The sequence below is a fragment of the Strigops habroptila genome, chromosome 3 (genome assembly GCF_004027225.2).
Source record: "Strigops habroptila isolate Jane chromosome 3, bStrHab1.2.pri, whole genome shotgun sequence".
Taxonomy (NCBI): Eukaryota; Metazoa; Chordata; class Aves; order Psittaciformes; family Psittacidae; genus Strigops; species Strigops habroptila.
This window is the reverse complement of record NC_044279.2, coordinates 76,183,243-76,443,618: the sequence shown is the minus strand read 5'-3', so window position 1 is coordinate 76,443,618 and position 260,376 is coordinate 76,183,243. Positions and strand designations below refer to the sequence as shown.

The window sequence follows — 260,376 nt, the reverse complement described above, 5'->3', positions numbered from 1 at the left end:
GCCCACCTTGCTTCCAGGCACAGCGTACTCCTCTTGCACTCCTCCAGGGGCACTGCCAGGGGTTAAGGAGATGACAGTGATGGTCCCTTGGTGCCAAATGGCTTCAGGACCTTGATGACTTAAAGTCCCACGGCGAAGGGCACCAGCTGACACATATCCCAGCTAAATCACTGAACATGGTACCTTATTTCTGTCAAGGTGCTGTATGTGTTCGGGTATTTTCATGCTGACTCAAGCTGCAGTTCTACAAACATGGAGTAACTTTATCCAGGTGAACAGCCTTGTGGAGTTCGTGAGGGATGCTGCTATGTTCCTCACTGCAGCAGCAGGCACAAGCTGCTTTATTAGGTCTTAATTACTTCCTTGTTATCCAAAATTCTTAAATTTGCCACAAAAGGCAGATAGAAATAAAAATGTAGCATTTTTGCAGCTAGGATATTTGCAGCCTGGATATTTGCAGCCATGAATAATCCACTCACACACTCATTTACTAATAGATATACTTCTCTAATTTCTTTCCCCCTCCAGACATTTGCAATAGCTCTTTTCATTCCCATCACACTTTTAGCGAGCAGAAGCTGTTCAGTGTTTTGTTGCTCTTATCTCTTCTCTGAAAGCTTTTATTGACTGCATGTTGGTTTTGTCTCCTCACCTTTTCCATTTCCCATCTAGCCTTTTTTTGTGTGTGTGTGGTGGTGTTGTTTCAAGGCTTCAGATCTCAGAGAAGTCCCTTGTGGACCTATTTTGGATATTTCTCACGGCAGCAGCTGAGAAGAGCTGGAAGAGGTAACGACAGGAGCAATAAGGAAAAGCAGAATTGGTTCCAGAATATATTAGGATGAGAGGGGGGAGTTCAGTAAATTATTGAACTACCTGGATGAAGAATTCATATCCAAAAGCTATTTTGCCTTAGTGCCTGACTCATATTTACATTTAAGAGCTCAAAGTGTTTTGGAGACGAGCTCTGAAGCTCACAGAAAACATAGAAGAAATATGCTTCTCTGCATGTTTCTTGCTTCAAACAGAGGGAAGAGCCTCTTCCCTTTTCATACAGCATGTGGCTGCATTTGAAAAATGCTATGGGTCATGGGAGGGCCGGCTGGGGCCAGCCTCCAGGCTGAAATGATGAGCAGTGCTGGGCAAGCCCATACAGAGAAGAGTTTTCATTTCTACCCTCACACCTGCGTGCAGCAGGCAGCCACGCAGCAAACCTTAAACCAAGGCTAAAATGGGTGACCTGGCCAGTTCGCTTCGCTTTTCCTAAAACTAGGCACAGAGGCATACCTTTTGCTGACGCAGGAGGCTGGTGCCCCTTGCACAGGAATTGCACGGTGGGTCTGGGGCAGAGATTTGGTTGAGACAAAGGCACCTGAGCTCTTCCCCTCCTCGTATGGTCCCCATCTGCATGATGACGATGTGAAATAACCCTCTCCTAGGCCGTGGGAGGGGGACCCTGCCCAGCTGCCTCGGAGGTGATGGATGCACCAGGGTTTGGGCTATTTTGCTGAGCAGGTTTGCAGCCAGGACAGCGGTTGAGCAGCTCAGGCACCAACGAGGGCAGAGGAGCCCTCAGTGCACAGGCAAACCAGAGGCTACCTGTTCTGCTTCGACTGCCAGCTGTAGTTGGCTGGAGCAAGGGACTTTCCAAATCGCTGATGCATGAAACCACTAACAGCTCAGCTTTGATCCTGAACTTTGAAAGGAGTCCTGAATTTTCCAAAGCAACCACTCTCGTCAGAGGCGGCTGTGTTTGCCTGACTTCGCTTCGGTTGGGAGCCTTGTCCTGCATGTTTGGAAATGCCCAACTGCCTCTAGGAAGCTCAGTTTCGGATGAGTGAGCTTGTGGCTGCCTTTGGAAACAAACCTCAGTGTCTTCCTGAGATGTTTTGGTGGCTGTTGGTCGGCTTAGTTGGCCAGAAGAGCTTTGTGCAGAAGTGTTTCTGTAGCTTCTACGCAGGGAGGTGTAAGGTTGGCCACCCTTCCATACCCTCTGGCTCTCCAAGCCTTGCCTTTCCTTGCCATAGTACTTTGGACATCAAGGCATCTGGTTTGTTGAGGACTTTGCTCCGCTGAAAGAGACTGGTGTTGCTCCCTACTGTCACTTGGTTTTTGTAAGGCAAAGAAAAGCTCTTTGCCCAGCTCAGGCAAAGCCAGCAGAAGAAATGCAGAGTTTCTAGGTCACGCTGTTCTTAGCAGATGAGGCAAAGAGAGAAAACAGGTTAGGAGACTCTATAAACACCTAGCAGAGAGAGCGCTAATGCCCAAGCATTGCACAGGCTGGAAGATCGAGTCCTCTCTCACACACCTTGGAGACACCTTCTCCAGCCTGCCTCCTGCTGCGTTCGGGTCCCTTCTCACAGGGCTCTTGCTGTTTGCAGCCCAGCAAGCCCGTGGTTAAGCTGTTACTTTTTTCAAGGAAGTGGAGAGGGGAAGAGTCACCTCCAAGCAAGAAGCTGTAACACTGCATCCGTCCTATCTGCCCTGGCTCTCCGGAGCATTCCCAGGCTTTTTCTTTCCATGCTCCACTGGAGTCTAATCCTGCATGCAGAAAATTCCTCATGCTTTTTGCTCTTATTCCTCCAGGGTATCTGTTTTCTCTTCCATTCTGTCTGGCTGTTCAACAGCCTGAACTCAGTTACTCTAATCCCTCCATCTTCAGTGATGTTCTCAGCTCCACATAATAAATATTAACAGCTTACATGTATCTTGGGGTTCTTATGCAAGGATTCCAAATAGCTTTATGGTTTATATGCACATGGGGCTCACTTTATTCGCCAGCAAAATACAGCCACCGATGAGACAGCAGTTGTTTAGCAACCTACAGCGACAACACACAATAGTTAAGACGGGAAGTGAAGATAAATATCGTATCCATTTGAAACTCCAGGAGAGGATTGTAGTTGGCAGAATAAAAGTACTCGTGCTGAATTTTAGCCAGAATACTCCAAATAGCATTCCTATGCTTACAGAAAGAGCAATAGGATTTAAAATACCTAACCCATCCCTGGTGGTTTATTTGCAACTCACGTTAACAGTACTGACATTTTAGGATGCCAGCAATGCTCTTAACCAGAGAAAGGCAATTCACTTGAGTAATGAACTATACAGGATTACTCTAAAGCCCTTCTTCAGAATTTCCAGGAAAGGAAAAACCAGACTATTATACATAAATACCTATTAGCCATCAAATTAAAAAAATATTTATATATGGTAGGCAGCATCACCCTTCACCTATGGCTATCCCCACCCTGCAAAAACAGGAGGCCAACTGTGGCATTTTTTTCAATGGTGCCACAAACTCTTCTATCTATATCTCCTAACATTCTCCAAACCTTAATGTGGAGGGGAAAAAAAGAAAAGGAGAGGAGAGAGGACACATTCCTTTCTCTTCAGAGCATGGCAGCTGAGGGAGCAGAAACTCTGGCCGAGGATGCTGCATTTCCCTCGCATGGTCCAAGGAGCATTGGTGGCACAGAGTGGCACTCGCTCACCATGTGCCTCTTCCCTATTGGAAAGGCCAGGTCCAAAAGCAACCGAGTGTTAATTAAGAGCTGAATGAATGGGAACAAACTAGCCCATTTTAGCTTTCCATATTGTTGTGGTACTGCTGCCACTCCAAGCAGAGATTTAGCTTCAGCACGTCCCTGTAATTTTTCATCAGATTTCTTTTCAGCCATTTATGTATATATTATCTGGACAATGAAAATAACTTTAAGCAATCGATTATCTGACATACAAGGGCATGTATTGATAGGACAGAGGCTAATGGCTTTAAACTGGAAGAGGGCAGATTTAGATTAGATATAAGGAAGAAGTTCTCCCCTGTGAGGGTGCTGAGGTCCTGGCACAGGTTGCCCAGAGAAGCTGTGGCTGCCCCATCCCTGGCAGTGTTCAAGGCCAGGTTGGACACAGGGGCTTGGAGCAACCTGGTCTAGTGGAAGGTGTCCCTGCCCATGGCAGGGGGTTGGGACTGGATGAGCTTTAAGGTCCCTTCCAACCCAAACCGCTCTATGATTCTATGTTAGTTTCAGCTGATGCCTTAGCTGCTGAACAAAACCCAAGCCGTATGTGCCTTGCCCACAGACCATGTACCAGAGCTGAGCACTAACTGCTGGCCATCACCCTGCCTGGCTCTCCTTCCGCTATTTAAAGATTTTGTTATAAATGGGTGTGCTGCTCAGCTAATGGAGAGCTTAAAATAAAAACGTGCCCAGTGATCCTTCAGCAACAGAGACGACCTCAGTTTTAGGTGGCATCAAAGGGCACCCCATGGCTGCAGATTCCCATACCCTAAGGCAGCCCAGGATTTTCCAGGTCTCCCTCTGATGGCTCGTTTCTACCCCAGATTGGAGTGGACATGGCCCTGCCAAGCATTTTTTGGAAACCATGCTTTTCCAGTGCTGCAGAGGCCCCCCCTGCTTGTCCTATGACCATGAGATGTATGGGTGGCAGAAGGTGCAGACAGCTGCCAGTATCTCACCAACACCCACTAAGCCCCCTCCACCAGCACTAGGTGCTCCCCACTGGACTGCTGGAAAGGTCCCTCAGGGGAGAAGCAGGGAGGGACAGAACATTAGGGATGGGAGGGATGATTGGGTGCCTCCTGTCTCTCACCCAGGCACCTCCACCTGGTGGGGTGATAACACGAGCAAAAGCACAAGCCAGGAGGTGGCTTTTGAGGATGGCTTAGGACAGAGATACAGCTTCAGCTCCGGAGCAGTGTAAGCCCCAGCTCTGCACTGAAACCAGCCCTGACATAGCCTCCTCTTTCAGTCAGCTCTTTCTGGAGGTCCTCAGAGGCAGCAGGGACTCTACAAAGCCCGTTCCAGTCTTTGCTGGGTTTTCTCCACACCCCTGGCGTGCAGTGAGGTGCACATGGCTTCGGTCCTCCCCAAGAGGACATCTCAAGTCTTTGCATCATCTTCGTCCCTGCCAAATCCTCAGCACACTGCTTCAGCTTGGCTACCCACTCACCTCTCTGCCTGTGCATGAGCAGGGGGACTGGTACCTTCTCCGCGCCTGTCTCACCAGCCACAGCCTGAGCACTCTAACAACCCTCAGCCAGCACCTGAGGGTGGGGTACTTGTGGAGCATCCCCACTGTTCCTGCTCCAGGGACAGGGCTTCTCATTTCTAACCTTGTCTCACAGGGGGACAGCTCTTGAAAAATAAGATTAGCTGCCTTTACGGCAGACTTACTCTGCATATCCAGATCTTAATTTGCCAGCTCCTCTCCAGCAGTCTCATGGTGCAGAGCTGCACTGTTTTTCTCTCTTTCTGCCTAGGACTTTATGTTTCGAGTGGTTTTGAATTTCACCACACTGCAAAAAGGCCCCTGCTCTTGTTTCTCCTGATCGCTCTGGTTCTGTCCTCTCCCATCCACTGCTTCATTTTAAAGAGGCAGGGGAGAGGAGGTTTTTCCACTGTTGTTACAGCCTGCATCTTCCCATTGCTCCCTAAGGACAATATTAAATACTTACATTTGCTTATGAGCCTTCTTCCCCCATATACAACGTTCAGTTTGTTTCTTTGACCTGGACTCCTAAGCCATAGCTTACATTGCATGTACGGAAAACCTATTTTCCTCATCTTGTTTTCCAGTGGCTGTAGAGACACAGCTTAGCATGATCCACCCGCTCCTATCCACTTTATTTTTTTGTACTTCATAAACTGGTAATTATGCCAAAGGAGAAGTTTGTTTTGCGTGTTCTGCTTTATATAAGTGCATTTGGCAATTCTTAAACTTTTATCTGGAGCATCCACAGGCTGGAATATTTCCCATTGGAACTGTTCTCAGTATAAGTTAGCAAATACCATAGATAAATGGGATAGGGGAATAAGCAAGAAAGACTTGTTTATACAGCTATTGAAATCTGTGCCAGGTTAGGCAACACAGAATAGGATTAAACAGCTTCAACTCCATTTTAGTCCATTCCAGGCTCACACCATCCTATCAAATAGCCACACAACAACCTGGAGGAGAGGACAGGTCAAAAAATATTTCAGAGTGGTCCCGGACATCAAGGCTAGGCTGAGCTCAGGTACCTGAATTCCCTGCTCCTCACAGGGCAGAGGACACGGGTGAGGGTCTGCCAGCCCCTGCCTTGGTCAGCCTCAGGGACAAGGTGCCAAACCTCACACAGCTCTGCTGCCCTTCACCCCCTGGAACGCCACTTCCCTTGCAGATTTGGAAGGGTCTCAATGGTAGGTGCCTGTGCTGGCATGTTCAGCACACCCAGCCTTCCTGGGAACTACAAGATGGCAGAGAAACACGAGCCTCTGCAGGCAGCCCAAGAGCCCCACACAATTCACAGGAAACCCCGCAGGGTTTTCCTGTGCCAGCAGGACATGGAGGGGCAGTGGAAGAGCCACCCCCCTACCTGCAAGGGATCTCTGTTGTGCCTTCCGAGGAAGCAAGCATTTCTCACTGCTCTGATCCTGCCCACATATTTCTCAGTGAACTCACATCTTGCCTCAGGGCACTCGGTACTGTTTGATTTATCCAAAGGGATAAATCTCCCTCTACTCCTTTCTAAGCTGGCACCACAAGCACCTTGAGCCTGCACGCACAAGTGCTTTGCTACACACTGGCCTTGAAGTAGCATCCTCTGCTACTTCATCCTCATCCCTTCTCCTCCCCAAGGCGACTAGCCTGGAAGCAAAAATATAACCAGGCAGGAACCCAGGCCGGGTCCCCCACTTGCCTTTTCTGCAGTAATCCCTCTAGCCCTCTCTTGGTTTGCCTGGTGCCTTATCGCAACTCTCCGCGGAGGCACCGAGCGCCGCGACCTCCTTGTTTGCTAGGAAAAGGCTCCTTCCCTTGGGAACCAGCGAGGCAGGCGGAGGGGAAAGGCTGCAGCGAGAAGAGGCTCGCTTGCCGCCTGCCGTCAGAAGCCTGAACTGAAGAGGAAGATCCGGCAGCTAGCCCAGGCCTCGGCCGACCCGATGCGAAGCCTGCAGACCACCCGGACCCCTCCTCTCCTCGCTGCCCAGCTCAGGGTGCACATCTGCATCTTGGAGGCAGCCGTACCATTACATAGTTTTCGTTCTATCCACCCGTAACTGCTGTGCACTACCAGAAGCCTGTACAAGTAAATTCTGTTACAAACTCCACCTGCCCTCTGCAACTTTCCTGATGGCCTAAATCAAGGGAAATGTGTATTTTACCTACAAAAAACCAATAATCTGGCTGTATAGTTTAACTCCAAGCCATAATCCGGTGCCGAAGCTCAGCAAATAAGTAAACATGGGACAAAGACTTTACCCTTTAAGTCACCTGCAGGGGCTCAGGCCACTTCTACAACAGAAGCTTGCCTCATGCGAGATGCAAGTCCCTGTTCTGGGGGAACAGAGTTTCACCAGGAAGAGCTGTCACACCCACCTACGACTCTGTAAGGAAGAGAGCAAGCCACAGAGGTGCCAATGAGTGTAGCTATAAGTTATTTATTCTGCAAAATAGAGGTATCTTCTATGGAGTTGAACACTGGAATCACAGCATTATGAATCGAGTTCTGGAAACATTATGACAGCTCGCACACACGCAGGCACACACATGCACACCTACACACGCACGCACACAGCCTTTGTACAGGCCCCTACTCTTGCATTATCCAGAGGAAGCCCTCTCTACATCTTTATTTGCATTCAAGACCCCTTCCCCTATTCAAAGGGCTCCTGAGGGAACGAGGTGGGTCAGGACTGGGTGCCTGGCACAGGCAACACGTGTGTGGAGAGCGCCGCACACGCTCCCCAGCTCAGTGTTCAGCACATCCTGGATAGGAGTTAACTCTCAGCAGAACACAGCCCTCAGTGGAGCACTCCCAGTCTTGCCTCAGTCTTTGCTCACACAGCTGAGTGCAGGGTGGCTGAAGGAGGCAGATTTCCACCTTAGGACACAGCCAGTGCTCCCTGCTCGCCATGGTCCATGTTCCAAAGCCGGTAAAACTCTGCAAAATCCACATAGGGCTCCACACGCCCATCTTCATCTGGCTGGAGGGAGTGGGTGGGCCGGGAGCGGAAGAGACCCCCATCTGAACTTGAGCTGCTACTCTGCGTGTGAGTATTAGTTGACTGGAGAGTCACAGTTGGGCTTTGGCTATGGAGAGAAAGAGAGAGAGAACACAAGCATCTTTATTTTCTCCATTTAATGCTTTGGACAAGAAAAGAATGAGAACAAGTGCCAAGTTCTTCACAGATCAAGCTATCCTTAGCAAACTGCAACTTTTTAGCTGTCTCTTGCTCTATCAGAGCACTAGAAGTGTTGAGAACTGCTTGGAATTGACAAACGCCAAAAAACATCCAATTCACATTTAACTGGAAGGCCTTAAGTACAACCAGGCGTCCAAGGAACAGAGGACAGGCAGCAGGAAAAATAATTGGCGGGAAGAAGGGGGAAGAGGCATGCACTCTGCTGGCCTCCCCATACCCATACAGTGTGAGCTTTACGGGAAGAGTCTGGCAGCAAGGAAAGCTATTCTTGCGTGACCTGTGTTGCAGCCAAAGCAGCTCTAGTGCGTCAGCCTCATTGTTTCTGGAGCTACCAGAACACAATAACCAGAGGGCTTCTTCACTTTGCAGCATGTGCACACACCACCCTGTGCCAAAGGCTGAACCTAAACCAGAACTGCTAACTAGCATGATTCTGCAAAGTGGACCCAAACAGGATCCAGTTCTAACCTTTATCCTTTTTATCTACCCTGGTCTCTGCCTGTGAGCAAGCCAACTTGTGCAGTGCAGCCTCTCCAGCAGCCTTACAGTTGACCCACATAGCCCCTCTTCCTTATTAAAATGGAGGGCACCCACACTCCCTCCACGCAGAGCACCCAACACAGCACACAAGATCCATGGAGAAGGGCTGCTCGCTGCCAGAGTGCCCTCCAGGAACAGCAGCAGATGATGCTTCAGAGGCATGCTGCCAGAGCTGGCTTCAGAGCTGCTCGCTTCACTCATTCTCACTCCTCACACAACTGCTTTCCAGCTAACACGTTATGCTGGCTGTCAATACTGCAGTCAGGAGGGCCACCCTCCAGATAAGGGAATGATTGACAGGTAACTGACAGGTCTCTCTGCTTTTCAACCACTTTACATGGTGTGAGGTACTGGGAAAAACTGCAGGTAGCAAGAGAGAAGGACTTTTACTTAGTGAGGGTGGGGGTGGCTTCATCCAGCGTTGAGCTGCTGTGAGCACCATTGACCATCTGGCCTTGGGAAGGCATGACAAGAGACAGTGTGACGCTTGTCTTGCTTGTGCTTTGGGAGCTGGAATACGGCACAGAGACTGGATAGACACGGCCTCCTAAGAAGAGACAAAACAAGAGTTATAAAATGTGGTTGAGACATGAACAACTGGGGGTGCAAATGGCAAAGAAAGGCCAAAGAACCCAAGAATTTATATTAAGCTGCCTTTCTTAGATGCTGTACTGTATTCTGTCAAATTGTCACAGACCAGGTCTTAGAAGCCAATAATCCCTTTAATAAGAAAATTGCTTATACACTGAGTATTTCCTCTCCTGATGTTAGGTTAGTGCTGGATCAATCAAGAGACCCTACCTTCCACCCTCCATTTTGTTCCATTCTCTCCCCAACATACCTTGTGTTGGCGTCAGCGTGGGCTGGCTCATCTCACCCAGGGGGTACCCAAAATTCCTCACAAGCAGCGTCATGTCTTCATGCCGGGGACAGAACTTGGACCGTTCCCCACCACTGGCAAAAGTGTCACAGTGGATCCTCTTAACCCGGTCCACTACTGCTTGTGCCACAGCATCCAGCGATGTCTGCTTGGCAAACTCTGTGGCTATCATGGCTGCAATCTCCTGAGCACGGAACACAAAAAAAAGAGCAAACCCAAGAAGAAGGATGTTTAAGATATTTTGCAGGAAACCTTTTCTTGCCATCTGATCTAAGAGTTTTTATGGCAACTCATATGACTGAGACGCTTCCCAATCTCTCCTGCTGATATGCGCCCTTGTGCTTTGAATCATCACATTCCCTTTAAGGGCCACTCCTAAAGGACAGGCAGCTGCCCAGAAGAACTGGCTTGGCAAAGCAGCTCCATATTATTATAGACTGGAATGGGATGGCACACAGGTGTTCAACCTGGCCAGCACTCACAGGGCAGATGAGGAGCAAAGTGTGTACAAGAGCAGCTGACACCACTGGAGTGAGTCCATAGCCAAGGGAATGTTTCCCAGGCTCACCTGGTTGGCCTGCCCAGGCCCATGAGCTGCCTCCAGCGCCTTGTAGAGCCCTTCAGACATGAGCACCAAGAAGCCAGTCACCCCATCCAGCGAGTGCCCTCCATGGATTTCAGGCTCTGCTATGATGGGCTTTGATTTAGCAGCACTGGAAAGAGATGGTGTTATTTAGTATTTAATGGTAACATAGTAGGTAAGAATGGAGGGGTCACAAAGAAAAGTAGGGCTTGAAACCTCAAAGTTCAGTTGTTCTGACCTGAGCAGTTCAATATCAGTATAGCCATATTTGACTTTGTAATCTCCAATTCGCCGAGTGCTTTCCTGTCCACGAATAGTTCCCACTTGTTTTATTTTTCCTGCATCCAAGCCTGCAGATTGAAAACAAAAAAGGTTTAACTGACTTTGGGAAACTTGCAGGACTTCCTCTGCTTACACTGTCAGAAATGAGAAAAGAAATATCCACAGCTAGAGCGACTTGTAAGACAAAACGAGATGCCAAAGAATCATCAGGAGCCCAACAGAGAGAAAAGGAAGAGCAGTTTGCTGTGTTCCAAGGGACACCTTTTCATCAGTTGTTACCTGGAGAGAGAAAGAGAGAGATGCACACAGCCCAACATGCACACTCTGAATGCAGGGGCTGGCACTGAGACAAAGCCCACATCCTGGTCCAAAGCCACGGGTGGCAGCTGGCCTCGGTGCACAGGCGTTCGCTGAAAAGGCAGGGGAACATCTGCTCCTGTCAGCTGTGGACTGTGCAATGGAAGGAGAAGGCAGGAAGGAGAAAAACATATGTGAAGGATTCTGCTTTTAATTCTGCCTCTTATTGATCCCTGCTCCTAAACTCTGCATTACAATTTCCCTCGTACACTAGACTGCAGAGGGAGAAAAGGAGAACTATCTACAAAAGGCACTGAATTTTCTCAAGTGCTCAAACTGATGAGGGCTACTCCTAAAATAAGGACAACTACCAGACAAGTATTTATTTAAATAAATTTAAGGGGATATACTTCTGGCAGGGGCTAGGAAGGAATCCCATCTCGAAGAAGGTTCTAACAGGGACCATCTGTATGCAGCTACTATTTGAGGCAGGACTCAGAGCAGATGAGCCACTTACCTGGTCTGTTCTGGCAATTCCCCTTCCCTGGTTATACCTAGAGCTAACAGGCAGAAAATGTTATTTTGAGGTTTTATCTAGGGATGACTGTCCTCAGTACAAGGTGAAGGCAGGGGTCCAACTGAAACTCTCCCTCTGAGTCAAACCAAGCCTCACTGCACAGATGGCTCCACACCTACCCCAGCAGTAAGACACAACTCTGCCATCTGCTGCAGACCAAAGCTGACTCACCAACATGGCCTGGCTCATTTGCCAGCTCCTAGCAGGGGCATACATGCTATCGACAGACACAAACACAGGGAGGCTTTCAGCATGCCAGAGAGGTTGTGTCTAAATCACAGCAGCACTGCTGGAGCACTAAACAAGCTGCAATGTGCTGGGTGAAGAGCCACAAATGCATAAGACCTTTCTCTCCCTTCCCCCAGGAGAGATGCGACACAGGCACCATCATGACAAACGCTATCTCCACTACCTTTTATCACTATGCTTCAACCTAACCCTACAACAACCTCCTTTGGGCCCCCAAAACAGCCTGTGCTCACTGCCTTGTTCCACAGGCTCTCCCTTTTGCTGGGACTGCCAGCAGGAGAGCCGCTGCTGTGCCAGGTTAAAGTCAGTGATTCTACCAGACCCCTGTTCTGCTACAGACTGTAGCTAAATTCTGCATTTTTGGCAGTAGAAAGACAGTCAAAAGGTCTCTTTTCCTAGATTCTTGTATTCAGTCTTCTCTGTTACGGCACATAACCCTGCTGCAAGAGTATAAGTAAATGAGGAAATGAAAGAGAAATAGAACAAAACAAGACCCAGCAGCAGAAAATTACCACATGAACAGCCTCACCACATAAGAATGTATCTACCAGATGAACCTAATGAAGAAAGCAAAGTTCTTCTTTAAGAACTTTTCTGTACCTTCAAGATCTACTTAAAGATACAGAACTATCTCAAGAAGAATTTGGTATTAGCAATCACACAAGTGGTCTGAGATAGTTCTAGACCAAGAAAGAAAGCATGTCAAATGCTGTAAACGAAAAGGGAAATTGCCTAAAGCAAAATGTCAGCATTAAGAGTTCAATAGTTACTGATGTGAGAGCAGTAAATGCCAGTGCTTGGCCTGGCTCTGTCTGAAGTGTAACTGCCTTTTTAACAGCAGCTTGTATAAAGGCATATTGAAACACACCATCCTGAGGGTGCAGCATCACACAGAACTTAACCCAGCATAACTGTGGTTTGCTTCCAAAGAAGCAGTCACATACTGTCCATCCCACTTCTGCCCTCTGGCTGTGTGCTTCCATTCCTGCCTTCCTATTGACTCCAGCAATCACACAGCTGGAGGGCAAATCAATGGCAGTTTGGCAGTGGGACACAAAACTAACACTTGAAAAAAAAGAGTAGTTTTCTGCTGGTTCATTGAGCTGAACTTACTAACGCTGTAGCCTCACAATAGCTAGATATGCAGAAAGAGAAGGCACTGAACTTGTCAACTGAAAACACAGTAAGCTTCTTTTTGTGGTCATTTATTGTTTCCAGCAGCTTGAGTCATTCCTGGTGCCCCAGATAAACAGAGGGATGCGATGTTCTCAGATCAGAACAAGAAACCCAACACTCACCCAGCTGGGAGAAGCGAAACAGTTCATCCTCATTCTCTGTCGTATGGTCCACGTTGAGCTGAGTCACCTGCAGCCCATCCACCGTGGACTTGCATAGCAGTGCCCGATTGGTACCTGCAGTGGGAGCAGTGAGATGAGGCACCAGATAGCTCTGCCATTAAGAGAGAGAACATATCCACATGGAAAAGGAACAGGAGAAGGGAATAATGGCAGAAAAAAAGAGAAAGGCTCATGTACTGTCTCATCATTATCTCCAAAAAGTAGCCTTGCTAGCAGCATAGTAAGCCCGCTAAGCAGCTCTTCTATCAGGCGTGAGCCACTACCTCACAAGAAAGCCCTTAACTTCTCAGTGAACCTGCGCTGCTGCCTCTCAACCCATTTTCCCCTCCATTCTTTGGTCATTGCATCAGCCAACATCTGTAGAGATAAAAAGCCAGGCTGATTTCAAATGCTCCTGTAAGCAACAAGCATATCACTTCTTGGCCACAGAGCAAAGAAACTGTCCCCCACATTCGAATTTTCACTTCCCAGAATCACAGCCACTCTCAGAAACACCTAGACTGAGCTGCTGACAAAAACCAACTCACCCACATTGGCAATATAGAGCTTGTTGTTGAGAACAACAGCCACAATAGCCATGGCTCCTCCAGAGATCTCCTGCTCTACAACCTTCAATCTCTCCACAATCTTCTGGTACTGAGGAGGCAGCTGGTGGTGAGGGACGCCCTGGAAGCCAAAATGAGGGAAAAGCTGAAACACACAGTCCACAGTACAGAAACCACATCTGGAATCAAAATTCTGTAGGGAGGGGACTTGTCCTGGCATATCTTAGCCTCATGCCAAGCCTGTGCAAGACATAAAATTATTTCTTCAATCCTAACAAATGACATGGCTTCAATAGGTTCAGGAAACAAGGGCCCTGTTCACCTGAAGAACAGGATCCACATCTGCCCAGATGCTGTGCAAATTTGAGGCCTTGCCTCTCATCTGTGCCACATGGCTTTGTCCTGGAAGAGCCATACATAGAGGCTGAACTCCTCACCATGATATATTCAATTCCTTACTAAAATAACCAATAATGGGTCTAAGTAGTGCCAGCACGAACAGTGGGAACTCTGGAAAATGGACCAAGGTGTTTGCTTCACTTCATGCAAGCTCCCAAAAGACAGCCACAGAGAAATAATTTTCAGTTACAGCCTCCCCTGGACCAGAATAACAAATATGCGCATACCTCATCCAGCAGTCTGGATGGTGGGACCTCCAGCAATCTCTGTTCTTAAGGCTACATACCTCTGGTAGCTGGGACTGCAGGCTGGCCTTCTCTGCCAAGGCATCATCAATGGACTCCAGGAAACTTCTTTCCACCACATCAAAAGCCTAAAAAAGGCCATAAAGAGAAACAAAGTTTTTATCCAATGCCTACAGACCTTTAAGGCTGCCCATCCCCACCTCCCTAAGACTGGCTCATGAGGGTGGATGATCACTGAACATTCAAGGATCACTACATCAACATTGAAATACAATTATTTCAGCGCAACTAGTTAACAGCTTGTAAAAACAATCTGCAACAACTCAAAACAGGAGACGAAAACATTGAAATCACGTTCACAGCAATGTCAGAGACCTATCTGATTTTGTGTGTTGATTGCAAGAACTTGCCTATCACTCTGGAAAGCACACTCACAAATCCATCTCCCCACACATTAACTTTCCCCTTTTACCCATTGTCATGTCCTTGGCAGGCTAACTTGTTCCTACACGTCCAGTGCAGACTAGCTGCAGCTTTCTGGAGAGCTCTCAGCATTGTGCTGAGAGAGCCAGAGAGACAGATGGATATGAGGCGGGAGTGAAACAAAGCCCCACAGCTGCTCAGGATGAGTGCAATTGCAACCATTGGCAGATGTTTCCAACCCCCCACAGAAACCAGATGCTGCGCTCCTGGTGGCAGAAAGAGGAGGTGGGTAGTGTGAGAACCAGGAGCCATTCCCAGCCAAAGCTTCTTTACCTGCAGCAGAACTCGACGCACATCAGCATCACTATGGTCTGCATGTAGCTGGCCCAGCAGCAGTTCTGCAGAGAGCCTCTGACCCACAAAGTTGGTGACTCGGTTGCCATCGTAGCCATTGAAGACACCATAGAGGTAGCAGTTGTTCTCGCTCCTGTCAAAGAGGACAGAAGCAAAGAGGTCATAGATGTCTGTGAAACACAGTAACGAGTTCCTCCAGACACCTCCTGCATGCTCAGGCCCCACCCTGGTCTTCCAAGCCCTGTGTGACAAACTAAGTACTGCTTTTACCTGCTCCGGTGTTGGCAGGAGCTTGTATCCCAGGTGCAACCCACTTACCTGAATTTTAACCAGTTGTCTTCCAAGGGGTGACCCTCTGTCCCCTTGCCATCTGCACTGTAGGAACGGTTTGGAGCTGAGCCAACCCCAGAGAGATGGCAGGATGGTAAATCATCTGTCCAACTGGGCTGCTGTTCCTGGGAGACAGAAAGAGCAAAGAGAACATATAAACCCCAAGCAGCCTGAAGTGTGGATCCTGGTCCACTATAGGTTACAAATCCATCCCCACTCTCTTCTCAACCCTTCTCCCTTTGCTAACTGGGCAGCACACCACCCCAGCCAGTAACCTGGTATTCCTTGCTGCAGAACTGCATCACTTACCGCTTCCCTTCCCTCTGAAGCTGAGCTCTTGCTAACAAGAAACCAGAAGTGAGATTTGCACCTGAGTTTCACACTCCATACAGCACAGCACTATACACAGCTATAGACTTGGTGCACCAGACCTTCACACATCCATGGCAGGGAAGGCTCTGGTTCCCCACTGGAGTCCACTCTCCCAGGACAAGGGGACTGGGGCCCTGCTGCTGACGGACATCCCCGGGACCACCACCTCCTTGGCGCACACCGCCAGGTCACGCATACGCGGCCTGCAAACGCCAGCTGCCCCCTCCCACAGCGGAGCACCCCAACCCCGCACCACAGGCACGGCCCCACAGCCACCTGCGGCCCCACACCGCTGCAGAGCGGCGGCCCGGCCCAGGCTGGTGACCAACGACCACGCAGGGACCCCCCCCGCCAGCTGGGACCCCCTGCCCGCAGACGGCACAGGGGGCGGGAGGGCAGTAGCCCGCCTCCCCGCTGAGGTGGGACGCTCCTCACCCTCGCCCCCTTTCCCACACGGCACCGCGCGGGGCAGACGAGAGGGAAGCCCGAGTACCCCCTCGCACCCACCTGCGGGGGTGCGTGTGCATGGAGGGGGGAAAGGTGCCACTCACACTCTGCAGCAGACTCCTCCTCTGCGCCGCCATCTTGGAGCAGGAGCCACCTCCTCCTCCCACCGCCCGCCCTGTCTCCCCCAGGGCAGACAAGACCGCCGGGTAGAGCGGCCGCTCCGCACGAACCCGCCCCCCCCCGGCCCGGCTCCGCCCAGCTGCGGGAGCGGCGGGTGCGCTCCCTCAGTCCCGCCTTCCCGCGCTGGGGCGGTCCCTGGGGGGATTCTGGTGTTGGTGCTGAGGGCGGCCGGGAAGAGGGATTGGGCGGGGTTGTGGTGCTCGTGGAGTGGTACCCCGGGGAAGCTCATCCAGTTCCAACCCCCTGCCACGAGCAGGGACACCTTCCAGTAGAGCAGGTTGCTCCAAGCCCCTGTGTCCAACCTGGCCTTGAACACTGCCAGGGATGGGGCAGCCACAGCTTCTCTGGGCAACCTGTGCCAGCGCCTCACTACCCTCACAGGGAAGAACTTCTTCCTAATGTCTAATCTAAATCTCCCCTCTGTCAGTTTAAAACCGTTCCCTCTTGTCCTATCCCTACATGCCCTTTTAAAATCCCCTCTCCAGGTATCCTGTAGGCACCTTTTAGGTATTGGAAGACTGTTGCAAGGTGTCCCTGGAGCCTTCTCTTCAGGCTGAACAACTCTAACTCTCTCAGCTCATGGGGAAGCTATTTACACCTATGTATTTAGCTAATTATAATTATACAATTAGCTGTGTGTGTAGTTGTATATACATTTATATAATATATTATTATAAATCTCCATTTCTTACCTTAAGGCCTTTGGTTGTGTGAGAAAGAAGCACCTTTTGGCCACCACCACAAGTGTGCATGGAGGGGGAGGGAAGAGGGGCAGTGTTGTGAGGGTCCTGTTAAGTGGGGTTACTTTGGGCACCAGAGAGCCCTGAGGGACCCTGCTCGTTAAACGTTTTTCTTAGCACCATGTTATGTTCGCGATTGGACTATATGGCCTTTGAAGGCCCCTTCCAACCCAAACTATTCTGTGATTCTATGATGTTCTGTGCAACCTCTAGGGAAGACCAAAATTCTAGCTCTTGACCCCACTGCTGCTCTGTAGGCACCACAACAGGCACTCATTTGTCTCTGCTTGGAGTCTCTCTCCTGCTGAGGCAATCCACAGCCCTTCCCCCTCTCTTTTGCAGACCATAGCAAGGATGCAGTGGAACCATACCCTCAGGCCAGCGGTGGGAAGGTGTGTAGAACAGCTGACAGGTGGTTCTCAATACCCACCGCAGGTTGGAGCAGTCCTGAGTCAGGCTCAACAATAAAATCACTTCTTTGCTTGTGTTAACAATATAGACAAAGCCAAAGATCACTGGTTTTGCTCTTCTGTAAGATCCTTTCTAGGCTACGGTAGGCTCTTTCAGGAGGAACAGTTTCCAATTGAATGAGCTCAGCTGGAGCAGGAGGGAAGACACAGGAATCATTCCCACCACTTTCTTAACATTATAAGTCAGCGGAAGAGCCCTCCAGGTGTGTGAGTGACAGATCTTGAAGTGAGTGATGGCTGGCAAACAGGCTGCGGCAGCGGGGGGCTTGGGGAAGAGCAAGTTTCCCTGTGTAAATCAAGGCTGAAGGTGCTGCAATGTGAGAGGTGTGCAGTTGTAGCCATGTGTAGCAGTGCAGTTGTGGTGAGGGTGGGAGTTCTAAGTAGTCTGGGCTTCCAGCAGTGGCTTGATACTCTTTTAATGACATCTTTGTGGCACATATATTAGATTCAGATACACTACAGAAAGTAACCAGTTAATTAACCTCATTCTATGGAATGATGGTTTCTGCTGCAGGGGATCCTGCTGGCTGGAGGATTCCAGCTCCGTTTCCTGTAAATCCTTTTTCTATTGCTTTACATCTCTTTATATCTCTTTCTTCCAAACACACAAGTATTACAGATCCTTCCCCTTCACACAAGGTTCACAGATATTCAGCCATTCAAGCAGGCTTAGGCACACAGGCAGAATTACTTTTTTAAGGGTTATATTGACCAAAGATAGAAGAAAATGCTAACTTTAAAACCTCAGTCTACAAACAAGTTTCCATATGTTTAGCTTTCTGTGTAAGCTTGGTCTCACCGATGTCATTTGGAGGATTCCTGTGGGCAAAGCTGTGAATGGGTACAAATAAATACAGGAATGGGACTCAAGCCTGCATTAAAATAAAAACTAGGATGGACAGGTTCAGTGACGATAAAACATGTTTTCTTACCAGCATCAAGAAGAGTTCCTGGTGCTGCAGAAGTACGTGTAGAACAGCATTGTCCCTGTCATTAAAAAGTTTGTTGGCTTTAAAACACGATGACACTTTTTCAGCATTGCAGCAGAAGCTTATGCTTTTTTAATGATATTCAAGGTTGCAGTCATGCACCTTGATGAGCACAGGCAGACCCTGTCCTTGCTCAGAGCACCACTGAAATCATGTAGTGTGCTTAGAGACTGCCAGCATGTATCGCATTGCAGGAGTGGGAATTTAGGAGTCATTTAAATCCATAAGTGAGTCCTTTTGAGACTACCAGGAGCAGAATCTGCATGTGGGTGCGATAGGGCAGAATGTGATCTCAATGCAAGAGCAAAACAATGTTCCTAAAGATACAAGATAAGAAAAGCTGCCACTTTCCTTGTTTGTACAATGACTAGTCACCTCTTGCAGTTAAAAATGCGCCCTGTTCCTAATTTAAATGTCTGGCTTCAGCTCATAGTCACTAATCTTTGTCATTCTGGTTTATTTTTTTTCCTGCCCCTTCGAGCTGGAACACAGACCTGGTGCAAAATGTTTCTTTCCTTGGTAAAAATACTTGTCCCAGATTCTGTCTGGGTATTCCTGTGGTTGTGTCACTGAGCTTCTGCCCTAACCTTGAGTGAGGCAGTTAACTACTTGGCCCGCAAGAAGTGAGTAGTAAGATTTACCAAACGCAGCTGCTTGCAGTGCTAAATGGATATTTGTCCAGCATTTCACAGCCTTCTGAAGAAAAGTGCTACTGGAACTGGTGTGCTGCTTCATGAATATCTGCTCATAGCTTTATGCAGCGCTTGCAAGATGAAATACTGCACTGACAGAGTCTTTGTTGGCTGTATTGATCAAGCTTATTTTATCCTTTGTTCTATTTATGCTTCTTACGTTCTGTAAATCCTCTCAGAAATATAACATGTTGTATTCTTATGCAGCCAAAATCTCCTCAAGAATGCAGGATACCGGTCACTGATCCTCATCATCCATGCACCAATAAATGAATTATATGATTCAGTGACTACCAGATCCACAGCTCCCTCTCTCATGTTAAACTCCCACATTTCTCATTCCTCCCTCTCTCCCTCTCTCCCTCCCTACCTTTTTATAATTATTGTTTCTCACTGCTTCTCTGTCCCCAGTGCTGGGGGTTCTACACACGGAATTGCTGGTGCCAAGCTGTACTGGTGCCTTCCTGGGTTTATTAATGTTTTCTCTGTAGAAAAGGAAGAAGCATGGTCACTGCTGGGCTGTGGGATCAAAGATGAACAACATGACTGAAAAACATGCTGTGGGGAGCCCAGAGCATAGGGGGCACCCCAGAACAGCACAGTGCTCAGAAACCATACACAATGGGAAGTAAATACAGGATCACTGGTAGATGCCATCACATCATTAATTTTTGTCTCTACTGATCACATGTGAGATATATGTAGGAAGATTTTAATTTTTTTCTACCTTGTTTTGAGGATAATGGAGGTTGGCGCTGGAAAGGAAAGTCATGATTTTTGGCAAAGCTTGCAGGAGGTGATACGGAAAAAAAGAAGGGTCTCTGGCAGAGCCAGTTTGTTGAACTTGCTCTGCTCCTTACAGCAGAAAGGAATGGTGGAGGGGGTGCCATTGCAAGCCCTCACACAGCTTCACTCCCAGGTCTCCCCAGCTACCTTTACCAACTTCAGCCTGGTGCTTCCCACAAGCACAGATGCTCCTCGCTCCTCTCTGCAGGCCACTATTTCCAGGCAGGCTGGAATGGCAGAGAAATAGAGAATAAGCATTATGGAAGGACAGCTGGAAACAGCAGCTTCCTTCCCCCAACACCCTCCAGAGAGCTAGAGAGCCAATGTGGAGAGCTACTGTCAGGGGAAAAGGGAATGGTGAGGAAGTGCTGATCCCCCCAAGAACGAGACAAATATCACTGCAAAGCAGTTTGTACAGAGCTTTAGGCCAGCTGGATTTTTGAGGCAGGGAAATAGGATTGATTTAGTTGTGCCAAAACATACGATTTTCTTGAATTCCTTGATATGCTAAACGAAGTCTCATCTCCTCGAGTCCTGAGATTTTGTGAACTTTAGAACAAACAAACAAAAACCCCCAACAACTCATAATAGGATTGTGTTTCTAGATGTCACAGCTGCAGGGAGAAGCTTCAAAACATGACTCATAAGAGCTTGAAATACCAGCAAGCAAAATTAAAGAGATTTCAGATGATTAAAAGACACAAACAAACTAGTAATGTTGGAGTCTTACTCATGTTAAATCCTTTTGGCAACATCTTGCCTCACCAGTTTTTAACTCCACCTGTCACTGACACAGATACATGCCTTTCTATGGGCACAGTATCTCCACAATGCTCCCACCCCAAAAGCTGGGGCTGTAGGAAGGGTCTTTGTCCAAATAAAAGATTAATCGAGAAACAGATAGGTCTATCAACGTTTTTGCATATAATCTGATGTGAAGCTGCAGCGTGTTCGTGCTCAGTTGTGGCCCCAAGAGGGGTGACACTTTGGAGAGCTGGATAGAGCCTGTTTTCTGTCACGCACCTCTGCTTCCCGGCATCAGACTGCACAACGGTTGGGAAATGTGGCACTCCAGGTACTTGGGTGACAGTTGAAAGGGGATGAGAAGGAAGCTTTACTTAAGCATCAACAGAGGGTGGGATTTAGAACTGTGTTTTGATTGCAGAGCCCATTGAAACGAGATCCTTTTCAATGGTGGGCTATCAGTTACCAACTGCCGGCAGTGCTCCGAGAGCTTTTGTTTCCCAGCATGTGGTTATGTTCTGCAAAAGTGTGCTAGGCTGGACATCCGAGCGATGGTCACACATAGAGGAATAGAGGTAAAGACACATCCAAGGAATAAACAGGTCTGCTTGCCCAGGTGTGGAAATACAAATGTTTATTTTCATATAGGTTTGTATCCTATATTCCTATATGTCCCTCACCCACACCTCCTGCAGCCATATCCCTTTCACAGTGAGAGGCCACTTCTAATATGTTATGTCAAGCTCCTTCTCATGTCTTCCTACTGGTTAGGTAAGAGATACTTGATGGTGTGTGTGATTTGAAACTTAGGCCAAGCAAAACAACCAACCCTTAGCTCTCCCTGAAACACCTGTCTCAATAAGGGCAGTTCTTTAGGTCTCTTTCCTCCATTGAAGCTACTGATTGTCACTAAACTTCCCAGCTGGCCATGCAGGAGCACAGGAGCCATGCTGTCATAGCAAACCGAGCTAAAAAAGCCATCCCTCCCCCCCAGAGAAAATCCAGACCATGGTTTTTTCCATATAGTTTGGTTATTTTGAACGTCATAACTTTATTGAGACACCAGTAGTTACCACCTTCACTTTGTTAACCACAAATATATAGGACATTGTAAACACAGGTGCCGAGGTGGCGGGGTTCACTGTAGTTGGATTTCGGAACAGATAGGGTCAAGGGATGGAGGGGAGGAAGGGTGAAGGGACACTTGGGCTTAGACAAGACCACTCAGGGGATCCTGTATGCGGCAGGCCATCCATGAGTCATCGTATATACGTATATATGTATAGCTTTATATTATACATCTTTTTAAATATATATATAATATATATACTATACACAGGCAGTAATGTGGCAGGGGAAGGGACAGGGCAGCCCAGGTGGTGTTACAGATGCCACGCAGACAGCAGGGATTTGTCTGGAATGGACGGTTTGGACTTGCTGCATGAGGTGGCCTTGCTGGGTTCCTTGCCTTGTTCCTGCTCTGGGGATCGGAGCTGAGGCTCCTGTGGGAACCACCCCACAACACTGCCTTCCCAGGTCCTCCCAAGTGCTTGCGAGGGTGCAGGGACAAAGACGCCTCCTCCCCTGAGGGAACTGCCAGGAATAATGCGGAGGGGAAGGGTGCGTGATGAGGTGAATAGTGTGGTGGAGATGTGGGTGAGCCGGGGATCAACAAGTCAGGAGACTGAAGCCACAGGTAGAACTGGGGCAAGGTTTCATCATCCCTTTGCCCTTCACAGCCCCTGCTGTCACAAAACAGTTCCTTACTGAGGGGCTTCATAAAATGAGAAGACATCAAGGGGCCACTGCTCCCAACAGGGGATGTGTAATCCTCTGTAATCTGGACAAATGGCAGAGGGGGAAGAAAGCCGCCTTATCGTTTTGCTTATACAGCCTTCTCTCTGATCTACTAATCCCTAGAGTGGGGCCGATCTCACCCACATTTAAGATCTAAAAGGGACATGTTCCAGCCAGCTCTTCAGGTCTTGCCTATGATCACCAGAAATAGGCAACACCTTATCAGAAGAGCCTAAGATAAGATAACCAACCCTTTGGGTAGGTCTGTATCTCTCCATCAGCTGCAGAACCAGCCAAATGCCACCGGAAATTGCATTTTAAATTGCTGCATGCAAACAGGGAGAGTCCCACCCCCAGGTCTGTCACCACCATGCAAAGGCTGAAAGCATGTCAGCCCAAGGAGAGTATGTCTTCTCCCATGAGCCAGAGCAAGAAATTGCCCAAGTATCTACTGTTGTAGCGTCCCCTGCCACACCAATGCCTTTCCTACGACACAAAGCAAGGAAGAAAGGGACAGAGAAGTGGGCAATTACCCAGGATGAAGCCACCTGGCTCATGTCTCACTGAAGTGCCAGCTCTGAGGCGGAAGCTCATTCCTACTTCAAGGCCACTGGAGCCCATCAGCTGGTTACATGAGGGAAGCAAGCTAAAGAGGGTAAAGAAAAGCTTGCTCATTAGTCATCAAACCCAAATGGTGTTTAGCCATCCAGATAACTCTGATGGGAGAAAGGACATGTAAAATGATCCTGTGCTACATCTCAAAACAGAGCCCCAGGTAGACTCCCCACGTATGGTGTGTATGTCTCCTCATGCACCAGGTCCCTCACCCCCTCACCAAGGACTGGGGACAGGTGATGGGCAGTTCCACCCAAAAAGTACAGCACATATTTGTGCTGAGGGTTGGGTATTTATAGCTGCCTCCTCCTCCTGGTTCCCCCCCACCCCCCAAATGAAAACATGAAGGATGACACAGATGAGTTTGGGTGAGTACAACTAGTTTTTCTCCTCCTCCACCTTCGTCATTCGTTCTTTCCTCTCCCACAGTGGGAGAGATGGACTGGAGGGAGCCCCCCCAAGTCATAACGAACTTCTCTCAATAAAGTAACCCCCTCCCAAGCCTAAATATTAGGCTAAGCCCACAGAATAAGAAGCCCAAGGGGCTTCCCTCCAAAAAATAACCCTCCTATTTACAGTATTGCTTTCGCTCACAGCCACAGAGCAAGGGATGCATGCCCAGTCCCTCCTGGTGCATCCATGGGGCTAGCTGGTCCCCCTCTCCTGTCCTCACCAGTGGTTAACCACCAGCAAAGGGGTGCAAGCCATGGGGAGGACAAGCCATGGGGACAGCCACCAGCAGCACTGGTTAGGAGCAGCTAGAAACAGTGCCTATATACAGCAGAGAACAACTACCCCTTTTCCCTCTTGGGGCCTGCAGCTTTACAGTTTCTACCCCTTCCCTATCATTGTGGGGCAGCTGGAGAGGAATCACACTGGGAGGAAGGGAAGGACTGGTAAGATGTGAGATGTTCACATAGTCACAGGCCAGACCTGTGTCCCATCCTCCCAACTCCTAAGGCTGCTACGGGGAATAGGCTGGACACTCAGGGGGAGCACCTATGGATTTTGGATCTGCTCCTGATCTCTGCTACTGAGGCCAGTGTTGCATGGAGCAGGATGGCTGCCTGGAGGATGGAGCTCCTCACTCCTGCAAGGCATACCCTGCCGCTTGTGCTCTGAGAGATGTCGGGCTGGGGTGAATTGTCCAGCTGACTATTGCTGAATTATTTCCCTTTAGGGACCGTCTTCACACATAGACCTTACTTCTATTCTGGAATAAAGAGTGTGTTTCCACAGCTGTGTCTTTGCACCAGAAGCAAAATCATGAGTGTGTAATGATGTGCATACAGGCTCTATCTGAGAGTCACTACTGCCACCTAGGCGAGGCTTTAAAGACAGCCAGGAGCTGAGATGCTGCAGAAGATGCGCTATATGGCAAATACAGCAAGACCAGTTTTCAGAGAGCTCAGTCTTTCCCCAACCAGTTCTCTGCAGACCAAGACCTCCTCTCCATCTGAGTGGGAGGCAGAGCACAGCCGTGTGGGGCAGAACTCTTCCCTGCTTGGTTGCACCCCTTGTGCAAGAGCCAGACACATGCTGGGCATCCCAGAAGCAGTATTTCTTCCCAGGGGGAGTCCTGCTCCATTCCTGTGTGCTACAAAGATGGTGCCAGCAAGAGGCTTTGCACTGTGGTAGCAGAGGAATGGAGGGTTCAGGAGGACCTGAAGAGAGAAACTGGCTTTCTTCTATTCGTCCTGCCCAGGGTGAAATGCCAAAGCTTTCCTCTCCTTCTCGAACCAGCCCAGCTGGGGACGAGGGCTCTCAGCACCCCTTAGAAGCCCAACTCCTTCAACTTTCCTCCCACAGGCACTGTGTCTGGGGCGGGGGACTGGACATGGCTCTCCTCCTGCCTCACCAAACACTGGTTTGAGAAGAGCTGCGAGCAGGACATCACCTCCACCTCAATCCAAGGGGGCTGGGGAAGGAGTGACTTTCATGGCACTGCCCCTCTGCTCTGCTGAATCTCTCGCTGCAACCTACAGACATGCCTGTGGTTTTTGATTGTACCTGCAAATCTTCCTCCTTCCCTTCCTATTGTATCTCTTTGTGGGCCCCCCCAATACCACTTCTCCCCAAAACCTCTAAAAACAAAGCACCCCTCCCTCACTAGCATGTAGCAGAGAAAAGCCCTCCTGGCTTTGGCATGGGGGATGCCATTCCCACTACCCTCCACCCTCACACTCCTGCATGCTGACTCCACCACCATCCCTCTCCCTGAGCCACCAGGCCCTGCAGCCCAATTCGGATGCTCCCACATCTACTCCAGCCTTTAGCAACATCATCTCTTCTAGGAAGGTCCCTCTCACTCCTTCCCTTCTGCCTGCAACACCCTCTCCCTTGCCCTGCTGGTGTCGTAGCCCCTCTCCTGCCCACCAGCCAGACTCTGCCCTCCACAGTGAGGCAGGTGGGAGAGGAGGGAAGGGGGGACCTTCCTGTCACAATGTGGTGGCAGATTTTGGAAGAATTTGGTTCTGGCAGGTAGTTTTGGGGGGTAGGAGGAGAAGGAAGAGGTGATGGGGAAACTTTTTTTCTTTGTCTTTTTTTCTTCCTTTTTTAAAAACAATAACTAAAAACAGATGACCCAGAAGGCTGGAGCATAGCTGAGAGCCACCTCTTGTGCCACTACACACGTGTCTGGTTTGTGCCTCGGCTTTTTGCCGGCAGTGGGAAAGGGGGCAGAAGGGAAAGAGGAAGGGAAAGGGGCATCGGTGGCTCAGTAGTTCTGCGTCTGGTACCCCTGTGTCTCGGTGTCGAAAGCATCTGCTGGAGGGGGCTGCTGGTAAGTCCCCACCGCATCTGTAGCATCCTCCTCGTTCGTGTAGGGAGCATAAGGCATGCCGGAGTCCTGGCTTGGGTCCATGTAGTCCTGGGAGAAGAGGGCCGAATCGGCACCCAGCCGGAAACGCTGATACGCCAGGAATGCCTGGCCCACCTTTAAGGGAGGAGGTGGGGGGAAGAGACGGGAAGCAGAGAGGGGAGGGGAGAAAGAGAGGGGGAACATACCGAGAAAGAGAAACAAACAAAAGTGGGGTTAGTAGTGGTTACGGGTTAGTGAGTGAGGCCCACGGGGCAGCCTGACGGTGAAACACCCCTGAGAGCAAGGAAGTTCAAATACCCTATAGGAAGCACGAGCCATTGGGAGAGAGGAGGGCAGGCAGGGATGGCTGCAAGCCCAGCTGCCTGCCTGCAGCCTGCTGGGGTTTCCCACTGACTCTGGGGTGTGCTGAGCACCTCCTGCCCAGTGGTGGGCTTTCACCCACATGGCACAGGTCGCAGAGGCTCAGTTGGCGTGTGGTTATCCCACTCAGCCCCTCCTGCCCCTGGGAAGGCAATGTGCTTCAGCAACACAGCAGAACGCTTGCCTGCCAGGCTGGAGGTACACAGCCAGAGGCCAGGAAGGAGAGCAGGATTTGACCTGGAGTAGCGAGGTAGTGGTCATCCCCTATAACACCCTCACTGGCCAACATCCACAGGGTGCAGCATAGACCTTGGGAAGGAGCAGCAGGAGGCAAGGCGGCTGCTTCCCAGACCAGGGGACAGTTAGCAAGCATACTGCTGCCTCCTACCCCAGGCACTGCGGGCACCCTTTGGTGGACTGAGGGAGCCCAGGCATGGGTTCTGCATCACACACCCCAGCAGGCATGGCTTCTTGTCCCAGAGCATCCCTGGTAGAGGTGAGCAGTCTAGCAGGTGATGGGGGGAAAGATTTTTGGGGAATAAAGGCTCAGAGGAAATGGAGGAGATAAAGTGGTTGGGGCAGAGGGCATCTCCTGAAGTATTAGGTCTGAGCAGTCATCATAAGAAAGGCACAGCAGTGTTACGCAGCATTAGTTAGAGTACAAGTAAGGGAGAGAAGGGAGCAGAGGAGGAGGAGGAGAAGATATTGCCAGTTCCAACTCCCTGGAGGGAGATCCCCGCTCAGTGGACAACCTCACTCCAGTTCAATGGCCCATGTCATCCCACCCTGTGCCCTACAGTGACCACACACCCATGGTCAGAGCATTGGAACTGTCTCTACTCAGTAACCTCCTCCAGCTGCATCCTTCCATCCCTTCCCCTAAATTCCCCATCAGCGAGGGGTGCTAAGGCAGCAAGGACGGGGAGTTAGGGAACAGGGTATTGTACTCTTCCTGAAAAGTAATGTCTCTGAGTCTCCGGAAAGCCAGAAATGTGAGGGAGCCCTGTGAGGAGAGAGAGGGGTGTGGGAATGATAACCAGTAAGGAAGAGCAAACCAGGGTGTTTGATTGAAATAAAATCCCCAAGGATCTGGGGGAAGAGGATGCCTATTTAGCCACTTGCAAGCCCACGCATCAGGGAGAACTACTGGAAGTGGTGACATCTCCAAAACGGTCCTGAGAGACCCCTTGCAAAAGCCTTGCTCCTTGTCACACTTTCTGCTGGAGGTTGCAAGAGGCTTTCAGCAGCACTTGAGTGCAGGGCACAGCTCATGGGACATACACGCATGCTGCTGTCCTTGCCTCTGCTGGTGTCACCTTGGTGAGGCTGCTCACCGCACAACCCTTTGCAGCCCCCCTTCCTCAGACAGCTTCGTGGTCTCACAGCACCCTTCCTACCTGGCCTCTGCACAATGTTAAGGCCTGTAGGGAGAGGAGAAGATAAAGGCACAAGGACTTACGCATAGAGATCGGCCTAAAATACTTTTCTGCTTGGCACTATGCTGTGACTGTGGACAAAAATCACGTGGGTTTGGTGCTTTCAGAGACGGGAGGAAATTGTGGGGGTATTTATATGACACACCATTTTTCCAGGGAACTAGCAATAAAGAACTGCTGGGGAAAGTGCAGAACAGCATCATCACCTTCCTAAGAGGTGATCCAGTAAGGTGGTGCTGCAGTGTGCGTGCAGATGGAGAGCCCAGAGGGATGCCCACTGCAGCCTCTTGTGGCCACTGATGACATTTCACGTGATGGGAACAAAGCAGGGAGCGAAATGGGTGCGAACACCGGCCTGGAGCTCCCTTCTCTGCTTAGCGTCTATGAGGTGAAAATGCTGTTAAGTCCTCTGATGCACAGGGAAAATGATGCTTGGGGTGCTGGCTTGCCCAGGGTCATATTAGAGGTTTGTCAAGGACGTTCCTTACTGGGATATGGGTCCCTCTTTTCCATTGTGCTTATTAATGCTCCAGCACCTTCTTTCATGTAAGTTTTTGAGTCTTTGTTTCCCAAGTTTACCTCCTAGCCACCTCCTCCCCCTTCTTTTCCTTCTTAGAAGCCATGTGAACTGAGATCTCGGAGGCAATTACTCTTAGCCAGTCACCTTCCATTCCCAATGAGCTAATACAGTGCAAAGTACACTTGATCCAGCATCATGGTTGCTGTACTCACCCAGGTGAAGATGGAGAAGAACGAGAATGTGATGGCTGCTCGGGCTGCGTCCCCTCCCTCATTCATTGGGTTGTCCTCTTCTTTTGACGCTTGCCACTGGTTGGTCAGAAAGCAGAAGCCAACGAACCAGAGGAATGCCCAAAAGGCTGGGTTGGATGACCACCAGCATGCCAAAGGGGAAAGGGAGAGACATCAAGAAGGTATGTGTGAACAGAACATAAACACATCATGTGTCTCTGGAAACTTCAACTCTATGAGACCCACCAGCGTGTTGCAGACAGGGCTAAACTCTGCCTGTGAAGCCTGTCTAAGCCCAAGTGAGCTGGCAGGTGAGCTAATGGCTAAATTGTCAAGGTGACGATAGGTGTCTGCAGAACATACCTCAGGAGAGTTTATTTGCTTGTGTTTGGACTGATCACAGGACTTGCATGTGGCCTTGGGAGGGAGCCTGAAGGGCTTTCAGTACAGAAGCAATCACCTGGCCTCTCTGAAACAGCCACTGCTTCACATCCCTGTGCTGCAAGGATGAGCAAAGAGCAATTCCTTCAAGGGAGCTGCAGAAGAGTGGGAAGCAGCCAGCCTTGCAGTTGCACAGAGACTGGCTTTTGCTCAGGATGGCACAGGCTGGGGGACTCACACTGAGGAAAGGTGCTGAAGAATCATTAACATGCTGCACCCCTGGGAAAGGGGTGAAGATGGGGAGGAGAGGGACTCACTCTCTTTGCCAGGCGCAGACAGATACCTGGCAGTGAGGGAAATGGGCATTCCTAAGTGGCAGCAAAACAGGGCTCAGTCCTTCCCCTCCTCCTGTTAGCTGCACACAGGACTGCTCGGAAAGGGGCTAACCATGAACAAAATTGCAAGCCAGAAGTCCTGAAAAAGTTCAGGTACTGCACCCAATCCTGCCCTCACTCCACTCCTGGCCCCTTTGAAAAACTGGGAGGGGGACACCCTAATGTGGAGAAATTTGCCTGTACGGCTGGAGTAAGCCAGGAGAGTGACTCAGGATCACAGCATGAGAACAAAGCACCTCCTTGTGATGCTGCTGACTAGTGTTACACATGCACGTACACAAGCACCATCGCTCTGTCTGTCACTTCAACACGCTACTGGGGATGGAGAGATCTGACTGTAAGGTAGAATAAGCCTCAGGGCTGTATGTGGTCCTGCACAGCTACTCACATGGAGAAATACCACATAACCTAGGAGGACTGGTTTAGTCAGTCTGCATGAAACCTTCAACATTTTTTTATGTTAAAATATATAGGGTTCAATCACCTGGAGCTGGAAAAGAAGGAAGTACCATTTCCAGAGGCATTAACACTTGGCCTTAGCAAGCGCAAGCATGCAGGGAGGCAAGACCTGCTGATCCTAAAGGGTTCCCTGAGCTATGCCTCACAGGAGTGAGGCATCAGCCAGATTGGCTGAGAAGAGAAAGGGAAAGAAAAGGAGAAAGAAAGCCTCTTGAGAGATCCAGGAGCTCAAAGACCTCCCTGCTAGCAGGGACCTGGCCTGCAAGGTGGCAGAAGCTCCCTCCTCTCCTTGCCGGTGGAGGAAAGGGGCACTATGGCCAACTGGCCAAGAAGCTCACCTGAGACTCCGATGTCTGAGAGCACTGCCTTCTTGCGGTCCTTGACGCTGCTGATCTGCGGGAAGTAGGCATCCAGAGCCAGGTAAAGAAGGCAGCTGAGGAAGGCGAGGACACCCACCGTAATGCCATAGTTGCAGGCATTGCGATTGTGGTTGAAAATGCAGTGCTCTTGTGTCTCGTCCGCACGGTTTATGTATCCTTCATTGACAATGGAGCCAAACACCACGATGGAGAACACCTGGTGGGGAGGGAAGCAGGAGATACGTCAGGGCAAGCCCCATCTCTCTGCACCAGCACAAATCAGCAGAGCTCTGCAGGGGACAGACACCCTTCACAGGCACCTCTGTGCTCTGCTGAGCTCACATCCTGCTGTCTTGCCTGGGCTATAGCCATGAGGAATTTACTGGGGAGATGGTCTCATTTTATTTCTGAGGATTAACTTAAAATAGGACACTTTTAGATTGAGAATTTTTATTCATCTGATCTAAAGCGATGTAAAGCAGTCACAGTCTGCAGTAAGGGTGGCTTTCCACAGACACACAGGGAGGCAACATGGAGTGTAAATTGGGATATGGTTTTGGTACGGATGAAGGGCTCCAAGTAGTGGAAATCCTCTTAGTCTGCACTTAATTCTCCCACCCACTCCTTTCCCTTCTAGGAATTCATTGTTTCTACCACGCATTTGTTCACTAATTTTATCTATTCAGCTACTATGCTCTTTTCCCCATCCACCCTCCCACAATCCACAGCCCTGCTTGCTCTGCAGCTCCATTCTGCTGGGCTCCTGCTCTCCCCATCTCCCACAGTTTTCCATCAGCCCTGCCCATGACACCACCTATCCTTCTGCCTACTGACCCATACATCAACACCCTCGAACCTTCCCCATGGATTTTATGGGCCAAACATTCCCCCTCCAGGTCCACTTGGCAGAGGCACCATGGGTCCTCCCTACCCGTCACCGCTACTGCCACTGCATGTTATTTTAAATCAGGTAGAATTAAGGATGAGTCCAGGTAGAAACGCCATAATCTGCAGTTGCTGGTCTAATCTTCGCTCACAGGCTTAGCCTTCATCGCCTGCCACGAAGCTGTCCCTCTTTGACAAAGCAAGTTCACCAAAGCAGAGAGCTATTTACAGCAGCCCCAGTCCTGCATCTCAAATAAACAGCTTCCCCTCGCAGCCACGGGAGAAAGAGGGGAAGGTTAAGGCAGCATGTATGCGTTTTTCTTTGCAGGGCATCCTGAGAGCCTCAGTAAGGGCAGCCTGCCTACAGGCTGCCTGCAAGGGACCCAGGCAGACAGGAAACAGGACCTCAAGCATGGGGTGAACACATAAATGATGTGCACTAGGACGTCATCGGGGCACTCTGCTAGCCTGGGAGTTGTCTGAACAACAGGAACCTGCTACCCTTGGAACCACTACCCAATCCCCATGGAGAAGCAACACACAAGAAGATGAGGTGCCCAAGTCTCCTGCAGGGAGTGGAGGTAGGTCTGGGGGTTTGCTAGGTCAGAAGGACCCCAGTACCACTTAACCCAACCAAGCATCAGAAGAGGACATGACAGGCAACCCAGAAAGGGGAGAAGCAGCTTTGTGAGCGCAGGGAAAATTAACCTTTGATTAATGCCAACCCAGTACACCGCCTGTCAGTGGTGGGGTTGGATGTCTGGGGTCCACAGCACAGACATCTGATGTTTGACCTAAAGTAAACTAAACCAAACCAAACTAAACTAAAAACACTGCAAGCTGGTGCTTCTAAGCGTGGGGACTGAATGAGTTCTCTGAAAGTTCACAAGAGCTTTTTAAGCTTAGAAGTAAACCAACTGATTTGTCCTCCTCATTCTTCTTGAAAATTGAGATTGATTATACTTTGCAGAAATTGCCCGTGAAAATGAAATAAAACTCTCTTCTGCCTGAAGCAAAGGCCTGGTCTTCAAAATTTCAGCATGAATGGTTTGGAAAGCAGCAAAATTGCACACAATTACAGCCAGGTGGTTTCAGTGGGAAACACCTTCACAACAGGCTGGGCTGACAGGTCTACCCAGAATCATTGGCAATAACACCAGGATCCTCCAATCTGAGGAGGAGCTGACAGACTTGTGAAGTGACATCCTGATGTAAGGCTGTGACCAGCGCCAATGCTGCCATTTGAAGTATTGACCTCCATATATGGAGATTACAGAGCAGGTGCCCCAATTTCCACAGCATTAAAGTGTATCTTCTCTTTGGAAGATGAGAAATAGCCTCAAAAGTGGCATAGTCTGGTGTTCAGTTTTGGTTTAGGGCTCAAAACTGGTAAACTGTTGATTCCCTGAGTCAGCTCAACACTTGAAATTAGCTGTGACTCTCTGCTTACTCATTTGAGATGAATGAACTTCTGTAATGGCCTCTTCCCAGAGACACCTCTGTTTACTCTGCTTGTATCCTGCTACACATCTTCCCTCTGCTCTTATCTTTGGGCTTGCTGCTGGCCTGGAAAACCTCTCATCTGTGAGCGAAAGAAGCAGAATAATTCCTTTTTACATTTGCTCTTTCACAGCTTTTTATGCTGGCACATTGTAAAGGCACAGCTCAGAGTCACAAGACCAGAGGGGCATCTCCCTCTCCATTATTGTTAACAATCCTTCTCCACCTTAGGTATCCTACAGCAGAGTCCCCGGCTTTAAATCCAAGAATGTAATTTGTTTGAGTGGTACAGTGGTAGAAACATCTTGGGCTGGGTGCCTCCAGAGAGGAACCCCAAACAAAGAAATCCCTGACCAAAGAATACCCTTACAACCTAAGTTTCCTACCCCCCATGCAACAGTTCAGTCCAACAATAATATTAGGGTCTGGGGTCTACTTGTTCTCCATTGGGTCTCTTCAAAGTCTCTAGGTGGGCCGTTTCTCCTCTTATCTATAAGGTTGCAACATTTGTTGACAGGGGTAGTGGCCTTCCTTGCTTCCTTATCTTCTGGCATGAAATGGCTCTGGGGCATCCTTTTTCTTAATCACAGAATCACAGAATCATAGAATATCGGGTTGGAAGGGACCTCAAGGAACATCTGCTCCAACGTTTCTTGGCAAAAGGACAGTCTAGACAAGATGGCCCAGCACCCTGTACAGCTGAACCTAAAGTTTCCAGTGTTGGGGAATCCACCACTTCCCTGGAGAGATTATTCCAATGGATGATTGTTCTCATTGTGAAAAATTTTCCTCTTGTGTACAACTGGAATGTCATTGGCAATAACATATACCCATTACTCCTCATCTTTTCCATGTGACTCCTTGAGAAAAGGGAGTCTCCATCTTCTTTGTAGCCACCCTTTAAACACTCGAACATGGTGATAAGGTTCCCCTACTCAGCGTGTCTATGTGAAAGTTTACAGTTTGCAGCCTGCGGCTTCAGCACATCTAGCTACTAATGATAAGCAAATTACACTAAGGGACTAATTTCCTTTATTTCTTTGCACTAATTTTCAAGCAGAGGTGGCATTCCTAACTTCCATTCTTTATTCTTGGTCAGCCACGATGCCACAACTTCTCTCCTATGAAGAGAAACCTATTTCACAGTCTGGAGGTGCCTCAGGTTTGACTGACTGGCAAGCACCTGATTTAAGATGATCTGAGGAGTTTTCTGGGGAGACTCCACTAAGGGCATTCTCATTCGTAAGCAGAACAAGTTACTGCAGATGCTTATATTCTGTGTCCCAAAACAGCCACCCCAAAAGTACTCTCTGTCCTTAGGAAAGCTTTCTATGGACCAGAGCACAGTAGCTTAAGAGATGTCTCATTCTCTCTGTGTTTTCCTCACCACTTGTATCTGGTCCATGCTCCACTCTCCAACTCTGCAGAGAGGGCAAAGTCAGTGGCAGTGGAGCAGGCTTGGTCTCTCTGCCAGCTTACCACCACCACCCTCATGGCACAGCAACACGCTGTGAGGATCCACTGTGCACAGCAGCCTTGACCTGCACTGGACAACCCCGACTGGGCAAGATCAAGCAGGTTCAAATCAGAGGTTTCAGACCAACAGGCAGAGCTGGACAGCAGAAGAGGCAATTGCTGACAGGCAACGTTGCCCATTTTGTCCTCATGATGTCTGTACACAGAAACTGTTGCGACAGATGCACAAACAATTTTCTAGAAAAATTATGAGAGCCCAGATCTTGCAACCTGCAGGAGAAACTGCTGCACACTTCACCCATGGCAGCTACTTCTTGTTGGTAAGGGGGTGGGAAGCTCACTGATGTGGCAATTCATCTTAGAAAGAGCAAGTATTTTTTATTTCCTTGATTTCACAATCCATGCCCGGGCAAGGATGATGCAGGCAGCAGGTGCAGCATGAATGTCTGCCTGCATTACAAACAAAGCACCAAGTTTGCAAGGATGAAGCATTTACGTTCCCATTCCCATCACACCGGCAGTACTTGTGAAGAAATGCCAGCTACCAGCAGCACAAGTGGCACAAAGTGGCACAAGCCTCTTGCCCCTTTGCGTTACTGCTGTTTGTTCCTTCTACCTCAGTTTGGCATAGCGCATCCTCACTGCACAGAGTCTTACCTACAACCACTCATAAAATAGTCCAAAATTTGTGTCCAGCTGCAAAGAGGAGGTGAGAAGAAGATGGTGGGAGTCCTCTCCTGACTGAGCACCAAGATGCAGGGAAGTGACTTGTCCAAAGGCTGACAGGAGGCGGGCAAAGCGCTGCATCCCAATGCTCTCCAATACAGGCCATCCTTCTGCTCCACAGGGAGAGTGTGTTAGCCTCTCTCCTACACTCGGTGACAAAACCTAGCCAGCCACCCTCAGCTTTGTGCACCTGAGTGGCCTCATGTCTTCAGCAAGGCTGCTTAAGTCACAGAATCACAGAATCATTCGGGTTGGAAGGGACCTCTGGAGATCATCTTATCCAGGCCCCCCTGCCAAGAACGGGCCACCTAGAGCAGGTTACACAGGAACGTGTGCAGGTGGGTTTTGAGTTCACAGGACTTGAAGTAACTAGATTTTTAGGTCGAGAGGGTTTCTTTAAGCCTCCAAGAGCAATGTTAACTGGGCAGGTGTTCAACTTGTCTGGAGGTCTGCATTTAATAAGTAATATATTCAGCTATGCTCAAAAAAGGGACAGAAAACAGCACTTGGAGAAGATCTGACCAACTCAGCATTGCTGCTGGGACTCGGCTTTTCTTGACTTCACCAGTCCTTAAACATTACATCCATGCAGGTTGTTGCAATGATCTTCCTAAACTTGTGTTTTCATCAAAGAGCTCTGAGACACCAAGTGAAGGCCAAAGCCAGATGCTTTGCAAAGATGACAGAGACAGAACAACTTGCTGGAAGACACAGCAGAATGAACTTAATGCTAAGCACTGCGGGGAGGAGATGGGGAAAGGCTGAGCATTTTCCTCTCCCAGCTTCTCGGGGGGCTCGTGCTGGCTGTTACAGGCATTTAAGGGCTCACTACAGCAAAAGAAGCACAGAAGAGGCAAAATCGTGCATCCCACCATAAAAGGCCTTTTTTTTCCTCTCTCTAAACTGGGTGATCTGATTTTGCCCGAGGCAAAAGTGAGAGATGAGCCCTCAGAGGAGAGGCTCTCCGGTCCCTCCCCACCTCCCTACTGCAGGCTCAGCCCTGCAGAAAGCCAGGCAAAACCTCCTGAGCATCATGTGAGGCTTTGCACCATACTGCCCATCCCCAGCCGTGCATCAGATGCTCCTGAGCATCATGTGATGAAAGCACAGCACGGCCAGCCTCCGGCAGCGCACTGGGATTTTCCTGCACCTCATCCCGGGAGTTTGTCATGCTGCCTCCTGACTTCATCCCTGAGATCCCTACAATGGCTGTGGTGGGGATGAGGCTGAAGAGGGTTTCTGCCAAGCTGCCTGCCTGAGCTCACTGCGGTGCCCTCTGGTCACAGCCTCTGTCGCACTGTATGTTGCCTCTCCCTCTTCCACACCCCCTTTTTATTCTATTAGCGAGAGGAAATAGTTTTGTGACATAATATTCCTGGTGGGATTTCAAATCAAATCCACCTTGGGCAGAATGAAGCAATAACCGCTTCTGTGTCTGATCTGGTAATGACCAGGAATAAATCTGTTTAAAAAGAAAGCAAGAGCAGGAGAATAGTGCAAACGATAAACTGGCAGAGATGATCTGGCTTTCGTTTTCATTCAGCCACTCGCAAATGAAGTCTCTGGAAAGCTTTGGAGAGCCCTGCACAGACATGGATTATTATCATCATCATCATTAAATCTACTTGTATTTAGTTCATTTTGAAGAAAACATATGCAGCTTTTGATACGCATGGGACTGGCTGCTTGGAAACAGGCAGCCTCTATTTATTCCCTCCAGCCGGCACCACACAGGTGGCAAACTACTCCTGCCCACGGTCTCGACGGCATGTCTGAGCCCTGCGCTGGTGCTGGAGGGGACCAGCCTCCCTGTCCCCGTTTAGACCTGATTCCCTGGAGCATGGGACAGGAGAAGAGCGTGGGTACACCAGCACGTGGCACTAGGTCCCCAGCCAGGGCTGAGCTGGAGCAGGTGACAGAGGGGAGAAAGGTTCCACATCCCTAATTCCTGCCACGGGATCTGGGACAGGCTTTCCTGGTAGCCAGCTTTTTTTCACACATGGCTTGGCAGCTGACAGGCTGGCCATTAACCCTTCTGTTTCCCATCAGACCCATGCCTGGGGTCAGTATTCCCCACCTCAGAGCAGCCCAAGCCCCGGGTGATGATGAAGCCAGCAGCTAGGAAGCCTCCAATGACAATAACATTGCTGTGTCTGCCACTCCAGGGAGGGAGGAAGAGCTTTGCCATGGGAAGATGCCCACTTGTGTAACTGAAGGTCGTGCCCCAGAGAGCAACTTCAGGAAGGTCTGGTCCCACAGGTCTGGTCTAGTGGACCAGGGGGGTTGGAACTAGATGATCTTTAAGGTCCCTTCTAACCCTAACTGTTCTATGATTCTGTGATTCATTTGAGGTCCCACGCAGGTCTTCCTGTGATCAAACAGCACCCTCTGTTCCACCACTACTAGTGACAACTTGCCATGGCCACACCGCCATGCGGTATCCAGGTCCTCCTGTGCTTTCCAGATGGCCCCTACATTGCTAGGTCGCTGCTCAGCAAAGTGACTGCCCAAAACTCACAACTTTTTCCATGAGGAAGATGCCTTACCTATGTCTCACCACAGTGCAGTTTCTCTGCCCCTCACCTTTGTGCCTCTCATGTTTTGAAACAGCAGATTACATATGATTATCTTATTTTTTGCTCATATTTCTGACCGTCTTTGGTCCCTATGTGCTACTTCTCATATTTTTATCTGAAAATGCCATTAATGAGAGATTTGTTCCTGCTCCAAGACCTTTCCTGGACATGCTATGCTGGAAAGAACACAACCTGCTATATCCAACCCTGAATCACCGCACAGCTGTGCACATCTATTGTTCATCTTCTGACATGGCCTCTCACCCAATCCCAAGTGATAGCGATCCCCCAAAAACCTTTCTGAAGCTGACCCAGTGAAGGGGATCCCATGAAGAACTGTACCTCGGGCTTGACTGAAAGCACATGCTTTGAACTGCCACGTTTCTTTCACTGTGCATCACCATATCTCACAAACATACAGCCAGCAATCATGGTGGCTGAGGCAAAAATCACACGGAAGAGTAGAGGCACGAAGCATGAGCTATAGTCGAGGAAACCAGGACAAAAAGAAGGTGGAGGCTGCAGCTGGTTTCAGAATAACAAGGCCCGAGGGCTCTCAGGCTCAATTTAGCTGCCACTGCAAGCCCATGCTGGGTTGTCCTTTCCATACAGCGAAGGATGGTGTGAGGTGCCATAAGCCAGTCATCAGCGCAGCAAGCCAGGGACCCGCTGGCAAGGCAGGAGACAGGGCTCCCTGCCACGCCAGGGCTTGTCCCTGTCCTCGAGCTCACAGGCGCCAGCCCATCATGGTGAAACCAGGGATGTGGTTCCCATCCTTTACCTGCCTTGACGACTCAGCCAGAGCTGCCTGGGCCATCCTGTGCCTGCACAGACAGGGGACAGCGCTTCATGTCCTGGCTCGAAAGGTCTATATGTTCCCACCAGCCAGGGGACACAGTGGCAATGGCAGAAGGTGATGGAAGAGGAGATGGGGGCAGGCAGTGCCTCTCCTCACCAGATCGCCCTCTGGAGGGGCAGTGCCCTTGGCGTCAAAGGGGAACGTAGCATCTTGGTCTGTGTGGCAAGTTTTAATGGTCTGCTCTGCCTGTGCATCTGCAGTTGGAAATACTCTCACTTAAGCCACCTAGCTGGGCCTGCTTCCAAAAAGCAAGTTACTTTTGCCTTGTTAGGCTTTTACATCGAGCAGCACTTCAGTTTCTCCAGCAAGCAGGTTTCCAAGCAGGCAGGAGCACCTGGAACAAACTGTTTCGATTAGCATTTTACTTATTTATGGAGCTAGCACTACATCCAACGCCTGCGGGTTCCAAAGGAGCCTCCCAGCTCCCCCGCGCCGGCTGTGGGGAGCACTGTGGGTCAGGGCGGAATGGGATTAGGCAGGGATGTGCCCACACTTGTCTGCTTTGTTTCCAGAATCATGCTGGAGCTGTGCAGCTCCAGCTTGGTGTGGGTCACCCAGCTCTGCTGTTGGGTCACCCAAGCAGGCTGAAGGCAGGTCTGTGTGTCAAGGTGGTAAAACCTCATCCATGCACCTGTGTCTCATCTACTGTGGGGCACCAGTTGTGTGATGCAGCTCAGCTCAGAGCACACCTCTCTGTTGTAGCCAGAGGCAAGCAAAGTGACACAGCATGGAGCAGTGCCTTGAAAGACCAGGACAGGGAGTAAACCCAGCCACCCATTACAACAGGGTGAGTTGACTCACTTCGCTGCCACTGAGAAGAAGGAGGGAGTTGTTCTGCCCTTCTCCACAGAGAGGTGGGGAAGCCTTTGGGATCTTCCAGCAGAACACTGCTTTAATCAGTCCAGCTGAATTGAAGAAGTCCCCTTACCGCAAGATCCAGATGCCCTTAGAGGTATCCTCAGCAGAGATGCTCAGGAGGGACTGCTCCATAGGGCTGCCTCCCTGCACTACAAGGTGCTGCTTCATCCAGGGCATCTGGGGCAGGCAGCAGCAGAGAAATGGCTTGTGCTGGGCCTGAACATCCAAACCTAACACAGGCACTCTGCAGGACTATCACCACTCACCAGCACCCATGCCAGGCAACCTTTCTGCAAGGAGATGCATACTTACTCCACTGTGCCTGACCTCCAAAGCACCCAAGAAACCTGAGCTGCCTCACAACGCTGTTGTTGTGGACAGATGCTCCAGAATTGCTAACCTCTTTCCATAGTTTAGCATCCTCCTTGTCAAACCTATCCCATCTCCTCCTCAGCAAGGAGCAACACAAATAATCTTGGGTCACCCCAGCTGCTCCCGAATCTGCAGCTGTCCCTGGAGATCTGCTGCCATCTCAATTGGGCTGCAAACTCCCTGGGCAGGAGCCAGTTTTGCTGCCTGTTCGTAAAAAGCCATATGCACCCCTGTGCCATTATAAAGCCTGCTATAAAGCAGCATGATCTGAGCACAAGGTCACTGCCTGGGGAAGTGATCACGAGAGTTTCTGCTCTCAGTAACAGCTCATCACATGAAACAGGACAAAAGGAATCTCCAGTTTGCCCTGGGGAGAAAATGGACCACCCATACCATGGGCAGGATAAAGGCAAATGAGAGCTCAGGAGATGGCAGGCAAAGTGCTTCCAGTGTGGGCAAGAGCAGGTGAAAGGAAGGGCTCTCACAGAGACCATGGGGAGGGAGAGCCCTTCGTCACCAGAAGAGTTTGGCTCACAGAGCCTGGCAATAGAAAGGCTGAGTGCGGATGTGATCGCAGTTTATAAATACACCCATGGGAAAGCACCAGGGAAGGAAAAGCACCATTTAAACTGAAGGGCACAGGAACACAAAAGCAAATGGATAAAAACCCAGCCATGAATAGATTTACGGTGGAAGGCCCCAACCATTGGAGCTGCTGAACCCTCTTCCAGAGGGAGTGAGAAGGGCAAACCACCATGAACTAGTCTGTTTTTCAGCAAAGTTCAACCAATTTATGGAAGAAGCCATAAAGGTTCTGATGCTTGCGACAGCCTGAGATAGGCCTTCAGTGCCCATAAGGACTCCTCCTGGTCTTGAGTTAAAATAAAGACCAAAACCACAGTTAAATATCTAGGGTGAGCTTGTGGCTCCCCGGCTTTGCAGAAGGAGGGATGCTCAGGATGACACACAAGACCAAGCTGATGGAAAAGCAGAAGGAATTTGTATTTTGGGAGAGAAGAGGTGCACGCGTAGCCTTGTGCCATGACAGCTAGGCCAGCCTCCCATGCTGGACCGCTGACCTGGTGCATCTCTAGCTCCTGCAAAAGGACTTTAATTTCCACAGCTAAGTGAAATGCCAGGTAAATCAGGGTAAATCCCATCCTGTCCCCTGCCATCTGACCAATGCGCAGAGGGAAACAATGCAGAGTCCCAAGGAGAAGCCAGTGCCCGGGAAGCACTCCTTGCCTGGGGAGACGTTGGGGGGCATGGAGCTAAGCTCAGCAAGCAAGCCGACAGTGCCTGAGATACTCTGAACCAAAGTAGATGCCTAGTTAGAAAAATAAACATACTTCATGTTCTCCCTCCCTCACTTGGTGCCTCTGGGAAGCCAGAATCCCGCAGTGCTCGGATGAAGGGGGAAAAAAAAAACCCCAACAAGCCACCAGACCAAGAGGGAGAAAGAGGAAATTCTGCCACAGAGATTAGCAACGGGAGAGCCTTTGTAGGTCACATCACGTCCATCATCCCTGGGCACGCAGGCTGGCTCCACTCCACCCTTGCGTATCCCCTCGCCTGGTGCCCGGCAGCCAGCCTGCTCCTGGCGTGATGTGCTGCACTGTAAACAAGCTCAGGCAGACGGACGGATGGACAGAACACCCGCGTTAATCACGTCCTCAGCTGTCTTGGGGCTCTCCAGCTGCCCCACGGGTCATGGCACCCGGAGGGGACATCACGCACTCCCCTGGCCGGGAGCACAAGGGCTGCCTCCCCTTTCCCTCCTTATTCCCCCCTGCCTGGCACTGCTTTTATTTCATCTTCCCAAAGCCAGCCTGACGTCTCTCCTCCCTTCTCCGGTGCGCATGTGTTTCTCTCCCTGCCCTCCCATCTCCGCTCCCGGCTGAGACCTCAATCTCTCCCCCACCAGCTCTGTGCTGCAGCTCTCGCTCCCTTAATCCCAATGACCTTCTTGCACATATGCGCAAGCCCCACAGGCAGCCATGGGATCATAGTCACGGGAAGAGGGAAAGACCTTCCCCCTGGCACCCCGTGCCCTCCCCACTACACTCTTTAGACCCCCTTTTCCTTCTGCCCCCTTCCCCACAAATTACGGAGAGGAAAGCATTACAGGGAAAGGAGGTTGGCGGGGTGACGGGATAAGGATAAAACACAGAGTAACATCCAGCCCTCGTCGACCCCCCAGCTTGCCCCAGCACGGCCAGAACCCCCCAAGCCTTGACCCACTGGGGAGTCATGCCAGGACTGCAGCATCACCCCCAGCTCCCCTTGTCACCCCATGTCCTGCTGCCTCCCTGTGCCCACCATAAACTCACTGGCATGGGGATGGAGGGGTAAGAAGACCCCACCACCACCCCCAAAACAGCCGAGATGGAGAGAGGGTCACAATCCAACCCAACTCACCCCTTCCCTCCCCAGGGAAAAAACTCCAAACCAGACTACTCTCATCCCATATGGCCCTATAACTATATGGCCCTATATCCATACACATGGATATATTTATATACATAGGGCTGTACATCTGTGTGCACACATATATGTGGATATACATCCTCCATATGGATATATGTGGATATACATATATACATATGGAGGTATATAAACCCAGACATAGATCCATATATCCAAACATACATGCATATATGTAGGGAGATATAGCCATAAATGCTTATGGAGGAATATTCATATTTTTCTCTGTGTGTATGGATCTAGATGTGCGGATATGCAACGGATATATGCTTATCTATATAGGCGGATATATATGCATATGTAAAACGTAAAATAATAAATATATAATACATAATAGCATATAGTTACAATACTATGTAATATAGAATGTATAATATATAACACAGAATGTATAAGATATAATACAGAATGTATACTATATAAGGATATATAATGTATATAGCATATAACATAATTTCATGTATATAGACATACGCAGGTATGCAGAAAGGTCGGGGTTGGGGCTGGTGGCGGCTGCCCGCCCCGGAGGGAGCCCCGCGCCCCCCGCAGCCCGGCGGGACATTTCCTCCCCCCCGCTTCCTCCCGTGCCGGTGCAGCCCCCGGTGCCGGCGGGGCCTTACCCAGGAGAGGAGCCGCAGGAGGGTCTGCGGCTGCCGGATGAAGGCTTGCGGGTCGAAGGCGCCGCCGGCTTTCCCCGCTCCGAAGGCGCCCCCGTCCATGGCAGGAAGCGGGCGGGGGGCTCGGCAGGCGGTACCGGGCCGTGCCGAGACAAGCCGAGCCGAGCCGAGGCGCGCCGAGCCCTGCCGAGCCGTGCCTGGCAGCCCGGCGGCGGCGACGAGCCGCGCGCTCCCGCCCACGGGGCCGCGCCGCGCCGGGAGCGCGCACCCACCCCGTTCCCGCCGCCGGCGGTGCAGCGGCGGGTGCGCTGGGGGGTGATGGAGACCTGCCAGCCTGCAGCCCAGTCACCCCTCCGCTACGCAGCCCGGACCAAATGTTCCACCGCTTGCAGCCCCCACAGGGGTAAGGCTGGACCCGCGGGAAGCCGGCTCCCCGTGGGGAGCTGCCTTCATCTCCACCGGGCGCCTGCTTCCAGGCAGAGGGCCTGGGGAGCCCCAAAATCGCCCTGCATCAAAGCCTCGGGCACCCATCTCTAGTATCTCACACCTTACAGACATCTCTAACATCCCTCACCCTACAGACACCATGGCCCTGGGAGGACAAAGCATGAAAAAGGTCCTTTTTAAAAATGGGAGTCTAGGGGACATCTGCTGGCTCCTGGAGGCAGAGACTGCGAGATGTGCACCTTGCATCCCTGAGGCTGCAGCCCTGAGAGTCACCTGGGCTTCCCCCAGCGTCCACAGAACCACCATGGCCACCAGCACAGCCTGGGGAGAAGCCATCCAGCCTTAGGGGCTGCTGGAGCTCTTTGGCCTGTGCTTTTTGCTCACCGCCTTCTGCAGAGTCCCCAGTAATCTGTATTAGTAGGACTGAAATGAAAAGCAAGCCCTTGGGTTGTAACGTGGTTCCCTAATGTCGGCAATGGAGGCCAAAACCGTTTGGAGTCTGCTTGTCCGCTTCAGCCTGAAGGCAATTGAAGGCCCCCTGCTCACATGCTTCAGCTGAGCAGAGATGCTCTGCACCGCATTTCCAGTGGGCATACCGCGGGACAGCTCTGGCTCTCATTATGGAGATACTCAACTCAAACCCCACAGCAACTTTGCTGGAGGCAGCCAGCCGAAGGGCAAGGCAAGAACGCTGTGAGCACTCTGTAAGGGCATACAGCACCAGGACATCTTTGAAGGGCTCAGATACAAAAGTGCTCATGTTGAAAGCTAAATCCCCGTGAACAGGGGGGAGATGAATGAAAGAGAGGGTATAAATGAAGAGAGGAGAGGTTGGGTTTTGCGAGATACATGCCTGAAATGCTGTGGCATTCTGGAGGAACAGGGTTTGGACCTGGCCAAACAAGCCAGGTACGCAGCAAAACTGGCTGCTTCTGGTCCAGATTCAGACAGAGCTATGATGCTGCACACGACCATCAGCACGTAGGAGGCTGAGGAAGCAGGAATGACTGGTTGTATGGCTTATGTGCCACTCACCTCCGGGTCACACCTATGCAGAAAGTCAGGCTAGCAGCAAGGGAGCAAAGGGCAGAGCAGTGGGATGGGGAACATGCTTGACCCCCTCTACCACCATTGCATTCTGCCCGAGTCTGAATCCATTTTCTTGGCAGAGTCTACAAATGGGCTCCATAACTCAAGAGCCCAGTGCAGGAGCTAGAGGCAAACACATGGGGAAATGAAGAGCATTTAAAGCTCACCCTTCGTTTCCTGTTAGGAGTAGCACCCTAAAAAGTGAGCAGCCATCCTTTGTCCTTTGTGTGACACTTTCTGAGGGGGAGGTTGGAGGCAGGGGATGGACACCCCCCATGACATCCAGCCATGGAATCACAGAATGGTCACCTAGTCCACTCCCCATGCAAAGAAAACAGGCATCTTCAAATAGATCAGGTTGCTCAGAGCCCGATCAATCTGACCTTGACTATTTGCAGGGATGGGGCACCTCTGTTTTGGGAGGATGAGCTGCAATGCTAGCACAGCTGGACCGCCAGCCCTCCACTTCATATTGGTTCCCTTCCCACTGTTGACCAGGTTAGGGCAGGCAATTAAATGTCCTCCTAAAAGAACACCTCTTGGTCTCATATGGGCTTTTTCATGCAGGTTTGGACAGGGAGTCCCTCTAGCAAAGCCTCCAGCCTCGGGTTTAACTTAACCTGCAAGGACCAGAGCTGGGGATGGGAGGCGGAAGGTCTCTGGGAGTTGATTAAGCATGTTTAACACATGGATATGCTCTTAATTATTTCATGCTAGCTGTGTAACCAGCCTCCCTGCACCGAATGCCTTAGCTGTTACACCAGTGCAGCTGGTGGCGGGATTTAGCTCTATAGGTAGGTGTTTGCTCGAGCTGTTTAATTAATGTTTGCAGTAACTTGATACAACTGTAATGTGCAACACTTACATCACGTTACAGGTCAGCATCCCTGTGGTGGGAATTCGGATGGCTTCTGCACGGTGCCGCAGTCCCTGGCAGGGAGGAAGGAGGCAGGGCAGGAAACATCCTCAGCAGCACCAACCTCCCCACGGTGTTGTGTTTGTCAAACACATCCTTCTCTGTCAGCCCCAGGAGATCCTGAGGGCAAACTCTGGATGCCGTGTGTGTGGGAAGGTCTAGCCCATTCAGCTCTGGGTACCATCATCTTCATGGCCTTGGGTTTGCATGCCCTGCCATACCACAGGCAGAGGTAGATTAAGGCACATGTTCCTTATAATAACACAAAAATATCTACTTATTCAGCCTCTGGATGTGGTGGGGGTGGATATTACTATTCAGCAGTTTGGTTATTTTCCACAGGTAACCTCGTGGATATATCTATCACCATCTCAGCCACCCCTTGGCTTCATCAGCTTCCTCTTTGCTCATGTCCTGCATCCTCACCCCAGTGAGGGGCTGTAGGAAGCAGGACGTGGCCATCAGCTGAGTTGGCTGGGCTCTTACCAGCCATATGATGCCTGATGCTGTGCCAGTTACTGGAAGCCTGGGTTCAGCGTGTGGTAACTCAGCTGAGGCTCTCAGACTGACCTGGGGGCAACGTGACACCCCAACATTTTGAGTGAGCGGCCAGGAATCATTCATCCAAAAGGAGTGGCCTTTGGCTGCAGGAGCGCAGAGTGGATGAAGCCGCCCCTTCCCCCTCAGAGACGGCTCAGCTCTAGGTCCTTCAGGGCGGTCCTCCTTCCCCCTCCTCAGCAAGGAGCTGTGGGATTCCTGCTGAGCACCAAAGCTGCTTCAGGGGATGCCTTAGCCAGAGCCATGCATCGCATCTGGCTGAACATGAGCAGCTTGTGCCCAGGCATCCTGGCCTGTATCAGCACCATTGTGGCAGCAGGGCCAGGGCAGTGATCATCTTCCTGTACTCAGCACTGGTGAGGCTGCCCCTCAAATCCTGTGTTCAGTTCTGGGCCGCTCACTACAAGAGAGACATTGAGGTGCTGGAGTGGGTCCAGAGAAGGGCAATGGAGCTGGTGAAGGGTCTGGAGCACAAGTGTGATGAGGAACAGTTGAGGGAACTGGGGTTGTTTAGTCTGGAGAAGAGAAGGCTCAGGGGAGACCTTATCAGTCTCTACAACTACCTGAAAGGAGGATGGAGTGAGGTGGGGTTGGTCTCTTCTCCCAAGTAACAAGTGATAGGACAAGAGGAAATAGCCTGAAGCTGAGCCAGGGGAAGTTTAGACTGGATATTGGGAACAATTTTTTCACAGAGAGGGTGATCAGACATTGGAACAGGCTGCCCAGGGCAGTGGTGGGATAACCGTCCCTGGAAGTGTTCACAACCCGTGTAGATGAGGCCCTCAGTGACATGGGTTAGTGGTGGCCTTGGCAGCGCTGGGGAATGGTTGGACTTGATGATCTTAAAGGTCTTTTCCAACCTAGCTGATTCTGTGATTCTGTGATCAGTTATTCTGCAAGAATGCTCATACAGTTCCCAATCCAGGGAAGTTTGAGGGAGCTTCTTCAGCTGGGTCCTATCCGATTTCCTGGTGTCAATGGAGGGAGAGTGAATAATTTATCTGCTGTCCCCCAGCTCCTTCCCTGCTCAGGTTTCACCTCAGCTCTGCTTTGCCCCTTCCCTGAAGAGTCGCTCTGGTGCCAGCTCCTGTGTTGGTGAGTTCCTGACGTAGAACCAGCCAGCCAATATCTCTGGAGCCACGGCTGGTGCTGTTGGTGCTCATCCACGTGCTGGAACAGTGGGAAGTGGAGCAAGAAAAATGACAGCGTGGATAACAACAGCTCCAGGCAGCTTCCACAGAAAGTCTGGTTTGCAGCTCCTCTCTCGCAGCATAACCTGAACATCTCCATTGTTTTTATTGTCTATTATTAACTGAGCAGTAGCACACAAAGGTCCTGATTGAGTTGGCGCTGTGCTGTACCAAGCACTGTGGGGATACGCAACAGGGCACAGCCCCTGAACAACACATAATCAGCCCGAGAACACATCCCTGCACAATACAAGTTATTTCTTATTTTGAGATACATGCAAAAGTAATGGCTGCCAGTGTCAGCAGTGAAACCTATTTTATCTTAATTTTTAATTTGCTTTTATTTATTTATTTCTTGTTACTGCATTTCTTCACATTGCCTAACATCTCTTACAAATTGCGATGAAGATTTGTTGGGTCTCAAGGGTCATTACAGCTTCCTATGACTCCAGAGCTATTTAATAAAACCAGGTCAACACCACACTGGGATGCTCCATTGTGGCAGGCACTCCCAGCTTGGAACAAGCCCATTATTTTAATGGAAAGGACACATCAAGCCTATTTGAGGAGGAGCACTGCAGTGGTACACGCTTGCTGACATTATACACATCTGAACCATGACATGGGGATATCATGGTTTTGCATAGCGTGGTAAAGACATTGAGGTGCTGGAGTGGGTCCAGAGAAGGGTAATGAAGTTGGTGAAGGGTCTGGAGCACAAGTGTGGTGAGGAACGACTGAGGCACCTGGGGGGGTTAGTCTGGAGAAGAGAAGGCTCAGGGGGGACCTTATCGCTCTCTACAAGTACCTGAAAGGAGGATGGAGTGAGGTGGGGTCGGTCTCTGCTCCCAAATAACAAGCAATAGGACAAGAGGAAGAGGCCTCAAGCTGTGCCGGGGAGGTTTAGACTGGATATTGGGAACAATTTCTTCCCAAAAAGGTGATCAGACATTGGGACAGGCTACCTGGGGCAGTGGTGGGATAACTGTCCCTGGAAATGTTCACAAACAGTGTAGATGAGGCTCTCAGTGACACTGGTTAGCGGTGGCCTTGGCAGTGCTGGGGAATGGTTGGACTTGATGGTCTTAAAGGTCTTTTCCAGTCCAACTGATTCTATGATTTACGCGTGGAGCTGCATGTGTTCGATGACTCTGCTCCCTTCCCTTTCCCTGTTCAAGCGGCAGGGTGACCGTCTCTCACCACAAGGAACCGCACGTACCCTTCATGACCCACCCCCGGTATTTACTTGAGGTACACAACTTTGCCGCGCGACCGCTGCCCCGCAGCCTTTCTGGCCCCGCTCTCCACCCGTAGCGCTACGCGCTCACCTCCCCTCCGACGCTCTCGCGAGACCTCTGCGTGGCACGCGGGGGCGGGGCGACTATTAAAGCCGCTCGCGCGACAGCGTCCGGCCCTTCCGGCCCGGCGCGGGGAGGAGATGGTGGGTGCTGGCGGCGGCGGCGGCGGTGGCCGGGCCCGGCCGCGCCATCCCTTGGGTATCGCCGCCATCCCGCCACCGGCGGCTGCCTGGCCCTGCCTCCGCTTCCCCCGGGCCCTGCGGGAGGCGCTGCGGGGCTCATTTTGGGGCTCGGCCGCGGCAGGCGCCGGGGGCGGGCGACGCTGTGCCTTGGGGACGGCGGCCGGGCCTGCTCGGGGGCGCTGAGGGTCTGGGTGGCGGGCGGCTGTCGGGCTGCCGGGAGCACCGTGGCGGGATTTGCTGTCCCGGTGGTTTTTAAGAAAGGGGCGGCTCTTCTCTGGGGAGTTCCCGGCAGTAGCGTGTGCCTGGCCCGGCGCTCCGGTCACTGCGCGTCTGGGGCCGGGAGCGCGGTCAGAGGGCGGCTGCTTCGTCAGGGCCTGCAGTGGGGCCATGGCGGGGGGGGGTGCGAGCACCTGGAGGAGTCGGTGCGATAGTACAGTTCGCTGGCGCTCGTCTGTAGGGTCACGTTTCGTGTTTGATTATGCCCCATAATAAGGCATTTCGTCTGGGTGTCAAAATTCAGTTCTGCTGGGACCTGCTGCAAGATTTGTAATCCTAACAAAAACCCCTTTTGAGGCTGGTAAATTTCATCTGCTTCAGGCAGTTCGCATCCAGCGTTATTTAATACAACACATTTTTTAGCTGTTGGTTGCTTAGCTCCATGTTCAGCTGCGCAGCATTTAAATGTGGGTACGAGGTTGGACGACTGATTCTTTGTTGGGCTGAGAGTTCTCTGGATAAAACCCAGCCATGGCTCTCAGGGTGCAGAGGGAGGCTGCAGGGCTGGTGGAAATACAGCTTAGTATTTTTACTGCATGTCCACTCCAAAAATACTGTTTTATTGCGACTTCAAACTGAAATGCCTATTTTTATATGGTTTAATTCATTGAAACATTGCAGAATTATCTGTGCTTCCTCATTGTCTAGGCTTTTAGGAGCACTGAAATTCTGGTGGCATGCTGTGTGGCTCACTGACTAGAGTGGGACTTGGTGATCTTTTAAAAGAAGCTTGAAAGGAAGGGGATGCTGAGGAAATCCAGGAGGAACATAGTTGGGGTATAAGGATTGCATTCTTATAATGGCATTCACAAGCCAAACAGCTGATACTGAGAATTCCTAGAATGCCAAATGCTTCATATGTATGCAGTATTAATGTTTCAAGGCAAGAAGAGAATTGGCCTTGGGCCCTTGATTGGGTATAAGTGAATCTATAGCAAGCACTAACTGTTTGTTTTCTCTCTCAGTCTCACCGCAAGTTCTCAGCTCCGAGGCACGGCTCTCTGGGCTTCCTGCCCCGCAAGCGCAGTAGCAGGCACAGGGGCAAGGTGAAGAGCTTTCCCAAAGATGACCCCAGCAAGCCTGTCCATCTCACTGCCTTCTTGGGGTACAAAGCTGGCATGACCCACATTGTCCGTGAGGTCGACAGACCTGGATCCAGTACGTATTAATGTTCCTCTTTAATAGAGGTGGTTTTGTTTTCTTTATGAATGGTGAGAGGTGACCTGTCTGTTGGTAGCTCTGGATTTTAGTCCTAGCTTGACTTCACCCTGTTTAAAGTCCTTGAGTGGGTGGGGTATAAAAGACACAAACCCTTCCCCCTTTAACATGAGTGATGTCCCAGCAGCCACACTTCATGTCTAGCAGTGTCTGTCTTGTTAATGGTCCTGTTTCTGAGATGCACAGTTTAGTTTAGCTGATGGTTTAGTTTAGCTGTACTGTAAGAGTCTACTTAAGATGACCTCTTCTCGATGGGCAGACATAAGTAAATTGCATTTGGAATTCTTTTCCTGGTTGTCCAGTCCTGAGTGTGGTTCTGTTACTCACTACCACCCGTTTTGCCTGTTGGGCTTTGGTGAGCTTCAGTAGCTGATGCTGGTGTTAATTGTGCTGTATTTCTGTCTTCATCCAGAGGTGAACAAGAAAGAGGTGGTTGAGGCAGTCACTATAGTAGAGACTCCTCCCATGGTCATTGTGGGCATCGTGGGATACGTGCAGACTCCTCGTGGTCTCCGTAGCTTCAAGACCATCTTTGCTGAGCACATCAGCGATGAGTGTAAGCGTCGCTTCTACAAGAACTGGTAAGGGAGAAGAGCTTTTGCTTGTGGCCTTAATCTGGTGCCATGGTTTATTTTTTCTACTGGGTTGAAGGTTATGTTAGTACAGTGTTTTGAAGAGGCTTTTCAGCAATTAGTGTTTGGCCTTGATGAACTGGCCTAATAATGGGATAGGCTGTAGAAATGACTTTGGGAGGGTGGCAGCACAGTGTTAGCACCCTTCTCAGCGTGGGGGTGACAGTGTTCGTTCTTGCCTGAGATCTCCTTTCACAGGCTACACATGATGATACTTCGACGGGCGGACATAAGGAAATCGCCTCTGGCGCTTGTTGTTGAGTGTCGAGTCCTGACTGTAGCCCTGTTTTCTCAGGAAAGGGGAAGACAAGTGTTACTTCTGATTACTGTTCCAGGCACTGTTGTTGTGATTCAAAGTATGCGCATTTGCCCAAGTGTGGCTCCAGCGTGTCTAGAGCTTACAGCCTGTTTATGAACTTTGCAGGCTGAAAAGACGTCAGAGTAGAGCAATAATGATCTCAAGGGTGTTACAGTAATGACTTTACTGTCAGGCATAGCTTGCGCTTACAAGGGGGGGAAATGGTGGTATTCTGCAGCAGATAGCAGTCATCTTGTCAATTGCTTTAAAGATCTGTTTTTTTTTCTGTTATTGTTTGACATCTCTCTACAGTCTTTTGTCTTCTGTACTGTGAATGTTAATGTGCTTTGGAATTCATGGCAGCTCCGCTCAGCTCTGGCAACTTTGCCACTGTCTGATGAGCTCCAGGCTCCGCTTGCCAGTGGAAGAGAGTCCTTAGAAGCTGGCAATGAGCCAAAACCAGCTGAGGTGGCAGCTCCTTCCGCTCATCCCCACTACCATGGGGATCGATGAAGGGCTTTGCCAACCTTGTCTCTGCTCTGCTCCTGAAGGCACAAGTCCAAGAAGAAGGCCTTCACCAAATACTGCAAGAAATGGCAAGATGAGGAGGGCAAAAAGCAGTTGGAGAAAGATTTCAATAGCATGAAGAAATACTGCCAGGTTATTAGAGTCATGGCTCACACTCAGGTAAGTGTCTGTGGGATTCGCCTGTGCACTGGAAACAGGCAAGAGAGCAAGCATAAAACTTACGCATCTCTGTAGGGAGGTTGCTGCCCTCCCCTGCAGCCTGGTGCTAACTATTACGCACAATACAAATACTAGTACTCTTCACCCTGTACAGGGTGTGTGCTCACAGTCTGCTTGAGAAGTGTCCAAAAGAGACTGAGCCCTAGCAAGAGCTTCTTGCCTGTCTTTTGCTGATAGCATGTAGATCTGGGCTCTCTTAATTGCAGCTATAAATAAAAACAGGCTGAAAACTTAATTCTGGGGTTTGTGTGGTCAGCATCTGTGCAGGCTGCATTCTTTAAGGACTGCAGGCCCTCAGAGGCTTTTGGAGTGTCTTCTGTTGCTCAGCTAGAGGAGGTGTACTACTGAGTGGTGTACTGGTGTCTTGCCAGCCATCAGAGCTCTGCCAGGCTTTCTTGGGAGGTGCAGTTAAATCTTTGAGTTGGCCATGAGTGCAATAAGAAGTCTAGTTATGACACTGCTGATTTTACTAGAATTATATTTCCGTACCAAATAGCAAAGGTAGTATTGCAGCTGCTGTTAATAGTTGTATCAGTCCCCATGTGCTAAATACAGAAGTAACTGTAAATGTGACCCTACCCAAAGCATCCTTCAGTGTGGCAGAATGTACAAAGAATCGTAGAATGGTTTGGGTTGGAAGGGACATTTAAAGATCATGTAGTGCCACCCCCCTGCCTTGGGCAGGGACACCTTCCACTAGACGAGCTTGCTCAAAGCCCCATCCAACCTGGCCTTGAACACTGCCAGGGATGGGGCAGCCACAGCTTCTCTGGGCAACCTGTGCCAGCGCCTCACCACCTTCAGTCATGAACAGTTCTTTCTTTATGTCCAATCTAAAATCTGCCCTCTTTCAGTTTAAAACCATTCCCCTCATTATCTCCTGTTCTTCCTGGATGGAGTTTGGCTGGTGGCTGTGGGGATAGAGAGTTCTGTGTTCCTGTGGATGGCATATAACTTCCAGAAACTGTGACTTGTCATTTCAGCTACAGTACAGCCTTTCCACCTGGTGAAGGGCCTTTTACTTCAGTATGTTGAAGTTGTTTATGTTGGGAAAGGATATATTTAAACACATTAGGCCAGGACTAGGAGAATACTGAGCTATTTAAGGTCCATCTTGGAAGAACAGGAGTTAAATTTCATCCTTCCTGTTTTCTAGATGCGTTTGCTTCCCCTGAGACAGAAGAAGTCTCACCTGATGGAGATCCAGGTGAATGGTGGCACCGTTGCTGAGAAAGTGGATTGGGCCCGGGAGAAGCTGGAACAGCAGGTGCCTGTGTCAACTGTCTTTGGCCAGGATGAGATGATTGATGTCATTGGAGTCACCAAGGGCAAGGGATATAAAGGTAAACACATGGAAGTTCTCCTCTTTGTGACTGGGTACAGTTTTGAGTTTTCACAAGTGTGTAGGCTAATTGCTGAGGGGGTGAATCCATCCTGCTGTCATGGTTCAATGATGAGACCATGGAATGAGCGCTGGGCACAGCGCCTGACATCCGTGAGGAGTCATTCCATGCTGCCTTCCTTCTGAGAACACAACCAAGGGACAGCTGGGGGGGGGGTGGGCAGTTAAGGAGCAGGGTGCTTCACTAGGAAATGGAGTGAATTCCTGGGATGTTGGTCTGGGCTTCTCTTTTACGGCCTAGGACAGCAGCTTGAAAAGTGACTTAAACTCCAGTTGAACAATTCAGTGACATCTCTGCTTGACAGTAGTTTGTGACACTGCTGCTTTGGTTTCTTCCAGGTGTTACCAGCCGCTGGCACACCAAAAAGTTGCCCCGCAAGACTCACAGGGGTCTGCGCAAAGTGGCCTGCATCGGTGCATGGCACCCTGCTCGTGTGGCTTTCTCGGTGGCCCGGGCTGGTCAGAAGGGCTATCACCATCGGACTGAAATCAATAAGAAGGTTTGTGTCTCTCAACTGCTGCGAAGGAGCAAGAGCTCGCTGGGCTCACTTGCTGCATGACAGTGAACAGAGTTTTGCTTTGGATGTTTAGCTCTGTTTGTTTGAATGTAATCTCAGGGCAGTAACCAGGGTCTGTAATGTTGAATAACCATCAAATTCTCGCACAGCCACATGTTTTCAAAGTGCAACAGACATTTTTGTCCAACACTATGTAGAACAATTTGGCCTTCTTTGGCTGATGACTGGTCCTTTCTACTACCTTTTGCTAAGTAGAGCTTCTTGACATTTTTAGATCTACAAGATCGGCCAGGGTTACCAAATCAAGGATGGAAAGCTGATCAAAAACAACGCTTCAACTGATTATGACTTGTCTGACAAGAGCATTAACCCTCTGGTGAGTTGTTGCAGCTCTACGGAGCGAGTCTGCTCATGAGCTGCAATCAAAAGAGGCAAATGGGCCTGGTGTAGGCTGCAAGATGATTGAATGAAGAGCTTCTGAGCTACAACTCAGCAGCTGTGGGAGGCAGTGTTGCTTAGTCATTCTCAGTATTGACTTGTGTAACTTGCTAATTGCGTTTGATACGTGGCAATAGTAGAGAGAGATGTTACAAACCTGGAGATGGTACTTGTAAATAAGGAATAACTTAGCAGGGAGAGCAGCTTGTGCTCTTGTTTTGTTAGCTGCCTCTTGTTGCTGCTTGTAAGGCTTTTGCCTTTTTAGCCTTGATAATAGCTAAATTGCTGTATCAAGGAACTTGACCAGCAAAAGGTAATACTGGAAATGAGACTTTAGTGAATGTGGGAGTGGTTAAGAAGTGGAGTGAGAGCATCAAGCTGTATGCAGTTGTTATCACTGGTCCTGCCTTATACAAAGCACTAACTTCTTTCTTCTTGCTCAGGGAGGCTTTGTCCACTACGGTGAGGTGACCAATGACTTCATCATGCTGAAAGGCTGTGTCGTTGGGACCAAGAAGAGAGTCCTAACCCTGCGCAAGGTGAGTAGTGTGACCTGCTGTCAGATGGGCTGGAGCAGCTTAAGGTAGCTGCACTGCCTCTGGTACAGGTAGTGTTTGCTGCCATGGGAGCTCTAGTAGCCAGCTAGAAAGAAAAGCTTCATGCACCCAAACCCACCTCACGTTAATGACCTCTGCACCGGTGGGAGGTTCTTTCTGAAGTACATTCAATCCAGGGCTGTTTGCAGGTAAGGGCACGCTTCAGGGTTGAGAATTGTGGACCATAAGGACACTGGCGGGCAGACTTGGGCTGACCTGCTGGTGTGAGCTCACCAGTCTTGAGCCTTGAAGGCCAAAGGTGCCAGCTGGCTTACTGGCAAGGGATCCTTGCATAGCACAGCAGCAAAAGCGTGAGGTCAGGGTGACTTAGGAGGCATTGGCCATGGAGGTGATCAGAAGTAGCCAGCGTGCTGGCAGGCTGAAAGGGTGCTGCTGCATACTCACTCACCTGGTGTCTCTCTCATAGTCCCTGCTTGTGCAGACCAAGCGCCGGGCCCTGGAGAAGATTGACTTGAAGTTCATTGACACAACCTCCAAATTTGGCCATGGCCGCTTCCAGACAGCTGAGGAGAAGAAGGCTTTCATGGTAAGGACACTTCCTGGAGCTGGGCAGCTTTGCACTGTGTATTGCCTTGTCAGGTAATAGCAGTTGGTAGTTTGATCCTTGGGCTGCCACAGGGCCAGAATTTCTCTGAAATGAAGCGCGTAGCTTCGGTCAAGAAGGTCCATCCTCCAACTTGGGCCACATTGGGGTCTCGCTTCCTCTATGGCGGCACTTGGTGCCTGGGGGGTGTTTGTGTTCAAGTCATCCAGTGATGAGGTGTGGAACAAGACTGAGCAGTGTCTGACACACATGGGGAGTCCCTCTGCACTGCATTTGTCCTGAGAGCAGCTCTGGATGATGGGCGGTGCTCACAGCAGGCTCTGGGTCGTGGGCTCATTGTCACTTGCTGGAAAAGGCAGGTCGGGAGTCCTGGGTGTGAGGCCCTTGCTGGGTCAGAGCATGGTTCAGCTGCTTGGTGGCTGCACAGGCACTTCCCCACAAGGTGGCACCAGCATTTCTTTGCTCCGTGTAGAGTCATGGCTATGGTGCAGTGTGGCTGTGCCAAGTTCAGCTTTACCCCGAAACCTGTAGCTGTGGGGATGGGGCTTGCAATTTCCAACGGGCTGCAACATTGAGGTTTTTTTTTGGCCTTAATTTTCTTTGCAGCAAAAGGAGAAGAAACGGCAGGGTTGTGATTGGGGTGTGGTGTGCTCTTTGGTGCAGGCTGCTGTTTACATAGCTTGTTCTCTTTTTTTCAGGGACCACTCAAGAAAGATCGCATTGCAAAAGAGGAGACAGCTTAATGTGTGCAAGGGTCTTGTGGCCTGTGTGCTCTCAGACCAAAAAATAAACATTTTAAAGGAATTAACTTTGCCTCTTGGTTTATATATAACTGAGTCAAGTCTGGTGCTCTCACTGCAGCCACCCTATAAGAGACCAGCGCAACCAAAGGAGCAAGCAAAGCTCAAATTTCTGAGCACCCAAGTCACAGCAAGGTACCTCTAATGAGAAGGAAGCTGTCATTACTGGTTTTGGAGAGCAGACATTTTGGGGTGGAGAGCAAGGCTTTTCTGCTTGGTTGTGTGAAATGGCAAAGCAACAGGAGCCCTGTTTGTGTTTGCTGTTTTAGAGGCATTCCACCTGTTAATCCTCTGCTGTGGGACTAAAGAGCTCCTTTGGATCAAACAGGTTTTGAAATAAAGGAAACTCTTTCACACAATTGAAATACCACTAAATTTTAGGTGGGTGGCTGGTGCTGGCTGTTGCTGTGGAAACCCTCCTCTTGTGATGGAGGGTACGTAACCTGCACACCGTTTGCAAATGCAGCTTGCCTCACAGAAGGTGGGTATTTCAGAATTGCTTCCTCTGACACATTCCAGCCTTGCAGCAGCTGGGTATTCCCAAATCAATTTCCCATCCTGAAAGGCGCTGCCTGGTGAGAGGAAACTGGCTGGCCTGGCAGGGGAGGAGGGTGATGACTCTTCACATCCCACTCTCCAAGGAGGAGGGAGAGCTCCAAGCACTACTGGTGTTGCATTCCTGCATGGCTCAAAATACTGGGGAGACACTTTGGCTGGTGTTCCCGGCCCAGTCTGACGGTGAAGGGCAGATGAGGTGTAGTGCCTGTGTGCAGAGACCAGCTCCATGCACAGCACCAGTCCCAACACAAGCACTGTGATGTTGGGGCTGAGGTGTTATACCAAGAAAGGCAGCGGCTGCCCCCAGCGCTTGTCTGCCTCCTGCCGTGGCAGTGAGATCACTGGTGCTTTGGGCACAGCCCGACTGAAGCTCGTGTAAATTTAGATAACGGTGCTGGCGTGTCCTTCACTGACCATAATTGGAGACATGGCAACAACTCTGTGGATCTGCAAGCCAAAAGCGTAGTGCTGCTCTGGGACAGACCCCTGTTTTGATGCTATTTGCTCAAACTGAAACAGGGAAAGGTGGATGTAGAGATTATTTCCTGTGGGGATGTGTAAGAGCCTTCTTAAGAGTTAAAAGGTGGTGAGAAGGAGGAAAAACATTTACCTTGTTTCCCTAGAAACCAGACTCGATGACTGCACAAGCTGGCTGGCTCCCTCTCAGCCTCCTTTAACACATGAACCTGCTGGCTGCTTTCAGCCAAGTGTAACAAGAGAGGTCTCACCCACTGATTTTCTTTCTTTTTATTCCCCCTTGAGTCTCAAAGGTAGCAGAGAGCCTTAAGATTAGTATTCCTCTGGTGCAGGAATGTCCATCGTGAGGCTGCAGTTCTCTGAGCAGCTCCGAAGAGTGAGGTTTTCCTGCCTGTTGATAAGCCTTAGGTGGTCTTTTCCATTAGCTGTTTTCAAACATGTATGTGCTAGTTGGCTAGCGAGTACATGGCTCTAAGCCAGCCCTGCCTGCTCCTGCCACCTTAGTCAAACCAGTTGGAATCACCCAAGGGAACTGGGTTTATGAGGATAAACTGGGATGTGGTGGGGGTGAGGATCTACGGCAAGCTATGCACAGCCTTGATGAAAATCTGTGAAAGGGCCTCATTTTACCAAATTGTGCCTTGTGGTGGGAGCTCTGTAGGAGGCTGGGAGCTGGTGAATGTATTTTGAAGTGGCAATGGTAGCGGAGGGAATTTTCAGTCAAATTATCACCCAAGTAGAAGGAAGCAGTCCTGAAGGTGTGCTGTCCTTGTTTAAGATGCTCAGCTTGTATTTAGCAGGAGGAGCTGCTTCAGCTTGGGACCCAGTGCCAGACTTGGGTTTGTTTACTCTTGAAGCGATGGTTGCTGACTGATAATAACACTGGAGGAGGGAAAACCCCCACAAAAGTACGTAACCTGCCAGTAAAAACCACAAAAGTGGTTTTTACTCCTTTTCCACCCTGGAATCCTGGGGACAAGAGGACAACCAACGTCAGGAGGTGGCGCTGCTTCCTCTGTAGATGGTGTGTGGGACACTTGTCCCCCAGAGCTTGCTGGTGAGGCTGGCCTGGAGAAAAACCTTGCTTAGCTGAGGCCATCAGAGCTATGCAATACCTCTCACACCCTCCAAGGGCTCCATGAAGGCTTGCAATGCCACCGGGCACTTTGCTAGGGAGCTTCTGGGATCCAGGTTTCGGAAGTTCCCACCAAGCTACACGGGTGGGGGGCAAAGCCAGGGGAAGCCAAGACCTCATCCCCTCTCAGCGTTCCTGCTCCTGCAGATCATCCATCCTCTGTTTTGGAGACAGTCCCCAGTGCATTGGTGCAGGTCACACATCAGTCCAGCACCTCCTGAGAGCCCAGAAACTGTTTTTAGGATGGTTTGTGCTGATTTTTAAACCACCTTCCCTTAATATTGAGCATTTTCTCCCTGGCATCTTCATCTCACCCCCTGCAGCTCCCTGAGTGCCATGTGGTTTGTGCTTCTTGAGCGCATCTTCCCTGCTCCAAAATGGCCAATGCTATCCCTGTCCATTCAGAAAACATCCCGCGCCCTGCTGATGCTCGGACTGACCCGAGGGCCGCGGGAGGACATGCACAGCCCTGACCCTGCTGAAACAGCATGGGGCACCGTGGGAATGTGTGCCATCCCAGCTGGTGCCGGGAGGCTGCGGCTGGGAAGTGGGGCTGGGTTTCACCCCCAGCACCTGGTGCTCCCCAGCTGCCAGCAGCACAGGGGCTGGGACCTGGCGTTCCCGGGATGGGGAGCAGATTTCCAGCCTTCGCAGGGTGCATCTGGCTCCAGCACTGCCTCTTTCCTCGCTGGAGATGAAACGAGACGCAGCTGCGAGGCTGGAGCAGAGATGTTAGAAGCGTGTAAGGATGCCTGGGGGGGGTTAAAAAAAAGTGGGTTCAAGTCGGAGGTCTTGGCTCCTGCAATCAGCTTCACAAGTGGCCCAGCTGACACCCCTGCCTCCCATCCCAGACCCTGCCTTTGATCCCAGTGACAGGCAGGGAGCTTCAAGCATGCTTAATGGGGAAGAAGGGCTGACGAAGGTGCCCCAGGGGACCCGCAGCCGGGTTCACACGCTGTGCAGAGGCTTTTCGGCTGTTCTGCTGCTGCAGCTCTGCTGCACTTTGCCGAGCGCGGCATGCGTTTGATTTGCAGCCCCTCCCCGGCCTGCAGACTGCTTTTGTACCTTGACAGCTCTCTGGCTTCTTACCAACCCTTAGAAGTCCTCTGCAGGACCCGGGGGGCAATGGATGTGGTGGGGAGATAGGTCTCCACAGAGGTCAGGCCCTCCTTGCGTGGGGCAAGTGCTTCAGGACTGCACCGGCGCACTTGCCAAGGCAAAGCCAAAGCAGAAGTTCCCCATTGCCACCACAGCCTCCCTGCCATTGGGTGTCAGTGTTCCCAGTGCAGCGCTGCTCCCTGCCTGGGCATGGGGATTACGGGAGCCCACGTGAGTTTTGGGAAGCATGGTGCTGGGGAGTCACATGTATCTGTGGTCGGGTACAGTGGGGAACATTATATTTATCACTTACCACCTCCCAGCTTCCCCAAAACACAGCTTGGGGCTGCCCTCCCTTCCCGATAGTGACAGCCACAGTGCCAGGAGCCCAGGGACACCCAGGTCCCACTTGAGATGCAGCAAAGCCCCAAAGCACCCTGATGCCAGGCACCAAATTCAAACCCAAGGATTGAAGTGGTCAAAAGTGTATGCTCAGATCTGGCCTGGTGCCCTAAGTGACATGGGGACACCTCTCCGAGGCTGTCCAATGGGCTTAGGTGTCGTTTCACGCCCAGCGGCCTCAACACAGGGCATTTTAAATACGTATATTTTTCACTTCTTCATTGGCACCAGCAGTGGTAGAGACTGCATTAAGCCAACCAGGGCCATTCCGGCTGCACAAAGCCATGCATGCTGCCAGTGGGAGAGTCTCCCTGCACACACATCACCCTGCAGGGACAAATTCCCCCCAGCTCTGTGGCTGGAGCCATCTGCTGTGCGCTCTGCTCCTATCCACCACTGTGTTCGAGGACTGGATGGAAACCAAAGTTCATTTTTCCCCTTGGGACTCAGCCAGCAAGTGGGTCGGCAAGGAGCTGCTGATGGCGGGAGGTATTTATAATGTTTGTTTGGTTCCAGTGAGGCTGGACGCCCACTCCCGCTTCCCTCCATACAATAAGATCAAACAGCTCCGGGACATTTCCTCGCTCCTTGCAGATGAAATCCCTGCATCTGCCGCCCCGCTCTGCCCTGCCCAGAGCTGCAGTCTCTTCCTTCGCCCAAAGACCTAGAGGGTCATCACTGCTGTTTCTTCTGCCCCAAAATGGGGGATTTGCTCATTTTTGCCACCCCCACGTTCATTTTCTGGGCTCATGGGCAAGTGGTGCAGGAGGACTGGAACTCTGGCACCTTCCCCACCTTGGCTTCACCCCCTCTCCACCTTCTGAGGGACCTCAGTGGAGACCCACACCACATCTGATGGCTTCCATGCAGGGCATGCAGGCTGTGCCCATGGATGTCACTGTGGCCAGGGCTGAAAGCAGGAGCATACAAGCTCCTGGTGAGGGGAAGGTGCCCAGCAGGAGCTTCTCTGTCCCACCTCCACCTTCTTCCACAGTGCCTGGCCCTGGCGACAAGCAGGGATAAGGGAAGGATGAGGTCCCAGGAGTTGTGGTACCCAGCTACCAGCCAGCAAAGAGGGTAGTGGGTGAATACCAGCCCCTCCAAGAAGGGCTTTCCTGCGGGCCAGGAGGACACCCTGTGGATGCCAGCCCTTCAATGGGAGCTGTGGATGGCCACATCCCAAGCTGTGCTGTGCTGTCCTGCCTATCTCCTGAGCAGGTTCCTGCTCCCCTCTCCCGGCAGACGCCTTCCCCAGGTGTCCCTGGTGCCGCGGAGGGGCCTGGCCACGGGCAGGGGCTGCGGCTGCTTTTCATTTCCCACCCTCCCCAGCCCTCACGCTCACTCTTTCAGCAGGTCCCTGTGATCTCGGGGGTGATTACGGGTGTCAGGTTTGGGGCAGCCAAGAGGGAATCTGGAAGGGGGGAGGTGGCAGGAAGGAGCAGGGGATGATGAGGAGCCAGGGAAGGACACAGTGAGGTGGGTGCTAGTGGGATTTCAGCACCATCTCACCTGGCTCCCATCCTGTTCCATGTCAGGGTGCCACAGCAGCGCTTTACCCCATGCAGCTGGGTGCTGTCTCCCTGTTTCAGGGTCTGCAGCTTGCCCCTCGCAACCATACGTGGCACCTATGGCAACCAGGACGCTCCAGCTCCATTAATTGTGTCTCCCTGTGAGCAACCTGGCTGCAACCTTTTCTGCACACACGCAGCTCCTGCCCAAGCACCAGCCAGGTGTGAGGATACAAAATCTGCAGCCCCCTACACATTTCCCTTCCCTTGGCAACACGTCTTTCCCCCCTCATCACATGCTGCTTTGCTTCTTGCACCCCAGAGTGAGCTGGACCTTCATGGCATCTCCTGCTGGCGTACACTGGGGTGTCAGGCTGTGCTTGGAGGACCAAAATGCGTACATCCCTTCACCCTGAGCCTTCCTCCCAAAGGAAAACCCTAGGAAAGGGCCCCCACATGCTTCCTTTCTCCTCCTTGTCCTGGGGCACAGAGCTGGGTCTTCCTGGTGTGGGGGCATGGGATGGGCACCAGGAGCTCAGCCACCAGAGGAAATGGGGGAGACGGAGGTGAGGCAGGAACCCAGGTGTGAACCTGGGCAGGTAGCAGGGCCGTGACTCAGCCACCCAGGAGAAAGCGGCTGTGGATGGGAGGGCTGCGGCGGGGAAACCAGACAAGCCACCAGTGATTTGCTCCAGCAGCCTCGCCTGGCTGCCCTGGGGCTGCTGGGGTATGGGAGCACTGAGCTGATTTTAGCTTCCATGGGGCAAAGCACCTCTTTCTCTTGGAGACCCAAGAGACTCGTACCCCAAAGCTTTTCCACCCCTGTGGCCAGCCTAAAGTCAAGAATCCAATGGGGTCTGACCGATCGGTCCCCCCATCCAATGGGGACCTTGTAGGCAACATTCCCTCTTCCTCTCCTTTCTCTGCAAAGAGTTAAATCTCTCTCCAGTTTAGCACTTCTCCCCTCCCTCCTGCCCCCCCGGGATAATGTTTAACCAAGCCCATTGCTAATTAAATATCGATGACCTCAGGCAGGTTTTGTTATCGTCTGGAAACACCTGATGCATGTGTCACCAGCAAGAGTTTTTCTTGTCTCAAGTACACCGGCAACCCTTGAACTTGCGTTGGCTTTTCCCTTCCCACCCTGCCACCGGCCGCCCCTGCCTGCAGGCACTGAAGCTTCGCCGGCTGAGTGGTTGTGTGGGCTTGTCACGGCTGCTCCTAAAACCAGGGGACAAACACAGTGGAAAGGAAGGGTGTATGCCTCCTCTCCTTCCCAAAATCATGGCTACTGATGCCCGCCATCCACTGTCAATCAGGCTCAGCTTAAATTTAGTGGACCTTCTTCTTGTGGGCTGAACCTATGCTTTCCTACCTCATGTGAGCATGGGGACGGCTTGGCTGGCTATCCAAAATACCTCCTGAGGTTTCCTGGCAGAGCCCCACAAGGAGAAGGACCCCTTTCCCCTCTTCCCCTATCCCCCAGCGCAGACCTGGGGCAACACCACCAGATTGAGCAGTGGGGAGCTGAGGCCCTTAAAGGCTGTGATGGAGAATGGGATAGAGAAAAGGGGCACAAAAGACAGACAGTGAGAACAGGGAGGCTGGGAAGGGTTTGGAGATATTCTGGGAGGGGGTTAGGAGTCCATACTTTTACAGGGGCAGAGCCATACCCTAGATGGGTTTGGGACAAGTGGCTCCCAGAGCAGGGTGCATGGAAGTGAAGGGGACTCTTGGGGAATGACATGGCAGCTGGGGTTTCCTGCCAGCTCCGCCAGCCTTGTGAACAGCCTCTGAGACCTGCTGCTCAAGGAGGGCTCTTGGCCCTGCAAAAATCCTCGGGGCTGGTTTTCTTTGCAGTGAAGAGCAGAGGCTTTGCTGACATCATTTTCACACTCCACAGTATAAATAGCCAACCCGAAAAACAAAGGAAAACTCCCCACGAAGACCATGTAAGGCAGAGCCACAGTTGCACCATTTATTTATTCGCTCACCGTAGCTATTTCCTGCCTCTGTTGGTCAGAGACCTCCTGTGTTGGCCAAAAGTCAGCTTTTCCTCCCTCGCCAGGAATTTACGGATCAGCAGCCCTTCTGATAACTGGGGGATTACAACCCCCTGGCCCTGGCAGGGCACACTCATGCCTACGGTTGGCCTCAATCCCTCCAAGGTCCTGGGCATCTGCTGGGTATCTACAGGGTAGGGCAATGGTCATCGCCCCTTGAAGCAGCAAGGGCTAAGGATGGAGGGATCAGCAAGACTGGAAACTTGCTCTGCGAGGCTGGTGTTTGCTGAGTGCTGCAGCAGGCAGGACTTCCTTGAGCTCCTCCATCTCTAGGGTATCTCTTGTGTTCCACCAGCTCCAAGACACCCACAGCCCCATTGGGAAGCAGATGCCCTGTTACAGTGGGGCACTGCAGTGTGGTTTCCAGGCCGTAGAGCCAGGGGGATGTCACTCAGGCAGGTTTTGTTGCCCAGAGTCAGTTCGTACTGCTCCCAAGATGCAGGTCCCTGTGATGGGAGCACTTGGTTGGGGTGGGGGAGCACCTGCGAGGGGGAGGGCGGCACAGACACCGCTGCGTGCATGGACCCGGCTTGTTCCACAAGCTGGAGCAAGGCTGCAGATGCGTCTTCATTGGGCTCCAGCTGTGCTCCCGCTCTGCAGCTCCTTCCCAGCACTTGTCACTGCCTCCAGACCTGAAGTGGATGGGTCTGTGCATGTACTTCCCTGCTTGCTTCAGGCACCATCAGCGAGGCTCGCTCAGGACCCTTCTCTCCTTGCCTCAGCTATGCACAAAGGAAAGCGGGTGATGCTTCTCCCCATGGATCTACCAATGTGCTGGGAGGGTGGCAGCTCCTCGGCAGGGAACAGTGGCCAGCACCTCCTTCAGGAGATCCAGGCATGGTTTTGAGCCATGGGTGAGGGTCGTCCAGATTTCAGATCTCCATTTGGGATGCTAAGCAACCCCAGCTCTCCCTTGGGTATAAGGGGTGGAGGTATGGACACAAAGGTCCAGGGATACTGCTGCACAGGAGCATGTCTATAGGCATTGTATCCCTTGGTCCTGCCTGCAAGCCAGAGCTGCCTTCAGCTATGCTCACGGGTGAAGCTGGATCACAATTGCCCGTGGCTGCCCCTGGTAAATGGAGCTGGGTTGGCAAGGGAGAGGATGGCATGGTCCCTGCTGCTCTGCCACCAGTGGTGGGGACAGGAGCTGTCATGGGGACATGTGAAAGCTGCTTTGGCCTGGCCACCATGGCCAAGGCGTGGGGATGGAAGGACCTGCTGGTGGACAGCAGGTCACCCAAGATCTCCCCTTTCTGGCTGCTCATTCCCTTGTCTGAAATACCCCTCTGCATACCCGCAGCCCCAGGGGACAGGGAAGAGGGGATGCCAAAGGTTGGCGTGAGCCGGATGGGGCCCTGCTCAGTCTGGCTTCTGGGAGGGTCCCATCCAGCGGACTGTCTCCTTGCTCATTGTTATCAGGGTAATTCTCCAGCAGCTCGAATCCTGTTTTTGTGCTGGTGTTGCCTGGCTCTACGGGAGCGAGGGGGGAGAGAGAAACACAGGAAACGGCAGCGACGGAAGCAGAATCATCTCCTGGAGGGAGCGAAGAGCCGCTGACGCCACTGAGGGGAACAAAGACAGAGATTCAGAAGGGCTTATACATGGGCTTGCACTGGAGACCGCCCAGACAAGTCGCCTTAACCCCAGCTTACGGCACACCTCTCTTCCCTCTGGCACGTTGCATCTCCATCTCCCCCAGCCCTAGCACCCTGCACTGAACTCTGGGGTGCAGGGAGACCTTTGTGTGGGGGGGCATACAAAGGCAGCTGTAAGCCAACACTGATGTTTTTGGCATGGAGAAGCCCTGGAGAGGGTGACTGGGGGAATGCCCTCTATCCTGGCCCCAGCTGCTGTGAGAACTTTGGCACGGTGGAGCGAGGGTGGCCGTGGGAACAGGGCAGTGCATGGTGGTGGTGTGGGCACCAGCCTCGCCACTGTCTCAAAGCTGTCCCCACCGCCACCCCGAGATGCCAGGGGGGCTGTCCCCACGCCCCACACACACAACGGGCCCTCTGTCCCACAGGCACAGATGGAAACTGTGAGTGAAAAGGCCAGAGTGCCTGGCCGCCAGCCTCACCCAGGGCTGGGAGGAGCGTGCAAGCCTCTGCCTTGCAGAGTTGTGAACTGCCCTGTCCACATCCCCATCCGTGGCACATTCTGGGTCCCAAGGAAGCCCCTGCATCCTTCCTCTCCTGAACGTTCAGGTCAGCAGTGCCACAACCCAAGTGCCAAAGGCTCTTCTGCATGGCTCTGGGGCGGGAAAACCACTCTTCCAGCATGGGGCAAAGCCCTTGGGTCTCCCAGCTCCTGGCCCTGCAGGATGCAGGTGTCGTGGCCAGGCTGGTCCAGGGAGCTTGCTAAGCCCTGGCCTCATGCACAGCAGTGGAAAGCAGTGACAATGGATGTAGCCTTCTCCTTGACACACTTGTGCCAAGGAAATGCCCCCCATCCAGTTCCTAATTCCAAGAAAAGGACGTGTACCACAGCTGCTTGCAATGAAGACCCTCCTTTTTGGTGTTACAAGGGGCAGCACTCATACCTCAGACCCTTCTGTGACTGAGGAGAAAAATCCCATCCCAACCCCATCAGATGCAGACCCCCTCAGTCCATGACCCCATCCCCATGGCATGTGCAATGCCTGCTCCAGAGCCAGGGTGAGGATCTCCCGTTGGGAACACCCTGTGATGCTGTGGGGCACCGCTGATGCCTGGGAGAGCAGCAAGGACTATGGAGCCATCCTGAAGGATGGCACTCCTGTGGGGAAGCTCACAGCACTCCTACCCTGCTGCCTGCGGCAAGGGCAGCACAGCCAGGATGCTGCTGCTGCCAGGAGTGCTGCTATTCCCAAGGTCTGCCTTCGTGAGCAGTTTTTGTGGCTGGAACATTTGCACCAAAATGTCATCAGTCCCTTATCTGCAACATATCTGGGTCCTTTTGGTATCCACTCAGCCTCCAAAAATAGCCTCAGCACAGGGAAAGAATACATCCCTAAAATAGCACCACCACTCGGGCTCGCCGGCGCTGGAGCTGACACCTGGTCAAGTGCCCATCGCGGATTTGCAGGGAGATTGCAGGTCTATTCTTCAGTGCTTTCCCAGCCTAAAATAGCAGCCGCAACCTCTCTGCACTGCGAGACCAGCAGGTGCTGTGCAATCTTTGCCCAAAGCTGTGCCCAGGTTGCTGCCTGGCCCCTCCGTGCCACCCCAGGGCACCACCAGCTATTGCCCTGCAGGACCCCTGTGCCCATGGCAGGGCAGGGAGGTGTGAAGCTGTGGAGCACAGTGAGGGCCAGGTGAGCAACCCTGAGGGATGCAGCCAGTGATGCGGAGGAGTGGTCTGGCTGGCTGCCTCTCCTGAAAAGGAGAGCTGCCGAGGAGGAGGAAGCCGGGAGGAAGGAAAGCCTTGTTTGTCTGTTCCCGGAGAGGCACAGGAACTGCTATATGAGGAATTACCTGACCTCACTTACATCTCCAGATGCTGTTCACAAGTTTCACCCCCCTTCTTTGTCTGAGCCTCTCCCCAGCTCCTGAATCTTGTTCTTCACTGTGCTGCTGCCTCTCCTCTGAGCAACCCTTGCATTGGCAGCTGGTTTCCACCAGGCTGTGAGTCCTTTTCCGCCTCCTTATGCTCCAAATCCATCCACACCTGCTCTTCCTCCTGAATGGACCACATTCACTCCCTGTATGAGGACCCAGGAGCCTGGCTTTGACTGGCAGGCAGGGCATGGCCACAGGTCTCTGACGACCCGGGAAAGCAGATGGGGTGGGTTGCGGGCTTCCAGTTACGGGCTTGTGGGATGCTCTGTGGGACCCAGCTAGGAAATTGGGGACTCAGAAAGAAGGAAATTTGGGCTCTGCATCTATCACTGACACATGTTGGCATTTTGCATCACATTCAGACCCTACATATCTCAATTTGCTCCCTGTGCAGCCCCCTGCCTCACGCAGTGTTGCACAGCCAGACTTCTCAGCATCTGTGAAGGATGAGTGGATGAGACCATGAAGTAAAGGTTTCGTGCTTTTTGTAGACTATTGCTTCCTCTCTTGCCTGGCCCTTTAGAAGATCTGTGCGAAGATGTTTATGCAGAATACAAAAGGTTTTGGGATGTGTGTTGAATACTGAGGGATGAAGCCCGGCTTGAGATAGGTGAGGATCTGGAGGCAGGATCCACCACTGCTGCTCTTTGTATTGAACAGCATTTCCTGGGGCAAGTAGAGGAGGCGGGTGAGGTTGCCAAGGACAGGAGGGCTGGGAGTCATGAAGCTAAGGTGCTCCCAGGGAGTAGGATACAGACAAGGGCTGGAGCCAGAGATGGAGGCACATTTTGCCGCAGAACAGGCTTGGGCTGTCACATGTGGTCAGGAGCAGGGCTGAGAAAGGAAATGTGGAAGGGCATGCAGAAGAGGGGGAGACTGTCAAGGGCATGTGCTGAATGGAGTTAGAGCAGGGATATTTTTGGATCAGGGAAGGCTTTTTCATGGACCATGCTGGGAAGGGAATAGGTGCTCAGGGTGTCTCCAGGGATAGAAGGCAATAGAAATGGATTGCTGAGGTATGCCAGGGAGAACTGAGAAGGTAGGGAGTGGCAAACCCTGCACACCCTGTGTAAAGCTTTGTTTTCCTCCGGGGAGGCCCTATTCAACTGGACACCCTCTACCTCTTTTCGACCTCACAGCACCCCATCAACCCATGATTAAATTAAGGGCTGAGATCCTTCCACGCTGGGGCAGGAGGAGGAAGTGGGTATATGAGTCAAAATAGTAAACATAGCACTCTTGATGAGGCTAATTTCAAGATTGGGAAGGATCTTCTGCAATAACAGGTTATTTCTAGACTTAGGAAATGAACCAAGTAGCCCACTGGCCCAGAAGAGACCATGGGGAGGACTCATATCTCTGAATTCAACAACCCGTTGAGCGAGCTGAGGTCACCACTCATTGCAGAGGACAGGAACTGAGGGAAAGGAAGAGGGGACCGGATGCTTGGCCAAAATACCTTAAGAAGTAATGTTAAGGATATCCCCTCTCCTCCAGAGCCAAGATGTGACAGTACCTTCCCGGGGCTCCATGGAGAGCAGTGGTGAGGGGGTCGCTTGCAGCTGGTGTTCCCAGGAAGCATTACCCCCGCACCTCTCTTCCTACCTCCACTGTTTCTCCAAGCCTTCCTCTGCACATAGTGCTTTCTTTTTTCATTGCCCTTATTTTTCGTTTTGACATGATAACCAGTGACTGAAACCTTCCAAGCCCAGGCAAACAGGATACACATGAGTCAAGACTGAGCAGAAGCAGTGTAGTGGCAGAGGGGCGAGATTGCTGACCCAGCAGATGCCATGGGTATGATGTGATGCACTTTGGGAGGTTTGGAAGAGCAAATGGGCTGGTGTTGTTGCAGCAGGAGAAAAAAGAGACCACCCTGAACATCATGCCAGGTCTTTCTTCTCTTTAGGGGATCTTAGAAACACATTTCCCCATCCAATTCCACTGCCCACCTGAGCGGGAGTTTGACACTGCTCAAGTCAGCTGTGAACCCCAGCGGTGCTTTCCCAGGGAGGTGCAGGGAAGCCTTTAAGCATGGAGATCAGAAGTCCTGAGGGGCTGTGCCCATGCTTCTTGGTCCTGTCTTTGTCTAGCAGACAAGCCACAGCTGAAGGACTCAGGTGACATCATGCAGGGAAGGTGGTACAGCCCCTTAGGGTCCCTCCAGTTCCTCGACAGACAAATGTGGCTGTCTGAACTTCAAAATCCTCAGTACAGTCCTGTGAACTCCTGATAGTTATCCAAAGGTTGGGGGATGTGGTCATGAGTGAGGATGTGGCAGAACATGAGGAAAGATGCACAGCTTTGCTAGTTCCTGGGAAAGGAAGCCACCATCTGTTAACAGAAAGAGGACTACTGATGGAAGAGCAATTTAATTAGATAACCTATCTAATTAAGACAGGTGACAGGCTGCAAATTTCCAAGGAGAGACCTTTAGAAAGCTCTCAAGCAAGGATGCTCCATACCCTGTTGCTCCAGTCAAGGCCAAGTGCCAGAGCAAGAAGAGGAGCTGCAGGTCCCCAGCTCCCTCCTTGCTGCTTCCCAGTGCTTGACTCCACTGGCCACCATCCCATCTGCAGGGGGCCAAATGTGACATGGTCCCCAGCATGGCTGTGGCTCTGTAGGAGCTGGGCATTTCTGAGCTCCAAGGTCCTTGCTCCCTCTAAGCACTCTCTCCTCTCACAGCTCCACAGGGATTCCTAGCCCTTCCCTCTGCCAGGATGAAGCCATGGTATTTGCAGACCAAGATGTGGATCACAGCCCTCTGTGGCCAGGCGGGGCACCTCTGCAGGCTGGGGATTCCCGGGGATTGAGGGAACCAGTAGCCAGACCACATCCTCAAAACAAAGCACCCCATATCTAGGACTGGGGGATCCCACACAACAGGCCAGGCTATGTGCAAACCTGCTTTCCTTTGCAAGCCAACATCTGCTGAAGGCCCAGCTCACTTAGGATGCACTGAATCCTGGTGGGTGCATCAGTCTTCCCCTCTCCCCACCCCCTTTTTTCCCTGAAGAAATTTCTAAGAGATTTTTTTTCTAATTGGCATTGTCTGTTTGATCCCCAGATCCTAACCAGGCAAAATAACACATGCATCTTACTGGAGACAGGATAGAGGACTCTTGGAGTTAATCGTTTTCTCCATTGTCTTTCAAATGTGTGCTGAGATGTCCATAACTGGGGACCCATTGTGCTGCCTTCCTGCTTGTTTTTCCAACAGTCTCCAGTGAATAAAAGCAACTCGGGGCTTGTAATACACTTTCCATGACCTCTAATCTTGCTGTATGATCTATCTCAACTGCCAGGTCGCATACAGTATTTCTTAGCAGCAGTTCTACCTCCATCTCACCTACTTCTCCAAAACCCAGCCCAAGCTTTCTCTGACTGGCTCCAGCTTCCCTTGTCTGCACCAACATCTCCTCTGCTCTCATTCATAACTTCTTCTCCCTCCTCCCTTCTTGCCGCTCTCCCAAGAGGTCTGTCTCCCCACTTTCCTCTGAGCATTTGGTCTCTGGAGGTGTTGGCGCTGAGGTGTGCTGTGGCAGGGAGGTGACTGATGCCATTGAAGGTATGCCTGTAACTTCAAGAGCATGCTTGCTGAAGACCATCCCACCTCCTCATCCCACCACAAGCGGGTCAGGCCGATGCCACATAGCAACTCAGCTACCACCATCAGCAGCATGAGAAGCAGACAAAGCAAGGGCTGGAGGGGATTTCAGGGCGGACAAAGCCTGTGGATTTGCCTTCCCACCCTGGCTATGAGCTCACTCTGCCACATGGGCTTGATGAGATTCCCAGATGCGGAGGTACACAATGCAGCAGGGAAACCCTTGTGCAGTTATTCCACACGGCGTCTCTGGAAATGTTTGCCCTTCCTACTGCTTTCCTGCCATGCCGGAAGCCCTCAGGTGTCCCTTGCTAGGACAGCCACCTGGGCTTTGAGGATGAGTCACCCCCTCTTCCCGTGCTCTCCTCGGCCTTCCCTTTGGCAAGGACTGGCAGCAAATGGCAGGAATGAATCAGAGGCTGGGATGGCTGAAGGACCAGCAGACCATGCCCAGGCATCCTGGCATGCATGTGCCAGCTGCAGCACCACAGGGGATGGGGCATTACCCATCACTGACTGATATGGACTGATGACCACAGGGGACAGAGAAATCTCCAAGTCATCTCACTGGAAGCTGTGCTCAAAAGTCTCTTCCTAAAAGGACTGAATTCCAGCTGCGGTCTTTTCCAGCACCAAAGGGATATTCCTGGAGCCTCCTCTGGGGAGAGCAAGGTTCCCTGTCCTGCTCAAAGGGTTTGTGCCCAGGCGAAGGATAAAACACCAGCTCCGTGCTTTGGCCTTCTTGCTCCACCATTCAATCTTTTCTCCTTGTTTTTTCTCTCTTTTCCTTCTACACACCAATGGGTAGACCTGGCTTGGATGTCTGTGTCCACTTGAAAAGCCAGCAGGCTATTCCTCTTGAACTGCCAGAGCAAATGGCCAATCTCCCTGCTGTTGGCAAGGGGGCGCAGGCAGGAAGGTGTGGAGCTGGGGCACCACCACAGCCCAAATCTCCAGCCAAACCGTTCGTCAGTCACATCTGCTGAGGAGGCAACCAGCAAGCCCAGTCATGCTCTGGGATTCCCGAGTGCTGTGCAGCTGAGCCTCTCTTAAGAAAAATGGCAACAGGCTGAGCCTCACTGGGTCAGACCACTTGCAACTCTTCTGTCTTCCTCCCATTTCCCAGAAAGCCCATAACGTGCTTCTTCCTCTCTGTGCCACAAGGCCAGGATGGGCCACTGGAGGCATCACAGCCACAATAACATGAGCTAGGGAAAAGGCTTGGCAAGCAAGGTTTTCTGGACTGTGTCATACAGGGCAGGGGAAAAAAGAGATCAGGCTAATCAGTCAGAGTGGTCATCTTTGGATTTAGAAAAGGCAGCGAGAAATCAGCCTCTTCTCCTGGAGATGGTTCAGGCAGTTACAGAAAGGACATGTGGTTTGGTAGGACTGCTCCTCTGGGCCTTTCTTCCCAAAGTTCTGATCATTTCAAACCCTCCACATCTGTGGATGGAGGAGATGGACTCAGGGCCTCTGAGAATTAAGAAGGTGGCCTTGCTAGGCAGAGCCTGCAGAAGGCTGTGCTAGGATTCTCCAGCTGGACTCTGTCAGAGGTATCAATCCTTGCCTGCTCTCTTTAGCCTGTGCATGCTGACAGGTTTGGGTACTCTGAGTTGCTCATGGTACTCTGCAACCTGGCTCTGGTGCAGGTCCATGGTCAGTACCATGAGTGTGAAAACGGCCCATCACCTTTAAAGGAAGCTGCTGGTCAGCCTTGCAGTGCCCCAGCAGTGGGCTGAGACCTGGATGGGCCAGAAGAGGGAGGGCAGTGGTCGTTAGAAATATGCTGGAGGGCTCAAAGAGTTTGAGAGCCAGGAGGGACCAACCCTCCTGACGGTGTGCGCAGCCCAGGCTGGAGACAGTGTGTTGTTCAGATGTTCCCCACTCCCTCCCAGGCAGGTAGTACGGCAGTGAAATGCTACCCAAACATTCTGCCACCTTTATCAGCCTTGGCTTTACTGCCCATAATCTCACTCCCCTTTTCCGAATTGCTCCTCAGGTTACAGCTCCTGGTGGTAATCGATGGGACGGCGTGCAAGGGGAACTGAGGACACTGGTCAGATGGTGGGGAAGGAGAAGGGGACTGTGGGAGCCCACCCACAGAGAGGGTGGCAGGGTTAGGTTTGTGCCCAGGGGGACAGGCACAAGGGTGGCTGTGGCTGTTCCTTCACATGCTGGCAGCTCGGCATCCCAGTAAGCTGCCCGAGACTCGCATTATCTCTGATGAAAGGCAAACAGAAAGAGGAAAGTGAGAAGGAATTCCTCATCCGAGAGGGCTCTTATCACCTTTCCGCTTCCCTCGCCCTGGAGAGATATGACAGCTCAATGCTCTGTTGTTCCTCAGGGGGCCTCTCCTCCCCTACCCCCAGCAGCATGTGGACGCCACGGGGGCTCCCCACCACGGCACTCCCTGCTCTGCAGCTCACCAGGCACCCTTAAGCACATGCTCCCCGCACACCTGCACCTCTGCTCTCACCTGAGCACCCACCACAGTGCCTTTGCAGCCCTCATCAAACACACCAGAGGTCCCCCAGGGACTAGAGAGCCGTTTGCCTTGCATTGGGGCACCACAGTCTTGTGCCAGTCCCAGCACACACTCCACTGGATAGTCAGCATGGGCAGTGCATGGTGGCCCCAACCACGTGATGGTGATATAACTCACCACAACCTTGATCAGTGTCACGTAATTGAGGCCAAGAAATAAAACTCAGGCTCTTATCAGCCCTGCAGTGAGTTGTAGCATGCTTGCGCAGTGACCAAAGTCAATTACATCTCTGGCAGAAGCAGAAAGGGTCAAGCTCGCTGGCTGAGGACAGTAGGAGGTAGCCACAGGTTGTTAGATGCCCCTATAGCAGCGAGGTCCTTATGGGAGGCAGAATAGCTGAAATGGTCCATGACACTGCATATGAGAGAGGCAGTAGATGGTGGAGACCTATGCTCCATTCTGGCGGCAGCAGGAAGAAACTGCTGGTCAACACACCCATGAAATCTCAAGGCTCCTTTCACCCATCCATGTAAGAAGAGTACTTGGGAAAGATTCTGTGCAGCACACCAGCTGCCACCAATGGTGAAGCTATTGATCATCAGGTTACAGAGGTACGGCATAAAATCATATGAATCCAAAGAGTGAACAGATGGCCAGCCTGAGCAGGGATGAAATTATTTTGTTGCAGAACTGACAAGCAGCTCGATTCAGCGCTAGTGCAAGAACCAGATTTGATTTGGCAGAGAAGACAGGGTGCTTGCAAGGCTCTGTAGTGCCATGTTTACTCAGCTCTTGGATTTTTATTTGTCCTGAGGTTGTCTCACTCAAGTTGGGGACACGCATGCAACTCACTCAGCTGTGGTTTGATGCAGTTGCCCAAATACTGGTATCCAGTATCATTTTAGATGCATTAGCGTATCCTGCCTGGCCTCCAGCTGCTACTCCAGACGGGTCTTGGTCTCCAGTAAGTCCCGTGGCAGATCTGCCAGCCCCCTTCATATGTCTCAGATGCCCTAAGACATCTCAAATGGCTATGGCTCTAACAACTCCATTTTGGCAACAGGATCCCAGGACTCTGGACATATTGAAGAAAATACTTAATGGTGCTTAATTTTTGTCTTTTTCTGATAGCACTTTGGGGATTTTAGCTACACAGACAAACCTCTGAAGAAGTCGTCATTAAGCAATCAAAGTAAAAGGGCCTGTTCAGCTCAGGGATGGGGGACAAAATCTTTGTAGAGCCAAAGTCAAAGAAAGTGCAAATATTTCTATTCTCTTTTCTCATATTGGAGGTTGCAAGGACCCCTCTCTGAGTAACAGAGGTCTCTTACAGAAACATGTCTCTGAAGGGCTTGAAAATTTAGAAATGCCTGCCTGATGTGCTTATCTGGAATAAAATCGACCAGAAATCCTAACTGGAGTCTGAAGAAGCAATTGGCCAAAGAGAGGAACTCCAACCCTAATAACAGCCGCCACAGCTCCTTGCAGAGTCAAGCCCGACGAAGGCAGAGGGATATCTGGAGCTGAGAACAGTCCATTTTTTGAGCCATCTCATTTTGGTACCGCTAAAGGAGGATGCTTGGGAAAGTCCCCTTATTTTTTCGTTGAAGAGGAACCGGTGCCAATGCACAGAAGCCTGGCAGAGCGCAAGGGCAGGTTCAAGCAGGCTCAGGAAGTCAGGCTCCGGAGGTTTTACCAGCTCCGTGCAAGGAGCACTGCACACTCTGCTCTCCCGGGGTCTCCAGCTGGCAGCGTGCTTTGGTGGACCTCCTTCTGCAGGCAGAGTTTGGAACAGTAGCTTTGCCTTCCTCCCTCTAAGTCCCCTGGCTTGCATAGGAAGGACAGGGAGAAGATTGGGAGGTGAAAGTTTAGGAAGAATGATCCCAAAATGGAGGAGCCTCCTGGAGATCTGCAGACATATCCAGGGGCACAGTGAGGTTCCACAGGGTCTGGGGCAAAACTCATGTCTGTGATCTTTCCTAAATGTGGATGTCTCATAAAGTAATGAGCCAGGCCTCTCTCAACAGGTACCTGGGGGCAAACTGCTCTCGCTTTTCTTCCTCCCCTGCTGCCCTGCCCACCCTCCAGCTCATCCTGGGCATGTTAAATGAATTAAAATTAAATGCATCTCTAATTTATCTCCATTCCGTTCTCCCTGGAGAATGATTGTCCCAGGGTGATCCCTCTGATAATGAGAACTGCTTTCGAAAATTAAAAAATACTTGTTATAGAAACCCCAAAACCAAATGCCCTGAGATTAACAAGGAGGCTACAAACCCCAGTGAATGCAAATTTGCAGAGATTAGCAGCTGTTCAAATGCAAGATGATCACCCAATGGCATATGCTTCCAGAGCATTGACTAAAGACCTACAGAACTATGAATAGATTAGGAAAAAATGCTGGCAATTTCTTTGACTTGGTGAGTGGTTTCATGGATATTCTTGCAGGCAGGGATTGGTGGAGGCAGACGCCCACCCTGGGATGGTAGAAGCTGTGCTAGAGAGACCAGGGTGGGACTCATGACCCAGACATCTGATCGTGAAATTGGAGGAATATTTTGTTACTAAAATTCCACTGTGTTTTCCAGAGAGAAGAGATGGGGGAAAGGAAACGACTGCCAGAATGGCTCCAGCCCCACTTCTTTGCAATGCTTCAGTAAGAAGCGCAAAAATGACCCAATATTAATAGGCTGGGGAGCAAAGGTCTCACTGAACAGGCACAAAAATCCTCAGCAGTGCAAACATAGCACCTTGTCGGGACGATAAAGGTGATGGGATCCTGTGCAAAGGACATTCCTTCATTACGTCGCTCAGCACAAGGCCAGACGTACTAAATCACAGCACTTGTCTGGGGACCAAGATGTGTAAAAGGAGACTAGGTGATGTCTGCTGTAGGTGTGGTGCTAAAACCATTAAAGCCCTGCAAGCGCTGCTTTCAAGGCGGGAAAAAAAGTGCAGCCAGTTATGGGAAAAGCAGATTGCCTGGGAAAGCCTTGAGCTTTCTGGTGTCAGATGTTTTCCAACAAGAGTCCAGGTGCTGCCCACACAAACGCAAGCTTAACCCTCTGGAAATCAGCCTATTCCTCACTATGTACAGACCCCAAACCTCCTCTAAGGAGAAGGCAACCCAAACCTCCTCCAGCATCCTCGTCCCTTCCATCCCCTTGGTCCCCTCTGCCCTCTGCCCCCACTTCCCTTCCTTGTGCTCAGATGTTCCAGCAGCAGCCTCCACGCTCGCTGGTGTCTGCGTGCCTGGCTTGGGTGACCTTTCCTCGGGACAATGGCTGCTATTGAATCTGGGCAGGCATAGCCAGCGATGACATGGAGCTGCAGACGCAACGTCCCACCACTGCAAAGAGGGTCCTGCCCAGCACAGCTGGGAGCGGGGGAGGCTGGCCTGGGAAAAAAGCTTCATCCATGAGCCTGCCTTTCATTGCACTTGGTGGCTCATGCGTCACACGGGTGGCTCCATGGTTAGATACGCTTCTTAGCTGATTTAGTCCCACTGTGAGGTGCCAGAGCCTCAGCACTGGACATTAAACCCCATAACAGGACTTTCAGGATCTTATAGTGGTGGTAAATACCTGCCCATGTGCCCACGCACCATAACAGCTTTGCTAGGGAAAATACAATCTCGAATAGTTTCAGAGAGATGGTTACTTTGATCCATGAGTCCTTTGTGGCTGGGGTACCATGACAAGGTAGTCATCTTTTAGTATACACTCACCATGCAGAGTCTTGTGGGCATGGAACTAGAAGGCAGAGACCAATTTATTGACTAAACCCCACTACTGCTCCTCTCTGCAGGGCTTGGGATGCCTGCTTCCCCACATCTGCCGTGGGCTAACAATTCCTCCCTGTCTCACCAGGGAAAATAAATGAGTCAGTGCACACAGAGAAATTGCAAGATGGAAATTGATATCTGAATGCTGTGATGATGATGAATATTACTATTGTTGCTATTATTGCTAGTGCCAGGCAGGACTAAAGGATCTGTTCTGTATAACTCACACTCCCTCCCCCCAGCCCCTTCCAGCTTGTCCACATTTTCACAGAAACATCAGTCTGGGTTTGGCATTTCCACCCAGCACCACCTCTCAGCAAAAATCACAGGTCTTTATGATTCAGAGCACATTGCTGCATCCCTGCCCGAAGCTAAAACAGGACCAGAGAACACCCTGCTGCCACTGCCTCCTGATGAGCCCAGTCCCTTAGCAAGAGGACAGCATCGCTCCATACCTGGGATGCAGTAAAGGTGCAAATGAGGGGGAAGCCTGCTCCTTTAGTTTGCCAGCTTGAACATAATAGGCAGAGGGAAAGATTCTTCTAGTCCCACCATGAGCTAAGCTGCAACCCTTCAATCTAGAAGAAGAGGCAGGAAAACAAATACACAATATTAATAAACGTAAATCTTTAGACTGGTAATTTCTGGAAACATGTAGAATCAGGCAGGAACCTCAGGGCAAACCTTGAATGAGAAAAGGCACTGCATTAGAAAAATACACTGATTAGTCCACCATCATCAGGTCTTAAAAGGTGCTCACCACCCATGGCTAAGCCAGTAGTTGGAGTGGCCCTGCACTAGCTCTGTTCCTACGTAGAAAAACTCCTAAAGGAAGGGACCATCCTCTCCCAAATCCAATGATTTCTTCAGAGCCACACAGCCAGTCACCCTCCAGATAGAGAACCAGCCTGTCTGGGACCAGTAAACATCTTGCTAAGGCAATGCCTGAGAGCTCTCACGCCTTTACCAGCCACTGCCCTGTTACCAGCTGGTGCCCTGCCGGGTTGCTGTCTGTTGGGTGAGAGAATTCCCAATTGCACAACCACAACTCTCCCTCCCCCTCTTCCTACCATCCTCGGTGAGGGTGGAGAGTGTCCCCGCATGCACAAGTGTAGGGGGGTTTAAAGGTCCATATCAACGAGCTCTCAACCCACAGGACACCCTAGCTCGAGTTCCCACACATGTCCTTGGGAATGTGCCTCCCTCAGAGCAAAGAACAGATAGCCAGGATTTGCTTTGCCCACTGGGACTGTTTCCCTGGAGAGGGGGGAGGAAAGGGGGGTTAATTCAGGGTTTCATTAACCTAAGAGTTGATTGCAACAGAAACTTGTCCTATATAGGAATTGTGTCAGGAAACAGGCTGAGAAGGAGGGGGAGAATACAGTGGGTTACAGCAACCCTGCTGCTTCTTCCAGCCTCACTTCCCTCAGCAGAGGCCCAAAAGAACAGAGCAGCTCATGTGGGTTTGGCTCCCAGCTCCAGGCTCATCAAACTCCATGTGAGCAAGTTAAAAAAGGCAGAGCTGTACCATAGTGCATGGCTGCCTCACATAAGAAACACTGCTGTTCAGCCTGGAGAAGAGGCGGCTGCATGGAGACCTCATAGCAGCCTTCCAATGTCTGAAGGGGGCCTACAAGGATGCTGGAGAGGGACTCTTCATTAGGGACTGTAGTGACAGGACATGGGGTAATGGGTTCAAACTTAAACAGAGGAAGTTTAGGTTAGGTATAAAGAAGAAGTTCTTTACTGTGAGGGTGGTGAGGCACTGGAATGCGTTGCCCAAGGAAGTTGCGAATGCTCCATCCTCAGCAGTGTTCAAGGCCAGGCTGGATGGAGTCTTGGGTGGCATGGTTTAGTGCAAGGTGCCCCTGCCCATGGCAAGGGGTTGGAACTAGAGGATCTTAAGGTCCTTTCCAACCCTAACTATTCTATGATTCTATGATCCCACAGGCACAGATAGGGGGACACACATGAGTCTGTAGAGAACCTCCGGGCCATTCCCATGCAAGAAATTACATAGCAAAAATCTCCCTAAACACACTTCTATGGTCTTCTGGAGATGCGTGGAGCATCCCTTACATGGAGGCAGAGCCATAGAGACATACATCCTGCACAGCCGTAGGGATATACTTCCCCAGCATAAAGAGAGAGGAATTGGGAGTAGGTGTTTCAGTATTTGTTTCCACTGGTCTAAGCTTCAGATGCCAGCAAAGGGGTTGGTGCCTCCATCATGGCCATGCCTTCTCCAGCTTCCATGAGTGAGCAGGTGGCAGGGTGGCAAGTTGGAGCTGATCCGGCTGAAAATAATCCCACCAAAATGCACAAACCAGGGAAAAAAGAAAAGAGGGAATGCACAGCCGGAGGGAGAGGGGAGAAGGCAGGAGAGACGCTTTCTCCAGAAGCCTTTTTCCAAGCGGACTGCGCCAATTTTGAAACCACACCCTCAGTCACAGACAGAGATGTAAATACGTCTGTTCCCAAGCAGAGCCGCATCGCAGGGATCCCCCTCCTCCCCAAAAGCACCCTCTTGGCTGCCGTGCACAGCGGGGGCCAGCCAGGCTGGAAGAGGAGAGCGGGAGGGGGGGAGTTTGCTCAGGACCTTCTGGAAAGCCATGGGAGCAGATCTGGAAACGTGTGAGAGCTGCAGAGGTGGAAAGAGGAATGGAGGAAGGAAGGAAGGAGCTATTGTCATCGGAGAGGGCTTTGTGTGACTGGCATTGCTGAGATTCCCGTGGCCACGGCAGCTCCGCAGAGGGTCCCACTGGGAGTGAGTGGCAATGGAGGAGGGTGGAAGGAGAAAGAGAGGCCAGACAGGTTGGCAAGAGGGGCAACGCCATTCCTGGAGCTGTGTTTTCTCGAGATAAGTATGACCTATTCGCAGTCACTCCGGAGCAGCAGCAGGAGCTGGCCTTTACGTCTGATTTGACCTTCTATTGTGGCTCAGACACTGCAGAAGATTAAGGCAATAATCAAACAACTCCCAAACTTTGAGGCATACCCGGCATGGGGCCCTGGCAATGCACAGAAGCCCAGACTTGCGAACAACTGCCAGGTCCAAAACAGCCAGTCTGGCATATCCTCTCTTGGACCTGTACCAAGCAGATTGACTTGGTCTATAGGGGTCTAACTCACAGCATATGCATTCAGTGACTGTTCATTCCAAAATCCTGCAGGACATCTCTCAAAGAATGAGCCAACCACCTAGACTGATGGCTTGGAGGCATGTCCAAGTTGCTGTGGCATACAAGCATGCCAGAAGCATCCACCATGCTATTCTTGTCTGCTTAGTTAAGACAAGTCCAGATCTAGGCTAAAAATCATTGGGGAGAGTGGCGGGAGAATGAGAAGAAGGATGGCAGAAAGACTGAGATGTGGCAAAGGTATCAAAATCCATGTTTCAGTTATCCCTGATTTGCTGCTTCAGTGGATAAGACAAGGCATGCGTGCAATGAACCGTGTCTCCTCCTGTCCACACAAATATCTCGGCAGGTTGGCAAGGCGGGGGGATAAAAAAGGAGATGTGTTCTCCTTCATCACTTCTGAACCATAAGGACCAGGGCAGTCAGCCCAGCACCTTTCCTCAGAAAAGGGGACAGAAGAAACAAAATGCCTTCAGGGAATCCCTTCAGGGGGACTATGAAGAAAACAAAATGCTTTGCATGTTTTAATCAAATTTTCATCAGAGGTGTCAACAGGAGACTCTGTCCCCTTGTCATGCCTCAGGCTGATGAATGCACGCACTGTGTTAGACAATCCTAGCGCAGTGATGATGGTCCTCTGCCAGCACTGGCATCATTACCTGCAGTGCAGTATGTTTGAGAGGTGCAGGCAGCCCTGTCCGATCAGTGCAAGGCTGTGAGGAGCTCCCAGACCCTTCAAGAGGTCAGGAGGGTTGCCTGAGGTGGCACGTGGCCAAAGCGTGGGAAAGGGACAGTCTTTGGGTGTAGGAGGTAAAGACCTGAAGGCGCTTGACTTCAAGAACACGAGACAGCTGCTATTTAAAAGAAAACCAGGGTTGGGTCTTTTTAACAGCAAGAAAGTATCCTTGGATCCCAGCTGGGTCCAAGGGCCTGCGAGACATAAGGGTATATCTGTACCACGTTTTCCTGATTTATCGGGATTTTTCTGTCCTCTGAGGTATCTCAACCCTCCCTCTGCCCAAGATAATGGAGGGGCAGCCAAAATGGCATTTTAAACTCTTGGCTCCCTCTGCCAACAATTGGACAAAGCAGAGAGGCAGGATGGGAGAAACTGGCTTTCTGGAAACTTCTGTTAGATGGAGAGGGGTCACACCCCCTTCAATAGAGATTGGAGTCGGGGGTCATTTTACATCTGCCTTTAATGAAGAATGGTGGGAAGGGAAATTTAGCGATGAGCTAATTAAATATATATATAATTTCCACTCTGTTAGCAAGGAAAAAAAAACCAACAACCTCTTGGAGCAGCTGCTAGGTCATTGTTTGTGAATTTAAAAATAAAAGTTTCTTGGCATAGGTTTCAGAGATTGAGGCAGTATCTTGCATTGTCATTCCAGAGGGAAAGGGAGAGCGAACAGAAGAAGGATGAGGCCAGGCTTGGATAGTTCAGCTTGACTACGTGTTGCTCAGGTGTGTCTTGGCTTTTGAGCCTCTTTTCCCTCTGGCTGGTTTAGGTAACCAACATCCTGCCTGGATGGTGAGCCTCACCAGGGACAGATTTACAGGCCTCATGCCCTGAAAAGCTGGGAATGCCCTGCCATGGGGTTGGCTAATGCTTGGCAGTGCCCTGAGTGCATCAGCGGCACTTAATGTCCCCAACCAGGCTCACCTGGGAGCACCACCTTTCTGCCCATGGGCTCTATTTAAGCTCAGGTCCAGGTACCTGCTTCTGGCCTGAGCTATGTTGTAGGTGTATCTGTGCCTGCCCCTGTACCCAGCTGTCCCCGTTTCCTGACTGGTTGTCCCATATGGCCTCCAGACCTTAGCTGGTGGTATCTTTGTCTCCAGGGTGCAGCTTGGACCTACACCACAGCCTTGTCTCCAGCCCTGTCCCCTGTTGCACCTAACCGGATCATGCCTTGTATAGGGCTGTGACTGGAATATGTCCCCATTGTCACCTTGGCGGTGCTAATCACCTGTGGGACTGTGTTGGAGTTATGCTTGGCCCTGGGCTGCTCCCCTGTGTGGAGCAGCCCCGCTGCTGCTGCTTGCTGGCTGTGAAATGAGATCTCACAAGTCCCGAGCTGCGCACGAAGGAGCCTGGTCCTTGTCCAAGGACAAGCCTGGTCCTTGGGCTGTGTGGGATCTGGCTCCACAGCTCCTCCTTGGGTGAAGGCCATGGACCTTGCACCCCACTGCTTCCCCAGTGACCTGAGGGCATTTCTGCCTCCCTTTTTCTGTCTCTGTGGCTCCTCATTGCTGGCTCTCCCATGCCATCTACCATTACCTGGCCTCTTTGCAGTGGAGGCTTGGCACTCTTCCTCGTGTCTCTGAAGCAAATTCATGTCCATGTCCTGCTTCCAAGTTATGATCCCAACCTGGCTCCAAGGCCCCTGTCCCCACATTGTGAACCTGCTGTGGTTCTGTGCCACCATCCTGACCTGACGCCATGTCCCTGCCCCAGCTGTGTGTCACCCAACCAACAGCAGCCAGGGCATTTCACAAGCAGCCATCCATCGAGCCCAGACCTCCACAAGGTGTGAGAACATACCATGATGGTTGTCAAGACCCTGAGCGCATTCTTGGGCCTTATCTGTGGTCAGCCTCACCTGGGACTTGCACCCAGTCATCCTCATGGCCCAGGAGGTCCATTTAACCCATCTATATTGTGGGTGTACCTATGCCTGGCCCTGTCTCCTGCTGACCTGGCTTATGGACTGGTTTTCCTAGATGGACTCTAGACCCACTCTGTACGTCGCTTCATTTCCAGTCCCATCTCTGTCTCTGCTCAGGTACTGAGGGACTGTACTCAGATCAGTGGGCTCACTACCTGGGCTGGGGTCACTCCTGGCTCCTGGCTTGTCCTCTCTTGTGCAGCAGCCCTCTTCTTGCTGCTCCCTCACACTGGTGACAATCCAGACCATGGCAGATGGCCTCATTTCCAGCGGCCTTGATGCTGGTTTTTCCCTTCCCACCCTCCTGTATGCATTAGCCTGATGCTTTCTGGCAGCAACGGCATGTGGAACGGGAGACCTGAGCTCTTCCATTCCCCAGTCTCCAGCACTACCAATCTCTCCGAGCTGGGAACCGGCATTAAACTCACTGTCCACCAACAAATGACTCCTGGCTCTCCCTTTCACTTCTTGAGCCCCATGTGACGTTCACCCTGGCTGAGAGGGAAGGAAGGAAAGAAGGGGGGCATTCCCCTCTGGCCCGATGTGTCCAGCACTGCTCAGTTTCTCTGCCTGCTCACACCATCTCAGCCAGGGCTGTGGCAGCTTTCCTCCTCCCTGTGGGCACCTAGTGCTGCTCATTCCCTCTCCTGTCCCACCGACAGCTCTGGCACGCCTGGCATGCTGTCCTTGGCACACACGAGTGTAATTCCAAAGACCCTGCCCCCAAACTCTTGGCAAAATGAAGATTAATAGTAATAATAATAATAAAAATACTCATAATCCCCCCTCCCTGCCAGATTATGCAGCCAGGGAAAGAGAGTGCAGCGTGGGAGAGCCTGGCTGGCTCCAAAGCCCTGCTACACCTGCTCACCAACTCGGCCACCAAGATGGGGAGAGTCGGAGGAGGCTCTTGGGAGACACTGTTCAAGGCTGAAGGAGGGAGGGAGGAGTTTTCCTTGCTTTGAGGCAGTTCCCCAGCCCATCTGCCTGAATTCCGCCATCAGAAAGGACCTCTGCACCTCCAGACACTCCGCAGACATGCTGGCAAGCTCGAGTTAGCTCCTGGTGTCTATCTTTGATCAGAAAATACTACTGGTCTGTACTCCCCTTTCCACTGACACTGAGCAGTGTGGTCAATACTCACAGTCTAGGCTCTTTTTCCTCTCCAGGAGCAAGACTGAAAGGCTTCCCACATGTGCACTTAAGACAAGCCTGTTCATCAAGAGGTGTTGGCTCCCTCCTCACTGTGGTTATGGGAAGGCCTTTTTGTTTAAAGAGGAAAACAAATGAATATTCCCCTGACACCCAGCCTTATCAGGCACGAACCCAAGGGAGTCCCTTGTTTAAACATCAGGAGTACATTGCTGGATAACAACCCTCCTCTCCCTCCCCTCTTGGCTTTTTTTTTTCAGCTGGGACAGGCTTTTTTCTGCCTCTCTTTGCTCTGTCTGAGCTGCTTGCTTCTTGCCAGACCTGCTTGGGGAAAGTGGGAGGATGGTGAGGGTCCTATCAGCCAGGGCTTCTGGGCTGGAACAGCACAGGGGTAATGCTGCTCCAAGGACTTGCCGTGGCAGAGCTGGAGATGAGGATGCCACTAGCAGGTGGAAACATATGGTCAAAATGTTTGGGCCATGTCAGGGCCAGGACAAGAGGAGACTCAAGTGGGAGAAAAAGTCCCCTCCCTCTTGACCTTCGGTTTCTCTCTTCTCCTGCACATCTAACTGTGTGAGGCAAAAAACGGTGTGTTCTCCTCCTCCCTGCCCTACAAAAACAGAGACTAGAGTCAAACTTGGAATTCCCCTCTGTCTCATCACTGAGGAGACAGGGTCTCAGTGGTGATCTCACCCCATCAGAAACCTTTCTGTGCACAAGGCTAGCGAGCAATGAAAAGAGAGGCCGGGGAGGAGGAGGGGAGTCATGGCAGGAAACCAAGAACACATCAGACACTCTAAATTTAGATCTTTTTATTCAGCTCGGACAATATTCCTTGATTTCTCATTGTTCGGGAGAGGGCAGAGGGCAGGGGATCTATTGAAAGGCTTTGTCCTGAGAGATGCCACTTTGTCTGGGTATACAGGGGGTGGAGGAGTCGCAGATTGGGTTTGGTCTGGCATGGGTGAGAGGTGCATGTCCCACTGCTCCAAATGGCCTTGGGGTGGGGTGATGGGTCTCTGAGCAGCCCTGGTACCTGCGAGGCAGAGCGTAGGGCTCCCCTCACCATCCACGATCAAGGCAGTGGTAAGGACTGGCACGAGGGCCCCGCGGTGAGCACTTGTGACCAGTGAGCAGTGCCTTTGCTGTGAGGTAGGTCCCCATGGCAGTGGGGTGTCAGATACAGGGCGTGTAGGATAAATACACACCCGCTCTATACGTCTCACTGCCTTTCCGGCAGCGCAGCTCAAAGTCTATTTTTAAACTCCCTCCTTTATTACACAGCCCAGCAGATAGCAACGGCCTGCCTCCTGCCATGCCTGGGGTGCTGCTCTCCCATGTACCCCGGGGAGCAGGATGTCCTCCATACCACACGTGAGGCACCCTCCTGGGGATGGGGATGGGACACAGGGTGGGCTGTGGGCTTGAACCTGCTCATTTCCCCCACCACAGGCTCAGCGGGTGCAGACAAACTGGGGTGCCTGGCTGCATTAGTGCTGTTGCAACCCAGCTGCTGGCTGCACTAGCATATGGGTGGCACAGGGTGTTGCGTCCCGCTGTATCAGTGGGAGGCCAGTTTTGCTCAGGGCTCATGGCTTACGGGAGGTAAATAAGCAGAGGGTTGGGCACAGCGTCACCAAATCCACCTGCCGCTGGTGTCAGTGTGACCGAATGGGTGCAGGCAGGAGGACCAGCTCTTGCAGGTAGCGCACATGGGGCTTTCCACCTCGGCCGATGCCCTGACCCCCGGCGAGCAGTATTTAGAGTGGGTTTTGCTCTGCAATGTGAGCAGTGATAGCAGGTGTGTGGGGAGGAGAGCTGCTTGCTTTTGGTTTTCGACCCTCATCTTCATTTCACATCATGAGTCATGTTACGTTCTGAGCTGAGTAACTGCTGGGGCTATTTTTACTCCAGCTCAGCAAGCTTCCTTCTCGCTGCTGCCACCGCCACCGTCGCTCACTGCGGACCCAGGGGCAAAGGATGGGGAGACGGTGAGTGGCAGAGGCCGAGGGCAGGGGAAGCGGTGTTTGGGGTGGTGTCAGTGGAAAGGGGGACCGCTGCCCACCTAATCAATTTGGAAACAAAAATAGTATATGCCTCTTGAAAAACAACAGATGACCTGCGCTGTGTGGTGTGTTCACACATACACACATATGTATATATTTGTTATACTGGGAGAGGGGAAGGGGGGAGGGAGAGAAATTCCTTTCAAGTGCTATTCACCAGTCTGGAAAAATAAAGAAGGAAAGCAGAACATTTTTTCCTTTCATCAAAACAGGAAAGAGGGGGGGAATGGGGTGGGGAGCAGATCCATAGACATAATGGATGGTTGCCAGAGTAAGGAAATTGTTCCCTTTTACCCTAAACTTGGGATTTGGGGCGGGGGAGATATATGGTGGCGTGAGCAGGGAAGGCTGCATCCCCTCCTCCTCACCTGGCATAGGAACGTGCATGGACACGGGAAAGCACTGGGAAATCAGTCCCCACAGCTTTGCCTTCTCTCTGAATCTTGCTCGAGCTGCACATCCATGGAGATGTGAAATGCCTTTGCCTTCTCCTTCACCCCAAAGCGAGGGGCAGCAAGCTGCGGGCAGCACAAGCCCTCTCCCTCTTTGCTGTTGTCAGGGGCTGTGCCCTGTCCTCTGCATATATCTCGTTCCCCTTCCCCATCCTCTCCTTTCTGCCAGGTTTCTGCCAGGAATGGGTGAGATGAAGGAGGTGGTGAGGGGCTGGAGGAATCCCTCCACCAGGGAGAGACAGGCAGAGGAGGGGGCTCCTGGAGGAAGCCTGGCAAGGTGCCACTGAGTGCCTGCTTGCAGGGTGACACCTTCCCTTTCCCCTGGAGCCAGTTGCTCTGCAAGGGCTTTACTCATCCTTGGAAAGCATGTTCCCTGCCAGCGCCAGGGGCAAGAAGGTGAATTATGCAAGCCCTGGGTACCCTGAGGCTCTGCCTTTTTTCAGCACCAAATATAAACACCAGGCCCCCTGCCTGTTTCTGCTTCCTTCCTTTGCTCTCTCTTCTCCTTTCTCCTTTCTTCCTCCGTTAGACTGAACTTAGTTGTTAGGGCAGCTCCCATGGCAGCCGCCTCTGCGGCAAATGGTGCAAACTGCAGCGTAAGCTGCATACGATGACTCTGTTCTGATTGCTCGAGTCAGGATAAACCTCATACAAACAGGAGATGTGGCATAAAAACGATGCGCCCACAGAACGGGCCTCCTGGTGTAAACTAGGCATACAACTTACTCTAGGTTCTTCATTTCGGTGTCGCGGCTGCTCCCCTCCATTGACGGCTGCGGCAGCCCCGTGGAGTAGGCGTTAGGGATTGCTCATTGTTCTCCTGAACGTAGAGACCGGAGCGGGGGCAACACCTAAGTTAGATACCTTGAGTGGGCGGTCTGACTACACGCTGGCTGTCAACACCTCCTAATTTCTTTCCATTGATTGTTTTTCAAAATAGGACTCATCATGGAGAGGCTGAGACATCTCAGCTGGTTAGACTGAGTCTTGCTTTCCATTGCCAGCCCTGTTTTCTTCCTGCTGTTTCACAATTCTCTCCCCTCACTAAAATAAGTAAAAAAAAGATATCACCCCTCACATCATACCGCTGTGGATGGTGGCCAGTAGATCACTTTTTCCGCTGATATGAGATGAGGGGAAAGCAGCCTTGCAGCAAGGAACTGCCTATTGTCCTCAGACACGTGTTGCCCTCCTCCCTAGTGATAAGAAAATAACTGAGGAGATGAGTTCAGCTGTTTGCAGGTTAGAAAGCAGTAGTGATGATGAAAGTGTTTTAATAAGAAACCCTGCTGCAGGCTCTTATGAAATCTCTGTTTTTGTTGTGGTTTATCTGTGGGGCCACTGCCAGCTAGCACAGTTGTGACCGGACCTTGTCAAGTCGCGATGCTGTAACGGGATATAGTTATGGTCCAGCCGCTTCATGTAGCCATGAAATACCTTCCCACCATATGCATTGGTGGTTTCAAACTCTTGTCCTGTGACATCTGGGACACCGATAGCGCACTGGCCTCCACAGCCACCCCACAGGCCAGTATGGGGACAGTAAGAGTCATCCCCATCGGATTTAGGGGTTCATAGGATAAATGACAAGGTCATTTCACAACAGCAAGATAATCAAAGGAGCACCCAGCCAGCTCAAGGCACAGCAGTTTAAAGTGCACGTGCCCCTGTTGAACCCAACGCCAGTGAGACTGGCCCAGCCTTTAGTGAGTCTAAAGACCTCACTAGAGAAAAATCTGTCCCTGTCTTAAGAGCAGAAAGAGTAAGGAAAAGCGACTGAAGCCTGAGCGGCTTGAATATCATTTTGCTCTATTTCCAGGCAGGGTCATAGGTAGCTGATTAGTCAAATTCCAAACATCCTCTTCCTTGCTGTCTGGAGGTTCAACAGGGAGTAGCTTTTTGTTTCTGATGTCAAACTTCTAAAAACTGCCCAGCATCATCCCCATGAAAATAAATAACTCTATTTCTATCTCATTTTGCATGTAATGTAGCCGGATATTTAAAAAATATAAAACCCAGCACACTGCACATAGCATCCCCAAAACCAGGCCCTGCAGCAGCTCGTGTTGCTACTGAGCAAGAAATCTGCAGCAGTCCCTGCTAGCTTACTGCTGACTCCTTCTCCTTTCTGGTGGTGATATCTCTCCCTGCTGAAGAGTTTGATCAACCTTCCCACACACAGGCTGCTCTGTCCTGGCCAGGGAGCCACTATGGTGTGGGGAACCCCCTACACAGCTTGAACAAGGTGGCATGAAGGTGGTAGACCCATGCCAGGTTATTCAAGGGCAGAGATCCTCAAAGGGCACCTGAGCCTCCATTTACCTGTTATGAACTTTGAACATGTAATGGTGTTATGAACATTCAGGCCCTAGCTGCCCTCAACTCTCTACACAGATAGAAGGACTTCCAGAAGCTGGTTGGCCATCCCAAATCCTCAGTTTTGCCCCCACTGACTGCCAGGGAGACCAGGGCTAGTGCTATCTGGAGCAAGGTGAGATGGACTCAGGCCCGTTTATAACCATTTTTTGGAACCTCCTACACATTCAGAAGGAGTTTCAGCACCCAGGTAGACATTAGGGTAGTCGGAGGTCAGAGCCAAATTGTCATCATGTGAAATGGCTGGTACGCTGCTGGCGGGCCAGGATGGAGAATGAGGGGAATTCTAAGCGCCCTGAGGAATTTGGGGTGGGACAGGGCTAGCATGGCTGGACCATCTAAGATAAAGTCCTGTTAAGGTCTCTGGCGGTGGAAAAGAGCAAAGGTATGTGTTACATTTCCACTTCTTCCTACTTGAGCTCTAAAACTGGGACAGAGCCTGACTTCAGACTCGCTGTGAGGGACTCCCAGGACACTACTTATCTCTGCACTCATGCACCTCAGATGGCCTGGGCCTCGGAGCTGGCATGACTCTGACAAACTCCCCACCTGTAAGGAAATCTGGGCCCTCTTTGTCTCAGCCAGGATGAAGAGCGGTGATCCCTTGCAACCCAAGAGCACCTTGACATGCTGCTCCACCATAGGACCCTGCATTTTGTGCTTGAGTTACCTGTGTCCATGATAGGAGGAGCAGAGGAGCAATGATATTTTAAGAAAGCTATGGAGGACACCCAGTCCTGCTTGTGTCCCTGTGCCTCCTGACCAACATCCCCATCCATGAGACTGAAGTCAGGTTCAGGGGTGTAGCTAGCCACATTGGGAGGTGTTGTCAGATGCCTGCTACAGAAGAGCATTTGGTGGGCTGCTTGCTGCTCGGTTCTGGTTGCTGGTCCTTGTACCTGGACACTTCGGACAGTGCACACATGAGCGCTGGTGCGAGACTCTGTGTTTTAGAGAGGGTTGGCTGCGTGAGGCTCACAGGCACCTAGATAGTCTAAAGGGAGCATGTGTGATGCTGTGAGATGAGGCCACTGGTATGCCAGTGGGTGTATGTATGTGAGAAAGGAAGAGAGAGGGGGAGAGTGAAGGAGAACACATGGATGCCCAGGGATGTGTGAATGAGACAAAATTTGCACGTAGCTGTGCATGCAAGCGGCTCGACTAGAAGCATGTGCGTAGCATAGAAAAAGCAGAGAAGATGCTTGGGATTCAGAGCAAATGCCTGCTGAGTGCCTGCGGTGCATGACGGTGCAGGAATGTATCGGTGGATACGAGCCTGCACTAAGATGGTGCAGAAACCCCTCCTGGTCGTGCTGGGAGTGTGCTTTGCAAGTGTGCAACTCCACGCCGGGAGGTCACTCGTACGTACATGAGAGGGCGTGCGCACGGGTGTTTTTTCCATAGGATATGACTCTTGAACTCACCTGTTAGCAGCCTTCCCATCCCTCTCCCCCCCTCTCTCCAGCAGATATCTGCTTGCTTAATTTCCCTTCAGATGTTTATTATATCGTGGAGATAATCATGCTGCAAAATACCTCCCGGTGCCATGAGCAACACCAGATTGTCTTGTAGCAACGTTTACATTTCTCTGCCCCTTCTTTTTTTTTTCCCCTGCACACAAAGACATGTTAAGATATTAAAGCCATCCCTCTCCCTGAAGCTAGTGGTGCAGCAGGGCAGGGAAGAAGGCGAGTGGAGCTGAGAGAAATGCTCCACTCGCCTTGCAACAGTGAGAACCCGAGGCCAAAAAAATAACAAACTACCATGCCGGGAACTCCTCTCGTCTTATCTCTTCCTAAGGAGGAAGGAATTTCTGTCCTCATTCCTCACGCGGTATTAAAGCCACATTATACGGGTTATTGCCACATTAGTAATTTTTAATTAATTTATCATTTAAATTAACACACTTTTTATTTTGTCAGCAATGGGCTGCTACTCCCTCGTTAGATTTTTGCCTTGATACCCAGCCAAGAGGAGGATGGCAAGTTATGCTCCACCCATCTCCTCTCGTTATAAAAGGAGCAGCCCCGAGTGCCAGCTTAGTCTCTCTTGCAGCTCGCAGACTAAAATAAAGACCCATCAGCTCGCTCGCCTCCCTGTCAATTTTACCTTTTCTGCTTTTTTTCCTTTTTTATTGTCTTTTCTTGTTGCAACAGAGCACGGGAGGCAGCAGCTCCGCTCTGAGGCTTCTCAAGGCTCAGCGCCTGCACATACACACACACGCAACCCAGGGAGAAAACATTTGCTCTCACCTGTTTCCAAACCCAAAGCGAACCTCACGTCCAAGCGAACTGCCAGCACTTCGAAAGAGAAGGCACCCAAGCCAGAATCTTAATGTAAAGGGAAGAAATCCAATGTACACTAGCAACTTCTCGCTAAAAAGCAAGTGGGCGCAAGGAAGAAAAGGAGCATTTTAAGAGAAGGACACCTTAAGGAAGAAGATTTTAGGGTTTTTTTGGATTTCGCACCAAACTTTGGAAAAGTTTTTTTTTTCTTAAATTATTATTTTGCGCATCTTTTTCTAAGAACATTGAGCCATTGTTGCCTGCATGTAAAATCCTTTACATACGTACATTTTAAAAAGCAAGACAACCAAGAGGAAAAACAGCATGTGGACCACCTAGCAGAAGGCAGTGCTGAAGCATCCCTTGCAGCAAGGGGGACACAGACTCTGGATGCGGATCATCTCGAGGGACTGCATTTCTCTTCCACCGGGCTTATGAGATAGCACAGAGGCAGCCGAGTCACCGAGAATCACTTCTGTCTCCCCTCTCCATCACCACCACCACCTCCTCTTCCAAGGGCTCCCGCAACTCTCCCACCAGCAGCAGCCCGGCTCGGAGGGGAGATGGGAACGCGCGGCGCCTTCGATGCCTGAGGCCGGGCGGCTCTGCGGGAAGCGCTTCCCTCCCGGGGCTCGCCGTCCATGTGCCCGCAGCCGGCGGGGCCTGAAGTCGGCATGAATTTCGGCGTGGTCTTCGCGTTCATTCTCTCCCTGCCCCTGGCCCGCCTGGAGGTGAGTTTCCATCCCCGGCAGCGGGCGGTGCTGCCGAGCTGCCAGCGCCGGAGCCGGGCGGGGGGGAGACCGGCGGCGGCGCCTCCCGGCCCGCAGGTGCGGCGGGGCGAAGCCCCGGCGAGGAGCGGAGCTGCGCGGCAGGGACGAGGAGGCCGGGCGGGCGGCGGCTGTCTGCCCCGCTCTGCGGGAAGGGCTGCTGAGGGGCGCGGGCGCGCTAATGGCGGGCAGAGCCGGCCCTGAGGGGAGCGACCGTGGGGCCGGTTTCCCGCCCCGCGGCGGGGCTGCCCCCTCAGGGGGAGCGGTGTCCCTTCAGGACGTGGAAATACACCCACCCCGTGGATGTTCTCCAGGCCGGGTCCCTGGTTCATGCAGTGTGCTGCCTGGGAGCCTCGGGCCCCGCCAGCGGCTTCCCCCGGGGCTGTCACCCCCGGTGGCTCCGCTGCCATCGAGCCTCTCACTCCCTGCAGTTGTTTTGTGAGGCAGGGACCGAGTCCCAGTTGTCACCTCTGGAATATCACAGGGTGTGAAACCCAACCTGGCATTGCCAAGGGGCAACGATGGAGAAGGGGGCAAGGTAGGGGTTGGGGTGGCTATAAACACTGACACCCAGGTGGCATGGTTATGCGGTAAGGTGTGTGTCTAGCTGGGGCCATGGGAGGAGGCAGGAGATGGGTGCCTCTGCTGCCTGTGCTTGCACAGTCACGCCAGCATCTTGTCCTGCAGTCCTCCTGCATGCTCTTTCAGGAGGGAGCCGGGCACAGGGTGGGGACCAGGTGGTGGATTTGGCTGATGGATGTGCACCCCAAACCTCTTCAGTTTCCTGACATGGAAATCAAAGCCTCGCCCTGAGCCATGGTTGAGGAAAAGGAGCCCCAAGACCCCCAATCCTTTGATCTCTGCTGCCACATTTCATTGCCCGATTGTGTGCAGATTGAAGGGATCAGAAAGCCCCTATCATCCAGCTCTACCCAAAGTGGTGAAACCGTGGGTTAGATCTGCAGCCCAGCGGTTGTCAAGGGCAGGAAAATGCCTTTCCACCAAAACTTTCCTCCCTCTGCATCATTTCTTTCTCTTCCTTCTTCATTTTCGGGCAAGGCGGGTGGGTGCACCCCTTTGTGGGGTGGTGGGGAAGGGGTTGGGTGTGAAGCATCACGTCACCTCTGTATGGGCCCATTTTGCCCTTGCCCAAGCCGCAAGGGGAAGCAGTTAGAGCTGTGGGCTGCCCAGTGGTTATGTTTGTTTTGGGCAGTGGATGGTATTTCCTCTGTGGGTGGCTCAGATCTGTTTCTCCCATGCAGCATGAAACATCAGCTATGGTTGGTGCTGCGCAAGGGTGAAGATGGAAGTGTCTGATCCCAGGGGGCTGTTACTCTGTGCTATAATTACATTGAAGGACTGCACAGCTCTATGAGAGCCTACTAGAGTTTGAGTTTGGGAATTCTGTCTGTACGTTCCTTGGGAGGGATCATGATATTCAGCATTTTATGACCAGAGAACCAAGAAGGTTTCTGCTTGGGTAGATGCTTCTGCCTGCAGCCAGTCCCCACATCTACCCTGAGGGTAGCGCATTGCACCCTCTGCACCAGATGCATACAACATGACTCCTACCAGGGGGCTGAACCACAGGCATCCTCTGAACGGGGCTTGCACCTCCTCTGGTGCCCTGCTGGAGAAAGTGCATGGAGAACAGTAGCTCCCCCGATCAGCAGTGGCCTGAGCCAAGAGATGGAGCCTCCTGAGTCCCTCTCCCTCTTCGATCACACCCATTTGGAGCTGGAGGGCCCTGGAGCTCTTCCAGCCGGAGGGAGTACAAGCCTCAGCGGGAAGGTATTTGCCAGTTGGGAAGCAAGGATGCTAAACCAATTTACATTTGCCCCACGGGCTCTAATAGTTGCCTTGCAACATTTACAGAGCTGGGCTGAGCCCAGTGTGGTTGTGCTGGGGTGAAGCCCCACTGGCAGGGCTTTCTGGAATTCCCGAGGAATGGGGTGCGGCTGGGCGCTTGCTTATAACCTCGGCCCAGCTCCCCATCACGTCTTCCCGGTGCAATGCTCTGGGGCTCTTCCCGATTCTTCATAGCATGAGGCTGTGACAAGGACAAAGCAGTGGAAGCGTGGATGGATGACATGTGTGGGGTGAGCTCCTGGAAGGAGCCGGGCGAGTCCTCCCTGCCTCCCTCTCACTGTCAGCTGATGCGCAGCAGCAGGAGGGAATGACAGTGGTTTCTGTGCTGTTTCCAGTGCTGCTGGTAGACAACAGGCCCTGGAGGTGGAAGTGCCTCCAGTCCTCGCAGGGGAGGTGCTGGGGGTATGTGGAGGAGCAGGGTGGAGCAGCGGAGTCCCCCTTGAAATGGGAAAAAGGTGGGTAGGCCTGGCTGTATTTTAGGAACGTGGGCTAGATCAAACGTTAAGTTTGATTCTTTTAAGGGAGGAAAACGTAAGCTGCCGTCCCATGTGGAAGGGGCTCGTGTGAGGAGGGTTGTGCCTGCGTCAGGTAGATGTCGGAGTGCCCCTGTAGCTGGGAGTGGTGCTGGAACAATGTAAGCCCTCTGCGAGGGAAGCAAGAGCCTCTGGGCTTCAGCAGGCCAGGTACTGCCAGTCCTGCCATGGAATGCAGTGGAGCCTCCCCTGGGGGTCCTCACATCAGCTTCAGGGGGAATTAAAAATGCTGTTTGGGTTGGGTTTTTTTTGCCTGGCTGATCATTTGAGACCCTGCTGCTAAGATCCCTTGCCACGGTCAGCGTGGAGGTGCTTGGGAAAGTCCTCCTCTGCTGTGCAGAGGAGACTGGTGCTGCTGCTAGCCTTCTGTCCTTCCGGGTGCAGTCAGAGGTGGGTGTGTTATACACATCACCTCCAAAAAGAGGACCGGAGGAGTCCTCACCTTGGGAGTATCCTTGGCTGGTTTCTTTGAGCCCTGAGGGTCTGCCTTCCCTGCCAGTTGCACAATCTTTGCTCCCTCCTCCTCTGTGTCTGCCTGTGCTACCAGGAGAGACACACCTCCCGGCAAGACTATGCAACCCTTGCCTGTGAGTAGCTGGAGGGAGGACCCAAGCACAGCCCTGCACACTCCCTGCGCCGCCTCGGCAGCAGCTGATCACAAGGGTACCTTTCGGCATCCCTGGTCCTCAAAAGCATGTGTTGGCAGAAGGCTCCAGAGGCACATGGGTGGTGGGGTAAAGGAGAAGGCTGATTTGGAGACAGCGTGTGTGTGTGCCTCCTGTTTGCAGGGCATTGCTGCACATGCATGGGTTTGCTGCTGATGTCTGGGAGGAGGGAGGCAAAGCCAATGCATCGGGAAGCCCCAGCATCCAGCCACAGCACAGCGCAGTGCAGGCAGGGCCCCTGCAGCCTTGTGTGCTGTGGGTCTCACCCCCCAAGCACTGGCAGCTGGGAGAAAGGATGGGGATGTCCCTGCCAGGGGACCGGCAGAGTGGGGGGTGCCCCTGCAGTTCGGGGCAGAGCCAGGCACTGGGGGCAGAGGGAGGGAGAGAGGGAGGGAGAGAGGGAAGAACAAACTTACTTTCTTCTAGGAATTCAGGGCCTCGTGAGACTACGAGGCCAGGCCTTGGGGCACTTGACAGCCAGCCAGGAGTCCATTGAGACAAAAGTCTTCTTTGATCTGCCGTGCAGTTAAAAAAGAGAGATTGTTAACCTGTGTTAGACAAATAACTCCAGAGGAGCGGCTAAGCAGAAAAGGCACCAGCTGCTTGGGCTGGGCTGTTAGGGATCCCACCTCCTGCAATGCTCCTCCACCTTCTGACCCCATGGGATCAGGTGGGGGTGGCTGAGGGACCTCTGCGTCCCTGTGTGCCATCCCCAGCAAGTGCCCCGAGCCTGGGTGCGTGCAGTGCCTGCAATCCGGGCATAGGTCTGGGCTGGGGCGGTCAGCGGCATGGCTGTTCCCATCACAGACCCCAAAGGGAGCAAGGACAAGCCGTGCAGCTTAGGTCTGTGCAGCTGCTTTTAGGCCAGCCTTGGGCACGGTTCTGCGGCACAAGAGGAAAGGAAGGAGCCTCCCAGGCTTGCGGTTGTCCCTGGCAGAGCTGCCTCTCAAACGCCGGGGATGATGAGCTGTGTGGGCTGGTGATACACCATAGCCATGCTGGTAGTATCTGCAACAAGAAAAAATTGGCACCTAAAACTGCTGCTGTGAGCAGGGAGTGGAGCTTATTCCTACAGGCAGTCTCCAGCAATCCGGCTCCTGAGGGCCTGCATTTGCAATCCCTGATTCCTATCTGTTCCTCCTGCTCTGTTAGCAAGGTGACACCTCCCAGCTCGCCTCCAAAGTCACCGAGTCTCGTAGCACCTGCCCACAATCTCCCACAGTGAGTGCCGGAGTTTAAAATAAAGTTCAATTTCCTACACGGATTGAGTGTCAGGAAGGACCAGGGGCATCCGTGCACAGCAGCATTCGCACACAGATGCATTTGGCTGACAGGTGCAAGCATTAAAAAGCCTGAGCTCTGGCTGCAAGTCCTGGGAATTGCAAATGATCCCTTTTCCAGTAAACGTGTGTGGCACAAGGCAGGGAAGTGCTGCAGAGCCTCTCTGGCACTGGGCTGTTGGTCCCACTCTTCCTCACGCAGCAGGAGTTGTCAGAAGGCATCTTCATTTCACAGCTATTCAGTGATCCCTGAATTATACAAGTCTCTCGCTGTGCATTCATCACTGATGCCACTCCCCTCTCCCTCAGAGACTGAGGAAGTGATGCCTGGGGATGTAAAATCTGCTTTTTGCTGCAGGCGGACAGCCAGATCTGTGGTGAGATGTGACAGTGACAGGGACAGAGCAGGGCAGAGAGGCTCGCTCTGACTTGAGCTCTCTGGTGGATCTGGCTGCGGAGGTTTAAGATGCTAGTGGTGTCTGCTCTGTGGCTATCATCCCAGGAGGTGTCTGCCCCGTGACTCAGGCTGCAGTAGACTTCAAGGCACCATGTCCTAGTTTAAGCCACAGTATTAGCGGGTGGGCTAGCAGGGCGCTCCTGTTGCCCTGTTAGTAGAGGTGAAGGGCGGGTGGCCAAGGCGCAGGCACGTGTCGAGGGTGCCAGGCTCAAGCAGCCATGCAAAAGTGGCTGCAGGTTTAGGCTAAAGCCCTCAGGGTTTAAAAGCCAGTGTTTAACCACCTGCCTGGGGGTTCTCCTCGGTTCCAAGTGGAAGGGAAATGTTCTGCACTGAAGGCAGGCAGGGAGGGAATAGCAGCACGCTAGAAGGACCACACACATCTGCCCATAAAAACCCACATGAAAATCCCTGCGTTTCACAAGCACATGAGCCAAGTTCTCCTCTCAGTTACAGGGGCATGCGTAGGGCTGCAGCTCAGATGGCATCCAGCACCCGGCTGAAAGAGCAGCTTTTCCGCATGAGTAGCCCTAAATGAAGAGAGCGAGGAGCTAAGCAAACACTTTGGCCAGTACTTTCCTCCGTCTCCTTTTCTAGCCTTTCGGAAGTACGTTTTAATCAGTGCTTGCTTTCCCACACCGCTCCTTTGTAGTCTTGAGAAGTGCTGTCACTAGGGCCCATTCAAGCCCGGTGCCAGAGTCAAATTCCCAAGAGATTGATGGCGTTGCACCTGCCTGCACAAACCCTGAATTTGTCCCATCATCTGATGTCTGTAAACCTGCTTACTTCAGGGCTTTTTTGGCACTGGCACGCAATGACATCCTGACTCCCATGTGTTTCTTCATCCAAATGAGCTCCTCAGCCCACCACCTCGAAGAGCCTTTCATGTCCTCCCTGCAGCCTTGGTGGTTTCACACGGGCTCCTGCCAGAGCAGCCTCAGCTGCGAAGGTCAATCTTCTCCTCCAACCCCAACCTGTTTTTTTTCTTTTCTGAAGAGTATGCAAATGGTGTATATTATTGGGCCGCTGTGGTTTGAAAACACACGCGCACGCACACGCACATACACCCCATATCTGACAAAGCCCGTGAGGGAGTTTCATAACGGAGGGAAATATTGGGAAGGTTTTATCAGATAGCGTAAGGGAAGTCTGTTAAAACGCCTTTACTGCAGGCAGCAGGAATAAGAGGCCACCTGGAGAAGTCATACAGGACCGGAGGAGGAAGCCTTGCTGGCTGCTTGCACAGCATTTGGGGCTCTGCTGCGCAGCCCGGGCATATTTGGGCTTTTTCAGTCTCCCAAACACTTTGTGAGAGGCAGTGAGAGGGGCTTTTGCTTTTGCTGAGGTTTCAGGTTTATGCCTTCACGAGGGCATGTCTTTGGTTCTGTCATGCCTCCCCCGTTCTCCTTCAATTCCCACAGCTCTCACTCCAGACGCACTCAGTATTTGCAGGTTGCCTCTTTAATGCTTGTTTCTCACCTTCTTTCCTCTTTGTCATCTGGCAGGGGGACCCCATACCCGAAGACATTTATGAGATTTTGGGTGACAGCTCATTGCGCTCCATCAGCGACCTCCAGCGCGCCCTGCGGATAGACTCCGTAGGTAAATCTCCTCTTCACCAAACACTCTATTTTTTCTTAACTCTTTGGTGGGGAGGGAGGGGATAGTCTGTTTTCAACAGACATCACTATAAATACAGGAACCATGCAGGAGCCTGCCTATTTACACATCCAAAAAACCCAACAACCTGTGGGAGTTAGGCAACTAGAAGCTTTTTTAGATTTCCTCCTAACTGCTTGGCCTACTGAGGGACACTGGCTTCCAAAAATGGAAGGATGTGGGCAAGGTGAGTGCCAGGAACTGAGGTCACCACTTTTCACCCTGGGAGATGCACCAGCATCAGAGCTTGAATTGGCCAAGGATCAGTTTAGGAGGTGGAGAGATGGGAGATTAGAAATAGGGTGATAGAGGAGCAAAGGGCTGAGTGGGTTCTCAGGTTTAGCATCCATGAAAGGCCACGGGCTCCCAGAGGCTCTTAGGACAATAGTGTCAGAGCACGTGTCCATGGGTGACATACGGGACAGGGCCTAAGTCAGGGTAGCATCGCTTCCCCTCCTGCCCGTAGATAAGAGCTGTGGGGTCTGCAGTGCCTCGGGGTCACTTGGCCAGGGCTGAGTGCAGCGAGCGGCAGGAGCAGTGGAGCGCGGAGGGGTCGGCACGTGTGGGAATTGGAGCACACGCCGCGGCGGCTGGGCTGGCCCAGGAATTTATTTATAAACGGTCTCTTCAGAACAAATTCCTTTCTATTCTAACCCCGCTCCCGCCCGTCGGCTCCCGGCCCCCCCCAGCTCTCCTTCTCTCTCGTGTTTTGTCTGTTTGGAGCTTTGTAATCCTTGCCGAGACACTATCTACGGGGGAACAGAATTTCCTGCTTTTGTTTCCTATGCCAGTCCAACCACTGGCGCAGTCTCAAAAGCATTCCCGCTGCCTTTCAAAACGGCCCTGGAGGGGCAGGGGGGGGAAAGCGAGGGGGAGGGCACCAGCTGCATTCAGCTATTGTTTGCCTTAGAAAGAGGCGACGAGGCTCCCCACCACCACCACGGCCGCTCCCTGCCCTCACCAGTTCCCTCCTCCTCGTCCATGAGCCACACAATGGGGCAACTTCCAAAATTAGCTGTGCTGGATTGTCCCAGGCTGGTTCCCCCACCTCAACCGTCTTCAGTGCTGACCTGGGGTGTAGTAGAAGGACAACCTGGGAGAGGGAGGGAGGGACCTGGTTTTCAATAGGAGACTTGTTTCGAGTCAACAGTTGTTGCTATTTTCAACCCCTCTCCCTCCTCTCATCAACTCAACTTGTGCACAAAAGGCAGCCCCCACCCTCGTTTGATGAAATGCCAGGCAGGGTGGGGAAGGAGCAGCTGAGAAGATGCGTGCAGTCTGTCATGTCCCGGTGTCTAAGGAACAGATACATCTCTATCGCAGTTACTAACCACCCTCAGGATTAAGAAATAAAATGGGCTTCTCTTCTTGGATTGAAAAGCTCAGGGGCATGGGAGAAGGCTGCAGAGCTTTGAGTCACTGGTTTCACTTCAGGTCCCAGGTGGGAAAGGCTGGTCAGGGAAACAGAAAATAAATGATGCTGTGAAGCTGTCTCTTTGCTGCACCCTTTGGCTCTCATCTGCTCCCAGGTGGTGACCAAGGGGCATCACCATTTGCTTGCCCCGTGTGCAATTAGTGTCTTAGCAAAACAATCCCAAAGTCGCTGGACTTATTCCCTGTGCTGTCCATGTACCCTGTGTGGGTCATAGCTGCTGTCCTCCACTGACTGCACAGGGAGCCAGGATTAGGCAGCTTCAGAAGGCAGATGAGTTGAGATACTGCTCTCCTGTCCTTAGACACTACTGTAGACCCAACAACAGAGGGGTGCAGAGTGGGGCTCATCACCCTTAACTGTGGCTGCCCTGGCAGTGGGCATGCCCGTCTAAGCCAGTCATCCAGACAGCCTCTGTAGCCCCTAGAGAACTACCTGCCTTCTAGTGTGTGATCCATCAGATCTCATTTTGGGTGTCTGCCTTGGGGCAAGATGAATGGTGTTCTAGAACTGATCATACCTCTCCAGCTGCTTTAAAGGGTGTCTGTCTGTCCACCTCATGTGTAGATGTGCTCAGGCACATGATTTCTGCCTTGTGAATACAGCCTCCGTGCACCCATCCCAAATCCTTCAGCAATTGCCTCCGTGCTGAGTAGACAGCAAAGTCTCTGCTCCCCCTTATAAGAAGTTGCTCTAGGGCAGGGCTGAGGAAGAGGAATGGGACATGATAGGTATGGGAAGTCTGCTCCACCACACATCTGATAAACAGAGATCTTCCACTGGCCCCAAATTCCCTTTAAGAAAATTGCTCCCTTGATGCTGACGTCCATTCAGCTTCCTTCAGCTGCTAAAGCAGGTCAGAGAAGGAAAGAGCTGTGGCTGGGTGGGAGCTATCTCTGAGCGCAGCCATTGTCCGGAGCTCAGGAGGGGCTGCGTGTTGGAGTGCTCCATGGGGATTATGGGCATTTCTCTATTCACCGCTTCCTATGGGAAAAAGCAGTGGGGTGGGAGGGAACTGCTCAGGGCTGGCCTGAATGCTATCGGTCTTCCTCTCCCATCACTGACTGAACTACCTCCAGATCCTGCAGCTTACCTTAGAGTGGAAGGGGGGAAAAGTAATTTTAACTTCATTTTTCAGCTCTTCTGTCATAAAACTGACCCTGACCTAGAGCAGCTGTGGTGGGTTGAGAGAGAAAAAGCAAGCACCCCACCTCCCAGCCATCATCCCCTTCACCTGCCCTCTTACTCCCCAACTCTCCCAGTCCCAAGCCATGCCAGCAAGGCACCTCAGTGTTACACACCAAGCTTTCAGCTGGTCCTATCTGATCTTTGATCCTCCTCACTGTATCCTGGTCTCAGCCAGCTGATCTGAATCCCTCTGCTACTCCTCTCTGACACCAGAAAGCCCTGCCATAGGCCTTGTCACTCTTGAGCTGGAGTTTTCCTCTCCCAAACCTGACTGGGACCCCTCTTTCATGATAGGCTTGTTGCTTTGAGCCGCCTAGTCTGAGCCAAGTGCAAACCTGGAGTGTCCGTGCCCAGCACAGCTCTGACCTTGCTGGTGGATTTACACCTAGTGTGACGTCCTGGGGCCATGGCTTATCTCACTTCTCTACACGTTGTCTGATGAGCAGAGCACAAGTGCCTGCTGTCTTCTCCTGCCTCTGCCCAGTGCTATTAAGTCATGTCTTTCCTTTTGCAGAGCGAGATAGCTCGAGCCTGAACCTGAGTACAACTCAGCCTGGTCAAAACCCTATGGCCCTGTCTCGAGAGCGACGAAGCCTAGGTGAGTTGTGGGTGTTGCCTTGTGATTGTTGGGGCACTCACATGAGCAGCTGTGGATGGATGCAGATGCGTGTCTTGAGATACATGTGTGGTGTTTGATGTTACAGTGTGCTTGGATGTGTAGACAGATGAGAAGGAGGGTCTAGGCCTCATGTAGGAGCTGGGTGTTACACCCCAGGAGGGCAGGAGAGGGAGTCTGGAGCTCTGCAAGCTGCTCTGCTTTAAATCCTGCTGGTGCTGATGTGCTCTAAAGAAGTGTCATCTCCTGCCGAGCTACTGGGGCCTCCTCCAAACAAGGTGTGGCTCTGTTCAGGGAGGGAACTGGGGGAGTGGGACAATGAAAGAGAATCTGTGTGTGTGTAAGAGCCATGTGGGGTCTTTCTCTTCTAGTAGAGGTGGCTGCAGCAGGTTGGTAACAGCAGCAAAGCCCGTTTCATCCCCCTTCTTCTCCTGGCCCCCTGCAGATGCTCTGGCAGCAGCAGAGCCGGCTGTCCTTGCGGAGTGCAAGACACGGACCGTGGTCTTTGAGATCTCCCGCAACATGGTGGACAGCACCAATGCCAACTTTGTGGTGTGGCCACCCTGTGTGGAGGTGCAGCGCTGCTCCGGGTGTTGCAACAACCGCAACGTGCAGTGTCGCCCCATGCAGATTCGTGTCCGGCACGTCCAGGTAAGGGAGACACTTCCCGCTGCTCCCTCCTCTCACAGCCCACCTCCATCCCTACGCCCCAAAACCCAAACCAGTGCAGGTCTCAGGTGCAGGGCTCACATATCTGTCTGTTCCCTTGCACCCCCTCTGTGGTCTTGTCTCCTGCCATTAGCCACGCAGCGCTGCAGCCTCTGGTGCGGGGTGACATCCCTCCGTGGAGGGCTGGTGCTGTCCAGCAGCTGGGGACTGTCACCACAGCAGAGCTACAGGGCACCGTCCCCAGCTGCAGCTCCACGCTGTGGCTATTTCTGGGGCTCGAGGCTGCCTTCTGCTTCGAGAGCAGAAGAAACAGGATGCTTTCATCGCGGGAACTGGTTTTGGTGCAGAAAGAGGAGGGCTTTGCAGTTCAGTCTCCATCCCCCTGCTGCTGCTGTAGCTTCTTCCCAAGACACGCGCTGGAGCAGCTTCTCCTCTTTCTCAGCCCCACGGCTGCCTCCTGACCAAGCAGACACCTGATAGTTAACCTCTTGCTCTGATCCTTCCCTCCTCACAGCTACCAGTGATCTCCTCACAGCTTCCTCCCAGACAGCTTGTTTAAAAATAATATTCATCGCGTACTAATCCTCTGCCTGAGCCGTAAGAGACTCCCCCAGGCAGGCAGGCAGCAGAGGTTGGCTGGGAGAGGTTGTATTCACACAGCCCTTTTCATCAGGAAATTCCTTTCTCAGAAAAGCCAGGCTGAAAATGAGGGAAAAATGTGAGGGGGAGCAGGAGTTGTTTTTGTGGAAAAAACAAGTGAGAGGTCAAAAGGCAGCCTGAAAAAGTGACCTGGAAATGGTTTCTTTGAGGACAGAGGTCTCTCTATTGTTTGGCTGGAAGTGTTTGTCTAGCGAGCAGCGTGTGGTCTGAAGCGTGTGGAGTGGGCTTTCAAGGAAAGATAAACAGCCTGGCCGCTTCGGCGCTGGCTGAGGGATGCTGCTGGGGGCAGTGGGTTTAGAGGAATTCCATCCCAGGGCGAGTATTTATAGCTCGTGAAGCACTTCAGGGACCGCAGTCTCACCAGATAAGCTGAGTGGGGTCAGCCCTGGCTGCTCCTGCAGTGGGAGGGACCCCCTAGAAAGCTTGTGCCCTGTGGTGGGATGTGGAGCACTGAGTCTTCCCTCTGAGTCAGCACTGGTGGAGAGTCCGAGGGAATTTCCAGAGCACCGCCTTTCCTGTGAAACACAGAGCTGAGGCTTCGGCTTGAGACAAATTCAGACAGGCCTCAGCAGAGCTGGTGAAGATGCGTTTGCTTGCACCGGGCCTGAGTTTTTCTCCTTTTGCCCTTCCTGTAGGATCCTGTGGGAGTTAATTCTGGTTGCCCCCAGGTCTCCACCATCACATCTGTCAGAAATAGGCTGGTGTGTTCTGCACGTCCTATGTTTTTGTCTGGTGATCCACCAGTCATCCAGCTTAAGCAGTGGCGATAGTTAGGAACAGGGGAAAACAACCAGTCACATCTGAACTTGCCTGGTCTAGGTCTCCTCTAGGCTGGTCTGTGCAGAATTAGCTCCCATACACACCACCTCTGAATTTGAACCATGCTCTATAAACTGCCTTCTGACCCTCTCGGAAGAAAGCCAGTACTGAAGCGTACTGACACTGATTATTTTTACAGAGGGGGAGCTGCAGCTCTATAAATCTTTCACTTGCCTCTCTCTCCCAAATAGGTGAACAAGATCGAATTTATCCAGAGGAAGCCAAAATTCAAAAAAGTCGTTGTGCCTTTGGAGGACCATGTGCAGTGTCGGTGTGAAGCGGTGTCCCGTCCGCCCCCCAGGAACAGCCGGCCAGTGCCACGTGAACAGAGACGTAAGGATCCTGGCATGGGTAGAGTGGAGGGAGGCGTGAGAAGAGAGGCTGGGGGGAGAGGAAAGAACCCTCCACTGGTTTCAGTCTGCTAAGCTCCAGTGAGTCCCATGGGCTGGTTTATGGCAGCTGAGGGACCTTTCCCAGGATGTCTGCCTGCCAGCAAGGGGCTGAAACCGAGGCAAATGAAGGAGGGGAAGGTGAGAGGTGAGGGGAAGGGCATCGTGGGAAAAGGGAGAGGCAGAGACTGTGGAGAACAGAGGACAAGGGACAGAAGAACAGAAGGAGGCCTTGTGGCCCTCCTGTTGCAGAGCTCTTTGTTGATAGTGCGTGGAGAAAGGTATTTCAACATGAGCCCTGCCCCTCACTGTACAGACCCTCTCCCCTTGTCTTGGCAGGCTTGTCACCGTCGTTCACCACAGCCGCTGTCTCACAGAGGCAGCGAGTACGCCGGCCGCCGGCGCAGAAGAGGAAACATAAGAAGTACAAGCATGTCAACGCTAAGAAAGTGCTGAAAGAAATCCTCATAGCATAGAAGTGCTGGCAGGGGAGAGAGCACAAGGCAGGTAACAGCAAGCTGCTTTTCCAGTCGGGGGAGATGTTCTCCCAGGACACTGTTCTGCCCAGGCATCTCAGAGCCTTCCTGCAGCACTGTCTGCTTTCAGCGTGGGGCTACTGCAGGGTCTGGGCATGATAAAACCCAGCTTGAAGGAGGGAGAAGGATTAGGCTGGGATCCAAGGTGTGCATCCTATTTATGGCTTTATGGCTCTTTGCAAAGAAGAGAGGTGGAAGGATCACGCTGCAACCACACTTGCTCTTAGGCCGTGCACTCTCCTTCCTCTGCCTCCGTTACAGGCAGCCTGTAAGGCTGACTTCTCTCTACACCTAAATCCCCTCAGGGTCCATTTAATTCATCTCTTCTTTGGAGCAACTCCTGTTCTCCTTTCTCTATTGATTCTCCGTTGAAAGCAGACAATTAATGTTGCTCTGGGGATCCCTTTTGCTTTTATTTCATTAGTTGAGTTGGCAGAAAGGCTGGAAAGCAGCAACACTTTTGGTTCCTCTCTCTCCTAGCGGGAAGGCTGTGTGCATAAGAAAGGTCATACCAGGGGAAAGGAGAACTGGAATCTCTGGCAAGAGATCTGGACTTTGTCAGGCCAGGGTCTGATTCTTCTCTCCCTGACTTTTGTAAACAGGAGTAATTCCTTCGTCACTAGAAGAATGTCACTGGTACATGGGAAAGAAGAATAAGCCCTTGTTCCCTAAGAGAGAGGGAAAGGAGTAGAAAACAGGGAAAGAGTAGCCAGGGCACAGACCTAGGGAGGAGGCTGAATTTAGAGAGAGGCAGCATAGCCCAACAGGGAAAGCCCTGGCCCACGACTCAGCAGTTGCAGCCCTGCCACAGACCCTTATATGAGCTTGGGCCACTCGCTTCACATTCACTTCCACGTGTGGCATTGAAGGAGCTGGGGACGAGGGGTGCCAGGCAGTGCCTTGGGATTGGTATTCCCACACTTAGCACTATGAGGCTCTGATTATCCCAGAATCCTCCTGGCCAGCCCAAAGTTCCCATGTTGCAAATCTGTGCAAATCTCAGCTGTGGCTCAAGCTGTCCAGGGGAAAAAATAGAGTCAAAAACCCTCCTGGGCTTCTAATCTGGCACTTCAACACAAACATATCCAGAGGAGAAAGTGGGAAAGGAGGGGAATTGTAGGAGAGAGGGTTCCATGTTCTAATGTCATGTCTGGTTTTGTTTCATTTCTAGGTTTATTTAATATATTTGCTGTATTGCCCCCATGGGGTCCTTGGAGTGATAACTTTTCCTCTTTGTCCGTCTGCCTCGACGTCTGATTCAGACGGCAATTGGTGCTTCCCTTTCCAGCAGTGGACCTTCTCCCACCAAAGCCTCTCCCTTCTTTCATTTATTAGCCTAATTTTAAAGTTTTACACACACACACAAAAGGACAAACAAGATCTATCTATCTATATATATATATGAGAAGAGAACAAAGTACAAATAAACCCATGAACCCCGGCAGCCACAACATGCGACGAGGACAGGACAATGCCTTCCCCGCTCCAGAGGACAGGATGGAAAATGGGAAAAGGAAAGTGGGTCCAATTTCTTCTGAGAGGAGGAGAAAAACACATGGACAGAGGGCAGAAGGGGAATGTTCTCCTTTTCCCTTGTGTTTCTGGTAAGGCTGGGGGGCCCGGCTGAGATCAACACTTGCACTGGACCTTCATTTTGCAAACAGGCATATCTCAGATTGCGATGATGGAAAATGCACTAAGGACTATTATCACCCTACCTGGACAGATCTATATATTTTTAACGTGCGTGTGTATATTTTATTTTAAAAAAAGAGAAAAACCAAAACCACTAAGATATACAACATCTCGGGGAACAGAACAAAAAAAGAACCACAAAGCAAAACAAAAGAAGCCAAAAGCATTCCCCCCTTCCCTTTCCCCTCTGGCTCCTGGTGCTGACTGGAAGGTGTTTGGATCATGGGGAAGGAGCGGATGGCAGCAGGCCCCTGCCAGGGGGACCCATCTTTGCACATGCTGGTGGAGAATTCAACTTTCCAGGCTCGGACTCAAAAGTATTTTTTAAATTCACTCTGTATGTGTGCGTGTGTATATGTGTGTGTGTGTATATATATATACGTGTGCGTGCATGTGTGTGTATGTGTATTTATACATACATATATAAATATATATATATATGTTCTTAAGCGGATTTCATTCCCTAGCGGCAGGAAGCTCAGAGGCACGTGCAGCAGCTTGGCTGGGCTGGCAGGAAAGAGCACTGTTACTGCAACGTGCCTGCGAGGGCCAGGAGGGGACAGGCAGAGGCATCATCTGATCTCTCTCTCGTTGCCCTTTTCTCTCCCTCTGCCACCAACCCCCCCTCTCCCAACCAAGTTCCTTGCAGGAGGCGAAGTGGCACCACAACGAGACCAACAGCAGCCAAACTTAGAAGCATGACTTAATCTCAGTGAGCTGTCCTTGCCTGCTCTGTGGTCCTGAGAGCAGCATCATGTCATTCCCGCGAGGTTTTTAACCCCTTCACGGGTGTCCTGCACACCATGCCTCCACTGCTCTCTTCCTGACAATGTCCCTACATCTCCCATCGTTTTCCTCCCATCTTCCCTCTCAAATTCCTTCTCGATTTTTGCCTGTTGGATGTTCCCACCTAGCTTGGAAGTTTGTCCGAGATGTGGGCAGCTCTATGGAGGTATTGAGAAACAAATGAGGATGGTCTTTGCAGTTGGCAGCAGCCACCTGAGAGAGAAATGAGCTCTTCTAAGTGAGGAGGACTCGGAGCACAACGGGAGGGTCAGTCGTAGGGTCCCTCCTGTGCCACTGCCTGCTCCAGAGGAGGGAGGGGGACACTAGGAACAAGAGCTATTTCTGCACACCTAATACTCAGTCACTGTTAGCAGAAACGTTACGTGGGATGGGAATTTCCAGCACCACTGCAGAGTCCCCATCTCAGATTGTGCCGTGCTGGGCACTGCAGTTAGACATGAAGAAATGCCTGCCCAGAGCTCCTGTGGCAGCCCGTGCCCCTCCTGCTCCAGCCGCTTCTCCTACACACACAGGCACAGCCCCGGGGGAAGGAGGAGAAGCCACAACCTGGGAGCTGTTACAGGTCTTGGAGGGACCCAGCCCTCGCCTCCTGCAAGCCCAGAGCGCTTCTCGTACCACTGCCAAGGCGGCACGTTGCTCCCTCCCTCCATCCCCAAGCCCTCAAGTCTTAAGACACTTTGTTTTCCTGTTCCAGAATCTGTTTCTTTTGGTTTGTAAAGATGGTGAGGTTTTATTTTAATTTTAATTTTTCCCCTTTTTTTTTAATGTAAGATTAATTTATACTCAGTACTGTATTTAAAGTTGTAAAAAAAAAGGAAAAAAAAGAAAAAAAAGGAAACCACCTCTCAAACAACATTTTCTCTTTCTTTCGTGAGCTGAACGAAATGCAGAGGCCAAACCAGCTCCCCACGGGGCAGAGCGGGATTCCCAGGGCCTCCAGTTTCATTTTCGAGACACATATTCTGACAGGGCAAAGAGAAGCTGGGAAAGCCCTGGCAGCCCCCAGCCAGTGGTGCTGTGCTGCTCCTGGTTTGAAATGACACAGATGCTGGGATTTTATCTGGAATTGGTCCTCCTCACCTTCTCTGCTCTGTTCAGACACCCGGCCAGAATCTCCCTGTGCTTTCATCCCATCTCTGGATTCCTCTGCTTTGAAGGGCTTGGGACAGACGGCAGTGTTTACACTCCCCAAAGCTGTACAAACAGTCGGCCCCTTCCCTCCTTAGTCACATCGTCTAGACAATGGCAGTCCTTCCCTCACGCGGAAAGGCCGTTGTGTTTCCCTTTCCTCCGAGCACGGATGGTATTGCACATCTGGCACTTGGGCACAGGCTGTGGGGAGTGAAGGCAGCTGCTGCCCCGTGCCTCAGTTTTGGGGTCCCCCGGCCACATACACAGTACCTCCAGTACATGGCTCAGCTCTGAGGAGCACAGACCCAAGTGGGGACTTGTGCTGGAACGGTGAACCCAGGGAGCTCGGGGTCTGGGTGTGCTCCAGGCTGTCCTCACAGGACAAGCCTGGCACTCCCAGGTGTGTGCTTTGCTCCAGCATGGCTCATTTTGGGATGAGGACATGTTTTCCCTGATCTTCCAAAGGAAGCTGGAGCACAGGTGAGCTCTATCCGCCCCCAAGGATGGAACACAGGGGCAAAATCACAGTGAGGATAGTAGTCACATCCCTGCTCTGATTTCCTTAGGATAATCCAGTGAGAAGAAAGATTTATTTATCATGACACTTCTTTGGGCTTGAGTGCCTGTCAGCAGGGAATTTGGGAAGCCATGTGTGCAAAGAGGGGTACAAGCCACGGGAAGCATCAGCTTGGACCGAGGGGTGGGAGGAAGGGCTTGGCATCCCAGGGGACCGGCACACCACCCCACCACGGCGGTCCCAAGGGAAGCATGCAACCCCCTCCACACACTTTCAACAGCTTGAAATGAAGAGGTGCTGAAAGAAGCCACGGCAGCGCACACCTCCACAGCGCCTGGCGTCCGCCCACAGCATGCTTGAACGCCGCTTGCTCGCAGCACCCTGGCGCGCGTTCAACGCAGGTCAGTGTGGGGCGCAGGGAGGCGGGAGCAGTTGTTTTTACACCAACCCCGCAAAGCCAAGCTCAGGAAATGAAGCCCCAGATAAGCCCCAGGAGGGCTGCAGCATCTCCTCCGTACAGGGGTGCCAGGTTGGCTCAAGCAGCGCTACTGGTGATCTTGGAGGCGCCAGTGAGCCTTGGCAACTGTCCCTGGTTTAATTGCTCGGCTGCAGCTTTACCTGAAGGCCCAGCCTCAGGATATGTCATTCAACAGGAGGTTCATCTTTTGATGGAGGAAATGTATCCATCCTTCCAGGCAGCAGAGAGAGGCTTCAGAGACGGGTCCTATTGCGAGAACATGGCTCCCAAAAGCAGCAGGCAGATGGGAAAGTGAGCTTATGGGCTATTCACGTGCAAAAAGCAAATCCTGTGTGTTAAAGCCAGGCCTTGGGGTTTTTAGCATTGTCAGTTTGCAATGCTAAAGCTCTTCAACTGCTAAATGGAGTGAAAAATCATTTTGTAAGAGTTTCCTTGACAGGCCAGGGAAAACTCTTGGCTGCTTATTTTATTGGCACTCAGGAATATGAAGGGCTTAAGCTCACCCCATGCCTGGCTGTGGTTCGAAGGAAGAGCCTTCTTCAGCCCAGCCATGAGGCATGAAGCCCACAAAAGCATTCTCCTCCCTGTGCTCAGCTTGTGCTTCTCTGCCATAATCCGTGCCCTGTCCTTCTGCCCAACCAGCCCATGGTCCAGACACAGCTGAAGAGGGATCATGGTAGCATCACCATCCCACTGGATCCCAGTCCTGGTGGCCCCATCTCACTGTGCCTGTTGGGCCCTGGGGGTGGAGAAGCCGGCTGTGCCAAGGGAAAATCAGGGTACAAAGAGGAAGGAAAATATGAAGAATTAAAAGCTACTTAGGAAAAAACCCAACAAACGCCCCTTGCCTGAGCATGCAGCTGTTCCCCACTCGCCTTCACACAGCCTGAGACCAAATGGTGTTGTCCCCCCAAGGGCCTTGATGTGCCCGTGACCAAATGAACTTGTTGCAGGCTTGGGAATTTCCCATCTTAAAAGACGTTGTGAGGAAGCCAGGCAGCCTTAGTAGGTTTTGGCTTTCATTGCAGGGTTAAAGGAGCATCAGAGCCCCCCCCAGAATGAACAGAGAGAGGGTGGGAACTGGAGGGATCCCCAGATTCCAGGGCCTCCCTGCAGGTAGTGCAGGCAGTGGGTTAATGTGAGAGCCCCAGTCTCAGCAGTGAGTCTGTGGGGCTTTTGTCAGAGGAACCAGGAGGGCAAAGAGACCAATATATAACATTATGGTAGGGCTCACCTACCATTATTCCTCCCTAAGCCAGGCACATACCAAAGGGGACTCTGGCAGGATGGACTGCCTTGGTTTCACAGCCGGGAGGAGAGCAGACTGTAGGGAAACAACCCCCTTGTAATGACTAACTCAATAAAAGGAGCTGTTTGCAAGTGATTAAGCAGCAACCCAAACACGGCGGGGACCGGCAGCAGGGAGCTCTGTGGCTTGACAGCCAATGCTCATTTCGAAATATTTGTTGGTTTGGGTTTTTTTGCAGGCGCTGCAAAAGCAAAGGAAAGATGGTGCAGAGATGCCAGGCAAGCAGCTCCGCTGCAGCTTTGGAAAATCCCAAGTTCCAAATGCTCCGACCTTCTGCCCTGGCCACCACTGGTTGATGCAGTCAGCAAGGCAAGCTGTGCTCCCCAAACCCAGGCCCTGCTTGGGTGTCTTCTGCATGAAGAGCAACTGTTGTTCAGTATGAATCTCAGCACAGACCTAGGGAAGAGCAGAAGAGACGGTGTTAGCTATTGCTAGTCCCTGCAGCACAGAGCTGGCTGTGACCAGTGACATCAGACACAGAAGTAAATGAGGTCAGCACGGGAAAAGGGGTGATTGAGGTGCTGGAGTGGGTTCAGAGAAGGGTAATGAAGCTGGTGAAGGGCCTGGAGCACAAGTCTTGTGAGGAACACCCCCAGTTCCTTCAAGGCTGAGGGAACTGGGGGTGTTTAGTCTGGAGAAGGCTCAGGGAGGACCTTATTGCTCTCTACAACTACCTGGAAGGAGGTTATAGTGAGGTGGGGGTGGGTCTCTTCTCCCAAGTAACAAGTAATAGGACAAGAGGAAACGGCCTCAAGCTGCACCAGGGAAGGTTTAGACTGGATATTAGGAAAAATTTCTTCACTGAGAAGGTGGTCAGACATTGGAACAGGCTGCCCAGGGCAGTGCTGGAGTCACCGTCCCTGAAAGTGTTCACAAACAGTGCAGATGAGGCCCTCAGTGATATGGTTTAGTGGCGGTCTTGGCAGTCCTGGGGTAAAGGTTGGACTTGATGGTCTTAAAGGTCTTTTCCAACCTGGTTGGTTCAATGATTCTATGATTAATGGACCAGGGTGTGCTCCCAGAAAGAAGCACCTATTCAGACATGCATAGAGTCATAGAATGAGGGCTCTGGATGCCCCGTAGATGATCCTTTCCTGCAGTGATTTCAGATGTTGCCATGTGAGGGTCTTGCACATGGTCAGCCCAGTGTACACGCGTGGGGTCACACAAACCACACCATGCACCTGCATGAGGGCTTTGGCTGCACAGATGAGGCTGTTAGGAGGCACTCTGCAGCATGCATGGCTGGCAGGTGTGCAGGAGGTCCTGGGGATGGCCGCCTCCAAGGAGGGCATTTCACCGCTGCCAGCAGGCTCTGTGCATGTCAGCAGGCTGGTAGGGCACTCAGAGAGCTGACATTTGGGCATGCCACAGTGTTAATGCTATCAGAGAGGAGGGCAGGGAGGTTTGCCATGGCCCTGCACATGCTGGTGTGATGTCTGCAAAGAAAAGCCCTGGGAGGTGCCGGCAATGCCCCAAGCCTTGGGCTGGCTGCATGTGTTTGGGTAAAGCAGGACGGGGAACAGCCACCCTGCTCACGCTCTGGTGTGTCCCTGGGAGGGCATCTCTCATGCCGGGGAGCTGTGCAAAGGGCCCTGTGCCTTTAAAGGCTGCAGAGGTGTTATTTAGGTGGAAAAAGCGCTTCACCATGGCGATGGAAATTGTTTGTATTTCACTAATTGACTGAGGAGAGAGAAAGGGAGAGAGAGAGAAAAGACCTTCCTCCCTCTGACAGGTTCAGGAATTTTTTCCGCTAATCAAGAAGAAAAACAAAATGCTTGCGCTGGGGGGGAGGGGGGAATGGGAGGAAAAGGGGGTCTCCCTGGTGTCCCATAAACCCGGTGGCTGTGGACAAAACACCACAATCGCAGCATAGCCTTGCCCTGGAAAGTCTGAGGCAGTGCTGGCTGGCAGAGCAAAGGGGAGCACTCCACTTGCTCGCAGGAGACCCTGCTTTGGAGCATCCCAGCATCTCCCTCCCAGAGAGATGCACAGCTCCAGATGAGGCTCTCAGTCTGTGAAGGGCAGGACTGGCACCTGCTGCAGCGAGGTGGATGGACAGTGGTACAGGTTTGTCCCCAGGGAGGGATGAGGGTCGTTCTGCTCATCAGAGCATCCCACAGGCTTCGCCAGCTCATTGTAAAAGGACTGAAATGGGTGACCTGTGCATGCAGGTTTGGCTGGGATGGGGCTCTCCTGGCTGTGCTGAGACAGATGTGAACAGCTTGGTAATCAAATAAAGCATTTTCCCAGCGCAGCTGCCTTCAAGTGTGTTAAATGAAACAGAAAGGAGCAGCTGAACAGGATTTGCAGTTTTTCCCTGTTATACATATTTTCCCTTTTCCATGGGTTGTCCCATCGGGTATGCTGTGACCTATTGTTGTACTTATTTATTTACTCAGGTTTTGTAGATGGTTTCAAAGCTCATGGCCAGGAAGGAGCAACCAGATGCTGCTACCGAGCAGGACAGAAAACCTGCCCCAGTTTCCCACTGGGCACACAGATATGGAGCCAGGTGCAACCCCCAAACCCAGTGCTGAACCCTATTCCCTTCCCTCCTTGCTCTAACCCAGACATTGGAAAACAGCATATTTGACAGCAAATTAATCCTATGTGTTTTTTCCAAGCAGGAGGGTAGCTGGTTGGAGAGGTTTGAGTTAAGGAGCTTCTTCCCCTTTTGGAGAGAGGGGTGTGTTGGGTGAATAGATGTAGGAGAAGCCCTGGGAGCTTGGAAGCTTCCCACTGCATGAGGAGGAAGAGCAGGGGCTGATAAACCACCGGTCCCTGAGGAAGACCAGCCAGCAACAGGGGATATTTTTTCTAGCTGGAAATGTTTATGAACCTGGATTAAAAAAATCCTCTAAGGAATCTGGGTGCATGTGAACTCATCTGGGAAGTGGAGGCTCTCAGGCAGCAAATGGTGAGAGCCGGCAGGGTGCTGCTGTGCCCACCATGGTGCAGATGGGGAAGGACGCTTCTGGCAGCGTCAGGCTTGACAGGCAGCCATGTTACACTGGGTCCCTTTCTTGGGTCACAACAGTTGAGTGTGGCAGAGACAGCCATTTTCATAGAATCATAGGATCACAGAATGGTTTGGGTTGGAAGGGACCTTAAAGCTCATCCAGTTCCAGCCCCCGGCCATGGGCAGGGACACCTTCCACTAGACCAGGTTGCTCCAAGCCCCGTCCAACCTGGCCTTGAACACTGCCAGGGATGGGGCAGCCACAGATTCTCTGGGCAACCTGTGCCAGTATAAACAAGTAAACATGAATATTTATGAACCTCCAATTTGTAACTTTTAGTCAGAAAAGGCACAAGCACCAAGGTCTGGAGCAGACCTCAAACAGTTGGATTTTTGGAAGCAGGAACATGCAGGTGAAGGTGACTCTAACTGCACAACCAGGACAAGAAGCACTCAGTTGGGTCCAGGAAAGCCACTCCACTGCAAGCTTCCCGCCTGTGTTCCATGGGCTGTTGGGTCCCCTGGATATCAGGACTCACCACCTTCCCTGCCAGGCCTCCTGCTGAGATGTGGGTAAGGCAGTGCGCCCTGAACCCCAAATGCGATGAGTCCTTGTGGAATTGGAGTGGAGGGAAATAAGACCCTGGTGAGACCTGGACACCTACACTTGGCTGGAACAGGAGCTATATGTAACTTAGTGCAGGCTGAGGGAAATGGTCACAGAATCACAGAATGGTTTGGATTGGAAGAGACCTTAAAGACCACTTAGTTCCAACCCCCTGCCATGGGCAGGAACACCTTCCACTGGACCAGGTTGCTTAAGGCCCTGTCCAACCTGGCCTGCAGTGCTTGAATTTGGGAGAGCAACAAGATCTGCTGCTCCCCAGGCTCCCTGTGGTCTGTGTCACTGGATGGGAGAGGCCACAGTGCCACGTTTTGGCAGTGTCAGAGGTGCTTCAGGTATGGGCGCCTGCATCTCAGGTCTCCACCTCTAGTATGGGGTGCCAATGGTTCCCAGCCACAGGTTTGAAAAAGGACCAGAGAAGTTTGTGAGGAGCTGCAAGAAGCAGCTCTTGAGACACAGAGCGAACTTGTAAAGGAGTAGGAGGGTGAAGCTAAGCCCTAGAAAGGAAGGACTCGCTTTTGGGGATCTTTTTCTTTCACTCCTTTCCACCCCTCACCTAAAGACCCCTCCTGCATGCCAGGAAGCTTGGTCTGGGCAAGCATTTTGCCACCTGGCTTATGCACGCACCAGTGAAGGAAGCAATTCTGCAATTGAAAGAGGAAATCTCAGTCCCAGCTATTTCTAACCTCTATTGTTTGTTACTCAACTCATGCATTACACAGACCAGTAAGCAAGGCAGAGAGATTGCAACACTTTGCATGTGCTTTCAGACATTTAATTTTAGCATTGCAAGAAGGATTTGTGGTATCGAGAAAGCCCAGTTCTAAGGAAAGAGGAAACCTGTATTTCTGACACTTGATGTTGACCATAAAAGGAAGCAGATCATTTGAGTGACCTAACAGGTTTAGTCATCTAGGCTGTAATCCTCTGGGAGTCCAGCGGATCCCTGCTGGGGTTTTCCCGTTCCCAAGGAGCTAGTTTGTTTGGGAGCCCTGGGCAAGGCTGAAGTCCATGAGCTACTGGACCTTTGTGTCTCGGATTAAGCTCCTGATCTTTGGACAGCACGGGACTCACACATGTCCATTCCCAAGTGCTCTCAGGCTGGGCTAGACTTTGCCAGCACATGTCAGACCTGGACACTGTTTCTGCCGCAGACCCAGATGTGTTTATAAGGCACTTGTCAATGTGTTGTCCAAAATCTTCCCACCTTTCCCCAATACCAGGGCTCTCCTCCGTTGCAGGTGTAAAAGGTTCAAAAAGAAGTTGAATTTAAGAAGCTTAGGAATAAATGGAGCTCCAGCATAGCAGTGGGGGCTGAGTACAAAGTGCAGAAGCCCCCTTTGCCTTCTCCTGTCCTGAGCACTCTTCTGAAGCATGGCTTAGTCCCTTTCCAGTGGGGGCTAAAAGGGCCCTCCACACTGTGAAAAATATTGAGACTCGTGTACAGCAGCTCCTCCCTGCAGAGACAGGCCCTGAGACAGCAAGGACCTGCCTCCCTCCACGCTGAGCAAAGGCAGCTTATGTGGTGTCCACTGCAATCCCCCACATACCCAGTGTTGCAGGGATTCCGCCACCAGAAATACAGCAAAGAAATACACAAACCTACCAAAATCACAGTGGGTTGGTGGCAAGTCGTGTCGTCTCCCACCAACAGACAGGCACCAAGCTAACCCCAAACCTCTCCAGCTCCTCAGCCCACTGCTACCAGGCACTGGGATGAGGCTGAGGTCCCTGCTGCACACCCAGTTGCAGATGGAAGCTGCATCCAGCATGTCCCAATTTTCTCCCCTATGGCTGCAGTTAGGGCTCTCACCGGGACTCCCTTGAAAGACTCCACAAGCTGGCCAGGGCTTGGGCATACCTCAGTGCTATGGCTGCGCTGGCCACTTCCTAAAATGCAGAAGCACCCTTGGGTTTTTTGAGATCTTGCAGATATAACATGCTTTCAATTCCTCAAAACCAGGGTTCTGCATGTGACCAGAGGCACTGTCCTCTTTCCTCCTGGTCCCTTCCCCTTCCACCAACACATGTGTGCACGGCTGGTGATGGGAGCCAGGGAGTCTCCTTCTGCTTTTCAGTGGTCGGTGGGGTTATGATATGTGCCTCTTTCATTGAGAAAGTTACCAAACCCCAGCAGGTTGTGAAAGGGGGAAGTGGGAAGCTGGAGAAGGTAGAACAGTGTGTGTTTGAAAGAAAGAAAGAAAGAAATCTTTCTTCTTTCTAAGTACCTGGTTGTGCAAGACATTGATTTGACCGTGAGACAAAACCATCATGACGCAGCTCTGGCTGAGGGTCAGCGTTGGCTCTGTTTGGTTTGTGATGTCAAGGGAAAATAAAGAAAGAAAAGAGCTCTTCTTGCTGCAGCTCTTGAAATAGCTGGATTGCAGATCCTGGCTCACCTCTGCAAGGGTGGAGGGGCTGGGAGCAGGTCCAGGGGCACCCTTGAGCTCTGTGCTTTGTTTGGGAGTGAAGCAGGTCTGTGGGTGCTTTCCTGCAACACCGAGAGCTGAAGCAGTGCCAGGAGAAGGAGGGTGTTCTGTGGTCTCCTCCATAGAATCATACAATATTTAGAGTTGGAAAGGACCTTAAGATCATCTAGTTCCAACTCACTATCATGGGCAGTGATGCCTCACCCTGGACCATGTCACTGTGCTAGTTCCCGATGGCAGCTTGGGAGCAGGGGAAGTGCCAAGCATCCTTTGCTTGTCTGGACCCAGTGAGCAGCCCAGTCTAGCTGATGGATCAGGAACTATGGCAGAAGAAGGAGCAGGAGAAACGTGCTTATTGAGAGCTAAAGTCAACTATACAGACCAGGGTAACTTCTACTCCTGTTTATCCCTGTTCTGCCCGTGCAAAACAACCAGTGAGTAAGAGAGCAGGGCTTTCTCATCCAGTAAAACCACAGACTGTGAGACCTGAGCGTGAAGTCCTTGCAGTATGTCTTTGCTGGTGGCCAGGGTGACCAAGGGCAGGACATGGGGACTCAGCAAGGCCCCACAACCTTTAAACCTGCAGCTGGTGTCCTGAACCCCTGGAGCAGTGGCTGGATTCGCCGGGGAGGCAGTGATGGAGGCAAAGCATGGGCGCACTGGTGGCGAGAGTGGCCACCCGTGGGTGCCCTGTCCTCCCCGCTGGGCTGTTTTGCAGTCACCGGACAAGGCAGGAATGCCAGGAATGTGAAATCCTGGCGCGCTGTCCCGTCATCGTCTCCCCCCGGCTGCCCCCTGCTTCTCCAGCCGGTCGCAAGAACAGGATATTCACCCGAGCGATGCACACTCACACACGTCTTGTTATCAGGAAAAAACACTCAGTCAGCGTCTGGAATGGGCTCTGATTAACTGTGTGGCCACTGGGGCTTCCTTGTGGAGGCGCAGGGAAAGCGCCCGCCTGCGATGGGGTATGGGCGAGCAGGCAGCAGTGGGTTGGAGCTGCGGTGATCACTGGCATGATGAGGGCTGGAGGTAAGCATCACATGCCAGCCATTGCTCAGTGGTCCCTCACCCCCTGCCCTCCCTCTGAGCAGAGCTGCAGGGCGGCAGGGCGAGCCTCTACATACGGGAGCACCCAGCCCCATGGTGCAAGTTGGACCCCCCCATGCCGTGGTGAAGCCACAACCCTTGGGCTGAGCAGTGCCCCCAGCCCCATCTCCCTGTGCCGACCGCCCTGAGTCATGTCAACACTCAATCCCCGCTTCCAGCACGGGCTCTGCAAAGATGTCCTGTCTCAGGTAAACAGGATCTCGCCGTGCTGCGTGACCTTGTTTACCTCCCTGAAAGAATTCAGCTGTAATTTTTTTTTATGACATTTTTTTCTTCCTAAGGGCTGGTGAGTCACCCTGCAGAAATGTGCGCTGCCTTTCCACACTGACTCACCCGCTGCCCGCGCTCCTGCCTCTCCCTCCTGCCCCCTGACCATGGGCCATGCGAGAAGACCTCGCTCATCCAAGGATGCAGCCCGTGCACCCACTGGTGCTGGTGGTGGTACTGGTGCTGGTGCTGGTGCTGGTCGTGGCGTCTCTGCCACAGGAAGTGCAGCCGAGTGCTCGGGCAGCCCCTGTGCCAAAACACAGGAAGAGCGCTGAGAAATTACCCCGTGCATTGTCAACTCCAAAAACACCAAAGAAAACAAAACAAAGCAAAAAAACAACCAAAAAAAATTGGCCTCGCTAGAACAATTGCCCAGAAGAAAAGTAAAGAGAAAAAAAAAAAAAGGCCAATGGACCTGGCCCCACGCCAGGACCCTTGTTTTCCTTTCCCAGCACAATGCACGTTAAATAATACTTCCTTCTCGCAACAAGGCCCTCCTGGGCTGGTTTATGTTTTTCTCCCCCGCGGTGTGGGGGTCGGTCAGCATGGATGGCTCTCGTCACGGTAGCGTCAGCACTCGGGGGCTGCTGCTCATCCCTGGATCTCCTGTTCCCAGCACCACCAAGGAGCAAGGGCCTTGCGGTTGGGCTGTCGTCCCCCAGCTCCTTCCCTGCAGGGAGCTTCTTCCAACCTCTGCCACTCACCATCACGATCCAGGTTTAGCCGCTTTGCAGGATGATGTCTCTTCAAGGTAAGAAGGTAGGCATCCCAAGCCACCCTCCTGTAGCCATACCGAGCTATGAAGAAATCCATGCGAGCTAATCACAGTGGTCATATCATATACGTCGCCACATTGCCAGATGAAATAAAACAGAAAAACAGAACAATATACCTCATGCGTGGGATGAATGGTTTCATGACATTCCTGGCCAGGCTTCCAGGCTGGGATGAGGGCAACCCCTGTTACTTGTACCTTGGCTTTTCAGTTCCCATTTGGCTTATGCTCAACTTTCTTTTCTTTGGGATTTCTCTTCCCAGTGACGGTGTCACTGGCACCCAACTGGCTGTATTTAAATGTCTGTGTGGCGGGGCAATACAAGTAAAACTGTTTTTGTTTATTCCAACTTCTTTCCTGAGAAATTTAGCATCTGAGATGCCACGCCTCTCATTTGTTGGCAGTGTCCATCAACAGTCTTCAAGGGGCTGATCAGATCTGTATCTCTTTATCTGAGGGTTATTGGGATTTCTGATTAAATAGCAGGTGCAAGAAAGAAAGGAGTTGCCCTTTTTTAAATCAAAATGGGGGTCTTAGTACTCAAAATGGCATTACTTCAGCTGTATAATGGGTCTCCCCCGATTGCTATTTTCTAACATGAGGACACAGGCTTCTGGACAAGATGGACCCAGCTATTGGGTGCTCATAGACATGGCACATCTCTGTTACCGACAAGGCTCAGTGCTCAGTTCACAGCATGCACAAGTGGCCAGCCTCACCCTGCCACAAGAAAAGAGGGAACGACCTGCAGATGGCAGGTCTAAGTAGGCATTTGACATACATGTCCATGGATGCCCAAAGTTGAACAAACTTACTTGTTCAAATCCTCAATTGTTCAAATCCTTGTTTGTTTCAAGGATTGACTTTGTGTGCTGACATTCCTGAGGAAATCCAGAAAAGCCAGATCCAAGGTCCCACCTACCTGCATTGTCTGGGCTCAGACGTCAGGTCCTGCCTCTGGGTGATGCATTTGTATTCTGGGTAATAATAAATGCCTTGTGAAGGTGACACCTTCTTGGCACTGTTTTGGTCTGTTCTTCTCCCACCCAAAAGATAAACCCGTTCTCTGCATAGGGTCAGTCTGACCTCTGATGTGGTTGGTCACATCAGCAGCCAGGGTAACCCCTTGATTAGCAAAAGCTGGTTTCTGAGCAAACGTTAGCCATGACAAAGAGGTTTTGGAGATGGATCAGTGGGAGGTCATTAGGAAGAAAACTGGAGCCGAGCTGGGATACAGCACACAGCCCCACAGGAGGATGCATGCTTGTCCTTTTCCTATGCTTGCTGTGCTCCCTGTGCATACCCAAACCCATCTGTGTATGGGGGTAACTCTGATCACTCAATGAGGCAAGAGGTTCACCTTCTTGGCCAACAGTGGGATTCACCTTGTGGCAGATATCTCAGCGTTGGCTCTGAAGTCTCAGCAAGCTGTCTCAGCTCCTTCGATAGTCAACAGAGCAAGATGGGCATATTCAGAGAGCAACTCAGTTCCCTGGCTTAATTTCTTTAATGTTGGGATGAATCCTACTGTGGCAGTGCTCAACACTCTGCTTTGTCTAGAGAAGGAGACAAGGGCTGCTAGTGTTTGACTGCTTCATTTTCAGTCAGCTCAATTTAACATGTTTCATTTTTAGCTGGCAAACACCAAGCACAGTGAATCCCACCTCAGGAGAACAATGTGGCAGTGTATGACAAGCAGCAGCAAGTCCAGAAACACAGCTCCTGTCTTGATTTATTTAATGGCTACAGTTAGTGCTAAAATTTGTTCATGGGAACCACTGCCTCAGCAAAATCCAGCTTGCTCAACATGCAGAGCATGTGTCATCCTCCAACACCGTTGTCAAAGAATATGTCCCTTGGGAACCTTGAAGCATGTAGGAAAGAGTTGCTGGGGCTAGCAACTTGCTCCTGAGCATGGGGTTTTCCCTGGATCTGGCATAACAATTGTTTTTATCAGCTGCCAAACCTTTGGCAATTCACCAGCTCCTGATAACACAAGTCAAAACCTGGAATAGCCAAACTCAAACATTGAACCCGAATTACTGTGTATACATGTCCCCATGCCTGTCGGGAGCAACCAGGTTGAGCATTTTTGCCTCTATGCCCAGGTGACCCCCTGTGAACAGGTCTCGGTGATAGAGAGCAGTGCTGCTGGCAGATCTCCCTGCTGCTGGTGAGGACTTGATGGAAACTTTTACCCAGCAAAATGTTTGTTGCTGGGCCTCCTCTGCTAAGGGAGCAAGTGCTAGAGGTTGTTTGGCTAGCTGATTAAACAAATCCCAGGGTTTCCTGCCAGATCAGGCGAAGTCAAGCCTTCTCAGCTGCCTCATCCCTACAAGATCATTCAGCAGCACTCAGCAGCTCAGTTACTGCTGAATATTCAGCTTTGAGTGTCCTTCTAGCCCTAATAACATCCATGAGTTCAGCTTTGAAATGGCTCTTGGAAATGCTGCACAACTAGCATTTTCAATGGTCTTCAGGACTCAAGCTTGGAGGCCTATGTAGGTAAGTGGTGGGCTTGGCTGGTTGTGGGACACCTCATGTGTGAGCCTGTTGAAAGCCGTATCAGTGCCAACTCACCAGACTGAGGTATTTTTAAGGTGACTATCAGAACAACCACTTCCCATAGCAACCTGGCACAGGGTATATGTGCTATTTTGACTGGGAAATTCCACCTCAAGCTCTATTAACTCCCCCTCTTGTACCTCATTTGTAGCTGCTCTGTTAACTATAATGGCAAAGTCCAGCAAGATCCCATTGTGGTTATGGGGGCAGGTACACATCTGGTATGTGTGAAGGAAACCCTCCAAGCTCATCTGTAACACAGAAAGTGGGAAGCAGTGGTGGTGACATCAACCATGGCTGAGTGGTGAAAAGTCATGTGAACATTTTTAAAACAAGATATAAGACACTGCCCTGTTTATTTGGTATCTCCCAGCTCTCTCCACTCAGGTATAAACCTCCTCCAGATGATTCCAACCCTACATTGAATGAAAGATTGCTAGTTCAACAATCCACCAATGTATGACCCATCGCTGCTCTCACCTTCTGTGAAAAGAGGTGCTACTGGAGATACAATTTTACATTCCTCATGCCATATGTGGCCTTGCTTAGTGTTTCCATTACCATTTCTTTTGTATATCCCCCTTTAACAAACTACCCAGAACCACCGGCTGTGGTCATGCAGAGCTGCAGCAGGCTGCTCTGGGACAAAGCACATCCATAGTGACAACTTTACGGTGACACCTATCATGTCGATTGTCTATTTTTTCTCATTTTTAAATTCACATGTTTAGCCTATAGAATAGTTCTATCTATTGGCCACTTTCTTTGCATGAACTTCTAGGTGTTATGATGACTAGCAACTCTGCAGAGTCCTACATCTTTTATGGGGGTTCAGTTACCCAAACTGTACCAAGAACCATCTTTCTGTTGGGTTTTGCAAGTAGAAGGTGCTGTATCCATCAATCAAGCTGAATGAACAGATTTCCTCAGCAACAAATCTAACTACACTGCAATTTCAGTGTCTTCCTAAGAAAACTTTCTGAAATGCAGTCTGAGGCTGCATATTTTCAGATGGGAAGCGTAACTGCCTACCGAGAAAAACGGGAACATACGCTCCATTTTAAGCCCATTACAGAAAGGAATTACTTAGAGAGTCACGCGGACGCAAAGCTAATGTCATCCTCTAGATAATAACTGCTGCATCTAGTACTGCTCAGCAGTGTGCAGAAATAGAAGTAGACAGAAATCCACCCAGACAAAAGCCAAGACTTTTTTCCTGATGTCATTCAGGCGCCCAGACATGGCTCCTGAGCTGTGAACATCCCCTTGGCCTGATCGTGTCCCGGTGCTCCCTCGTTGCCCCTGTTCTCCCAGACACCTGCAGTTCTCTTTGAAGCAGGGACACGGTGATTGTTTCCCAGAGACATGTCAGGACGCAGAGGGAAAAACAGAGAGATGGATTCTACCTGTCAACTCACAATGAAATACAGTGACACCACCCCACACCCCCCAGCCCCAAAAGAAAGCTTAATTTTTTTCTAGTTAAAAAAAAGCATTTGGCTCGATCCCTAGACCAGCTGCTTCCTACATAAATAAGAGGCATGCGTGGTGTACAGAAAAGAATATTTGACATTCCTAATCAATTAGATAAGGGGAAAAACCAGTCCATTTTCCTGTTCAAAATAAAATTATCGTGGTTACTTCAGATTTCAAGGGCATTTATCTTTCAGCTTCAGACAGAGGGGCACTGACTAGGCTGCAGGTTACTGACCCGGTGCTGCCAGCTGGGACGGAGGAGCCCAGGCCCGGCTCTGGCGGGGTGCTGGAACAGGAATAGCCTTGGCAGTTGCCAGCCAAATCAGGTGTGCTTTGGTAGAGCCAGGCTTTTGCCAGGACTGTGCCAGGCCAGGAATAACGGGGAGCACGGGGAGGGATTTAAAGCACCTCAAACCAAATTGTTCTAGGGAAGCACTCCTGGGTCTTTCCCACACGCTCCCTGGCTTTGAAAACTTCTATAAACATTTATCCAAGGAAATGCCAAGGAAATCAAGGTGAGGAAGAAGGTGGCTGGGAGGGCTTAAGAGAACACAGGCACCTTCGCTACCCCAGTTCAGCTCAGGACATTTCAGTGGAAGAGGCACAACCTGGAATGTGTTGGGTATGTTCTACTCAAAAGCACAGGAGGCTCCAGGCTCCAGGGCAGGTACCAGGCATTGCCCCACAGTAGAGGCAGGAGGCACAGGCTCAGTGGCATGGTGCCCTCTTCTCAAAGACCTCATGTCTCTGGATCACCAGCAGCCTTTGAGGCCTCTTTGCTGACAGCTGGGGAAGGAATGAGGTTTTTGAGAGGACCGGCTCTGCTGTTTCCCAGTTGAGGGCAAAGCAGCAGCCCCACAGCGCTGCCCTTTGCACGGCCTTGGTGCAGCCATCGCAGGCAGGTGGACTGCAAGTTCTTTGAACCAGTTTTACCCCAAGCAGCTCCAGGCCCCCCCGTGCAGTTCCTGGAGACTTCAGGCCTGGGCGGCTGTATCGGAAGTCTTGATTGCGGCTGCTTTGCTTTTGCAATACCAATTCTGTGTTCTTCCAGGGTTTGTGAGGACAGCATGTTTCACCAGGAAAAAAAATAATACGCAAATAGGGCAATGAAGCCTCGGAACCTACAAACCAGACCCAAAGGAGCCCTCTGGAGACGGCTCTCGCCCGTGAAATTCTGGGCCTGTAGTGCCACCTAATGAACGAGCGCTGTTCGAAGTCCACACGCCTGCTGCTGTGTGCAGGGAAATCAGGCAAAGGTGGTGGCAAAGGCTACCGTAGGGCACTTCGTTCCTCTCCAATGCCTCTCATCCCTCTCCTAGTGCTTAAAAAATTACCTATTCGATCCTTGCAACCCAGCCATAAGGCAGCATATAATACTAATCCTGCTCTGCAGAGAAGACACAGAGCAGGTTTCTGCCAAGCCCAAATACACAAGTCAAGTCAACAGTAGTTGAGTAACAAATTAGAGTAACTGCTTTCTCTGTGTCATTTCCAAGGTACAGGGCAGAGAGGTGACAGGGTGCAACCTGCACCTTCATCCTGGGACTCACCAGCTTTTTCCCTGTGTAGCATCAGGGCCCTCCTGAGTGACAAGCCACAAACTGCCATTTGCTTCAGGAGGCAAAAGCTGGGCTCCATTTGATTAGTGAGGGCAGCGGTCAGGCATGAGGATGAGGAATGGCTTTAAAGGGCCTAAAGGACATTCCCTCAAGAAGAAACCAGCTGATGCTTGGGTTTTACATAGGAAATCATCAAAGAGAAGGAGAATGAATGCTCTACATAAAGTGCAAGCTTCATGCTGGTCACAACAACTGCCTTCTCAGTCTCAGAGAGCAAGACACTGAGATGCTTCCCAAGACTGCATTTGAGTTTCTTGCCTCTGCTGATCTAAGGAGGCATGGAATCATAGAATCACATAAGGTGCTGTCACAGAGCGTGGCGTCTGTGTAAATGGCAGCTATGTGGTCAGAGTCCTCTCCCAGAAAGTTGGAGGTCTGAGCTAAGTGTTCTCCTCGGCCTGGAGGGACTGTAAATGTACTCTTCCCACCAGCCTTGTCTGCTCTACCCCACATTGGCATAGTGTGGCAGGGCATGGTTTAATATGGCATGTCTGTGACATGGATGAAGAGCACCTCCAAGCTTCTGCATCCCAAGAGCATAACCCAGACATGTCCTGCTGTGAAGACTGGATACCTGCATATGGCACCAAAGTAGGAGATCTGAACTGAAAAGCCAATCACATCACTGACTGTGCAGATGCTGAACCCTCAGCTTAAGTGTGAAATAGGCTCTGGTCCCATACCTGATTTTTAAGTCTTTCAAGATTTTCAGAGTTTTGGGCATGAATAAAGTGATCATTGCAACTCTGGCCCCTTCTCAGTGGAAAGAACAGGGGACATGCACTGTCTTGCATGCAAATAGTCTTCTAAAGAAACTGGATGGATGCTCTACAGATAGGAGGTGCCATAAGAGGATCATAAATGAGAGTGAGAGTCTTTGGAAGTTTTAAGCAGTGAGCAGCTGAAGAAGTTTCTCCAGAAAATGTAGGAGCCAAGGCTTTTCAAAGACATATCATATGTCCACAGGTGGGCAGACTTTCACTAAAACAACAAAACTCCAATTAACTGAAACAACAGAACTCAATTTTATTGAAACCACAAAAATGTTTTTTTATAAAACAAACCACAAAAGCGCTTCTTTTCCCTTGCCCACCCACACTTCAAGCCTTGGCTTCAGAGCACTGAAAATCCTACTACAGCTCCCTGTAGAGGGATTTATCTCAATTGTGCACTTTGTGTACCAAACCAGCACACTTTGCTCTTGCTGTGACACAGAAGTACTCAGCAGTTAAAGTGGCCCAGAGAGAAGGAAGACTGTTCTCTAGCTAAGTGTTTATCTTGGAAAGCAGAGATCACCGTTTCAGCACCTTCAGTAGCACCCATCTAGATATTTCACATGAGTCGGGCACTGGATAATATATACATGCACACGGGGACTGGGATCAGGACACAAATCTCCTCTTACCCAGGAAAATGACCAGGAAGGTGAGACATGTCACACCCATTCCCTGGCCCAGTGAACCCTAAATTCATCTTGCACCAAGTGAGACAAATTCAGTGCGTGAATGTGTACTCCCCTTGCTCTTGAGGTAGGTAATAAACTGGTGTTTGGAGCAGTCTCCGAGAAGATAGGATGTCATAGCCCTGAAGACAAAGGAGGGATCGGACCTTGATCACCAGCACTGCTGGGTGTGTGCTATAACTGTTTAGCTATTGCCTAACAGGTAAGAAAACAAGTCCTTTTCCAGCGGCATTTTCAAAGAAAAATGGAAGCTGCTACTTTCTGCACTGATCCTGCTCTGGGAAGTAGCTAAGCTCTTCAAGAAGGACTGGGAAGAAACACCTACCTCAGCTCAGTGTGAGCCAAGGTGCAGAGGAAAACTGACCTGCTCACCAAATGGAGGTTACACTAAGGAACTAATGCTAGCTGTGCCGTGCTTAGAGGATCACAGCCTGGGATTCAGTGCTTACCATCCCACTTAGATGGTGCTCCAGGTGCCTCAGATCTGCACCCAAGGCATGTCCACAATGAAAGAGAAATGCTGGGTGCTCTGATCTAAAGAGGATGAAAGGCTGAAATAGACAACTATCAGGTATGACTTGTAAGGGGTGGAGAAACCCCAGGCTGGGTAAGAAGAAATTAAGGATCAAGCTAAATGACATTGAACCCACAGAAGGTATTCTTCTTCATGACAGACCCCAACCAGAGCTCTCAGGAGGCCCAAGCTTTGACCAGATACCGTTCCTCTACCCTCTAGGACTAGGTCCTTTGGCCAAGGCAAGGGAGTTTCCATGTTTGTTCTCCTTGTGTGTGTTGTGTAGCCCCTGAAGGCAGAGGACTACTTTGCACTGGGGCTGTGGCTCACTGACCATGTACTGTCGTGAAACCCCTGTGCCAGGAGCAGATCAAAGCCAGGTGAGGGACACACAGCAGAAGCGCAGCTTTAAACTCATCATTCCCTGCCTGCTGTTTCAAGGGCTCTGGGAAAACTGAGGAGCTGCCAACTGGCAGCAGGGGGCTGATGCATTCTTTCCGTGGGTTTTAAGAAACTAACTTTAAAAGCACTAATTGATGTGGATATACCAGCAGGGTAGATTTTCTGGTGCCCTTGGGCTTAACTGCAGTGATATCTCGTGCATCCTGCCTGTGCTTTGCCGTGCTTCCAGACAGCTGAAAATGGGGCTGAGTGAGCTGCTCGCTGGGCCTGGGCAGCACTGACCGTCCCCGTTTGCTGCCCTTTATTTCTGTGACATGTTAAGAGGTTGCCTGCCAAAACCATGATCTGTGTATAAAATGGACCTGCACTTGCAGAGCAGCACGATGAGTGCCATCTACTGAGGATTAAACATACAGCACTGCAGAGAGGCCAGTTCACCCGGCGAGCCAGTGGTACATCACAAACAGCATCGACAAAACTGCTCTTCGTGGCTGCCAGCCCTTGGAACATTACGGAGTCATGGCAGCACTATTCTCACAGGCTGCAGAGGCTTGCTCCTGCTGCAAGGTCATTTCTTGGAGCTTCATCAAGCACTGTTTCTTCAGGGATGTGCTGGGTTTTTCAGAAGCTGTGCTGATCTTTGCTGCAGTCTTCTGGAGAGATTAAAAAAAAAAAATAAAGAAAAAAGTCTTTGGCAGGACTGGGCTTTGTAGAATATAAATGACTGTTAATAAATTTTTAGTGTTAATGTAACTGCTTGCATCAAGTGGAAGCTGAATCGTTTAATCAGGCTAGTAGCAATTAAAATGGTAATTTTTTCTGTACAGATTCTGCTTGCAATTTTTACTCAAGTAAAACTCTTTGAAGTTAATTGGAATTTTGATTAAAGGCTCCTGGATCTGGGTCTCTGAATTTGTACTAAGCAAGGTTCAATATTTGCTTTGGTTTTCTGCACATTGAGTTCACTGTTATATATTAGTGTGACTGTACAATTACTTGTAACAACTCCAATAAAGATTTCTGTAATCTAGTTCTTGATATACTTTAGAAAAGGTCTTTTATCACAGAATGGCTTTTAAAGTACTGCTAAAACAGGCTGTAAGATCTGAAAAAAAGCTTGATTGCTTAAATTGTTTGTCTTCATTATTTCTAGTCCCTACAAATGTCTTAGTAACATTCACTTAACGGTCATTCAGAACTTGGGATCGAGTGGGAGGAAGGGAGACGTTCTTGCTGTTCACCCTTAGGGTTCAGGTTTTGACTGTCAATGCAAAAAACACCAACCTACTCAGATTGCATTATAACCATTAGTAGAATGAACAGTAACAGTGATGTAACAGCTTTAAAAAGTAACACTTTTGTCCAAAATGTTGAAAAAAAACCCCAAACTCAAAACCCAAACCCAAACAAAAAAAAAAAACCCCAGACAAATAAACCCTCTGAAAATAAAACCAACCCTGACCAGACTATGGTGAGACAGTAGCATTTTCTGAAAAGTAAAATGAGACACAAGCAGCCTGTTGTGGTGCTGAGGGCACTGGAGGAAGCAGTGGAGTTGTCGTCGGAGCAGTCCTGACTCAAACAGGTCACTGTGGCTGGTACAACCGCACATAAGAATAAAGCCTCTGTGAAGGAAGGAGGACTTGCATGGAAAAACCCCCCAGCAAACAAGGAATACATATTTTTGTTATCTTGTGGGATTTGCCTGGGATTTTGCTGTGTGCTGGTGTCATCTTGTGGGCAGATTTCATCACTCATCCTGCCAGGCAAAGGAGCGTTTTTTGAAATGCTGCAATGTAACTGATGCAAATATTGCTTAGACTTCACCTGGGTCAGTTGCTGGCATGAGAAAATGGAAAAGCAGGAAGAAAAAAGGGAATAGTCGTGAAGAAATTGTACTGATGGTATTGAGCACAAGAGTTCTTGTTGTATACCTCTGTTTATAAAAAGAGTATTGCAGGTTGCAATCAAAATGCGGGTTGATTCATTTTGAGAATTCCTTTAGTATTCATTAACAAAGTTTCTTTAATTTTGAAATACATATATATATTCTTAACCTCAAAAAGACACATACTAAATAACACTCTGCAAATATCCTATGCTAAGAAGTGCAACAATTAATCACTAACAAATTCGTCTGCAAGTTTGTTGTGACTCTGGGTTTTCTTTCTTTTATTTTATCCTAAGGTGGTCACTGGTGCACATTTTCTTCCATTTTCTGGTTCGGCACCACAGTAATTGGATTGAAGCGCAAGGAAAGGGATTACCAACAGGCTGTTGGAATTCAGAGAAATGTTCTGATCTTTTGTCTCTGCTTGCTTTTTTTTTTTTTCCCGCCTGAAGGTGTTGATTTTTAGAAACAAAGTAAATCTTATTTTTCTCTATTCCCTCTACAACATAGAAGCATAATATGAAAAAGGATTAAAAAGATCATAGCTTTGGTTTTATTATTATTCTTTTGCAACACAGTACAAAAAAACCCCACCTTGGAATATTCAATGCTATGCTGCTACAGAACCAAATCTATGTTATAAACTGGTAGCTCTGCTTAATGGTTAGCCCAGCAGCCACGATTCCCCGACAGTGGACTTTGAGTTCTTAAATGTCTGCAGCAAGAATAAGCACCCTGCCAACTACTGCATTCACAGGTACGGACTGGGTGTGTTGTGTGGAAATGAACACTTTCAAACTAACATTAACTCGGTCTTACTGTAGGCTTCCTTTTGTGTCATGTTTGCCATTTGTACAGTACGGTTCATCCCGTCTCATACTTCGCACCCGAACAGCATCCCGTGAGAGTGGAGGAGCAAATGAGCACACTTGTGGGAGAAAAGGTAGCTATACGTATAGAAATAAGTCCCTGCTCTGGTGAAGAATTGTCCTAGGGGACTTCAAAAATAACAACCAGTTGTTCAATGCAGTGGTTGGGAAGCACAAGCACGTTTCTGTGTGGCAGGTTGGTGCTCAGTGCAGACTGGACACCTCGATGCCGAACGCCTGCTCACGATGTTCGGCTTTTCTCCTGCCCTACCCAAGAACGCCTCTGCCACCTCACCCAGGCGGCCTTACGCCCTGCCCGTTTCAATGTGTCACATCGCTACGCGTGTGCCGCGTCCACAGAGCCCTCAGCGCTTCATCATGGGGCACTTGAAGCGGGCGGACGAGCCACACCGTGCCGCCTGCCTCTGCCGCGCCGACACTCGGTGTCACACCACCCGCCGCCGGTGGCAGGCGGTCGCCGAGGGCCGTTCCTGCGGGAAACGCTCTTAAACACGAAGAGAAGGGGACGGGACGAAGGACGGGAGCCGGCCGCGGGCTGAGGCGGGGCGGCGGGAGCGTCCCCTCAGCCGGTTCCCGCCCAAGCCGCGCCCCGCCTCCTCCTCCCCCTCCCCCCCCACAACGTCCCCCCCCCTCGCGCGCGCGCCGGGGAAAACGTTGCGCAGGTTCTAAAGCGGGGCGGGGGGAGGGGAGGGGGCGCGGCCGCGCGCGAGGGGGCGTGTGAGGGGGAGCGGCGGGTAACGGCCGACAGCGGGCAACGGCCGCCACCACCGCCCTGCGACAGCCGCGTCCCGCAGCGCCGCCGTCCCGCCCGCTGCATGGAGCTGTCGGCCATCGGGGAGCAGGTGTTTGCGGTGGAGAGCATCCGCAAGAAGCGCGTGCGGAAGGTGGGCTGCTGCCGCGCCGCGGCGGGGCGGGCCCCGACGGCAGGGAGGGGAGTGGAGGGGAGGGGGGGACGGGACGCTCACCGGGACACCCCCCCCTGCCTCGCACAAGCGCCCTGCCTTCCTTCCCCCCGCCGCCAAGCGCGGAGTAACGGGGTTACGGCGGCCCCGGCCCCGGCACCGGCTGGGGTCGGCGGGCGAGGGGCGCGCGTGTGGCGGCGCTGGGAGTCGCTGGTGAGGTGGGTGGGTGCCCGTGGTGGGGCGCTGTGGGGATTAACCCGCAAGCGCGCGGCGTGTTGTGGCCTCTGGTGGATAGTTCCTTGTGGGGCAGCATCTCCAAACGTGGGGAAGGGGCTCTGAGCACTGGACGGGGCTTTGAGCAGCCTGGTCTAGTGGAAGGTGTCCCTGCCCGTGGCAGGGGGTTGGAACTGGATGAGCTTTAAGGTCCCTTCCAACCCAAACCAGTCTGTGACTCTGTGAAGCTGATGAGCCCCCCATGAAGAACACAATTCTTTGGCCTAAGTACTGGAGCAAGTGCTTTGCTTGCTATGCAGTTGTGTAGAGGTGTCTGCAGCTGTAACAGTGGCATGTCAAGGTATGGTCATCCTGCATGCATGAAGGCCTCTGCCATGCTTTGGGAAGTGCTTAACAAGCCCCTCAGGATAATATTAAAGGTTTTAATACTTGTATGCATTGCTCATGAAGGCCTTGAACATTGTTTCCAATCACTACACTTTTTTCCATTTTAAATCTTGTACTTAGAGTGAACAAATAAATGTGTAACTGAACTTCAGCTGTGAGCTGCTGTTTGCTTGGGTCGAAAGGTTGAGAGACTGTGATGGATGGAACAGTGTTTGAGTAAAGCGTGTAGCAACTGGAAGGGAACATGTCAAAGAGATGCTTCATAGCTTCTGAAATATTGTATTTCTTCTCTCTGCTTAAAAAATAAATTCCTCTGACACTTGCTCCTGGCATACATCTCCCTCTCATGTTTCTGCTTACTGACTTCTTGTAGGGTTGCCTGTAAATGTGGGAATGGTTGTAGTCTTGTTCTCTGGTTGGCTCTTGGGGTTTTCTGTCTGCAAGGCTTTTGCAAAGGTGTGATCCTGAGCTGATGGTAGTTCAACCATGCTTAAATCCCCGTGTGCCCGTTTTCTGGGGAGAAAGGTATAGCAAGTGTAGGTGAATGAGGAAGTGGCTTTGTTTTGAAAACAAAGCGATGGGAAATGAGCTTTTCAGTCGCAGAGTTGAGTCCTGTTGATTGGTCGCACCTCTTGCTGTAGCCCATATCTGGTTGTGGAGTTCACTTGTTTTCTTCTTCCTTTTTCTGCTCTTAGGGTAAAGTAGAATACCTGGTGAAATGGAAAGGATGGCCCCCCAAGTAAGTCCTGTTTTGCTTGTCTTTCACTTTTCTTTCTTTGATATTCAATAATAGCTTATACCGTACCTTTGCAATTGAGCATCATGTTCTTGTCCCTCATTCCAATGACAATAAACAAAACCAAAGAGCCACAAACCAAAACCAAATCTATTTCCAGATGGGCAGCTGAGGGATACAAACTGTGTCTGTCTATTCTGACTGGGTTTTGCCACCACTGAAATATTCCATTGAGATGCTTTCTAGATACAAATTCATTATGAGTTCAACAAGGAACCCTGGTTCTTCTGAATTTGGAATGGCTTCTGCTTTTCTGAGTCAGCACCAAGAGGACCCCACTTTATTTTTAGAGCTATATGCAGTCTTTTAAAATTGAAAACAAGTTGATGGTCTTGTCTTGTTGTCCTACTGTTTCCCCTCTGCAATTCACAAACAGCGGTAATGTTTCAGATTTGCTGATTGTAGCCAAATGCAGGTGATCTTTGTCCTTTGAAAATTACTGCCATGCCTTCATTTTCTTGTCCAGACCCTTCTGTTATTTTGAGTGCCTCTTCTGCTTTTGCTTTGGTTGCTATGTTGCAAAAAGGAAACAAAAAAAAAAAAATCTTTCTGCAGCATTGCTATGCACTGTTTACAGATACTTATTAAAATGCAGCTGCCTCTGAAGAAGAGTGATTGCTCTGTGCCTAAACAGTCTGTAAAATGCTTTGAGATTAAAAGGATTAGGTGACTGGAGAATATTACTATGTTAGCTAGCAGTCTAGTAGAACAGCCTCCTGGCCAACCCATATGGGGCCCTGTCTTTGCTTTTCTGTTTGTAACTCTGTGTGTGTACATACACAGCGTGCGTGGGTACCACTACATTACACACACAGTTGCATTGCAAAGGGGGCTGCTTTTATGGGTTCATCCTTGTATCTGCAAAGTGGGGCCCACTAGGATGGTCCTGACTGATTGTACCTGGTGTCCAAGAAGTTGAAATGTGTTCCTGTGTGTCTAATCCTCGTGCCTAATCCTTAGGGCTTATAGGGCATGTGTGAATATAAGCAGCTTCCCATCTCTGGTGGTGGTGGGAAAGGGTAAATTAGTTCTTGATTTTAAGTTCTGCTGTCAAAGTGTTACCTTGTGCACTCGTTGAGCACCAGTTGCTATATAGTATGCGTCAGTTCTTGGACTGCTTCAGCCCTCTAAGTAGCCTTATTTAATCACTGGTAGAGGTTGGGAAATGTATTTGTAGCCTGGGAGGCACCATCCTCTTTTGATGTTTATCCCATTCTCCTTTCAACAAATGCATTGAGGTCCTTCTCTTGTAAGGTCACTTCCCAACAAGGTGGGATGAGGCATGGTGTAATGTTTCCTTGGACAGAGCAGCCCTTATTTTTACTGCTGCCTTTCCCTGTGCTGCATCTTAGAACTCTGGGGGTGCCAGAAACTCGCTTTTGGGAACTAAAAGCACAGCCTTCTGCCCAAGGAGCAAGGGAATGTTAGGGTTCCCTTCTTTTGAATGTGACATGTCCAAAGACCTTCCCTCTCCCCCCAAACTCTGAGGAGCACTAACTGTTTTTTTTCTCTTCTCTACCAATCCCCCACCCCTCCGCTTCATTTTAACTGTTCACTCAGTGGTTTAAGTTGCTTTAAACCAAGATGCTTTGAGCGCTGAAGTCACTTTCATCCTGCTAGCAGTCACTGTTCCTTGTTGCTAAACACACACATGCCTGTGCTAGCATGGAGCACCACATGCTGCATCTTTGTCTTCTGACATATTCTGTTTCCTCATCCCATGTCCTGTTTCTCTTCATTCCCCTCCCCAACCTTGTTGCATTGCTTTTTCTAATCTCCGTACCAGTTATCCCAGCATTCCCATTGAAGGCTTTATGGAAGGGAATGAGGATAGGTCAGTAGTTTGCTGCTTTCCCACGTAATTGATAGTCACTTTTTTCTTTTCTTTTTAGTAAAAAATTCTTGTCAATACCCTGCACCTCAGATTTCTGGATTGTGCTGCTGGAGTCAGGGAATGGAGGAGTTACAATCTGATTCTAGCTACAAGCTTGTTTACAACTTGTGTTGGAGTTAAGAGGGGAGGGAGAAGAGGAGGAGTAGAAGGAGGGGGAAGGAAGATCATATGATCTATGTTTTCCAGAGTGCCTGTTCTCTGCAGTTCTGCTGCAGCCCGGGCTGTGTGTACCCGTATATACAGCTCTGAGTGCGCGCGCGCACGTGGCAAACTGAACCATGGGTTGTTTTTTTTTTTTATATGCAGTGTTTTGCCACTGCAGCGAAGCCAGAAACTGAACTGCAGAGAAAAAGGCAACACCCACCAGTTTGGCTTTTTTTCTAAAGCAAATCCTTCTTTTTTTTTTTTTTTCTTTTTTTTATTTTTCCACTTCTGCCCATGAAAAGCAATCCGATGGCTTTTTTTCCCCTCCTCCTGTTATTATTTTTCTTAAATTTGTAGAATGAGTGCCAGAATCCCTGCGTCTGGGAGGAAACCTTCCTCTATTCAGCAGCATCCTGGTGTTGACAGCTCACTGCCAGGTTGCTGCAGGAGGCTTCGGCAAAGGAGGGAGGGAGGGATCAGCTGGTTATCAAGGCATGGCTGTTCTTAACTCTCTGATAGACAGTGCACCTTGCGATACCTGAATTTCATCATCTTGTTTTTTCCTTTTACAAAAGAATTGTACTTTCATTTCTAGATGCATTCTCCAGGAATGCTTCTCTATTTCATACCTTTCTTCTACCTAATGGAGACATGAAAGGGAAAAGCATTCCCAAACCACCTCCCCTGCGTACATATGTGCATGTGTCATGTGTCCTCATGCACAGCCTGCACTTCATCCAGAAACGTAAAGATCCTGAAATGCTTTCCCCCTGTTTAAAGGCACTGATACAAATGCACCCCTACATACCTGTGTGTGGCTGCTTTCTGGCCCTCCTCCCCAGGGGCTGGGAGGGTCTTTGCCTCTAGGCCCTGAACCTCACATTCCAGGAAAATTAATGTTCTGAGGCGTTCAGGGTTTCAGACTTGCTTTCTTGCCTTTGAGTTTGTATGGTAGAGACATGCCACCTTTGATTCTTTAGACACAAACATGCGATGACGTCCACCTTGTGATCCTTTCGCCTTCCACAATGGGAGGTTTTGGCTGCTTCTCCCTGGAGTTAAGTGCAGCTGTGCCTTTTGGGAACTGGTTTTGGCGTTGTCTGCTTGGCAGGTTCAGTCCTTTCCTGAGCATCTGACTCCTATCACAGCTCTCTGGCAACTGAGGAGGAAGATGGGGCAGTGAGTGACATTGTTCACAGGCTACTTCTAAAGCATCAAGCTTATTTTGAGTAGTTTTGGTAGCCATGACCACAGGGCAGATGGGTTCTCCTGCGGTGGTACAGAAACACTGATGACCTCTGCTAAATACAAATAACCTGCAGGGGGAGTCGAGCAAGAGGAATAGTTGGAAAGCCGCCATCAACTTGCCTCAGGGCCCAGGTCTAAACATGTTTAGTTGAATGGCAACGGTGGAGAAAAATTAAACTATTCTTAAATGAATACTTTCAGCTCCAGTGATTAGAGGTAATTAATAATGCAGGCGAGGAAGCGTACTTACTCCTTGAGCACTCTAAATTAAGAGAGACCTATTTTTCAGAAAGCTGTATCAGATCACATCTCATTGTTCCATGGGGTTTAAGGGAGTGCTGCAGATGAGACCTGTTTAGGCATTGACTTAAAATCAGTTTTCAAGTGTCTGTACAGGCTTTGCAAACAGCATGGAGGGGGCCCTGAGGAGGAAAGTCTTCCTTGTTCTCCTACAAATTGCTGCTTGAAGCTTGGCCCTGCCTGTTCTGGGAAAGGGAGGTGGTGTCTGCGGGAAGTTGGGGAGGGAATGGCTGAGATTCCTGAGAGCTCTCACAATGTCGTGGCAGACCCCACCGACCTTTGTGAAGACAGTATCCAGGGCTGTAATGCACTGGTAACAGGCCTGCAGACAGAATGCTTCATTAAAGTACTGTTTACTTTATATTCCTTATGTTTGTCTTCAGATACAGCACATGGGAGCCAGAGGATCATATCTTGGACCCTCGCCTGGTAGTGGCTTATGAAGAAAAGTAAGGGCGCGTGTTCCTTCTTTCCCTGCACACAAGAAAAGGAAATAGTGTCTTTATTTCACAGTGTGCATAAAGTGCCCATGCTGTCCCGACGTTAAAGATGAGATCCTGCATGACCTCTGTACCTGGTGTTGGCTTAGGTGGACAAAACAGGGTTAAAGCAGCTTTGATTGGCACTGTTCAAGAAATGAGGCCAAGAACAAGCAGCACTAAGCCAAATAGCAATCAGTTTTAGGTTTTAATCAGGCCCAGGGCTGGACCGGAGTGTTGACAGGTGATAAGTTTCTCTAAACACATCCTTGATCAGCTGAGCCAGAGAAATTTCCTTATTGCAAGGCTTTCACTCCTACCAGAAGCAATTCTGGAATGTGTTCCAAGCCCACAGTGGTCACAATTGGGGTTTAATGAAAGAAATGAGGGAGCTGTGCTGCAAAAGGTAGATGTCCTGTGGTATGTAGTACTTGGTTTGATTTGTGTTCCTCTTTCACAGGGAAGAGAGAGACCGTGCATCAGGGTACAGGAAAAGAGGCCCCAAACCAAAGCGTCTCCTACTGCAGGTAGCCTCTTGCTCTTCTGTGTATTTCTAATCTCGTTAGCTGCTCTGCTGCTCCTCTGCTTGCAGGGAGGTGGAAACTGTCCATTTGCTGTTGGATGGACAAAATGGGAGGTAACAAGCCAACACTACAACATGAAATCAGTTGGTAGGCAGCTAGATCTAACCTGTTAGCTGAAGAGCCAGCTAACTTGTCTTTAAAAACCAAAGCAACTCCTCCCCCCAAAAAACCCCAACAAACTAACAACAGCTCTTGCCCTCTGGACTAGGGTTTTAGAAACTTTGGGCCTGGCTGGTTGCAGGTTACCTGGTTTTTGTGCTCTTTTAATTTCATGTTGGGCTTGGACTTCCCATGATGTTAAAGGTAGCCACTGGTTGGAAGCAGAGTTCCAGCATGCCTTGACTGTTGTCAAGCAAAGCGTCCAATCCTAGGAAGTCCCTATGAGGAAGAGCTTAGATGGCAGTTGAAGAGGTGAGAGAAACAGTGTGCTAGAAGCAGCACAACTTAACCCTAGCTCATCTATATGTTCAGGGACTGAACAAAAAATAGTTTCCCGGCTCCCAGGTGGGAGCCCTGACTGTATTATCAGATTTCTGCTCTCACCCTTGCTGCGCTGATGTCTTGGCAGCGGCTGTATGGCATGGACTTGAGGAGTGCCCACAAGGGAAAGGAGAAGCTCTGCTTCTCTCTTGCACGGAGGTTTGGAGGAGGAGACAGCAGCCTGCCAGGGGCCAAGCCAGGGCAGGCAGAGTTCTCAGAGAAGACTGGGGGAGCGGTCCTGCCATTCTCTCTCCGAAAGCAGCGCAAAAACCAGAAGTACCTGCGACTGTCAAGGAAGAAGTTCCCCCGCATCTCGAGCCTGGAGAGCCGAAACTGCAGGCATGAGTTCTTCCTGAATGATGCAGTGGGCCTAGAGGCCAGGCAGGGCCCTGAGGACTGGGAGTCCATGCAGCACACCAGCAAAGAAGGTAAGGCCAAACACACCTTGGCTGTGAAGTTTGGGGCATAAGAAGGACGCTCTGCATGCTTCCTCCTTGCTTGCCCCATTCTGGGATCATGGTTTAGGTCAGATCAGAGTGGCTCTCACTGGCTCACACTGTGGCACTCTTGTCTGCAAGTTCCTTTCTTGTTTGGATGAATAGCACAGGTTAATCTGCTTTTTTGGTGCTGCTGCCTCTTTATAGTCTTATATCAGTGATGCCCTTCCCAGTGCTGGAAAACGTGGAAGATACTGCAAGTTACTCCCCTCCGACAGTTTCCTCACAGCAGAGGTGACATGCAGGTGTGGTAGTATTGAACTCTGCCTCCATCCACGCATCCACATGTGTTCAGCCTGCTGCCCTGCTAAAAGGAGCTTGGCTGGCAGTGGACAAGCTTGGGCACCAGCACTCTTCTCATACTGCTGCTCTCAGGAACATACAGGAATGCTGTTCGGATGCCATAGTGCATTCTTCTGACCCCTCCTTTCTTTCCTCTCCACACCCCATGTCCTCTAAAATCCCTTGCTATAGAGCTACATGAGAGGAGATGAGAGAGACGAAGATGGTAACTCTTGCTTGATCCCACTGAGTAGGCAGCACGAGCGTAGGCATGGGAGATGTCCAAGCACATTTGGCATTTCGGGGAGGGATACCAGCATCTTGTTCAGGAGGGCTGTGGGATGCATGCGTTGCTCTGAGTTACCAGGGAAACTCTTCCCCTGCATTATTAGAGCTTCTGAAGGCGTAGCTTTCCTGAGGTGTGGAAAACCGGGGCTTGTGCTGCTTGTAGTAGCTAAGGGAATCCTGCTACACCTTGCTAGGAGTAGCTGGATTACGCAGGATTTTGGGGAAGAGGGCTTTGTTCTGGGAATCAGAACTATGGCCTCTTTTCTGAGAGGGACTTGAATGCTGCGCAAAATCCAGGGAGGCAGCAATGAGGGTAGCACAGAGGAACCCACTCTTGCATCCTGGCAACAGGCAAATGTGTGGGGCTGCTTTCCCCCTAGAAGCACTGGACTCTGAAGCACTTTGGGATTAGAAGAGTGGACAGCACTACAGAAATGTTTTTGTTCTCCCCTTGACACACAGCCTGCATGGAATTCTAATTATTATTAGGGGGGATTGGACTCCTTCTGAGGTGAAAGCAGGCCCCCCAGGTATTTGAGACAGAGGCCAGGAAATACACCCTTAAGGGGCCCTTATTCCTTGCTCAGCTTGGGACAGCAAGGTATATAGTACAGGTATAGTGACAGGAGAGCGGATGTTTTCCTTTTTCTATGTTTTTGTGGCTGTTTCTGGGGGTTGGGGAGAAGTGAGGCTTTGGGTGGCAGAGGGACTGATAATTATTCTTAGAGTGAGAAGGTGCAGGGATGCTTGGGTTTCTCATGTGGAGATATCTGGGAGCAAAGGAGGGATGCAAGAAAGGGAGAGAGACCTCTCTGTGAAGCAGTATTGATGGATTTTTGGGAGAATGGCACCAGGCTGCGTTGCAGGTGCAGTAGAAGGAAGACCCTCCATCTTGGATCCCTTTGATTCCACATAGGAGTATGTGAAGAACATGTGTAAAAGTGTGTGATTTCCGACTTTTCAGCAGCGAAGGGCATTTACAAGCAGGTGAGCTCACACCTGGATGAGAGTGCTTTGCTGAGAGCCAAATTAGAGGCTGAGATGGGGTGAGAGGTATCAGGGAACTATGGATGGTTAGATGAGCTGTGTGGTGTTACAGGGTCTTTTGACCTCCGTGTAGGCTGCTCCAGTGCTCATGTGTGTCTGGAAACCTTTACTGCTCTTTCCTTTCCCATTATATCCTGCAGTGATCCTCCATTTTCCCTTAGCCTCTGAGGGGAGGGCTTGCCCATGCACTTTCTTGCCTTGTACATGCAGACTCAGTACCGGCTGGTTTCAACCACCATTTGTCAGAAAGGAGACCCCTTTTCAATCCTTCCCTTCCCTCTCTTCTTCCTCCTTCCTCCTCCGTCACGCTCTCTCTCTCTCACTAACACGCTCTTATCTGCCTCTCCTTCTGCAGCAGATGTGGATGGCAGTCTCCCTTGGATTCCCACTGTGCCCCCCAGCGAAGTGACAGTGACAGACATCACAGCAAACTCCATTACCGTCACTTTCAGAGAAGCACAAGTGGCTGAGGGCTTCTTCCGAGACCGGAGCGCGCAGTTCTGAATCTCCATTTTCAGTGCTCCCCAAAACCAGTGCTTTGAGGGTGGGGCTATAGGGAAGGGTTGTTTTATCCCTTTAGGGAAAAAAAAAATCCAAAATGTCTCCTCTTAAAATGTTTACAGAGACCTTTTTCTTTTTTTTCCCCTTTTCCTTTTCCCCCTTTCAGATACGCAAAAAAGGGCAGCGTAGGGGGTGTGTGTTTGTCATTGCTTTGTCCAGCTGAAAACCTGACAACCCTTTCCCTGGCAAAGACTCCCCTCCTAGATGTGAAAGGAGCAAGCTGAACAATTCGCCTTTTATCCTGTCAAGTGGCGGCAGCTGCATTTGTGGGGAGAGGGCATGTGGAGGTGGAAAGAGAGCCGGGTCTCTATCCTGCCGCCTTGCTCTGCAATTGATAGCCCTTGGATAAAGATTCTTCTCTGTGCATTGCTCTTCCCACCTTCCTCCTCCCTCTCTTCCTGCAGCAGTGAGAGGCAGTGGATCCTACCTATGTAGATAACTCCAGCCTGTTAAGACTTTCTCTCCTGTGGCCTGTGGCTGTCAGGACTTCAGAACCCTATTTGCCTGTCTGTGGTAAGTCAGTCCTTGCTGCACGGGTCCATATAGACTGCAGAGGTTTCTCCCTTTGATTGTTGATCATGTGGAAAGACTGAAGTGCATCTCTGCAATCTAGATTGGTGACGTACATTCAATTTGCCCTCATTAAAGGCTCAGAAACCCAGCGCAGTCAAGACATACCATTCTGGATATGCTAAACAGGATTTCCAAGCTTAGCTCTGCTGTGTGAGGAATGCGTTACGGAAAGTGGGGTGTTCTTACCCTTTGCCAAATTCAGTATTAATAACAAATGCTGCCCTGAATGTGTGGCAATAAGCTGTTTGAAAACTGACTCCTCTCCCCTGGGAGGAGGGGCTAATAGGACAACCAAAGCATTGCCTGGCACTGCAAAGATATACGAGATACTGGCACAGGCCCAGGACACAGGAGTTGGACAGGACTGAGCTAGAAATGGACCTTGATTAGAAGAAAATTCTGTTCTTGGATCCCATTGAGAGATCCAAGGTAAACAACATGTGGGGAAGGCATGTATTAGATTTGAGGAGGGGAAAAAAATCTTAGCAATGAGAATTTTTGGATTGTACTGCCTGAGTAATATTCTTCCGTGGCTCCAGTCTCCTCACATTATCTGTGATCCTGTACTACTTTACTGATAGGAACTTCCCCTTGGAAGGCTTCAAAATCTTTGCCAAGGAAGGTGGTCTGCATTTCAATAGACCCTGCCTGATCTTGCACTTAAAAATGCCTTGTGCTGGACTGCCTGTGACACTTGGAGGTGTGTGAAGAATTGCTGTATTTTGAGTTGGTAGTTTAGCATAGCATCTGTTCTTGCACTTGCATGTTCTCTTCCATTTTTTTAAAAGCAAATTTTATTTAAATAACTTAGATTTTTAAATATAGACCTTTTCCTATGGAAAGAAAGAAAAGTAAGCTAGCATCTAAGGTGGGAACTGCAGGACAGAGTGCTGCAAGGTAACATCGGCTACCTTTATGATTACTGTCCTTAAATCCTTTGTTTTCTCTACCTGCCCCTCCTGAAGCATCTCTTACCTGCTGTATTTATTCTAAATGAAGCTATGAGCCTTCTGAGCTCTGAGGTAAAGACACCCATGGAAATCCTCACTGTGTTCCTTTGAAGGGCTTGGATGCTGGCCTGCAGAATTTGGGAGTTCCAGGGCTTCTGGTCATCCAAACACCTACTTTTTGCAAAGTGCTTGGACTGCCCCCATGGTTTTTATTAAAAGCAGGTTTTACCTCAGATAGGATATAGCAGCTCAGTGTAGTCTCAGGATTTCCCCTTCCATCTCAGAGCTCTTTTGAGCAGGCCTGTCTTCCGCTGTGTCACAGCAGTTTCAGGACCACTGGGAAGATCTTAACTTTCTGGATGAACCTTTTGTCTCTCAAAAGTGACACAGGAGTTTTATTATGGAGAAATCTGAAAGGGTGAGAAGTGGAAGCTGGGGAGGGGGGTGGAATTATGTAGTGGGAGGAAGAGTGAGTGGGAAGGAAGCCTGCAAGAGCTAGCAAGGGCAAATTGATGAGGTAAGCGTATAGGCTCAGGATGTTTGTTGAACGTGGGTGTCCAGCACGAGGCTTCTCTATCTGGAGTTGCACCCACTTTTGCAGGTTGGGGGGTCAGACAGTGTTGTCATCATCACCTCCCACAGCCCCCCTCTTCCCAACACCTGCCAAATGCTCTGAATACCTGTATCTCTCTCTTGTTGTCAGCAGTGGGGACACCACACGGCTGAGCCCTCTCTAGAGGGTTGTAGCAGGTCAGGTAGTTATGGCTGCAGAAGCAAAATATTTTAGCTTATTTTTTTAAAAAGTCTTGAACTCCAGCTCATCCTGTAAATATTCATGGCTTTTATAGGATCTGGTTTCTTTACCCTGATGCAGCTACTGCTGCCTTTGTCTGTCTTCATCTCAGTGTACAAATACACCAAAAAAGCTTCCTATTTACTAAGGTTCCTGTGTTTAGCTGACATGGGAAGTGATACCAATCCTGTGGCAGGGAAGAGCTTGTCCTAAAAAACTGGATTTCATAGAGTCACAGAATGATTTGGGTGGGAAGGGATCTTAAAGATTCCAGCCCCCTGCCATGGGCAGCGACACCTTTCACTAGACCAGGTTGCTCCAAGCCCCTGTGTCCAACCTGGCCTTGAACACTGCCAGGGATGGGGCAGCCACAGCTTCTCTGGGCAACCTGTGCCAGCGCCTCACTACCCTCACAGGGAAGAATTTCTTCCTTTAATCTAAATCTCCCCTCTTTCAGTTTAAAGAAAATTTCCATCCTCTGCTTTTCTCTCCGCTCACCATCTGAGACTTCTCAACCTTTTGTTTTGGCATTTCTCTTTAAACATCTTTTCTTCCTCTTGCAGTGGAGTTTTCAAAGACCTGTGGTGGTCTTTCAAAGAGGATCCACCCACAGCTTCTTATCTCAATCATTTTTTGGATCACTCTAGCTTGTGTTCTGCTGGTGACTAATCATCTCACCACATGAAGTGTTAAACAAAGTACCTGCCTGCCACGCTACTTTGTGTACAGGTCAGTGAGGAGTTAACCCTGATCGGGTTAAGATGCAACAAGTTGTGTGTGCGTGGGTTTGGTTTGTGAGTGTGAGGAGGAGTTTGTGGTAGGAAACTAAGCAGTTACTGTGTTGGGGTGGACTTTTTGGTTTTGCATTTTTGAATTCTTGCTTATCTTAAAGATCTCTCTGAGAAGATTTTTCTCTTGATATGTTTAAAATGTGGCTCTGTTCCATATTGTCTGGTGACATATTGTCATAAACTTCCTTGGTAGAGCTGGTCTTCAGGGACTTAAAAAAATTAGCTTTATTCCACTTCTGCAGGTGTAGAGATGTATGGGGGTTCTACTTGTGATGGCCAGAGAGGTTCTCTGGGTTTACTTGTTTCTTCTCCCCAATACCATCCATCTGCCAGTACAACCCAAAATCTGAAAATTGAGTTTGGACCTCTTAGGCTAAGATGAAAATCAGATGCTGTGCTCAGAGCTTTGTTAAGCATTCTGTTTGATTAGAACAGCCAGAATAGCATCCAGCTGAAGCTCAGTTTAATAATTCTATTTGAAGCACAAGCCAAGAATAGAAACGGGTTAACTCTCGCACACCTCGTTTGGCTCCATGGCTGTAAACCAGAAAACCAAACTTCAGCCAGTGGAAATGGCTGAACTGTATTCAAGAAACAAACTTCTTGATGAAGAACTGTTCTAATAGTCATGCTTGGAACTGTTTCCATGTGAGAATTTGTATCAGCCATGTTCGGGGGACAGAAGATTTTCTTTCATAGATCTTCTCACAGTGAACTCGCTGTATATATACGACTGAACTGAGGAGCTTGTGAGGCTGGAAAATCTTTATTGTTAACACTGTGTTTAAAAAACAAAAATAATAATGGAAAGGACTGCCTCTGTTCCTGGATGGTTGTAAACTAGATGTTAGTGCTCTCATATATGTGATGCTTTGGAACAGCAAGTTTTAACACATGAATAGCGGCATTAAGTAGCCTTGTAGCTCCTGCATGCTTCTTACTGTCTTGCACTTGCTTGGGGGCCCTTCTGCTTGTGAAGTCAGACCAAGGTGGGGTTTTTTTGTTTGGTTTGGGAATTTTTGGGTTTTATTTTTTGGTTGGTTTATTTTTTTTCCTTTTTCAAGCAAGGTCAGGATATTATTGTGAGAACACCCAAAAGCAGTTCCATTTGCCAAAATAAGCTCAAATTTGTTAGTGAATTGACCCTTGCTTATGTCAGACCCTCAGACAGAAAGAAGCTTATTGATAAATGAATGGCACTTTTTTTGTTGTTAGTGTTGTGAAAGTGTCCAGAATTGTTCTTCTGGTGTTTTGTGACTGAATGTATAAAATTGTTTGTTCACCCCACGGGGGGCCCTTGGCCCCGGTACTGTTTCCTGCTGCATGCCAGTGCTGTTTGATGGTTTCACTGGAACAGAGAGAGGAGGCCTCGCACAGGACAGAAAATAGGCAGGATAGCTCATGCAAAGACCCTCAGCGATAGCCACAACAGAGGCTGGGGTGTGGAAGACAGCAGTGAGCGCTGTCAGCCACATCCATGTATTTGAGCAAAGCTAAATCTACCACCGCCTCCCCACCCCTTCCTCTTCTCTCAAGCTTTAAGTTTGTGCTTTCTGAAGCACAGAAAGTGCAAAACCTTCCTTTTCAAAAGCTAATAGGTATCTACCTGTCTTGTTCCCCCTTGCTTACCTGCAAGCTTGGAAAAAGAGGGTAGTGGGCCTTTCTACGAAAACAGTAGGGGCAGCTGCTTGTAAGGGAAGGGAGGGAAGGAAGTCAGAGTTGCTGGGTGGTTGAGGACCAGCCTGTGAGTGGGCTGGCATGAGAGAGAAGGCATGTTAAAAGTGCAAAGACCTTATAGTGAAGCTGATCCCTTGCATCAGTGGGTGGATGCCCCTCCGAGTTCTGAGTTGGTCCTGTAGAGAGCAGGTGGTCAGTGCTGCATTTATATATCTGTCTTTTACCATCTGGGAAGGCAAGGGAGATGTCTATGTTAACAGCTCGCACAGGGAATGTACAGCGTTGGCACATACAGGTAAAGGGAACACATTGCTTTTGCCATGCTTGTTATAAAACAGTTTTCCCCAAGGGTGTGGTAAACTTGTTTTGAGACAATAGCTTATGATCAAGAGACTATGTTGTCCTCTGCCTGCTGAGCTTACTGTCCTAGCAGAGAAAGGTGAACCTTCTGAGTGTGGAACCACATGGTCAGACACTTCAGATCCTCTCCTGTAACAAGCACTTCCTGGAGTGGTGACCCCTTTTTCTCTTCCACCTCTCTTTCCCTTGCACCCTTAATTTCTTAAAGTACAGTGGCTTAGCAGGGAGTGGGTGGGTGATGATCCCCAGTTGTCGGGGAGCTCTAGAGAGGAGCAGGGCGCAGTGGGAGCACGTAATGGCTGACAGGAGGAGCTGGGTTGCCACCAAGCTGGGATGGGGTACAAGCTTTGGTCCTGAGGTTGTTTCCATTTGCTCTGCAAAGACACCAGGGGCTCTTGTCTGAGAGTACAGGTCAGACTTGGAAGAGGAAAGCTCCCAAGACCGCTCGGAACCTCTACCACAGTTTATCTCGTTACTGGGGCACTGGGAGGGGGATTTTGGAGGAGGAGGAAGAAGTGGAAAGCCTTTATTATTATTATTTTTTAACCAGAAAATGTAGTGTCAGCACGAAGAAGCTTTTTGCAAACCTGTCAAATATTAAGCAGCTTTTTTTATTTTTGTTCTTGTTGCTTTTAAATCTGAAGTATGTTTTGAAGCACTTTGGAAATGCAAAGCACTAGGAGTGCTAAGTACTCCTTATCATCTGCCTAAAAGTGGCATTTGAAAAGCAAAAGATGTATTTGTTTCAGGCTGCTGGCTGCTCCTTATCATTTTTCCAGAGCTGCCACCCAGCCCTTTGCCTCCCTCCCATGGCCGAAGGGGGAGCGTGTTCCACCGCACCAAGGAAAGGCAGGCTCCCCACTCGGGGAGAGGAGAGTGGCCAAGTTCACCTTCGGGGTCCAGGTTGGCTTCCTCCCTCACGGCCTCCTTTGTCTGAAGAAAGGGAAAAATGAAGTTGAGTTTCAGTTTGAGTGGTCCTAGTCTGGAACCATGACCACTTCTGCCAGCTCTAGAGACATCTTTACAGAGTTTCCTGTCTGAAAAATTGCACCTTATTAGCTTTGTTGTGGAATGGGGAGAGGAAGGGCGGGTAAAGCAGGAGCTGTCTTCAGCTGCTGCTGGATTTTTCTAGAGGCCATTTCCTCACCTCATCCCCAACATAATGGCAACAAAAGAACTGAAATCATTTAGATGAAGCTTTTGTTCTGTGTATCTTGAGAACCCTTTGAGCAGGCTAAGATGAGATAATCTGTTTTTCCTCACCTAGCCAGCTCTGCAGCCGCGGGAACCCCAGCTCTCCCTCTGGGTTTCAGCACCAACCTTTCCCCTCAGCATATGCACAGCGTTGGGACCCTTTTGCACACTGACTCATCCAATTTGGTATGCTCCCTTTCAGTTGGGAGAAGGAGGAGTAGATGGGGGCTTGGGTTGGATAGAGGGGAGGGTCCCTGGTTATTTTTGTTCTTGTCCCTTCAGTCGTTGCTGTTGTTACACGCTAGAATATCTGAGTCTTTGCACACAGAAAGCTTCCTTTTGCACAGAATGAGCTTCTAGCTTTTGTACAGACTAATTGAATGTATTTGGGGAGGGGGGGGGAAATAGGGAGTAAACCAATTCCAAGCAAACCAATCGGAGTATAATGCCTTTTCTGAGCGAGTATGTGCTGTAAAAGGAGATTGTAATAGCAAAGGGAGGGCAGGCTCAAGTATAATTTGACACAAAGCGTGGTTTTATTTTTGTACTGATATGGATAAGAGACTGTACAGCATCTATTTATTTAGATGATTTATGTGGTAAATGTTGCAAACAAAATTATGAAAACATTAAATATGAGAACTGACATTTACCTAATGGTCTATGTGGTCATTTACTTCCCCTTGCTTTAATTCCACAGCTGAATTATTTTCCGCCAGTTGCTTCTGTTGGTATAAACATGCAGTGTGGCTGGAAAAAGAATGGAAAATGTATGTGCGTGCGTGAGAAAGACCAGTGAAGGACGGATGAAGACTGGAGCCTGCAGAAGGCCATTTCTGACATTACTCAGTACTTTGATTCGAGGAGGTCAGGTTTTTATTAATTTTTAACCCACAGGGTAAGTCGGAGCTGTACAGAGGTGACCTGGGATGGGTGGTCCTTGACGGATGAGAACTCAAAGAGGAGCACACTGATGGGAGGCGGGTGGCTGCTCCTCTGGGCTTAGGGAGTTGTTGACGTCCTCGCGCAAAGCTGTGGTGCCAGGACAGCTCTGCTGACAGCAGAGCGGTGGTGTGCCCCGTATCCTGCATCTCCTGCAGGAATGGCAAAAATCTGAGGTGAGGACTGGATTGCCACATTGGTTGCCAGCAGGGAAGCAGCTTTCCTCCTGCAGGGCTTCAAGGAGCTCCTCAGGAGCACCACAGCTCCTGGGTGGAGTGTGGGCCCCTGATTCACTGCAGATGAGGAGCCTGAATCCTAGAAGTTCTGATACTCCATGGATGCTGATATTCCATTGAGAGAATCGTAAGTGTCCACTTTGGTTTCTGACTTGCTCCCTCAAGGCGTGTGCCTCTCCATCCCTGGTGTAGCTGGAGGCTGGCTGTTAACGGAGGCACCTCAGCAGGCAAATGGGGCTGTCTGAGCTGTCTCTGGTAGCTGTAACATGGGGCTGAGCATCCCAACGCAGCTATGACGTCAATCACAAAGCACACGGAGCACGAGCGGCGGGGGATGGGGTGCACTTCCTGAGTTGCTCATGGCAGCATGGTTAGGTCTTGCCAGTGCTACCAAAGTGCCCCTGGTGAGCTTGTCCTCAGCCAGGGATTGGACTGATGGCATCAGAGCAGGACTCCAGCCAGCCACTTAGTTTCTGGCAGCAGCGAGCAAGCCCGGTGAAGTTGTAAGGAACTGCAGTGCAGAGTTACGGGAAAGCCTGCTCTGGAGATTGTTTCTTCCTACCTCTGCCAATGCTGCAGAGGCTGGCTGGCACGAGAAACTCGTAATGGCTTGCATGTGTTGGCTGGATTAAAGGTTAATCTGGATAGTACTTCTTCTCTTCAATAATCTGTTGCTGTGCCACCCCGCTAACGCATGCAGCGCAGCCAGCTTGCCTTGTGCAGCTCCCCTCACAGGATCCCTCGAAACAAAGGCACCCGACTGTGCTGCAGGATGTGTCCCAGGCCCCTGCTATGGTAAGGTAGCACCCAACAGGGGAAACAGTGTGGTCTGAGCCCCTCAGTGTTCCCCGAGAAGCACGGTGTGGAACAGAATGTGCGGCCCCTGCGATGGCAAGCACTGTCAGGAAGCTGGCAGTCACCTCCTCTCTGTTCAGTGCCACTCATCTCCCCTGCTCTTGGTCCTTCTCTTCACAGCATTTTGCTTGCAGAGCAACTGTTTTTTTGATGTGAGGATGCAGGAAACCTGGGAGACTTGTGTAATGATCCCAATCCAGTGGCAGCCGGGCAGCTTGGGAATTCATAGGCAGGCCCTGGGGCTATTGTAGCACCCCAGCAGCACTGGCGCTGCATGATCCCTATGGGCCTTCTCCTCTCTCTGCTACATCAAATAGCTGGAGGGATGGTTGTTCAGCTGCTGCTTGGGCCATGCTGAGCCACCCGTATCTGCTACACAGGGAGGTACATGGGTAGCTCTGTCTTTGCTCTTGCATGTTTCAGAGTTACAGCTGGAAAACCTCACCACATTTTGACATGGATTGACCACAGAATCACAGAATGGTTAGGGCTGGAACGGACCTTAAAGATCATCTCGCTCCAATCCTCCTGCCATGGGCAGGGACGCCTCACACTAGACCAGGTTTCTCCAAGAGTCTGCTTAAAAACAAATGCAGCGTTTGCTTGAGGGGCTGAGGTGTGAGCAGCTACACCAGCTCCCGCTGTAGGCGAGGGAATAACAGGTTCTTTACAGCAGCCTGCCACTCCTGACAGCACCTCCCAGGAGCAAACAGCAACAGAGTCGGCTGATCAACCCTTGGAGTTGTTCTAATGGAGAGAAGCGCTGCTACTCCTGCCAGATCTGCAAAAAAACGAGCCTGGAGGCAGCTCCTGGCTTTGAGCAGGTGAGTTTCCCATTATCCAGTGCAATGTAAAACATAAATGAAAACGCTGTTACACTTGCTGCTCTCCACCCTGTGCTCCTACACTGCTTGCTAGTGGCTCCGGTCGGAAAGGTCCTGTTGCTCCCCCAAAGTTCATTGCTTCTCAGTGCTAGCAGTAAGTGCTGCAGGGTGTCCTACGGCACCAGAGTCTTGCAGGCAGCAAGGCACCCCAAAAATAATTTCAGTGTCTGTAGTGAACAATAGATGTTCTGGGAGAGCCATCTTCCCAAGTTGATGTGGGTATTTTTAAATGTTTTACTGAAAATGTGAATGAAACAAAGGAAAAGCCCAACAATGCTCCAAACAGCTGGATATTCTGCTGCTATTTATCTTTGCCAGAATGAAAGTTAGATGAAAGCACCCAGGGCTGGGTTATGCCTGTACCAGGGCTGCTCGCAGCAATTGGAGCAGTGGAAAAAAGGGTCCTGCTGATAGGTGGAAGGAGAAAGAGCATGGGGAGCTCTCCGAAATGCTGCTGCCCCTTCTGGTCCTTGAATCTAGGGTGCCTCATGCTCCTGCCCTGGGGTGAGGGTGTACTGCTTGTTCCTCTGTCTGGGGACAAGGCCATCTGTCAGTCACACCATGTGTGTTTGCATAGCTGTGCGAGGGCTTCTCCCCTGCTTGAGTTAGGAGTGGATGGCATTGGCGGTTGGGAGCTCAATTATTTGACGCTCAGCTACAAGTGTAAAAGCAGTTGTTCAAACAAAGTGAACAGTAACAACTACACTAATTTAACTGTGGATGGTGCTAATGAACACTTAATGTGCAAAGTTAAAAGCATTTAAAAAAAGTGAAAAGCAAAACGCAATGGGTGTTATTGACTTGTTCTTTTGAAGTCACCTTCAAGCCTATAATGAATTGAGATTATTTTAAAAAGTGGTGCCTGGACAAATGGGGTGGTCCAGAAGGATTTGTCCTGTTCCAGGTGAGAGTCTGGGGTTTTGTTCTTGGTTGGCCTGTGATGGTAAATACCTAAGAAAAGGACCTCTTGCAGCCTGTTCTCAAAACAAGTGGTATGACCTAAAAGCAGAATCATCAGTGAAGTACATTATGGTTCAGTCCCTGACCACAGGAACACCACCTTCTCTGAATCGTTCTCATGTGCTGAACCAGGGTCTGTGTGACTGTCCGTCTGCTGTTTCTGTCAGCCTTCAAAGGAGGACGAGGCAGTGGGGAGCACGTCCCCTCTTGAGTCACTTTTCCTCTGGTCAGAGACCTTGTGGTGGCTGTAACATTTCAACTGCCAAGGTGAAAAAGAACAAACCACTACAACAGATCTTGCCAGAATCACAGGCAGTGAGGAAACCCCTTGTTCTCCTCCCTGCCTTGATCTTGGGACACCCATCACTGCTCGTACTGATAAATATAGGATATTTTCCAGAATACCCTCCTTCTGGAACTTCCAAGCCAGAGGTGGAAAGGGAAGGGGAAGGTGGATGGAGAAAGGGTTAGCAGAGGCCACAGAGGCTGAGAAGGAGCAGCAATAGCAAGGTGCCCTCACCACAGCTCCCCCTTTCTCTGGAGGGTATCATTCTGAAACACACCCCATCCTCACCCCAGAAATGGGGCTAAAGCAGAACATGCTGTTGTGCCATGCCACCTGGTACCTCCAGGTAGCCAGAGGACCACGAGCTCCATGTGAAGACATTTGCAGGGCCGAGAGCTTGCGTTTTGGATCACAGAGAATGAGTTCTGACTGAGGCTTGTTTCTTTCTGCCCTGTTAGCACCTGCAAGGGAGTGTAATGCACACTGCAAATTAAATAGGGTTTTGCAGTGACACTTGGGGCAGGGAACTCTTCTAAGTGACTTAACATTTTTCTATTTATTTGTTAAGGTTTATGTAGCATGCTTGGCCCATTTACCTTGCAGTACCTTATACTGGCTCAGAAATGAGCACACACACATGTGCCAGCCAAAGGGGAAAAATAAAAAGGATTTAAGTGCCTTGACTGCTAGTTTTTGCCTTGGTAGGCACTTTAAGGTGGGTGACGGTGAATCTGCGTGAGCGGGAGAAGGCTGCCGCCATTGTTTTAAGTGAAAAAAAGGACGTGTTTAGGCGGGAAGGGGCTGAGGCGCCACAGCCGCCATGCCGGGGGTCTGCCCGGGCGGGCTGGGCTTCCCCTCCCCTCACTTCCCTTCCCGCGCCCCGATCGCGGCCCGCCGGGGCGGCGGGTCCCCCCACCACAAGGTGGGGGGGGCAATGGCGGAGCCCTCTCCCTCACACCGCCCGCCGCGCTGCCCCTTTAACGGGCGGCGCCTGCGCACGACCCCCTTCCCTTAGCAACCGCCTCGCGGAGCCGGGGAGGGCCGGGGGGGGGGGAGGGTCACGCGCGGCCGCGGCGGGAGGGGGCGCGCGGGCGTGCGCGAGCCGGCGGCGGCACGAGGAGGGCGGGGCGGGAGGCAGGGGGCGGGGCGGCGCGGGCGGGCGGGATTATTATGGGCTGTGGGCGCCGCCGCCGCCGCCGCCGCCGCCGCTGAGAGGAGCAAGATGGAGCTGTCTGCAGTGGGGGAGCGCGTCTTCGCCGCCGAGTCCATCATCAAGCGGCGCATCCGAAAGGTGAGGGGCTCAGCGGCCCCGGCGTGTGCGGGGAGCGGCTGCGGGATACCCCCTGCTTCTCGCTGCAGGGACCCCGCCGCGCCGCTCGCCGGGCCCCCGCCTCACCCCACACGCACGCACACCACCCCCCCCCTCAGCCCCACACCCCCTTCCCTCATCTTCTCTCCGTGTGTTGCAGGGGCGCATCGAGTACCTGGTGAAATGGAAAGGATGGGCCATCAAGTGAGTGCATCCAGATGGGGGGGGCCGCCCGCCCGCGCCGCCTGTGGGGGCCGACCCCGGGGCGGCGGGGCCGGGTCGGGGTGGGATGAGGCGGGAGGGGATGGGATGGCGGGGGGCTCTGTGTAGAGGCTGAGTCGCTAACCCCTTCGCTTGTGTGTGTCCCTACCCTGTTGCCTGTGCCCCGGCAGGTACAGCACCTGGGAACCCGAGGAGAACATCCTGGATTCCCGCCTCATCGCTGCCTTCGAGCAGAAGTGAGTGCTCATCCCCCACCCCAGCTGGGGGCTGCAGCAGGTTTGGTTTGGGTGGGTGATCGGGAGAGGCCGTTCAGCCTCCTCTTTTCCATCCCCCCCCCTTTATTTTTTCCCCCTTTTTTTAAAAAAACCAAACTTGTTTCATGTTTTTGGGAAAAGTTTTAACTTCTTGACAAATTTGACTCCCTCAAGGGAACGAGAGCGTGAGCTGTACGGGCCCAAGAAGAGAGGACCTAAGCCTAAAACTTTTCTGCTGAAGGTAACTCTTATTTAAATAACTTAGGCCTAGCTAAATGCGTCTCAAACCTCACCAGTGTGTGCCCTTGGAAGGGATGGACTTTCAAGTGACTTATGCCGGCTGCCTGGCTCGGGGGACGTGGGGACAACACGATGGGAAAGCGGGTGGAGGGGAGAGCGTGTGTGCGTGCGACGGGTGCCCCAGCAGGACGGTCGGCACATGCGGGTGTGTACGGTGAGGCTGCAATCTCTTTTTCCAGTATCCTCTCCCTCTTTACGGCCTTCTGCTGCCGCAGTGGAGAGCTAGCCAGCCGTGCTCCCTCTTCCTTCGGCAGCCTCTTCCAGCCAGCCTGTGCCCTGCGACTTAGCAGCATGCTGAGCAATTGGGCAGCTGTGGCGGGAATCCCGCTGCCACTTGCGCTCCTCTGGTTGTGTTTCAGGATGTAGGCTCTCTGTGGGAGTTTCATGAAGGGTTCGTGTTTTGATCTGTAAACTACAGGCTTGTTTTGCTCTTTTCTTGGGGGGGAAGGGAGGGAGGAGTGTTTCACCTCTGTGTAGGATAGTGGCTGAAGTTTCCAGTTCCTCTTTGATAGACTCAGCACCTCTGCAAGAAGCTGTTGTAGCATCTCTGCTTGAAGTGAAGAACAAGGAAGGTAGTCCTTAGTGCAGGCCCCCCCCCCCAAATTCTTTATTTTTTTTAATTAAGAAGTGTGGTAGCTGCGTGACTGCTGTGAGAGCTCTGTGAATTTATTAGTTTACGAGCTCCTTGCTTTGCTCTCCTCTTCCCCTTTCCTCTCCAACTGTCTCAATGTCGGATTTCGAATGAATGTAGAAACAACACACCTTTGTATGATTAAGACAGATGAGCGAGTTCATAGCTCCCCTGGTTTTGATCTGGTATAAAGCCCCGGAACAGCCAGGGTGGACCCTGTGGTAAGGCATCGCTATCACTAACTCATCCTATGGCTTTGGGCAAGTCATTTAGCCTTTGTGCATGTTTCCCCATCTGTGAAACAGGTTAATACTTTCCTTTGCCTGGCAGCGGTAGGAGCTTTACTCAAGTCAGTGCAGCACTTTAACTGTATGAGCACCAGAAGGAGCGGCGAGGGGGTAGGGTGTCACCTCTCCTCTGCTTTAAGAGGACATAATGAAGCACGCAGAAGAAATGCAGGAACAGGCATATTCTGATGCCCCAGGAGACTGTGATTATCCTCGGAAAGTCCTTCTGATGGAACTGTCCTTCTCCATCGCCTGTTTTTCTGCTAACAGTTTTCTGTATCTGCAGACTGAAAGCTACAAACATGACTGATAAGTGCTACCTCTTACGCTTTATTCAGAGAAACTGGACTAGTTTGGTTTTCTCTTTCTGGCAGTCATGCATTAAATGAAACCCTTGTGTTTAGGTTTCCAACAATGCAGAGGAACGCTTAAAGGGGAACCACCAGCTTAAAATAGTTCTCTGCTTGAATTAAAAAATACTGGTATTTGTAACACTTGACATGGTTCAGAGTGGTAGAGAAGTGTTTATGCTACGTTTTTAACTTTACTGTGTGTAATCAGTTTCTTTTTGATTCTGAATGTGATACGGCAAAATCTGTTGCCAATTTTTGTCATATAAAAACCCCAAACCAACGTCCAAACTCAAAAATAAAACCCACTCGTTCCTCCTCTTCTCCCCTTGCCCTTTAAAAGAAAACCCTAAACTTGGAACACGAATGATTCAACAGCATCCTTTGAATCACACCCCTGACACGTTCCTGTGGCACATCTTCCTTCTGCCAGCTTCTCAAACACTGCTGAAAACCTGTAGGTTTGCAGCGCTGGCTTGGTACTTTATAGAAGATGGATCGCGACAGGGAGTGAGATGAGCTCTCCTGAAGGCTGATGGCACGTTGTGGGAGAGGCTGGCAGGGCAGCTCTGGGAAATGGAGCTGGTGCACCCGTTTGTGCTCTCTGACTTGCTGGTTTTCTGTGACTTTGCATCCTACCCTAAAAATAACATCCCAGGCCAGGCATCAAGAAGTAACTCTATCTCAGCTAGCCAGCCCTATCTGAACTTGTTTGAGCTCTCTTCAGGCAGACCACTGGCAATGCAGCTGCGGCCAGAAACAGGACAGAGACCAGCAGGATAGTTTGCATCATGTGCATCTCCCGGTCAGTCCTTCTGACCTGCAAAGATGCACATTTGACCTCTGCCACCCTGCAGCACCACTGCTGCTGGGAGAGGAGTGGGATTTGATTCTGCCTCGTGCATCGCTAATGATGCTTTTGGTTGTTTCAGCTGCAGATTCTCTTGCTAGTGAGAATTTCAGAAGCAGGGGAAGAAATTTGATTCTTGCATCCCAGAGGGAGTCTGTGGAGTTGGCAGTTAGAACAATATTCTTTTTGATCTGTTAAGTGAACAGATTAGGCCTGGGTGCAATGATGTTTAAGCAGGAGTCTGACCTAGGGCTGCTTTGGTAGGCTAGTCTGCCCTCGATTCAGTGGCTTGCTAAGACTTTTCAGGTGTACCAGTGCTTAAACTTGGGCTTCCGAGCCTCCAGTAAGGCATTGAAATAAGTGCTCTGATACACCGCTCAGTCCCCTGGCTTGTGAGGGTGATTTAGTTTGCAGTTGGGGCTAGGTTTATCCTAGGATTAGTTCTCGAAAGCTGTGGATAGGCACCCAAGGGGATTTGCAGAAAGCATTCCAGCAGGTTAGTGGCCCACACCTTTGGAGAAGCTTTGAAAGGCTGCATCTTTGGCCACCTGCTGCCTTTGTAAGCTAGGCTCCCGTTGCTGAGAGCTGTGTAACACTTGCCCTTTCCATCAGACTGCAAAGGGAGATTACAGCCCAGGCTTTGTAATATCGCTATCAAGACGGCCAGTGTTGAAAGTGACCCCTGCAAAGTTTTGGGCAGGAAATGGGTCTTTATCCTCTGCATACTAGGAGCAAACTTTCCCACAGCTGAGATGAAGCTTGGCAGGAGGTTGTAATTCTGGGAGGTTGCTCGTATGTTACAAGCTTTGTGCTGAGCATGTGGGAAGTGGAGTCCTTGGTCTGAAATGGGCAGCTCTGTAAGGCTCTTACCTTACTGCTTAGGTGTCTGGCTGAAGTCATTCTTGAGGATAGGCTCTTCAGCTGCAGGTCAGAGTGGAAGCTGGTGTGAGGTTAGGAAGAGTCATAGCATGTGCTATACTGATCTTCCTCTTTTCCCCTGCTCAGTTTGCTCTTTTTATGTTGCTTTTCCCTCGGCACTCCACTATGTGGAATGCAAAACTTGCCAACTAATCTAATAAAGTCTAACAAGTGCTCTGCAAGCTCTGTGAGTGGCTAGCAAAGGCCCCTACTTGGGATGGCTGTAAATACTAAGGTGAAAAGACTGGAGAAGGTTAATGGACAGGGAGAAGTAAAGGAGAACCCTAGTGGGAGGGAGGGAAGAAAGGGCCAAGCAGCATGGTGTTCTGTCGCTTTGCCCTTCCTTGAACTCTAAAGTTGGAGTTGGGTTTCTTTTGATCTCTTCCCTGTTCGTAAATTATCCCCAAGCGGTTTGAAAACAGACCGTTCCCCTTTGTAGTATTTTGTTCCCTATCCAGTAGGGAAACTTTAGTTTATGGCAGTGTTGCTTGGGAGAACTGTGCTATGAACTGGCTTGCTGTTGCCTTCTCACTTGGAAGACTGCAGAAGAAAGGGGGTGATAAAAAGGCAGAATGGCAGCCAAAAAGGGGAAAGAGGAGCTTTTGCGAATGCCATTTGGAGCAAGGACTGTGGGAATGTAGGTGGAGAATAAAGGACAAAGCAGAACCAGTAATTTATGAGAGAGTAGTGCTACTATGGTGCAGCAGCACTACTGGAAACGGCTTGATTTTGAAATAATTATCTAGAAATCCATTGCCTTAAAAGGATTTTTTGTCTTGTTTCTTTCTCCTTCCAAATTGCAGAGATTTTGATACAATTCAGGTAACAGAGGCTTTTCTAAGCACGTGTCCGTGTACGTGCTTGTGTGCCTCAGTGCGTTAAGGGAATGAATGAACAAATATGCTTGCTGGGCCTCAAGGGACACTTATTCAGAAATAGTATGGAACGGGGGAGATATACCAGTTCCCAGGGGCAAAGAGGGAGAGCTGTACAGGCTAAATAAAGGTGATACGTATCCCAAAAGGGAAGAGAGGGCAGGGAAGCAATCCTAGCAATTGGCTTGCTCTTATGACGGAGCACTGCAGCAAGCCTCCAGAAGCTGCATCCTGATGTAGGCTGAGCTGTAAGCAGAGAGTGAATTACTTTGTATACATGCTGAGTACTTCTCCAGCAGTGAGCAAATCCTGAAGGTGAAAGCCGCAAAGCCCAGAGAGGTAGTTTCCATTTGGAAAACTTCTGAGTTAAGTAGCAAACTGTGGTGAAAGAGCTGAAAGGATTAAATAGGTTTGTTTTTCAAAGACCTTATGCACATATGGCTTGTGAGTGTGATGGAATAATAGATCTGTAGCAGGGAAAAGTGTGTTTCCAACAGATTAAACTGAATGCTGAGTCTTCTCCAAACCAGAGGTAGCAAGTTATTTAGTGTGAAGTTGGAAGTGGGAGAAGGAGAGCCCAGAAAATGTGCTGTCTTCTTCAGGGAAGAGATCTGAGCTTGTATAGTTGATGCCTGAATAAACCTGATCCTGTGGTAGGAATACTGAGCTTCGCAAGTGAGAGGGCTGTGGGGGCTGGTCTTAGATAAAGCATCTGATACTATTTTTCTTGAAACCTTACCTGGAAAAACAAGCTCAAGCTAAGCTGAATATTTGCATATTGCTCTTTGGAACTTGCACTGAAGCTGGTCACTGGGGGATAGCGGTGTTGCTCCAGGGGAGAACTGTTGAGTGCCGGCTTACCCTCTCTCAGTCATCTGGCTAAAGAGATTGATGCTAGACGTAGTCTACCTGGAGACTACTGAAACTGGAATTTAATAAATGCAGGCAGCTGAAATACAAATTAGAAACAGCTTCAGCTTTGAGGAGATAACTGGAAACACAGATACATAGCAAGTAAGGGAGACGTAGTGGTTCTGGCACACTAGAAAAACCCTAGCAGGGCTCTGTGCTAGCTGCTGTGTAAGCACAACACCCAAGACAGGTGTCTCTGTCAAAACAGGGCAGGAGCTGATAAATCTGCGCAGGCTGGGAAAGTAAAAATCAGCAGGACTATGGAAGTGGCTGGGCGATGACCGTCCCAGCATTATCGCTTTTCATTCAACGTGTTTGATGGGAACCTGTGCTGAGGAATTTTGGGATGTATAAGGCAACTGTGGGTGTTTGTTACTGCTTCTCCCAGGCTTGGGGGAGGCTGCCTCCTTTCTCACATGGGTGATGGAAGGCAGTGCTGTGGGCAAGGCAGCGATTAGACTCAACTCGGAGCAGCGTGGCACAGAGGGGGCAGAACTCCTCACTCCGACGTGTGATTTCAGGGAAGGGAATTAATCAAGATATGTGGTGGTGGTGGCAAGAAGGGCCCTGAAAGATGCCTGTGTCTACCTGCTGAAGCTGTGGACCAGGGATTTTTTTATTGACACATCTGTCCTTCAGTACCCTCTGCCTGACTTCCCTGTCCTGCATTTTGGACTGGGACATTGTGTTGCACTTCCTTTCAGTTGAGCAGTGGTAAACTGGTGAGAAGCCCAAAGCACAAGAGAAGCAATGCTAGAAGGGCTGGGCTGTGATGGGCAAGGAGTGGAAAGGAAGACTGAAGTTGTTAATCCAGGCTGTGCTGGTATGTAATGTCAGAAAGCAAACTGTAGCTTAGCCTGGTGTCTGCCATCTGCTTCAGAGGGACCTGCAAAGAGAGGAGGAAGCACAGCCCTAGATGTGCATCTCTCTGTGCCAGTGACCTCCTCATGGGATCTCTGGGGTCTCTAAACTGTGGAGCATTGGGATGGGTATAGTTGATACATGGTGCAGGGAGTTCGTCTGGTGCTGCGGCTGTGCTCCAGCATTTAGGACATCTGGGACAAGAACTGTGTCTAACTATTAATTTTCTGAACAGTTTTGGACATGGAATAACGTGTGAGGCTGAGCAAAGGGAAACTAGCTGGAAACTGGGATGCTTCGTGCTACAGCAGGATGTGCTGGGGTTTGTCTGCCCTGGGGACACTTCCCTCTAGCTAGGTGAAACAGCATCCTGTACAGCCCAGGGTTAATGTGGAGAGCACCTGTGCCTGCTTTGGCAATGTGTTAGTCATCCCTGTTTCTTTGTCAGTCAGCTGATAAAAAGTCTAGAGCACCTGGTTCAAATGAGCCTTCAGTCTGCATTTTCACATACAGCTGAGGAAGGAAGCCTCATCTTTGCAGTCCTTTTAAAGACAGGATGCAAATAGTACTGAAGGGCATGATCGTCCAGCATTGCCAGGGAGGAACAAAATGTCTTCACGTCTTGTTTTCTGCTCGCTCAGGATCTTCTGTGGTTCCCATGGGGATTTCAGTGGGAGAAGAGGGGCACTGGGTGACAGCAAAGCTCTGGGGATGGCTAGGGCTTTGAGCTTATTGTGCAAGAGCTGGCCTGGGCCCCTCGCTTAGATCTGTTAGATCCCTGCCTTTACACGCACATTTTTTTTCCCCAGGCGTTTCTCTGGTGGGAGGCACAGGCTGCAGGGTGACAAAGGAGATGGTGTTGGAGCGCTTAAGCTCCTAGCTGGCAAGAAGCCATCTCGATCTTAGCGTGTGCTAGGGGGCAACGGGATGGAAAAGTTGGGGAAGAAAAGCAGCTGTCGTCTATAGCACTGCAGTTCTTACCGTGCCCACGAGGTGGGGGAAGCTGCTCACTACATGGGCAAGCGGAGGGGGCTGGCTGTCCCCTCCAGGCCTGAGTGACTTCTTCTCAGCAGTGGTCACAGGCAGGAATAAGGAAGGGGATGGTTTGGGCAAGGAGCGGGGTGCAGGTGGGAGGCTGAGCTCTTGAGCAACTATGCTCTGACAAGGTGTGATGTAAGAACATGCTCTGGGTTTCCATGCCCACAGGGTCTTCAGGTGGTACTGCCTCAGCTTACCAATGAAACTGTTGTTTCTGCTGCGAGAAAACGTTCCTGTCTGGTGCCTGAATCGGGGCAGGTTTTGGCACTATCTCCAAGCACCAGAATTGCTTACAAGTCTTGTTCCCCTGCTCTGGCTCTTGAGGAGGACAGGCACCGAGCAGTTGAACCGGTGCTGTTCCTGCTCTGGTTTATTAGTAGGTTTCAAAAGACTGTGGTGTTCAAAAGGACAAGGTAGTCTCTTTGGAGATGCAGTTAAACTTGACTTTAATTCTAGCTGCTTGGCTTTAAACACTGTCTGTACCTTGCTCCCACAGGAGGGTGAGGATAAACACTTACATATGATCTCTAGTTAAAATTAAGCTTCAGGTCTCTGCTTTTCTTGTGTTTAGCTAAGACAGCTCTGTCAGACCACCCTCACCTGCCTCCATCTGTGCTTCTCAAGGCCCCTGTCTGCCATGCTTTGCAGAGTAGATGAGTCTGGTTGTGGAAGGGGAAGAGCAAACTGGATGCATTACTCTTCCTTTCCCCCTTGTCCTGTGCTCATTTCATAGAGGACCTGATACGGTCCCCTGTCTTGGGACTAGTATGTAATTTTGGATGGCTGACAGTGAAGGGTTGTGCACGTTGGCTGATGGTGGCTGAGGAGGACCTTGGAAACCATTAACTATAACCCTGAAACACAGCTGAAGGGTGGCATTTTCCTCCTGTGGAAAACACGTGTCAACAGGGACACAGCCTAGGGAGAAACGAGCTACTTGAAAAGGGTTTACAGTGCCTCCCGCTTGTATGGGGGCTGCGCCATAGCCATCAATAGTCCAGACAGATGTATGTGATCTTGTCATTAATGTGGGTATAAATGCGGCACGGCATTGCTGAGGTGAGAAATATCTGATTTGAGACTTGGCTGCTCCTAAGGCTGCCTCTCTGACCCTGTTTTGTTTTGTCTCTCCCCACCACCGCAGGCTCGGGCCCAAGCGGAGGCCCTCCACATTGGGGATGTACACTTTTCTGTCAAGCCTGGTTCTAGCACCTCCTCTCCCAAGCTCCACTCCAGCGCCGCAGTGCACCGGCTCAAGAAAGACATCCGGCGATGCCACCGCATGTCCCGGCGTCCCCTGCCCCGTCCAGACCCCCAGAACGGCGGGAGCATGGCCGGGGGGGCCGGCATCCGTCCTCCCGTCTCGCCCTTCTCGGAGACCGTCCGCATCATCAACCGCAAGGTGAAACCCCGCGAGCCCAAGCGCAGCCGCATCATCCTCAACCTCAAAGTCATTGACAAAGGTGGGAAACCAGCCAACGGTGCCGGGGGCCTGGCTCGGCCCAAGATCCCCTCCCGAAACCGCGTCATTGGCAAGAGCAAAAAGTTCAGCGAGAGCGTTCTCCGCACCCAGATCCGCCACATGAAGTTCGGCTCCTTTTCACTCTACAATAAGCCGTCCACTGCGCCTGCCCCCTCTCTGGAGGGCAAAGGGGAGGCTGAAAGCTCCCAGGCGGCCTCCTGTGGGCTCATTATGGGCTCCACCCCCTATGATGCCCCCAGCTCCAGCTCCTCCGGCTGCCCGTCGCCAGCCCCCCACTCCTCCTCTGACCCAGATGATTCCCCTCCGAAGCTGCTTCCCGAGACCCTCAGCCCAGCCATTCCCGACTGGCGCGAGTCAGAGGTCCTTGACCTCTCGATCCCACCTGAGTCAGCTGCCACCAGCAAGCATTCTCCCCCAGGAGCCTGCAGTGGGGGGCAGACACCCTCCTTATCCCTCTCTTCTTCTGACCCGGAGCAGGAAGCCAGCGACTGGCGTCCCGAGATGTCCCCTTGCTCTAATGTGGTGGTCACGGATGTCACCAGCAACCTCCTCACTGTCACCATCAAGGAGTTCTGCAACGCGGAGGATTTTGAGAAGGTGGCGGCGGGTGGCGGTGGAGGAGGCAGCAAGTGAGCAGCCGGGTCCCCCCACTCCAGCCGTGTGGGGGGAGCTCTACTGCGAGAAGTCGTGGTGCGAATGGCTGTCCTTAGTTCTCTCCTTCTCCCCTTGGCTGTCCCTCTGCCCTCACTGCCACCCTTCCTCCTCCTTTCCCCCTGCCCACTCCCTCTTGCCTGGAGGCTGGAGCGTGTCAGTGGCGAGGAGTTGGGGGCACCCACTGTTCCTGGGTGTCGCTGCTGCTGGGAGGAAGCAGGGAGGGTCGTCGTGGGGCTGGGGAGTGGTTGTTTGTCATTGAATGTGGTGTTGTCCAACGGGCAGTGGAGCCTTTGGGGATGAGGGATGGGTGAGCGTGTGTTTGTGTGCCTGTGGGGGTGGTGGGGAAGGTGCTCTACCTCCTCCTTCCCCTTCCATCACTGACGAAAACTGAAGAGGAGCTCCAGACCCTTGAGGGGAGGATATAAGAGGATTAGAACCTTTGCCCATGCCTCCCAAGCCTTTTCCCATAATGTGCATGCAGTCTCTTCCATTCCTATGTGTCCCCTTGCCATGACGCTGATCCTGTCATCCTTCCCCCTCTTGGTCTGCGGTCTGCATCTGCCCTCTCGTCTGCTGTCCTCATGGCAGTTCCTGATCCAGATGCCCCCAGAGCGAGAGGAAGAGGGGCAGGTGAAGCGCCATGCCTGGAAGGTGCTTGAGACAAGGCTGGGGTGGTGGGGGTGCCCCATGCAGCATACACCCCATATTGGCTTCCCCTTTCCTGTGACTATTGGTGCTACCTTGGCAGTTGTATGGGCACTTCCGGATGCCCTGGTCCCTCCTCTTCATCTTCCAACTTGCTTAGCTCTGCAGGGGGAAGGGAAGAAAAGGGGAGTCTGATTCTGGCTCAGATCTTCCTCCTGGTGTTCATCACTTGCACTTGCTTGGGGGAGAGGGCATGAAATGTCCTTCCCCAGCCTTTCCGTGGTGGAAGTGGGGGTGGGCCGTGCACCCATCCTTCAGTTTGGGGGAAGATACACCAACAGTGTGATGCTACCCCAGCTGGGAGAGACTGGTCTTCCTCCTTACACGTAAGCTTCCCCCCAGCTCCTTTGGAAGGAAGGAGGGATGGATGCTAAGGCAGGTTGTTTACTCTTCCTTCTTCCTTTCATCTGCTCTTCCTTCCCTGTGGTGGATGGCCTGGAAGAGGGTTCCCCTCTCTCTTTTCAAGCATCTGAAACAGCCCTTACAACTGTCAACCAAAGGTGCTAATAAGAAATAACTCACATTGTATGCATGTGCGCTGGATCTCTTCCCCCAGAGCTGTGAACTGATCTAGAAATTCCTTCTCTTCGCCCCAGCAAGTAGGAGAGAGCAAGACCATAAGCTTACTCTTCCCCTGACCACCTTTGTTCACATCCAGAATAAGCTCTCTTTTGCCTACCGTTTCTGACTTGCTCTGTTTCTGTGTGGGTCCTAAACTTCACGGCAAGATGCCATTCCTGTGCTCTCCCTTCTGCCCCTACTTGCACAGGACTCAGCCTGTAGGGGCAAGGGAAAGAGGTGCTGATCAATTGGTGGGAGAGCCTCACCCTCTGAGCCCTGTCCCTGGTATTCAGGAAGGGGCAGAGGGGTGTCACTTCTACATAACATGCTGCAGAGGTGAAAAGGGTGGAAAAACTTCCCTGTGCCAGGGCTCACCTACTTACAGATCTGCCCTGGGTGGGTGAACATGAGTGGAATTAGCCCCTCTGGTGCTTCCACACAAGGATGCTCGTGAGCTGCTGGCTCTGAGCAGTGCTCTTGTGTGGAGTAGTGATTTTGTGGTTGCAGTGGTCTGAGGATAGAAGGGAGGCAGTCTGTGGGAGAGAGGTAATATGTGTTTGCCCAAGAGGCGGCGTTGGGGTGGTAGAGGGACAGACCAGCTTCTGACCTTAATTTGGGGCTTCTGTGCCCAGAGGTTGTCTTTTCCTTGCCTCCAGCGCCTGGGTTGGTGTAATGCTGCCCTCCCCACAGGCTCCTCCTGCCTTGTGGCCAGTGGCATTCAAAGCCATGGGGCAGGGTGAATTCACATCACTTGCGGTTGGGTGTCTGCGCAGACAGTCCGAGGGGGATTCCAGGTGCTGTTAGCACCACCCTTTGCACACCTCTTTCTTTTTCTTTCCTTGGTTAAAGAGCTCAGTAGACTCTTTTGGGATGCAGTTGCATTCACAGTTGAAGCTAGGGGCAGGGAGAAAGACTTCCCTGATCCATTCATCAAGCTAAGGCTTCCTATAACTTGTTGGACTTGTGTGCGTGTCTGTATTAATACCTGCCTGTATTTTTCGTGTTTTGATTTTTTTTTTTTTTTGCATCTTTCCTGTGCCTGGCACACCCGGGGATCCCTTATTTTAGCATAGCCTATCCATTTGACTGCAGCCTCAAAGATGAGCAGTTTGTAGGCATAGGAAAAGCTAGGAAAATAAAGCTAGGGAAATAGCGAGGAGATTCTTCTCTCTTTCCCCCCCTTCCCCTTCTCAACAAGAACTATTCTGCGGCTGTGAGATAAGAGGAGCTTCTTTGTGGGGTGGATGCAAACTGGCCAGTCACTTTAGGTTGTTGAGTTGCTGTTTGGTGTGTATGTGGTGATGTGTTTTGTTTCGTGGTATTGAGGTTCTGGAAAAAAAAAAGAAGCATTTAAGTGGGAGATAAAAGGGAACTTTAATAGGAAACTCTTGATGTGTTTTGGCCAAGATGTGTTTGCTTGGCAGAGTTCTTTTCCCCAGTGTCTCTTGTATGGTGTTCGTTGGGGGCAGGGGACAGGAATTGTTTAATCGAAGGGGTTTTGCCTTTCTCCAGAGTGACAAGCAAGGGGACTGTCTGTGCAGAGCAAAACAGTGGGTCATTGTAGGGATACTCCGTGAGGACCTTCTTCCTGTGGTGAGGAGATGAGGGGACTTGTTGTAGCAGAGGAACCTGTGCAGTAGATCCTCTTTGTGGAGGAAGAAAGGAGTATGATCCGGCTTGCAGACACAGCTCAACTGCTTGTGTGACAAATATCTCCCTGGGTGAGTCACCAGGTGGGGACCAAACCCTGAACCTCTGGATCCAAAATGAGGATCCCGTGCTGGTTTGAGTTAGAAGCTTGCTAACTTGAACACACAGCAGCCTCGAGTTCCCTCAGGTGGATGAGCCACTTGAGGCTGACTAACCTACCTTCGTATTCACGTGGGTTGCACTCCTCCTTCTGAATTTTTGCCCTTGCTCCTTAACAGAGATGGGAAAGAAGATCCATCCATGCCTTTTAAAAAGGGCATGGGATTGAGGGAGGAGTTTATTTGAAAGTATCCCCTTCCCTTCCCCATAACCCCTAGGAAAACAAAAAACAGGGAAATATTCTCTGTGTCTGTGCCATGTTTGTTCTCTTGTTGTCGTGTTTTTAGAGGAGATTTTATGATGGAGTGGAAAAAGTGAAATGATTAGTTTTGCATAAAAAAAGAAAAGTTTAAAAAAAATTTCTACAGGGAGAGAGCGAGAGAGAGTTTAAAAATGATTAATAAATGCAGTGATTGCACAAACTGTAGTGGTAATAGAGATGGTCCTTAGAGAAAAGAGTATTTTGTAGTATCGAAGCATGTGTGTCTGGGATGGTGTTTGGCTTGCTTGAACTGGAGGGAAAGGCATTCTGGGACTAAGCAGCGATCTCTGAGCTGAAAAGGCAAGTTGCATGTTGGAGGAACCCTGTCTACAAACCCTTCCCGTCCTTGCCTCCCAAGTGTTGGAGTGAGTTCCCTTCCCTCCCATACCTCTCCTGTGAGCTAAGGTAGAGTCTCCGAGTGGTTTTCTGGCCGAGTGGCCCTCAGAAATGGCCGGTTGCGTTCTGCCAGAACGTGGATCGGGCCACCAACATGGAAACAGTTGACTTACTTTGCATGCACAGCAAGCTGCTAAGATTTGGGGTTGTCATGTACCTTTCCTGCCAACTCACTGTCTCTCTTCTCTTTTTCCCTCCCCCATATCCAAGCAAGATTAACCATGATGGGCTTATCTCCTGGGAAGCAGATATGCTTCCCCTCCGTAGGGTCTCTTAGCTTCTTCCAGCATCGGGTGGGGAGTGGCATTTTTCCATATCGGATTCACCACATCAGGACAGAGAACCGAATCCCATCTATGTGTAGTCCAGCATCCCAACTCAGAGTGTCCAGATCTTCAGAGGTAGACGAGAGATCTGCCTTGTGTGCTCTGAAGGTGCTTCCGAGTGAGGTGTCCCCTCTTTTTGAGGCCAGCAAATGCTGGAGGCTTTGGGATGGGGAGAGGAACACCTTGACGGGACTGTGTTCAAGTAAGGGCTGTTGTCTTCTGCTCTGGCTTCCTGCAGAGTGGCAGGGAAGAGTTGCCTGAACATTCATTCAAAGCTTCCCCATTCATGATACCTCTGCTGGGTGTTCATCCTGTGCATGGGAATGACTGCAGGGAAGAGGGAAGCTACCAGACATTGGTGTCTGAACAGAACATAGCAGGCAAGGGATGCTAGGACAGCTTTTCTTGTCTGGACTTCTCTGGTGCCCTTGGCTTTGCAGTGGCAGGTGATGGACGTCTCGATGCCTCTCACAGCCTGGGCTGCTCTTGGGAACTTCCTTTCCTCTCTCTGCCCATCGGGCTCTGTCAGTGCTTCCCACAGCCTTCAGCTTGGAGCGGCAGCCTCCTGTCTAATGTTCTCTTTGTCTCCTCGTTGAGCAGAGCAGGACTGGGGAGGTGTGAAGCTAATGAGGTGCAAGCTCCTTTTGGGATGGAAAACAGAGAAATAGCGTGGTGAGCCACTGCTTGATTTCTGTTTTCAAAAGAGAAAGGGAGCATTTCTCTCCATCTCCCCTTACTGAAGTTCCCAGGGTAATTTTATGATATAAAGAAAAAACAACAAGAAAAAAAAGGAACCCTTTACAATCCTGCTTTTTACCAGGTGGGAGCTGTCTCTGAGCTGAGTCTTCCTAGGGATTTCACTCCCTTTCCCAGCTCCTCTTTGTAGAGGAGGTTTTTGCAGCTCCCAGTGTTTGGAGATGATCGCTTTTCTAGGGACCTCCTGGCAGAAAGAGGTTGCCGTGCTGAAGGATGGTGTCCCGAGACCCCCACGCTTATGCACACCACAGGTTGTGGCATCAGTGGGGCTGCTCAGGAGCAGGCCCTTCTTCCCAGGGAGGTGTAACAAACCTGGAGTGCGTGTCTGGCTAAGTGCTTATTTCCCCCCTCGCCTCCTTCCCCACTTTCCAAGACCTATTCCTCCTTGCCTGGTGCATCTTTTTACTCCAATGTCGCTTGCTTTTGCTGCATTTTTCAATTGCCCATAATCGTGCAAGAGCTGGGATCTTATTTACTTTTTATATATAAATATAGAAATATAAAAGAAACCCTGTCCTCTTCCCTCCCCGTCTCACCCACCACCCTGTGCGCAGCCTCCCCAATCTCTGCTCTGAAGGTGGTGTGCTGTAGAGGGTTAATTTGGGGCCAGGGATTCGGTGCCTCCTGGGTTCTGTTCCTTCTTGGGTTGCCGTGGCCTTTCTGCCAGCTGTGTCACTGCCCTGTGCCTCCGTCTCCCTGGTGCAAAGGGCTGGGGGTTTGAAGGGGACCATCCTGCTGAGGGTGCTGGCAGCCCGACTCCTGTGGCATTGGCATGGAACCGGAGCAGTGCCGAGTATTGCTTCAGAAATTCCCCTCTCCCTGTCTGTGCTTCCTTCCCCAGGTAACTCCAGGAAGTATCTTCACTTCATTGATGCTTTGGGGTTGAGCAAAAAAGTGGCTTTATTTTCTTTTCTTACTTCTATTTTCTAGGTCCCTCCCCAGAGTGCAATGTCTATGGCTTCTTTTTGGGGGTGTAGATGGGAGGAGATGTTGGAGTCTATCTCCGTCCTCACCTTTGCCCTTCCGTCTTCTACTTCTCTCCCCTTCTGTTGCTGCCCTGTGTCAGGCTGGTGGGGTTTGTGCCCTTGTCTGTGTAGGGTCAGCAGTGTTGGCACCAGCAGCTTCACATGTGTTCTGTGTGGTGCATCTGAGGTGCCCTGTGTCGCACCTGCCTTGCTTGTAAGGATGTCACAGGGCCCTGAGTTCTTCTTTCTCCCTTTAAATTTCTCCTCCTGGGAGTGAAGGGAGGTGTTGTCAGTTTGCCCTCCCCATGGTGGTGGGCTGCCTCTGGCAGTTCTTTTTTTCTCTTCCAGCTTCTCTGTGGTGGGAAACAAAATGTCTCCAGGACTGTGCGAAAGCACAGTCATTGGGGTGAGAATTCCCCTGCCTCAGGTTAGTGCTGTGCTTTGAGCCCTCTCCCTCCAGGCACCCATCTGAGTGTGCTCGCAGAGGCTGCGCTGGGTATGGAGGAGTGGGGATGCCCCCTGCGCTCCCAGGCTGAGCAGAGCAGGGAAATGGACAGAAAGCAACGTGCTGCAGCGTAGGGAAGAAGTAAGGTGACGGAAGAGCTGCTGGATGCAGTCAGGGTGATGCCAGCTTCAGCAGCAGCTCAGAAAACATTATCTGGCAGGAGGGAAGGGGCATCGTGGGGACAAGCAGCTGAAGTGTTAATTCCCACCACAAGGCCCTGGTTCTTGACTTCCTTTCTTGTTCAGCTGAGCACTTTGAGCTCGTGCTAAACTGCAGGAGCATGGCTAGGTGTATCAAAGCACTTTGTGGGGCTTTGGGGCCTTGTAGGGCTGCATGTTCCTGAGCAGCTCCCTGGCTGCACCCTGTTCTCCAGGGCTGCTGAAGGTTTCCCTCTGGGCAGAGCAGCAGGTAGGTGCTCTTTAGCTGTCCTGGAGGGACCCTGCTGCTTCCAGCCCCCTAGCTGCAAAGGGGGACATCATCTTAGGTCAAGTTCTCAAACAGAACAACCACAAAAAATAATACTCTTTAAGATAACTTTTTTCCTCTAGGAAAAAAGTTGTCGTGCCTGCGCCTCCCCTCAGCTAATGAACTTGGTGTGCTGTCCTCCCCTCCTCTCCTCTCCCTGCTGGTAAGCCTTGTGTGCTCCTTAAGAATAGAGGACTCTCTATTTTGGGATTATGTTTTTGTTCCCGTTTGTTTTCTTTTTGCATAGAAAGTTGTCCGCTGGTGGTGGAGGATAGGGGCCTGCCTCATCTGTTCCTTCCTTTCACCTTCCCCAGTGCCAAGCTTAGGCTTAAATCCTGCAGATTCCTGCAAATTCTGAACCTGAAGCAGGCGATTTACCCCACCGAGCTCTGTGGTACTTGGGTGCTTCAGGTTCTGCTTGCGCTTGAGTTTTGGCAGCATCAGAGCCTTACCCTTTCTCTTAGAGAAGGTCAGACCTAACTCCTGGAGTGCTCATGGTTCTGGTGCGACCCATTTGTCTCTTATTTCCCCTCACTTGGCATACAGAGTGAAGGTGGTAAATTTTTTTTTTTTTAATTTAAAATAAACCTAAATATGTATCTTGTAATTTTTTTTTTTTAATTTTTAAAAAAATGCATTTAAGGATTGTGCACGGATGAATTTTATATCTATATTTTTTTTTTTTGTCTTGCAGTTTTCATTTTAAATATAGTGTTTGTTCAGGTTTTTGGTTTTGGTTTTTTGTTTGTTGTTTTTAATCCAGTTCCCAGCTGGCTAAACTCTGTCTAGAGCGGATGGGTGGGAGGCAAAGCCACTGGAGGGGTGATCGGATCACCCCTTCCCCTGGCGCTTCCCACAAGAAAATGGTTTGCTCCAGGTTTGGGGGTGGGGGTTGTGCTAATTACTCTTGTATTCTTGTACATTTTGTTCTTTCTGCTGCTCTTGAATATTGTATCAATGCCAGAAATGGGGAGATAAAAATTAAAAACAAAAAAAATTAACTCCCAATAAATTGTTACATTCCAAAAACTGTCATCTTTGCTTCCTCTGGAGGGCTGTGACCTGCTCTGGGTGTAAGAAGGGGCCTGTGGAGCTGGTAGCTGGGATACTGAAACACTTAATACCTTCTTGAGTGGTGTCACATCTAGTTGGTGACTGGTCACTAGTGGTGTCCCTCAGGGCTCGGTATTAGGGCCAGTGTTGTTTAATAACTTTATTGATGATCTGGAGGAGAGGATCGAGTGCACCCTCAGTATATTTGCAGATGACACTAAGTTGGGTGGGAGTGCTGATCTGCTGGAGGAGAGGAAGGTTCTGCATAGGGATCTGGACAGGATAGGTCAATAGGTTATGCTCATTAGTATGAGATTCAACAAGGCTCAGGTGTGCTTGGACCACAACAACCCCATGCAGTGCTACAGGCTTGGGAAAGAGTGGCTGGAAACTGCACATGGAAAAGGACCTGGGGTGCTGATTGATGGAGCTGAGCATGAGCAGCTTGTGCCCAGGCAGCCAAGAATGCCAACAGCATCCTGGCCTGGATGGGGGGGGAGAGTTCCTGCTCTGTTAGCCAAAGCTGCAGTATCAGCACCAGTGTGGCAGCAGGGCCAGGGCAGTGATCATCCCCCTGTACTGGGCACTGGGGAGGCTGCACCTCGAATCCTGCGTTCAGTTCTGGGCCCCTCACTACAAGAGAGACATTGAGGTGCTGGAGTGGGGCCAGAGAAGGGCAATGGAGCTGGTGAAGGGTCTGGAGCACAAGTGTGATGAGGAACGACTGAGGGAACTGGGAGGGTTTAGTCTGGAGAAGTGAAGGCTCAGGGGGTACCTTATCCCTCTACAACTACCTGAAAGGAGGATGGAGTGAGGTGGGGTCGGTCTCTTCTCCCAAGTAACAAGTGACGGGGCAAGAGGAAACAGCCTCAAGCAGTGCCAGGGGAAGTTTAGACTGGGTATTAGGAAAAATCTCTTCCCCCAAAGAGTGCTCAGGCATTGGAACAGGCTGCCCAGAGAATGGTGGCATCACTGTCCCTGGAAGTGTTCACAACCTGTGTAGATGAGGCCCTCAATGACATGGTTTAGTGGTGGCCTTGGCAGCGCTGGGGAATGGTTGGTCTTCATGATCTTAAATCTGGTTGATTCTGTGATTCTCAAGCACTGTGGGACTGTTCTGATTTGGGACTTCAGACTTCTCTGCACACAGAGCTCTAACAAAGCACAAGGGAGATTTCTGTAATGCTGAGGGAAGAGGAAGCTCTTTGGGAAGGCCAAACTGTAGCAAGCAGAACCTGAACACGCTCCTCCAAAGTGCTTTGGAGAACCTCCAAAGGGCTTTGGAGAACCTACCATGTGTCTCCTGCACCTTTTCTTGTAAAAATGAAATTAGATCTGAGCACAGCCTAGCACTCAGTAGCTGAAAAATGCTTTAGGCTTTTCCCAACTCCAAAATATGTGCCTAAGTGCACTTTATTGTCTACTAACCTAAGAAATATTAATGAGTGTGATTAATGTGTGTAATTAAAGCCCCAGATTTGCTCCGTTAGTCTCTAGTCCGTAGAAGCTCTATAAAAAGATTACAGCAAAATTTGTGGTGGGGAAGGGCGGCTGTTGTGAGATGTGATGGAGAAAGCAGAAGGGTTTGGGCTGAAGAGGTGATTCTCGAGTGGGGGACAAGAGTGGGAAGTCAGTACTTCTAGGAGCTGGGAAAGGGTAGTCACCATCGAGCTGGCTCTGACCAGACCACCTTCAGGACTGCCCTTTGCATTGTGACCTGGGTCTTACCGGGAGGGGGAGAGATTGGGCTGAGGTGGGGCCTCCTGGGGGAGAGTTCCTGCTCTGTTAGCCAAAGCTGCAGGTGTGTGGAGATGCCTCTCCAGTGTCTGAGGCTTGGAAAGCCACAGGAGAGCCCTCTCCTGTGGTGACATGTCTTGGCTGGCCAGGAGCGGGGAGCACTGCCCACCAAAGCTGAGCACAGCCAAGGTGTTGTGCTATTCATGTTGTGCCATCAGGTTCACCTTCCCTCCACTACGTGCCAAAACACTCTCTCCCCTGCACCCTGGTTTTGCTCAGAGGCAAGTGGGCTTTTGGCTGGATCCAAGTACAGTAAATGAAGCCAAACAGCCTTGAAATGTTCCTGGAGCTGGAGGAAGGCTGGAGAGGAAGATGCCAGCCTTGACCAGACACATCCAACAAGGTCCTGCACAAGCGTGCTGGTGGAGGTAGCGCCTGGTGATGGAAGCTGCATCTGTAGGGCTGAGAGACCTGGAAATGAAAGCAGCCTGGATTTCCATGCTGTGTGGAATCTGCAGATCCCCAAGTGAAATGGACTGAAGGCTCCTGTTCTGAGGAGAAGGTGGAGCTGGGTCCATTGGGTGGCAGCTGCAGAGGAGCCCTTTCGCCTCTTCAGGGTGGCCCTGGGTGTACCCCTGAGCTGGGCAATAGCCCTGTGGGGGATCCCCCATCCCAGATGTCCCTGCTTACCCTCCCCTGGGAAAGTTTCTCCCCTTTCCTCAGCCCCACCACCCTGCTGGCCTTGAGCACCACAAATGGGCCAGGTTTTCCCCCTGGCTGGCAAGGGGCTGCCCCATTCCCACAGGGAAGTTTGGACAGGAAGCAGCATGTCCACCTGGCTCAGAGCAGGGCTGTCCTTGCCCTCATGCCAGCAGCCATCCCAAATGCCCTTCTCACCCAGGGCAGCAGGAAAGCCCCTTGGCCTGCCTTGCCCTGGCTGCAGCCACCCCTTGGAGACAGCTGCCAGCCCAGGACACCATTTGGCTGTTAATTAGTTGGAAGAAAATTCCTTAATTGCTCCCTCCTCATCTCTTCGGGATGAATCTGTGAGCTCTTGTTAAAACCAGCTTCTGTTGCCAAATCATGATCAAAACCAGGGTTCCCAAATTCCCCCTATCACCTCCCCCCTTCCCATTGCATACAGGAGGGCAGAGTTTTGGCATCACCAGCTGTCCACTGAGTATCTTTGGATGGTTATTCGCAGGACAGGGAGGCAGCTCTGGCTACTCACCAGCCTGAGTCATCACCCCCTGTGAAAATCTATTTTTGCCACCTCTTTGCCTCCAGGAAGAAGTTGTGGTCCCTGCTGAGGGAGAAGGAGAGGCCGGGACCCCGGGAGCATAGAGCCCTGCACTGCTGTGGCACCCAACTCTTCCACCTCCTGGCATGGTCGAGTGGGCTGGAGCTGGTGTGGGGGGTCACCCACTCCATTCTGCCACAGCAGCATCAGGTGGAGGGACAAACCTGGCCACTGTGGCCCTGCAGCCTCCTTTGGCAGGAGAATCTGGATTGCTGAGCCAGTGCAAAGCTGCCAGCTTCCGCCAGCCTGGGACCTGAAAAGCCTTGTAGAGCTGTACGGCATTTTTTGGCAGAGTTGCAGGTCAAGGACATTCCTCCCTCCCTGACCTGCATGCTGTGGGGTTGGGTGGGCTGGTCCAGCGCCCATATGGGTTCATTTTGAACCCGCTCCTGCCTGGCTGCTGACAGGAATGGGCACGCTGCAGGCAGGGATGACACAGGGCGTGCAATCCCCTGACACCAGGAAGGGGCAGGTCAGAGGCCGGTGTTCTCCCTTCATGCTGCCAGGGCACAGGCTTCCATTTTCATAGAATCATAGACTCAGCTAGGTTGGAAAAGACCTTTAAGATCATCAAGTCCAACCATTCCCAAGCACTGCCAAGGCCACCACTTAAATCATGTCACTAACAGCCTCATCTACACAGGTTTTGAACCTGCACCAGTGTCCACTCATCCCAGAGCACTCACTGCCAGGGCCAGATGCCCATCACTGGGCTTTCTCCACATCCACCTGCTTGCCCAACCTCACTTTCCCTCCGCAAGGTTCCCTTCACTTCCCCTTCTTCCTTAAACCTGTTCATTTTTCCCTCTTCCTTAAACCGCCCCATATGACTTCCTCCCTTCCTCCCCGCAACTTCCCAACACCTTGAGCTGAGCAGGCCTCTTGCTGGCTCCAGAATGAGGATTTTGGGAGGCTGGGGTGCAATGCATTTGTGCAGAGAGAGGGTGGCTGTGCCCCACTGGAAGCATCCCGCTGTCTGCTCTCATGAAGCCAAATCTGAGGAGCCTTTGTAGCTCTGGCTCCCTTGCTATCCATTCAAACGTGCCTTGGAGGGGAGAAGATGGAATCTTTACCCATGTTTCATATCCAGCACTAGAGCTGTTTTAAACACACATGCTGCTGCTTCCCTGCTGGCTAGGAAGGATTTCCTGCCATTACTGAGCAGAGCTTAAAATCGATTTTTTTGCTTTCCCTTCACTGCTCTTCTTTGCTTGGCTCGGCTGTGTAGCTCAGGCCCCGGCATGCCCAGGGAAGAGAAGAGGACACAGCACGGCTTGTGTCGGATGGGCGAGCACGCTGTCAGAGCAAGGAGAAAGTGGGTGTCTGAAGTGTCTTATTTATGAGTGGTTTAGGAGAGAGTGATGGTAGGGGAAGATGAAGTGTAGGTGGTTATTTCCTGAATGGATGGCAGGGTGCGCGGGGCAGCGGGTGAGACATCCCGCTGCTCCTCAATGCAACAGTTGTGCGTGGGGTGGGAAAACAAGACAGCCTCCCTGCTGGCCTCTCAGAAGAAGCATTCCCAAGAGCTGGAAGGTTCCTGGCTTAATTTGTAGGACAAACACAAGGAAGGAAAGGCCCAACAGCAGCCCGAAAGATCCTCCTGGGGAATGCCTAACTGTGAGGTGTTGACCCTCAGGGTGTCAAAGGGCCCTTTACTTCCAGCCCAAGCATCTCACAAGGGAAAACCCTCCCTTGGGCTGTCCCGGAGGTGCATCCCCTCCCTGGCTGCTCCCACGGGGCTGATTTCAGCGAGCCCCAGCCTCGGCTGCCCCCGTCCCCGGCTGCCCCCGGCGTGTCCTCCCCGACCCCGGCCCGCTCCTCCCCGCCGCCCCTAGCCCGCTCCTCTCCCGCTGACCGTGCCCCTCGCACCTGCAGCCCGGGAAGGGATGCTCGGGATAGGGGGTCCCTAAATCGGGGCAGGACCGCCCGGGGCTGCACGGCCGAGCAGGACCGGGGGGAGGCGGGGCGGGGCGGGGCGGGGCGGGGCGGGCGGTGCCGCCCGGCAGATATAAGCGCGGCGCGGCGGGGCCCCAGCGCTGGTGGTGGTGTTGCCGGTACTGTCGTTCCTCGCCGGCTCCCTCCGGGCTGTGTGTCCGCCCGTCTCTCCATCCCGCCTGCTTCGTTTTCTCGCTGTCCGCGGGCTCGGGCCCCCCACGCCGCTGCCACCCTGAAGTTTCTGGCGGTGCTGCTGGCGGCGGGCATGCTGGCTTTCCTGGGGGCCATCATCTGCATCATCGCCAGCGTCCACCCGGCCGGCACCGCCGCTCCCGCCGCCACCGCCGCCACCGCCGACAATGACTCGGCCGCCGCCGCTCTCCTGCCTGCTGCCGACAAGGGGCTGGGAGCGCTGCACGGCCCCGCTGAGGCTCTGGCCAGCGCCGGGCCGCGCCTACCGGGGGGCCCGCCGCCGCCGCCGCTCTTCAGCCGCTTCGTCTGCACGCCGCTGAGCGCCGAGTGCCCGGCCACCGGTACCGGCACCGGCCCCGGCCCCGAGGAGCTGCTGGCGCTGCGGAGCGCGGCGGCCCAGCTGCGCCGCACGGCGCTGGAGCAGAAGGAGCGGATCCGCATGGACCAGGAGACCATCCGGGAGCTCACCGGGAAGCTCAGCCGCTGCGAGGGCGGCCTGCGAGCCCCCGCCGCCGCCGCCGTTCCCCCCGCCGCCGGTCTCCGCGCCGCCCCGCGTCCCGGCACCATGGGCCACCCCCCCGCCGAGCCGCCCGCCGTGCGGGAGCTGGAGGAGGCCGTCCGAGCCCTCCAGGACCGCATCGACCGGATAGAGGTGCGAGGGGTGGTCTCGGGGGGGGTGCTCCCGGGGGTCGGGAGCGGGGGGATGCTCCTGGGGGGATGCTCCCATACAGGCTGTTCCCCGCGTGCGCAGCCACACAGATCCCAAACCAGCTTGTCCCCCTTGTGAGGCTTCAGGAAGGTTGTCCTTGCCCGGCTCATCCTCAAGGTCTCTGCCCAGCCCCTCGCCCTCAGCCCCACTCTCTACCCTCCATGCAGGGTGGTCCTAGGGCTGCCCCACTTTGCCCCCAGTTTGCACCCAGGTAGGGCACCTTGCTCACCCCATAGCACCTGCCAAGGCCTCCAGTGGAGCAGGTTGTCAGCTCAGGAACAGATCCTGCCCTTTAGCAGAAAGGTAAATCCCATCTGATGCCATTTCAGTTACGAATGGGACTTCTCACAAAGTAAAGGGCGGTGCCATGCGCTGCGAGCCTGGCACCCCGTCCTCGCGTGGCTCACAGGAGCTGTAGAAAGAAGGGGGCAGCTGGAGCACATCATCGGGCTGTTGGCACTTGGGCTGCAGAATCCTGGTCCCCACTCTGTAGCAGTATGTGTCCAGCAGGCTCAGCACTGCCCCAGCCACAAACCACCAGCATCAAAGGTTCTGCTGGGACAGGGCCCATCACAGAGTGCATGTGTGTGTCAATTTCTTTTAGCTGATGTGGGCTCAGCAGCCACATGGACCTTGGCAGACTGTGCAGGATATGGCCAAGGGCAATAGTTTGGGCATGGGAGAGCTGCTGGGGCAACTCGTCTGGTTTCCCTGGGGAGTTCACTCCAGATGTCCCATCTTTTCTGGAGGTTGTGTTGTCCCCTGAGGTCTGACAGGAGCCAGAGCTACCTGCGAGGAGCTTCCGGCAAGTTGTCAACCTCCTCATCTTCCCATTTGGCTCCCTACTGCCTTCTCCACTCTTCCCTGGAACACAGAGCTGGGAGGGGGGTCAGGCAGTACCCCTTTGGGTCCCTCTTTGCCCTTCTGCTCCCCTTCACTACACGACATGGGCGCAGTAGCAGCGGGCCATGGGTGGTAAGAGAGCCACTGAGGTCAGGGGCTGAGAAACGAGACTGAGAGAGAGGGCGTTGCAATGGATAGAGATAGGAATGGGGATAGAAAGACAGTGAAAGGCAAGTAAATACATGCACACAGGAGGGAAAAGAGCTAGAGACTGGAGGAAGCACCTGTGGGTAATGCTCACACATGCATGAAAACAAACACAGAGGTACGCCAGGCACGTGTGGGGAGATGGGGCCATGCAGCCTGGCTGAGTAAACCACCCAGAGCCCAATACAGCCAAAGGGAGAGACAGAACCACCCAAAAAAAAACCTGCAGCCCCAAACAGATTCCCACAAGCAGGATAACAGAACCAGGCTAAGAAATGCACATGCAGATGGCAGGCGTGCTCATGCAGAAATAAAGGGGGGAAAAACAAGCCCCTGCACACACGCACCAGCTGCCTTGGCCCCTCTCCTGGGGTTTCTGGTGCTGGTGGGAGGTTTGGGGTGACAGAGGGTGAAGCTCACAAGGGCTGGAGCAGACACTCGCATGTACCCAGGGAGCGTGAAGCGATGCCGGGTCAAGGCTCACACACACACTCACTGATGAGGAAGCCAAGTAGCATGTTGCCAAAAACATTCCCTTCCACAGTGCCAGGGATGCGAGGATCCCAAGGGTGCTCTGCAGGGAGATGCAGTGCCCTGCGGCTCGGCCAGCCCTGCCGGCTCAGGAAATAGGGCAGCGTGTCGCAGGTGGGATGGACTTTGCCCTGGCTCCGTCCTGCTGTAACACCAGAGCTGCTCAGGCTGGCCTGGTGACAGCTGAGCCCTGGGGTCACACCTCAGCCGTGCAGGGATAGTTGCTTGTGGCCTCCCTCTCCAGCTTGTCTTTGCCCGCCTCAAATATGTGCGGACACCTAAAACTTAGTGGTGAGGTCCCTGCGCCTCTCCATCCCGCATGGCTCCATCTGTTAGCCCCGGGAGCATTCCCGAGGTATTCTATGGCATGTGGGGTACCTCCAGCAGCTCTCCTAAAGTGCGATGGTGATCACCCCATAATGTGACCTGAATGGGGATGGTCCCGGGGTGGCTGCCAGCATGCTGGAGGCCCTGTGAAACCCAGTGGTAGGGGAGAAGAGGAAATGCTATCGAAGCCTGGGGTGGCTTAGTCTCATGAGAGGAAATGACACAAAATGCCATGGACCCCCTGGGAATGCTGCAACCCAGGGTATCTCCCAGCAGGTTTGCCAGCAGTGATTACTCCTGGAGGCTCCAGAGCTGGGATTGCAGGGAGGGGGCTGGATCTGGATTAGATCTGGATTAGATTGCTGGTCTAATCCAGGCACTTCTGGCCATGGCTGTAAGGCATAACGAGATTTATTGATGTGCTGAAAAACCTATTAAGTCATTTGATTCTTAATTTTGGCAGCACAGCAGCAGCGTTTCCCAGGACAGATGCAGGGAGAGCCCTTACGGGCTCGCTTTTTGCCCCCTGCCATTTTGGTGAGGACAGGCTAGTGCTGGCATGGCGCTCACACAGGGACATCTTCCCTCACCCCCTCCTAACCCTTCCCAAGGCATCACTCATCTTTTCCTTGTACGCAAGAGCCTGGCTGGGCTTTTTCCTCCTGGTGTTGAGGGTCTCCCGCTGCTCTCTGCACGTGCTCGCATTCACTCACTTGGGTGCATCTTGGCATGCAGTGCAATGGCCCCAGATGCTCCTTTTCCATGCTTTTAATTACTGCTGCAAATGGAAATGGAGCAGTTTTGGAGTGGAGCGGGAATTGCCTTGGCTGCCTGGGCTGTGGAGGGGTCCAGATGCCCCCTTCCTCCCCATCATCCCATTACTTGTAAGGGAGCGGAGCGGGAGGGGGACAGCCTGATGGTGTCTGTAGGAAACCTGGCCCTGGTAGAGCTGTAACAGCCTGTTTGCTCCTCAGCTGGTGTGTGGCTGTGCCATTGTGGTTGGTGACCTCAGAATGTCCATCTCCAGCAGAGCAGGGATGGGAAACCCCAAACTTTGGGTCCCAAATGAGGTTTGAAGAGGATGGGATCAGCAGTGACCTCTTCTCTTATGAGGAGAAGGAGGGAAGGCCAATACATCCTTGCTCATTCCCTACTGCGGGTGGTCCCTCCTGGAGTTTAATGACCCTCAAGCTCCTGCCTGGGTCCAAAAAGGTGTCAGGGTCTGAAAACTCCCTGCGCAGCAAGTGTGCCATCCCGCAACAGTGGCCATGGAGGAGCTGTGAGCCTGGAGAAGGGAACAGGGTTGCTGTGTGTGCACACCCAGCTCAGTATCATGATTCCTGGCATGTGCCAGGTCATCAGCCCACAGGCATCATCCTGTGGTCCTGCCCTGACCTGGAGGCTAAGGTGGGATCTTGCATGCCATGACCAAGGGGGTGCGGCGGGTCCCAGATTTGCCGGTGCATTAGTAAATGAGGCTCTGATCTCCTTACATAAATCAAAGTGCATTTGCCGACCAAGGGCTACAGCCCGAGCGAGCAAGCCCCCTGCCCCCACCTCCTCCCTCCCGCCCCCTGCCAGCCACTGACATTTAACGTGATTAATATTACCTGGCATCTTTCAATCTCTTTTGCTGTCTCTGGTGGCCAAAAACCGTCCCCCGCACCCGCTGCCCACTCCCCTGCTGCCTGCGCCGCGGCAGATGGGAGCCGGGTGCCTGCCGAACAGCCGGGGAGAAGGCGCTTCCCCCCGTTCCCCTCCACAAAGGTCACCGTGAGATAATAGCTGCACATCTAGCATTAGTAATGCTGCAAATGATTTGATCTGGGAGAAGGATGCTCGAGCAGCAGCTCGGAGATGCAGAGGATGGTTAGGGGATGTAGCCCAGCACAGCACCAGGACAATCACTCGGCACATCCTGGCTGTGGGGAGTGGGATGGGGAGATCTGGTCTCCTGTCTGGAGGGATGAGGACAGTGTCTGTTGGGCTGATGGGGTGGCTCCCAAGCTCTGCCAGATAAGGGTACCAGCTGCATCCCTTGCCAAGAGGAACATGGGGTCAGCAATGGTTCAGCCAACCACTTGTGCCTGGCTGTTGGTGCCCCAACTACCAGGCTGGAGAGGCCAAGGAGAGCTGGACAGAGGGATGAAGGGACAAAAACTCAGAAAGGGGGAAGGAATTGAACAAAAGGGGAGAGACAGCGTGTGTGTGCGTGGAGGGGAGCATCAGGAGGAGATGCTCCAAAGGCAGAGAACCAAAAAAGCCATAGGGAGAAAAGTTATATAGGGAAGAAAATAGCAGCGAGGAGAAAAGAAGGAGGAAGGGAGGGAGAAAAAAGCGCTCTGTCATTACTGAATAATGTAGGGCAGGCTATTGGGGGCTAGCGAGCGCGACAAAAGCTCCCAGCCTTTTCTTTTTTCGTCATTAACAGATGGAGCCGTGCAGGAAAGCAGAGACGTAGGCTCCAAACCCGCAGCTCGAGCAATCAAAGCGTGCGGCAGACGGGAGCGTGCCAGCCCCCGCCACAGCCAGGCAGCCTGAAGGGATGAGAGATGCTCTTGGAGCCCGCGGGATGGGGACAAAGAGGCGAAGGCAAACCCCATCCCCACCAACACAGCCAGCTCTGCTTGGTTACGAGCACAGGCAGCCCCGGGTGGGAATTATCCCTGTTGTGAGGTTCAGAATTAACCTTTCCACTCACCTTTCCGTCCCTCACAATATCCCTTTCAGGCTGGCTGCAACAGTGGGTATCCAAGAACACCTGCGGCCCCTCCCTCCCCCCCCCCCCAAAAAAAAAAGGGCTAAAGCCCCTTCCCCATCAGCTAATCCCTCCCTGTCTTACAGAGACCAAAGTTAGGAAGCCATTTGCTGGGTGTTTTTCCCCCCTCCCCTGTGAGAGCATCCCCAGTGCTCCCAGAGCAAGCTGGCATGAGGACTAGCGTTTGATCAGGGCTGGCAGATGTCCCCTGCACAACCTCTCTTTTCTTGCTGGGCTTTGGTTCTCCACATTGGTTTTCCTCACAAAACCTGTGGGTTTGCCCTGGCTGGAGACTCTTCCATCCCTGGGGCATTGCAGCCTCCCTCTTATTTGTGTATTGTTGCCTGGTGTGGGGCTTTGTGCTCACATCAACACCATCTTCTCACTTCCCCTCTCCTTGCTACCTTCTCCCTGCTGTTTCCGTACTCCAAGGTTGTATTCTGCCCAGCCAAACCCGGCTTTCCTCCGGTCTTCCCCTCCCCTGTGTTATTCATGATGGTTAGCAAATGAGGTGACACTGGCAGGCATCCCCCCGTTCATCTTTGTGTGCACGACCACCAGGTCCTGTCCCTCCTGGAAAAGCAGAATATAGGGAAGAAAAAGCTGGAAGCTACAACCACTGATGAGTGTGGTGACAAGCTAGACAAGCTCTGTGGCCAGTGGGGCCTGTCCAGATCCGCAGGGATGGCATCACCCCATGTCCCACCAGCCATGCAAATGTCCCATGCTGAAGCAGCCATTCAGACTCTTGGTGTTGGAGTGGCTGTGGTGACTCCTGCCTTGGCCTCTGCCAGACTGAAAGTCTCCATGGCCACTCCAACACTTTCGGGAAGGTCTGACAGCATGGAAAAGGTGGTCACCATCTTTCCAAGCCCATGGCAGAGAGACTAAGACCCCAAGGACATGGAGAAGGGAGAGGGCTCCTATTTGCAGAGAAAGCACAGGAGCACGGCAAAGGGCCATCTTCTCCCTTCCAGCTGGGATGGGGTCTCCCAGTGAGGTGGGATCTGGGATCTTTGCAGGGTGCAGTAGCAGCTGGGAGCATCTTTGCCAGATGATGGGGTTTGGATCATCCAAAGGAAGAGTTTTGGTCTGGGTTTTAACTTGGGGACAAGATGCGTTTAATGTCCCCACGTGATGGGTCATGTCTTGAGGACTAGAGACATGATAGCCTGGCCACTGGCTCCACTTCTCTGTGGCATCCTGATGGCCTGGGAGCCGCTGGCTTGTAGAGAGCTACTGCCTGACCTGGCACAGCTGAGCTGGGATAAAAGGATTACAGCCCCGTTAGGTGATGTTAACTCGCCCGCCTTGGTGAAGCAGCCTCATGAGTAGCAGGAGGGGAGGTCTGAGCTCCTTCCTGTGTTGTTCCCTCCTCGTGGGAGTCTGCCCACAGGAGCAGAGCCAAGGGATGACCCAAGTGCCCATGTGTTCCATCCTTGCTCTGGCTCTGAAGTGGCAGAAAGTCATTAAGAGCAGCCAAACTTCATTTTGCAGTAATGAACTCAAATGGGGGCTTTGAGAGGGGAGGTGCAGCGTCAGCTGGAGAAGACCTTGGTGTGGATGTGGGGTTACGGTCGCAGCACTCCCTGTAGTGGTGCAGGTTCTGCACATCCTTATTTAACCTCTTACAGTGACACCATTCTGAGTTTTCTCTCTTCTCTCTTCTTTCCCCTTGGTCACGGTGGCTGCCAAGCGCAGCAGGAGCTGCCAGCCCGCACCAATGGCTCAGCACCCACTGCTCCAGCGCTTGCCCGCGATGCCCTCCACACCAAGATGGAGCAGCTGGAGGAGCAGCTCCTCTCCAAGATCCTGACCCTGCAGAAGGAGCGCCAGGCTGCCAACACCGACCGCAACCAGCACCAGCATGACATTGAGAAGGAGCTGAGCTCCCTCCAGAACCGGGTGACGGAGCTGGAACATGGTGAGTCCTGCCTGACAGGGATGGAGGTAGTGCAGGGAGGTCCCTACCCCAAGGTGCATCCCCACAAGAACCCCAGGATGGGGCTACCCTCATCCCAGCCGTGCGTGCTGACCCTCCTCTCTCCCTCCTCCCCATCCTTGGCACGTAGGACCACAGGGCTACAGCCCTCCTGATGCCTTCAAGGTGACCATCCCGGTGCAGAACAACTACATGTACGCCCGCATGAAGAAGAGCCTGCCGGAGCTCTATGCCTTCACCATCTGCATGTGGCTGAAGTCCAAGGCCCTGGGGGGGCTCGGCACCCCTTTCTCCTACTCTGTCCCAAGCCAATCCAATGAGATTGTGCTGCTGGAGTGGGGCACCAACCCCCTGGAGCTGCTCATCAATGACAAGGTCAGCCCAGCCACAGGGGGAGTGGGAGGGAAGCTCCTGCCCTCATCTCCCCTGCTTTAACCCCCCTGGAAATGATGCTCCTGGGGGTACGGGTGTGGGGGAGCTGGGAGGAAGGGGCCTGGAGTGGAGGAGGGAGGCAGAAAAATGAGGAGGATGGGGAGGATGGTGCACTGGGGTGGGTTCTGAGAGGGAAAAGCAGCACATTGGGGTGTCTGTAGAATTTGGGGTGCCATTGCCATGGGGGTGCACCACCTGCTCTGCAAGGATCTGGGGGGACACCAGGGTCTCCCGGCAGTCCCACTGAGCACTGGGCTCCTGCTTTTCTCTCTAAGGTTGCCCAGCTGCCACTTAGCCTGAAGGACAAGGCCTGGCACCATGTCTGTGTGGCATGGACCACCCGGGATGGCAAGTGGTCAGCGTACCAGGACGGCGAGCAGCGGGGTGCTGGTGAGAACCTGGCCTCCTGGCATGCTATCAAGCCTCAGGGCGTCATCATCCTGGGCCAGGAGCAGGTATGTGCCATCCCAGCACCGGGAGCTGCCAGTTGGCATTGCTTCGGTGTGAAGCCAGCCAGGGGGGGCAGCCCCCAAATGGGGTGAGGGCAGGAGGTGGCATGGGCAGCAGCACTCAGGATGGCAGCTTGGGCAAGGGGCTCTCCTGCCTGCTCAGCTGACCTCTGAGTGGGCTGCATGAGCGCACTGTCTTCTTCTCTTCCCTCTACCCTCTGTCCTCCATTTGCTCCTCACCTTGTCTTCTTGTACCTCCTTCATGCATCCATCCACTCCCCTCCTTGCCATTGGGCATCTCGCTCTGTTTCTCCCTGATCTTCTCCCTCTCCGCCTTGCACTGTCTGCCCAATGGATGCGTTTCCCTTTCCGTGTCCCACCACCTCTCCTGCTCTTTCCCAGGACACGCTGGGCGGACGCTTCGATGCCACGCAGGCCTTCGTGGGGGAGCTGGCGCAGTTCAACGTGTGGGACCACATGCTAGCACCGGCGGAGATCCTGGCCTTGGCCAACTGCACCTCCCGCCTCCAAGGCAACGTGATCCAGTGGGATGACCAGGCGGTGGAGGTCTTCGGGGGTGCCAGCAAGGGCAGCTTTGCTGCCTGCGAGGAAGGGAGGAAGGCATGAGCAGCCCCTCGCCCCCTCCCCAGTGCCAAGGAGCCCTGTGGCAGCCCCGACGCAGGGAGCCCCTTTCTCCCCTTCCAGACCACCTAGCCCCCTGTGCTGGCATCCTGGGAGGGAGAGGGGCTCCTGGCAGCCTCCCTTGCCCCCACGCTGACGGTGTGGCTTGTCCCCCCTCCTGGTACGCCTGCCCCTGGGTCTCCCCTTGCCCCGCTTCTGTTTTGGGAGGACCTCACCATACCCACAGGTATCTCTGGTATGGTGAGGGTCCCCACCTTGTCAGCCCCAACAGGGAGTGGGAAGGAGACCTCCATCCACCCTGAGCATGGTCCGGCCTCGGTGGGATGCCAAGCGTGCAGGCACCCCCCTGAGCACATCCCCTTTATTTATTTATTTATAGTGCTGCAATCTCCTGTTTTTGTAAGCCTGTACTCCGAATGAGCCCAAAGGCTTGGCTGGGAGGATCTTCCCCTCTGGCCCCATTCCCTCTTCTCCTGCTGCCCTGGTTTTTCGAGTGTGGCCCTGGGGAGGATAAGGGAGGATGGTGGAGGGTTGGCAGGGCAGCGCTCCCCCCACTAGAACCCTTCTCCTGCCTCTGCTGCCTGCTCAAACAGGGTTGTCTGAGGGGCATCAGGCTTTTGAGGCAGGGGGAAGCAGAGTGGGCCATCCCACCCGCAAGCTGGGGGTCAGTTGGCCATCGAGAGAATGGGAGAAAGGGGCAAAGCATCTCCCCCAGCCCTGGCCAAGGGGGAAGGAGTGCAGCAACCGCAATTGCAGGGAGCAGAATCAGGGAAAAAAGGAGATGAAGGATGGTGGTGGCGGCACTCAGTTGCTGCCCTTGCCTTCTTGGTCCCCTGCTTTGAGCGGCTCCTGGCCAGGGATAGGGCTGCCACCAGCCTTGGGACTGGGAAGGTGATGGGCAGGCTGGTATTCTCCCCGTGGAGTGCCTGAGAATATGCTGTTTCCACGCCGTGCGGTGACCAACATGTAGATATGTGAGTGCGTGTGTGTGTCTGGGGAGGGCGGGAGGGTTATTTCAGGGGTCTCATGGTTGCTCAGTGCTGTGTCCAGCTTCCAGTGCTCCCCATTACCCCAAGTCCCACTTTGTGCTTTTGGCAACGGCTGCCCCTGTGCCCGGCGGTGGTGAGGCAGGCAGAGGGGACAGCCCAGACACCCAGCATTGCCTCCCATAGCGTCCCCACCAGCAGTGAGGTGGCTCAGCCCGCTGGGGGGAGACACAGCAGGGATGGGGCACAGCCCTCGTGCCAAGTGGGAAACACTGTGATCTTCACGCACCCTGCCGGGCTGCCCCCTCTTCCTCACCCGCTCGCGCGCTTTCTCTCATGCACGCTTGTGATGGGCCCCTGACGCGCGCCAGTGTTGGGACGTTTCTTTTGTAAAGCTGATCGTGAACAATAAACGTGATGTTTTCTGTTGGAGCCTCCCGAGGGATGCGAGGTCGCTACGGGGATGGAGGGGACCGGCTGGGCCAAGCCGTGGTGTCCTTCCCTGGGATGCTTAGGGTGGCATCCCTGGAGGGAGATGGCCAGACCCGCAGCTGTGTGGCTGGCATTACAAGGATCTGGGTGCCAGGGTGGGGAGTGTCACAGTTTGAGCAGCTCTCATCTACCCTATTGTGGAGAAGCACGGGTACAGGCTGTTGCTGGGGAGGTGGGAGAAGTGTTCAAGGCAGTGTTCAAAGCCAGGTTGGATGGAGTCTTGGGTGACATGGTCTAGTGTGAGGCGTTCCTACCCATGGCAGGGGGGTTGGAACTAGATGATTCCTGACCTAGCTAGGCACAGCTCTTGGAGCCACCTATTCTAGAGTAACCTGTGGCCAGAACTACACAATGCTTTTGGTCTTCAGTGGGTCCTGTCCCTCCTAGCAAAGGCACAACCTCACCAATATTTGGGGAACATAAAGCCAGTGGACTCAGTTTTCCCCAAGGTTTTGCCATTCCTGGCATGCTGGTGGGGTCTCCTTGCTGAGGCAGAACTGTTGCCACAGCTCCTACTTCTCCTTCTGGAGGGTATTTAATGCCATAAAACAAAGCCTGAAGCTCTTGCCTTCAGCCCTTCAGCACATCTCAAATTTGAGAGTTTTTTGGAAGAAAAAAAGATAACTCTGAGTATGTACTTCCGCTGAAGCATATGCTCCAGGGCTTTGCTGAGCTGGAGGCTCAACCCCATCACTAGCAGAAAGGGGTTCAAGAGGTGACCCCTTCTCTAATGCACCCAAGTAACAGGAACATAATTAGAAGGACAGCACTTTTTAGGGAAGGAAATGTCCAAAGCCATTGCTTGGGTCACAAACTTAGGAGGAGGTGAAATGGGGGGGGGACTGGTCCAGAAGACTCTCCTATGAAAACTGCAGGGGACTTTTGGGGCTACCAGCCAAGGCAGGAGACATGCAGGAGGATGAAGAAGGATGAAAACAGCCTGTCCACTGGTGTAGGCTATTGGCATAAACCCCATCTCCTCCGGAACCCGGAAAGCCAGCCCACGCCGAGATCTGTGCAAACCTCCATCAGAAAAGCAGAAACAAAGGCGATGCCAGGAGATGGGGACTTGGGTGCTGCCCTCTGCCTCCCCGCCAGAAGATGCTGGAGTGATCCCAACCCCAGCAGTGTCCCCAGAACATGTGGCTCCAACACTTCTGGGAAGGGAGAAAGGGGGAAGCCCACTGGCACAGCTTCTGTAGGGCAACCTCCTGTCCCCCCTGGACGTTCACAGCCAGTTGGGCAGACCAGGGAACCCACAGGAAAAGCTGATCTAATTCATCCAGACATTTTAAAAGCTTACAGCAAATGCCTTTGTATAAGGCTCATCAGGAAACAAGGCATTATGGAGAGATTAGAAACTGGTTGGGAGACAGAAAATTAAGAGTAGGAATAAATATTTGATTTCCATCCTTCTCTGCAGGAAGCAGAGGCTGCTTCTCACCCATCTGGGGAAGAAGAGAGCAAGACAAGACCATTTATTTTTGGTGAGCCAAGCCTTGCAAAATCTGCAAACCTGCAACAGTGCTTAAGAGGTGGAGGAAACAACAACTTAATGGTGTTGCTGGCTGGAAGGAGTAATTACAATGACTTCCATATATTGCTTGCTTCTAAATTAACCAGGAGCACTCGGGAGAAGCCCTGTGTCTCTCTAAGGGCAGTGGTTTGAAAACAACATATTGTGTGCAGCGACACGACAAAGTCACCCTTGGTGGGGGGTAAAGAAGGAAATTTTTGACAATGCCATGGAGAAGGTCTTGTGATTAGGGTAGATGCACTCAGCTGGACACTGTATTGTGTCTGGATACCTAAGATGGGGGGGAAAGAGATAGAGAAAACCCAAGATATGGGCAGAGCAGAGACAAGGGCACTGTCAGGCTGTGGTGGCTCAGTGGGGGCTGGCCCAAGTGGAGCAGCTGGGGGAGACAGGCGGATACAATTGATGCCACTTGCATGGTCTCCTCTATCTCCCCACCAAGGGGCTGTTAACATGCTTCAAGGGGAGGAACGGGACTGCCCTTTTCCTTCCTAATCGCTGCTGCAGGGCTTTCTGCAGGCCAGCGGCTTAACCAGACTAAACCCTCCAGCCCCGAAAGGGCTTTGTCCTGCAGCAAGGAAGACCAGGTCCAACATATCAACAGGAAACCTTCAGGCTGTTAATTATCAGGTTTGAAAGCAAAACACTGCAATTCCTGAACCTCTCCAGCCCCTGCCCATCTTTCCAGAGGGCACCACCAGCTGTGCAGAATCTGCCTTCCCAGGGACATGGGCATCCCTGGGACCTCTGCCTTGGGGCAGGCTTTTGGGAGTTCCTGTGCTCTCTAACACCTGCAGTCTCTGCTTTGGGCTTGCAGGTTGTGGGTCCCTGTGCAGGTTGCCTCAAATGAGGTCAAGCCAGCCCGTGCTTTGTCCCTAGGAGGTGACACTTCCAAGGCCCCCATTACCCGCACTGCCCTAGCAATGGGGGGCTGCCTTAATTGCCCCCTTACGCCTCTCCATCCTGCTGGGAGCCTCCTCCACTCCCTCCCGCAGCCAGGAAGGCTCATTAAGACTCGTGCAGTGCTTCCAGAGCAGCTGGCACAGCAACAGCCCCCGCACGGCTGCTAGTGCTGCGGCAGAAGGCCTTACTAGAGGTAGCAGCTGTTACTAGAGGTAGCAGCTACGGAACCACGTGTGGGGCACTGCCCTTCCCAGCAGACCAAAGGATCTGCCTGTCCCAAGCAGGTTGCTCTCTCCGGACCAGAGGGCTGGGCTGCTTTTTGCTTCCATCCATTCCTGCACACCAGTATCCCTGTCTCTGCCTTCCGTCAGCTGAATGCAACATGATGGGGCTCTGATCCCTGTGAAATGGGGCTTCAGTATCTCCACAGGGCCTTCAGAGCACTCCTCCTGCCTCCAGAGAGCTGCAACCATCCTACCCACCCCGGGGCAGCTGCAAGGGAGACCTCAGTGTCCCATGTCCTCACCCAGGGCTCTCTGGTTCTACCCAAGGTGGTGCGGAGCAGTGCCCAGCACCTGGACTGCGGCTGACAGGCAGGACAGTAATCTTTACCCCTCTGCATTATCGCAGAGAGGAGATGGGGCACAGCAAGGCCTGTGCCCCCAGGGATGATGGGGATGTCCCAAAACCTGGCCAGAAGAAGCCAAGAAGAGTCTGGGTGCCCTCTGCCTGATGAAGAGTCAGCCTGACGTATGGTCTCCTCCTGTCGTCAGCGATGGGGATGGCTAAGAGAAAGTGTGAGACAGGATGTATGTTACATATACACATATTTTGCAGTTGGTGGTTACATTTCTGTTTCTCAGCTGAGGAGTACAACAAAGCCTAATGTCAGGCAGCAAACAGCACTTCTCTCTTTTAAAGCATTTCACTGTGACTGTTGAAGGCAAAGGGCTGAAGGAGTTTCCAACTGTGATAAGTGGTGAATAAGAAAGGACCAGCCAGAGCAGAGGAACGATTACAGCTCCTTACAGATCCAGAGGGACGAATGAGACCCTTACTCTGGACTCACCTTCACCTACAGACAAGCACTTGATCTCTGTATAGAAACTATAGACAGGGTGACATGAAGCCAGTCGTGTATCTGCCTTTTGCGCTAGCACCTAAGAGACCAGCACATATTGCCTGTGTTGGCCCAACAAGGCTTTGACTGGATTGTGGGGTTGTAGAGAGGCAGCCTGCAGAAACTCTGCATTTAAGGGTCCAGCAATTAAACTGCTCAGGTTTTGCGAGGCCATAGCAGATGGAGACAGGCCAGCAAGATGCTCTCCTTCCTTAGGAGGCATCTATACCTTGCAGCCCCGCTGTATCACCCACCACAATCACAAAAGACACACTGTTCCTATCTTTCAGCCCTCTGCAGTGTTGGGTTTGGCCATTTTCCCTTAGCTTTTCACCTAGGAGCCGCTGATGAATAATCCTTTACAACCAGTCCCAGCATTTCCCAAGGGAAGCACTCCCTGGGGACACATTGATCAAAACCAAAGCACATTTAATTGAACCCAGAATCACACACACATGTGAGCTTCCCCTCCCCACACACAGGGACATATGCACACAAAACACACCGGCTCACACTGACCCGCTGCTTAGTAGCAAAAGTGGGTGAACTACACAGGGATTAAAGCATTAAAAAAACCACAGCAAGAATACGATGCTTGAAAGCGCTGTGTCCCTGGGGAGATTAGAGTAGCTGCCTGGAGATAAAGTAATGATGATGGAAAGATCTTCTTCCTCACAGAGATTCTATTCCTAATTATCTCCTCTGAAAAAAAGAGAAAAGCTCTCCCAGCTTTTATCCGTCTCTTGACAATTTCAGCTTTGCACCCGCCTCGTCGCAAGAGGTCGATGCTTGCTGAAAGGAAGAAGGAGAAGGAATCGGCGCAGGAGGTAGGAGCGGTAGGAGTACAAGGGGGACAGGAGGCAGTGCTTCATTTCTGTCACCACCAGCGGCGAAGGCAAAGGGGAAGATGAACGATCACTGCAGTGTTGTCTTTCCAAGCCCAAAGGCAGCTTCGCTGCCTCCACCACTTGTTTTGTCAGGCGAACAACAACCAGGTCTGATCCACTGCTGCACTAGCAAAAGAGACAAGATGTCCTCCCTAGGGTTGTAGGGCAGTGCTTGGAGGTGAGGAAAGAGGACTTCTTCATGAGCTGGCAAGGGTAGGAGAGTGCCCAGTCTGTTTCTCCTCCCCTCTTTTCCTTCTCAGACAGCTAGAAAGCCATTGTTCTTTCAGCAGCCAGCCAGCACCGAGGACGTTTCAAACATACATCAGCCAGAAGACTGCACAAAAGATCAGCCCATGGCAGGGGGTTGGAACTGGATGATCTTTAAGGTCCCTCTCAACCCAAACCATTCTGTGATTCTATGATCAGGTCACAAGCCACCCCACAAGACAAGGATGGGCCCTAATGGAGACCCGGGCATCATGTCCAGCAGCTAGGGCTTTGCACAGGAGAAACCTTTCCCCTTGGTATTATCCTGGAGCTTGCTGCTTCTCCACCTGCGTGAATTTCAAACAAATACAATCCTAGACTCCCAGGAAACCGCTTAAGCCCTGGTTTAGATGCAGTCAGTGTCAGGCTAGCAGGATGCAGAGACAACACAGGGTTCCTAGAGAGCTGAGGTCAAGGAAAACCTCAAAGCAAACAGATCTCACACATATAAAGGCAATGGAGGGCAGGCCGGGGGTGATGAGTTTAGTGGGGATGGGGATTAGCTGTTTGCAAGCTCACCCCCCATCCTCACAGTGGACCATCCTCTCCCGTACAATGAAAACACATTAAAAACCACTGAACTGCCCCAAACTGCTCCAATATTTACCCCTGTTGGTTAGAACAAAGGACAGAACCACGCCCCAAAGGGGGTTTAACTTAGGAAACGGTCCAGATCAAGGCAGCTCGGCTGCGGGTGCTGCTCAGGGCCCATCCCTGCTGCCAGCCCAGCCAAAACGCACCCGAAACCCTGGACAAGGCGGGAGCGCCGGGAGCCTCCCGGACGCCCCTGTTCCAGCCCCGGGCCAGAGGAGGGCGCCAGGCTGGGGCCGCGAGAAACGCCGCTTAGCGACAGGCGCCCCGCGGCCACCCCCGCCACCGCCCAAAGCCCCGCGCCGTACCCGACAAGGCAGTCCACCAATCAGATGCGCCGGGCGGTGCGCTGGCACCCAATGGGCGGTGAGGTAGGTGGGACTTCCCGCGCCGGTTGCTACGACAAGCACGGCTCTTCCTTAGCAACCGGCACCGGGGTGGCGGCGCGGGCCGCGGCGGCGGCGGCGCAGGTGAGGCCGCGCCCGGAACCCGCTCGTCCCCTTCCCCCTGCTCCGCCCGGGGCCGCTTGACGAGCCCCTCTTTCCCTCCTCCCCGTGCGGCTGGTGGCGGCGGGCCGGCGTGAGGGGACCGCTTCGGGCGTGCGGCCCTCTCAGACCGTGTGCCGACCCTTCGGTGGTGCCGCGCTGCGGGCTCCTCCTTGCCGTGCCCCCTCGGTGACCGGTGGCTCCGATCTCGGCCCCGCCTCCGGCCGGGGCTGTGGCGCGCCTTTCTGGACGCACGGCCTGCCTCCCTGCACTGTCTTTTAAACGGCTTCTCCCCATGGAAGCCCACGGGGCAGCCCCCGGCCCTCCTCGGTCTGTGGCCTCGCGGCCGTCCTAGGGAGAAGCTGGATATTGAAGTGGCTCCCGGTCTCTGCCCTGCTAAGGGAGGCAGGTGCCGGCCGGGCGGCGGCTCTGTCCTGTGGGGATTGTAGGGGGGATGTCTGTAGGTCTCGTGGTCCCCCGTGTGAGAGCCGGCAGTCTGTGAGACTTGGTGCTTTAGCCAGCAGCTCTACACGCTTGGCATAAATGCTTGGTCTGTGTAGTGTTGCCTGACACCACGTTTGTTCTGTTTTCTTTTTAATATGGGATCACCCTTGTTTCTTCTGAGTAGGAAAGCGCTTTGTTCTGGGTGAGAGAACCAGAGGGAAGATAATAGAATCACAGAATGGTTTGGGTTGGAAAAGGCCTTATGATTGTCTAGTTCCAACCCCCTGCCATGGGCAGGATGGCAGTGAAGTGTTCTGAATCTGCCAGTCAGACAGTGCTGTGCCTCTGCATTGCCCAAGTAGAGGCAGGTTGGTTAATCGGACCCAGAGGCACGGGCAGGTTTTCCTATCTGGTCCTCCCAAGCTGACAAATGCTTGGGGATGTGAGGAGCAAGTGTGCAAACCAGACCAAGATGTTCCTGTTATTTCCGTCCAGACATGTACACCAATCCTGTTCCTAAAACACTCCTACCCTTCACTTGTCGTGCGCAGGCTGAAACCCTCACAGATAATAGTGTCCTGGGAAAATCTTTTTGGAATTAATCAGTCGGCTGATGTATTGTTCTCCCCTCCCTTGTCGGAAGCTGTACCCTGACTCGGCTCTTCCCTCAAGTTCAATTGGTGCTTCTGGGAAGTGCTGTGCTCTTGAAGCCTTGTTTATGGAAAATGATATGATTTTTAAATTTGTTTGCATTAGTGGTCTGTAAGATAACACTCTTAAGTGCGTGGGGGGTGAAGATGGTACTGAGCAACAGCAAGTAACCAAGATGGGTTTAAAAATATCCTTGTAATAGTTTATTGGCCTTCCATTTTAATTCAAAGCTTTCTTACTCTTTCCTGTGTTTGTTTTCGTTCCAGCAGCATCGCCTGGGCTGAGAAGTTTCCCCTCCTGCTGAAGCTGCTCTGCCTGTGCTCACAGAGCCGTGTTCCTCTCTGCTGTCTGTGCTGCAGCACCTTGCTGAGCTCCAGGCAGCCCTTCCACTCCCTCCCAGGGTCACTGTGGAAGGACCATGGCAGACACCGGGGAGGGGAAAAAGGAGGAGGCTGAATATAAAAGACTTCACACCTTTCCACTGATCAGGGTAAGAAGGGGGATGGATTATGCATTTACCAGTGTTACAGATATGAAATTCTATCTTCCTTCTGCCAACCTTCTGAACTAGAATTTCTCCCATTGAGTAGCTGCTGTGAGCACGTGCGTGCTGATGGTCCTGTGGTGGGATCCTGGTCATCACTGCTGCTTTCTCCCTATCCTTGACCTCTGTCAGGGAAATTCATTAGCCACTGTTCCCTCCCCTCAGACAGGGGAAGCCTGGGGCCAAGTGATCCATCTGATAGACTGAACATGCTGCCTTTGGAGCCGTCTTCCATGTTCTGGATGCAGCTTGCTTTTTTTTGCTAGAGGAGCTGGAGTAAAAGTTCTCACTAGCCAGCCAGATAGCAGAAGAGCAAGAAAAGGCTGTGTAACTTTGACCGCTTTGTTATGCTTATAGCAATAATTAAGGACTGTGGTTGGAGCAGAATTAGCATGCTTTCCCTTCACCTTATAACAGTAAAACTCACAAATGTATTTACCTCCTCCTTTAAGCTGTGCTTACTTAGTGCTGGTCTTAATGTTAGGTAGAGAAGAATTCTACATTGGCTGGGACAAAGGAACAAATGGATCACTTGTAATGCAATAGGGCATTTTCATATTTACTGTTCTCTGAAACAGTGGAAATGCTTGGTGTACAGACAAGCCTGTGTTGCTGATGATGCTCCCCACCTTGAAGCAGGCATTAAAAGTCACAGGGACTAGCTGCCTCTTCCCCTCACCCAGCAGTCTATACCCTGTGCAAAAGTGAGGGCTACTTGTTGTTGTCTTGTGTCTAGCTCTTATTTTTCTGCTTAGTTCCTCTTGTTGGTTTTCTCTTTCCAGCACACAGACATGCCGGAGGAGATGCGTGTAGAGGCCATGGAGCTGTGTGTCACGGCGTGTGAGAAATACGCCACCAACAACGAGGTACTAGCCACATCCCAAAATGGCTGCTGCGGCTCAGGGAACCTGCAGAAGCAGGGCTAAGGGTGCAGGGCAGAGGGGAGTCACATCCTGGCGTCCTATTACTCTCTTTCTGCACTGAGCAAGGGTAGAAGGCGGCAAAGATCTTGGCTAGATCTTAGATTCGGTTCCCTTCGTCAGCAAGATCTGCAATAGCACTTTGCTTTCCTGCAGGAAGCAGAGATCAGTAGCAATGCTGCCTGCCAAACCATACCCCTTTCCTTATTCTGCCTTTCCTGTAACATGCTTCCAGTCTGATCATAAAATGCCCTGTGTCCCAAGGGCTTGGTTCAGAACTGTGTGGAGACTCCTGTTTTAGGGAGTCTTTGAGCCTTTAGGTACAGTCTGTCAAGTCTTCTCTCTCGGCTTTTAGCCTCCTGAAGGAAATTACTGAGACCATATAAATAGGGAGTGATGCAGAATTTACAGCCTTTGGAAAGGTTGCCCTTAACTTTGATAACCAATGGTAAAGGAAGGTACACCTTGCTCCATGGGCATGGCACAGGCTGCTTGTTGCCAGAGCAGTTTTATGTTGGAGCAAAAAGGCAAAGCTATGAAGCCAGAGATTCCTTGTGTCCCATCATGCCTGAGACACCTCATGTCACTGCAAAATCTTCTCCTTTTTTTAGATCAAGCAGGTTGTGATCTGGAAGAAGCAACAGCCTTTTAAAAGTCAGCCTAGTTTCAGTGTTTTGGTAATTAGCTGGAGGAAGAACAAAATGGACTCCTGTAAAAATAGCCGCAGCTTAGTGACCTGAATCTCCTCTCATGCTCACTGCGCCCCACGTAACTCTGGCAGCATCTAAGCCAGAACTCTTGCTTCAGACTGTGTGAATGAGGGAAATGATTGCTAGATGCAGTTCTTTAATTTCTCCTAGCTGCTGTGTGAGAGGCTGCTGTAAACACAGAGACCTGCTTTACCCTCAGGCGTAGCTCTGGGGAGCTCCCAGTTCCTGCAGCGCAGCGGCTGTACCTGCTGCCCGTGGCTTGAGTAGTCTGTTGAAGGGAGAAGACAACTAGGGGGATGTTTGCATAAAATCTCACTGTTTGCTCTGTCTCACCCTGTGCTCTCCTTACCGTTCTCCAGAGTGCTGCCAAGATGATCAAAGAGACGATGGACAAGAAATTTGGGTCCTCCTGGCATGTGGTGATTGGGGAAGGTTTTGGCTTTGAGATCACTCACGAGGTGAAGAATCTGCTTTACATGTTCTTTGGTGGCAGCCTGGCTGTGTGTGTCTGGAAGTGCTCCTGACATCTGGCTGGGTCCCAGACTCGCTGCATACAAGAGATTTCTTCCTTTTCTTGACAGGTTTTCTACAATCTGGAGGTGGGGCTTTATTTTTAATAGTTAAATGTCAAGATTTTTTCCTTTCCATACTGACGTAACAGTTTCATGGGATACATATAGTTGCTGCGTGTGTGCGTGTGTATAAACTTGCGAAGCTGTCCTGTCCTTGCTCATGGGATTTCTCATCTGTCTGTGGCTCTTTCCGTGGTGTCTGAGCCGAAGCCGGAAGGAGGTGGGGAACAGGTAATCTCACGACACGCTGCAAAGCCGTACAGCAGCGCTAGGAGGGGGAAGTGAAAGAGGAAAGGTGCTATCTAGCCCTATGGGTTTTTTTCTCTCCCACTTGTTCCACGTCTTGTCCTCTCTTCTCTGCCTTCCCCACTACCGTGTGGTATGGCTTTGCCCAGCACCTGTCTCTCTGAATACCATCTTCCCTGCTTCTGAGATGCCTGTACAGAACTGGCAGTGCCACGGCTGCCCGTGGAGGTGTGAGCCACAGGGAAGCAGACCCGGCTTGCCCTTCCCTGCTTCTTTTGGGAGGGTACAACAGCTGAGCTGTCTGGGTGTAGGAGGTTGCTATGCAAACTGCCCCCTCCTTTCTCACCCACCGCTTACTGAGATAGCATGAAAACACAGGCGGCTGACGATGCCTGGGGAGTGGGTGAGAACTCTTCATAAGGCTCAAATGCCTCCCTGTCAGTTTTTGGGGGTGTTGCGAGTGCTGTGTACTTTCAGCATCTTGTTTGGAGGCTGAGAGAGGAAGGAGGCTCCATGTGAGATATCACATCAGAAGCCTCATGTCTTTTTGGGCTTGTGTTCTTTTAGCCTGTTTCATTTTTTAAAGCTGTCAGTGCTGGAGGATGGAGTGAACGTCAGTGTATGTTACGCACATGGCTTATTTATATAAATCTGGGGAACTGTGTTTTTACAATAAAAGTTTAGTAAAATGTCCTTTTCTGTGTCTGTTCTAAAATGAAGATCCCAAAGTGGAGGACAAGAAAGAAAATAGTTCAGAAAACATGGAAGTAAGCAAGCAATGGTGTAGCTCGGGCAGAGGACAGTGACAAGCCTCCATCCTGCATGTTTCCTGGGCGACCTCATCCTCCCTGTTGAGTGCCTTTCACCAGTGCAAGCAGTGGTGATGAGGCCAGGCCCACAGTGCTGCTGGCCAACGTCCACTCAGCTATCTAAGCAGTAGCAGCAAGGCAGCATGCTGGTATCCTCTGCCCAGCCAGTGTGCCTCTGCTCTGACCTTTGTGTTTGTGGCTTCCTTGATTTTCAGAGTTTTCCTCTCAGAATGTCACCAGCAGTACCACTCACACCTTGTGGTTTATAAGAGGCCACACTCAAGTCCATAGTTCAAGTCCGAAGGACCTTTCTGTATTAGTGCCTGCAGTGGATCAAACTGGTGGAGGCTCTTGCAATTCCTTTTGCTCCTATTCTGAACCTCAGTGTGATGCTAGAGATGTCCTTCCTCCATTCCATTATGTCAGGAGCTCTTCTATAAACCAGGAATTAGAGTAATTTGAAGACAACTAGAAATTATTTCAAATTTGGACCATCTGTGCTGGCTGGGCCCAGCATCCTCACACATAATTCCCTATGGATCAGGTGGAAGGGAATTGCAAGATTGGGGGGGTGCGTAACTGGTACCATGATACCAGCCCTGTGTGGTGGACCACAGTGGCAGGATGGCTGTGCAGTGTAGAAGAGTCCAAATCCTTTGGGCTGTCTCTTGGTGTGGTGACTGCCTCGCTCCAGCTGGCTGCCTTTACATGAAGATAGCACTGTTGCCTGGCACTTTGCAGCTGGCACTTGGAAAAGATTGTTTTCTCTTCCACAGCTTTCTACCTCCTCTAGGTTCTGAAGGAAAGGTAAAGCCAGCATCTTTGGAATGCCCTGCTTTGGAGCATGATGGTACCTTCAACCATGCCACAGTCGCTTTAAGCGTGCCTCTTTCACGCTAATGAATAATTAACTGCTGTGTGCAAATGCACAGACACGCTGGTCATGAGCATCTCTGCAGGGTCATGGTGACCTGCAGGTGACCACAGGGAGCTGCTTACCTCAGCACACAATCTTTTGGTCTTGCTGCCAGTTTGTTATCTCTTTAGCCACCAGCTGGCCAAAGCTAATGTCTCCATGACCTGCATCAGCAGTAAGCAAATGCTGACTGCTCCCCAGCCTTCTCCAAGCATGAGAGTGCAACCAGATGGAGGTGAGCTAGGCGTGAATTTACTGCGACTCCCGCCCTGTAACTCCCCCAAGGTAAGTGCAAGGTGGCTCACAGGAGAGCAGCAGGCTATTTTATTTCCAAGGGTAACAGCTTTCCCACAAGATGTTACTATGAAGAAGCCAACCCATCTTACCCAGTTTGTGTGCCCTGTACAAGAAAGCATGAACCTCAGCTGCCTAAAACACAGCTGTGTCAAGGCCCCTGCTTTGAGGCAAGTAGTCAATAAGATGTATTGATGTTCCTGCCCCCTGCAAGTTGAGCCATGCTGTGCTGGCCCCTGTATGTTAAAAGAATGACTTTTGCCTTCCTTTTGCTGTGGAACTGGCGCATTTTTGAGCATGTTTGTATCCTAGAATCATAGAATAGTTGGGTTGGAAGAGACCTTAAAGATCATCTAGTTCCAACGCCCCTGCCACAGGCAGGGACACCTTCCACCAGACCAGGTTGCTCAAAGCCAGTTCACGGATCAGAGATGGTCTCCTGAGTTTTCCTGCAAGAGACACCCCTGCCACTGATGCTCTGGAGCCTCTAGGGCCTACCTGCTTTTGACTATAAAACTGCAGCCTCTTGCTGAAGAATTTTACCTTACAAATGTTCAGCAGAAAGCTGGGAAGTTGGCAACAGGTGGCTTGCTATTGTGTTCTCCTCTCCCTCTCATTTCCTGCCCCCTGCATGTTGCTGCCATTACCCATCAAAGCATCAGGCTGAGTCAGATGTAGAAAACGAGATGAAAAACGCAGGGTGATCCATCGGTGCCAGCCGAAATGACCCTTTCTATCTGCCCATCCTGGAAAGCTGCGATAGCAGCTCAGGGGGCTGTGCTTCATGACTTCATCCTTCCCTGCTGAGGGGAGATGGGAAACATCATTATCAGCTGCTGGGGAGTCCTGACTCGGTGCCAGCAGTGGAAATGTCCTTGGATGTACAGCTCTTTCTCCACCCCAGGGGTGACTTGAACTTCCTGGGAAGCAGAGAAAGGTGCTGGGAAAATGGAGGAAGAGATGGTGGGGAGGGGGAGATGGGAAGAAAGGTGCAAATTCAACCGCTTCTCCGTTATGATGTCATGGCAACAAGGTACGTCCACACGATGTCAGGCGATGGGGGCAGGCTTTGAAGCTCTCTAGCTCTTCCCCGTTGCTGCAGGCTCTTGTCTGATTCGCTGAAAAATCCTGTGGTTAATTTTTAATGCCAGCATTGAAGCGCTAAGGGTGAGAAGTGCCCCCACCTAATCCCCCTGCTTCCACTTTCCAATGGGATGCTAAATCAAGGAGGGGGGAGGTAGGATTGCAAGCTTCCCTAGCCCAGGGATGGGACTCCTGGTCAGTAGGGTGGCTACAGCCCATTAGGGTCTCTGCCCCCTTCTGGCTCCAGGATTTGCAAGGGAGGTTTCAGTTTGGAGCTGGTTTTGGGCACTGGAAAGAGGGGGGGTTTCCCTCTTCCCTTGGTCTCCCAGGGCTGGCTCTGGAATAAAGAAATCTGTGGCCCTGCTCTGGGAGCGGAGCCCAGCTCCTTTGATGCAAGCGGTTAGCACATGGTTTTTGTTGGTGTTTTTTTTCTGCTAAGCAATGACCTAACGATCCCGTGTTCCAGCTACAGCCCCTCCTAGGTGCCTTCTTTCCAAACCCTACGTCCGGACTGGATCCAGCAAACCTTCCGGAGCAAGACGCCATGTTCCGTTCCCTGGGGGGAGAAGCCATCTGCTCCCCTTCACCCAGCTCCTTCTGCAGAGCTTCAAGCTCATCAGCCAGGCAGGAAAACTCTCCTCCTCCTGGATCACTCCGGCTTCCATCGGCCATCTTGTCAGCGCGAGGCTCGGGAAGGGAATGCAGGGCTGGCTGAATCTGGGACGGCTGATGGTGTCAGCCACAGACGGTTTCCAGGCAACTGTCACACTGTGGGACATGGCGAGCCAAGAACACCGGGAACACCGCGTTCCCTCTGCACCGCCTGGGAGAGGGATGAGCCTGGCACAGACGGAGCCGGCATGAGATGGTGCAGAGAGGGCAGCGTGAGCGAGAGGGTAGTGCAGGGATGGCAGTGGAAGAGCCCCTCCGGTGTACACCCTCCTGCCTACTGCTTGTCATACCCTCACTGGTTTGGAGCAAGGGTGTCCAAGCTGGCTGCTCACACAGTGAGGAAGGACCACCTGATGCATAAGATTTCACGTGCCCTCTGCATCCTTTGGGAAATCAAAAAGAGGAAAAATGTTGCTCTGGATTCCATACCCAAGCCCCCAGGCTTGTTGCGGGTGTTTCTGTACCTCTGTCCCTTCACAAATGCAAAGTTCGCTCCTTACAAGTCACCAACACCTTCTGCCCACGCAGCCCAGCTCTGCGTCCCTGGGTGTCACTGGAAAAGTGAATTCCTTATAAAAATGGGCTGCCTTTCCCTTCTACGAGCTGCCAGTCCTCCCCAGTCCTCAGAGGGTCCTGCTGCCCTTCTGTGCTGATGCCTGAGGGAGCAGGCAGTATCCCCACTCCTGCCTGCCCACCTCCCCTGCCTGCTTCAGAGGCCCTGCAAGCATCTCTGCCCATGAACTTTACCTGCCTGGCAGCCCTTCCTTATGCTGCCGAGCCCAGCTTTTCCCCTCCCAGCGATGCTTATACTCACATCCTCTTCATTTTACCTGAGTGGCTTTGAAACAGGACTGAGATCAAGTGAATTTAATCACTTAGATGTGTAAGGGTGATAAAGTTGCCCTGGCTGAGCAGCAGGAGCAAAACTCTCCTGGATTAGAAGTGTGCAGATATGATGGATGTGGGGAAAGGGGCTATGTAGTGCTGGGCAGGGTAGGTGTAAAGAAAGGTTCTGCAGCCCGGTGTGGGTGACAGCACAGAGGGACAGGATGGTGCGGGGTTTATCTGCAGACATCGCTGTCCCCGAGCCAGCTTGGTGGCTATTGATTTGGAACTTGCCCTGTTCACACTAACCTTGGTGGTGCCAGCTTGCCCCTTATCAGCGCTGACAAACCCCTCTCAACCTCCCACCCCATCCTGCTGCCATTCCAGCGGTGTCACCCTGCGAGGTGCTGCGGTGACAGATCATTCCTGAGACTCTTCCATTGCACTGGTTGCTCTTCTGCTGTGATGCTCTAACTCCAGAACACCTTGCTCCTATTTTTGCACGGAGGCTGTAGCCACAACAGTTCTCTTAGCCCCAGGTGGGTGCCCACCTCTTGCTTGAGCATCTCGGGTGAGGAAAGATGCGACGCCGGCTGCAAACGCTTTTCCAAAGGAAATTTAAAGTCAGTCTCCTCTTTCTCCTGTTCCTGGCCCTCCTGGTGCACCTGGTGATGGATTTGGCTCTCCCTGCAACCTGCAGGCACTGTGGCTGTGACACGAAAGCACTGAAAGCCTTGGGTGCCCGGTCAGGCAGCCCTATGCTGGCCGGCCCCAAAAAGCTGAGCCTGCGAATCCTTCAGGATTTTAGTGGCAGCAACAGCTCCTTGGAGAAGAGCTCCCAGGCACAGGGAAGGGCTGGAGAGCTGGGGGGACAGCGCCAGCACGGAGCAGGGAATGCAGGCCTGACTGAGAGATCGAAGCTGGCGACACTCTTCAAGCATCCTCTTTACAACATCCCAATCCCAGAGGTGACAGAGAAAGACAAGCTGTTTGTTGTCAACCCCATGGAGAAGTTCAGCCTGCGCAGCAGCGGGAGTGACGAATGGTGAGGAGCGAGCTCAGCCCTGGCTTGCTTTGGGGGGATAGGTGGGTTTGAGGGGACAAGTGGCAGGGACCAAACGCATCATTTCTCTGCTTAGATCAGCATGCTAACCCCAGAGGGGCCCCGACTGCTGAGCTCACTCTTCTCATGCATCAAGTCTTGTCTCAGCCCTGAGTTTATGGGTTGCTGCCCAGAAGCCTGTAGCACACAGCAAAGCCAAAGGAGACTCTTGAATTATTCATAGTCTTATGTAAGGTATCTTTCAGGTGATCTCCTCATCTCCTTTCCTTCCCCAGTGCAGACTAGCCTTTGGTCTCTCTCTTTGCATATGAGGAAGTCCCCAGTCCAGATTTCTAACCAGTTTTATCCCCCTCTCCCAACACGTTGGAGATGCAAAGCCTGCAATGTAGGTTACCTCCAACTGTGAGACTGTTCCTGTCCTGTATGCTACAGGGCATCGCCTGACCCCTTTAGGCTCGGCCGTATGGTGACTCACCGCTGCCGACTGCCTATTTTTATCACTGGACTACTAACCTCTAATTAGGAGGGAAGATATTAAAAGCTTTAGTGTTGATAACACATAGCAGCTTCCTTATGGAAAGCACACTTTCCAATCGTAGTGGCTGCTAAAACTGGGAGAGAGTAAAAGCTGTTTTAAGAACTGGTTTCCAGAAATCAGCATTTGCGTTGTCTCTGAGAGCCACCTCTCCTGTGGATAACCATGTGAGATGGGTCTGGTTTGGTGGAATTTGGGCACAGTCTGCTTTTTCCTAGAGAGAGAGACACGGATTTGGGTTATAGATGCCCTTGGTCAGACTGTCCCATTGCAGTGCTGGTGCAGAGCAGGGGGCAGATACCCCCAGGAGTCCCCCTCGAATGCCAGGAAACTGGCATTTGCAGGAGGCACAGAGGCAGGGATAGTGCTAACGCAAACTCATCCCCCCAGGGAAACCAGGGCTGTGTGATAAACCCATCCAAGGGGAACCAGACATTGAGGGTGGGAGTCCAGGTTGGTGCTAGGGATGGCTGGGAAGCCCCTGCTCCTTCACCTGTGTTTTATGGATGCATGTGTGTCCCCAGCGAGCACATGGGGGTGTAGCCAGTTGTATGCCCAAGAGCTAATCACTTGGGGAAAAATGACGAGACGAGCTGCCCGGGAGGGAAATAAAGGCACGGATGAAAGGAGCAGGATTAGCCCAGGGAACTTCTGCAAGGGATGTGAGGGAAGACACATCCAGCCATCCCAGCAGGTCTTCATGGCCACCAGCCATGAGTGGGATCTGCCCAGGAGCCCCAACAAGGGCACACGGCGTGAGGGGTTTCACCAACATCCAGGGCTTATGCTGGGCCTTGCCGGCTCTCAGGAAGGGCCTGGGGTGCGGGACCCACCCCATCCCAACTAAACTCTGTTGTTGTCGTTGGGGTGGCGGTGGCTGTTGGGCTGCAGGGTCAGCAGCAGTAAAGCCGAGACGCTCCTCCCGGCAGGGAAGACGGCCTACGACACCTACCCTACCTGGCTCAAATTCCATGTCGGCATCAACCGCTATGAACTGTATCCCCGCCAGGACCCTCTGATGCCCACCCTCCTCCGGGACTTGGCCACACAGAGGATCGTCAGCTCGGGTACCACCTCCCTGCCTGCACCCCTGCCCGCACCCCTGCCCCACTGCCTGCTGCCCGCCTCCCTCATCCCTGTGTGCCCCCTCGCAGTCCAGAAGTCTGGTGGGACCCAGCTCAAGCTCATCATGACGTTCCCAAATTATGGGCAGGCCCTCTTCAAGCCCATGAAGTGAGTAGAGCCGGGGACAACATCATATCCTCCCTGCGCGGTCCCTTTAGGTGGCGAGGAGCAGCTGGCGGAGAGAATGGAGGGAGAAAGGGAGAAATGCTTCGTGCTCTGCCTCGCTTCATCCCCCCCACCTCAAAATTGAGGCGAGCGGGATGGTCCCCTTCCCCTCGCCTTCCCTGATGCTGCTTGCGGCAGGCTGGGCGCAGCTTGTGATGGGGTAGTGACCTCCAGTGGTGGAAAGAAGAAGATGGTCCATGAGGACCACCCCGGACCCTCCAGTCCTTGAGGGCTTCCCAGCCCTCGGCTTGGGAGCAGGGAGTGCGTGGGGGCCTGGCCGGGGGGCTTGAGGCCGCACCACCCCGCAGGGAGCGACTGGAGGAGACTGGGTCTGGCCGTGTCTCCACTGGCACCAGGGACACAGGGCGAGGGCTGGTTTGGAGCCAAGGTCGTGCTCGGGGTGACCTTGCCCATGGCTATCACCTCCACCCTCCCTTCTCCTCACAGGCAAACCCGGGACCAGGAGACCCCCATCGACTTCTTCTACTTCTCGGACTTTGAGCGGCACAATGCAGAGATTGCAGCCTTCCACCTGGACAGGTGAGTGCAAGCTTTGCCTTCAACTCTGCTCTCCCATGACAGCAAAATGGCAAAGAAATTGCTCCTTCATCCCACCTCTTCCTTCCTGCTGTGAGGGATACCTGCATCTCATGATGGGTTTAATAACTTGCTGTGAAACCAGCTGGGGGTCGGCAAGGAATGGTCCCAAGTTCTGTGTTTCAGGATCCTGGATTTCCGGCGAATCCCCCCAGTTTCTGGCCGTTTGGTCAATATAACAAAGGAAATTCGTGACATCACCACGGACAAGAAACTGGCCAAGACTTTTTTCATCTCCCCAGGTGAGCTTTCATGCTGTGCCTCGTCTCCTGCTCCTCATGGAGCTCACCTGGAGCCGGCTGCTCCTGCCCAGGCTCCTGTGCACTGGGGCAAACAGTCCCTTTGAGGACTGCTCCAGTTCCCACTGGGTCCCCTGCCATGGGGCTCTGCTCCTAAAGGCCTTCCCTGCCATTCCTTTGCTGGTGGCACATGGCCACGATACATGGAGCATCCTCACCTGGCTGTCAGCTGGACCACCGTGCATGGGGGTAGCAGGCCCATTGTCTTCCTGCTCTTTGTCAACCTTTGCTTTGTCCCCTTGGCCAGTGGGCAACGTCTGCTTCTACGGAGAGTGCTCCTACTACTGCTCCACCGAGCACGCCCTCTGCGGCAAGCCGGACCGGCTGGAGGGCTCCATGGCCGCCCTGCTGCCCGACAAGACCTTGGCCAAGCGCCGCTCCTGGCGCAGCCCCTGGCGCCGCTCCTACCACAAGAGCAAGAAGGCTGAGTGAGCTGGGTCACAGGGTGGGGAAGAGGGCACAGGGGCATGGAATCATAGAACCACAGAATGATTTGGGTTGGAAGGGATGTTAAAGATCATCTAGTTCCAACCCCCTGCCATGGGCAGCGACACCTTCCACTAGACCAGGTTGCTCCAAGCCCCATCCAACCCCATCATTCCAGGGATGGGGCAGCCTCAGCGTCTCTGGGCAACCTGTGCCAGTGTCTCACCTCCCTCATAGCGAAGAATGGAGCAGCAGAACCGTGGGACAGGAGGGGGCTGCCCCATGACTGCTGTCACAGCCCCGTCCCCCACCCGGCCTCTGCCCACAGGTGGGAGCTGAACCCCAACTACTGCGCTCAGGTGCGAGAGACACCACCCTATGACAGGGGACATCGCCTCCTCGACCTCATCGACATGACAGTCCTCGATTTCCTTATGGGTGAGCCCTGCCATGCCAGCGCTGGGAACCGAGAGGCACAAACAGCTCTGTGTCCCCTGCTATTGTGCCCTGTGACGTTTGCTGGCCAAACCGTTGCTGAGGCTGCACAGAGCTGTGCTCTTGCCCAAAATGAGAGCAAAGGGCTCGCACTGCCTCTCGTGTTCCCAGGGATGGTCCTTCCTCCCTGTGCTGTCCCGCCACCATCATCTGACTTGGAGAGCTTCCCATCTCCTCGTCCCTGGCTGCGCAGATGTGCCTTTGCCATTACTTCTGCTCCATTTGCTGCTGTTATCCCTCCATGGGGCTGCTGGGATGAGAAGGGGCTGGGGCTTTGCTTGGGTCCCTCCACGGCCATGACCACCAAATGGGCACCTTAGGGGTGTCCCCAGCCCTTTTCCCCAGCCTCTGGGTTTTGGTCTCACACCAGGAGGGTGCTCCATGTCCCCACCACCCTACGGCACATTTGCTGCCCCATTGCAGGCAACATGGATCGACACCACTACGAGACCTTCGAGAAGTTTGGGAACGACACTTTCCTGCTCCACCTGGACAACGGCCGTGGGTAAAGCTGGGGAGGGGGAAGCAATTCTGGCAAAGGGGTGGAGGGAAATGGGTTGTGCCAAAATGCTCCCCACACTGGGCTCTGAGCTGTGGGGCCATGCTCCCCTGATGCCCATTGATGGGATTTCCCCCCAGCTTTGGCACTCACTCACGTGATGAACTGTCCATCCTGGCCCCACTCCGGCAATGCTGCAGGTAAGGGGCTCCCACCGCCTGCCTCAGTGCTGCTGTTGGGAAGAGACTCCCTGGATTGAGACCCTTCTCCCTCCTCATCTTCATCAGCATCAAGAAGTCAACCTACCTGCGGCTGCAGCTGCTGGCCACCCCACCCTACCGCCTGAGCGACCTGCTGCGGGAGGCACTGGCCACCGACCCCCTGGCCCCCGTCCTGGCTGAGCCCCACTTGTGGGCGCTGGACCGGCGCCTGGGGAAGGTGCTGGCGGCAGTGGGACACTGCCTGGCTGGGGCAGCCCACCCAGACAAGGTGCTGGTGGACGATGTGGGGTCACGGGTGTGATGGGGGGTTGGTACCCTGCTGGGTTGGGGTGTTTTGGTGAGGGTGATACGGAGAGCGGCGTGCATAGCATTGGCTTTCGGCGGCGCAGGAGCCGGTGGTGTGATGCCCCAGGAAAGTGGCTGTAAGGATAGCTGGGACAGGGAGGGTATTTAAATAAAAAGGTTGGCCTAGTGGAGAAGATGAGCTGAGATCTCCCCCACCAGGGCTGCTTTCCCAGCCCTGGCCTGTCCTTGCTTGCCTGGACATGTCTCTTCAGCCCTCTAAAGCCTTTTACGAAAAGGTTGGGATTTTTCTTGTCTTTCTTTCCCCAGCAAAAGCTGCCAAACTCAAGCAGTTGGCAAGCTGCTTCTACTCCCCACCCCCTCCAGTATAGCAAAGCCCTGGTGACCCCCCAAAAGTGATCTGAGTCTCTCTACTGCTGGTGTGGGGAAACTGAGGCACGAGCTTTCAGCCACTCACTGCTTATCCCTGTCCCGCTCATCCAAAAAACTCCACATCTCCAGCATCACCACCTTTTCTGCAGCACTGGGGGTGCAGCAAGGGGGGGGGATAAGCCCCACTTCGCCCCCCCCCAGCATTCTCTCAATCCTCCAGGAACTGACACCAGCTCCCTCCCCACCCGAAAAAGTGGCTCTCGGGACAGGACGGGCTGACCCGGGGCCATGCACCCTATTTAGTGCGTGGTGGCTCAGCACCCAGCTTATCCCCTGAGCCTACCGGGGGGGTTAATCCGCAGCAGGGTTACGTCAGCTGGGACAGGTGCCATCGCTGTCAGCCACCACCAGTGTCCCCAGGTAAAGGTGCCATCAGGGAGATGTCCTCTGGCCTGGCTGGTCACCTGTGGAGTGATGGAAAACCCAGGAAAGCATGGAAAAGAGTGGCTGGTGCAGCGGGAAGCAGAGCTGCCCTGGAAAAGCCAAACGGAGATTTAGTCTGGAACAAAAAATGGGCTTTAAAGGGAGAAAAAAAAGAAAGAAAAGGGAGACAAAGAGGATCTGTCTGTGTTACACAACGGGGCCGGGGACTGTGAATTGGGGTTTGTTGCAGTCTGCTCCCCCTCTATGCTGCCAGCAGGTCCCCAGCCTGTGCACCAAACCCTGGCATGCGGAGGAAAAGGTTTTGAGGTTTCAGGGCTGTTTTGCAACAGGACTGGCTTCATATTTTTAACCCTTTGTATAAACGCCCTTTTGCCGCCTTACCCAAAGCCAATGGGGCCGTTCCCACCCCGTGGCCCCACAACTGTGTCCAGCCACAGGCAGCCGGTTCCCCCCCCCCCAACCGAGCTCCCACAGAGAAATCTGTTTGGAGGCGCTGTCGGATTTAGAACACGGGGCGTAGGAGGCGGCTGTTGTCTCAGCCCAGCGAGTTGGCACGAGGTCCCGGCTGTGCCGCCCCGCACTCAAGGTCCCATGGGAGCAGCCGGCTTTGGCTCATGCCCTGCTGCCGAGCCGGCCCGGCCGCCCATGCGGGGAGAGGGGTGGTAACAGAGTGTCTGAGGCCACGGCGCTGGGGAGCAGCAGAACCTGCGCACCCGGTCGAGGTGGCGTGGGCACACAAGTGTTGAGTGGGGCTGCCTGCGCCTTAGGGAGGGGTTTGGCTGTGCTGTTGGGGTGGCGTGTGGGGATGCCTGGTGTTTCTTTGCAGATGGCAAACCATCCACCCCAGCAAAACCCAGACAGGGGCCCAAACAGGGCTGGGGAGCAACTAGGAGCCCCCATTTTGGGTCACCATCACCCATGGTTTGTGCCCAAGGGCCACCCCTTGCCTGGCAGCATGGGCTGCTTGTGGCCCTTGGTAGGCGTGGGATGGGGTGGGGAAGTCCCCCAGGCCTGAGGCATTTGGTGACCTGTGGGCAGCCAGGGGGTGGGGACAGGCCCTCCCCATCACCCCCCAAATGATAATCACGGAATCACAGACTGGTTTGGGTTGGAAGGGGCCTTAAAGCTCATCCAGTTCCAACCCCCTGCCATGGGCAGGGACACCTTCCACTAGAGCAGGTTGCTCCAAGCCCCTGTGTCCAACCTGGCCTTGAACACTGCCAGGGATGGGGCAGCCACAGCTTCTCTGGGCATCCTGTGCCAGTGTCTCATCACCCTCACAGTGAAGAATTTCTTCCTTATATCTAATCTAAATCTACCCTCTGCCACCTTAAAGCCATTCCCCATTACAATAACAAAGCTATACTAATATAGCAATAACAATAATAATAGCGATAACGATAATAACGGCGATAACAATAACAATAAAGAACGGTCTATCGAGGAGCCCCTACAAGCGGGCGGGGGGGGATGGGGGGGGGGAAGCGGCGGCAGCGGGCGCGCGCGCGCCGTGCAGCGGGGCGGGGCGGCGGCGGAGGGGGGGGGGAACGGGGGAGGGCGGAGAACCGGGGCGGGGGGGGTGGGGGCCGGGGCCGCCTTCGCCTGCAAAACAAAAGGGAGCGGAGCGGCGGCAGCGGGGAAGGACGGCGGCGAGTCGGGCTGCGGTCTGCGGGAGTCCCTGGTGGGTTTGCGGGGGGGAGCTGGGGCTGAGATGGGCCGGGGGTGGCGCAGAGGGGCCGGGGGTGCCCGCTTGGGTGGCCCGTGGGAGGGGAGAAGAAGGGAAGGGAGTATGTATGTTTATATATATATATATATATATATATATATATATAAAAAACCTTATAAAGGGAGGCGGCCGCGGTGGCAGTGGGGCGGGCGGCTCCATCCCGGCCCCGGCGGTGGCGGCCCGGGGCAGCAGGTGCCCCTTGGCGGGCTCGCAGCACCCCCAGCACCGCCCCGGGCACCCTCCGCGAGCGGGGTCCTTCCTCCCGGTGCGTCCCCTCCTGCTGATGCTTCCTTGTCTCCCCCCCCCGCCCCAGGTGAACCGTGACCCCCCCGTCCCGTGCCGCCGCCATGTCCCGCCGCAGCCAGCGCCTCAGCACCACCCGCTATTACCCCGGGGACGACGATGCCACGACCAGCAGCAGCAGCAGCTCTCTGCTGGGGGGCCAGCAGCTCCCCTTCAAGGAGGGCACCGGCAGGTTAGTGGGGGGCGAGGGGGAGCGGGGGGTCCCATCTCCCAGACGTGGGCAAGGGCGCTCCATCCCACAGCGCGGACCGGGCACCTTCCCTGGCAGCTTGCAGAAGGGAGCATGACGGTGAGCTTGCTGCATTCCGGCATGGCCGCTGGCTGCCTTGGCGCTGGCTGTGCCCTCAACCCAGCACCTCTGGGTGCTCCCAACTGCGGCACCTCTGCGTTCCCCGCTGCCCCCCTGCCATGGGTGGCTGGGGGGTTGGTGCCGCCTCCAGCCCGATGGCGGGAGGGAGGTGTGCTGCCAGCACCGGGCCGGAAAACCGCAGCAGTGCGAGCGGAAGTGGTGCGGGCAGCTGCCCGCGGATGAGTGGCAGTGCCTTTCGCAAAGCAGCGGCTGCACCCTCCAAAACCTGCCCCCATCCGGTACAGGGCAGAGGGAAGTGATGCTGGCCAAGGGGGTGGGTGAATTCCCCGTTTCTGCCCCGTGGGTGCACTGTGATGTTCCCCCTCCCATATCCATGCGTGGCTGAAGAGCCTCTTCTCGCCCACAGCAGGACGGTCAGGAGGAAATCGAGCAGCACGAAGCGCATCTCTCCTGCCCCCAGCACCCAAACCTCCTACTACAGCGAGTCCTTGGTGAGCGAGTCCTACCTGGGAGGCAACCGGGGCTTCGCTGCCCTGGGCAGCTCCATGCTGGATGATACCCTGGACAGCAGTGCATATTGGGGTGAGTTCTCCCTTCTGTTTCTCCCTCCACCCCCAGCAGCTGGGGATGTCGTTTGGGCACCAGGGGTGTGTTGGGGCAGCCCCCCAGGCCACCTGCCCCCTTTGGGGATGGGGATGGTGGGTGGTTTCTCAGGAGGACCCTGTGTTTTGGGGGAAGGTGGGGAGTTCTCTACCAGGAGGAGAAGAGGCACTGGGGACACAGAGTCCAGCAAGATCAACGGGCTGCTGGAGAGCAAGACGTATGACACCTACACCTCTTCGTCTGGATATTCCTCAGAAGATGACTATGCCGGTAGGGATGCTCCGGCCTCTCTGTGGTGGCAGGGATGCTGGGGGAAATTTCCCCAAGGGGACCTACCTGTGCCCAGGGTGCTGCCAGCCCTACCTGCATGCCACCCCCTATGCAAAGCCTTCACCCTGGGTGACAGACAGGGATGCAGCCTCTGTTTGGTGACTTACTGCTTCGCTTCTTCCTTTCCAGGTCACTTCTACTCAGGCCAGAGTAGCTCCGGGTCAGGGCTGAGGTCCGCAGCCTCCCGGGTGGGCTCCTTCCTCTGGCAAGTGTTCACTGCACCAGGTGAGTGGAGGGGTGTTTCCAGCAGCACCTTTCTTCCCTGCCAGTGTCTCCACTCCCCACATGCTGTGTGTGCTGTTCTCTCATCGGGTGGAGAAGTTTTACCTCACTGTGGGAGCATCCTTGGGGACGGAGGGGACATCTTTGCCAGGATGCTTCCTGAGGCTCGGTTTCTCTCCCTGCAGTTCGGTTCCTGGGGTGGCTGTTCTCGGGACTGGCAGCTGCCTGGCACCACCTCACTGGCACGGCTCCACACCTGAACAGTGTCCCCTTCTCCAGGTGGGCATGGTGGTAGGACACCAGGATGGGGGAGGCATAGGGAAAACCCTCGGGACCCCAGAGAAGGGGTGCCCCATAGACCCCAGCACATGGGGTGGGTGTCTTGTGCCAGAGCCTGGATGGGCTTTGCTTTCCCTCTGGCCCCCATCCGGAGGAGAATTGTGGTGGGAGAAGGTGGCTGCAGTCCTACAGGCAATTCTTTCTTCTTCGTGCTCCAGGCGCTACCCGTGGCTGAAGAGGTCCCTGCTTCTGCTGCTGCTCCTCCTGCTCCTCACTGCTGCTGCCTATGGTGAGTTGGCCTGGATCAATCTGGTGCCCTGAGATTAGAGCATCCCATGGGGGATGGGACGGTCCCGAGCTCAGTGCTCCTGGTACCCTGGTGCATCTCCAGGAGGCCTGTGCTGGGGTGTCCTGGTAGCCCTATCCAATGCTGATGGCTGAACTTCTGCACATCCACCCTGTCCCCTGCCATTTTAACCATCTCATCCCCCTGCATGCCCAGGAGCTTGGTACTTCTATCCCTATGGGCTGTCGACACACAACCTCCCTGCCTTCCCGTGGTGGGGAGCAGGAAAGCTTTCCTCCCCTGACATGCCCGGGACAGGGGACCTGACCACGCTGGACCAGGTAAGCCTTGGGAAAGGCATGGCGGTGATCCAGGTGGGGTGGGTGCCTGCCCAGAGCTGGGACAGTGTGGCCCATGGCTGAAGGAGCCTTGCCATGCTGGTGGAAATGGCTCCCCCAGCTTGTGGCCATCTCGCTCCCAGGGTGTCCCAGAAATGGAGTAGGGGGAACATCTGCTCTCTCCTGGGAAGCAGCAGATGAATGAGATGCCACTGACTCTGGGGACTGGGTGGCCTTGGTGCCCTGTCACAGGGGTCCCTGTGGAGCAGACAGCCCCCTGAGGGGCTGCTCCTCCCCGGGGGGCTGCATCACACCCTGCCGTTGCTGCTGCAGGGGCACCACCGGCTCCTGGCTCGCTTCCAGGCCCTGGAGAAGCGCTTTGAGGTGCTGGAGGCCGAGATGTCGCGGTGGGAGCTGCGGCGGGGAGCGGCAGCGGTGGCGGCGGGGGGAGAGCCACCACCAGGGGATGTCCTGGCTCTGCTGGAGGGGCTGTTGAGCCGCCGGGATGCGGGGCTGAAGGAGCATCTCCGCACCGACATGAACAGCCACCTCCAGGTGAGGTTTGGGGGGCATGTGGGAAGGTGGGGGCATGTTGGGCTGGGCTCTGATGTTCTTCCCCTGTTCCTCACTCTGCAGGGTGAGCTGGATGCTCTCCGAGCTGAGGTGCGGAGGGATCTAGACGGACGCCTAGGGAAGATGGCACAAACCTCTCAGGTAAGGGGGTGAGCATGTGGTGGTACCCAGGCAGGATATCCCTGCTACTGGCATCAGGTGTCTCACCCTTCCTCTTCTCTTGGCAGGAGATGGAGACACGCTTGCTGCAGCTGAACTCGGAATGGCAGAGGTAATGCTGGCTGTCCAAGCAGAGCTGCTGCTCTGTTAGGGGCAGGCAGGTAGCAGGGTGCAATACCCACAGCGAGGCATAGGAGGGTTTTCTAAGTCTGCTTTGCTTGGGGCAAAGGAGAAGATGAGAGGCACAATTTTGTGTGGAATGAGGGGTGGATATGTGGGTATGTTGGCAAGAAAGTGCCCTGGCTGCCAGCAGGGCTCAAAGGGTCATTGCAGCAAATAACCTTCACCACTATAGTTTTGCACCAGTGTGGGGAATGTGGCCCTTCAGCTGAGGGGTGAGCTGGGGATGCTTTCGCATGGGATGCAGTAGAGGAGGTCATTGCTACAGGAATTAAAACCATTTGGGGCTGGAGATGGGTACAGGACATGGGGGGGATGAACCTGCTCCCCCTGTTTGCAGAGGGGAGCTGGGACTGCCGCTGGTGTGAGGGTTTTGATGCCTTTCTCTCGGCACAGCTCGGTGCAGGAGAGCCTGCGAGGGAAGTTCCAGCAGGAGGTGGGCAAGCTGGAGCAGGAGGTGGCAGCGCTGAGGAGGGAGCTGGCGGGCCTCAAATCGGACCAGGAGGTGATGGGGAAGCACATGGAGGGGATGCTGGAGCAGCTGAAGGCAGTGCGTGCTGACGTGAGTCCCTGGTCCCACTAAGTTCAGCAGAGGGAGGCATGAGGGTCCCTGCCCTGGGGCTGAGCTCTGTGCCCTGTTTCAGGTGGAAGCTCAGTTCCCAGCGTGGGTCAGTCAGTTCCTGTCACAGTCCCGGCGGGATGGCACTGCTGGGCTTGTCCTCCAGCAGGAAGACTTGCAAGTGGAGCTCCAGGCGCTGGAGCGTAAAATCCTGGACAAAGTCTTGGAGGACAGGAGGCTGTCAGCGCGGGATGCTGGTATTGGAGTGGCCCTGCGGCAAGGGGGGACCACGGGGGTGACAGAGGAGGTGAGTGTTGGCTGAGCTTCAGGGACATGATGGTGACTGCAGGTGTGGGATCAGGGGCTGTGCCCCATTGTGTGTGTGCAGGGGGGGTGGCACATGTGCCTAGCAGGTGGCAGAGCCATGGGGACAGCCCTTGTAGCTGGAACGTTAACCTGGGGCTCACATCCCACCTGGTAAGAACATCCCTGAAACTCCTCCATCTCTGAAATTCCTGCATCCCTTCTCTGCTGCTCGCTTCCACTGTGAGGTGTGCTTGTTCCATGCCCTGCAAGGGGTCACAGTGGCAATATCTGCACTCCTGTGGTGCTCTTCCTGTCTTAAAATCCAAGCTGCTGCTTGCATATCCTTCACCCAAAAGGCAGGGCAGCTGCCATCAAGGTTTGAGCATCTTGTTTACCCCTGTCTTCAGCAGCACTGCTGAGTCACTTGGGGCAAAGCATTTCAGCAGAATGACACCAAAGGAAAAAATGAGCCTCCTTGCTTTGGAAATTGTTGTTGGCAATTCCCTGTGGAGGTAGTGGAGGGGAGGGATCAAAGCTGGGAGTAGCAGTCCCTGCACTCTGCACAAGCTTTATGCACGCCACAAAGTTTAGACCCACAGTGGTGCTGCAAGGTTCCAGCTCCTAGGGCTGGGTTTTGGCTCCAGAAGGATGCTCTGGACAGCTCCTCCTTTTCTGGATAAGGGGGAGCTCCCATGGATCCTGCAGGATGGCACAGGAAAAGTCAGCTGATGGTGCTGGGGAGGACTGAGTGGGCTGTCAGGTTGTGTCTGGTACCCACTGAGGAACACTCCCCCTGCCCTAGGCCCAGCCCTTCTCTTGGGACGGGGATGGGCAAGCCCGGCGTGCCTGGGCACTGCCCCTTCGCTGCACAGCTGCTCTCGTCTGGGCTATTTTTAGCAACCTCTAATGAAGCTTCCCAGCCAAACGCGTGTCCTCTCATTTCTGCCACGGTGATTCATCCCCTGGCTGTTTGCAGGAAGGTCCTTGTGCCCTCTCTGTCCCCACAGAGTGGAGGCGGTTGGGGGGCAGGATGCCCACCCTGGCCCTTTCCCCCTTTCACTCTCTGCTCTCACACAGCAAGTGCATCTCATCGTGGACCAGGCCCTGAAGCGCTACAGCGAGGACCGCGTGGGGATGGTTGACTATGCCTTGGAGTCAGCAGGTAGGTGGTGTGGGATGAGCTGGACATCTTGGGTAGGGGACCACAGAGTGGCATGCCCCTTACCCGCTGCTGTCCCCTCATTATGCCAGGGGCCAGTGTGATCAACACCCGCTGCTCAGAGACCTACGAGACACGGACAGCACTGCTGAGCTTGTTTGGCATCCCCCTGTGGTACCACTCACAGTCCCCCCGTGTTATCTTGCAGGTGGGCACCCTCGGGGTGAGACCTCACTGAGGAGAAGGGCCAGCTGGGCTGGTTCTCTTGGTGGGTTTTATTTGGCTCTTGCTCTAAGCAAGTGGCCAGGCTGATATCACTGATGGTGATAACATTGCTGGTGTCTTGCTCTTGTGCTTGTAGCCAGATGTCAACCCTGGAAACTGCTGGGCGTTCCGTGGGTCCCAGGGCTTTGCTGTCATCCGTCTCTCCAGCATCATCCGCCCCACGGCCGTGACACTGGAGCACATCCCAAAAGCTCTCTCGCCCAACGGGACCATCCCCAGCGCCCCCAAGGACTTTGCTGTCTATGTGAGTGACCTGAGGGAGGAGCAAGGGGACATGGTGAGAGGGTGCTATGGTGGAGGGCGCAAGGAGGGAAGTGAGCCCCATACCTGGCTGTAGGGTGCTCTGTGGGGGTTGGTCTTACACTGAAGAGAGGGAAGAAGCAGTACTGAAGGGGAGAGGGAAAGCGCTAGGCTTCAGGAGGGGGTTTGGGAAGCACTGGAAGAGGGAATTGAGCAGGTGTAACTCTTGGTCTCTACGCCTATCCTCATCCTTCCCCATTGGCCCCTGTCCCCATTTGTCTGTTCTGGCCTGGCAGAGCAGGAGTGGAGGCCAAGTGTGCTTGTGTCTCCATCTCCCTCTTCCGCCCTGGGTGCACCTCTGGTCTCCCTCTCTGATCACCACCGGTTCTCCCTTTCTGCTTCCCTGGCCCTCCATAGGGTTTAAAGGAGGAGGGAGAGGAGGAGGGCCTTCTACTCGGGCAGTTCACCTACAACCACAATGGCAACCCCATCCAAACATTTTACTTTGAGGTAAGTGCTTTGCTCTCAGAGCACCTGACCCCAAGAAGACAATGGGACCCCTGGGCTCTCTGAGCCCCAGAGAGCTCTCAAAGGCTCAGGTTTTTCCTTTCCCCTCTCTCCAAGGATGACACCATTGGCACATACCAGCTGGTGGAGCTCCGGGTGCTGAGCAATTGGGGTCACCTTGAATACACCTGCATTTACCGCTTCCGTGTGCACGGGGAGCCGGCGCACTGACCCCGGCGCAGGATGAGGATGCTGCCGGCCTGACAGCAAGAGGGGGTTTGTCTGGTTCACCGCTTCGCACGTAGAAACCCTGGGATGTGCCAGCAGCTGCTCCCCACAGCGGGGGAGAAGAGCTGGGATTTAAGGGGTGAGGCTTTCGCTCTTCCAAGGACTGGGGTGGCAAGGCAAAAGAGCATCCCACGTGCGTCCTGGCGCAGCCTGGCTTGTTTTCAGTGTGTATCGGACATTTTAACTTTTTAAGCTCCTTTTTTATCGGGTCTGTGCAGCCCTTCGTCCCCACTGCCCGCTCCTTTCCAATGGTGTACCTAGCGTTGCCAGGGCTTGGGAAAGGGGTATGTAATTTTGCCATGTGCTTCACGCAGGCTTGGGCACATTACGGTGTATGGGACCGTGGTGACCGGCTTGGTGCCGCTGGAGTAGGTAGGAGCCAGCAGTCACGGCCACTGAGTCTCTCCCCTCCACACAGGGTCATTTCTTTTGCCTTCGCATTGGTTCTGGTAGAGATCTCCAGACCTCTGATGCTGGGCTGGCAGAGGGGAAATAAGACAGTATTAATGAAGTATTAACATAAACTAACGGTTTGGGGTGGCAGGAGGGGAGGAATTTGGCACTTGATTGTGGCAGAGCCTGCCCTGGTGCTGCTGGCTGTCTGCTCAAGCCCTCCTGCTGCCAGCGGCTGGGTATTGGCAATGCTGTTGGCTTCCCTGGCGGGCTGCTCCCCAGTGTTAAGCTTGATGATGCTATTGAAAACTCCTGTTACCTGCTTCCCCTTTTGGGTTTATTCTGGTTTTTTGGAGGGAGGGAGGGAGGGGGGTGTTTTCCAGTTGGGGTGTTTGGGATTTTATTTTTTTTGTAGTAACAAAGTTGAAAAAAGACTTTTTCCATGTGATTTCTACTTAACCAGAGAATGTTACGTGGCGCCGCTTGGGCAAGTGGCTTAGAAGCGAAGAGGGCTAGAGCTTTGTTTAGTAGGAGAATAGCGCACACACAGTAGGATAAGCTAGAATAAGATGAGCAAAGCTGTTTAAAATACAGGCCTTGAGTTGTTGGTGGCTTGGTAGCTGAACCTGGGAGACAAGGTCCTCCGTGGACTGCTGCCTGGCAGGGTGCCGGAGATCCTGCCCTCCTTGCTCCGGAGACATCCTCCGAGACTGCAACGTGTGGCTATGGCCTCTTGTCCATGGCTGCATCTGTATATAGGTGACTGTCTGCAGCGAGCTGGAGCTCTGCACCACGCTCTCCATGGGTGGGAGATGGGGCAATCCCCAGGGCTTGCAAGTGCCAGCATGCTCCTGCACCTTGGGGAGGAATGGGGCCTCCCCTCACCTGCAGTGCTCAGGGCTGCCTCTGTCGTTTCCCGGTCCCCAGTGGCAGATGGCTGGCACAGGGTGACCTCATTTCTCTTGGAAGGGCTCCCTTTCCCTCCTGCCTCCTCCTCACCAGCATGGCTCAGTTCCCTGGCCGTGCTGGAGTAGGATAGGGAGTTCTGCCTGCAGTGGGCATGTAAATCCTGCCTCTACCTGTGGTGTGATGGGGGGAGCTCTGGCAGGGAACTGCAGGAAGGATGCATGGGGACCTTCCCTGAGCTGAGGAGTGCCAGGGCCATCTGGCCACTCCATTTCCTGGCTGCCTGCATCACCCTTAGTTTGGCTTATGTTCTTGGATGGCATTTAGAGCCTCCCCATTTGTCTTGTGTTTTGTTGAAATAAAAGCTAAAGGGCTCATGTTTAGTGTTTCGGCCCTATCTGATGCTGGCATCATCCTTCCCCGGGCACCACCAGCAGTAGGGGTTCACCATGAGTTGATTCCTGTATGGTCTCTTCTCTGCTTGAAGCACTGTAGGGTGAGGGATAGAGAGGAGGGGAATGGGCTGAAGAAGTGTCTCCTTTCAGCATGCTTTGGTGTGAGTTGGGCAGAGGGGTTGAGTCCTGACCCGCTCCATGCCAGCTGGAGGGGATGAGGATGGTGGTAGCACATCCCTTCTGGAGGAGTTTCCTTGCTCCAAGCAGCCTCAACTCCAGCAGATTAAAATGACCCCATGGAGCTCCCTGCCGTGCTGGGAGGCCCTGCTGCTGGGAGAGAGCAGATCTGCAGCCAGATCCAGTGAGGATAAATTCTCTCCTATATTGAGCATAGTCTTAATTCTTGGCAGCCACAGCCAAAGTTATTTTAAACTTGTCTACAGCTGCCCGCTTGCCTTGGAGTCATGTCCGTGAGTGCCCTGCTCACAGGGAGTTGTGCTTTTATAAATGCCCAGACCTGTCCTTGGCTGGGCAGAGCAGCTCCTGTATTTGAGTAATAGAGGGCAGAGATGAAGCTCTTCCCCTTCCCCGGGGGTTCTATGGCTGCTGGAGGAAATGCCATAACCACAAGGCTGGAAAACCCCTTCTCTTCCCTTCTAGTTCCCTGCCCTCTGCGTTGGGCTGTCAGGACAGACAGGGTCTTTTTGATTTTGTGGCAAATCAGGCATGCTGATGAGAGGTGGGAAAGGGGGAACCTCTTTCGCCAGGAATGGAGCTGGAGTGGGGTCTCTGCTTCTTCCAAGGGGCTGTTAACCACTGGCTATGGGGTAGGGAGCATTTGGCTTTACAGGGCAAGCTTGCCCTGTCCTTTGGAGGCTAAAGTCTGTGCTGTTCTGAGGTAAAAACCCCTGGAGCCATCAGTGAGAGGTCACCTTGGGGTTCATGCCTTTCTCTAAAGGGTAGTACTGGTTTTGGAGGTCTCCTCATGCCAACTGCATGAGGAGGCCCAGGAAGGCATGGTGAGGCTACACACGGTTTGTCATCACCCAAACTCTGCTCATGGGTGCCAGGCTGCAGCCAGAGCACCCAGGCAGCTGCCTCTCCAGCAGCAGCTTGCTGCAACACCTTCCTGAGCTGCAAAGGAATAGAAGGCACATAAAACCGCTGCTTCAGCATGTGCATCTGTGCCCAGAGGTATTTCATCCTTGTGCTGCTGCAGAAGATGGGCCTCTTGAGGCAGGAGAAATGGGAAACAGCTGTCAGAGCAGATCTCCCTTATTTTACTCCAGTTTCCTCTTCTCTTCTCCCTCCTCAATTTGCCCTACACACGTGTTATGAATTAGCCCTGCAGAAACAGATGGTTACAGGCAGGAAATGAGTTTGTATTTGATGCTGTAGCCTGTTGCAAATGCTGCACTGTTTTGTTCATTTTATTTTTTAATCAACAGATTGTAATTTATACCTATGCAAGAAAAGGAAAAAGACCAAGACGAATAAATTATGTTAAAACTGCTGAGTGTTTTGGGTATGATGTAGGTGAATTGGCTGGTGGGAATGATGCACAAGCTATTCCTGGAGCTTTTCTATGTATTCTTATGGCAAATCTTTATTTTTCAGCCTGACATACTAACACTAGGGGCAGCAAGATTTACCTTGTCATTAAACAGGCTCTGAGATGCAAAAACTGCTTGGAGTAATGATGAAAACAAGACTTAACATCCCAAGGAATTTTAGTAACTTCCAGTAACTAGTCTGTGATGGTCCATGGCTGCATGTTCAGTCCATCCTGCAGTGACCACCAAGCCCTGCCTGGACATCCATCCATTTTGTGCCTTATCATGAATAGGAGCAGAGCCTGGCTGGGTGTTGAGGAGCAGCAAATGAGACTGGGGCAGCAGGGAGGGCAACGACAGAGCCTGACACACCTCACAAGTAAGGGTAGCTGCAGGTTGCTCTTTTTTCCTTAAACATGGGCTATAAATTATTCTGCAGGCCAGCTAAAGAGCAAGTAGAAAGGAAGCAGCTACTTGTTCTCACCCTGAGGAAGTTTGTTAACCTAGAGCATAAAGAAAAAAGGCTGCAAAAAGGGAAACTGGGACTGGCTTTGAGCTTGAGGAGAGACACACCAGTGGTCTGCTTAACCAAGATGGGCTTGGAGGCAGGTTTTGTGTTGAGGGGTGTCTATGCAGTTCTTTACTGGCCCCTCTAGGGGAAAGGCTTGTTCTCTGCTGGCCCTGGGACCAGCCCTCTCCAGGTGTAGGAGATGGGCTGCATGGACCTTTCCTCCAGCTACCAGCAGTTCCCCAGTCCAACACTCACCTGTGAGCAGCTGTGCAGGGCAGGAACAGCGCTCGTGAACCTCTGAGATCAACTGAGGTGGCAGGAAAAGGCCCCATTCCACACCCTGGAACACTCCTGCTATATTTACAGAAACGGGTTGAGTGTGCAAGTCCTAGCAAAGGTCCAGGGAGCACAAGCTTATGTTGTCTTCCAAGCAGGCAATGGAAGTGCTGTGCTATAACTGCGTCGTCTGGCAAAGTGTCTCAGATGGAGCTGGCCCCCAATGATTTGCCATAGCAGCTCTTCACACACACGTGTGCACATTTCACACAGCATAGCTCACATCATGCAAGCGTTCTCATTTCAACCCTCTGCCACCAAGAAGCACTTAGAGTAAAAGCTGTCAGGGCTGTGCAGAGGCTCAGCAGCACTCTCCTGTGGTGTGGCATGGCATGCCCTCCCCTGCCTTCAATACGAACGGAGCCAGCAAAGGAGCCTGGGGCCAGGCAAATGCTCTTGGTCTGGCTTTTGGCATTAGAGCGGCAAGCGCTGGTTTTCCAGAAGGACAAAATGCAACAAGACATACTTTAACTTGGAACAAACTTTTTTAAAATTTATTTTATAGATCACACCAGCCTGAGTGATCTTTGAATGCTGGTCACAAAAGAGAAGATCACCACCACCTCCTTTGCACAAACTGAAGTAAATCCTCTTCTAGTCTCGGCAGTCTCCTTCATTTGGAGCACAAGGAATGGAGAAAGAGAAAACCGCCTCGAGTTCCCTGTTCCCCTCAGACGCAGAGGGCAGTGAAATCAGATGCAGTTTGATGCTGCTACAGGGCCAGAAGACAACCCCACCAGGCCCTCGTGCCCTGCTTAGCCACACTTCACACCCCCTCACAATGCGGGTGCTATTAGTGTTGTAGCTGCCTATAGTTCCTCCCTCGCCAGGAGAGTGCTGGTATGTAGGCACATAGCTTGGAAAGGACTGTCTGACCTCCTCTTCCACCATGCTCAGGCCACTGCAGTCTCTAAGGCAAAGTACCCTCGTCTCCAAACCACATTCCTCACCTCTCCCATGCCACTTAATGCTCTTGGAGTGCTGGTGCCGGCATCGGGAGATGTGCTCTCCCCTCCTGAGGCCTGCTGTCGCTCAGTCGGCTTGAAAGCCTACCTCAAATCACAAGGTAAACTGGAATGAACTCCACATAGGTGCCACAGAGTGAGAAACAGGAACAACCGCTAAGGAGGAGCAGAAACCTTACAGTCACCCCCTAATTAAAACATAATCCTTCACTGGAGGAGGAAGCCCTCAAAGAAACCAAGGCTGACCGCACCGGCTGGGGAGAGCAACAATTTGCTGAGGATGCCGCCTCCTCCCTCAAAATGCTCCCACGCTTCCACAGCTCACCAGAAGCTGGCAGAGAACTCCTGTCCTCGCAGGAGCCAAGCGAAGAGGCAGGGTTAGAAGAAGAGAGATCAAAATAAGCAGGGAATTGATCACTTGCACAACGCAGGGTTAACAAATATCGTAACAATGAAGTTAATTCATAGACTGTCCTTGCAGGGCCTTCCTAGAAAAGCCAGAATTTGTCATTAAAAAAAAAAAAAAAACCCACCATACAATCTTTTCTTTTTAAAAAAAAAAAAAAAAAAAAAAAGAAAGAAAAACTACCATGTACTTCCAAACCTGAAAGCACTTCCATAAGTTCGGTACCACTCCATCATTGCCCTCTTTGGCCAAGAGGGGAGAAGACAAATCCTACCTCTGTCATGGCAAAGTTTGGCCAGTGAGTTCCAGAAGATTTAGGAAATACTGGAGTAAACAAAATCAAGGGGAGGTCAGGTTTGCCTGGTGTCTCTGTTCTAAAGGTACCTGTGTAACCACCTGTGATCTCTGTCCACTGAGGTGAGAAGGCCTTCTCTGGTTCTAAGGACAGAGCACATGTTCCTCCAATATATTCTTAATACTGTCAATTGAGCTGCTGCAGCCTCAAGAGGCAGCTTCAATTCAATCCAATGTGCACGAAGCAAACAATGAGGAAAAGCAGCGTGATGGGAAGGGGAACAGGATGGGCAAATGCCTGCCCATTTAATTCTGTCTCCAATTAAAATCTTCAGTGCTATCAACATATTCGAGAAGTATATTCACTATAGGATTCCTCAACGTCAAGAACTGCTTTCCAATTTGTTTCCCTCTCAGATCTGTGAGTAACTTTCTTACCATCTCCTTCAAACTTCAGTCACTACAACATTAAATTAAACCCACTTAGAAAGAGAATCCAGAAATTTGGCACGGGGCCTCAGTGGTGAGGAAACAATGCCCTGTGGAGCCATCCTAAGCAATGTGTTTTAACCTTTGCAAGTCTGAAATTTCCAGCGTTTGATAACCCCTGGATCTGAGACAGCAAAGAGGAGGAGAGCAGCAAGTCCTGTGGACAGAATGGGGTGAGGGAGGAGGGAGGCAGCTAACTGGCTCTTTGCAGTTCTATCCAGACTCTCCTCTCATCTTCATGCACACAAAATATAATAAAAACTAAGAATAAAAACTAAGCCCATGATGTACAAAAATGTGTCAATAGGGGGGGGGAGGAAGGTGTCAGTTACTCAGTTCTGTGTGTCTCATCACCTTCATTAGCTTATAAATTATTCTCCTCTCCATCGCTTCCTTCAGAGAGGAGGGACGATTCTTCTGCAGCCAATCAGCTGGATGGGTTTTGGTTTAAGCTGCTCTGGATCTTTTGGATAAGAAATGAAGGGAAGGGGAGGAATTCCTCAGAGGGGGGAGGAGTAAGAAATTCAGCAGCCACTGGCAGGAGTCACACAGGCTCCCTGAGACTTCACTTTATGGCGCTGACCCCCACGTCGCCGTCCTCCTCCTCCGACTTTAGACTGAAAAACAAGAAGATGCACTTCAGTGCACAGCAACCTCTGAATCAGAATCCAGATGGACTACACACATCCAGACAGCAGGAGGGCAGTTGTGAGTGATCAGCTTCCTACTACTGCAGGAAGGAGATAAGGCAGGCAGACACACCATGAAGAAAGGTGGAGAGACAGATACCCCATGAAGTTCAGTTCTTCAAGCTGGGGAGGACCTGATTTCCCAATTTTCTGAATGGTTCACTCCCATAAGAGTCATCAGGTCCCATGGGGCTCAGCACCTGGGAAATCAAGGCCTCAGGCTCCCTTGGCTTTATGCAGAATGGAGGGAGAGACCCTGCCCCCCTCCTTTTTAACCTGACTGTACCCAGGCTCAGGCCAGCAAACCCACCCTTCTCTTTTAAAGCAGCCAAATACCTTATTGCCCTCACGGATGTGGGGCTCTTCATCCAGTGCAGGCTGAGGGGAAGCAGCAAAGAGAGAGAGGCAGAGGTAAGCAAGAACAAAAGCAACACAGACTCTCAGGGGGAGGGATGAAACAGCAAGCTGGGAGCACTACTTACAACCACAGTGATGCTACATCAGGACAAGGAGGAGATGGGGGATCAGTAAAAAGCCACAGGCAAATGAGAGAACCCCTGCCAGAGGGCCCTCTTTCAGCAGCCAGCCTGCCTCAAGAGGGCTTGATTTGACCAATGGCAACTAAGATAGCTAAAATTAAGACAGGCAACACTGACCAAATCTCAGAGTCAGTTCCTGAACCTTTCACTTACTAGAAAAGTATACTAAAAGGAAAAGACCTTTCTTCTATCACTAATAAAGCTGATAAATAGCTCCCAAAGCCTGCAGTTAGAATTGAGTTCCTTTCAGACCAGACCTTCTCAGACAAGCTGAGCTAAGAAGTACTAACCAACAAAACAACCTGGATAAATTTCCTTAGAAAGAGATATGTCTTTCCTTCTAGGATGCCTCCATCCTTCCTCCTTGACAGTGCAAATGACCTGTGCCTAATACTAGTACTTAGGTTGTAATTTCTCTAGTGTAGGGATGTTCTACCTCTTATTCAGAAAACAGAAACCCATTCTGTGACCGGCTGTTAAATGCTCCACTAGTTCAGCTACTAGGTGTATGGACATGCTTCTTCACTGTGAGCACAGTTAAGTGGTAAAACTGGTGGCCAAGGGAGGCTGTGCAGTCTTCCTTCTTGGAAATTTTCAAGACATGACTGGATAAAACCCTGAGCAACCCTGTTCTGACCTCACAGCTAATCCTTCTTAGAGCAGGAGGTCAAAGCAGACACTTCCTGAGGTCCAACCTGAATTGCCCCAGAACCCTAAGCTGCTAGCTGCTGAAAGGTCAGCCATGAGCAGTCATCCAGCCATCAGAGAATTCTGCTTTCTGCTCTGAGACTACTTATATTTCTCTTTGTTTCTGTGGCACATTGAGTCCCAAGGTGAAGGGGTAATGCCTGTGCTTTAAGAGTACCCCTCCTCCAACAGATGAAATCAGGATGTAAACAGCTAGGACAGACACGGTATTTTCTCCACTTACCAATGGCTGCAGGGCAGGAGGTGTCAGTGGCGCTGCGGCTGTTGAGGGGGCCTCGTCCCCAGCTGGTGGGCCCCCAGATGCTGTCCCAGCTGGGGGAACACCATCCTCTCGTTTCGTAACGGCTCCCTTCTTGGTTGACTGCATCTTGATCTGCTGTGGCTTAGAGTTCATTGGGGAGTTATTGGTGGTCTGGAGTAACTGCAAATTGCAAAGGGAGAGGCCAAAATCAGCATTAAAATACCTAGGCCAATCTGGTAAGGTTCAGTGCTGCTTTTTAACAAAAACCTGAGAGAATTCATACCAACAGCCATCACGAGAAGAATGCAGCAGCGGCTGTTCAAAGAAACCTAGGCCTCTGAGCTGCCCCCAAGAACCCTTACAGGATGGAAAGGGCCACTCAGCTGAGGTGACACTTAACCCTCCACAATGTGACTCAAAGCGATCAGCTACCAACTGTCAGAAAGAGACCGAGCCTTAAGAACCAGAGGCATCTGGCTCACCTCCCACCTTCACACTCCTTCATTCACATCAGCTAAAAACCCACAACACGACAAAGCACACTGCTCATCTGTAACCCATGGGCTGCTGTTTGTGATTGAAGGACAGCCTCTTCCCTCAATATTCCAGAGCTATCCCGATTATCCTGCTGGCTTCTCAGTGCCAAAAGTAGGTAACTGGACAAAAAAAGAGGCAGACTTTTCAGCCTTTACCTTAGTGATGGTACCCACAGCTTTGGTGCGGCCTTCACGGAAGACCAGCCGCTGGTCTATGTGTAAGTATTCTGGGGTTTTGATGAAGCGGAAGTGCACCGTGGCTTTGTCCCCTGTCCTCAGGCAGTCCTTGTCCATGCTGAGAATCGTGGCTGTCTGACGGATGCTGCCACAGTGCACTGCGAATGGAATGCACAAAGGCTTTCAGCAGCCAGTGCCATTAGGGGAATAAACTCTAGAGAGACATTTAAGGCAGCTCTTGCTACCCTATAGCTAACAGGGCCAAGTTTGGAACGTAAAAATCTACTGTGTAGCAAAAACTGTAGGGGTCACACAGCTGCCTTTGTTCAGTCCTCAAAAAGAAAACATACATAAGTTAGAACAGTTGCCTCCAAATGGAGACTTTCCTGAAGAACCCTCAACAGAATCCTACACACCAAGCAGCTGGGCTAAAGGACTCAAAATGAGTCCTTCCACCAGCATTTGAAGCTGAAGAATCTTTGCAGCACGGAGATCTGTCTCAGGCAGGCTCCAAGTACACTTGGAGTCACACATCCCCTTTTTACCTACAGCCTCCCCCATTCTCTGTCAGATCCCTCCCCTCTCTCTAACACATTGCTGGCAAAGGTAAAAACACGAACTATGGTGCATATTCAGGTTCACAGACCCACAGGAGCAAAATTATCTCAGGCTAGAATGGATACAAACTGTTACCACTGGGAAACAAAGATGAGGCAACACTGAGACACATACCCATGGCCTGATATCGTGGGCTGATGGTGGTGGGGTGATGGAGCACCAGAATCTCTGCTTCAAACTCCCACGATGCTTGTGGATTCAGGCGGGGTGACACCATTACCATGCCTTTCCGGATGGAAGAACGCTTGATCTGAAAAGCAGAGACACAAAAAAGCTTGGCTGATTCTCCAGGGAAGAAATTTGCTTCTCTGGCTGACTGCATCCAGAAGGATCCTAAGGGATTTCACAGATATTAACTCATGCTCACCAAAAGGCAAAGCAAGAGCTGTTTAGCAATATGTAACGATGCTATGCAAAGGTTGCAAAAATCAAGTTCAGCTGAATTTTCTAAGGAAGCTTTAGTTACAGTGCTGGGAATGCTTGACACTGACACAGAAGTTTTAACTCACTGATCCTTTAAAAGCAAAACAAACAGCCTGCTTGCGTATTATCCAAGCAGATGATCTCTCCAAAAGTGTGATGTCTGTTAACACAACATGATAAGCCTGAATACATGAAGTTTGGTATAGCCTAAATTATATCCCCTTAAAATCAGTGCAGCTTTTATTGACAGAAACCTTTTGCAACAGGAATCACATCAAATTTTGCTAATTGTTAAACCCCAAATCATGCAGTTGGACCTACAAGCTGAGAGGAATAGTGTAAATGCACTGTCCAGGACACTAATGCAGTTCTAGCACAAAAGGAAACTTTTCTTCCAATGCCTCCACTTTGTTAGACATCTCCAACACTACTCCTCCTTACCTTGGGTCCCATGGCAGCTACCACGTGGCAGCTGTCAGGTGGAACAACTGGGAATGTGGGACCTACAGAGGTTCTATGGGATTTTATTCAGGCGTGAAAAGAGGCAGATGAGGTTTGCAGAAGCAGTCTTATTGCAACTGAAGTCCTAGAGCACTCTGGGGTTTAGAACTGACCATCTCACCTTTTTCAAAGCAAAGGAGGCAGTCTGACCTCCCCGCACTTCTTTGACGGGCATTCTCTTGCGGTGGATGGATTTGACAGCAATGGGTAGGAAGTTGCCAAGGGGATCTGGCCCCAGCAGCAGGGTGTCATTTAGCTTGATGAGGCCTCTCAGTGTTGTCCCAGACACCACTGTTCCTACACCCTACACCAAAAAAGAAAAAACAGTAAGTGGAGTTACTCAACTATGCCAGCAGAAGAGCTCTACAACTCCCCTCTCTAGGGAAGATAGCTTCTTCAACCTAGAAGAGGCAGAAAATGCTTCCAAATAGCAGGCCCCTTACCGGGACAGAGTAAGTATCATCTATCTGGAATTCTGCTGGCTCTTCTTCCCTGTAACTGGTCCGTGAAGACAAGAGATTAAGAAACATCTTCAGCAAATCTAGGTTCTCCCCGGTGACATTGGAAATCTGGAAAATGGGGCACATCCTGTAAAGGGAAATTGATGAAAATGGAGTTAGCTCACCTCCCTGCCTGGGATTCCACGTGTAGGAGACATCCAAAATCTTGGGACTGAATTCAATACACAGTGCTAGGAAGGGAGAGCCTGGCAAGCAGTCAGATGCACAACACCCCACTTTTGAAAAACAGTAACATTGCCTCTGCCTTCTTATGACATTCAGGAAAAGGTGTAAGGTTCCGGGACTGAAGGAAGCCAAATACCCTGCCATCTTCTGCAGACTGCCCAGAAGCAGCCTCTCACTTGTCTCAGAGAGGGGAACACAAGCAGGTCACCCTCAGAATCAATGCATTCTTATGGAATCAACACACCACATGGCAGATGCAACCTTCACACATCTAAACAATGAGACTCTCTTTCTGAATCTTCTCACCCAGTCTTCAAATAGGATTGAAAGAGAAACAACTCTCCTCTACTCCCGTTACCTCTCTGAGCTGAAGTTGGAGGCTGTTACAATGACATCATCCTTGCTCTGAACCAGCACGGGAATCTTCCTGCACCCTGGGGACTTCAGCAGTCGCTGTAACAGCTTCAGGGTTTCTTAAAGGGTGAAATGAATATTGTTAGGGAAGCATCTCCCATCTTTGCAGATTGCTTTTGTGGGGTCTCTCCCCAAAGGGAGACTGGTGCTTTTGCCACAAATAGACAGGAGAAGATGGCTAAAGGTGTGTGAGTGCGACTATGAGTTTGCTACAGCCCAGGTGGGACTTAGGAGCCATTCCATCTTCCATTTCATGCCAGCTAGCCTGCTGCCAAGCAACACTATACACGAACAGGCATATATGTTTGCATCTGCAAGTGCAATGCTGTGGCTTTTTATAGCTGTCTACTAAATAACTTTAAGCGTTAAAAGGTATTTACTCTTCCTAGAAAGGGTTTTTCATACCGAAATCAATGAAACCCAGGAGCACTCAGGAATTGAAATATTTGAGAACATGTGAATTAGAAACCAATTTTGACCAAACAAAACTTGGCACACTTTCCCTGACAATCAACCTGCCCTAGAAGGTTAGAGAAGCATGAAAGGGGTAAAGATCACCGTCACAGACTAAGACAGCGTAGGTGGACCAGATCCAGAAACAAATACTTTGGGAAAAATCTCATGGCTCCCAACTTTGATCTTTTGCCTCTTTTAAATATATTTTCTAAGCCTCATATTTATCAGCCAGCAGGGGCATTAACCTGATGCACTGGCATCAGACTCCTGCAAAGTGCCTTACAACAAATGAGGGGGAAAAAAAGGCTGGTAAGGGCTTAAAAGAGCAAATCATTTATATTCTACAATTCTCATCCAATTAGATGGCTTTTGTGAACAAATAATTGCCTATGTGAAAGTAATGTTTTGGATACAGAAACACAAACATCTAATCATGCCATCTGCTCTTCACAGATACATTTGAGTCAAATCTTGTGTCTAATTTAAACAGAACATGACATGGGAGTGGCTTCTCCCAAAATCAGTTCTTCTCACCCTGAGCCAAATGTTCTCCTTTCCCAGTTGTTATCTTATGGTCAGGCCTTACATTTATTTGCCAAACATATTTTACAGAGACATTTAGATTATCTTCTGATCACATGCTTCTGTTTACCTGAAACATATTTAGGATTTTTACAATAATGAACTAACCACAGACAATGAACTAACCACAGACAGTAACAGGAGCATTTATTTTCCTGATTCTTAGGACTGATTATAAAAAAAAAAACCCCCACCATTGCTGAAATTAACCACAGCATGTTCCTGAAGGTGTGGGAAACACATCAAGAGAATTTTAAAGGTGAGAGTTGGTCACAGCCTGAAAAAAGCGTAGGGTAGAGGGACACTGCTGGGGTTAGAGGTGCTGCTTTAACTGCTGCTGAGCCAAAAACTCACTAGCCCCTGCTGCTCACCGCCATCCCCATTTGTGTCTAGTCCAGTAACATAGCCCATATATGCACCTACTTTGAACCATGATTTATTAAGTGCTGGTTGGTTGTTCAGACAGAGGAAGGAGCTGCTGTAGTTAGGCCAGCGTATCTGAGAAGTGCCCAGGTGAGCAGGATGTAACAAGCAGCTGGCCCTTCAGCTAACGGGTGCTGGTAAACAAGTTTGATGACAGCTTAAAATCACATTCAAACTGCAGGCAAGGAGGAAAGCAGCTTTCAAGAGAACTTCCAGACTTTCCCTGCAGACTTAAAATACCCAGAGAGAAAGCAAAGCCACTACTCTAATTGTATGCTTCTCCCGTTAGAGCTCAACTGAGCAAAACCCTGCAGAAACATTTTCAGGTTGCCCAGCTGAGTCCCCCAACTTGGGTAATTTTGAAACGGTGACTATGAGTGAACTGCCTGCAAAACAGGCCAGGAAAAAGGACAGATTTCTGGAAGGTGTTTAAGATGCAGTCAAAACAAGATAAAGCAGCTTTCCTCCAGCAGCAATTCCTCAACCCAAGCAGAGGACAACAGCACATTCAGAGGCAAGAAAAAGCCCTGGAAAGAGCTTGTAGGACTCACCTTGCAGGATGTTGGCAGGGCACATGTCGATCTTGGTCACTACAACAAAGACGGGAACATTAAGTGCAAGCGCCAGGCCCAAGTGCTCCTTGGTCATTCCAACAATCCCAGCATTACTGCCAACCTACACCAGGGATACAAGATACAGGGATGTAAATGTTCCTCCTGCAGTAAACAGGGTTACAAAGTCTTGTGTTAGATGTGCAGTAGGCTGTGATTAGGTTGTAGATGTGTCATTGCGACTGTATGAGCAGACCCAGCTGATTTCAAATGCTGTTGGACAGTGGCTAAGGACTAATTTCTCCTCAGTTTTAACAAAGTTTTCTGGAATTTGAAAACCTTTCAGTTTCCAAGAATCATATATCTTGGGCCTGCCTGGATGGACAGTCCTGGGGCACTTGCGTCAGAGTCCTGGCGAGATACCCACAGTGGCTTCTGCTCTCTACTTCTGGGAAATGCTGCCTTCCTCCACAACCCCACAGGGACTTTGCAGTAGTTTAGAGATGAAGGCTGTTAAAGCTGTGAACAGCCCCACTCCTTCGAGTACAATACATGCTTCTTGCTACCTACCATAAGCATGCAGAAGTCAGGTAAATGGCCGGTCATGCCAAAGACGGTGGTTTTCAGGTACTTTTCGTGACCAGCCAGGTCAATGAAAGTAATGACTTTGGTGGATTTCTCACAGATCTTTGTCCATTCCAAGCTGCCACCGTGGCTGTCAGGCTTGTTCACCACGTTGCCCTCACTGTCGAAGCCCAGAATGTCGTTGCCCACACTGCTGGTGCGTCCTGACTCAATCTCATGCTTATGGCGGAACAGTTTTTGCCGAGCAAAGCCTCGGCCATTGTCTAGTTCACCATGTGTCAAGACACCCAGCAATGTGCTCTTTCCTGCATCCACATTGCCAACCACTGCTACCCTGGAGGGGAAAGCAAAAAGGAACCTGGTAAAATATAATACCTGAAGAAATAAACAAGCAATCAAAAAAACCCCAAGCATCACTGCTCCTGCAAATAACAAGTTTGTTCTCCCTAAACTTCAAACACAGATTCAAACATGTTAGACCTTCACAAGCAGAGATTCTTTCACAGTTATTAGCTAACAGTGGAGATCCCAGACTCTGAGAAGTGGGATGTGAAAGACTGTGGAAACACATCGCTGGTGTCCAGAGCACAGTCAGACATTGCTTGATGCCATACAGCATATCTCTTCCAACTCCTAGTTTCTGCAATCCAACATAAACACCGTGGCAAATAAAGACTAAATCCCAACTTGGTCTGGAATATCTCTGCCTTCCTCATATTCCTCACACTGCAATAGCACTAGGTGCTAGGGAGAGCACAGGAATTTAAACTGCTGTTCCCAGAAAAGGAAAAGCTCAAACAATGAAAGATTTGTGGGGAAAACCCTCTCCTACAGCAATCTCCTTCCTTGACTCTGATAAAGGTGATTATCATGGCTGTTGGCAAATGTTGGAAATCCATTACATCCAGGTCTGGGCAGACTCTCAAGTCATGTTACACAAGCTATTATATGTTCATTAAAAGGTGACTTGGATCATCATAGGCTTGGAATAGAATAGAACCCTTAGTCAAAAGCACTGTGTTCCAGCAGCGTACATGTATGTTCACACATACAGACACACGTGTACATGTGACTCCCTGCCGGGGGATTCCAGCACACAAAAGATCCCTAAACTGCAAAGTTGTCACCCAGACAACAACAGCCCTTAGCTAAACACAGGCAAACCTCCACAAACAGTTTGTTCACAAAAGGACAGCAACAACAACAAAATGACAATTTCATTAGCAAGGAGTGGCCAAGCTCAATTCCCTTTGTTGGGTAGCTACAACACCCAGACTCAAATCAGCGTTGCTAGCTCAGCATCACACACTGCTCACAGGGTAAAAATGCAGCTGGGCTGCTGACTAACCCTGTCTCCACCCGGCTCCTCACCTGACCTCCAGGAAGTCGTTGTCACCCACACGTTTCCGAACCAGGTAGTCGCGCACCTTTCCCCCCGCCTCCTGGTGTTCCCGCAGGAGGATCACGTCTGCCTCGATCTGCTCTGCCATGCTCTTCAACGTGGCATAGGATGCTTCCATGTCTGCCTCGCTCAGACCGTATTCAGTCCCATCTAGTGCAATGTTGGGGCGACAAAGGACAGACAGTGAGCACCACCTTGCAATGGCCAGCAGCAGTGTCATTCTGCCTGGGGCTTTCTCACTGATTGGGGTTTATATGTGGACTGGAAATGTCAGCCATGTAAACAGAATAAGCACCCTTTGCCCCAAATGAAAAAGGATTGTCTTCATGCTAAGTCTTAAAAGACACTAGAAAAGCAACACCTTTCATCTAGACGAGTTTTCTTCACGATTTCTACGAGCAAATACTTAGGGATTGGCAAGAAAGAAGCATGTCTGTCTAATTCCCTTTCTTCACATGCTAAAGGTAGTCTGTGTGCAATCACATGCTGAAGGTACTTTGCATGCCATTTCCTTCAGTCAGATAAAACATTTTCTCTCACACTGTAATCGAGGAAAAAGCATTAAGAAAAGGAAAGCTCTGACTGAAATATCACCACAATTAACCAGGGAATGTGGGACCAATTTAAACAATCAGCTTATTTTATAAAACCACGTCCCAAGTACACATTTTCTGCAAGTCTGCCCTGCACAGCAATTTCTTTAGAATCTTACATTCTCCAGTTAAAACAATGTTTTTGGCACGTCTCATTGCCTTCCCCCTGGCACTTGCAAGAATTGCTGACAGAAAAAAACAAGGAGGCACTGCTGCCTCTGCACAGCTCACCCAAGCAAAGAACTGACAGTGAGAGCAAGCCAGTGGCAACTATCCAGACACTTTCAAGGCCACCACAGCTCTTGGCTCCTCTCTTAACCCAGGTGTTGAGAAGCTGCATGGATTTCAGACTAGAATCTCCTCTGTGGGTAAAAAACCCAACAAACAAAGGTGGAGAGCTACACTGCACCTGGATGACCAAAGCTATTGCTGTATGCGCATTCATATGCATGGCTGACTCATCAGCTGGTGAGCAGTAACTGCAGTTTGCACGAACTAATCAGCATTTTAAGTACTGCACAGCTCTCCAACGAGTAGAGCTGCTGGGTGATTTCTAACCTAGCTCATGAGCTGGCTGAGAAGCTGTTGAGATGGTGGAGAAAACAAAAAGCACCGTGGCTGGGGTCTTGGGTTGTAGAAGGGGAATGAGAAGTAGAGGACACGAGAGAGTAAGAGCCAAGGGATAAACGAAAGGGTCACTACTGATGAAGCAGTGAGCTTCCTGGCAGTCTTCACTTGCTTTTCAGTCATCCAAGTTGGATACCCATGATGACCAAAATCACAGACACTCAAAGTGAATGAGAAGGAGTGACAGTGGCAGGGATACCAAGATTTTTTCTGTTGGGGATCTCTTCTGTAAATTGGACACAATAGCCATCTTCCTTGACTGCACAGCAACCCAAAATGAAGTTAGAAGTTTTAGCTCATATTATAAGAAAAAAAAAAATGCCTACTTCTAAGTACATCAGTGCAACAACCACCAGTTAAAACCCTCACAAGGTATCCTAAAATAGAAAGCTGTTACTACTAGCCTGACTAGCTAGATCTCCGCTGCAGATATGTTTATCCCAAACACCAAAGATTCAGACTACATGAGGGAAATTCACTTGGAGACAAGAACACTATGCCTGTATGACCACTGGCCTTTTCTAGGCTTCTCTTCTATGTTGGCTGCTTCACAAGACACCAAGAAATCCCCAAAAGCACGCAGTTCCGAAGTAACACAGCTCTCTCCCTCCATTATCTCAGCCAACCCTGGCAGTGACGACCAGGTTTTGTATTCTTCCTCAAACATCGTAACTAGCAGAATGTCTGATCATAACAACTTGATGTCCAGCAGATATCTAAGCTATTTGAAATGTGCCTTTAGCCTTATGATAGCCATAGACAAGCTTTTTGCATCCAGAGAAAGAAATTTCAATTTCAAGCAAGGCCATGTTCAATACCAGCATCAGATGTAAATATTCAGATTGTGGAGAAGACCAAAAGGTAATCCTTTCTAACTGCTAAAAAGGCAATTTTTGCTAAAAGGCAAATGACTGCAGTCACACCCAAGCTAATGTGGCAATAAAGGCTTCACGCTGAGAAAAGGGAAACCTTTCTTTCCATAGTACAGACACACACTAACGAAGTAAGTCAGCAGCATATATTTTGGCTATCCAAAGTATCTCAAATACGTTCCTATGGGTTAAAAATATTGTTATTTAAAATAGAGAAGTGAACAAAACCAGACAGAACAAGACCTCTATCAGGCACTGAGGATGCCCGTACTAAAACTGTTACTGTAATTTCAGATCCTCCATCTTCTCCTGGTGTGCCCAGACAACTTATGCCTTATATCCAAAAAAAGCACTTTTATATAAATTTTATATTTTATATAAAAAATATGTTTAGCCCCGCTACACAAGACAGTTGCTGGCAGGAATAAAAGAATGTCCCACATGTTCTGCTGTATTTTATGGAGGTTTCCAAGTTCCAAGCAGCAGTCCAGTTAGATGAACTAGGTTTTTCTTATAATTGCAATGGGTTTTGTTGTTTTCCTGAGGAAGATACACTCACCGGATCCTTGACCGATGACATAGATGGTCTCCCCACATCCCTCATCGATTCTCTCTGACATCTGCCGGAGCAAACTGTCATATTGCTCTGAAGTTGGACTCACCATCACCAGCTGGAAAAAAGATTGAATATCCATTTGCAGATGTCAAGCAAACAATTTCAAAACCAGCTTCAGTTATACGGACAATCGATCCATGTACTTTATTGAAAGAGAAGAGCTCTTTCTCCAGGACCGCTTTTTGGTGGTTTGCTTTCACTTGTTTTTATTAAACCAGCTTCACTGACAGCTATTTCCTTGTGACACTGCACAAGGTTATTTGTCTGAGCTCAGGGTTCATTTATGTTGCAAGATATACTTCATGTAAGAATACCAAGCATCTCTTTTTGAAGTAACCAATGTTTAGAAGCCACATTTAAGTGAACATCCCACTTCTTCTGTGTAATACATGTTTCCATGCAAGGAAAACAAAGGGGAGGAGATACTTCCTCCAAAGAAATTCCTTAGCTGGGTATTCCAGAATCCACCTCAGACAGTGCTGCTGCTTCCCCAGAGCACGACACGACAGCCAGAGGAAATCAGTCAGCCCTCACTGCAGAGCACACCTAGGCACCAAAACCTAGAGCATCTCTTAAGTCTTTCACACACTTGATCCCCCCTTTTGTTTTCTGAGGGGGCAGAGCGGAAGGAAAGAACACGAATAAGCATTAGTTTCAAACTCCTAACAAAACTTCAAGTACTTCACGCCCCAGTGCTGTGAGACAGATGTACAAAGCACTTTGTATGAGCACTTTTGGGCGATTCACCATTGGAGAGCTGCAGTTTTGTAAGCCAGCAGCTGTGTTACCAATAAGCTTTGACTGCAGTTATTGCAACAACCACAACTTCCTTTGATCTCCCCTACAGAGGCAGCAAGAGAAGCAAAAAGTAGACAGAAACAAAGTGGAAAATGAAGACAAGACAACAGAGTTTCAGGATTTTTCTTAGAACAGCTGAGGACACCTGCAGAGACTGGTTACAATGGTGGCACGGCAGTGGCAGACCAAGGAGACCTTCCATCACCCATTCAGGGCCACCTGCTCCTTGACTGCCTATAGCTATAAATCTGTTGGTGGCTGATACAGTGGCTCACTAGATGTTGCAATTGAAATATGCATTTCTGCTAAAAAAAGCACTTTTGGTATAAGTTGTAAAGTCTACCATCTACCATTAGCTCTACGGGTAGGTACGCTTGTGCCACACTACAACACTCAATGAAATCTATACTTCCACTAGCTGTTTTTTCATACACAGTCTGAAATCATGTCCAGAACAATGTACTTTCCTTCACTACGCATGGAGGCCAATGTGAAATCTGTGCTAGATTTGCCTAAAACATATGGATTGCAGCAGTTCATAATGATTACATCTTCAAGCCTGCCCAACATTCTCTATTAACACAGCCTGACTTGCTAGCACAGCTAAACACAATGTGTATTCAAGGAAGAACTACCCCTACTACCTACATAGTTGATGAAGACCTTTATTAGGAATTTAGAGTGTAAGGGAACACAAACCCCCACAAATAACACTTAAGCAGCTTTCAAAATTATAGCAATACACACATCTGGAAAACCGAAGCACAGACATCAAGTGGTTAAGCCTGATTAGAAGGTTTAAGGCAGCGAAAGCAACACTCTCCTCAAATATTAAGGGTCTCACAAAGCATGTATGTGATGTATGTGTCTGCAAGGGCCAGGCAGCTACAAGAGAGACCTTCACGTGCCTCTTTTAGACACATGCCCTGCCTAAGCCTTTTAATTACTTGGCATGGTCTGCAAAGAGTAGCAAAGCACTCCGATCTGGAAGGCCACATAGTCTTTTTACTTCATGCCACAAACGACTGAGTTTTGCCTTTATTATTTGTTCTTTTGGGTTCGTTTTCTTCTTAAAGGAGACCACTGGATATAAATGTATTTAGATGAAAACCAGCAACTGTTTGGAGGGTTGATCAGGATGGGAATGGAAGGCTGTGTGTTGATACGTAGAGCTTGTTTTGCCCAGCAAGCACCTTCAGGAATTCCTGGAAGCATAGCAGACAGGGTCACCATTTAGGCTAGTGCACCAGCACAGCTCAGGGACTCAGGAAGACCTATTAAATAGGCTGTCATATGCATAAAGATCAACAAAATAATGGGGGCCACCAGCATAGAGCCACACTAACTTCAGTCTCTTCAAGTCTCATCACCAGCTTTATTTTCCTATGAGTTCAAATGCTTCAGCAGTATGAGTGGGCAGGATGTTATCTAAAATATGAGGGGATATTTCAGATGAGCAGCTCGATGTCACCTTTCTCCATGGTGCCAGGCAGGAGGGCCCGGGCCTCAAACAGCATGGTACCCTCACACATCAGCTCAAAACACCGTTCCCCCTACCCTGCTGCTTTCACTACCAGGCAAAGGTGCTGCTGAAGGGTGTTCCACTGGCAGATTGCCTCCAAAGCCTGCCCCAGGACCGATGAAGCTCACAGCTGATACGGTGTAGTAGGACGTCAAGAGAAGGATGTGTGGAACAAATAGCAGCTTTCATGGATCACAGCTTTCAGTGTCGTTCAGTGTTTCTAATGGCTGCGTCTGGACCCTCAGCCAGTTCTGCTGTTTCCTAGGTCACTGCAAGACTTGACTTTGTTTTGAAGATCTCTTCAGCTAGCTTCCTGGACACAGGGAGCCTGTTCTTTGCCATCTCCTTGGTCAAAGAGAGGCCCTCCATCTTGGCCTCTCTGCTTTTTAGCTTTGAGCAATCCCCTCCATGTTTGCACTACATATCTGTGTTTTTCAGAGGTTTTCACAAAGTCAAAAATTTCCATTTTTGTTCTTTCCACTTTGCCAGGCATTGAGCAGTTAACAGTAGGAGCCATGTGGGGTCTAGCAACCTCAGATTTCCTATAGGGCAAAAAAAGTAACAACCAGTTATTGTTTTATTCTCACGACATCAGAAGGAAATATATCTCACAAGTTTGAGATGGCACCTCTAAAGTCCCTTCCCAATCTCTGGGGAGAGGTGGCTTTTCCCACCTTTCCTCTGATCAGCTTTGGGATTAACATACACTAGAGGTGGGTAATGGCTACAGCTGTCTGAGCTTACTCCAGCAGGACAAGTTGGACAGTGCAATTTCAAGAAACCAGTGAGATTGAGCTCAGGGTGTATCAGCCCTCCTACAGGCAGTCCTTACAAAAGAAGCATCCCATATCCATGAGATGGGCGAACAATAAAGATTAAGGGCAAATCGAATACTATGCGGTATGTAGTGCTGATCTTTATTGGAACAACACAGCCTGACACTTTGCATGGCTGGAAGGCGACTGCCGGCCATTGGGAAGTCAGGGCAAAGGCACCTTCTGTAATATCACATTTTGCTTTCTGTTTCCTGTGGACATACATAGCTCAAGTGCTAATAACATTCTGTTGTCAACGTAGATCTAATATAAGTACCAGCTCTTCACTAATAGCCTTGTGTGATATGGTTTTATCCTGAAAGATGATCACTACTGCAGTGTGTTAGTACTGAAGGGAAAATAAACACCCACTAAGATCAACACGATAATGAATTTCTGCTGATAAATGGAAGTGTTTGCTTGACCAGCTGACAAGATGCACTTGATAACTGAATCCCAAAGTGTTCCTCTAAAAAAAGCACACCCTACAATGAACACCCCGGGGGAGAACAGTCAGAAACGTATGTAACACAGCGAGGGGGTGGGTCAGACAGGACAGAGGTAGCAACTAGCAAACAAATAGACTGCAGTGAGAATCACCGGTTTAAGCAGGAATTGAAAGGCAGCAATTCAACTGGGAAGACAGGAAAGATGGGGGGATCAGGAGGGAGGGGCACATTAGCTTCTGCATTCTCACCATATGGGATTACTGTTTTGAGCACATAGCAGGAGACTAACTTGGAGAAATGGAGCAGAGCTCATAGTCTTAGCTCTCATCCAAGGTAGGGGTGATTGAAAGGTTTAGGGAAAAGACAGAAGCTGTACATTGCTGTATGGAAAAGTAACTTGTAATAAAGGTCAAAAACATGCTTACCTATTGCTTCCATAGTGCCTGCAGATTTCTAGGAATGGGAGACAGGCTGACAACACAAATGGAGATTGCGGGAGAAACACATTCCTCTTTCTTCGTCAAGAGTTTTGGTCAGGTTCCTGGCTGTCAAGAATCAGTGACACAGCCCTCGGCGTCCTCCTGCGCCCTCTTCCACATCAGCCACATCCAAGACAAAGCACCGATCAATATTGGCATCGTGTATCAAAATCTTGTCCAGCTCATTCAGGCATGAACAGGTGGCTCAATAGATACTGCAGGCTTGATTTCTGTTCTTTACTATAAGACATCTTCAGAACATTTGTTTGAATACAGCACCACATTGTAAAACATCCGGTCATCCCCTCAAACAAAAACGTTTCCACACCCACACACCACAATTCCTCTTCCTCCATTTTTCCATGGGGGCAAGAAAATCCAGGACTTTGGAACAACTCCAGATGGAAGCATGAAGAGCAGGGATGTCAGAAAACCCTCAGGAGAATATACCAGTTATGCTGACTTCTGGATCACATAGTTACAAGGGGACCAAACCAAGTTTTCAGGAGACTTTGGACTGGGAGATGGCACCACGATACATCAAACCCTTGGCAGCAGAAGATAACAGTTAAAGAGACCAGCCAATTGGGGGAAGAAAAAAATAAGAAGATGGGGTGGAAGATGTAGTCTGTGGCAGGCTCATGCATACATGTATTACAACAATGCAAGACGGAAATGAGAACAGATTCTGACAGGAATAAGACCACCACACAGTTTCATCACTCGATTCCTAGAAAGAAACTGCTCAAGAACAAACCTTTTTGTGCTGACTTAGCCCGGTGTGCAAGAGCAAGGCAGCCTTGTCGCTGAGCCCTCATGCTCAACGAATTACAAGCTCTGACCTGCTTCTAAGATTGTAAAGAAAGCCCCAGGAACTAGCACGACTGGCAGCAGAGATAACTACAGAGAATCAGCGCAGAGGGAAAACGTTAGTGAGACGTTAAAGCAGCTGTCGGCTTCAAACCCTGTGCTCGCTAAGAGGACTCAACACCCGCCGTAGGCGCTTCCCCGAGGAGGAGAAGGAAGGAGCAGGGCGGACAAGCCTGCCAGCTCCCTCCTTTCCCGGCCAGGGCACGGCTCGCTCCCAGCCCTACCTCAACTTCACAGCGCTTCTCCCGGCCGCCTCCACACGGCGCGGCGGGCTCTGCCGCCCGGTCGGGTGATGCTGGGACCGAGGGGGCCCTGGGACGAGCCCCCCACCTCCTGCAGGGGCAGGCGGGCCCCCGGCCTCTCACTCTCCTGAGGTGAGAGGCAGCGAGGAGAAGGGGTGGGCCCCGGCTGCGGGGCCGCCCAGCTCCAGCCGGACCGAGCCGGGGGGCAGCCCCACAGGAAAGGTGGGCGCCAGGGGGAGGGCAGCGAGGGGCCCGGCGGGGTGATGGCGCTCGCCGGGCCTACCTTACTGGTGAGGTCGATCTCCGGCTCGCCGTTGAGTGCCTCACCATCCTCGGCGTCGAAGGGGGCGCGGAGGGGACAAGCAGCCGCCGCTACGCGAGGCCCCCCGCCCGGGGAGCCGGGCTCTGGGGCAAACATACAGGCCGGCACCGGGGAGCCCCCCATGGGGGATCGGCTCCGCTCCGTCGCCGCCATCTTCCCTGCCCCGGCCCTCCTGCCCCGCCCCTCCGCCCTGGGAGGCGCGGCCGCGCCGCCCCCGGCCCGCCGAGGAGGTGCCAGCCAATCAGCGACGGAGGAGCTGGGTCATTAGCCTGTAGCCATGACGACGGTGGGCGGGGTAATGATTATTCATGAGGGAGGGCCACGCCCCTGCGAAGCGCGCGAAGCCAATGGGAGAGCCCCTGCCAGCTCGGCTTGTTTGCTATATATACACACACAACAGAGCCCGCTCGACGTGTCCGGGGCGCCCTAACCAATAGGAGAGCTGGCCAGCATGACAAAGAAAGCTAAGAGCCAATCAGATAAGGAGACCCGAGCGACTGGGTGGGACTAAGCCGCTGCCACAGATGGGCAAGACCCGCCCAGGTGGGTGGGCTTTCTATCAGGATAAACCAATGAGAAAGAGGAGGATTTAACAGACAGTTGTGCAAGCCAATGGGGCGGCGAGGGAGCGCGCCGGGGGTCCCCTCAACCCGCGGGCGCGCCGCTGAGGGGACGAGTGTCGCCGAGCAGCCGGGGCCTTGGCCGGTGGCGGGGTCCGGGAAGGTCCCCGTCGCCTCCGTGCTCCTCGTTCAGGCCGTAAGGGGGCAACCGGGGAGAAGGTCCCGCCAATGAGGGGTTTTGCGGGCGGGCCGGCGGAGTAAGCGGCGCCTCCTGTTCCTCCAGCGGGCCACCCGCCCGCTCCCCCACCGCCGCCGGCTCCGGCTCGGCGCAAAGGATTGATGTTTATTCACCAGGCGGTAAAACCGCTCCAGCCGCCCCGGCTTATTTATCGCCGCGTGAGTCTCCGCGCTATCATTAACCCCGCGACCGAGAAGAGAAGAGGAAGTGGAGCTCAGCAGGGAAATTAACCCGCCCGAGGCTAAAGCAGCCGCGGGGCCGCATTCCCCCGCCCGGGCAGCAAGCCCTGCCGCTCTGTGCGGCTCCCGGGCGAGCCGAGGAGCGGGCACCGGCGCTCTCTCCCGCGGGAAAGCCCAGCCCGCCCTGCTCCGCTTCCCTCGGGCCGCCCGTTAACGTCAGGGGGCGGGGGAAGGGGGTCACGGGGGTGTGTGTAAGAGCGGAACGAGCGGCGGCCCGCGCGCATGCGTTAACGGCGGCCGGTGTGGGGCGGCTCGGGCCGAGGAGCGGGTGAGGTGGCGGAGCCCGGGCCAGGGCGGCTGCCCTGGGGTGCCTGCCCTGAGGGAAGGGGCGGGAGCCTCGGGCCGGCAGTCTCGGGCCGGCAGTCTCGGGCCGGCAGCGAGCCCTGAGGAGCGGGAAGGCGGCTGAGGCTGGGGTGGGGGGAGGAAGGGAGCGTTAGGCGGGGGCTGCGGGGCTGGGCCTGTGCTGTGGGAAGCGGCTGCCGCCCGCGGGGGTGGTGTGGTGGTTGCCGTGGTGTGGCGGTGGTTGTTGTTGTGGTGCGAGGCGGGGAGGGCCGGGGTGGGAAGGTGCGAGGCAGGCCTCGGGGCTGGTCCCGCCTGCTGCCTGCCCTCCCCTTGCTCCCCACGGGCTTTGTGCTGCCTCTTCTCATTGCTAACGGAGACTTCCCTTTGTCAGAGTGCAGTGTGACTTGTGAGGAGTTCCCTTCCCTGAAGCCTGGACCTGGGTGGTGGTTTTTCTTTTGTGGCCTAGCAAGAAACGATTTCCTTTCCTGAGCTGTTGGCATCTTCTTGCCTGGATTTAGTCATAGAGGAATGCAGCTGATAAGTCCTTAACCACTCTGTGCTCCTATAGGCAGCACCAGAAGCTGGCTTCATCTTCTTCACTTTGGCACTTTGGGGGTGGTCCTCTCTCTGTTACCTGCTCTGGGTACCTTTTTAGTGGCACCGTAGACCAAAGGAGATGGAAGAAAAGGAGCGATGTGATAAATTCCATCTGGTACCTTGAGACTACGGGGATTAATATCTTTTGAATTTTTTTTCAGTGGGGGGTGGGGGGGAGGGAAGTATGACCTTTTATGGGGTATGGGAGGAGGGAGGAAAACTATGTTGCAGATCTTGATGTGGTTTTTAAAACCAGCCGTCAGAGGCAATTACTAAATAAACTGAAGCACAAGAGGAGGGTTTGGGAGCTGGAAGCAGTGCTAGCCTACAAAAGAAAGGTGCAGTGGGCTGCTCTTGTGACTGTGGAGGAAGAAACTTCAGCCTCCTTCGTTTCTCACCACCTACTCTCCACCCACCCTGCGAGAAAATGAGTTGCGTGCCATGGAAAGGTGACAAGACCAAATCGGAATCGCCAGAGCCACCTCAGCCACCACCACTGCATATTTACCATGAGAAGCAGCGTAAGGAGCTGTGTGCCCTCCATGCCCTCAACAACGTCTTCCAGGACAGCAACGCCTTCACTAGGGAAACCCTGCAGGAGATTTTTCAGAGGTAGGATACTCTCTGTACCGGTTTCAGCTTCCCCTTGTGCTCTGTTGCTCAGAGGAATTTTGAGATCTTATTTGGTGGGGAAAATAGAGCAAAGCTGGGATTCAAAGTATGTTACTGCCTTGAACCAAATGTAGGTTCTTTTTTAAACACCTCCCCCTCTTTTTTTTTTTTTTCCTTCTCTCTCTCCATGCAGAAATTCTCTCTCTTGTTACTTGTTTCTTTAACTATTCTGGCTGCCAATTTTGGGTCCAAGGGCTATATTGCAGATGCTGTCATGCAGTTGGACTGCTGTCTTCTCCCCCACCCACCTTAACGCATCTTCTACCCGTCTTCCATATTTGTGCCCCTGCCTCATGTAGATATGTTATCTTGACGTTAATAACAGATCTGGGATTCCCTTGGGAGAGTGAAGGCAGCGGGAATGACAAATATGTCATCGTAAAATCTTCTTGATTTGGTACTGCAGCACTTCTGAGTTTTTGGGGAAGTAGGAGCTTCGCCTAATGAGTGACTCCTTATTGAAGTGGTTAAGTGAAGTTCTTCGAATATTATGGTTGAGACCCTGCATAGTCTGTCAAACTGGATTTAATTTCAGTAGCTAGATCCCATTTTCTGTGGCATTGCTAAATGTTTCCCAGCAGCTTAATTAATAAAAGCATTTTTGAGTTTTACTGGGATAAATTAAGTTATTCATGTGGCCTCTACAATAGCTCGTATTTTGCTCAATGTTTATTTTATGCTGTTTCAATGCTTTGTGGAAATTCTCCTCTGTGTGCCTTTGAAAACTGTGGTGACTTCTCATTGACGAAGTAATTAAATAGGAAAAGGGGATCTCCTCTGATACTCGATCCACAGATGTTGTAAACGTCGCGTAAGTTACGCTCAAATACCCGTTACCAGCAGTTGACAGCACCTTGTGTTTGTGACAGGTAGGAAGTGGTGCTTTGTAGCAGCATTTGCGCAGGTACTGCTAGGGGAGGCAGCGGCAGTCCCCTGTGCTGCTGATGGGCAGGGAGCTGTGTGCCTCTCACTGCTCTCCTGAAAACCAGATGTATGGACTCGTCAAACGCATGCCTGTCTCTGGCAATAGAAATGTGGTGATAGGCAACAGCAAATATCGGCTTGAAGTGCTGTTTGTGATAGCCTTATAAATAAACTTCTTGTTGGTGAAGTGGAGCTGGTCCATGGCAGGCTCAAGGCACTCTTTGTCTCGTGTAAAGATGCAGTGGTTTTGTTCCAGAGTGGTAATTGTCAGAATCTCAATCACAGATGGATTGCTATCGGCCTGAAGCAAACAAAGGCCGTTCATGTGGCAGAAGGAGTGTGATGATCTGATTAGTTGGCTTTCTTTGGGTTTGGTGAGACAGAACTAGTGTGTGGCATGAGGCCTCTCAGAAAGAGCTGGGGTGTTTATCTTGTCAGACCTTTTGCTCTAGAAAGGAGAATTTGTCTCTGATTCCAACCTGATATTGTTCCGTCTTAGTACTTGGATCAAGATAAACAGATTGATTCAGCCCCGTGGTAGTATGGAAATATACATGGCAATTCCTCTCAGAAATGGATGAGCTATAAACTATGCATAAGAACTGCCACTACCTTTGCATCTCTGTTGGGTAACTCTGCTGGGTGTCTAACTCTGACTTGCCTTTAAGAAGAGTGGATTCAGTTGCCCTTTATACATCACTCTTCCATATGTCTTTCCTGTGTCTAGTCATATTCCGTGTGTTGAGAAAGGACTGATGAATATTTTTAATAAGCTACAAAAACGTTGCGAGGTGATTTTTTTAAACCTGGTGTTGGCAAGGTAACGAAATCACAAATAAGCTTCAGCTTTCTGTAGCTGTTGCCACATCCCTGGAAGAGTGATTGAACCACGTTGATTAATCATTAGTTTCCCTTATGCTGCATCCCATCGTGTAAGGCCAGGGTGGCCTGATGGTTATCACCTCGAGTGTACCCCAGAACTGTGTCCAAGCTCCCCTCTGATTTTTGTAGTCCTTCCTCTCTCCTTTCCTCGAAGACAAGAAACATCTTTTTGATGTTCTTCTGGCTTTTGTTGCAGGAAGTAAGACTGCATGTTCCAAATACTGTGTGGAGATACAAACAAAACCTTTTCACTTCACTGAAGTCTGTGTATTAAGACCTGATTAGAAAAGACAACTGCGGACAGGAATCTTGGAGCCTCTTGGGTTAAGACGACATGTTGATGACAGTTTCTGACTTGGAAAGCTCAGGAGGATTATTACCTGGCTTTCTGTCCAACTTTATCTGTTTTCCTCAGCTTATATTATCTTTGGGGAGGCAATTTGATTCCTTGTCTAATCAAAATCCTTTAGCTGGTGGTTGTGGACTCTATTTAGGTGTGTGTGAGTAGAAACATTAAGGCAGTTCTTGGTGAATGTTTGCTCACAAGTACCAGATTTTGAGAGTGTCACCTCTGCTGGTCTCTTCATCTCATTTCTGTGGCTCTGAAAGTTACGGGAAGGAACAAAGATAAATGTGTTCTTTCAGCTCTCAAATAAGCTTCTCTCTGGAAAGCGGGGCCATGAGAGGGTGCTTGTGCAACCCAGAGTGCTCTGTTGATTGGAAGGCTTCCCTAGCTCTCTGGCACTCAGGAGAATGAATAGGTTGAAGCAATGATCTTGAGGAATTTGTTGTAGCCAAGTGGTCTTGCTTTATGGAGATGCTGGAAGAGCTGTGACAAGCTACAGTCGCATCTCTTCTGTGACTGGTAAAATACAGTAGAGCTTTGGAGGCTGGAGACCATCATTCTCTGGAAATGTTGTAGCTTTTCCTATCACCATGTTGTTTCTCCCTTCTGTAGTTAACTCACTTCCAGGCTGTTTTGCTGTACTCTGCTCCACTGCAAGAAAACTCACAGCTGATGTAAAAACCTACCTGTCTGTAACCTCTCTAGTTTTGGTTGGTCTGAAACCCCCTACTCAACCCACTGCTTGCTGCTGCTTGTCAAATGCCTTATTTTGTCAGGGGAAGAATGCTGAAGGGTTTTCACTGGATGAAATACACCTGAAGAACTTGAACTGTGCTAAAGGGCGAGCAAAAACCGTGTAGGAACATCAGGAGTTTTGGGGGACGGAGTTGGCATGAGTAGCAGGTGAAATGTGGCTGTTAGGACAATATGAAACATCTGAACCCTGTGCTGGCAGAGCTAATGGAGTCCTTACCAACCAAAAGAGCAACTCACCACAACAGAGCTTTCGATTGGTGTTGCATGACCTTGCTGTTCTCTGCTCCCAGTTTTCCCCTGTGCTTTGCTCTTCCAGTTGTTGAAGCCCATCTTTCACCTTTGCGATAATTCACCCCCTTGTCGTTTCCCCAAACCAATACAAGTGACTGTTAGTTTGTTTGGGGTTCTTTTTGCCACATCTCCATGTTTTGTCTTGCATCCATTATATGGATTTGTGCAAAGGCTGTTGTATTTTTGCATGTAATGTGGTGGACTGTGATTCTGGATTCCTAGATGCTGTAGTAATGCAGATGATCTCTAGGAAAGCTTATGGATTAAAACTGAAGAGATTTATACGCAAACAGGGCTATCTGTTTAGTTACCTACAGCAACAGATCTATTTTTTATCATATAGCAACGGCAATGCTTTAGAAAGCTCCTAAGCCCAGATATCTCCACATCTTTGTGTCCAAGTGCTTCTTTCATTTACCAGTGGGGTGGTGGGGGAGAACAACCCTTTTCTGCAGCCAAGCCACCCTGCCTTTTTTCATCTCATTCAGTCTTCAGGACTGGTGTTGACTGTTGAACTCTTGAAACTGTGGTAGCCATCGTCCTAAATGGCAATCTGGCATTTACTCTGACCGTGAATTGAGGTAAAAATGATTGAAGCATCCTTCAGAAGTACCAGCTCAAGGGAGTGTGGGGGGAAGAGGTCTCTTTCACATCAAAGCTAGGACCTTTGGAAACTTTGTACATCAAAATTATTCTTAATGCGCTGTTTAGCCCTCTCAGCCCCTTTGTTGAATGATAAGGGTGAATGGAATAGTTTGGTTTTAAACACAACCCCCCTGAAAACGGGCTTCGAGTTACACAGCAAGGAGCCCCTTCTGACTGTGGAATGCAGGTTTGGCGAGCAGCCTCCTGTTGTGTTTGCAGGCTGTCTCCCAACACCATGGTGACGCCCCACAAGAAGAGCATGCTGGGGAACGGAAACTATGATGTGAACGTGATCATGGCAGCGCTTCAGACCAAAGGCTACGAGGCAGTTTGGTGGGACAAGCGCAGGTACCGAGATGTCATGTAACTCTGGAAGGTGGCCGCCGCTCGTAGAAATGAGAGAGAGATGAAGCTGAAGTACCAAAATACAATCTTAGCACTGCCTTGTTTTCTGCACTCTTTCAGGGATGTGAATGTCATTGCCCTGTCTAACGTGATGGGCTTCATCATGAACCTGCCCTCCAGCCTTTGCTGGGGCCCCTTGAAGCTCCCCCTTAAGCGACAGCACTGGATCTGTGTGCGTGAGGTGGGAGGCACCTACTACAATCTTGACTCCAAGCTCAAGGTGCCTGAGTGGATTGGAGGTGAAAGTGAGCTCAGGTAGGAGTTTTTGTATCCTGTTCCTCCTCAAATCCTTCCCTGTTGGAGGTGGGGAATCTGTCCTTAAGCAGTTGGCAACTGAAACACTTATAGTTGACCTTCCATAGCAAAGATTTGAGAGCAGTAAGGTTCTTGTGCCTCTGCTTAGATTGATACCCCATTTGGGCTAGGAAAGTGCTTTTGGCAGGGGTGATCTCTGTGGGCTGGGGAGAGCCTGACTTTGTCTCTCACATGGCTGGCTCCGTCACCAGTGATGAAGGTAGAGGCCAAGTCTGGTATTACTGGGTGACACTTGCGATGTGCTGTGCCTGGCTCTCTCCTCAAACATGAGAGTATCAGCATCCCTTTGCCTCCTTAGTAGCAATCTGTGCATATGTTCCCAACAAAAGGCTTTCCAGACTCAAAGTGCAGCCTTGTCCCTGATTGCAAAGGAAAACTGCTGCTAGGTGTCATTTCCCTACGTAAGCCTACACTGCACTTCTGGCTTGACTCCCCTCTCTAATCCTAACACAGGATGGTTGGTGTGAATGGTTTGACTGTAGTCTCACCTGCTCTTAGTTGCTGCTAACTTCCATTCCATCCTGTTCTAGAGCCTACTAGCAGCTTTGCTGTCTTGACTAGGCTTGTCCTGAGGTAGGGCTTGCACATGAGTCGTATTTGCAGAGCCCACCCTGCCATTAAAGTCTTGGTAAAGTGAAACTTGGCCTTTTGTGAACTTCTGGGGTAAAGTAACACAGTTGTGGAACCATAGGGCAGAGCTGCTGGTGGATTTTATCCTGGGTGCACTGTTCTTCAGCAATAAGTAAGGGCTTTCTCTCTAGGGTATGCTGGAAACCTGGGCTAAAAGATACCAGAGAAAACCTTGATTTGACTTTCATAGTTACTGGAGATAATCCAAGTTTGGTATTAGAAGATGGTTTTGGGCAGAAAAGGGCTGCAGACCCATGTCAAATGAGCAGGTGGTGTGCTGCTGCTATGATTTAGGACATCAAAGTGATTGTTGTTTTGTTGGGGCTTTTCTTTTCCTGACAAGTACTCCAGATTTGTTGGAATTCTTTTCAAGTACAATGGGACTCTTGATCTCGGAGACTGAAGAAACTGAACTTAATTCTTTCCTTGCCACCTTGGAAAATTGGGAAGTGACATCTATATAGACTCAACCTCTGCTGAAGTTAAGATCTGTCTGATTCTGTGATACTTTTCTGGGTAGAATCTAGTGGGGCAAGTTTAATATTTGTTTTATCTTTAATAAGAAAATAACTAAACTGTGTGGGTTACCTCCCATTTCTTGTCATACTTGCACACCTAGTTGCAGTGAGTTGTTATAGGCGGTAATGAAGTTCTGCATTCAGTAGCGCTTCTTTCTGTTTCTCTTGATGACAGGAAATTTTTGAAACACCAGCTGAGAGGCAAGAACTGTGAACTCCTGCTGGTGGTGCCAGAGGAGGTGGAAGCACATCAGAGCTGGAGAGCTGACGTGTGACCTGGACCGACTCTGTCCTCCCACTACAGCTCTTCCCCTTCACTGAACTCCTGACATCCTCAAAACCTGGATCATGGGTGCCCCGACTCCTCTCATCTGGAATTTCCTTTGTTAAGCTCTTCTCTTCCTTCCTTGGTGCAATAGGGCAATGGCGCTGGACGTTGTGGGGGGGGGGGGTGAGGGGAGAATTGAGGGCAGAGTGGAGGAAACTGGAAGTCAATCTCTTCAATCACAAAGGCGGGTGAGCTGCCATAGCAGGTGCTGCGCTCGCTTCTGAAAACTGGGCTTTGGGGCTCCGGGAGCCTCTGGCCACCCTCTCCCCACAGCGTTTGAGGCCACGTGTGGTGGGACTTGCTGGGGAGAAGCAGGGGCCAAGCACACCGGCGCCTCTTCACAAGCTTCTCCCTCCAAAATAAGTCGTCGTGAAGACCTTTGCAATTCCTACAGGTCTCTCAGGACACACTTAAACACTAGGAATGGTACGGTGCTCAGCACCACCCTCTGCTTCCAAGGGGTGGTTTGCGCCAGGAATTAGGAAACAATAATAAAAACAGTGTCATCTTTCAAGAAACTCTTTGAGGAGCTTGAGGATTCTTCCCCAGTGTCTCCAGGGATTGACGTTTGTGGTGAGAAGCTGTTCCGCAGCATGTGGCTGCTGGTGAAGGTGACATGGAAACAGCCAGTGCAGGCTCACTGAGGAGCATCACGTTTCTTGACTGCAGAGAGGCCGTGGTCTGCTCGGGATTTCTTTGTGCTACATTGAGTGGTTTGGGGTTCGTTTTTATTCTCTTTTAACATCTCTTTTGGTTTTCTGTGTGGTCACCCAGTAGTTTAGGGGCTGCTCAGAGAGAGGAAGAAAACTGGAAGGGTTTTGAGAGGAACTGATTCCCTATTATTTTCCTCTTTCCAGAAGACTAATGCGCAGTCACGTATGTTATGAGAATGTCCCAGAAAGAGGTAAAGTTACAAAGAAAGAGCTCAGCCGAGGAGGGAAGCCTTTACAGCAGTCAGGTTGTGCCCCTGTTACAGTCACTAGCCAGTAACGTAGGAGATGCAGAGGGTCCACCACAACCTGCGGGCATTCAAGACCCCCTGACCCAGTGTTGAACCAACCTCTCCTTCAGCGTTGGCCGACAAACATTCCGTTAACGGACACATAGCTTTTTCCTTCCCTCCCTTCCGTGGGGAAGAGTGACCAGGCATGGAGACAGCAAGAGGAATCTCCACGGGCTGTTTCTCAGTGTCCTGGCTGAGCTGTAGCTCAGTCATGCCTTCCACAGCAGGAGGAGGAAACTCCAACTTTGGAACAGACTCCATTGTGTTCAGTGCTTCCTGGTTCAGCTGCTGTTTGCTTCCCTCCTTGATGCGTGTGGGGTAACAGCAAATGCTGGGACATGGCACAGCTCCAAGGATGCCACTCCTGACTGCAGGGAGGTCTCCCTTCTGTTGTTGGAGCTTGCGGAAGGAGGGGTTGTAACTACCTTGTCTAAGTTCTTTTTCTCTCGAGAGCTCTGCAAATGCACGAGCAGGTGCTCAAAGCTGAGAGACCACCAAAGCCTGCACCTTCCTCATGGAGAACAGAGGCCACATGGTGAGGGGACGCCGCTGTTTGGGACATCTGGAAGCAGCGTTTTGCAGTCACAGCCTCCCACAGCCGAGGGCGAAAGGGCCCTCGTGCGTTTTAAAGACCCGACGTTTCTATAAGAAGTCCTGTTTCGTAACACATTCCAATGACCAATACCAGCTGGCAGAGGTTTTTAAACACTTTCCTACCAGCAGGATGTGCAGCCTGTGGCATTCTGCTTGTGACTTGAAGCCATTTCTTCAAGAAGGGGGAAAACATAAACTGAATAAATCTAGACAGCAATGTTTTCTATGCTGAATAAAGTCGCACTTTGGAGAAACCCCGTTTGCATGGAAGCTGCGAGCCAACGGCTCAGTGCAAAATATGCAAAGATGTTTTCAACTATTTTGGGGCTAATTTCCTCTCCTTGTTACGTCCCCTCCTTTCCCATGAAGGGGAATTGGTTTGATCCAGCTGCTCAGGTAAAGGGAAAGTGGGATCACATACCCCACGGGAGGGGAGGGAGCTGTGCAGGCCCGAGGGGGTGGGTGAGGCAGCCCAGTGCCCCCTTGGGATTGGGGAAGCCCCGCATTGTTTTCTTGCTTGTTTGGTTTCATTAGAGCCTCTTGTCTTGGGTTTGTTTACAGAGATGTATTTTGTTTAACCAAATATTAAAAATGGAAAAAAAAAAATTCCATATAAATGTCCTATCACTTCTGTATGTTCAATTGAGTTGTTCTGTAACAAAGGATGTAAAGGCAAAATAAATTTTTTTGTTCTTTGGTTATAAAACTGCAACCTTTGTACAAGTTAAGAGCCTTTCTGCGAGTACAATCATAGACTGATTTGGGTTGGAAAGGACCTTAAGATCACTGAGTTCCAACCCCCCTGCCATGAGCAGGGATGCCTCACACTAGACCACGTAAAGAACTTCTTCCTTGTATCTATCCTGAACTTCCCCTGTTTAAGTTTAAGCCCATTGCCCCGTGTCCTATCACTCCCCTCCAAGAACGCTCTTAAGCAGCGCAAAGCTTGTTGCTCTGTCATCTTCAGGTGCCAAAGCAGTGTCCATCCCTTCCCACGGCTTCGGAAGAACTGAGCCTCCCTAAAGGACGTTTAGTAAAACCACACTGCTCAGGTTGGATTTATTTAATATTCAATACAAAAAAATACCCAGCTGATTGCTGAAGTTCTACTTGATGAGGCAGGGGATCAGCGCGGACGTGATCGTCTTGAGTCTGCCGCTCCCTCGGTTCTCACATACACACACACACGAAGCCGCCGTGACGGTATTTCTGCAGCTACGTCTTCCTGGAGAGAGTTTCCATGGGGTGCAGCCACCCACACCCCACCTTCCTTTGCTTTGCCTGCTGGGGAACTTGCTTCTCTTCCTCCTCCTCCTCTCACCGGTGTCCTTCGGCTCCATGTCAGCCAGCAAAGGATTTGGGATTCATTTTGCTTGACTTCTGAAGCCCAACCTGAGCCCCGGGGTGGTTTTATGGGAGTACGAGGGGGCTGGAAGAGGAACTGAACTCCCCCAGTTCAAGTCTGTGACTGGTTACGGTGCATTGATTGAATAAGAGGAAAAGCTCACGACTTCTATACAGGGGGAGGATGCAGACAGGAGCTGTCAGCAGGTCCAGAGGGGGACGGGCTTCCCACCCCTCTTTATGAACAGGTCAATGTCCCAAAGGAGAACCAAAAATAAAAACAAACGGGAAAAACAAAAAAATGCCCTGACCCAACAAATCAACAGTTCAATAGATCATAATCTCAAGGTCTTCCCAATGATACAAATCCAACGCAGCTTCCACAAATTAGATCTTCCCAGACAATGGTGGCAGGGCCCCTGGCATCCCCCCTGAGAGCCCGTGTTGGGTCCCAGAGGATCTGGAAGGAAAAGGGTCAGTTGAGGGGCTGTGAGGACATGGGACAGGGGATGTGTGCTGCCCTCCCCTCCCACAGCCTCCCAGCCAGGCACTGAGGCCTGTGATACCAGTTCCTCCCTTGCTGTGACAACCCAGCGCAATGCTCGGCCACACCAAATGCAAATGGGGTGGATTTGGATGTCGCTGCCTTCAGCCCGTGTGCAGCCCTCACTGCCTATTCCAGCCTGGTGAAAGCCAGGTTGTGTTTGCTGGGGTTTGCCATCAACCCATTACTGGGAATTGGCAGAATCATCCCATTGGGAGCATCCAACCAGGGCACCCAGTGGAATGAACACTCTATCACAAACCGCTCCCCAGGCTCCTTCAACAGGAGGTGCCTGGGAGGAAGCACAGGGCCAGGGGAGAGGGCTGGGGTGCTCCCGCCTCACCTGTCTCTGCTGCAGCTGCTGCTGCTGCTCCATCTGCAGCTTTTCAGTTTCAAACACGACAGGAAGCACCAGAATCATGAAGGAGGTGGTCCCAATCCACAGAGCTGCCCTGGAGAACCTAAGGATGAGAAAGCATGTTAGGAATAAGAACCGGTTCTTTCCCTGCTTCCTACAGGCGCCAGGCTTCCCCCAGGCCTCCCTTCTGTGCCTCACACGAAAGCCACCCCTCATTTCTGCCCCGAGGTGGCCCCTTCCCCCCGCCCGGCTCTGCCCAACGCCGCCGAGAACCAAAGGCCGCGGCCCCGCCGCTCCCCGCCCCGCGGAGCCGCCGCGCACGCCCCGGGCAGCCGCAGGACCCGCTCCCTCACCTGTACATCTTCTGCGCTACCGACAGCGACAGGTCGAACGTGGCTCCTGCCGCCGAGCGGACGCACTCGGGGAACATCTCCGTGAGCCCCCACAGCCGCTCCGCCAGCGTCTCGTCCAGCTGCGGGCGGCAACAACCGCGTCAGGCCCGGCACGGCGCGACCCACGGGGTCACCGCGGCCCCGGCCCGTCCCGCCACGCCGCCCGCCGCCCAGCTACCTCCTCGTCGTCCTCCTCCTCCTCCAGCTCGTCCTCCAGCTCCTCGGCCCTGCCCGAGCCGCCCTTGGGCAGCAGCTCCTCCGGGGACAGGGACGCCGCGGCCGCCATCACCACCAGCCACGGACGGAGGGGGCGGCGAGACAGCGGAAGCGGAAAGGCGGCCCTCCCGCCGCCTGGGCTTCGGGGGAGGCGGCGGCCCCTGGCGGCCGGGAGGAGCCCGCCCCGGTTCCCTCCGCCCCGGTTCCCTCCACCCCGGTTCCCCCCCGTCTCGGAGCTCAGAGCAAACACCCGCAGAGTCTGGGTTTAAATGTGTTTATGTAAACGGTGCAAAAGCCTCGACAGCGAGCACCCTTCTCGCCAAAGGCCCCCGCAGGCTCCCCCAGGGGGCAGATTTGGGGGAGGTCAGGGGGTGTCCTGCGTTTTTAAGGTGCCCGGAGAGGGATCTTCTTGAGGAAATGCAGCGAGGTAAAGTGCTCCGAGAAAATCCATGAGTGCCAGTTGACGGTGTCATCGTGTGTTGTGTTGGGGTGCCACCCAGCCGTTACGTGGCACCTACGGCACCGCACGATGCCAGGGGCGCCTCGTTACTTGCAGTCCCATGGAATGTGAAGCACCTACACACGCGATACCAAGGCGCTGAGGAGGCACTGAGGGTCAGAGCTGGCCTCTTCGCTCCCCCGTCCTCTGGCCACCTCCTCTTCTTCACTTCCTCCTCCGGCTGTGGCTCTTTAGTTCCTCCAGCTCCTTCTCCATCAGGTGGGATTCTGCTGTGGTCTCGGAGAGCTGCAACAACAAGGGTGAGCGACTCCTCCAACCCTCATGCCGTGCTACAGCCAGAAGCTTTTCCCCATTCCATGGCACAACCTTCCCCCGAGACGTCACCAGGACATACAGCCTGAGGCAGCACCCACGCGAGGGAGTTTGCTCCCATTTGGGCAAGAGGGAAGCAAAAGGAAATGTCACACTTCACTGCCATTGCCGGGGAAAGCTGGAAAGCAGGTCGGGCTTTGGTTCAGCACCCCAGCCACAGAAGCTGCTTGCCAGTTTTAAAACACGGGAAGAGCACAAGAAAGGAAGAGGATGAAGGGATGAGGAGCTATTTACTCAGACTGACATAAAGGGTAAAATCACTCACTGGTCTGAGCATGTACAGGCATTCCATTTCACTGAAAGTGTCTCTGGATTTTAAACATCATCTCTGGGTAAGGTTGAATTTCGGTTTATTTAGGGCTTAGGGATTCTTTCACCCCATGGTTTACACACAGAATATGTCACGCCACTTGTCACAGGAGCTGGAAGCTTTAACCTTCTGTGACTGGAGAGGGTGCGCTATAGCTCAGTTTCACTGTTAGGGCAGAGGCCAGAGTAACAAGAAAAATTCGTACTCCGTGCAGAAAGGGACAATGGAGCCATGGCACTTGTAGGGGCTCCTCTCACATCAGCCATGATGTTCACCAAAGCCAAAACTCTACTGTGGAGGAACTCCCCCTCTCCTTGCAGCAGAAGGCCAGACTTGCTCCTGCCCTCACTTCACCATCATGGCTGTCTTGTGTAGCAGGGAAAAGCTGAAAGAGCAGGGCATAGACCCCAGTGCCTTTGCTTGGGCATCTCTGCTGCAGCGGCAGCTGGGCACAGACTCACATGTCCAGCAGAATGTCCACTTTCAGGCCGAAGGAGGTTGTTTCTTCCTCCAGCTGCTGGTTTCGCTGCGCAAGCGCTGCATTTCTCTGCGATCCCCGTGAAGCTTCCTGATTCTGCAAGGAAAGAAGGAGGTTAAAATGCAGATTAAAATCACAGAATCACAGACTGGTTTGGGTTGGGAAGGGGACCTTAAAGCTCATCCAGCTCCAACCTCCTGTCATGGGCAGGGATACCTTCCACTAGAGCAGGTTGCTCCAAGCCCCGTCCAAACCTCGGCCTTGAACACTGGCCAGGGGATGGGGGCAACCACAGCTCTCGGGGGCAACCTGTGCCAGTGCCCTCAGCACCCTCACAGGGAAGAACTTCTGCCTCAGAGCTCATCTCAATCTCCCCTCTGTCAGTTTAAACCCATTCCCCTTGTCCTGTCACTACCTGCCCTTGTAAAAGCCCCTCTCCACATTTCTTGTAGGCCCCCTTTAGGCACTGGAAGCTGCTCTAAGGCAGCTGCTCTAAGGTCTCCCTGGAGCCCCTCTCTTCTCCAGGCTGAACAAGCCCAAGCCCCCTCAGTCTGCCTCACAGGAGAGCTGCTCCAGCCCTCAGAGCATCAAAATGCGGGTTGTCAGCCCACCGTGGCTACTCCAGATCAGAACCAGCAGAGCCGCGCTCTACCTGCCACCCACTGGCCATTTTCAAACTTGAGGCTTTTGACCGGCGAGGTTCATGGTGGGATTGCCGTACTCCAGCCCCAGCTCGATCTCACGGGTCGATCTGTCCAGCTGCAGGGAGAAGATCCACACTCAGCATTTTACAGAAATCCAAAGCCACCCCCTGCTCTGCTTTCCCATTTCTTAGTGACCAGCATTCCAACAGAACCTGAATGGTGCTGAAGCATGAAATCCTGCTTTGGTCACGTTCCGCCACAGCACAGGACCAAGCCAGTCCTCTCACTGCACACCTGCAACGTTCTCCCGCCCAAAGACACATACACCTCCCTGCGCTTAGAGACCACTGGTGAGGTTTTAGGTGAAACAGTTTTTGCACTAGGATGATGATGATCCTTCCCTGGTTATCCTTCCTGCTCTATTCACAGAATCACAGAAATGGGTTTTGGGATGGAAGGGACCTTAAAGCTCATCCAGTTCCAACCCCCTGCCATGGGCAGGGACACTGTTCATTTCTACTTCACATACTGTCACCAGCGACCAGAAGCAGCGCCAGGAAAGGCACAGCCGGGAGCTTGTGTGTGGGTTATGGTGGTGTGCGGGTTATGGTGGCAGGAGCCACCGGTGGGACTCACCAGACTCAGGTTGGAGAGAGAGGCACATTTCCTTGGGGGGTCTTCTTTGGGCTGAAGGTGTTCCGAAGAGAGGCATGCCGGCGCGGCCCGCGAGCAGGACGGGCGTCAACGGCGCTCTGAGGACGGAGGTGCGAGCGTCGACGTGATGAGACGGCGGTGTTGGCAGGGACAGGGGTTTCCTCCGGCGGCCCCTTCTCAGCACTTCCACCACCGTTACCTGGTGTCACCTACAACCAGATCCCGCTCCCGTTGCCCTCACGCTGTGCGCCAACCCACCCAATCCCTCCACGCCCGAGGGGGTTAAATGGAGGCGGGGGGGAACCACAGAGCGCTGGGGATGGTCCCCGCTCTGCTTCCCCTCCCCGGCATCTCACTGCTGAAACCAGCGGGGTGGGCGAGCGCAGCGGTGGAACACCCCTCACCCCAGCACCCCCCCGCCTCGCAGTGGTAGGGTCAGCCCCCGCGTGCAGGGGCGGCCGGGCCGGGCTGTTCCACCGAGGTTCGCTTTGGGGGGGGGGGAAAGCACCTCTCTGCCGCGTGCTCCCCGGCGCCCCGCGTCCGCGCCGCCTCAGCCCGCGTTGCTGCCGCGTGCCCCGGGAGCGGTTTGCGGCCGCCGCGTTGCCATGGCGACGGCGGGCGCTCCGCCGCGCGGGGCCGGGAGGAGGAGGAGGAAGATGCGGCCGCGGGGGGCGCCCCGCCTCGGGGCCCCCATTCCCGGTGGTGCTGTGGAGATGGGGCGCCTCAGTGACATGGGTTAGGGGTGGACGTGGCAAGTGCCTGGGGTAACGGTTGGACTCGATGAATCTTAAAGGTCTTTTCCAAGCCCAATTGATTCTGTGATTCTGTATCACCGATATTTTTTTATATTGTGGAGGGAAAATACCACTTTTCTAAAATTTAAAGTAATTCTCTGTTAGAATCAAATGACTTGCTTCATTGTTAGAAAGCTGCTGTTAAGAAGCTTAATTTTAAATGACGTATTGATATGGTGGACTTTAGCTAAAGGAGAACAATAAAGAAAGGAGGGGGAAAAAAGTGGGGGAGAGCAGGCAGATAAACAGAAGTGGCAGCAAAGAAAGGAGAAAATAAGAGAATCCCCACCGTTTAATTTCCCTTCTACATGTATTCATACACCACAAAAAAGTTACTTAACAGTTTTTCATTCTCAGAAAGGGTGCTTAACTGGCACCTTCCTGAAGTGAGCCGGAGCAGTGCTCACTTGGAATGAGAATTGGAAAGATACCATGAGTGCCACCCAGTGACTAGAGACAAGAGAAATCTCTGGTGCTGCAGTATCTTCCAATAGTTCAGTTTAGCGATATCTTATTCCTGTAGGATGCATGCTACAAAAACAGTGGCCTTCTGACCCCTAATCACTGGAAATTAATGATTTTATTTTATTTTATTTTATTTTTATTTTATTCTTTTCTTAAGGGATTACAGGTCAGAAGGGAGAACCAACCACCCTTCAAAGCAGCACGAAAACTCGCATTCTGAACAAGGGCTTCATGAAGTAGTTGTGGCTCCTCTCAGTATTTGATGTCCACGTGTGTGTGTGGACATCTGTTGGGGCAGTGCAAACCTCATGGAGTTCAACCAGGCCAAGTGCAAGGTCCTGCACTTGGGTCAGGGCAATCCCAAGCACAAATACAGGCTGGGCAGAAAATGGACTGAGAGCAGCCCTGAGGAGAAGGACTTGTGGGTGTTGGTTGACAAGAAGCTCAACGAGACCTGGCAGTGCGTGCCCGCGGCCCAGAAAACCAACCACATCCTGAGCTGCATCAAAAGGAGCCTGGCCAACAGGTCGAGGGAGGTGATCTCCCCTCTACTCCCATGAGATTCCACCTGGAGAACTACGTCCAGCTCTGGGCCCCCAAAAAAAAGGGATGTGGACCTGCTTGAGCAAGTCCAGAGGAGACCACAAAGATGCTCACAGGGCTGGAGCACCTCTCCTGTGTAGACAGGCTGATAGAGCTGGGCTTGTTCAGCCTGGAGAAGAGAAGGCTGCAGGGAGACCTTAGAGCAGCTTCCAGTGCCTAAAGGGGGCCTACAGGAAATCTGGAGATTTAGATTAGACATTAGACATTAGGAAGAAGTTCTTCCCTGTGAGGGTGCTGAGGTGCTGGCACAGGGTGCCCAGAGAAGCTGTGGCTGCCCCATCCCTGGCAGTGTTCAAGGCCAGGTTGGACGGGGCTTGGAGCAACCTGCTCTAGTGGAAGGTGTCCCTGCCTGTGGCAAGGGGTTGGGACTGGATGAGCTTTAAGGTCCCTTCCAACCCAAACCATTCTGGGATTCTATGATTCTATGCAAAGGCGAAGGGCCAGAAGTGAAATGAGGGCAAGAACTTGGAAAAAAGCTGGGAGAATGCAGAATTAAAATTTTGAACTGAAAAAGCCTGTAGCTAAGTCAAAGACCATACTGCCATACAGGATAGTGAGGGACTGAACTCTTAACACTCACTTTGTTGTTGTTGTTGTTGTTAAATGTGCTGAAAAATTTTGAGTTTCCAAACAAGTACTCAGACCTGCAGAGCTCCGATGAGAAAAGCATCTCCCTGAGGTGCTCAAAGACAAAGTCACATCCGATTCTTTATGAACTTGGGGTTTGTTATTGAGGGGGGAAAACCAGATATTAAGAAGTGCTGGTCAGGATGTGCTCCACAGGGGTAGTAATGTTCACCTTCCTAGAAGAAACCTGTCTTTTTTGGCACAGTTGTGTGCTTGAGTTCTCCTTGGTCCAAGTGGGATGAGTATTGTGGTAATACATTATAATTATTGTAAACATTTATAATTATTGTAAACTAACTGTCCTGCTTTACCCAGGCTCTCACAGTGATTTCTCTGGCAGCCTCCTTCTCCAAGGGTAGAGGCTCAGAAAAAGCCAGGCAGCCCATCCCCACCGCCCTGGTGTGTGAGGTGAGTGCTCACTTCTGTCTGCCTGGTTGCTGTGCGCGCGGATGTGTGTGCGAATAGTTCAGAGTTGGTAGGGCTTGTGAATGACAGTTCAGAAAGCTCTCCCGAAGTTGTGAGAGCAAGAGGAAGACGTTCAGTGTCCGATTTCTAGTGTGATTTGCTTCAGGAATTTTTCTTCTTTTCCATGGTTTTACTAAATCTCATTCTTGCTAAGACTCCTCAAAAAAAGCTGTGGAATTTCCTTGCTGCACCAACCTCCCAGGCTGTTCTGGCAGCAGCTTCTCGTCTTTATTTCTCCACTTAAATCAGGTAGATACTGAGACAAGAGTATCATCGTTTCTAGCTTTGCCTCTCAATATATTGCATTGTTCCCCTGCCAGCAGGTAGTTTGACATATGATTTTAAGCGACTGGCCTGGTTTTGGCTGTGCCTGTCCTTGTGGGGAGGTGAAACACTTAGCCAGACGCTCTCTCTCCCAGTGCAATAAACTAGAAACATCACTTAGGATCTGCAAAAGCTCATTAAACAGTGAAGAACCTGCATGTTGCAGTCACGTGTAAGGAGGCCACATAGCTTTTTATAAGAAGTCTTTGGGAGCGCTGGTGAAGGCTGAGAGTGTGACAGGATGAAGATAGGGCTGTAGCACATGACAATGTGGAAATTTTGGAATAGACCCAAGCTGGTTTTGGTAGGCCTAATTTGGAGCTTTCAGCTTTCTTGGTTCACAAATGATGCAGAATCTATAGCTTAGATTGTCTGAGATGCTTTTAACTCAGTAGTGTTTCTCTTGCCTGCAGGATTATTATTTTTCCCTGTTATATCAATAATTATAGGGGGAATATCAATATTGATAGGGGAAACCCTATCAATAATTATAGGGAAACCCCACTGGCTAGTGAATTCAGTAGACTTACTCTAGGCTTACTCTGGTGTCAAAGAGAATATTTATTGTAATATTGCCGCTTGAAAGTTGCTACATTGACTGGTGGACTAAATAGCTTGAGTTTAAAAACCTGTAAAATCAAAATTTTTTGGTATGTTGAAATTAATTTCACGCCCAATTAATTTCTTCAGCAGTGAGATAATTCCTGTGCCTCAGTACTCTGCCGTTAATGATGTCCCTACTTTAGTATCCTAGATAGTAAATATCTCGCCTATATTTAATTGACAATAGCAGACACCTCTTTTTCTCACTGTGTTTCTTCTTTTCATTATAGCCAACTCAAGAGATGGCAGAACAGCTGTTTCACCGCTTTGCAAAGAGTTACGCTCTCCTCCTGCTTGACTGTCGCAGATTCCACCACCAGGAGGCCCTCATTAAAGTGCTTGTAGCTAGGCAAAGAAAACACATGGACTGAGAATGAGATGGAGAAACCCATTCCTACAGGAGTCATCTGAAACTAATACTTATGCCTATAAATAGCGAATTTTTTTTGAGCGCTGTGCAGGCATCAATTAATTCTTGCAGGAATCCTAATATCCAAACCATCAGTTGTACTGTAATTTTTGAGGATAAGGGGGTGTCACAGGTGGTATTCCTGCATTGGTATCACCAAGTGATAACCAGGGAAGTTCATGCCTTTGTCTTCTGGATAGTAAGTTCTTTAATTATGTAATGAAAATAATAAAATAGGATAAAGCACTGTTTGGATTTCTAGTCACTCCACGTCTGCACTCTATCTTTCACTCACTGAATATGCCCTCACCTTAATTAATCTCTGCATTCTCTTTTCTAGCTATTTCCTTATTCCCAAGTTTTTAATGTTCTTTTCACTTTCACTGCAGGCTTTATTGTCTCCTAAAAGTTCTAAATATCTGTACTGACAGTCTGATTTTTCTCTTTTGCTAATATCGCCTGCTTTAAAGAAAGGGGGAAGGAGAAGTGTTTCCATCCCTTTTTTTGTTGCCAAATTATCCACTTCTTTCCTCAATTACTGAACTCTTCAAAGCTGCAGTCATTCCTTTGGCTGAAATGTATTCAAAAGAACAAGCGTGTCCATTGAGCCTCTCAACTAAAAGTATGAAGGTGTCATTTTTCTCTCCTTAAACCCTATTTTTTTCACTGCTGAGTCAAGCCTCCTGTGTACGCTTCTGTTCTTGTTTCCCAAGATCACATTTCAGTACTGATGAGTCCAAGACACAGCTTTGCAATGTGATTTCAGAATGGATGATAGGTGAGAGTAATATTGTGCCTGTCAGGGTGGCTCATGCAAACTGTCAGCTGCAAAATTGAGTTATCCTTTGTCTTTCAAACTCCGTTTCTGCCATTCTTCCCTAAATTCACATATATACATTCTACACGTTTACATTTGTTTACTTGGCCCTTTCTTATATGTACTAATGTACAAAACATGTATCCTTTGCTCTAAGAAGCAGAAAAGGTGTGTATGAGTCCATGATGTTGTATCCAGGCATCTGAAAGAGGTTTTGCAATTCACTGTTCACCTTAAGAGTTTAAACAAATATGCAGGTAATTCAGCTGCTCACATGCTCTGGATAGCATCCATCACTTCCTGACAGTTTGCCATGAAGCTGTCCTTGGTGGCCAGGAGACCGAGGGTTCAGAGGACACGTGCAGTCCACACAGCAGTAAAAGCCTGTGTTAAGCTCTGTTGCATCCTGTTCCTATTGTCTGGGATCTATTTGGCTGGGGAATAGCTCTGTGGAAAGGGACCTGGGGGTGCTGGTGGACAGCAAGTTCAATAGGAGTGAACAGTGTGCAGCTGTGGCAAAGAAAGCCAACAAGCATGCTGGGTTACATCAACAAGGGCATCACTAGCAGAGATAAAGATGTCATTAATCCCACTCTACTCCTCGCTTGTGAGGCACACCTGGAATATTGTTGTTCAGTGTTTTGGTCCTGCTATGCCAAAAAAGATGTGGACCAGGCTGAAGAGGGTCCAGAGAAGGGCCATACAGATAATCAAAGGACTGGGAAGCTGTATGAGGAAAGGCTGAGAGAGCTGGGCTTGTTCAGCCTTGAGGAAAGAAGGCTCAGGGGAGACCTTATCACCATGTTCCAGTATTTAAAGAGTGGCTACAAAGAAGATGGAGACTCCCTTTTTACAAGGAGTTACATGGAAAAAGATACAGGGTAATGGGTAGAGGTTACTCCTGGGGAGATTTCCGACTGGATTACAAGAGGAAAATTTTTCACAGTAAGAATAATCAGCCATTGGAATAATCTCTCCAGGGAAGTGGTGGATTCCCCAACACTTGAACACTTCTAAGATTCGGCTGGACAGGGTACTGGGCCATCTAGTCTAGGTCATGCTTTGCCCCAGAAAGGTTGGACCAGATGATCCTTGAGGTCTGTTCCAATCTGGTATTCCATGATACCTGGCTACTTGTTGCTCACTTCCATGCCTGTCTTCTCTTTGTCTCTTACTTTCACAGTCATCTGTTTCTGTGGATCACTTAAGATGTCCTTTTCGGGAAATAATGAAATATTAAGCCCCAGTCTGTAGATTCATGATTAGCAGATGGAGGGAAGGGGAATACCAGGGACAGGATCTCTCAGTATGGGTCAGTTTCTTATGCTCTGTTGTAACCCTCCACAGCTGGCAGCTGCTGGAGACAAGATGTTAGGCCTTTGGCCCAAGCCGCCATGTTGTTTATAAGGGAGAGCAAGCAGGGTCTGCATTCTAAATCCCCTTCTAAGGTTATTATATCTCATGCTTTAGATAAACATAAGCTGTGCTTTGTCCAGACAAACTAGTGAACCACATCATGAGATACTGTGAAGCTCAGTGTGTATAGCACACTAAAGATGAGAGAAAAGTGCCAAGTATTCTTTTCTCTTCCATGTTCTTTCCCTGTCCCTTCTTTCTCTCCACTTAGGCATGCTACCAGCACAAAGAAGCTACCCTAACAGGGACTTTTCCCAGTGAGAACCAGAACAATTCAAGATGAACAATCTGCTGACCCCAAAGGGTGAGGAGAGTTGTAAGAACACTGATGTAAGCAGTTCTCCCTACTCCCTGCTCATGTCAATAGGAGTTTCATACCCAAACCAGGTGGTAATTTTTCTCCCCCAGATGCCTTGTGCTATAGCTCTTACTCTATACTGATTCTTTGTGTTCGAAAGATATGCCTGTGGGTGGCTTTTATCAAAGGCCAAAACTGGAAATA

General features: G+C 51.4%; 14 protein-coding genes, 2 long non-coding RNA genes and 1 other non-coding gene across 33 annotated transcripts; 12 read left to right on the top strand and 5 right to left on the bottom strand.

Annotated features, from left to right (window-relative positions):
- Positions 1-7,419: 7,419 nt before the first annotated feature.
- Positions 7,420-16,277, bottom strand: TAB1 (TGF-beta activated kinase 1 (MAP3K7) binding protein 1). Its single transcript, XM_030480340.2, has 11 exons — positions 16,193-16,277; positions 15,258-15,394; positions 14,919-15,072; positions 14,204-14,290; positions 13,501-13,639; positions 12,914-13,027; positions 10,449-10,560; positions 10,196-10,340; positions 9,589-9,811; positions 9,138-9,294; positions 7,420-8,094 (listed from the first exon to the last, which is right to left on the bottom strand). Exons 1-11 carry the CDS (start codon positions 16,223-16,225, stop codon positions 7,887-7,889), a joined length of 1,509 nt encoding a protein of 502 aa, XP_030336200.1. The 5' UTR covers positions 16,226-16,277; the 3' UTR covers positions 7,420-7,886.
- Positions 16,278-21,712: 5,435 nt separating this feature from the next.
- SYNGR1 (synaptogyrin 1) lies at positions 21,713-42,699 on the bottom strand. 2 transcript variants are annotated; one of them, XM_030480343.2, is made up of 4 exons: positions 42,419-42,699; positions 30,042-30,279; positions 28,451-28,596; positions 21,713-26,036 (listed from the first exon to the last, which is right to left on the bottom strand). In XM_030480343.2, exons 1-4 carry the CDS (start codon positions 42,515-42,517, stop codon positions 25,818-25,820), a joined length of 702 nt encoding a protein of 233 aa, XP_030336203.1. In that variant the 5' UTR covers positions 42,518-42,699; the 3' UTR covers positions 21,713-25,817. The 2 variants fall into 2 exon arrangements, with proteins under 2 accessions (XP_030336203.1, XP_030336204.1); XM_030480344.1 differs by having other exon boundaries at positions 21,713-27,285; positions 42,419-42,637.
- A 5,265-nt stretch (positions 42,700-47,964) lies between these two features.
- On the top strand, positions 47,965-55,593 carry RPL3 (ribosomal protein L3). Its single transcript, XM_030480342.1, has 10 exons — positions 47,965-48,056; positions 49,337-49,529; positions 50,002-50,170; positions 51,071-51,206; positions 52,423-52,609; positions 53,008-53,168; positions 53,461-53,562; positions 54,068-54,163; positions 54,648-54,767; positions 55,484-55,593. Exons 1-10 carry the CDS (start codon positions 48,054-48,056, stop codon positions 55,526-55,528), a joined length of 1,212 nt encoding a protein of 403 aa, XP_030336202.1. The 5' UTR covers positions 47,965-48,053; the 3' UTR covers positions 55,529-55,593.
- Positions 52,710-52,801, top strand: LOC115605981. Its single transcript, XR_003990781.1, has one exon. It is a non-coding gene; the product is annotated as a small nucleolar RNA U83B (small nucleolar RNA).
- A 34,535-nt stretch (positions 55,594-90,128) lies between the features above and the next one.
- On the top strand, positions 90,129-107,215 carry PDGFB (platelet derived growth factor subunit B). Of its 2 annotated transcripts, none has more exons than XM_030480311.1 (7): positions 90,129-91,115; positions 97,458-97,554; positions 100,746-100,829; positions 101,293-101,498; positions 103,187-103,328; positions 103,724-103,887; positions 105,092-107,215. In XM_030480311.1, exons 1-6 carry the CDS (start codon positions 91,026-91,028, stop codon positions 103,858-103,860), a joined length of 756 nt encoding a protein of 251 aa, XP_030336171.1. In that variant the 5' UTR covers positions 90,129-91,025; the 3' UTR covers positions 103,861-103,887; positions 105,092-107,215. The 2 variants fall into 2 exon arrangements, with proteins under 2 accessions (XP_030336171.1, XP_030336172.1); XM_030480312.1 differs by having other exon boundaries at positions 90,996-91,115; positions 103,724-103,891.
- A 22,295-nt stretch (positions 107,216-129,510) lies between these two features.
- Positions 129,511-145,960, top strand: CBX7 (chromobox 7). 4 transcript variants are annotated; one of them, XM_030479737.1, is made up of 6 exons: positions 129,511-129,728; positions 131,063-131,106; positions 135,133-135,198; positions 135,689-135,755; positions 136,381-136,720; positions 144,320-145,960. In XM_030479737.1, the coding sequence occupies exons 1-6, from the start codon at positions 129,660-129,662 to the stop codon at positions 144,412-144,414; spliced, it is 681 nt and encodes a 226-aa protein (XP_030335597.1). In that variant the 5' UTR covers positions 129,511-129,659; the 3' UTR covers positions 144,415-145,960. The 4 variants fall into 4 exon arrangements, with proteins under 4 accessions (XP_030335597.1, XP_030335595.1, XP_030335594.1 ...); XM_030479735.1 differs by having other exon boundaries at positions 138,765-145,957; XM_030479734.1 differs by having other exon boundaries at positions 138,762-145,957.
- A 4,675-nt stretch (positions 145,961-150,635) lies between these two features.
- Positions 150,636-168,191, top strand: CBX6 (chromobox 6). Of its 3 annotated transcripts, none has more exons than XM_030478193.1 (5): positions 150,636-150,759; positions 150,938-150,981; positions 151,170-151,235; positions 151,428-151,494; positions 159,474-168,191. In XM_030478193.1, the coding sequence occupies exons 1-5, from the start codon at positions 150,691-150,693 to the stop codon at positions 160,389-160,391; spliced, it is 1,164 nt and encodes a 387-aa protein (XP_030334053.1). In that variant the 5' UTR covers positions 150,636-150,690; the 3' UTR covers positions 160,392-168,191. The 3 variants fall into 3 exon arrangements, with proteins under 3 accessions (XP_030334053.1, XP_030334052.1, XP_030334054.1); XM_030478192.1 differs by having other exon boundaries at positions 159,420-168,191; XM_030478194.1 differs by lacking the exons at positions 150,636-150,759; positions 150,938-150,981; positions 151,170-151,235; positions 151,428-151,494 and adding an exon at positions 156,997-157,199 and having other exon boundaries at positions 159,420-168,191.
- Positions 168,192-173,230: 5,039 nt separating this feature from the next.
- Positions 173,231-183,637, top strand: NPTXR (neuronal pentraxin receptor). The gene is made up of 5 exons (XM_030478191.1): positions 173,231-174,031; positions 180,456-180,678; positions 180,827-181,071; positions 181,404-181,583; positions 181,980-183,637. Exons 1-5 carry the CDS (start codon positions 173,453-173,455, stop codon positions 182,202-182,204), a joined length of 1,452 nt encoding a protein of 483 aa, XP_030334051.1. The 5' UTR covers positions 173,231-173,452; the 3' UTR covers positions 182,205-183,637.
- Positions 183,638-189,094: 5,457 nt separating this feature from the next.
- SUN2 (Sad1 and UNC84 domain containing 2) lies at positions 189,095-216,577 on the top strand. Of its 4 annotated transcripts, XM_030478184.1 has the most exons (19): positions 189,095-189,105; positions 203,988-203,993; positions 206,757-206,918; positions 207,463-207,638; positions 207,795-207,929; positions 208,119-208,214; positions 208,397-208,490; positions 208,709-208,779; positions 208,993-209,117; positions 209,448-209,669; positions 209,751-209,828; positions 209,915-209,958; positions 210,423-210,588; positions 210,671-210,892; positions 211,969-212,053; positions 212,143-212,258; positions 212,412-212,579; positions 212,993-213,085; positions 213,200-216,577. In XM_030478184.1, the coding sequence occupies exons 3-19, from the start codon at positions 206,791-206,793 to the stop codon at positions 213,311-213,313; spliced, it is 2,133 nt and encodes a 710-aa protein (XP_030334044.1). In that variant the 5' UTR covers positions 189,095-189,105; positions 203,988-203,993; positions 206,757-206,790; the 3' UTR covers positions 213,314-216,577. The 4 variants fall into 4 exon arrangements, with proteins under 4 accessions (XP_030334044.1, XP_030334043.1, XP_030334045.1 ...); XM_030478183.1 differs by lacking the exons at positions 189,095-189,105; positions 203,988-203,993 and adding an exon at positions 206,298-206,398; XM_030478185.1 differs by lacking the exons at positions 189,095-189,105; positions 203,988-203,993 and having other exon boundaries at positions 206,578-206,918; positions 207,466-207,638.
- On the top strand, positions 189,379-194,267 carry DNAL4 (dynein axonemal light chain 4). Of its 2 annotated transcripts, none has more exons than XM_030478189.1 (4): positions 189,379-189,472; positions 190,852-191,072; positions 191,909-191,992; positions 193,116-194,267. In XM_030478189.1, the coding sequence occupies exons 2-4, from the start codon at positions 191,001-191,003 to the stop codon at positions 193,278-193,280; spliced, it is 321 nt and encodes a 106-aa protein (XP_030334049.1). In that variant the 5' UTR covers positions 189,379-189,472; positions 190,852-191,000; the 3' UTR covers positions 193,281-194,267. The 2 variants fall into 2 exon arrangements, with proteins under 2 accessions (XP_030334049.1, XP_030334050.1); XM_030478190.1 differs by having other exon boundaries at positions 189,431-189,472; positions 190,849-191,072; positions 193,116-193,481.
- Positions 198,561-203,986, top strand: LOC115604784 (extracellular serine/threonine protein kinase FAM20C-like). The gene is made up of 10 exons (XM_030478188.1): positions 198,561-199,218; positions 200,663-200,838; positions 200,926-201,004; positions 201,509-201,601; positions 201,785-201,900; positions 202,205-202,385; positions 202,712-202,821; positions 203,302-203,383; positions 203,518-203,577; positions 203,665-203,986. Exons 1-10 carry the CDS (start codon positions 198,755-198,757, stop codon positions 203,897-203,899), a joined length of 1,596 nt encoding a protein of 531 aa, XP_030334048.1. The 5' UTR covers positions 198,561-198,754; the 3' UTR covers positions 203,900-203,986.
- Positions 216,578-217,930: 1,353 nt separating the features above from the next.
- On the bottom strand, positions 217,931-237,544 carry GTPBP1 (GTP binding protein 1). 3 transcript variants are annotated; one of them, XM_030478180.1, is made up of 13 exons: positions 237,316-237,544; positions 231,801-231,912; positions 229,119-229,299; positions 227,733-228,081; positions 227,163-227,286; positions 225,095-225,209; positions 224,494-224,638; positions 224,172-224,354; positions 223,241-223,376; positions 222,488-222,666; positions 221,778-221,975; positions 220,644-220,685; positions 217,931-220,235 (listed from the first exon to the last, which is right to left on the bottom strand). In XM_030478180.1, the coding sequence occupies exons 1-13, from the start codon at positions 237,505-237,507 to the stop codon at positions 220,143-220,145; spliced, it is 2,049 nt and encodes a 682-aa protein (XP_030334040.1). In that variant the 5' UTR covers positions 237,508-237,544; the 3' UTR covers positions 217,931-220,142. The 3 variants fall into 3 exon arrangements, with proteins under 3 accessions (XP_030334040.1, XP_030334042.1, XP_030334041.1); XM_030478182.1 differs by lacking the exon at positions 237,316-237,544 and adding an exon at positions 235,867-237,231; XM_030478181.1 differs by lacking the exon at positions 220,644-220,685.
- Positions 237,545-238,003: 459 nt separating this feature from the next.
- On the top strand, positions 238,004-239,394 carry LOC115604781. Of its 2 annotated transcripts, none has more exons than XR_003990408.1 (2): positions 238,004-238,310; positions 239,065-239,394. It is a non-coding gene; the product is annotated as an uncharacterized LOC115604781 (long non-coding RNA). The 2 variants fall into 2 exon arrangements; XR_003990407.1 differs by lacking the exon at positions 238,004-238,310 and adding an exon at positions 238,591-238,659.
- A 55-nt stretch (positions 239,395-239,449) lies between these two features.
- On the top strand, positions 239,450-248,285 carry JOSD1 (Josephin domain containing 1). Of its 2 annotated transcripts, none has more exons than XM_030478178.1 (4): positions 239,450-239,882; positions 244,006-244,134; positions 244,252-244,458; positions 245,488-248,285. In XM_030478178.1, exons 1-3 carry the CDS (start codon positions 239,698-239,700, stop codon positions 244,448-244,450), a joined length of 513 nt encoding a protein of 170 aa, XP_030334038.1. In that variant the 5' UTR covers positions 239,450-239,697; the 3' UTR covers positions 244,451-244,458; positions 245,488-248,285. The 2 variants fall into 2 exon arrangements, with proteins under 2 accessions (XP_030334038.1, XP_030334037.1); XM_030478177.1 differs by having other exon boundaries at positions 239,466-239,882; positions 244,252-244,446; positions 245,830-248,285.
- A 328-nt stretch (positions 248,286-248,613) lies between these two features.
- TOMM22 (translocase of outer mitochondrial membrane 22) lies at positions 248,614-250,571 on the bottom strand. 2 transcript variants are annotated; one of them, XM_030478175.1, is made up of 4 exons: positions 250,396-250,571; positions 250,179-250,297; positions 249,811-249,928; positions 248,614-249,383 (listed from the first exon to the last, which is right to left on the bottom strand). In XM_030478175.1, exons 1-4 carry the CDS (start codon positions 250,501-250,503, stop codon positions 249,267-249,269), a joined length of 462 nt encoding a protein of 153 aa, XP_030334035.1. In that variant the 5' UTR covers positions 250,504-250,571; the 3' UTR covers positions 248,614-249,266. The 2 variants fall into 2 exon arrangements, with proteins under 2 accessions (XP_030334035.1, XP_030334036.1); XM_030478176.1 differs by having other exon boundaries at positions 249,311-249,383; positions 249,806-249,928; positions 250,396-250,549.
- Positions 250,572-250,691: 120 nt separating this feature from the next.
- CBY1 (chibby family member 1, beta catenin antagonist) lies at positions 250,692-253,962 on the bottom strand. Its single transcript, XM_030478174.1, is given in 9 exon segments — positions 250,692-251,179; positions 252,037-252,103; positions 252,106-252,135; positions 252,138-252,149; positions 252,706-252,739; positions 252,741-252,812; positions 253,334-253,391; positions 253,393-253,558; positions 253,857-253,962. Coding segments are annotated over 8 exon segments (372 nt in total). The 5' UTR covers positions 253,410-253,558; positions 253,857-253,962; the 3' UTR covers positions 250,692-251,097.
- Positions 253,963-255,575: 1,613 nt separating this feature from the next.
- LOC115604777 lies at positions 255,576-257,889 on the top strand. The gene is made up of 3 exons (XR_003990406.1): positions 255,576-256,248; positions 256,460-256,554; positions 257,463-257,889. It is a non-coding gene; the product is annotated as an uncharacterized LOC115604777 (long non-coding RNA).
- Positions 257,890-260,376: the final 2,487 nt, after the last annotated feature.

Coding starts and splice junctions, on each gene's coding strand:
- JOSD1 (XM_030478177.1), top strand. CDS start 239,698: ATGAGTTGCGTGCCATGGAAAGGTGACAAGACCAAATCGGAATCGCCA. Junction 239,883..244,005: donor CTGCAGGAGATTTTTCAGAG/GTAGGATACTCT, acceptor TTGTGTTTGCAG/GCTGTCTCCCAACACCATGG. Junction 244,447..245,829: donor GGAGGTGAAAGTGAGCTCAG/GTAGGAGTTTTT, acceptor TCTTGATGACAG/GAAATTTTTGAAACACCAGC.
- SYNGR1 (XM_030480343.2), bottom strand. CDS start 42,517: ATGGACGGGGGCGCCTTCGGAGCGGGGAAAGCCGGCGGCGCCTTCGAC. Junction 30,280..42,418: donor TCCTGCGGCTCCTCTCCTGG/GTAAGGCCCCGC, acceptor CCTCCCCACCAG/GTGTTCTCCATCGTGGTGTT. Junction 26,037..28,450: donor TCTTCTCCATCTTCACCTGG/GTGAGTACAGCA, acceptor CCTCCCTTAAAG/GTGGGCCAGGCATTCCTGGC.
- RPL3 (XM_030480342.1), top strand. Junction 51,207..52,422: donor GAGTCATGGCTCACACTCAG/GTAAGTGTCTGT, acceptor CCTGTTTTCTAG/ATGCGTTTGCTTCCCCTGAG. Junction 54,164..54,647: donor GAGTCCTAACCCTGCGCAAG/GTGAGTAGTGTG, acceptor TCTCTCTCATAG/TCCCTGCTTGTGCAGACCAA.
- TAB1 (XM_030480340.2), bottom strand. CDS start 16,225: ATGGCGGCGCAGAGGAGGAGTCTGCTGCAGAGT. Junction 13,640..14,203: donor TGCAGTCCCAGCTACCAGAG/GTATGTAGCCTT, acceptor TTTGGCTTCCAG/GGCGTCCCTCACCACCAGCT. Junction 8,095..9,137: donor GCCACCCCCACCCTCACTAA/GTAAAAGTCCTT, acceptor TTCTCTCCATAG/CCAAAGCCCAACTGTGACTC.
- CBX7 (XM_030479734.1), top strand. CDS start 129,660: ATGGAGCTGTCGGCCATCGGGGAGCAGGTGTTTGCGGTGGAGAGCATC. Junction 129,729..131,062: donor GCAAGAAGCGCGTGCGGAAG/GTGGGCTGCTGC, acceptor TTCTGCTCTTAG/GGTAAAGTAGAATACCTGGT. Junction 135,756..136,380: donor CAAAGCGTCTCCTACTGCAG/GTAGCCTCTTGC, acceptor ATGTCTTGGCAG/CGGCTGTATGGCATGGACTT.
- SUN2 (XM_030478184.1), top strand. CDS start 206,791: ATGTCCCGCCGCAGCCAGCGCCTCAGCACCACCCGCTATTACCCCGGG. Junction 209,829..209,914: donor AGATGGCACAAACCTCTCAG/GTAAGGGGGTGA, acceptor TTCTCTTGGCAG/GAGATGGAGACACGCTTGCT. Junction 210,893..211,968: donor CCACGGGGGTGACAGAGGAG/GTGAGTGTTGGC, acceptor GCTCTCACACAG/CAAGTGCATCTCATCGTGGA.
- DNAL4 (XM_030478189.1), top strand. CDS start 191,001: ATGGCAGACACCGGGGAGGGGAAAAAGGAGGAGGCTGAATATAAAAGA. Junction 191,073..191,908: donor ACACCTTTCCACTGATCAGG/GTAAGAAGGGGG, acceptor TTCTCTTTCCAG/CACACAGACATGCCGGAGGA. Junction 191,993..193,115: donor AATACGCCACCAACAACGAG/GTACTAGCCACA, acceptor ACCGTTCTCCAG/AGTGCTGCCAAGATGATCAA.
- NPTXR (XM_030478191.1), top strand. CDS start 173,453: ATGCTGGCTTTCCTGGGGGCCATCATCTGCATCATCGCCAGCGTCCAC. Junction 174,032..180,455: donor ACCGCATCGACCGGATAGAG/GTGCGAGGGGTG, acceptor TGCCAAGCGCAG/CAGGAGCTGCCAGCCCGCAC. Junction 181,584..181,979: donor TCATCCTGGGCCAGGAGCAG/GTATGTGCCATC, acceptor GCTCTTTCCCAG/GACACGCTGGGCGGACGCTT.
- CBX6 (XM_030478192.1), top strand. CDS start 150,691: ATGGAGCTGTCTGCAGTGGGGGAGCGCGTCTTCGCCGCCGAGTCCATC. Junction 151,236..151,427: donor ATCGCTGCCTTCGAGCAGAA/GTGAGTGCTCAT, acceptor GACTCCCTCAAG/GGAACGAGAGCGTGAGCTGT. Junction 151,495..159,419: donor CTAAAACTTTTCTGCTGAAG/GTAACTCTTATT, acceptor CCACCACCGCAG/GCTCGGGCCCAAGCGGAGGC.
- PDGFB (XM_030480311.1), top strand. CDS start 91,026: ATGTGCCCGCAGCCGGCGGGGCCTGAAGTCGGCATGAATTTCGGCGTG. Junction 100,830..101,292: donor TCGAGAGCGACGAAGCCTAG/GTGAGTTGTGGG, acceptor GGCCCCCTGCAG/ATGCTCTGGCAGCAGCAGAG. Junction 103,329..103,723: donor AGTGCCACGTGAACAGAGAC/GTAAGGATCCTG, acceptor TTGTCTTGGCAG/GCTTGTCACCGTCGTTCACC.
- TOMM22 (XM_030478175.1), bottom strand. CDS start 250,503: ATGGCGGCCGCGGCGTCCCTGTCCCCGGAGGAGCTGCTGCCCAAGGGC. Junction 249,929..250,178: donor GTAGCGCAGAAGATGTACAG/GTGAGGGAGCGG, acceptor TCTCATCCTTAG/GTTCTCCAGGGCAGCTCTGT. Junction 249,384..249,810: donor AGCAGCTGCAGCAGAGACAG/GTGAGGCGGGAG, acceptor TTTTCCTTCCAG/ATCCTCTGGGACCCAACACG.
- LOC115604784 (XM_030478188.1), top strand. CDS start 198,755: ATGCGACGCCGGCTGCAAACGCTTTTCCAAAGGAAATTTAAAGTCAGT. Junction 203,384..203,517: donor CACCTGGACAACGGCCGTGG/GTAAAGCTGGGG, acceptor ATTTCCCCCCAG/CTTTGGCACTCACTCACGTG. Junction 203,578..203,664: donor CCACTCCGGCAATGCTGCAG/GTAAGGGGCTCC, acceptor CATCTTCATCAG/CATCAAGAAGTCAACCTACC.
- GTPBP1 (XM_030478180.1), bottom strand. CDS start 237,507: ATGGCGGCGACGGAGCGGAGCCGATCCCCCATGGGGGGCTCCCCGGTG. Junction 227,287..227,732: donor CTGACTTCTGCATGCTTATG/GTAGGTAGCAAG, acceptor TCCCTGGTGTAG/GTTGGCAGTAATGCTGGGAT. Junction 225,210..227,162: donor CCCTGCCAACATCCTGCAAG/GTGAGTCCTACA, acceptor TCACCCTTTAAG/AAACCCTGAAGCTGTTACAG.